The sequence below is a fragment of the Anastrepha obliqua genome, chromosome 2 (assembly GCF_027943255.1).
Source record: "Anastrepha obliqua isolate idAnaObli1 chromosome 2, idAnaObli1_1.0, whole genome shotgun sequence".
In the NCBI taxonomy this organism is placed as follows: Eukaryota; Metazoa; Arthropoda; class Insecta; order Diptera; family Tephritidae; genus Anastrepha; species Anastrepha obliqua.
This window is the reverse complement of record NC_072893.1, coordinates 122,801,027-123,089,384: the sequence shown is the minus strand read 5'-3', so window position 1 is coordinate 123,089,384 and position 288,358 is coordinate 122,801,027. Positions and strand designations below refer to the sequence as shown.

At 35.5% G+C, this 288,358-nt stretch overlaps 6 protein-coding genes across 12 annotated transcripts; 5 read left to right on the top strand and 1 right to left on the bottom strand.

Annotated features, from left to right (window-relative positions):
* The first annotated feature begins 62,720 nt into the window (after nt 1-62,720).
* Nucleotides 62,721-96,485, top strand: LOC129237176 (probable citrate synthase, mitochondrial). Of its 4 annotated transcripts, none has more exons than XM_054871682.1 (6): nt 62,721-62,856; nt 63,239-63,332; nt 88,866-89,015; nt 93,994-94,353; nt 94,451-94,909; nt 94,982-96,485. In XM_054871682.1, the coding sequence occupies exons 2-6, from the start codon at nt 63,288-63,290 to the stop codon at nt 95,351-95,353; spliced, it is 1,386 nt and encodes a 461-aa protein (XP_054727657.1). In that variant the 5' UTR covers nt 62,721-62,856; nt 63,239-63,287; the 3' UTR covers nt 95,354-96,485. The 4 variants fall into 4 exon arrangements, with proteins under 4 accessions (XP_054727657.1, XP_054727659.1, XP_054727658.1 ...); XM_054871684.1 differs by lacking the exon at nt 62,721-62,856 and adding an exon at nt 62,878-63,011; XM_054871683.1 differs by lacking the exon at nt 62,721-62,856 and adding an exon at nt 62,878-63,033.
* A 10,455-nt stretch (nt 96,486-106,940) lies between these two features.
* LOC129239124 (cytochrome c oxidase assembly factor 7 homolog) lies at nt 106,941-110,061 on the top strand. The gene is made up of 3 exons (XM_054874437.1): nt 106,941-107,131; nt 107,352-107,641; nt 109,072-110,061. The coding sequence occupies exons 1-3, from the start codon at nt 107,032-107,034 to the stop codon at nt 109,459-109,461; spliced, it is 780 nt and encodes a 259-aa protein (XP_054730412.1). The 5' UTR covers nt 106,941-107,031; the 3' UTR covers nt 109,462-110,061.
* A 24,796-nt stretch (nt 110,062-134,857) lies between these two features.
* Nucleotides 134,858-168,801, top strand: LOC129237402 (sodium/potassium/calcium exchanger 3-like). 2 transcript variants are annotated; one of them, XM_054872126.1, is made up of 8 exons: nt 134,858-135,810; nt 159,062-159,235; nt 161,387-161,574; nt 161,698-161,884; nt 162,055-162,135; nt 165,367-165,921; nt 165,990-166,091; nt 168,000-168,801. In XM_054872126.1, exons 1-8 carry the CDS (start codon nt 135,777-135,779, stop codon nt 168,335-168,337), a joined length of 1,659 nt encoding a protein of 552 aa, XP_054728101.1. In that variant the 5' UTR covers nt 134,858-135,776; the 3' UTR covers nt 168,338-168,801. The 2 variants fall into 2 exon arrangements, with proteins under 2 accessions (XP_054728101.1, XP_054728102.1); XM_054872127.1 differs by lacking the exon at nt 162,055-162,135.
* An 11,369-nt stretch (nt 168,802-180,170) lies between these two features.
* LOC129238394 (sodium/potassium/calcium exchanger 4-like) lies at nt 180,171-193,998 on the top strand. The gene is given in 6 exon segments (XM_054873418.1): nt 180,171-180,357; nt 184,687-184,986; nt 185,112-185,447; nt 188,721-189,050; nt 189,093-189,302; nt 193,562-193,998. Coding segments are annotated over 6 exon segments (1,800 nt in total).
* A 17,279-nt stretch (nt 193,999-211,277) lies between these two features.
* LOC129239239 (sodium/potassium/calcium exchanger 4) lies at nt 211,278-270,957 on the top strand. Of its 3 annotated transcripts, XM_054874592.1 has the most exons (10): nt 211,278-211,645; nt 213,933-214,074; nt 214,111-214,290; nt 261,792-261,929; nt 264,228-264,535; nt 264,631-264,862; nt 265,601-265,747; nt 265,894-266,133; nt 268,158-268,259; nt 270,183-270,957. In XM_054874592.1, the coding sequence occupies exons 3-10, from the start codon at nt 214,215-214,217 to the stop codon at nt 270,503-270,505; spliced, it is 1,566 nt and encodes a 521-aa protein (XP_054730567.1). In that variant the 5' UTR covers nt 211,278-211,645; nt 213,933-214,074; nt 214,111-214,214; the 3' UTR covers nt 270,506-270,957. The 3 variants fall into 3 exon arrangements, with proteins under 3 accessions (XP_054730567.1, XP_054730566.1, XP_054730568.1); XM_054874591.1 differs by having other exon boundaries at nt 213,933-214,290; XM_054874593.1 differs by lacking the exons at nt 211,278-211,645; nt 213,933-214,074; nt 214,111-214,290 and adding an exon at nt 237,756-238,119.
* A 9,926-nt stretch (nt 270,958-280,883) lies between these two features.
* LOC129239231 (uncharacterized) lies at nt 280,884-283,372 on the bottom strand. Its single transcript, XM_054874583.1, has 3 exons — nt 282,909-283,372; nt 282,682-282,768; nt 280,884-282,381 (listed from the first exon to the last, which is right to left on the bottom strand). Exons 1-3 carry the CDS (start codon nt 282,966-282,968, stop codon nt 282,229-282,231), a joined length of 300 nt encoding a protein of 99 aa, XP_054730558.1. The 5' UTR covers nt 282,969-283,372; the 3' UTR covers nt 280,884-282,228.
* Between the last annotated feature and the right edge of the window lie 4,986 nt (nt 283,373-288,358).

Sequence of the window (288,358 nt, the reverse complement as noted above, 5' to 3'; positions counted from 1 at the left end):
CTGAACCGAGTGGCAGATGTACGGAGAAACTCATTCCAACAATGAGGCAAATGGGTCCAAAGGAGCTTTGGCAAAGTGAACTATTGCATGACTCAGTTCCTCTCGGATCACGGATACTTCTGGAGCTAACCGCATGGGCGAGGTAAACTATCCCAGATGCATACCGAGCGATGACACCCACGTTCTTTAGTTGCAACCCTAATTCACCCACCAAAAACACAAAAACTCATCAACCTTTAATGTAGCGCGTTTGAGGGCAATATTCAAATTATCACTCATGCAAGGCTATAGATTATGAATCTGCATTAATAATAGCGAAATGAAAATATTTAATTCTGATGCAAATGTATTGAGCTAAAAGAAAATCTATTAATAAAAGATCCATTAAAGATGTATCAAAAATCCACAATATTTGTCTTCTTGCCCACAAGATCTACTTTGGACTAGGTAGGCAAATGGGGAGTAAAGTCCTCTCTCGACGAACAAAGCTAAAACTCTACAAGGCTCTCATCATGCCCGTCTTAACGCATAGCGCACAAGCGTGGACGATGACAATAGCCGATAAAGCGGCGCTTGGAGTGCTTGAGCGAAAGATTCTGGGCAAGATTTTTGGACCTTTGCACATTAGCAGGCGGTGGAACGATGAATTTTACGACGACATATACAAAGCGCAGCGATTAAAGATCCAGCGGCTTCGTTGGCTGGGTTAGGTCATCCGAAAGGTAACAAACCCTCTGACTCTGAAAGTATTCGATGCGGTACCAGCTGGTGGTAGCAGAGGAAGGCCTCCTCTGTGTTGAAAGATTTGGTGGAGAAGGACTTGGCTTCACTTGGTGTGTCCAACTGGGGCCGGTTAGCACGAGAAAGAAACGACTGGCGCGCTTTGTTAAACTAAGCCAAAATCGCTCAAGCGGTTATCGAGCCAATTAAGAAGAATAAGAGATATGCGCTTAATTTATGTTTCAATTTCTAAAAGGTCCTTCTTTGCCTAAAAAGTCCTGTCAATTCGCATTAAGTTGATAGACAATATAATTGGCAATTTAATCGACAAATTCTACAAGCTAAAGAAATTATGAGTGTAATCCAGTGTAAAGGAATTACTTTCCAATTAAACGCCCGAAAGAAAGACACTCAAAAAAACATGAAACTCTAAGACACAATCGCCTTTTAAAAACAAAAGGTGTGCGCATATATAGCTGTAGGTATACATATATTTCACAAGGACTATTTGAAGACGATTGCAGCTGTCTACAAAGAGTGCCAAACAACAACAACTGGCACTAATAAAAATTTAAACTGCCGTAAAGGCATCCAAATGCGGACATTAAACCCGAAATTTCGTACTTTTTATTTGCAAAGGCATTCAGCAAGAAGGTAACGCAAATGCAACCGTCAAGTAAAAATAAAGCAGAAAAGGATGTAGTAATAAATTAAAATAAATTAAAAATTTGCAGCAACATTTTTTAATTACTTTTACATAGCAGGCGCGGCGCGGCATACACCTATAAATGCGGCAAATGCAAATGCAATTTTTCGGCATAAATTTTGTTTATTTTTCGGATGCATGAATAATGCAAAACACACGCACACACATACACATGGATACACATTACGAGACCAGCTTATTTGCAAAAGCATAATGAATTTCAGCTAATACTGGTTCTTGTATTCGTGCATATGGATCTATGCGCGTGTGTACACGAAAGGTAGATTAGCCTGGCCAGCCAAAGAAAATTGCTAAGCCAAAGGGATCATGCGCAAAAGATTAAATGTTGTAGGCGAGGGTAATATTTTTCATACCAGGTTGCAAGTTTTTGGTTGAGTGAATATTTTTGTTTAACGTTTTTATTTTCGAAATTTGTTTTTAATTTCAATTTATGCATATTTTTGCCACTATTGTAGGTAATAATACTGAGCAGCTGATTTTGAAACTCAGTTTCTGCAGTGAAAAAAGTTGTATCTAAGCAAAAAATGGTAAAAGCTGGAAGCCTATCTGAAGGCGCCGCACTTAAGAAGTAGTTGTTTAACTCACATTGTTATAATTCGATTAACTCTCAAAAAGTTAAAAAAAGTACAGCATCCCATCGTTTGTAAAGCAACATTTTTTGGAACTTATTCCTGACCGCTTATGCAACTCAAAAAATTAAAAAAAAAAAACATTTTAGATATTACTACAAATTTTCCATTCAGCGCAGGGGCTTGTAATATAATAATCCCTAGAATTTGGTAGTCGATTGCTGATTTTGGTTTATTTAGCCAAATCATCATCATTGTTGGCCGGACAACCCTGATCGGATCTTCGCCTGCTGCAGCCAATGCCTCCAATTGTCTCGGTTTCGTGCATCCTCCATGCCCGAAATCATATTAAAAACTTGCATCTTCATCTACAACATTAGTCCATCTGAGCGGAGGGCCACTCCATCTTCTATGTCTGTGGCAATTTCCAAAAAGTATTATTTTTGGGTGCGTAGTCGATAATGTCAGTCTATTAATCATTATTGTTGTTATTACAGACAGTTTTCCTCCCAGTGCTGTAATTTACATTAAAAAAAATAGCTTTAAAAAAATTTCACATTTCGTTGTAATGAATATTTTTTTTATTAAGAATTTTGGTAGCAATCAGATTTTTTTCTAATTCTAGAAATTTCGAAACAAATTCGGTTACTGGCGAAAAATTTAGAAAAAATTGTGACGAATTGGGGCAAATCCAAAAGCTATTAAATTGATTTATCTTCTTATTTGGAGAAAGGTAATAAAAATTAGTAAAATACAAAAAAATCTAAATTTCAATTCGCCAATACCATCGGTGCGAGTCATTTATATTAAGAGATTACTGGCTATTTACTGAAGATTGTTTTTAATATTTGTCATATGATTCTTCTTCTTATTGATTGGCGCCATAACCGCTTACTTGATTTTGGACGAGTTTTACAAAGCGCGTTAGTCGTTTCTTTCTCGTACTACCCGGCGTATGATTACCTTATTTACTAATTTAAATACTATTTTTAATTTTTCATTTGAGTTTTTTATTTAAATTCATGTTTTTATTGAAAATATTCGTCAATGGACCTGAATTAAATATGTTTTATTAGATATTTTGCGTGTGGCATGGATTTTGTAACTTGAGAAACCAAAACGAAAAATTAATTAAAAATTTGTATTAAAAGACTAAGTGGCAACCATCTTCACAAATATATCTAAAGTGTGTTTAAGTACCTTTTGTTTTAAGTCCATTAGTACCACTTTAATGAATGCTTATTTTAACAGGTAGGTTGGGTCTACCCCTCCAGGCAGTGGTTTTCTAAAATAATAAATAAAAAATTAATTTTTAGTTTACTAATTAAATGGCAACGCCATCCATAAATATTTTGAGTTGCGGTGCATTTGATTATCTTTCGTTCGGTATCAATATTGCCACATTTCATTAGCTTATATAACTATTTCCCATTTTTACATAGGTGGCAGCCCTACTAAAAAAATTGTTTGACTTAAAGCTTTCCCTACGATTGATATCGATTGCGTAATATTTAGCTAAACGCCTAAATTGTACTAAAATTAATATATGTATACTTCTTAGATATGTACATAGGTGGCAACCTTATTAAAAATTTGTCTGCAATAAAGCTTTCTCAGTTGTATTTCGCCTCATAATATATTTCTATATTTTCACTTTAACGAATTAAATAATTTTTCTTTTTAGAAGGGTGGCAACCCTATTCAAAATTATATCAGCAATGAAGTTTCCTTTAAACAAGCGTTATACGCTAATATTGCACAGTTTTACTTAACTCATTTAAATTGAAAATTAAAAATTTAAATATTTATTTTTGTTGTGTGGCAACTCTATTTAAGCAACTTTTGTTTGCTGAACGCATTGAAATATTTTACTAGACTTATTTAATTCATTTTCATTTTTTTTTAATGTGGCAACCCTATTCAAATATGTGTCGGAACTACAGTTTTCTGTAGCGCATCTTGTTTGATACCAATTTTTTAGTATTTTACTAAACTTATTCAATTTGTGTTTTTTTGAGATAGGTGGCAACCTTATTAATTGAAAATATGTTAATAAAAGAAATAGAGACAGCACGCGCCACGCCAACGCATATACCGTCGTTCAAATTACATATATCTTCAATAACAAAACACACATATACAAACTCGAAAATTTTAAACATACATATGTACATACATACATACACATTTAAGATCCTGCAACATTTTACGTACTTTTTTCACCAACGCGCAAAACATCGTTTGTTTGATCCTGCGCCTTTGTTGAATCCTTTTGTATATCTGCTTATCCGCGGCACATATGCCTTGGCACGCAACACTAAGCTGTGCGCAGGCGCACCGAAAAAATTTGTTCAAGCAAAAAAAAAAAAACAAAAAGAAAGATACAGCAATAAACATTACGGTACAAAAGCAAACGCAATAAAAAATTGGGGACAGGTGCAAACTTTCGAGTTGCTAAAATGACGGCGCAGGCGGTCAATTAAAATCAAACAAAGCAAAAAAAAAAAAAACAAAAAATACATAAGAATTAAAAAAAATAATAATAAAAAATTTATGAAATGAATAGTGTACAAATAATAAATGTTTGTAGAATTTAAAACCTTGAAAATTGCAATAAAAAATCGGCATAAAGCGTAAATCCAGTTGAATGCACAATTTAAAAAATGGAAGAAATATATGCCGAGTAGTTTAAGTTCAGGCGCTACCAAAATTGATTGCGTACTTTCGAGTACACCGTGCGAGAGTGAAGCTCATTGAGATCCTGAAAATTAGAGCAGACGGCGTTGCCAACTCAATCCAACATTTCGCATTTAAAGCAATATCTTTCAGAAAAGTACGGACTTTAATTTGCTGACTGCTTGAGGAGCCTTGAGAATTCGTATTATTTTTTTCGAGGGCATGGAAACATTTTGGAGACCTTGAATGAAGTTATAGGAAGACGTGTTAGAAAGCAACACATTTCTTTGCTGAATAAAATATTTCTTAATTAAATTTTTAAAGAATTTTTCTATCTGTTTTGTTCATATCAGACAAAGTTGGGCATTGCCACTAAATAGTTAATGCAATATGCGGATAGTTAAAATGCTGAAAAACTGAAGATTTAGTGATAATGAAACCTCTATTTTAACCATTAAAAAATTATACCTAAGAAATTAGTTATAGTGCATTTTCGTGGTAATGCAAACCTGATATCAGGCAACTTCAAATATCTTTGCTATTTTGCGAGTCGCAACTAAGCTGCTTTAGTTCTGGTTGCCTCTTCTCACTGAAGAATATCATGGATCAAAGCATATGTAATCTACTAAAACTTGCGAAAAAATTCTGATCTCATGCCTACACATGTTTAAAAAGATATAATTCAGTAAACGAAAATAAGGATGAACCCAAGTTTTCCAGCCCTTAAGACATTCAAAGCGTCATCGGGTGGATGCATTAGCGGTAAGAGGCGATCTCCTCTCGCTTGCAGCGAACCATTTGAGTTTCTAATTAGTTGTAGCTCATCTTCACCCTCATTTGGCACTACAGCTCCTTTTGGTCTTGACTTGCTGATCGATTTTTTGCCATTCTCGGAATTCACGTACAGTCTTTTCCTACTTTCTGGCTTCCATTGTTAGAAGGTCTTCTGGTACTTCGTCATGCCACTATAAATAAATAATTGGCGCGTACACTTCTGTTAGGAGTGGGGCCGAGCTCCTCCTTCTATTTGTGGTGTGCACCTTGATGTTGTTCCATAAATGGAGGGACCTACAGTTGTAAGCCTACTCCGAAGGTTAAATGGTTTTTTATGAGGACCTTTTTCATTACCTGCTTAGGAGCGACCGCTAATAGAAATAACCTTTTCTTCGCTTTGGTGTTTTATGCACGGAGATTCGAACTTACGTACTGCGAATGGTAGTCATACACCAACCCATTTTGCGACGGCGGCCACCATAGTTCTGATCTTTTTTGGCTTCGTTTATCACCTTCATTTTGAATGTTTAATCTCTTCTACAATCTATCCGCTGCCATACGCGTCACTGTCCTTCACATCTAATCCTTTGGGGCTTTATAAATCTCACTACGTCCTCTCCTTGTATTAGATCATTAAACTCGTCATTGGTTCCTTCTTTCCAATCGCCTTTTCCTTTGCTGGTCCAAGTATTTTTCTTAAAATTTTTCTCTCTAGGCTTCTTACGACTTGCATTTACATTGATTTGCATGTTCTCGTTTTGCATTTTTTCTTTATTTAACTTCGATTTGTTTTTTTTTTTATTTAAGTCTCACTCTGACACTCTTAGCTGCATCGCCTTGGCATTACAAAGAGCTACTCCCAGATAGATACCGGTCTCACTGTTCTTGGTATCCTTCGGTCTGGATTGTACCATGTTTTGTTGCTTGATTCTTAGGCCAATCTAAGTTGTAGCTGCGTTGATAGTATTAAGGCACTTTGCCAGTCGCCGTAGATTTATGTAGGCCAAGAGGATACTTGCAAAAGCAAAGATCTGTACGATTTTAAATTGGGCAAGTACACAAACTTGTAAAGTCGCGAAATCCTTCTGGCCACGTGCGGAACGGGGGCATTCGAGCAAGCTTTTGAGATTGACAAAATCTCAGCTCTCGAAATTCGTGGGTTTTTCTCACAGGACACTATCCACGGGGTGTGCATGCTGTGAGACTTGGAATTACCTTGAGTCCTTTTTGCTTTTGGATGTATGGAGGATGAGGGAGAATCATCTCAGCATCTTATCGTGAGCTGCCCTGCTCTCGCGGGGCTAAGATTTAGGTATCTTGGCTCCTACTTCTTTGCTATGCCTACTGATTTAGTAGGCCTCGACACTAAAAATCTGATGAACTTTATCAGCAGCATAAAGCGGTTGAGGCAACCGGCGCATAGTTATCGTTCATCTTCCTAACCATTACACCCCTATCTCTCTCTGCCCTCTCCTTTCGTCCTAGTCCCGGTCTTCCTCCACCTTAATTCACAAAGGAGGAATTCGTTTTCTTCGTCCAAATGTGCCCACTCCTTGGAAGACCATTCTAACCTGACCTAACTTAACCGTTTGAAATCAATGTATAGCTCGTTTACTACATGTTTTAGAAATACTTCTGAAGCGACAGTATTTAAATCAAAGGTAATCCAAAAGTGATGCAGATATTTGACAGTAATTATTTTTAATATACTAATTTTGTTCCTGGCAATTCGTATTACCGACTTTCGCAAAGGTCATGGAGCGCTACTCAGTTGAACAACTCATAAATATGGGTCGACTGTCAAGAGATTAACATCGAGGAGATGGCCAACCAGAATGGCTGAAATTGTCGACTTAAACCAAGCTATCTAAAGGGTTTTCCAATAAGAGGTGTTATTTTGATATTTAAAAAATGCTATTTTTTAATATAAATGATTGGATGTTTATTTCATTATAAAGAGAAAGGTATGCCGTTAATAGTGGAAAATAACATCAGGCAAATGACCACCACGCTTACAGGACAATATCCTTTTCATGAAATTTTCCATAACCGAATTTCATAGTGGTTGCCCTATGTTCTCGATAGCCTCACGAATTCCATCTTTGAGGTCTTGCATCGATCCTCGGCTGTTGGCGTAGACCTTCTCTTTCACGTGGCCTCAAAGAAAAAAGTCACAAGGTGTTAAATCACACGCAAGATCTCGGTGGCCAATTGTGATCACCTCTTCAATAGTTAACACGATCCGAAAACTTTTCCCGTAAAAGATCAATGGTTTCGTTGCTTGTGTGGCACGTAGCCCCGTCTTGCTGAAAATAAACGTTGTCCAGATCAATACCATCCAATTCCGGCTATAAAAATCGTTAATCATCTCTCGATAGCGCAGTTCATATCTTTTAATATTAAACAAAGCGGCGAGCTTTAGCTCATGCTCAATTTTCTCATCATACGCTACCGACCGGCCGCCTATCGACCAACATTTCTGATCGCCCTGCCTCTTCTAAGATTCAACTAGCTTGCGGAGATTCAATGTAGATGACAACTCGGTTTTCAGTTGTATTTTTAGAGGTTTTTTCTGTTTCTCCTAAAATCCAATATTCAATATTTAAAGTATCCGCTGAAGCACTATTCCACTTTCGAAAGCAAACAATCTGAGCTAGGATATTAAGTGGGTGTGGGTTGAACTCTGGCATTTTCGTCTCCAGATAAGCTGTCTGCTTTCATGTATCATATGTTACTTATGTATGTGAACATCTACCGCATACATAAGTACAAATATTTTAATTTCCCCTAATTGACAATAAAGTTTAAAATTCTTTTTCCATAATTCGTGTAATTAAAAGCGTTAAAGTAATGAATTAAGCAATTGTTAAGGCATTTGCCGTTATCCAATACAGCTATTCAGGGCAATTATGAAATAGTAGTTAAAATACTTAAATTTATACGCATTTTACGCTTGCCGAGGGAAAGCCAAGTGATGAACTGGAAGTCAAACCGATACAGGCAATTTCTACAATCGACAGCGGCTACTACGAACGAGAGTGCCATAGTGGAATGGCAAGATAGGAGATAGGAGATAAAAGATGAAGGGTAAGAAAGTTAGCTAGTCAGATGCAGTCGGCCGTTGAGTGACGAAAATACATACATAAGTTAATATAGGGGGCAACAATTGCCTGACAAAAGTCAATGATCGCACGCGCATGCGCAAAAGCAACAAGCCATATTTTGTTTTTATTTCTTTTTTTTTTTGGACAGCTTCTTCCAAAGCCCAGTAGGCAATGATATTTAACTTTTTATTGATATTTAACATGTGCTAGAGATGCCAATCTCTGGAACCCGATTAACTCGGGACTGTTGGCAAATAATTACGGGATTTTTCGAGTAATCCTTTTTTAAAGCAGAAAAGCGAGATGGAACTTTCAGAATAGGTAGAAGTCACACAGAGCCATATCAGGCGAATACGGTGAGTGATGGTTAAAATGCGATTTCTAGTCAAAAAATCAGTCACACATCGATGAGATGGTGCATTATCATGCAATGCGCGCCAGCTTCCTCCTTCACGGTATTCAGGGCAAATGCGACGAATGCGATGCAACAAACGCTTCAAAATGCAAAGTTAGGAAATTGCATTGACAGTTTGGCCCGTTGGCATGAAGTCCTTGTGGATAATTCCTTTGGAATCGTAAAAACAAATGAGCATCGACTTAATTTTTGGCCTTTCCAAACGCGTTTTTTTTGGTGGTGACGTCGTCAGCTAGGGATGTAACTTCCAACGCACTAACTCATTAAAAAGAAGATGCCATCAAAAACATTTTTATGACTCCAGTCTTGTTTATTTTGGACTATACCTTGTATTTAAAACACATTAATTTATTATATACTAGCGTACCCTCGCCCACTTCGCTAGGCGATAAATTCAATGATTTGCTGAAAGAGAATAAAATTAATACGAAACAAAGCAAATTCTTTAATACAATTTCATTCGAACTTTATTGTAACACTTTTTGGTAAACAACGTTTTTGGTTTTTCCATCTTTCGCGTAAATGAATAATGACGATGGTTTGCCTACTCGTGAGCAAGCTGCATACAATTGTCCATGAGAAAAAATTGGGTTACCTAAATTAATGCCGCACATTTGTAGAGACTGCCCTTGCGCCTATTAATTGTCATAGCGAAGGCAAGGCGAATAGGGAACTGCAAACGTTTGAAATCGAATGGTAAATCCGTTGGAATCAGTGGAATTCTGGGTATCAAAACGTCTTCTCCTTCTTTGTAATGTTGCGCAGCATAATAATCGGTGCTCCAATTTTTAATCGTAAATTATGAGGTGGTAAGCCTGGCAAATCGAGTGAGTTTAAGAATTCAGTTGGATAATTTACGACCTCATCTTGATCAATAATAGTGTCCATTGACTTATACGCAACTATGTCACCAGGTATTTGATCTAAAATAGCTGAATTTATATCATTGACGTCCTTATTTATCCCAGCTAAAATTGCTCTTTCGCTGAGTCAATAATGGTTTTTGTAATGTTGAACTATGTTTGGAAATACACTCTGTATCAATGCCTCTTTAGACTGTGCAAAAGTGCAGAAATTGTTAGGCAATGTTATCATTCCTGTTGTTTTTGAAAAAAGGTTTATTTTTTTGGTTAAAAAGTTTTTTTTGAAGTTTTGAAAAACACTTCGCTCTAACAAATTTCTTCTCAGTTAATTGCTGAAAATTAAATATTTTGAAAAAACTATTTTTTTTAATTTAACGTTTTTGAGAAAATTTTGTTCTTGAAAAAATTTCATACTTTTGTAAAAGTTTAAATTGATTTGTTAAAAAAGATTTTTTTCCGCTTTGAAAAACACCCCCTCGAAAAGATGTATTCTCTATTAATAGTGGAATATGAAATGCTTTGAAAACACCATTTTTTTTTTAATTTTGTTTGGTTTTCAGAAAATTTTGTTTTGAAAAAATTTCATACCCTTGAAAAAGTTTTATTTTATTTTATTTGTTTAAAATTTTTGATTTTTTTTTTTTTTGTAATTTTATAAAAACACCTCTTCGAAGAAATTTCTTTTATCTTTTTGAGGAAAATTTGGTTTTGAAAAAATGTCATGCTTTCGAAATTTTTTTATTTTACTTTATTTCTTCAAAATTTTTGAAAACAATTTTTTTTATAATTTTCGAAAAACACCCCTTTGAAAAAATGTTTTCTATGTGTCATAGTGGTATTCCATTAACTTTTAGGATTATAGTCAAATACTTACAAATATCTACGCTTTCACAAATAGCAACAATAAACAAATTTCCTCAAAACCCAAAAATTGTATGTTGTGTATGTTCTTATTACTTTTTTTCTAAAAAAATTCTAAACAAACAACGTAATAAATTTAGAATTTTGTGTTCACGAAAAAACAGTATTGTTTTTATTGTATTAACTGAAAACCAAAATGTTGCAAAAAATCAAAACAAAACTAAATTATTTTTTTGTGTTCATTTGGTCCATATGTTCCATAAAAAGTTGATATGGTAAATAATATGCAGGGTCTGATACACGCAAATTTCCATTGCCCATTATAGTGACAAAATTATCTATCACCAATTCCAACAGGATTTCAAAATCAGAGTTGGAATGAGTTGTTGTGTGGTGTACTTCTGAAAAAATGAGAAATAAACAAAATAAATCTAAAAATTCAAATTCTAACTTTATCTTGTGTATGTTCTTATTACCTTTGAATTTTTCCAATGAAGCACCATTCATTTTAAATTTTCCAAGAATTTTTTTTATCATTTCGCGTTTCTTTCCTTTTTCATTCGATTCCAACATTTGTTCATAGCCGAAAACATCGTTTGCAAACGCATTCATTTCCATATAGAATTGGTCAAAGAAAGCATTGCTCAATTGAATTGAAACATTATTTTCATAAATACTTAGGACCTTAACTAATGCACCTTGGTACATATCTAACGCAGATATTCATCGCGACCTTGACATCGATACTATTGATGAAACAATACAAAGCGCTAGCAGAAGACACATAAATAGACTATTAACGCATACAAATCCTATGATGAGAAGACTACCAAATAAAGAAAAATCTACCCAAAGTCGGCTTAACCGTCAAACACCAACAGATCTTGCAAAATCCTTGTAATCAATTGTCAACTAATCGTATATATCATTGTTTGTTAACCACTTGTTTTTAAATAATATGTATATATTTGTTCTAAATGAGCTTGGGGGCATTGGCCCTTCAATATCACTCTCATTCCATCTTTTTGTAAATCAAATTACTTATTGTCTAACGACAGGTGGTAATATTTTATGGAAGAAATAAAAAAAAAAAAAAAATTTCATTCGAATCATTTGAAATTTCTGTATACAATACATTTCTGTATCACAATACAAATACAAAAAATTCAAAAAAAGTTGTACACATAAAATGAATGTCGATTCGAAACTTACTTTAATCTAACAATCGAGCAAGTTTTGTTTTGGACAATATTTTGATTTTTTCTTTTTTTTATATGAAGAAAATATTTAAAAGAAATTTTTTTTTGCTAAAAACCTTCCCCTAGTGGATCCCTATAATATGAAAAAAGAACGAATAAAATTGGCCTCGTATCGGCCCAAAAAAATGCGGACAAACGAACATCATTTCATTTTTATATATATAGAATAAGGAGCAAACAATATTGGTGCTACTTTTTTCGTGGAAAGTTTTGAAGAGGACGTAATATCTAAAATTTGGTGTTGCTCGGGACTAGTCCCGAAATATGGGTATTGTAATAATGGCATCCTGAAAATCCCGGGATCGTAAAAAGCGAAAAAAATTACTTCATTAGCAGGTATATTTGTGTACTTGGTTGGTTGGCGGTAACTTCTCCTGGGTATCTGCTCTAGTAAAAATTAGCGCCATCTTGGTATGCTTCCTCGTGGAACCTCCTTGTTATTATTTGTAATTATCATCGATCCACTTGGCTTTTGTGTTCTGCTTATCGATTAATCCTGTTATGTTGGTCAAAGAGCACTTGAAGTTCTTCATTAGCAGCCAAGATTAGCCAGAGATAAGGAAGAATCTGTAACGGCGGCCGCCGTAGCCGAATGGGTTGGTGCGTGATTACAATTCGGAATTCACAGAGAGGTCGTTGGTTCGAATCTTGGTGAAAGCAAAATTAATAAAAACATTTTTCTAATAGCGGTCGCCCCTCGGCAGGCAATGGCAAACCTCCGAGTGTATTTCTGCCATGAAAAACCTCCTCATAAAAATATCTGCCATTCGGAGTCGGCTTGAAACTGTAGGTCCCTCCATTTGTGGAACAACATCAAGACGCCCACCACAAAAAGGAGGAGGAGCTCGGCCAAACACCTAACAGAAGTGTACGCGCCAATTATTTACTTATTTAGGAAGAATCTTGTCGCTCTTTCCCAACGAGTAATCAGCTTTGACACGGAATATTGTACGAAAGACCGAATTCAGCCATAATTCAACCTAAGATGGGTTAAGTTTGTCATCCATTTCTGAGGAGTGGAAAGATGTCACTATTCCAGTGTCACCAAGACAAAGTGAAAGGCATCGGAGTCCCCGCAGATGTTAGAATGGAGTACCATTCTTCATGCTGAGGTACGTGTATTTGGTATTTACTTTAGTGATGAACCTAAAGCAATGCTTGCTGCTGAAAAGTAATGTGACATTTTCCTCATCCGAGTGTAGGAAGATGATAGTTTGCTTAGATGTGATGGCATTGACTGAAACTTGTTAATAACACTGTGCGACAGTGAAATTATACTTTTATGGAGGCCTAGTTCAACTTTTAGGTATAGTAAAACTAAGAAAAATGGTATAGGAGAAATTTCCAATACACCCCCAAAATCTCATTTTATGGCCGTTTCTCAGTAGGTTTTTCAGTAGGTTGATGTGAACAATCCCTCCTAACTTCGCCAATTTCCATCCGATTTCGAATTTGTTTTTTTAGTTCGAAAGAACAAAAACAAGCCTTTTTGACAGTGTGTTGACATTTTTTCTGAAATGACAACTGACGAGACTGTAGGCGGAAGTATTTGGAATTTTTTTATTTTTTCTCTATTTTTTCAACTTTGACATAATTTTTACGATATTATCCGATATTGAGGATTTTTTTTAGTACCCCACTGTTATAGTAAATTTAATTTTGCGTCAAATGAGCTATATTTGACTGCAATTGAATTAAAATTAATAGAGTTGTGTGAGTTTTAAGATTTTATTTTTTTTTTGCCTTTTTTTACCTTGCATTGGAACACAGAAGGCTCGAAGACCCCAGAACCAAGCGCTTTGTGACGATGGGCAGTTTTCCAAGCATCTTCCAAGCGGAGATAAACTTAGACAGAAATTTCCGGAATGAGCGAATTGCCATTCTGAGTGACAGTCAGGCGGCATTCATTGCTCTATCGTCCGGTGAGATCAAATCCTCACTGCACCTTGAGTGTATCGAGAAACTTAATCCACTAAGAACGCACAAGTGCATACGGCTAATTTGAATCTAGGGACGCAGGGGTATAACTGGGAACGAAATAGCAGACGCATTGGCGAGAGAGGCTGCGGCCTCGCATTTAACAACACACCGTCAAGGAGAAGCTCAGGGGTGAGGTGCTAGAATTAAGGGAGGTTTGCTGGCCCCAAACTATGGGGCTGCGCCAGGCGTAATCCTTACTGGGAGGGTACAGCCAAAAGAGGTTAAAACACTCGCTGAGAATACTAACGGGCAATCTCACAGGCCACTGCAGACTGCGAAGTCATTCGCACATGATCGAGATTTGGTCTACGGACTCTTGTCGTTTCTGCGACCAATCTCAGGAGACTCCAATGCACCTTCACCTGAAATACAGCGCTATAGCGCGGAGAAGGTTGAGACATCTGGGCCAATTGCAGCCAGAGGAAGGGCAAACACACTCAATCCAACCCAGCTCTATACTGAGTTTAATAAGGGAACTAGGTCTGGATGAGGTACTGTGATAAGTAGAGGGTACAAAAGACTATGAGGTCGAAGTACAAACCTCATAAAGATTCTAATCTATCTGATCTAAGCAGAAATCTAACTGAGTACGAAACCAGACAGCGACATGAGCATTTTTGTCAAAAGATCATTAGTACACGAGTTGGAAGGTACTGAAACTTCGTTTCTTTAAACTATAACTATAATGTGAGTACCATAAATTTGGGTATTTTTTGTTTAACTCTTCGTAAACACCATTTGTTAATTGCTCAGCGCATGCTATGTCCTGCTGGGCTTAGCCGAAAACATGCGCAAATATGCGCGTATCTGGACACAGGCATATATCTTCTATGTGTGTGTGCATAATGAACTTTTGACACGCACAAACTTTACCACTCGACTGTCTGCCGAAGGGATAATCAGCAATAAAGCGGCAGGATCAACAGATAGCGTAGGATCAGAGGCTTGTGCCAAGGAATGAAGTTTTGGCGAAAATTATATCTGCAAGCAAAAGAAATGTTTGTATGTATGTATATTTGTGTGTGCATGCAACAAGCATATATTTATGCCACTATTATAAAGCAACATATCGAGTAGCGAGCGCTTTGGGTAGGTGAAAAAGGACATGTGTAGCGGCGACGCGGCAGTCAGCACGAAAAAAATTAACGAATACGAAAGAAAAATTACGAACAAAAAATTTAGAAGAGGAAAGTGTAGAAAGGCGGCTAGAGGACGAAAGTAAAGTTTAAATTAAAGGAAAGCTAAGTAATGATTTTTTTCTTTTATTTTTATCGTCCCAAAAGTTGAACGAAAAGGTAACTGCCACACGAGTCGTAATTTTATTGAGTTTTAATATAAGGAGGATATCATGACTTTCTGCGCATAAATTTCACTTTAACATCCTAAGGAAATCATAGGAGATGAAAACATTTCCATATATAGAGAAAAATCTAAGTTGTTGTTGTTGTTGTTGAGGTGGTTGAACATTTCCACTGAAATACTCCTAATTAGTGACCAGCACCGTTTTACTTCCACTATCTCGTGTGATGATGTATTTTTTTGTTTCCAAGTCAGATCCATTTAGTGAGGTCCAAGTATAACAGCAAATCCTTTATCTCGATGTCTGAGATCTCCTTAATTTGCTGTAGAAAGGCTTACCGAAGGATCGGAGTCTGCCCTGGCTAGTCCCGGACATTCACATAAATAGTGGAAAAGACTTTCCTTCGCCCCTTCCGCTTGACAGCTTCTGGAGAATGCCACCTACTCTGCTATGTCTAGTGTCGAACCTTTTCTTGCTAGCTCATCCGCTATCTCATTACCCCGTATGTTCCTATGACCGGGAACCCATATCAGAGTAATTTCAAGCCAATGGCTGAGCAATTCTAGCTCCTCTCTACACTGTAAGACCAGTTTGGATGAAATGTAGTTGGAGTCTAAGGCCTTAATAGCTGCTTGACTGTCTGAGAAGATAGCTACTCTTGCACCAACTTCCTTGTAGAGCTCTAGGGACTTGCATGCTTCTCTAATCGCTAAAAGTTCTGCCTGGAAAACGGTGGCATAATCAGGAAGACGAATTGCTTGAGATAGGTTGAGTGGCTCCGAATGGAAGCCAGCTCCCACACCACAGTTCATCTTAGAACCATCGGTATAAATTTCGATATCGTGTCTTCCAATCACCTCTCCTTTGCTCCAATCGGCTCAAGGTGGAAAACGTACCGTAAAGCCTTTCTTGAAGTTGAGGTCGGGGACTGTGTAGTCTGATCCGTTTTTGAGCAGGGAGGGTCCCTATAGGAGGATCTTACTGTGACCGTACGACCTTTTTGTCTAGCTTCCTATGCCTCTGAGTCTCACCGCGCTACAAGTAGCTATTGTTTTAATGTGTAAATCTAATGGCAATAGATGTGTTAGTACATTGAGCGCTTCAGTAGGACTGGTGCTAAGCGCTCCTGTAGTTAAGATACACGCTGTTCTTTGTATCTTGTTCAGCTTAGTTTTGTTGTACTTCCTTTCTGTTGCAGGCCACCAAACTAGTGCCGCATATGTTAGTATTGGCCTTACAATGGCTGTGTAGGACCAATTGGATAGTTTTGGTTGGAGACCCCATTTTTTCCCCAACATTCTCTTACACGTGTAAAGTGCTGTATTCGCTTTCTTACCCTTACTCTACGTTGGACTTCCAGCTGAGTTTGGGGTCCAGGATAACACCTAGGTATTTTGCCTGTTTGGTTAGCCTAAGGCTGACGCCGTTTACTTTTAGGAGATTAAAGTTTGGCACCTTGGTTTTCTTGGTGAATAAAATCAGTTCAGTTTTTCTCGGGTTTACACTTAAACCACAGTCCGTGGCCCAATTGCTGAATAATACCAGAGCTCCTTCCATAATCTCACTGAATGTGGTTGGAAACTTTCCTGAAACCATAAGCACTCTGTCGTCCGCGTACGCCACTACTTTAATTCCCTTTCGGTTGAATTTGGTAAGGATGTTGTTGGCGACTAGTAACCACAGCAGAGGGATAAGACTCCTCCCTGAGGGGTTCCCCTGTTGACAGACCGTTTTATCGTGCTGCTGCCTACCTCACCGATGATTATTCTACCATAGTTTTAAGCATGTTCTCCATCCATTCGTTGAGACCTATGTCTGTGCCTAACATGTTAAGAGCCTCAATTATGGATCTTGTGGTAACGTTGTTGAAGGCCCCCTCTATGTCGAGAAAAGCAACTAGTGAGTATTGCTTGTATTCTATGCTCCTCTCAATCGCACTTACAACCTCATGAAGAGCTGTCTCTGTGGATTTTCCTTTGAGATAGGCATGTTGAGATGGTGAAATCGTTGTGTCTGTAATCTTTTCCCTGATATATACATAAACGAGGATAGGCTGATGGGTCTGAAATCTTTCACTGTATCATGACCGCGTCTACCAGCTTTGGGGATAAAGATCACCTTAACCCTCCTCCAGCTTTTTGGTATATGCCCTAGCATAAGGCTTTTTTTGAAAAAGACCTCCACCCAAGGAATCGTCGTTTCTCGAGTATTCCACAGCATGGCTGGGAATATCCCATCTGGACCGGCTGCTTTATATGGTTCAAAGTTTTTTATCGCCCATAATATTCTATCTTGGGATACGATGTGGTTGATTATAATGGGTGATAGTTTGGATGTTTGAGCACTGTCACTATTATTCTCAATATATTCTGTGTTGCCTGGGAAATGTGTATTTACAAGATGTTCTAGTGTGTCGGCCGAGGATTTTGTCCATCCTCCGTTATCTTTCTTCAAGAAGGAAGGGCAGGAGTGTTCTTTGGATAAAAGCTTGCCTAGTCTGGCCGTAGCTTTGGTCGGAAAAATCTAAGAATGGCTGGAGAAATTGATGGCAATCCTACTATACAGCTCCAGCGAAAATCGATATATCGAGTGAAACTTGGCCCAAATGTAGGCACCAAATAAAGTTTGCTTTGCTTTGCTTTGCACGGAAAGCAAAGGTGTGGCCAACATCAAACCGTTAATCGCCTCTCAGCGAATTTGAAGGAATCGGCTAATTCGCTGACGTAAAAAAGATGTGACAGCGGCTTGTTTAGATCAGAGATTGGCAAAAACTGAGATGTGTGATGGTGTGAGTGCTTTGGCTCTTTGCTTGAGCGTATTGGCGGGTTTGCCACATAAAATTTGCATTTTTAAGGAATTATTAAAAATAATTAAAAAAATGTGTAATGTATCTTTGACATGGAGAATTTACAATAAAATAATATTTTTAATATATTTCTTAGCAATAATAATGCTTTTTATTGAGAAATATCTGACGTAATTTTTTAGACTTTTCGATGTGATTTTCTATGCTTTTTATTGAGAAATAACTGAACTTTTACGTCGTTTTTTAGACTTTTTTTCTATGAAACTTAATCATTTTGTATGAAACCATTTCATATAAAAAAGCGTATTGGAATCAGGTGATCTCAGCTGTGGGCATTTCATGACAACCACCGGAGAGTGCTTTTACTTATGGATCTGTACAATAGTCGTGGCAGCCGAAGTTACTCTCACAATTTTGCGTGGTATGGGCAAAAATTGAAATCTTTCATCCCCGACAATGACCGAGTGCCAAAAAATGGTATTTTTCAAAAATGTCAAATATATATTAGGTGCGCAATTAAGTTCTCGCTGTTTTTTGATGAAAATACAACTTTATACTGAAAAAATGGTTACAAGTGAATCATTGAATGTATTGCCCATCACTGGGTACTACTTTTTCCTATCCACGGATCAAGCCATTTTTGATGTCTTCATATGAATGGAACTGCAGGTCAGTTAGACCATGTGCCATCGATCGGAAGGGCGGGAACTTAGTTGCGCATCTAATAATTTTTTAGTAATTCGTAAAGCACTTGTTTTTCAGAAGTGGTGGATTTTCATACCAGTTTTTGGATTCGCTCTTCATATTCCACTTGCTTTGCTTGCTTATTCCCAAGAATGTGCAATTTGCGCATACACATAAATAGAAATTTTTTCAAAAAAAAATTTTTTTTCAAAAGTTTTAATAGTAATTAGCAGTAGTTAGGAAATTTATAGTAAATATTCCAAGGTATAATGGGAAAAAATAATACACCAATCGGTAGAGTAATTTGTGATTTATTGCAGTTCAAAAATTAATTTTATGATTTTTAACACATTTTTTCTTATAGGATCGCCTTTTTGACACATTTATGAAAATTTTGTAGAAGAAAGCCTTCCAGGGTAGAGTAGTCGCAATATACAAAAAATGTTGGGCAAATCGGGCTATTCTGCGTGTTTTGAGGATTAATTTTATAAAATGTACATATCAGTTCCCTCTTGTTGTTGTAGTAGCAGTATAAACATTCCGTATATATGTACGGAAATGTGACAAGCACTTGGCCGGATATAAATCCGTGTCATTCGGATAATGTAGAGCCAACTGTCGTGCATATATTCCGTCCTCCTCGAGTATTGATTTAGACTATTCAGCTACTTTGTGCAACTGTCACCTGCTTTCGCCGTTCAACTCAATTATGAAGAGTTCTTTATAGGTTTCAAACATTTTCTGAATATCAGTCGTCGTTCAAATATTTACAAAAGTTCTCCAAATTCCAAAAGTCAGGAGATCTGGGGGGCCAGTTTTTGACAGACGTGGCGGGAATTTTCGTTGCATTCGCAGTGTGGCATGGCGCAACGTCTCGTTGAAACCAGTAACCGTCTAAACCTTTCTCACGCATTTGCGGGCAGACATAATGAGCCAACATCCATCAATATCGGTTCTCATCGACCGCTTCGCTTTCTCGGTAAAAATATGGCCCAATGATGGTTTCGGCGCAAATACCAGCCCAAACAGTTACTTTCCGATCATGCAATAGCATTTCATGGATCGTGTGGATTCTCAGTTCCCCAAATGCGGTAATTTTGTTTATTCACGCTGCCAGAGAGGTTAAAATGTGTGTGGTCAGTCATTAAAATTTGCTTCCAAAAATTGGGTTCAATGTCAACCAATCGAGCGAGTGTTTGGCCGTATGCCAAGCGACGTGAATGGTCTGTCGGCAATATTTTTTGTGTCAATTGCATTTTATACAGAAACAAATTTAAATCATGCTTTAAAACGCGCCGCATTGTGGTTTCACTTGACCGCAAAATGCTGAGCGCGACGACGATACGACACTGTTGGCTCCTGGGCAACGCTTTCCCTCACTGCTTCACCAAGCTCATTGGAACGTCTTGGTCGTTTATGAACGGCATGTTGACGATCTCCTACTGTCCCGTGCTCAAAAAAAATCGACACCAAACGACGAATGGTATTGCCAGACGGTGCCTGTTTGTCGATACTTTTTGCGATATGCGCGTTGAGTTAGAACAATAGAACGACTATTTTCGATGTATAGCGTCACTACTTCAGCGTGTTGTTTCGATGTAAAGCGATCCATGGTTGAAATTGTACTGAATTAACGTATCGAAAACATGTATGTTGAAGTCGATCGGTTGGTAAATGACAAAGTTATTCAGCGTTTACATACCGACATAAAAGATGGCGCACCCTGTATATCCTTCAATCCAAGTTTGGTGAGACACTTTTCACTTTAACGTCTGCTGCAAACGAATTAATAAAATAAAAATTAAAATATTGAAACTTGCGAAAGGGCGCAGCGCTCGAAATGGCTCCCCACACATCCCACATGCCATAGCACCACCATAAGTAAGAAAGTAATTATGTAAATAAGATTGAGTTTAAGAAAGCAATCGGGCCACCAGTTTAGGGTCATGCAAAATGGCAAATATTGCATGTGAAATGGAAAATGTGCAACAATGTCAAAAGCACCAAATTAAAGTAACAACAAATGTACCGAAAATATTAAAAACTTTAAAAACTAGGCGTGGTCAACAAATGAGGTGGGCGTCAACCGTTGGGTATTGGCATTGCATGTGCAAAGCGCTTTGTCAATGCAAAAGCATATTTTGGCCAGCTCGTCGCACTCACACACACACACACGTGTTGCTGAACTATGTCTGCACATGCAAAAAATAGTTGCTGAATGGAAATTAATTAGCAGATGCATTTGCTGGCGCAACACAAACGCCTGCTCAGCAATCGCCGACGCAATCAGTTGCCACACGGCAAGCGAACAGCGCTTTATTTTTACTTAGCTTTTGTTGTTGTTGTTTTTCGATATGAGATAAACACGAATGTGAATGCATACAGGCATATGGACATGCGAAGGCGAAATGTGCAATTTTTGATTGTTAGATGAGGGTTTTGGCCGAAGGACTAAAACAATCAGAAGGTTGCAAGGATCAACGATTTCGAGAACCCAAAGTACGCAAGGCGCAGAATTCATTAGCCGTGCATGCGATTGCAAAGGCGGCTGAGGTCATAAAAAACAATATCAACAACATCATCGTCAGTAACAACAGCACGAAATTGCGCACATTCGTTGTGTTTTTCTTCAAATACTTACAAAACTTAATGAAACGATAAAAAGGGAAAAGCAACAACAATGGCAGCGATAAAAACTAAATAACATGCATTTGAGAGAAAAAAAACATCGTGCAGCACTCCTGCCATACTATAACATTCTTCCTCAGCTTCGCTACAGCCATACGTTCGTCCGTGCGTCCGTCTGCTTGGCGTCTGCCAACTCAGCTGCACCTGCGCACATTAGCCCTGCTTGCTGCTTGTTGCTTGCTCGATTTGTTTCCACCTTACATTCTTCAATTCCGTAAAGTATATTGGCTTTTTTCCATTTATTCTTTTTTTGTTTTTGCAGCGCCAATTTTGCTACGCATACCGTTATCACTGCCATTGTCGAGACAGATACTCACTCATTTTATCCTGCAGCTAAGACGAAAGCGTAAAATTAAACAAACAAAGCAAATGTTAAACAAGATAGTGGTTGTTGTTGGTATTGGTGCTGGGTAAAGCTCAAACCTGAAGGGTGCCGTTTTCGTTGGACTTGGATGACACACAGTACGTGCTACAAGAGGCACCAAAAACAACATAAGCATAAATGAGTCGGCGTAACGAAAAAATACTTCGTGTTAAGATTGTCAGGAGCGTAAAAATGGAAAATGTGGAAATTCAGGTAGAGCCGATGTACGTCATAGGTGCGTGAGGTCCTCAAATATTATACAAATCTGCGAACCATTCGAAAAAGGCAGAGCATGACACTCTATGAGGCCTTCACAAACGATTATACGGCTATGCTAACTTCTCGCCTCGGAGCGCCGCGTAACGGTTTTTGTAGGAACTGAAAAAATGAAGAAGAGAAAAAGGGTTGATTTTCTGCGCGAATGGTCTGCATTTCGAGGAATGCACTTCAAGATGTCTGGTGAAACATTTCTTCGAGGATCTGGATAGATTGGGTAGCTTAAGGAATGGTTGCGGCAAAACTGGTGTAATTTTTTCTGGGCACGACAATAAGCTTCCATGACCACCGAGTGAACTTTTGTGAAGGCTGTCCAACTTATTGGCTCTTAGGCTCTTTTCGGATGTTGGGCCGAGCTCCTGTCTTCATGTTGTTCCACAAATGGAGGGACCTACAGTTTCAAGCCGACTACGAATGACAAATGTTTTTTTATGGAGAGCTTTTTCATGGCAGAAATACACTCGGAGGTTTGCCATTGCCTGTCGAGGGGCAACTGCTATTAGAAAAAAATTTTGCTTTATTTTGGTCTTTCACCGAGATTCGAACCTACGTTCTCTCTGAATTCCGAATGGTAGTCACGCACCAGCCCATTGGGCTACGGCGGCCGCCTTTGGCTTTCGATGGTCATTTCTTCATGTGTATTTCGAAAACCGTGACGCTGGGCTCAGAAAAGTCTGCGGACTCCAAGCCATTCAATTTCCAAACTCGAAGCTGTGTTTACAGGCGCGGAAAGCCTAGGTTTACCATTTAACCCCCATTGCAGAAGCTGTGGCGACCTGTCAAGCACTTTCTCTGTAAATGTCCGGTTTTGGCAACTAGCCGATTAAGGTTACGCGGTGCTTCTTTCTTCGACAGCCTAGGGCAGTGCACCAACCAAAATCTCATATTCTCCAATACAGCAAAAGATGTGGCTTTCTGTAGATATCTGTTGGTTGGAGGTCTCATAATGGTATCAAAACGGTGCTTTGGGAGTTCCAGAGTGGTGGTACTTCGACTATTTTCCCTACCTACCTAGACTGCAGAGTAATGTTTACAAAATATATCATAGGACGTGCAAGGTAGCGAGCAGGTAACCGAAATCGAATTGTAAACAGTACAGAAACTTTTTATAAAGTTTGATTTAATGTAAAATACTTTGAAACGAAAGTGACTGAAAGGCCAAGTTTTGTCCCTGAAAGACTAGACAAAAGAAGAAACGGGGTACAGTAGCTCGGAAAGTAAAGATGTGGCGATCTCGTTGGTGCCGATTAGGATGATCCCTAGGCAAGCAAGTGAAAAGGAACTAAGCGCTGAAACTGAAATAAGAGCTGAAATTGAAACTCGCCCGACGACAAAACAAGGTTTTCCAAGTTCTCAAAGGCTTTTGCTACCGAAGAAGTATTGAGCTCGAAGAAGCTGCAATTGTTTGTCAAGAAATCGAACGATTAACAGGTAATCAAATTTGGCGAAAGGAGCTGAAATTGAAACAATATCCACACCGGCCGAAGTCTGTATAGTGTCTGCGTCTATTAAGGCAACTGAGATCGTAGTAAAGTGGAAGGAGCCGCAAATGCTTGCAAAGAAATCAAACAAAACGATACAGAGATAGTTTTGAAGACCACCTCTCTAGCTTATGGAAGCCGATCTAAGCTAAAGGAGCTGAAATTGGAACATGCTCAACACTAGAGGGTGACTTTCGTCTATTCTGGGCAGAGATGGTATGAATGTTTAAGGCAAGTGAAATCATACTGAGCTAGAAGGAATGGATGGGTTGTTCGGAGGGCTGACTTGATTGGAAAAGTTTTTGTACAATTGTACAGAGCTGTACAATTGGAACCTCCTAGAGTAATTGGGATATAAGTGTTTATAATGAAGCAGGCTACCAGGATAGAGCAGTTTCTTTAGGTTTGATCTGCGTTTAATCCCCTACATACCAGCAGCTCCTGAACCTGAAAGACTAGACAAAATGCAGTCCCAAGAAACTGGGAACTTCTGATTAAGCGAATGAATAATTAAGCACAATCGCTATGCATTTTATGCTCCAGCAGCGTAGTCGGCCTATTGCATCGCCTGTAGCGCTCGCTCATCTACGCACATGTTGTCTCACACGCGCCGTATTCGAAGTGAAATCGCAAATTTATCCTTGACGCGTGCCGACGCCGATCGCCAAGTAGCACGAGCTCCAACTTACAAACATCTACCTAAACAAGCATTAATAGCGATTTATAAGTGCAAAGCACACAGCCTGGAGTCGATATCCTTATGAGGTTGCGGCTGTGTTGCCGCACTACTGCGTCAGCATTATTGACTGGCTGTACGCCTTTTTGCCTTGTTGTTGCCGACACAAAAACAGGTGCATGCAATTCACCAACAAAACCAACAACAAAAACCAAGCAATAAAAATCAGCAACTCAGCCGTTGGCAGTGGCATGCATTAAGTGGTCGTCGTCGTCGCTCGTGCCACACACCATCAGCAACAAGCACAGCAACAGCAACAGCAACAACAGCAAACAACAGCCAACTACACGCAAATGCATATAATAAAGTAGGCAATTCGAAAAAGGCCTACAGAGTTAAATGCACTGCACAATTTCGGCATTAATTTAGCATACTTTACACTCGTTTTTGAGTCACTTTTTTTGGTGAAAAAAAAAAATGTTTTTAAAATTGTCTGTTTTAACCCACATTTTTTTCAATGCTCATTTTCTTTTTGTCACAAATTAATTACCGAAAATTGATTACGCTTGTCGTTTGCATTCGCAACAGCAGAGGTGCAGTAGCTGAGGTGGCTGGTTTGGCTCCGCCGCATGCGCCGTTGATAATTCCTATAATTTCGCCTTTGGCAGTTATTGACGGTTTGTCATTTCATCTGTATGACTTTACATACGTATTATGCATGTGTATGTTGCTAGGTATCTTTATGACGGTGTTGTTGCTCGCGGTTGTTTGTATTAAATATTAAATAATAAAGAAATTTTTTTGTTTTTCATTATTTTGCCTTTTTCGGTGTGTGGCCTTTGGACTGATGGCGTTTGGTTGCTGGTGTTGTTGCAACAGCTGTGAATTGAACCAGAGCAGCAGCGGCTGTTGATTGTGTCGATTGAGGTTAATGCTTTGCTGCTCGTAAGTGTTGAAGTTTTTATACATATTAGGTTTCTTCGGAGTTGCAGTTATTTGTTTATTACTTTATTTAATTTACTTAAATTTTATTTTTATTTTATTTCACTTTAATGCATTTCATTTTAATTTACTTTATTTATTTTCATTTAGTTTAATGAAATTTTTTTAGCAAAAATGATTTGATTTGCTTATTTTTTACATAATTTATTTGAGCAATAGACGTTGTGTTGTAACAATTGATGGTATTTCATCTACCTCCTTTGCTGCCACCTCAGGTGTTCCGCAAGGAAGTATCTTGGGACCGCTTTTATTTGTGTTATTTATTAATGACATCAAAAGTTGTTTCACATTTGCTAAATTTTTGCTTTATGCTGGTGACCTTAAGATCTTCTCAGCGATCAAGACTCAAGAGGATGCCATTAAACTTCAAGCCGATATGAATAGGCTTTACTTGTGGTGCCAGAATTCACGATTTTCTCTGAACTTATCTAAGTGCTTCCAAATATCTTACTCGAAAACATCTAACATTTTGTGCACTAAGTACAGGATCTCGGCATGTATGCTGCAGTGTGTTAGCGAGTTTAAGGACCTTGGCGTCATCTTTGATAACAAATTCTCTTTTAATAGCCATATAAATTATATTACTTCTAAATCTTTTTCGATGTTGGGCTTCGTCAGACGGAACGCCACTAAGTTCTCTGATCCCTATACCATTAAGTTACTCTATACCTCTATACATCTTTTGTTAGATCTCATTTAGAATATGCTGCTTTTATTTGGAGACCTTGTAGTCAGCAAGCTATCAATAGAATCGAACGTGTGCAAAAAATATTTCTCAAATATGCCCTTCGGTCCCTGAATTTTATTGATCCCATGCCATCATATTCTGCTCGACTCATGCTTATAAGTCTCAAGTCCTTAGAGATTCGTAGGTCTATACTGTGTCTGTCTTTTACTCATAATATTATTACTGGAGTAATTGATTGTCCCTACTTGTTGGAAAGGATTCGATTTAATGTTCCCCAGCGATCTCTTAGGAACTTCTACCTTTGTTATGGGGGAAACTTTAAAACTACGTATGCCAGTAATGCTCCCATTACTCGTGCTTTACGGGAATTAAATGCCGTTCATAATGATGTTCTTCTTGATTTCTCGCTTTCAAGAACAGCATTTTTAAATCTTTTGAATTCTATATTATAGACTATAATTTATAGTTAGTTAGTAGCTAGTATAGTTTTTAAATACATGTAATATATTTGTAGTTTAATCTAAGCAACTTTTGAATCATAGTCTGTAAGGATTGTAATTCATAGACTTAAATAAATAAATGAAAAAAATAAAAAAAATAATTTCAATTAACCTCATGTTTTCCCTTATTTAATTTATTCCACTTTAATTAATTTTTTTTTCTGCTTTAAAAATTGATTTTTTTGATTTTTTTATTTGCTTCTAAATTTTTAAAATTTTATTTTTAAATAATATTTTTAATTTCTTTCGCTTTACATTATTTTGCTTTTCATTTATTTTATGTTGCCTTATTTTATTTATTTTAAATTAGTTTAATGAAATTTATTTACAATAACAAAAACAATTGTTTTTCATTTAATTTAGTTTGGATAATTTTATTTAGTTTTAGTTTAATTTTAGGTTTTGATTATATTATTTTTTAATTTTTTTTTTGATTCTTTAATTTTTTTATATATTTTTTTATTTTTTTACCTAATATTATTTTATTTTTTATTTATTTTAGTTTACCTGATTTGAATACGTATATTTTATTCGTAATTTGGTTTGTTTCACCTTATTTATTTATTTTTATTTTCCCATTTATTTTTCTTTATTTATTTTTTCTTTAATTTCTTTCTTTATTATTTTTTTCTTTTAATTCTATTTATTAATATTTTGCTGCGTAGTTATTTGGTTTTAATGCATTTTATTTATTTTACCTCACTTTATTCATTTTCATTTAGTTTAATGAATTCTATTTTATTTTTAAATTTTATTTTTTATTTTTTGCAATAAGTTTAAGGAATTTTATTTAATATTTTCTTTTATTATTTTAATTTATTAAAATTCATTTGCTTTCATGTAATTGGGTTTGCTTAATTTCATTTAATGTCAATTAATTTTACGTTTTTCCTAATTTCTTTTCTTTTACTTTATTTTATTTTTTTTATTAAATGATTTTTTCTTAATTAATTTTTTTTTTTTTACAATTTTATTTTTTAATTATTGTATTTTATCTTATTTTATTCTTATTTATTTTATATATATATATATATATAGGGTGATCAATTAAGAGGAGTTTTTTTCATTTGCGTTTTTTTTACAGATCGCGCGCGAGTTGTGGCAAACTGTCATCGTGGATTTGTTGAACAGCGTTTGGCATTTCATCATGGAAAGACTCACACCGCAACAACGTCTACAAATTGTTCAACTGCAATAAGCAAAATTGCCGTATTTGGGATGAAGAGCAATCAGAACAGGTTCAAGAGCTACCTTTACACCCAGAGAAAACAACGGTCTGGTGTGGTTTATGGGCTGGTGGAATCATCGGTCCATATTTTTTCAAAAATGATGATGGCCGCAACGTAACTGTGAAGTCCAAGGTCTATGCTGATAAACCAGCTACGATTGAAGCTCTGGAAGCCAACATTACGCGTGTTATTCACGACATACCAGTCGAAATGCTCGAACGAGTGATTGAAAATTGGACCTTCAGAATGGACCACCTTAAGCGTAGTTGCGGCCAACATTTGAATGAAGTCATATTCAAAAAGTAAATGTCAAAGAATGTCCTTTCAAATGATAAATAAAGGTTTTGAACATAATTTACATTTTTGTTTGTTTTTAACTATTGAAAAAAAGCACCTCATGATTGATCACCCTATATATATAATTGGCGCGTACACGCTTTTTGGGTGTTTGGCCGAGCTCCTCCTCCTATTTGTGGTGTGTGTCTTGATGTTGTTCCACAAATGGAGGGACCTATAGCTTTAAGCCGACTCTAAATGGCAGATATTTTTATGAGGCGCTTTTTCATCGCAGAAATACACTCGGACGTTTGCCATTGCCTGCCGAGGGGCGACCGCTACTAGAAAAATGTTTTTCTTACTTTTGGTGTTTCACCGAGATTCGAACCAACGTTCTCTCTGTGAATTCCGAATGGTAATCACGCACCAACCCGTTCGGCTACGGCGGCCGCCATTTATTTTATTTACTTGATTTAAATTTAGTTCAATGAATTTTGTTTAAGAAAAACTATTCTCTTTCATAAAATTTAGCTTGTTTCATCTTATTTATTTTTATTTATATTTACTTACTTTTTTTCTTGGTATATTTGTTTTCTATTTTTATTTTCTTTCTTCATCATTTTTTCCTACTTTTATTCCATTATACATTTTTCACTATTTTTTATTCTATTTTATGTTAATGTATTGCATTTTATTTTTCCTTATTCATTTATTTAAATTTAGTTTCATTTCAACTAATTTCTTGTTTTCCCTAGTGTCATTTATTTCATTTATTTCACTTAACTTGATTTTACTTACATATACAATATTTTTTTTGGTATATGATTTTTTAAGTTTTATTTTTTATGCTAATTTTTATTTTATTTTATTTTGCTTTATTTCATTTTATTTCTTGTTGTTCAAACATCCCATTTTTGGGAGGCACTTACACAACTTGGCGGCAGCTTGGCTGCAAGTCATATTTTACTTTTATTTTTAATTTTTTTATTTAATTTTTTTTATATTTTTTTTTATTTTATTTTATTTTATTTTATTTTATTTTATTTTATTTTATTTTATTTTATTTTATTTTATTTTATTTTATTTTATTTTAATTTAGTTTAATGAATTTCATTTAAGCAAAATTTGTTCCTTCATAAAATTTAGTTACTTTATTTAATTTTTTATTTGGTATTTTTTCATTCTATTTTTATATTCCAGTTTTTATGTTTTTACTCTATTTTATTTTAGCTTATTTTATGTCTTTTGATTTTTTATATTTCTTCTCACATTTTATTTTCGTTTTTATCCATTTCTTTTTTAACACTGATAACCCGGCGAGCTTACTAGTGCAAACTGAGTTACAAAACTAAAGAGAATTTGATGGAAATATTTGTTTATCCATGCATAAAAAACAAGTCCTTAGGTCTCAAAAATGTCATTTTAAGTTATATATTATCAAGGAGTAAAAAATTGTATATTAGGTACATCGGCGTTAAAATTTTTTTTTAATATCATTTTTTTACAATTTTTTTTTATATCTTTTTTTCACAATTTTTTTAATATCGTTGTTTTTAAATTTTTTTTCAATATCATTTTAATATCATATTTTAATATTTTTTTATATCTTTAATTAATTTTGTATGCTATTACATTTTATTTGATTTTTATTATTGTACTATTTTTATTTATTATATTTTTTAAATTTCTGTTCATGTCTTTGACTTTAGTTTTTTTGTATTTTATTTTTTTTAATTTTATTTTTGTGTATTTAATTTAATTTTATTTCTTTGGTTTGATTTGATTAATTTTTTTTTCTTTTTAATTTTTATTATTTTTTGTTATTTTTATTTCTTATTTTATTCAATCCAATTTAGTTTAATTACATTTTTTATTCTGCTTATTTTGTTTCAATTCTGCTTTATTTTTGTATATTTAATTTAATTTTTTTTTGGTTTCATTTGATTAATTTTTTTATAATTTTTTCTTTAAATTTTATTATTTTTTTTTTGGTTTTTCTTTTATATATTTAAGCCAATTTATTTTAATAAATTTTTTTTTATTTTGTTTCTTAGTTTCCATACTCTTTCTGAAATCATCTCAATATTCTTCCCACAATCAAAGTAATTTTTTCTGTGCTTTGTTGCATCGAAGAATTATTTCGATATTTGCGATCAGTTTTCATTCAGGTTTTGTTGTTGCCGTTGTTTTTTATATTAACATATTTCACACCCCTTTTTCTGGTTCGTTTATATCGTGAGATTTTCGATATGATCTTTTTAATTTTCCGGTATTGCTTAACTTATTGACCTTTGCAAGTGAGATCCTGTTTCACAAGTTCTGCCTGCCTTTCGAATTATTTTGAGCCAATTTGTACATTTAATCCTTTGATAAAAGACTGTTTAGCAATGGAATCTTAAATTGATTTTCTTGCAGCGCATTGCGGTTTTGTTGCTATGTACGGCGACCTCAGCTGAGTGCCCAAATTTTCAACAAATTGTATAAAAAAATAGACTTCTTATCAGCTACTTTTGTATGAGTAAATAATAAGAAATCGTTGTTTTGGCAATTGAAACCTGAAATAAGATTTTTTGTTTTGTGCGCTACAATCCTGTGTCGTAGTTAGCCAATGATACAGTTCGAACAAAAACCTTTAGTGGGGAAGATCAATTGTTAACTTCCTAGGGAATGCATGTCAATGCACATATGTATGGATGTACATAGGATATACATACATACAAGGTGGCGCAAAATTAATCATCTAATTTTGTTTTTGAATAACTTTAATACAAAATAAAACAAAAAAAGAAAAAACCAAAATCAAAAGGAAAAAGGATTTGGGTGATGGAAGTCTTTATTTTGACCTTTAACCGATCCATTGCTAGTACTGAAGCTGTCACTTCACAAGTGCCAAAAATTATTGACGTACGACGCCATTTGCAAAAATCATAAATCTGCGGATAGGGTGATGAATTTCGCGCCGCATTGTACATATGAATATAGTTTTAAAACGGTTAGCTGTTCACTTTTTCTGCCAAATATCCTTAGCTTTGTCAACATTTGAGCTGACAGATGAGCACCGAGCTCGCTCTGTTATGTTATGAACTATTAAAATCGAATGAAACCATCACAGCAGATCCGTATCGAACGTATGATGCGTATGAACTGAGTACTGAAACGCAATACTTCTCGTATCAGGAGAGATACGACAAAGTTATCTTCCAGATTACGCTTGGTCTCACGTCGCGAAAGGGGTGAAGACAAACCGAGAAACATTTAAATTGGGGGTATTTTCTCACCCACTATCGCTCCAGATGGTGCTTCTTCTAACTATTATTTGCTGCGATCTATGGCACAGTTCTGGCCATTCAGCATTTTTGCCATTATGCAGAGTTCAAGAAAAGGCAAGATTTGGAAAAATTGTATCACTTTATGTTTTTAAGTAAGCAACTTTTTTTTAAAGAAAGTCACAAAAATCGTTTATATTAACGCTAAAAACTAGAAAATAGAAAATATTTTTTAATAAATTATTTTATTTTCATAGAAACTAATTTTTCGGCATTTTTATTAAATTATGTATAGGTTTTTAAAAACTTTGTACAAAAATCGTTTGCAGTAGTGTGGAACAATAAATCATTACAAGATATTTTTTATGAATTTTTTTTACAATTAAGCTTAAGAAAACAGGTTTATAGTGACGATAAAAAACGTAGTTTTTCAATACATTATTAATATTATTTAAATAAACCAATTTTGTTATAGAAAATCGTACCATCGTTTATAGTGACACATTTTGAATAAAAAATTAGTAAAATACTTTTTTTTATTTGAACGACTTAAAATATATTTTTTTGAAGAAAATCATTTATATAAGAGAACATTTTTCATTTTTTTGGAAGAAAAACTCAAATCTGATTGTAGCCCCGTATAATAAATGATAAAAATAATATTCTTTTGGTTAATTAATTCTTTTAATAAGAAAATATTTTTTGTACCTCCAGAAAACTCAGAACTAGATGATTGTGGCCCCGCACAAAAAATTATCAAAATAATATTTTTTAAGTTAATTAGTTTTTTAATAAGAATATTTTTTTTCAAAAAAACTTAAAAATATGTAATTCATTGCAGCTCCGAAAAAAGATCATAAAAATAATATTTTTATTATAGTTTTTAATAAGAATAATTTTTTTTTTTTTTTTAACTCAAAAATATTACATTGTAGCTCCGAAAATAAATCATAAAAATAATATTTTTTATTTAATTTTTTTCTATAAAAAATTTTGCCTTAAAGAAAATCATTAAACCCATCCAAAGTACTGCTTTGACTTTCCTCGCATGATTTGGCACACTTCATAATGGCGGCGTTTCGGACGTTTTTGTTTTTGCAAAGCCCCACCATGGCTAGTGGGAAGAAGACAGAAAATTTGCGCCGCAAAGCAAAAACAAAGCACACAATATTCGCAATAACAACCTTATACATAAACACATATACACATGCATATATAAGCAAAGCAAATTAGTAATAGAAACTTTGAATGAACAAATAAATGAATGAATGACCGAACTGAGCGCGAGAGCGAGGAAATATGATGAGCGCCTAGAGAAAGCAAACGAACACAAACATATGCAAAAAAGCAGCAACAGAATACACGCACAAAATTATTTGAGCTTGTGTGAGGCAGAAACGCCAACATGGAAGTGTGGGTGAGCATAGCTAAAAAAGATAGGGAACGCATGAGCGACGCCATTGTGTGTGTGTATGTGTGCAGCTAAAAGCTTCCACAAAAGGTAAGTATTAAGAGCGCTGCGTGGGAGAGCGATTGATCGCTGAGAAAATTGTACAAATACAAATATGCTTACAACTACAAATATACTCACAACTACTCAAGCATTTACACAGCACGCACACGAACACACTTCTTCTTCTTTTAATGCATACCCACTAAAGCTTCTTGCTCACCATTTTGTGGGCACTGGCGTTGAGCTTTCTGTTAGTAATTAGGTTTTCATTTATATATGTATGTATTGAGCTTTGACGCTCTCTCTGACAGTTATGTGTACATGTGTGCGTGCCGCTTCATAAATTGAAGCTCCACCAACTAAAGCTGCAAAATGGCGGTATGTGTGGCAAAATTGAGGGCGTTAAATTAGTCAGTAGAGAGAAAGAGCGCTTCTCTACACGTACTTAAATATGCATATGTGTGCATATGCATGTGGGTATGTGCTCCAAAGTAGGAGGGAGCTTTTGTGTGAGTCAGTTAATAGGGGTGAAGGGAGCTCAGTGGAGCATATGCTGAAGCTTTGCTGCCTAACTATGGCACACAATGGATGCGAGTGATCAATAAAAGCTGCCATGGACTACACAATTGAAAAGTATGTGTGTGCTTATGTGTACATTTTTTAGTTGTAGAGGAGAAGATGAGTATATGGCAGTATTAGAAGATTTAGGAAGCGGACGCCGCTGTAAGTTGGCACTTTGTGGCGTTCACCGTGATGGGATCTACTATTTCAGTTAATACCGACTAGATGGGAGAAAAATTGCATGATGAGCAGAAACTTAAAGCAGGCTGTAGGTAAAAGGGGCGATCAAGTAGGGATACTTGCAATGCATGTGAATGTATGAGGATTGAATTGACGAACATCGAGCTAATACAGAGTGCAACTAGTGAGCGGCTAAAGCACATGAGGTTGAGGTTTTGGAGAAAATATTTGAAGCCCATCTGGGGAAATCAGACAAAAATGGGGAGATTGAACTGAAGAGTTCATGGAGACTTGGAGCATTTAAAAGTTTTCTACAAACGCATCAGAGCGTGAGAAATGATTCATTTGCCAGAGAATAAGGTGGGGAAAAGCCTTTGCGAAAGATTCGATTAGAAAAAGAAAACTAGACATGCCATTAGGAATTGGGGAAATTGTGGGGGAAATTTCTGGAATAATTGGTAGCTAACAGCACATGCAGTGGAATCAAGTGGAACATAAGTTTGGAGAATGAGCGATGATATTTTAAAATGAGTCGCCCATAATTGTACAACCAAATGAGTTGGCTACTACGCTTGGAGAAATATCAACTGAGTTTAGAGAGTATTTGTATATGTGTTGGGCATGTAGACAAAGACCTAAAATGTATGAGAGAATGGTTTGGAAAAAAGGTAAAATATTAATTTGCCAATATAGTGGGAGAGTCGCAGAGAGTTCAAGTGAGAGTAGGAGGAGGAGGTGTATATGAGAAAGTGGAATGTGTTGGAGCTTTGCAAGGTGCTGAATGTGGAAGTGCTGGGTGGATAACAAAAAACTGTGGGGGAATATATGGTGGAGCGTGCGCTTTGCGCGCTGGAAGGGGAAATCGCTGAGTCGTTTGGCTAGCGCTGAAAGGAGCGCAAAGATCATCAGCAAAAGTGAAGAGCAGAAAGTTAATAGCAGAAACTGACATTGCAGCGCTCAGTGCTCAGCGACTAGCAGCTGAGTGTGTTAAACTGCTAAGAGATCTAAAATTAAAAACTGTGTATAGCTAAGCTCCCGTAATAAAGAGCCCGCACTGTTTTCGCCAAAAGTAAAAGAGTTACGTGACATGTGAAAACTAATACAAATTTATGTAAAAATATTCATTTTAAAATTTCTATAAAATTCTCAACGAGCATTCAGCCCATCTAAGAGCTCCCATTAGCTCTTACTCTATATTGCTGACTAAGCTTTTTTCGCAAATGCAAAGGAAAAAAAACAACAACAACAAAACGCACACCGAAGAAGAAAAAATTAGAATAAAACACATATAATAAAATACTTATAAAAAATCTTTTGCATGAAAAAAATATGTATGCGATCGCGTAAGCATTTTGCCAACGCGTACAGCACGCTTGGCAACAAAAAATAGGAAAAGCAAATAACAAAATAGCAAAAATTAGCAAAAAACGACGAAAATAAAACTTTAGCGGACATAGAAAAACATTTTGTGTATTAGATTCAAGTATAAAGCGCACATGGCAATTTTTGCAAATATATCTATGCGTGCATACATACTTATATATACCTATATATGTGCATATGTATATGCATACGTATATGTATGAATGCTTGTGTGTCGCATATATGTATGTTATTTTTCGCAGCGCGCTGAGTGTGAAGGTTGGTTTTCGTAGAGCTGCTAAGAAAGCACATGGCGGCGCTTGCACAAGGAGAGATTTTGCGAAAATTTGAAAGTTTCGAAAAATTATAGAAAAAATTTTACTTTACATTACATTGCTTTATGGCAAACGATTTCGGGTAATATTCCACAAAAATTTGAAAAAAATATTGAATTTAATTTTCTTACTCTCAGAAAAAAAGTACAAAACAGCTCTCAAAAAATTAATACTAATTGAAAAATTTCAAAAAAATTTACCAAAATTAAAAGAAAAAATTAAGAATAAAGTAATTACATACAAGGTTTGCACCACAGTAAGTTTTTAATTAAAAAAAGAAACAAATTAATTCTAGATAAAAAATTTACAAAAAGTAAAAAAAAAAATTAGGAAAAAATAATTTGTATGTAATAAAACCTACAAAACTTAATAAAAATTAAATAAAAAATTTACAAAAAGTAAATAAATATTAGAAAAAAGTATTTACGAACAAAATTTGCCAACACTAAATTTTTAATGTTTTTTGAACTTAACAAAAATTAATTTTCAATAAACAATTTTCAAACAAATTTACAAAAAGTACAACAAATTTTAGAAAAAAGAATTACATGCGGAACACTAAATTTTTAATTTGATTTTTAACTTAAAAAAATGAATGCTCAGTAAAACATTTTCGAAAAAATTTAAAAAAAGTATAAACAATTTTACAAAAATGTAATTTTGATGTAACTAAAAGTAATTTGTATGTACAAAAAGTACAAAACTTAACAAAAAATTTTCAAAACAATTTACACAGAGTACAAAAAATTTTAGAAAAAAGTAGTTAAGAACAAAGTTTGCACAGCAGTCGATTTTTTATTTTTTTAACTACAAAAAATTTATAAAATGTAAAAAAAAATTATAAAAAGAATAATTACACGCGCAACTGCAAATTTTTAATTTTTTTAACTTAAACAAAATTAATTCTTAAAAAAAAGTTTTCGAAAAAAGTAATTACAAAATTTTATTTTTTTACCTTAAAAAAATTTTAAGTAAGATATTAATTCTACAAAAATTAAAAAATTGTATGTAAGAAATCAATTCTACAAAAAGTTGAAAAAAATCACAATTCTTTTTTTCTCTATTTTATTCTCAAAAATACTCTTATCAAAAAACAACAATGATTCCAAATTGAAACCTGCTCGCTCATCTAGCAAAATTTTGTCACAAATTCATAAAAATTTGTATTCAAAAAAATTTTGACCAAACTCAATTTTCCTTTTTTCTTGCTTAAAAAGACATTTCCTAAAAAACATTGTTGCACTTGTAAGCCAAATCTGTACGAAAAAGATTCAAGATTGTTCATGAAAAACAGTTAGTTCTCAATTAAAACCTGTTTTCATCTAGAACTTACAAATGTATCAAAAAATTATTTAAGTCAGTACAAATTAGTTCTAAGTCCAAATTCTAATCTCTAGAAAAAATCTTCATATAAACTACATAAAAAATAATTATTCTTTATATACAACTTTTTGCTTTTTCCGTTTTCCGTTTTCCGTTCTCCTTTTTTTGTTTTTCGAATCATCACCACCCGCATTCGTGCACTGCTGCAGCCCCATTGCAACCAGCCGCACAGTTTCCCATTCATTCATAATTTGCATTTGTTATGCGCTCCGAAATTTCTTTAGCGCCTGCAATTGCGGCGGCATGGGCATGGCATACATACGCACATACATACATACATACGTGCATATATCTTTTCTTATTTTTTTTTATCAACTCCACAGCCTTTGTTCAGCTGCCGCAATTTTTCGCTTCTCTTTATGCTTTTTCCAAATTCGTTATTTTTTTTGGTTTTTTTTTTTTGTTTTACAAATTTTTTTCTATTTCGTTTCTGCGTACATTTCTGTGCGATACTTTGCTCGCGCCTCCAGTGCCTACATAGACTGCACATGGATACACATAAGCGTATGTATGTATAGATACATTGATACATATTCATGTGTGTACGTATGTAGGCAATATTTATGTTTATGTGCATGTGTGCGCTGCGCGTGTTGCTTGCTCGCTGCCTCTGCCGTCGCCGTCGATCGTCGATCGCCACCGTTCTTCACTCGCCGCTGCTAACTTCATCCGCCGCCTAAACACCAGTCCGTTGCGCATACTTTGTTGCTATCATTTTTTTTGTGTATTGCAGCTTTGGAATAACAACAAAAGCAAAAAACAAAGCATACATTCGTACGAATGTGTGTATGGGTGTAGCTGGCAAAAATTTGTAGTAGCTCTTCGGTTTTTGCTAAAAGATTTTCTAATTTTTTGGTTTTACTGCTATTCGCTAATTGTTGCTTGCGGTGGAGTGTGTTTGTTTTTGTTTTTGTGTATACACATGCATGTACATATTAATTTTGTGTTTTATGGAAAGGTGGAGGAAACAATGTTGGTACGCGAATAGGGAAAATGTGAGACAAATTTGATAAAAAAAATAAAAAATATGAACATTTTTTTAAAATACTCGTATAAAACAAATAATTTTTTGTGAATTTGTAGAAAATTTCATATTTTTCTTATTTTAATTGAAATATAGAAAAATTTAATCACATCCACATTTAATTTTTTTTTTTGGTTTTAATTAAAATATAAAACAAATAATTTTTGAGAATTTGAAAAAAAATATTTTTTTTTTATTGTTCTTATTTTAATTAAAACATAAATTTTTTTTAAACACATCCACATTTAGTTTCTTTTAATTAATTTTTTTTTTGGTTTTTATTAAAATATAAGTTTTAATTAAAATATAATTAACACAAATAATTTTTTGAGAAAAAAAGAATTCTTATTTTTCTTAATATATTTTAATTAAAATACAAAAAAACAATTGTAAATCTCATCCACATTAAACTTTTTTTTGGTTTTAATTAAAATATGAAACAAAAAATGTTTGAGAATTTGAGAAAAAAATATTTTTTTATTTTTCTTATTTTAATTAAAACATAATTTTTTTTTTAATCACATCCTCATTTAATTTCTTTTAATTAATTAATTTTTTGGTTTAAATTAAAATGTAAAACAAATAATTTTTTTAGAATTTGAAAAAAAAACTTTTTATTTTAATTTAATTATAAACAATTTTTTAATCAGATCCACATTTAATTTTTTTAATTACTTATTTTTTTTAGTTTTAATTAAAATATAAAACAAATAATTTTTTGAGAATTTTAAATTTTTAACCAACTTTTATTTTATATTGTATTTCAAAAAACTTGTTTTATTTTCAATTGAGAATAATTTACCAAAGACTAAAAAAAAATCACAAGTCCCAAAATACTAGAAAAATGTTTATCATCTCCTCCTAAAGCTGCAGCGCCAGTTAGCGCAAAAGAAAAACGACTGCCACGCTTTATTGGTCTCATCCAAGACCACTTCAGCAGTTACTACATCAATAAGAGGAAAAGAAGAATAAGAAAAAGAAGAATAAGATGAAAAGGAAGAAGAAGGAGACAAATATTTATTTATTATATTATTTAAAATTATTATATAAAAAATAAAAAGAAAAACAGAACTGGACTTAGAATAAATTCAACCAGCGACTCACTTCCGGTGTTGATATCACAGCTTCTTCTTCGTTAGAACTTCTACGCTATTGCTGGCGTAAAATCTCCATATGCCCACAAAAGAGGGGCTGGGACGCAGGTACCTGGTTGTGTTGTCAATGGACATGAATGCGGCTAAACGTTGATGAAATGCTTACAGCGGTCCTAGGTAGGAAATCAGTTGAGGAGAAGGAAGGTTATAGTGTTAATGGGCGCATGCCTCAAATACCACTGGTGCGACGGCACCTTTGATAATATTTCTGACATTTTGATTTTAACACCTACCAAAGAAGAAGGCCTTTTAAGGTATGTGAAATCGCAATTTTTAAATTAAAAATATTCGCAAGTTCTTAATACAAAATCCGGTCTTGCAGTGCTTACCACAGCAGTCAAACTTACTGCAGTAGCTGGGGACTCGCCTTAAAAATTCATTGATTGGATGTGAAGATTCTTCTTCGTCACGTAAGTAGGCGGATGGCTATCGAAGCTTTCCAGCTTCATTTTCTTCGATGCTTTTATTTGACATTGAATGAAAAGGATTTTTGCTATATCGAAAGCAAAATACCACCAACAGACGGTAGGTTCGAAGGCATTGCAAATCAAATAAATAAAGCCCGCGCTGGTTTTGCGCAATTAAACAACTATGGTCTTCAAAATCCTTATCAGCCAAGACTAAGCTTTGGATCTTCAGTTCCAATATAAAAGCCGATTGCGAGTCCTGGGTGCTAACATCTGTGCTGATTCGGAAACTGCAAACTTTGGTCAATTCCTGCCTGCGTAAAATCTTAAGGATCTGGTGGCCGCATATCCATTATAATTCTGACCTATTGGAATCGACCAATGGAACCAAACCGCTTCGGTTGCATAGGCAAAGAGGCACTGCGCAGAGATGGCGGCGAAGTTTGCACGGCTGTCCTTTCTTGGAATATGCAAGACGCAAGGAGCTGTGACAAAGCAAAGACCTCCTGACGACGTATGATAGTTGTCGACCTAAGGAACTCCAATACTAACTGGAATAATCTCAAGCAACTTGTTAATAACCGTAACGGTTTCAATCACTTCGTTTTGGCCCTACGCTGTACCCTGAGTTAAGGAATTATGAACAGTGAAACATGTTGGTGGTGGGCTGATGGTGTGAAGGTGACTCAAGAATAGATAACTTTACTTATTTGGATTGGTTGGTTGGTTGGTTAGAGTGGTGATTCATCCAGAATCCAACTAGCGCTTCCGCACCATTTTGTTGCCACATCCTCGTTACCAAATTGTTTAACAGTTATTTGCAGCAGGACTATATCCAGTCTGTGCGGTTTAGGAACCTTATTAGGTTGTTGACGTCTACGCCAGACAGTTGCTCGAGACTGTCGAACAGCGGTTTGCCCAGGGTTAACATTCTGTCCTTCCATAGGGCAGGGCATTCACAGAGGAAATGGAAGATTGTTTCTTTTTCCTCCGGTTGTTTACAACTATGACAGTATGTGTTGTGAGGGATGCCCATTTTGGCGGCTTGTTCTCCGATAGACCAGAAGCCAGTTATGACTGCCGTAAGTCTGCAGGTGTCCCGTCGTTTCATGTTTATTAATGTCAACGATTGCTTGAGGTTGTAGGTGGGCCATAACGTTCTGCTGATTTTGCATTTCGTCTGGTCTCTCCATCTACAATCTGCAATTCGAAGGTATTTTAGAGAAATTGCATTCTTGACCGCACCTAGTGGAGTGAATACTGGTACTGCAAGAGCGCTATTCATGGCAGATCCCCCTCTTGCCAGTTCATCAGCTTTTTCGTTACCTTCTATGTTCCGGTGTCCCGGGACCCAAATTAAGGTTACTCTATGGTTTTCACTCAAGTTGGTGAGGCTATTCCTACTTTGCTCCACCACTTTAGAGGTTGTTATAGTCGCGTCCAGCGCCTGGATTGCGGCTTGGCTATCCGAAAGAATAGCGATATTGCCCTTAAAAGAGAAATCTGCGATTAGTAACCTACAGGCTTCCCCAATTGCTAGTACTTCCGTTTGGAAGACGTTGCTGGTATTGGGGAGACGCACAGATTTTTCAATTCCAAGTCTATGAGAATATATACCAGATCCAACACCACAGTCCATTTTACTGCCGTCTGTATAGACTGTGGTATCGAAGTTGTTTAGAGAGAATCCCTTATTCCATTCTTTTTTAGATGGAAAGAGTGTGGTAAAATTCCTATTGAACGTTACCATCGGGACGATGTAGTCAGTCCTCACCGAGGTTAACTGAGTTTGTCGCAATAATAATAATAGACTAGCGTGACCTAAATGCACTCATGGTTGCCGTCTTCTTTATATGTAGGTCTATTGGAATAACGTGTGTCAGTGCATTGAGAGCCTCTCTAGGACATGATCTGATTGCACCGACCGTTATTGCACAGGCTGATCTTTGTATTCTGCCGAGTAATTTGGTATTGTACTCTCTCCCTAGAGCTTTCCACCAAACTACCGAACCATACGATAAAATGGGTCGTATAACCGCCTTATACAGCCATAATGTATGCTTAGGTTGAAGACCCCAACTTCTTCCAAGCATACGTTTGCAGGCATATAAAGCAATTTCTGCTTTCCTTACCCGTTCTTCGACGTTTAACTTCCAGCTGATTCATGTCCTCTTCTACCTACTTTTGGTATGAAGACGACCTTGACTAGTTTCCAGCTGTCTGGAATGTGGCCTAAGTTTAAACACGCTTTAAAAATTTCCTCTAGCCATGGTAGGATGCAGTCCAAGGTTTCCTGCAACATCTTTGGAATGATCCCATCTGGCCCCGGAGATTTAAAGGGCGAGAAAGATTTGATTGCCCATGCAACTTTTTCTTTGGTAATAATTTCATTTGCAAGATGCTGTGGGTTATATTGGCTCCGCCTAATGTTTCCCCTCACACTTTCGTAAGCGCTGCATCCCGGAAAATGCGTGTTTAGCAGAAGCTCTAGCGATTCTTCTGCTGTAGCAGTCCAAGTTCCATCAGGTTTCTTGACCCAAGAAGCCATAGAGTGGTCTTTGGAAAGAACCCGGCTAAGCCTAGCGGAATCCCTAGTGGATTCGATTGACGAACAAAATTCCCTCCAGCTCTCTTTTTTGGCGGCCCTGATTGCCTTCTTGTACTGTCTCCGACTTTCTCTGTACAATTCCCAATTTCCCGTCGAGTAGCTGAGGTTAAACGTTGATCTAGATTTTTCCCTTAATTTTAAGAGCTCACTACTCCACCAAGGAGGGTGAGTTTTTTTGCTAAATTTTATGGGGCAGGACGTTTTGTAGGCCCTACTAAATGCCTTTTCCAGTGTTATGACCCTACTCTCAAGGCTTTCCGTGAGAGTGATTTGAGGGATAGGAGTCCCTCCCCACCCGGTAGGGGTGGATCTACCTTAAGATCCAAATCGTAGAGGATCCAACTATGATCAGAAAAGGACCTTTTATTGGATACCCTCCAATTATCTACCCTTACTAAACTGTTTTCAGACAGTAGAGTAACATCAATCACTTCCTCCCATCCTCTGAAGTACTCCGTACTAGGAAAGGTGAAAGTGGGAGTGTTACCCCTGTTACATACCGATAAGTTAGTATTAATAATAAAATTATATAAAGACTCACCTCGGTCGTTTGTCTCGGAGCTTCCCCACAACGCATGCCTCGCGTTGGCATCGCATCCGAGCAGCAGGTTCTTTAATATTTGGATATTTTAAAACAAAATTTAATACAAGGCACTACGACTGTGAGCTTATCAAATGAATACTGCTTTCAACAAGACCAAAACCCTAAGCATACTGATCGCCATTTACTTGGGAGTGGACAGGACAATTCTTCTACATATGGTTCAAGCAGCTCACAACTTCCGGGATTAGCCCAAGTATCCGCTGGGTTGCTTAGGGAGTGAGCCAACGTGAGAAGGCGAAACATCCCAGGATAACTAGTTGTGCGCTAGGTTTGGGACCCGCCACTTGAAAATCCCCCCCAATGACAAGATGTAATCGTACAAAGCCTCGGATGAGAACTTCATAAAATTATTGCCTCTCTATAATGTCCCCAAACGATTGTCAATATTTCCAAAGTAGCGTGTTTTAAACCCTGTTCATATTTCTGGAAAGAACGTAACTATTTTTGTCTTAATGGCTACGTCAATAAACAAAATTGCCGTGTTTAGACTGAAAAACAACGCGAAGACATTCAAGAGCAGCCATTACATCCACTGAAAACAACCGTTTGGTGCGGCCTATGGGCTGGGGGAATCATCGGCCAATATTTCTTCAAAGACTTTTTGGTGGCGAAAATTGAAGCACGTGATGCCGATAACATTTGGTTCGCACAAGATGGCGCTAATTGCTATACAGCTCGCGAAACAATGGATTTACTGCATCGTCGTTTCGGTGAGCAATTTTTCTCTCGTCACGAGCCAGTGGATTGGTCAACAAGATCGTGTGATATCACACATTTGGACTTTTACTTGTGTGGCTATGTAAAGTCTAAATGCTTTGTGAATAAGCCAGCTTTGGGTGAGGCATTGGAAGCCAACGCTACTAAAGTTATTCACGAGATAGCGACCCAAATTCTCCAGCGAGTCATTTTAAATTGATGTTTACGGTTGGCCAAATTACGGCGCAGTTGCGTCCAACATTTGAAAGGGATTATCTTTAAAAAATAAATGTGATGATTGGTTCTACACAGAAATAATAAATATTGCCGAATCAATTTGAATTTTCGTTGTTTTATTTTAATTTAAAATCCCATACCTCTATATTGATCACCCTTTACCAGTTTTATGAGGTATACCCCACTCCAGTAGTGGCGAATCTTGCTCGATCACTATGTTGCTGCTTTCACATTCAAATGTTTAGTTAATCAAACCGAGCCCAGACATAGCGAGTAGAGAAGTGGCGAATCGAAGACTGCAATTATTTATACGAGGGGGATTGAATAAATACCCGTGTTAAAAATGAAGGCGCAATTTTTTTAAATATTTTTTATTCTTTATTTTTATTTTATTATATAGGGTGATCAATCATGAGGTGCTTTTTTCAATAGTTTAAAAAAACCAAAAATGTAAATTATGTTCAAAACCTTTATTTATCATTTGAAAGGACATTCTTTGACATTTACTTTTTGAATATGACTTCATTCAAATGTTGGCCGCAACTACGCTTAAGGTGGTCCATTCTGAAGGTCCAATTTTCAATCACTCGTTCGAGCATTTCGACTGGTATGTCGTGAATAACACGCGTAATGTTGGCTTCCAGAGCTTGAATCGTAGCTGGTTTATCAGCATAGACCTTGGACTTCACGAATCCCCAAAGAAAAAAGTCCAAAGGTGTGATATCACAAGATCTTGGTGGCCAACTCACAGGTCCTAAACGTGAAATCAGCTGCTCTCCGAAATGACTTCTCAATAAAGTCATTGTTTCACGAGCTGTATGGCAAGTGGCTTGTCACAGAACGCTGATTTTCATAATACAGTTGAACAATTTGTAGACGTTGTTGCGGTGTGAGTCTTTCCATGATGAAATGCCAAACGCTGTTCAACAAATCCACGATGACAGTTTGCCACAACTCGCGCGCGATCTGTAAAAAAAACGCAAATGAAAAAATTCCTCTTAATTGATCACCCTATATTAGAAAGCTACACTTCTCCCAACGCTCCGGCCATCTGTTTAACCCTTCCAAAAAATAGGATTCGTCGAACTCCCCAAAACACGACTGGGTCTCGGCGACGACTTCCTCGTTTGAACTAGACTTTTTCCCACGAGCCATTTCTTCATACGGTTTGGCGGCGACAACTCCGGAGGAATGTACTGGTGCGTTATCGTGGTGAAACAGCACCTTCTTTTCCGCCAAATACGTCCGCGCCTCCTTCAATTTTTTGTGAAAGCGCACCAATAACTCACTGTAGTACTCTTTTTTTTCTAAAAAATCCATGAAGATGTCTTCTTCTTCTTAATTGGCGCTATAACCGCTTACGAGATTTTGTCCGAGGTTAACAAAGCGCGCCAGTCGTTTCATTCTCGTCTAACCGGCGCCAGTTGGACACCCCAAGTGAGGCCAAGTCCTTCTCCACCTGATCTTTCCAACGCAGAGGAGGCTTTCCTCTGCCTCTGCTACCACCAGCTGGTACCGCATCAAATACTTTCAGGGCCGGAGCGTTTGTATCCATTCGATCGACATGACCCAACTAACGAAGCCGCTGGATCTTTATTCGCTGCGCCATGTTCATGTCGTCGTAAAGCCTCTTGCAGCTCATCGTTCCCTCGCTGGCGATGTTCGCCGTCACCAACGTGTCGTAGTCGTTGTTCGCATCCCAAAAAATCGCCATGACCTTTCTGCTTTCGCTTTCAGATTCACCAGGAGAAATCCATTGTTGCTTAGAAACTACACCCAAAAATTCCTTCGTATCTCGCTTAAATTGCTCCAAACACTGCTTCGAAGTTAACAGCCACATCCGTTTGTTGTTGCTTGTGAGCAATCGTGGCAGCCATCGGGCCGACAATTTTTTCATCGTTCCTCCGGTCGATACACCTATGGCGCGCACTTTCGTTCGTCGATCAGCGAGTATCATGTCGAGGACTTTTTAAATGATTTCCTCGATAACCACGTCTGCCAGGCCTCCTGGTCACTGCCATTCAAATACGAAAAGCGAATTACCGCTCGATACGGCTCTTTTTCTCTCTTAGCGAAAATCACGAAACACGTCTTACTCGAATAGCTGCTAAATACAAACTAACTTATAGTATAAATCAGTGTGAAATTTGTTTCGTCGTTTGATAGATGGCAGCACACGACAACACACTAACACCAACTTCCCTCAGGAACGCCACTTTGGCATCAAACACGGGTACTTATTGGACCGCCCTCGTAAGCACTAGTATATATTTTGCTACCATTACTACACCTCTCACATTTTCTACATTCCATTCAATTTTACTGCAAAATTCACATACGAACCCAACTCCACCCGCCTTTCGCTCTTATCAGTTCTGCTTTTCCGCACTAAACAGTTTTCTATTTGTAATACTTTACTTTCCTTATTATCGTCTTTCATGCTTTCGCCTATCACTTGGTTTTTCTTTTGTTTACTCTTCTGCTAGTCTGCTCTGTAACTTCAATACTCTCCTTTGCATGTTTACCACAGCTGGCGCTCCCCGCTCTTTATTGGTCTGTAGTGCTGCTCTATACTCTTTCATGCCACTATTACAACACTTTCCCTTCTCTTTTCGTTATCTTTCTTTTTATTTGTTTAATTTTTCAATGTTTTGTAACATCTTATCTTTAGACTACTTTAATTTTTGTACACTCATTCCATTCATATTGTCGGACTCCATTGAGTTAAGTTGCCTTCCGTTTCTGCATATTTGTACATAACACATGGATGTGTAGATATGTATGTATCTGTATTATTGTGATTCTCCAAGTATTTACATTCCATTAGGATGACGTAATTATGATGACTTGGCCAGTCATTTCCTAATCGTATTACTAAATTTCTGGAATTTAGACTTTTAGACCTTTATCTTTGAAAAGTCTCCGTAATAATTGTTTTTTTTTTTATAGCTTGATTCCAAATAATCTCACGTGCAAGATCAAATGGTATACAGAATTGTTTAAAGATATTGGCTATTATGCAAAAAATTTGTTAATGAAAAGTAATGAAAAAAATACTTTCATTTCACAGCGCCAAGACTAAAAATTGTAATCGGCTTTTTGATGATCGCCAAATGGCCTGTTGATGGCTGATCTCTTGTATGAAATTCATTACGCGCAGCAATCGGCAAATTTGACTATCAAAAGCAGTGGAAATGGAAGATCACATCGGGAAGCGCTGAAAATCCATTTTGATCGTGACATTGAACTTATTGCTATCTGGAAAAGTTTTAGTTTTCACAATCACTCTCGAACTACTCCTGCAAAATGAAGTTTCAGATGAATGAATTTTATCTGCAAAAAACTCTTCCCTTCAGGTGAATGAAGTTTATCTGCAGAAAATTCTTCCCATCAGATGAATGAATTTTATCTATAAAAAATTCTTCCCTCCAGATAAATGAAGTTTATCAACAAAAAACTCTTCCCTTCAGATGAATGAATTTTAGCTACAAAAAATTATTCCCTTCACATAAATGAATTGTATCTAAAGAAAACGCTTTCTCAGTTCAGCGTTCCTAAATTGGCTAAAACCTTCAAAATGTGAACGATCTTGCAAAGTTATATAAAGGGCCTCTCAAGGTAAAAGTCATGCGTAGATGTCAGTACAATTCTTAGACGATGCCTTTTTTTGTCAACTTTGACATTTGTCAAGTAGACAGACGCACAATTTTAACCATGGATACTTACACTATAAGCCACAATAAAGCAAGACATATAATTGATGACAGGTGCCCGGTAAAATTTGTCGAAAGCTTCTGCTACCTCGTCTGCACTATCACGACAGACGGCGGACGGGCAGATGAAGATGTCAACTACAAGCTAAACAAAGCAAGGACGGCATTCGGACGAATGCATACAGTTTGGGCGAGTTCGCAAATCTCCAGGCGCAATAAACTGCGAAGTCTATGAAGTTTACAAAAGTGAAACATGGCCGGTATTTAATCACACAGAGGCATCAACAAATGCCTACGCAACATCTGTAGAATATTCTGGTCGAACACCATCAGCAACGACGCGCTGTGGAGATCAAGGAATGAGGAGCCCATCCAATGGCAAATCAAACGCAGAAAGTGGCAATGGATAGGTCACACCTTGAGAAAACCACCAGATAGATAGATAGCATCACGCAATTGGCACTGGACTGTAACCCACAAGGGAGCAGAGTTCGCGGTCGGCCAAAGATTACTTGGAGAACGTCGATGCTGCGCGAGCTAGCAGATACCGACACCACATGAGACGGTGCAAAAACAGCAGCCCAGAACCATGTACGATGGAAGAGTCTTGTTGAGGTCCTATGTTTCCGAGCGGAGTGATCAAGGATATAACTCCACACTGAATGGATTTGTCAGCAAACAAAATTGTTGCATCTGGGAAGAAGAAAACTCTCAAGTAATTTCAGACAAATGCACAATAATGTGGGTTTAAGGTGTGATTTTTGGACTGTTGGAATAATTGGCCGGTTTTTCTTCGAAGATGAACACAAAGAGCTGTTACTGTCAATGGACTTCGCTGTGGACAACTGATTGATCGTGGGATCTAACTCCACTAGACTACTTTTTGTAGGGGTTTTTGAAAAGTAAAGTCTATGTGAATAAGTCATCAACGATTCAAGAGCTGGAACACAACATTCGGATCGAGATTGCCGAGCTCAGTAGAGGGTATTTACCCTCATTGAAAGAGGCACGTTTATTCGACCAACATGGCAAAGCGGAGGCCAGTTCTAAATAAGTCTATTCAGTTTCTGAGGAAATCTACGAACATTGAAGGGTAACTGAGAGGCCTCTGTATGTGAATGGCTAGACGTGACAGTTTGCGTTGAGAAAGTGCTTAGCTACTTTGTAGCTTAGACCTAATAGTAGAACTACAGAACTTTCGAACGTTCCGGTATCTAGAGAACCTTTAGTAACTAGTAGAACCTTCGAATGTTGCGTGATCAACTATGAATTAGTATGAAGGCAGTCGCCCGAAGAAATTGGACGAGCAAATTTGCGTAGGTCAAACTTACAAGAAAGCTATGACACAGTTCGCATGGGAAATGACTACCAATGAAGCTTGAATGATGGTACGCAGAAGAAAGCTAGTCAAGGGATACCAATTTTCAAGTTGCGAGGATTAGTGACAACAAAAATAAGCTTCTTAAGTGAAAAAACCAAATCAAGATAAAGAATTCTTTCAGTCAGAACTTGGAACAACGAAAAAAATCGCTTAGTTAGGAGACCTATGAAACGTTCATCCTAATTTAATGAAGCACGCGGAGCGTTGCTAATATGGAAATCTGCCTGAAAACAAATCATTTAATTTTTAAAGATGTACTTATTTCCTAAAAAATTGTAAAAAAATTACTGGCTAAACATTTCTCATATAAGTTTAAAATTGTTTAGTTTTTTTCACAATGAATTTCTTAATAGGTTGCTTTCATTTCTTGTGTGCGGATACTTTTTCTGGCAAGTGTATATTGGTTAACCCATTGGCTCAATTTGTTTTGAAGATGGGTCGCCATCGCTGAAATGGTTGGTGCGTGACTACCATTCGGGAGTGCGTAGGTTCGAATCTCCATACATGAAAGATCAAAATGAAGAAAAAAATTTTTTTGGTCACCCCTCGGCAGCCAATGGCAAACCTCCGAGTGTATTTCTGCCATGAAAAAGCTCCTCATAAAAAACTATTTGGCATACGAAGTGGGCTTAAAACTGTTGGTGCTTCCATTTGTGAAACAACCTCAACCACAAATAGAAGCAGGAGTTCGGCCAAACACCTAACAGAAGTTTACGCGCCAATTTTCTTTTCTTTTTTTGGTGTTTTTTTTTATTGACACTACTGGGATGAAATAGGGAAAAGAGACGGCGTGAGCTCGCAAGCAACAAAGGAAATATCTAAATTATAAAAATCCAGCAAAAAAGTTTCATTTTCCGATCGAGACAAGGAGTCACAAGGAGTCGGGATAATTTGAAATGAGTGATCGACGAAATTTTTTTTAAATTTAAATGGCAACTGTAAATAAATCGCTAACCGGTTTAATAAATCGTTTAGCGAGCGAATGCGAACACTTCATAGCAGCTTTGATGTTGACTAGAACCCACGAATCGCCCAACTAAAGGACGCGCTCACATTTTTCTCTACCAAAAAAGGCCGAAAGAGTTCATACTGGTTTAAACAAAGTAACCTTGGTTCGCAAACTTGTCCAATCTCACGATCTCGGAACAATTGAACAACCTTGTCCGGTCTGCCAAATTAATGTGGGATTCTTTTAGAAAATTAGCAAAGGAAAAAGTTCAAGAAACATGTTTAAAACCGTTAAAATGCTAATGAAATATCAGCAACACAACAGCAAGGAAGCTGATCGCAGCTTCCACTAATCCGAAGCAAACCGACAATTGTGAACGGCCTGTTTGGCCTGCTTGGCTTTCACTAGCTCAGTATGAGTTGTCCGGTCACATGATCTTCATGAAAAGTTTGTCCTATCGCACGACCTTTGAACAATCGAAGGGCATTGTATGGTCTTGCCAAACTCCCTGCCGGACAATAGGATGCCACGCAACTTTTTGTTTATCCTTTCGCAGCACAAAAAAAAGCTGTCACTCAGTGATTTACTCTATGAGTTCGGCCATGCAAGGCGAATAGACTCAATTCAGTTTCAACTATTATCCCTTTTTGCCGCTCCATTTCATTTCGGCCACTATTGGTCGTGCATTACGTGACCCTGTGGACGGCGGGGAAAACTGGTTTCAATCACAATTGGAACATTCGCAGTTAAACAGCTATTTAGCAGAGGTGTAGCATAGAACGTAGAACAAAATTACCAGCATAGTTGCTTTGAACAAAGGATAGTAGACATGATGATGGTCCCTGATGGCTGATAGCGGCTGTCCGAAGTGACAAAGCGGAGTGACCACTCCAAGGAGTTTGGAAAGCAAACTAGTCGGCATTGAGCAGCTGGGAAAGCCATATTTCGGCTGGTAGGGTGGCTAATTCAAAGCCTTTGTGAAATATATTTTAGATTGTGGGATTTTTGAGACTTTCAATTAAAATCAAGTTCAAAGAAAACTTGTCTATTTTTCGGCTGCCTGAGCGCGGCTGCTTTAAGGAGGCTGTGCGGTCCGTTGGCGGTCAATTGTGACAGACTTTGGTGCATATTTTTTGAGCAGCTGCTGCTTGCATCAACTTCCTTTTTTAATCATAGAAAATTTTCTTTATTCTACTGCTTAAGGAAGCGCAAGATGTGCAATTATTTTCGGAGATTTTAATTTTCATGCAAATTAACTGAAACAGCTGCTGAAATTAAGAATATTTTTGCACTTTTGAGCAAAAACGTGTTTCTGTTTTCAAATTGAAAAAATAAAATAACCGCGCATTTATGTATGTAGGAAGCTAGAAAAGAGGAATAGCATAAAGAACCGCATTAATCTTGCAATAGGAATGCGTGTCATATTGAATTTTCTTTTCAATTCTTTTTCAAATGCTATTGGCAATGGTCACAAAAATGAAACTATTTTCGACTTATTCTACTCAGTTTAAATGTATTTCTTGTAAAAGTGAAAAATCAGTAATTTATTTTCACTTGTAATTTCAAAAAAAAAAAAAAATACTGAAATGCATTTTCACATTTTATATTAAGAAGCAGAAAATTGGAAAAAAATTTTTTCTTTAAAATTCATATTATTATTATTAATTTTTATACAAAGCCCTGTGTTGGAAGCATTGATGCAACAGTTTTTATTTCTAAACAAATAATTTTATATCTAAGCAAATGTTTTCATTTCTAAACAAATGTTTCTATACATGTTTTTTTAATTTTGCACGCTCCTGTTGCACCCTGTGTTTATTTCCGCAAACATTTATGAAGGCCTTGGCAACCCTGGGACGATTTATTGCCTAAAAGTATGCAACGTTGAACTCGAAGTGTTGCGTTTGGCAAAACCACTGACCCAGCAGTAATTTGGTTAAGTTCAACATTTTAATAAAACTAATACTGTCTTTTTCCGAAAATAAGACACTGACTTACTTTCTTTTTTGATCCAAAATTCGCACTAGGGCATATTTTCGGGGTAGGGCAAAAATAAAAGTATATTTATATATTTATTTTACACAGAATACAGAAATTTAAATTTATTCAATTATAGACATGTCATCTTCTTCTGGAATATCGTCTGAATTATATTCTGATTTTGGAAACATCACTATCAGTTATTTTGTCCTATGACTTTTTTACCCAATTCACAACTTCTGGTAAGACTGGTTTTAAAAAATTACCTGGATGATTTCTCACCATTCTGTTGATTTCCATCCGCAAATGATCCTTGAATGGCCTATTTATTGCAATGTCATGTGTCTGGAGGTGGCCAGTCATTCCTGCCGGAATCATTATTTGATCAATCTTCCTCTCAGCAAGAAAGTGTTTCATGTCTTTAGCGCGGTGAGAACTGTATGTAAACCTCTATTCTGACGCCTCAACAGAGGTGGCAGCATAAAATCAACCCACTTTCTTATAACTGCTTGGGTGTAACAGGCTTTTACACTTTCAATGACAAAAAATCCTGAAGCACGTTAAATCTGGTATTTTTACCTTTCGTGATTAGAAATGGCGATACCTTCTTGCCATCTAGACGAATCGCCCAAATACAGGTACACGTGCATTATAACCGGTAGAAGGAACGTAAAATGACGAAGAAGCCTTGTGGTGAAATGTCGTTTGAAACAAAAAGCTTAAACGCAAGTTTACGTTCATATCGTTTAAGGAAGTTGTCCAACAAGTGGGACGATGCATTAAATTCTGTGGGTATATCATATTCAATTGATGTTTCAAGGGCAAATTTTTTAATATCAGCCCTGCGCACAACCAAAGCCATTGCTCTCCTGTATGCAATACATTCCCACATACAATCTTCCAACTCAGAAAAAAACGTCCGCCGACCTGATCCAAATCTGCTTTTTTCTCATTTCCTTGGTCCACAAGTTACACAGGTAATCAGAGTCTGCTGCCATTTACGAACCATACGGAGATCCAGCACCTTCTCTTTACAGAGTGCTATACGATTTATACCCCAGGAGTATTCCACGATTCCCCTTTTGTGCTCGACAATAGCTCTTTCATTTTGTACTAATTTTAACTGGGTTTAAAAATTAATCACTTTATTTAAAAAAAAAAATTCGAATAAGGAAATAATCACAATAAAGTTCATTATACTGCACTCGGATTCCCTTTTTAATTTTCTTTAAATCTACTCGACCTCCGAAGAATCTAAGTAGATTTAAATACATCAATGCCAAAGACCTCAAGCCTGATTTGAGCGAAGGCTGGGCAGACGTTCCACCGTCTCATCCTCCTCTTCACAAGCTGGGCAGAGTGCACTGTCTGAGATGCCGGCCTTTTCCATGTGCTTTGCCCATAGCAAATGGCCCGTCATCAGTCCAAACAGCCTCCTACAGTCCCCTCTGCTTAGTGACAGGAGGCATTTAGGCTATTTAATTTCAAAATTTAGCCTGAATAAAATATTTTTTTTTTATGTGTAGGAATAATTTTGTAAGAATAAGGTGAAATATAAATGTTGATCTGAAACAATCTCTACGCAACGAAGCTCATAAAATACATCGTTTAATTTCAAGTTCCATTATTTTACTTATACTACGCATTAATCCGACATGCACGAGCAATGGGACAAAATTTCTCGTTCTTTACGTACCGCCGCCGAAAAAGAAATCGGATTTCGGCGAACCCGAAAAACCAATTGGCCGCGCAAAGAAAGGATGCTGCCTATAGGGCTACGCTGCGATCGGACGCCACGCGAGCCATGTGGGATCGCTACCAGTAGCTGAAAAAGGAAAAGAGACGTATTAACAGAAGGAAGAAACGAGAGACCGAAATACGTGAGTGCGAGGAGCTTGAGATGCTGGTCAACAGAAAAAACGCACGCAAATTCTACCAGAAATTTCGGCCGTTTACAGAAGGGTTCAAGACAATTATGTAGGGAACAATTCCCGAACTCGGTAACTAGTGACAGCTGTGCGTATATGGTCGGCTGAAAGCATGCCTGCCGATTGGAATTTAAGTGAGCTCTGCCCAATCCATAAGAAGGGTGATACTGTAATCTATGCTAATTCCCGTGGGATTAGTCTCCTAAATATCGCCTATAAGGTTCTAGCGAGCGTATTTTGTGAAAAGCTGAAGCTGTTGTGTGACTCCTTTAGCCTGATGCTCGAAAAGATCGAGCGAGCTACAGAACTTAATCGCCTCCTGTCATCAAACAAACAGTTGGCTCACTCGCGTATCGACAACCACGTCACTGTGGACAGCTAAATTTTGTAGGTTGTAAGAGACAAAGGCGTCCGTTGGAGCGTTTGAGAGAAAGATTCTGCAGAAGATTTTTGATCCTTTGCTCTTTTGGTGACGGCGAGTATCGCAGGCGATGAAACAATGAACTGTATGAGCTTTATGACGACATAGACAAAGCGCAGCGAATAAAGATCCAGCGGCTACGTTGGCTGGGTCATGTCGTCCGAATGGAAAGAAAGTATTCGATTCGGCTCGATTCGGCTCGATTCGATGTCAGCTGGTGGTAGCTGAGAAAGAGGAAGGCTTTCATACTTGTGCAAAAACTTATTGCTTATCGTCTTTTTAATAAATAATATAAAAAAAACATTTTAATTAACTTTCCCAGAAATTAATATTACAGGGTGAACGATATGAAGTGTTACCAACTTCACACTGCTTGTATCTGTAAAACAGCTCATGACATCGACGTCAAAATTGTTTTAATGACAATAATCAATATATGGTTTATAAGCCATCAAAAGCATTTGCGTCTCAGTTTTGTTGAATTTTTTTTTTCTGTGATGGAATTCAAACGTAATAGTGTGATTGCGTTATATTTGGCTGAAAAATCACAACCAGCCATTGTTCGTGAGCTCAGTCACCTCAAAGTGAATAAAATGTTTGTGTATCGCACTATAAAACGTTACAATGATACTGGTAGCATTGCAAAACGCTTGAACTTGAACGAAGTCCACGTCGAAGTGGAAGAAATAGGCTAAAGAACTGAAAATATTGCTAAACAGCATTCGACGCATATTGAAAAACGAGCGAAAGGTCAAGGCTAATAAGTTCCAAAAAGCACACGATCTTTCACACCAGCAAAAAAAGTTCGGTGCGAAAGAGCAAAGGAGTTGTTGCGCTTGCACGAACGTGGCGAATTTCCTAACATTGTGTTTTCTGATGAAAAAAATGTCCCAATTGACCAGTTCATAAACACTCAAAACGATCGTGTTTACTTGACCGAACACTCATACGAGAATTTGAGCCTGCGTATGGCCACTGGAAGCAATTTCCCATCGCAAGTAATGGTTTGGGCCGCAGTGACCGCTGACGGACGCTCTCCAATCGTTTTTATCGAGCCTGGTGGCAAAGTGAATGCGACTTATTATCGGGAAAATGTTTTAGAAGCTGCTTTAGAGCCGTGGACCCGCAAACATTTTGGTCGTAGACCATGGACGTTCCAACAAGACTCGGTACCGTCTCATAAAGCTCGTGTGAACCAAGAATGGTTAAAAAATCATGTTCCACACTTCATTTCATCCACACAATGGCTTTCGAATTCGCTAGACGCAAATCCGATGGGCTATTGCATCTGGTCCATTTTGGAGAGCAAGGGGAGGACTAAAAAATATGCCAGTATGGATGCGCTGAAAAAAGCGATTACACGAGAATGGGCCAAAATACTCAAGATCACATTCTGCAACATGCAACTAATTTTTTGACCGTTTGAAGGCTATAGTCAAGGCAAAAGGTTGTCATATCGAGCTAAAGTGAATATATGTTAAAATTGTAATCATTTTTGAACATGAAAACTAATTTCAGACAAAAAAGTTATGGTGTTTTGAATAGGTAACATTCATATCGTTCGCCCTTGTATTGGGTTAGGGAATAAGTTCATAGCATTTTTATATTTTCTGTGTTTTTGTTTGCAATTTGGCAAGGGGGAAATATTCAGCCGATTGAACTTTTTCTGCTCTACAAAACTATGTTAATTATATTTTTGAGTTATTTAATTTTTTCATTAGTTCTGAGGCTTCGACACCTGCTTTCTTCTTTGCTTTTCATCGAGGTCAAAAAGCTGCCGAAGAAACCAGAGACATTTGTGACGTGTCCTTCTCCATGTGTCATAGGCGAGTCTACAGAACGGAAATGCTTTGGAAAGTTCAAATATGGCGAATGGCGACTTTGACACGTTCCGCAGCGGAAGCCCTTCTGAATTTTCGAAGAAGAACGGTCGCCAAACAAGTCGTGAATTGGCAAAATTATAGAAAAGTCGTGGTGGAAAAAACTGAGCTTACGAGCTCAACAAAAAAATCAAAGAAAATCGCCTTCAAACTGTTTCTCAGCATCTCGCCCGCCATCGAGCAACACCGGTCATAAACAGCGCTTCTTGTACCGAGTGGGTGGCCCCAGAAGATACGCCAAAGCCGACAGTCAAGCCGGATCTTCTTACAAAGGAGATCAGTATATGTGTTTGGTGCGAGGTCTTTCAGTAACCGTCGTATTCTCCAGACCTTGCAACGACCGATTACCATTTTTTCCGCTTGCTGTTAAACCATATAAACACCGTTACCTTCGATAACAAAGAAGTCCTTAAAAACGGACTCAACAACTTCTTTGACATCAGACTATGGGTTTTTTGGCGGAACGGCATCAACATATTGGTCGAGAGGTGGGAAGAGGTTGTAAACAGAAACGGCGAACATATAATTGATTAACTTATTGATATAATTATTGTTTTTTGTTTAAATAAAAGTCTTCGGTAAAAACGCTAATTCCACATCCTTATAGTTTTCACGCACTTTCCAAAAAAAATTATAAATGATTTCTTGTTAATTTGTTTAAGGGATTACAGCAGCGTCAAAAATGCGTTAAAAGAAAAATTGTTTTTAGAAAGGATAACAATAAAAATAAATATGAAAAGATTGTATACATTATTTATTAGTACTTAAACTTTATAAAAAAAGCTTCTCTTAATTTTTCTTTACAAATATTAGTATATAAAAAATCACGTAGCCCAAAGTACAAAGAAAAAAAGTTGCTCCACGGTCTGCATCATTTCTCCTTGAAATGCTGATGGATCTGTCCGGGTCGGATTTTTGAATTATGAAAAATTTTGCAATTTACAGCATTTTAAAAAAAAGTATGCATTTTACTCCATAACTGTCCCACAAATATAGAAAATTTTTTAATAAAAATATGAAAAATCAAATCTAGAGAGAAAACACTTTCGAATATTAAAAAACAGACGCAACAAAAAATATTAAAAAGTTAGTTATCATGCACAAACTGTATGAGTACACATGCTTCAAGCACAAACGAATTCATCTTCAAACTTGGAAAATGCCGGGCCGCAATATGGCTAATCAGATCGATCATATACTTGCTGACAAAAGACATGCTACATCGGTCATAGATGTGAGATTATATAGAGGCGCTTGCTGCGACACAGATCACTATCTCGTGGTAGCTAAGTTACGACAACGAATTTCAATAGTAAATGACAACAAAGGCTATAAAAAATTAAAGTGGATTACAGATGAACTTATAAATAATGAAGATATGAAAGGAAAGTACAAAGATACGATTGAAAACATTTTATTTAATGAAAATAGCACAAATAATGACTGAACTGAATTAGATATTGAAGATCAATGGAATAAACTGAAAGCTGCAATCATAAAAACCGTAAAGAATACTATTGGAGAGAAGAGATCAGTGATGAACGAATGGTATAATGAGGAATGCAGAGCAGCTAATTATGCGAAAAAGGAAGCTAGAATAAAATATATGGAAAGAAACACACATACAAATAGATTATATTATGAAAATAAAAGAAAAGAAGCTAAGAAAATAATGTGAAAAAAGAAAAAAACATACATGAAGCGGCAAATTGAACAAATTGAAAGCGATTTTAGAAACAAAAATGTCAGAGCTATGTATCAGAACATCAAAAAACAGACTAAAACATTTCAACCTCAAACAAATATATGCAAAGCAAAGGATGGTTCCATAATCAGCGAAAAACAACAAGTAATATATAGATGGAAAGAATATTTCAACGAACTACTTAACAAAGAAAACTACGATAATACAAGTAAGGGTGCGGCCAGAGTGAACGCTGATGCCGATCCGAGCTTATTAACGCTTATTTTCATGCGAGAAGAAAATTTGTATATATTATAACACAGTGAATGCGAGAATCAGCACTGAAATTTTGTTTATTCCATGTGTTTTGCTCTTATGTCATTTAATTTTGTTGTTCATTTGTGTTTATAAAGTTGCTGTACACGGTAATGGATTCATCTGATGAAGGGTATTTTGCTTCTCCTAGTGTGATTAATGCAATTATTAACACAAAAGAGTTTGGAAAACATCCAATTACACGAAAAAGGAATGAATTTGGTGAATTTCATCATTTATATAATGATTTATCTTATATTTATTTCGTGGAGGGAGCCTGAGAAACGGCTACCCCACTCCATTGGCCAGTTTTTTTTCGATTTTCGTGGTGTGGTGCACTACGGATTCCTTCCACCTGGCCAAACTGTTAATAAGGAATATTGTTTAAGCGTTATACGTCGTTTACGTGAAGCAATTCATCTAAAAAGACCAGAATTATGGGCCAACAACTCTTGGTTTTTGCATCACGATAATGCACCGTCTCACACTGCACTCGTTCTTCGACGCATATCGTTCCGCAACCACCGTATTCGCCTGATTTGGCTCCGTGTGACTTCTGGCTATTCCCAAAACTCAAGAGGCCACTCCGGGGAACGCGTTTCGAGTCGATTGAGGAGATAGATGCTGAATCGAAGAAGGTGCTGATGGCTATACCGGAAATAGACTATTTGGCATGTTTCGGGGATTGGAAAAATCGTTGGCATAGGTGTATTTTATCGAGAGGGGATTATTTTGAAGGGGATGAAATTGATTTACAAGAATAAATAAAGATTTTTCATTTTACAACCAAATTCACCTTACTTTTTGCCCACAGGTAAAAAAAGAAAATATTAATCCTGGCAATCCTAATAAGGATAATGGAAAACTTTTATCAAATTATTGCATTGTCATCGGTCCTTGATAGGTGTGCAAAATTTCAAGTCGATCAGATTTTTAGAAGCCAGTGAAAATTAAGCTCAAAGATTCCGTTACATACATACAACCCGACCTAATAAAAGTGTGTTAAAAACACAACTGCACTCTAAAAAGTAAACATCAACAATCCAAAAAAGCGAGCAAAACGCTTTGAAACTGTTTTCTCGCACTCATCGGCTTTGCTCTCTGCTCTTGTCGGCGCTCACTGTGTTATACACAAGCTTATTTGTATTGACTTGTATGTAACCAGTTTTATCGCACTGACAATCTCGGCTCGGCTTTCAGCGTTCACTCTGGCCGCACCCTAAGGAGGAACAAGTAGTACATACGGCCGAAATCTATGTTGAAGAACCTAGCTTTGACGAAGTACTATTGGCTATAAGAAAACTAAAAAACCATAAAAGCTGTGGTGAAGATGGAATACCCGCAGAACTTCTGAAATATGGTGGACATGAACTACATAAACAAATATTCACCTTAGTAAACCAAATATGGCATTCAAATAAAATACCCACTGGATGGGCATCAAGCATAATAGTACCTATACACAAAAAAGGACATAAAACTGAATGCCAAAATTACAGAGGCATATCTTTACTTAATACAGGTTATAAAGTATTTACTAACATTCTATTTGAAAGACTGAATATTTATGCTGAAGACCTCCTAGACGATTACCAATGTCGTTTTACAAACAACCGCTCAACGATTGATCAAGGTTTTACTGTCCACCAGATATTCGAAAAGTTTTACGAATATAAAATTGATATATTTTGCCTCTTTGTTGACTTCAAACAGGCATTTGACAGTATAAATGGAAAACAAATAAAATACTGCTTTCAGAAAATTGGAATACCTTTGAAGTTAATTCATTTGATTCTCTGTACCAAAGTAAGGTACTGGTGCAAGGAAGCCTATCAGACCCATTCGAAATCATATCCGGAGTAAAACAAGGAGACGCATTGTCATGTTTAGTATTCAATTTAATGCTACACACGACTGTTCAAGAAATAAACACGAATGGAACATTATTTAAAAATGATTTTCAGAAATGTGCCCACGCTGATGATATTCTTATTATGGCTAAAGACAGAAACACTCTTACACGCGTCTTTAAATTTATTGATAAAAATGCAAAAGCTCTCGGACTACATGTAAATACCGAGAAAACCAAATACATGATGCGGTCAGTCAACAACACGACACGCGATGACCTGAGTGTAAACAACTTTGTTTTCGAAAATATCACTAAATTTAAATACTTGGGTTTTAAACTATCAGCAGATAAAGATTCGGCGGTAGCTATTAACGACAGAATCCAAGCTGCAAATAACGCTTATTATGTTAACGTAAAACTATTTAAATCAAAAGATTTGTCCAGAGCACAGAAAATAAGAATGTACAAAGCACTGATACGACTCGTCCTTACATATGGCGGAGAAAGGATATTCATCAAAACAAATGATATTCATCAGCAGATGTGCTTCGAAAGACGTATCATAAGGAAAACATATGGTCCGGTTGCAACAATAGATGGCAGCTACCGAGTTCGGTACAACAATGAAATCGAAGAAATCGTTCAAAGACAAAATGTAATACGTTTTATCAAAGCCCAACGAATTAGATGGATTGGGCACGTACTGCCCATTGGAGGAAGAAAAAGAGGACGCCCACGAAAGCGATGGTTAGATGAAGTCGAATCAGATCTTAAGCAAATGAACGTACACAACTGGAGAGATGTAGCCATGGATAGAATAAAGTGGAGAAAAATTGTTGATGAAGCTATGGTCCACCACGGATTGTGAAGCTAAGAAGAAGAAGAAGAGTTATCATGCAGACCATGCCGGAAAAAGTAGTTTCATGAAAAACCGAGTTTAAAGTTTGAAGTACAGGAGCGCGCGGACCGGTCTCTACCTAGTTAATGGGCTGTAAAATTTATAATATTAGGAATTTCAGCATGAAAATTTCACAGTGTATTCTTAAGATACTATACTTTCGAAATATCGGGAAGAAATGGATTGTTTTTTAATTCTGGACGAATGTAACCCCTTAATTTATTTATTTACATATTTTTTCTTAACAAATTTATCTATTAATACTTATAACATATAATAAAGTACTTTATTTATATTCTTTATTACATTATTTGTTAATTATTTTTATTTTATTTATTAACTATTCAATTTCTTTATTTTATTAATCAATTAAGTTACTTATTTAATTGTTAACTAATTTATTAATACATTTATTTGTTGATTTATTTCTTTATGAAACAATTTATTTGTTTTATTTCGTTATTAGTTTTTTACTTTATTTTTTAAGTATTTATTTATTTATTGATTATTTCTTAATTTTTTATTGAATAATTCAATACCCAATTTGTTGGTTTATTAAGTTACAAGCAAGTCAAACGTGATAGAGCGGTCAATTACCGAACATTGAAAAGTTTAAATTGAGTAATTTTTAAACTCCAACAACAATAGAGTTTATTTGACCGACCGTTCATACGAGAATTTGACTCATCGATTGGCCACCAGGATGCAGTACCCGGTACAGGTAATGGCTTGGGCCACTGTAATCGCAGATGGGCGCTCTCCAATCGTTTTCATCGAGCCTGGCGTCAAGGTAAATGCGAAATATTATCGAGAAAGTATTCTGGAGGTTGCTTTGAAGCCATGGGCTGACAAACATTTCGGTGGCAGACCATGGACGTTTCAACAGGACTCGGCATCGTCTCACAAAGCTCGAGTGAACCAAGAATGGCTAAAAAGTGCCTGTAGCGTAGTACAAATAACAGAAGTAAAACTTTCAAGGCAGACAAAGAAAGAGGGAGACACCCGAGGGAGAATGAGAGAGAGAGAGAGAGAGAGAGGGAGAAAGAATATATAACTAAATAAATTCACAACATTTGCAGAGAATACAAATAGACAAAATTTACAAAAAACGCACACTACTCCGAGCGTTTATCACCCGCACAAACGCAGTGATTCCAGGACCGCAGCAACGGCACAAATTACCGCAAGGCAATACCAATAAATCCGACGCCGGAATGGATAGCACTTTATAGTAAGCACAAGTACTAGCCAGGAAACGGAAATAAGCGCCAAAAAGTAGGCACCAAAAAACGCTAAAAAAATTGGGACGAAAAAACGCCTCAAACAGTAGGCACCAAGGAAATATAACGCTAAATAGTAGGCACCAAAAATAGATTTCCTACAAGTTTGCACCACTAAGCAAGCGCCAAAAAGTAGGCAGAGTTGTTTCTTAGTAGAAATTAGCAACCTCGAGGAAAAACTCAGGAAACATAGCCTAAAGTATATCTAAGATATATATAAGCTATAGCTCTCTCTCCATTTCCTCTATTTATATCTTTTTTCTCTCTCGCGGAACGAAAATCCCCAAAACGTTGAATGGCCTTGAAATTTTACTCTCCATTCTCGCTCGTCCATCGACGCCTAAGAAGTTTCACTTCAAAAACAACGTTTCGAACTTCATAACGTCTACACAATGGCTCTGAAATTCAACAGATGCGAATCCGTTGGATTATTCCATTTGGGCCATTTTTGAGAGCAAAGTCCGAATTAAAGATTTATCAGTCTAAAAAAAGCCATTGTCCACGAGTGGGCCAAAATACCCGCAAATCACATTCGGGCAGCTTGAAAATCGTTTCTGGACCGTCTCAAGGCAAAAGGTGGTCATATCGACCAAAAGTAAATTGATTCTTAATTTTGTATTATTTTCACACATTTTTTACGTTGAATTGAATAAAAGTAATTTTCCAAACTAAATTTATGGCCTTTTTAATTGGTTACCCTTCGAGTGCCGGACCCTGTAGATACCTTTAAATAATTTAATTTAAATTATTTATTGATTTATTTTATTTTATTTAGTTATCTAGATTACTTACTTGTTTGTTTATTCATATACTTATTTATTATTAAATTCATTCATTTATTTTCATCTGCTGTTTCTTATACCTTACTTTGAAAGTTTCCCATTGTTAGTATTATAAATTTTTTTTATCAAAACCACAAAACACAGATTTATTTGAAATTAAACTTAATTTCAGCATTTTATTAATTTAATGTAAACAATTTGAGAAATCCCAATTCACAACAAAACACCCTCTACTTGTATGCCTTGTCTTAAGAAAATACTGAAGTTTTTCGCATTTAGTACTCCCGCTTCAAAGTAGCAACACTGCCCACACTGCTTTACCGACCACAATCTAAATCCGAAATTTCTCCAAATGCAAAATGTTACCAGACTGCCTTCGTTTACAACATTGCCGAGCTGGTAACAACACCGCATGTTACCATTAAAACAGCCCCCTCACTACCGCACACCCACATACTAATCTTTGGCATAACATTAGCCAGCGTAGCGAGCGGTATCAGTGAATTTAGCAAAGCCCACAGCCCGCAGTTTGTTCTTTCACCTAGTCAGTTGTCGTTTGGTCGAACCGTGTGGTCGCTCCGGTCCAACAGTTCCAACACTAGGCAGTAAGTTTAGTCAGTCAGTCAGTCAGCCACTTAGTCAGTCTGTTTGGTAAACTCAAGTGCGATTCTTGTGATTGTGCTGTGTGCGGTTGAGTGGCAGTGTAAAATCCGCTTTCCTACATACATACAAATATTCTGTTCCGAGAGCACACACAGTTGTAAGAATTGTGTTAAAGAAAAGTAAATAACAAAAAAAGATTGGAAATTTTGTGAATATAAGCGGGTGTGCAACATAGTAATTTTTTATAGTAAATCTAAAATTAATATTTGTTTAATTTTGGCCGATTAGTAAAAGTTGAAGCAAAATTAGTATTTTTCTAGTATTTGTTTGTTCGTTTTAACTGGGTTTTTTCTGATTTTTTTCTTTTTTTTCTTTAAACGAAAGAGTTAAGATTTACACGCCGCTGCTGACACATTTCAATTGAACGTGGAAAATGTCGATCTATCGTATTTCAACGCGTAAGCTGCCCGAAGCGCAGGTGAGTAATTAAAGCATGCATAAGAAATTATTAGGAACGGAAAATGAATGAGCGGGAGGGAATTGTGAAAAAATTGCAAAATTATTTAAGAAAATAAGTACGCAAAAACAGAAGTAGCAAAAGCATCAGGCCACGACGTCGGCCACGCCGCAGCAGCGTTCAAGTACAATCAAAAGTAAAATAAAAGCACATGGACAAGCATGTGCCTGTATGAATTATGTATTTCTTGTTTTTGTAGTCGGCGCCTAACTAAAGAAAAATTATATTTTAGAAGTAATAATTAGAGAAGTTGTAAATGTAGTGAAAATTAGTGCATGCGGTCAGCAGCAAAATTTGCATAACACGCTGCAAAAATGCAGCGAAATTTTAAAGACTGAGGAAGAAGCAGCACTAGGCAACCAGCAAATCGTCTTTTCATAAAAGTTAGAAGAGTACTATTTTACAGAGGAAATATTGAATGATGAGTGGTAGCGCCGAAGAGCGCTACTGCATGACGTAAGGGTAGTGGACGGCAGAGTGCGGTGCAAAAATTATTTAGCTAGCGCTATGATTTTGGTTTTCATTTTATTTGCTTTATTTTTTTCATTATTTTACCTTTTTCTTTGTATTTTACTTCTTTTAATTTTATTTTAAAATAGCGCAATTTATCTTGCATTTATTTTAATTTAATGCTATTTAATTTTGTTTCATTCATCTTACTTCGGCGCCGGCGCCGGCGTCAGCGTCGGCAGCACGAGTGTAGAAAACACCAACTCTTGCTGATCGAATTTTTGCTCTATTCAATGCTGTGAATACTATGCTGATACAATGTTGCAAAAATACATGATAAAGTAAGTGTCATGTTGTGCTAGTTTTGTGTCATTCAGCTCTCAATTCTTTTATACTTGCCTCCTTTTTTTGCAACAAAAGTAACAACATAGTTTTTTTCTGGTTTTCTGCCTTAAACGATATTTTCCCACGTACGAGTAGCCATCGCTGCCGAAGTCGACGTAACTGTTACTGTAAAGGCAGCAGAACTCTAATCGAATCATCACAGTCCACTGATTTTATATTGCTTACAATTACAATAGTAGGCTTTCTAAGCCTCATATTTGCATTAAAATTTGTACAACTGTGCAAATTGTTATATTATTTGATTATATTTCACCTGTGTTAAACAAGTAAATGAGAGCGGTAAAAGAAGTTTTGCTTCGTACATACATATGCACTCCGGGTGGCGCTCATTTGCGCGCTCTCTCACTAGCAGCGCTGCTTACTACATTTAATTATGGCCGGCAGCGAGCTAGCGGCACTTCCGCTTTTATCTACTTCATATTACTCGTTTTTACAAGTGCATTAATGGCAAATACAAACGTGTAAAGGGCGTGGGAAAATTATATATTATTATTTATTGCTGAAAATCTAGTCAGCGGAAGAGCAAATGCGCGCTTTGTAGGCATTAGTGAAAAGCCGATACTTTTGCTTTTTGGCAAACTCGTGATTAAACAGTCCAAAAAACAAACAAAAGCAAAGAATCGAACGAACGTCTAGCGCGCTCTCGTCGTCGTCGTTGGCGCTGTCGTTTGTCGTGCTGTGTTAGTCGTGAGCAGCGACGCAAAATAAGCAAGAATTTTTCTTAACATTACATAACTCTGTGTGAAAGCAAAAATATTATGCAAAGCCTAATGATGATGGAAAGATTTGTTGTTTATAATAAATCTTTTGTTTCTAGACTATGAGTATAATCGATGGAATAAAATTGGTGTAGCTATTTTTAAATACGTATTGAATTAATAATGCATTTGCCTTTTTTGTCCCACCAAAAATTCCATTATTATACAAAAATAAAAATAGTCTTTTTTCTTGTTTTTGCTACATTTAAATGTTGCCATGCCGCCCATTTTTATTTCAACTTTTTTAATTATTGTTTACATATTGTCACTTGACCAAGTTACCTCTACGGCCGCGCCTACGCTGTGCAACTCCCGCACCGCTAGCTACGTTTCCTGTCTATTAACGTTGATTATCAATAAAGCAAAGTGATAAGATCAAGCAGTACGAAGGTGTACTTTTATTTGTTTTTTCCTTTATCTTTTTCTACCTTGTGCGCTTTTGTGTTGCGTAACCGTCGTCAAACTACATACGTGTGATTTTTCTTCTAGAGCACTTATTGCTAGCTTTTTGGCTCGTGCGCAATACTGTGTTATTTTGAAAAAAAAAAAAAAATTTAATAAAATAAAATAATTCATCAAAAAAATTTCAGTTGAGTGAGGCCGTACATTTATCTTATTTGTCTTAACGATTGAACTGATTGTTGAATCCGTTGAGCCAGAATTTTAGAATAGCGAAATAAAGTGTTGTAAAGCTCTGCAAAAGTGATAGAAAGTCGATTCTACCATAACATATTTTCAGTAAAACGATGCTAATTGTTAGTTCCTCTGCATCACAGCGCATTTTTGCTCACAGTTCAGTAGCATTCTAATTGAATTATTGAAAGGCCGAAATAAAAAATGCGCCTTCCCCATAATCGCAGTTTACTGTAAGTAGTCAAGGTACAAACTCTGTTAAATCACTCTCTGGCTTAAACGAAAGTACAACCCTATCTATCTAACTTGCTTTGACTGTACGCCAGGACATCGACATAGAAAGCGCGGATTCGTTTTAACCCCATCTCAAGCCAGCAACAACTGCAAAGAGAACTTGCTGGTGGGGCATGTTATGCTAACATAGCTAACAGTAATAACTCTTAACAGTGAGATTTGAGCAAGAATTATATGCATATATATGTATGTAGTATGCATATATGCATGTGCCATGATTTCATTGACTTTTTCTCATTACTCCCCTAATCACGTGTCTCATGCATATACCCTTTTTGTTTTTGTGTATTTATTGTCATTAAAAGTTCACTGCCATTTATTGATCAACTCGGAGTAAAATGGGGAAAACCTACAGTGCACATGACGATAAGCTAAAGTCACGCGCTCTACTCCCACTGCGAGCGTCAAGTCAATAAATGCGTAACAATTTGGAGGCTCGTCCTTTGGAACGCATTAAAGGCCAAACCGTGGTGGGCGCAATAGTTATTTTCTTGTATATTTTTTTTGTTTTTGTTATAGTTGTACCTTTTTTGTTTTGCTATAGTTGTACCTTCTTTTGTTATAGCTGTACATTTTTTTTGGATTTTTCTTTACTATTGTCTTTTATTATTTTTTGCCAAGTTTTTATTCGTACGACGCCTCCTTTCACACTATTTTTTAAGCATTGGCTGCGTGAACTTTTTACTGCCATAGTTTTTTATACCATTTTTTCTACCTACTTTGTACTTTGTACCTCTTACTACAGCCATCAAATCGGTCACTTGTCATGCGCCATAAATGTACTGAAAGTGAATTAGTATAGGTTTGCTTTTTCTAGCTCGTGCCATCAGATTTGATACCACCGATGCTTGTAGTAGGAGCGTATCTATTTTTGGCCAATTATCAACAAAAGATAACTCGTTGCTTTTGACAAGCTGTCAAAGTTAGCCCATTTCTTGGCTTAAAATTGCATATTGCATGTAAAATGTCATATTTTACAATAATTATCTCAATCCCTCTCCTAGTCGTACTCTCGCTTTCTCTAAATTTTCTTTAGCTTCGCTCTCTCTCTTTCTCTCTCTTTAATGTTATATAGGAGAGAAAAAAAGTCCAAATAGCTTTTTTTCTACTTGCATCCATTCTGAGCAACTTTTCTTTTACATAATAGAAAAAATTTTCGTACAAAACTTATATTTAAAGTATGAAACACTCAAATATTTTAAATTAGTTTAATAAAGAAAAAATATTGGAAATAGGAATTTCGGTTTTGGCAGTTTTTGGACGCTGTTAGACATTGAAAATGTTATTTATAATTTTTTTACGAGTTTTTAATTGTTCTCGTTATTATCTTCCGTTTGTGTTTTTTGTTTTTTTGTTTCCTTATTGCGATTATTATTGATCTCGCATTTTACACTGTTGGCAGTCGCTGATTAGTTTAAAATTTACACTGTCATTTTACAAACGCAAAAGTAAATTATTGTCGAAACTCGAATGTGAAAAACCAACAAAAACACTGCTGCAGTTTTATTGTGTAAATACTTGCGAATATAATTCTCGTCAAAACCGAGTTTACATTAAGATAAAAAATTGCTTTCAAAATTTCAAAGGCTATCGTTGTCTAGCTATCGCTTACAAAACAACTCATTAACCTTCGAAAAGTTATTGCTGGCAGACAGAGGGAAATAAATAATGAGCAATGATGAAACATTTTAGTGTTATTGTTGTGTTGTTTTTTGTTATTTTATCTTATGTTTATTTTTTTCCGTACAACTTTGGCTTACAGTGATTTACAGGATTGCAAAGTAACTGGAAGTTTGTTAAAAATTGCTCGTAAAAACAAATAAAAGTTAAGGAATACATATGTATTGTAGAATTGAGAGAAATACATTTGAAACAAAACAAAAACACACACAAATTTGGCCAACAGCCAAGAGCACAGAGCAAGCGAAAAACAAAAATGTTGTGCTTATATCGATTTATTTTCCATTTTATTTAATATACATAATTGTATTGCATGTAATGTGTATCATGTAAAATTTTTAACTTTAAGAAAAAATATACTTTAACTTTTTTTTACTTTTAGCTTTGTATTATTTTTTTAATATAATATATATAATTTTTTTTTTTAACTTTAAGAAAAAATAAACTTTTTAACTTTTTTTTTTACTTTTAACTTTGTTTTATTTTTATTTTATTTGTATTTTTTTATCTATTATTTAATTAATTTAACTTCAATTTTTTAACCTTATTTAATTGTATTTAATTTTATTTTATTTTATTCGTGCTAGGGGCAACTGGGTCAAGGTACATTTTTAGCATCTTCTCATTGCGCTCACTCAGGTTGATCGACAGTGAAGCTTCAAACAGGCATCTGTTATGGTGATCTCTGCTATTGTGCATAACATTACATTGTTGCCCTTGAATGCTCTCTATAAACCGCATTTAAACTGCATGTTTCGGAATCAGTATGAGATACGTAGGTCTCTCTCTCTCTGTAAAACTCCACTTTAACATTTTTCGTCCATGTAATGCATAAAGTTATAAATGGGTTTAGTGGGTTAAAGTGCAAAAGCGAAAATGTTTGCTTTTCACTTGCCTACATCTTGTACAAATGTTGCGAACTTGCGCTATAACCACCCTTTTATGCCTGCGCTCTGCTTCCTTCCTGCTTACAATGCAACATCGTAGAAATTTATGGATCAATGCAAACATTGTTCTTAGCAGCAATATAGCGAGCGGGTTCGTGCTTGACTACCCGCACAGCCGCTTCTAAGTAGGCTATGGCAAACCTGCATACGAATTGCTCTCATGAATACCTTCCCCAAGCGCACTCTATATATTGCAAACCCAATTCATTTCCAATATTGCTTTTTACAAAATACCAACCTGTGAAATGGCCGTAGTCTACGAGTTACTTCATGCACTGTGTTGTTGTTAAGTGGAATATGCTGACACACAACACTTAACAGTGGTTTTAGCTGTGTAATGTATTTGTCACATACATACTTGCATACACATGCACATATGCACATACAAAGCATTTTTGAATTAAATGATTTACGAGTTAAGACGAGCAATGCCAATTATTCTATTAAAGTGACAGTATAAAAAGTACAGATTAAATAGAACAAGCGCGTGTGATGGCAAAAAAAAAAAAAATGTGTCTGCATAATTTCGTTATTATTATTAAATTTTTAAATGCATGAAATCATATGAATAAACAAGTCTGGTTCAACTAACTCCGGTAGCAACTGACAAGTGACGAAGTTGAAGCAGGAGTGTGCGTTGTACACAATTTTGGAATCAATGACTTGAACTCTCAAACTTTCTACTTCGTATAAATGATGACATTTATTATTATTTTAAAATTAGCTTATTTGAAATTATGATGACATTTATTATAAAATATTTGCATTCATATGCAATTTATTGAAGTACAAGTGCGAGTGTGCTGTTAACTGGTTTAATATACAGCAGCGTTGCCAACTATTTTGCATATGAAGTTCATTCACCTGATTTGTTTTTTAGAAGAACGAGTGTATATTTTGATGCTTTTAAGAAAAACAAAACAAAAAACAATCCGGTGTCGTGAAAAATATTGAAAAATTTAATTAAAAATTACAAAAGTTCAATAATTATGCCTTATAAAATTTCATAAAGCATTAATGAGGTAAATTCCAAGTATGAATTGCCTGTGTTGGGGGGGAAATATAATATAAAAAATTACTCAAGAAAAAATTTCACATTTTTGCATTATAAAATTAAATTTTATACTTCTTAAAGAGATCAACCGCAAACATAAGGTCGGGAATCTTTCATTTATTTATAGCAAATATGTTTTCAGCTATATAAATACCAGCAAATTAAACATTCAATTTGAGCGTGTAAAGCGCCGAAAACAAAATACAGAAAACGCAAATAATGAAATTAAATATATTATATTAATAGATATGTATTTGAAAATTTAATTGAAGTAAACTTGTATGCCTGTATGTATGTGTTTATTTATCTTTGCTCAGTTGCACATTGTAGGTAAAATTCAATTCGAATAAGAAATCTACATATCCAAATGAATATGTATGTGTACATACAGTATAATGCATACATATATAAAATATATGTATGTACATAGGTAAAATAATAAAATGAAAATTAAATAATAAACCTTTTCTGGTAAAATGCAATTTGCAATGCAAGTTTCGATACTGCCTTTGTTGCCAAAGGACAAGAGAATGCTCTCTTCTTTCTCTCTCTCTCTCCCCCTCCCTCTCTCCCCCTGTCTCTCTGCCCCACACACAGCCGAGCGCACATCTCTAAAATCATCCCTGCGCAAATTTTCTTCGTCAATCTTTTTTCGCTTGTGTTTCTTAAATTCTGTCTGTGATTTATTGATTTTTCGCAAAATACAACTTTACAAAAATAGCAACAACAAATGTTTCATAAATACCTAGCACAAAAGCAGCAACTGTTACGTAAATATGACGTATGAAATGTAGCAGAAAATACGTTTGTTTTGTGATTTTTCCTTACTGAAGAAGATAATTGAAAAATCAAAAATCAAAAATGCGAACTTCATGCCATTTAATTTTTTAAATAATAATTTTGCTGACGCATGGCAGCAAAAGTACTTGCATATGCCTGTACGCGTATGTATGCGCGTGAAAGCACACATGCTTATGCTTTTATCATGTGAAGCAGCGGTGGCATGTGGCTTTTACTTGCGTTATTTTGAGATAAAAATTAGAAGGAGTGTTTTTTTGTATTTTTTTTGTAGTCTTGCCTTGGACTTAATTTTGCTTTATTTTATGCTATTTTATTTTCTTGATGCTATTCCTTTTTTTATTATCTACTTGATTTTATTTTTCAATTTAATTTTTTTATAATATGTTAATTTATGTTAGGTTATAGTTTTTATTTAATTGAATTTTATTTAAGTTTATATAGTTTATTGTTGTTTTACTTTATTTTTAATTACATATCTAATGTTATGTTATGCTATGTTATATTTTTTTATTTAACTTACTCTTATTTTAGTTTATTTATTTTAGTGTTATTTTATTTTATATTTAGTTTTTTATGTAATGTGTGTTATTTTACTTTATTTTTTATGTTATGTTATGCTATGCTATGCTGTGCTATGTTATGTTATATTTATTATTTAATTTTAGTTTACTTAACTTTATTTTAGTTCATTTAGCGTTGCTTTATTTTATTTTTGATTTTTTATGTTATGTTAAGGTATGTTATGTAAAATTTGTTTATTTAATTTTATTATATTTTAGTTTATTAACTTAGCGTTGTTCTACTTGATTTTTGATTTTTTTTTTTTGTTATGCTATATTATGTTATGCTATGTTTTTTTTTGTTACATTTCTTATGTCATTTTAATCAATTCTTAATTCTATTTTATTTTCATGTATGTTTCATTTTAATTCATTGATTTTATTTACATTTTTTTTGTTGCGTTCGTTATGTCATGTTGTATTTATTATTTAATTTTAGTTCACTTAACTTTATTTTAGTTAATTTAGCGTTGTCTAATTTTATTATTGATTTTTAATTTTTTATGTTACGTTATGTTATGTTATGCTATGTTATTTTACATTTTTCATTCAATTTTATTTTATTTTAGTTTATTTAACTTAGCGTTGTTCTACTTTATTTTTGATTTTTTATGTTGTGTTATGTTATGTTATACTATGTTATTTCTTAGTTACATTTTTTATGCTATTTTAATTTATTCTTAATTTTATTTTATTTTCATTTATGTTTTATTTTAATTCACTTGATTTTATTTACATTTTTGGTTATGTTTGCTATGCTATGTTATGTTATATATATTTTTTTTCTTATTTAATGTTATATAGTTTTATTTTTAATTTTTAATGTTGCATATGTTATGTTTTTATGCTATTTTGTGGTGGATTATGTACTATTATTTTTTAATTTTATTTCATTTAGAGTTATTTTATTTTATTTGAAATATTTTATGTTATACCATGTAAAATGTTTTAGCATACGTTTGTCATGTTATGTAATATTTTCAATTTTATTTTAATTTAATGTTATTTTTATTTTTCATGTTGTGTTATGCTATGTCATGTTATTTTTCTTATATTTCTCATGTTAGTTTAATTTAATAATTTTTTTTATTTTCCAATTTAGTCAATTTTTATTTCTTTTTTTTTTGTAATTTATGTTTAAGTTCTTATATTGTGTTACGATGTATTATGATGCGGTATCTTTTATTTAATTTTATTTTATTCTATTTTATTTTCAGCTAATTTTTTGTTATTTTATGTTATACCATTTTTTCTTATGTTTCTTATGTTAGATTAATTTAATAAATTTTTTATTTTTATTTTCTGATTGAGTCAATGTTTTTTTTTTTTATATTTATGTTTAAGTTCTTATGTTATGTTACTATATTTTTTGTTACAGTTTATTTTAATTTATTTTATCTGATTTGATTTTATTTCCAGCTAATTTTTTTTATGTTATATTATGTTACTTTATGTTATGTTGTGCTCTGCTATGTTACATTATGTAATATTATGTTCTTCCTTTCACCCATTTTATTTTCTACTCTCTAATACCTTGACATTCGTGTGATGAACGCATGCAGCGTTGCCAAAATATAATAAATAGCATGCGATTATTTACTCAGGCACGAAATGTCAATTAGTTTATTCTTTATCGTCGTGCAGTTAAAGCAAGCGGATTAAATAGTTGCTTAGAAAATCCATATTTGCACGTCAGCGTGCAACTCTAAATTACTGAGTTACAAAAACATTTATTTTAACATGAATTTCCAAGCTCATTCAAATTAGTAAAATTAAGCAACCTCTTCTGAAGTATTCAAACAAAAGTAAAAAATAAAATTAGCGTCTGGCACTTAAAAACATCTGGCGCTGCTTCCCTTCACACATAGCAGCTGTCAAGCGACAAAGTACTCGAACTATACTATGTAAAATAATAATAAGAGGCTCATGCATTCTGAGTGGCCATAAAATTACATTTTACAAATTACAAAAAAAGCAGAACTCTGCTCATTCCAAGTAATGCGTGCTTCTATTTACGTTCAAGTTTATTACGCTGCGATTAGATAAAATGTATTAGAAATGTTTTATTTTTCCCCCATTTCAATGACGTCAATATGCAGAAAACTTAATTATCTTGCTACGGTGCAAACTTCAAGTGACTTAGTTAAGATAGATTTACATTTGTATGGGCATGCATGGGTACATACATATACATACACACGTGCTTGTCAGTTGATCAGCCGCATTCAATCAAAAGGACTTGCTGCGTATTGGAATGGCGCATATTTGCGTATATTTGAGTACTTTTTCGCTGCAAAATTTAGTGATTTATTTTATTTATTTTTTTTTTTACTAATGAGGCAGGTATGTTGCTGTTTATTTGTTATTTATACTTTTGACTTCTTTTTAAATGGCTTTAGATATTGAAGAGTTGTTCAAATAACGGTTATTTGTAATAGTTTAAATGAATTGAAATAAATGTCGATATGTACAGCTTGAGTAAAAAGTTTGCATGGAGGCTAAAAGTCAACTTTTGATAAGAAGAGCAATGTTTCGTTCCTTCGGCAGTCGGTTCTACGTGCCCGGAACTACCTGTCACCTCAGCAGCATTCCTCAGCATTCCTACATGCATAGGGAATGTTTATGCTGCTACAACAACAGGAAGAATAGAGTTTCTTGCAACCACTTCCCACCTTTCCCTGCAGCAAGCTGCTTTGTTGGTTAATTCAGTGAAGCCTTGAAATCCGGCTATATCTTGACTACGTACGAGTATATCCTAAAAAAACTAGTAATCCCAAAATATCGTAAACTGTTTCTGTGTTTTTCTCTTCTTAATCTCAACAGTCACACTGCCAAATAATACGCTCTGCGCATGATAACCTTGTGGCCACAAATTGATGGTCCCCTAGGTATTCTCAGAGTCAGGGTCTTGAGGCTAGTCCACGTTCTAGTGCAAGTAGTGAAATACGCGTTTTTCTATACAAAATATATGCGAAATTTCAGCGCCATTAAATGTTGAACGGTTTTAAAAATACCTGCCTGTGATTTTTTATTCAACTTTTTCAAGTAATAAATAATCAATATTCCTAAGCAACGACAGATCGGTATTCCCACTATTTAGGACTGGTAGCGGCAGGCTATTCATCTACCCTGCCAGAAAGCAAGATATATTAACGAATCCAACGCAAGACTGAGTCTTGTCGAGGCCCTATGCTTCCGAGTGAAGTGAACAGGAAAAAAAAAATTCAATACTTCGACCACCCTAATGTTATAGTCACTTGTAGTAAGTGGCAAAAATGCAGGGCATATGCATTAATACAGCATTTGTATGCACATAAAATTATTACCGCCGAATCGATAGCAAAAATATCAGGTGATATGTTGGCCTAAAGTTGATGCGCAAAATTGCACTGATAAAAGCATTTAGTTGAAACCACCTGCATACAGTCACTTGCACCTCCCAATCATACACATGCATATACACACAAACATATAACTATGCACTCGTGCCGTTGGCATTCACAAGGCAAAAAATGTACATCTTGTCACCGTCACATGACGATGATAATGAAAATGATCTACAAGCTTAGGACTGATTTATTGTATTTTAGCGAAAATTCCATACTGAATTTACAACTCATATTTGAACAGATGTTAAACACATACATACATACATATATGTATTTATGAATTTGTATTTGTGTACATTATTTTTCTAAAATATTAGGCGTACACTATCTGACACTAAATTAAGTGATAAGACGACTCTGAATTTAATTTTGAATCATGATTTTTGCCATGCAGCCATTTTTCCATATTAACCATGGCATTCGTATCTTCACGCTTATCAGTTGTCGTTAAAAATTCAATTTGCGCATTTTCAATGCCTTTTCTGTGAAATTGATTAGCTTGAATTAACGTATGCCAATCTAATCAAATGAGTATTTGAAACCCCCATTAGCTGGTGGACGCCGTAGTCGAGCATACCTACTTCGCAGAGGGCTGAAACATTAATGTCACCCCTCGGTGGGCAAAAGCAGAATTATGAGCTTTTTTTTTTAATTTTTAGAAGATAAGTAAGTTGCACACTACAAACTAAAGAAATTACATAAGGACTAGTTCGGTAGGTTCGGTTAAGCTAAGCGTGTGAACGACTGTCAGTATCTCTTGTCGCCGTCTACTCATGGTTCCTCAGAAAAGTTGAAAAAAAAACAAGGAAAGTATCCGAATCTTAGGCTAATCCAAAAAAGAGCTAGCGACGAGAAAATATCGAGATGATTTCACCTTATTGCCTTTCAGATAAACTTGAAATGGAGTTGAGTCAATTTTCACAGCAAGCACTTCTATCGGGCAATGCCAAATAAGAGGTTACTCCCTTACTGGAAGTTGCGTTTTATTCAGCCTGCTAAGCTTTCTTGATTGTCACCCAGCAACCCCTGACCGGTAGCTGACTTAAAATGCAATCAAATCAAGAGCTGGCTGCAATCTGCGCAAGGCTTCTCCAAACTCTCTTTACTCGTAAAAATCACTACGCATTGGCCCATTCATCAATCGTACATTCAAGTATATGCCAATATTGTGAAATTGGAGGCGCGCTTTTTAAGTAGTATCAAGAACGAAGTTGCGCCAATGTCACGTGGAACTAATAAGCAACTCGAGCGTATCGCCTGCCCTGAGTTTTGGCTTTTGATTAGCGATAGCGGCACAGTCGGCAGATAATGATTATCGCCTGACGCTTATCACTTAAAGGGCTTTGTCTAACGCACGTTGGTACCGTTAGTACGAAAAAAGGATGTGTGTGCATTTGTGGTTTATTATCAATAAGCGCAGAAGGGACATCCTCTGCAATTTCCAGTAGACGGTTCGACTTCATGCTGATAGCAGTTAGCTGATTACTGACATAGTGGCGCTGCATAGCAACTGTTTAGGGAGCTTTTAGCGAGCTTAAAGTGTGAATGTATGTGAGTTGGGGTATTAGAGTTCGAGCACCGAACAGAATAGCCCTTACAACTTCAGTAATTTTATATCCTTCGACGAAAAGATGTGAGAGGTGTAGAAATTTATTTTATGTATATATTTTTTGGTCGAACGATCACTTTGGTTACTGTTCAGTTAGTAACTTGAAACCTCACTTTCGACTTCTCTGCCCAGCACTTCAACTGCACTTTAAATATACATAGAGATGTTTGAAGATTTAATGCGTTTTTCTACTTCAGTGTACTGAGCAATGTCTGTATGGGAATTGTGTTGCATATAATTACTTGTAATTTGCATTTGACACTTTGGTCACAGTGCTTACTTCTGGTTTTGCTCATTACGCGCTTCAGTAGTGCCACAAAAAAAATAAGTGGAAACCGCAATGAATATCGTTGCACATTAGCTCGTTAGAATATGCATTTTAAAAGTGCAAAAGATTTATATTGAGTGTATGGAAAACTTTTTACATACCCCACAGTAAAAAAATGGGGCATACCTTTAAACTACTAGTTTTGTACTACATATTTTATAGGTTAGGTTAGGTTAGGTTTGGGTCACATATTTATCCCCAAGGGGACACAGTGGGTGAATAGAATTGGTCCTTTATGGATGCCGTTCTGGGCCCTACCGAAGTAATATAGAAAGCAGTTCCGAGAAAGATGTCTCCTCAAAAGGAGAGGAGGGATCGTTTTAGTGGCCAAACCACACGAGGCAGTAGACGACGGTCGCTGTAAGTGCGAAGGCATTTTGAACCCTACCTCACCCACCACAAAAAAGGGGAGACAGTTTAGTGAGGAAACCGTTTATTGTCATGCCATAAGAAACACAATAAGTGAGATAGCACAAAAAAGAAAGAAACATAAAAGTATTGAAATGAAGATTATGTGCACAGCACAAGGCGAATCTATTAAAGTTGGTATCGGTAAATCAGCTGATTTGTTTCTTTTTTCTTTCGCCGTGCCCATGTGCCTGTCAGCCCAGAATGAAACAAGGCGAATTCATTATTTCTTTTCCACTTTGCCAATACTTTTCTTTGACAATCAAACGTACAAAACATTGTTGTTGTTCTAGTGCCAACACCTTTAATGAATGCGCCTTGGCACAGTGGATAGAAAAAACCGCCGATTGTTGATAATAAAGTTTCACGCGCGAATGAGAGTGCGAATTTGTCTGTAGCTAAGGAATAAATGCCGAAATGCCTCCACTTTGTTCGTCATACTCCATACAGCTACTGCAGAAGAGATGCGAAAGCCTCATGAAGTCTCATCGCATGAGCTCCCAACGCTTCTTGGTCGATTAAGATGCCTATCACTAACGCCTGCCGCGCGACGCTAATAGTACTCTAGTAGTACCAAAAGTTGAATCGACCACTCCTGAACCACCTCTGGCTAGAAGAACTCCACAACACAGCAAGTTCACGCCTTCTGCTCGCTGCGCTGACTTCAAAACCTTCAGCTCAAAAGCATATCACAGGTAGCGGAGAGAGCACCTCAAGGCCACGGCGAAAAGCATACAGAGGCGGCGAACCAGTACCCCCTGTTCTCAGTGCATTTAACAGAATCTTCTGTTTTGCTGACGCAATAATATATTTGAATACAATTTATTTTTGTATTGTTTTTCATTTTTATTGCTAATTACGAACGTATTTTCTCTGCAAGGCTCTTTTGTTGTTTTGTTTACCAATTGTCACGTTACAGAAAAAAGTACTCAAACGTTTTATTTATTTATTTACGAGTATTTATTTGAATTTTTAGTCAAAAAACTGAAATGTTCTTACTGACTATTGCCCTAGTGCTAATATAAATAATTTATTAAAAGAGTAACAAATAAGACAATCTTAAACTAAAATAAACTTAACTAAAACGAATACAATTATGAGTATATTGGCGAATTAAATAATATAACAAAGAAGAGAAGTGATTTTTAGTTATTGTAAAATTTAACCATATGGAGTTCGAGATCTCGTTAAATTCGCGCAGAGTCCGCACAGGTGCATTGGATTCAAAATTCGTTTTGAATATCTTGAGATAAAAAGGGTAAAAGCTTCGTAAAGTTCTCGCCGGCGTAAGAAAGTCGATGTCACCTTGAATTAAATTAAAGAAAAGCGACAAAAATTATAATCAAAATCACAGTGGACACTCTGAGCACGTCCAATTTCGGACTTAGTGCGAATGCCCCCCATAATCTGAAAATAAATTTTCAAATCTTTAAACAAGCTTCCTCCATGACATTTTGTTGTTGAGGGAATCGTCCTTCCGAAAATTTTAAAAAGGGTGAATCTTTTACACATTAGCTGGCCAAAGCGTGGGATTTAAAACTTGATCTAAAGCAGATGGCGCAACCCGAGCTTAAAATTAATTCTCCTTAAAGAGCTAACTGCTGTAACTTTCTTAGTTAGGCTAAAGCAGGGAATAAGCGACTTAAAAATTTTAGTGTTTTTAACAACATAGTCAATAATATCTTCAGCAGAAACCGTAGGCTTAAAAAAGGTTATACATTTGTTTATTGCTACAACATACAGTTCAGTGCTACAGTTAACACCTCATACCACATCCGATGACTTATTTTGCTTTTAAGCCATTTTACCAGTCACAGTAGTCCACTGTGCAGGGGGCTGCGAAGCAGTGTTTGCACCAATAGTGCGTGTCTTGTTTGCAGCAGCAGCAGCAGCGCACGATCGCGAGTTGACATCGGCAAAAATATGAGAGGAGTTAGCGTTAACTCCTACCGCAGCGGATGCAGCAGAATAGTCAGCAGAAACTTTATCACTTACAGGAGTAACAGCAGCAGAGGCAGAATGAGAGAGAGGCATCATCAGGTAATCGATGAGAGGAATTGGCATTGACTCCCACAGCAGAAGATGGAGCGAGAAGTACAGGATAATCAGCAATAACATGTGGAGATGACGTTTGGCTATCAGCAAAGAGCGAGGTTTTTTTTGTTTTGCCGAATTTCTTTTTTGCTAAAATTCGCATTATGCACACAAGTGCATGTATTTTCGCGAAGTGAGCGCTAATTACAACAGTGAGCGCACATAAGGCTGAGGTCATTTCGTCGCAGGGAAAGTTAGACTCAGCAACAATCTAAACCCAGCTTGCATTGCCTTCGTATTGGTTGAGAGTTGAATATTATCATCTCGCAACTCATTAACAATAACAGTAATAAGCGGAAGTTTTGGGATACAATACTCGTATGCTGATGATTTCAAAATTTACGAGTATATTCGTCTAATACGCATTTTGGGTGCTTGCGTTAAATGTAAAAATAATTTTTATTAGAAAACAAATATTTTTTATTAAAAATCAAATTTTTTTAATAAAAAAAAAATACTTTTTATTAAAAACAAATATTTTTTTAAACAAAATGTTGTTTTTAAACAAATATTTTTTCTAAACACACAATTTTTTTTTTTAAACAAATATTTTTTGTAAAGAAAACAAATTTTTTTTTTTTAACAAAAATTTTTTTTGCACACACCTCTAATTGGTCAATGCGCAAACTGGTACAAAACTAGTTACTTTCGAACTAGTATGACTTTTGTCACTAGTATGACTTCACGCTGCAGGGTTACTTTACATATTTACATAAATATGTAAATATATCAAATAGTATGTACATATATTTGTTCATGTGAAAATTACCGAAGCACGCATAGCTGTATCGACTTTTATTTACACAAATACACACGCATACATACACATATTATTAACTAAACAAAAATCTGTAGTTAAACTTTGTTACCTGAGTACCGACAAAAGCACTCGTCTTACATTAACTAACCGACTGAGACCGCTACAAAACAAAAACAAAAAATGCACATAAGCATACAGGATTGCCATGTAAATAAACTTTCATGTCTCCAGTTCATCAAATACGAAAACTTTGCGCATTGACGCATCGAACGCGAGCTTGTAAGTATATGCAATCGTATCGTCACGCCACAATCACTAATAATACGAGTACTGGGAAAATAAACTCCGACTGATCTTTGGCGACCGTCAAGTGTCGCGATGCCCAAAAATAGACATATACATAAACATCTATGTAGGCTGCTATCAGTATCATCTGGAATTTTTCGATTCACCAATCAGCTGATTGCGCTCGATTTAACGCAAACCCACAATGAGGTATGAGCTATTAGTGCTGTCCAGTATCCATATGTGATGCAAATGTACATGTGTATGTATGTATGTATGTATGTATGAGTATAAGTATACTCGCCATTTACCACTTGCCTTCATCCCAGCTTTTTATGGTAATTTATGCGAATGCAAATGTTTGCGGAAATACAAGAAATTTGCGGATTTTTTCGCGGCAACAATTTGTGTTGATTGAAGGTGTCTGATGCGGCAAAAATGCAATTTATTGTACTCTGGTATATTTGCTGCATTGTGGATATCAGTCATAGTATTGTAGGAATGTTTGACTGATGTTAGTTCTCATGTTTCTGAGCTTTGTCTTGCCCTTATCGGCGGCAGCTCAATAGAAATTTAAGTAGTTGTAGATTTCTTCATATTTTATGAATTTTTGAATTTTTAGTGGTTTTCAATAGGGCTGTAACAACACTTTAGCAAAGCTCAATCAGAGAAGCTCCCACTCTTGAAATCACGACGAAAAAGCTATACTTTTAGAGTAAATTTTGTATGCGAAAATGAGCTTGTCCTTCCATTATTTGCCTAGTCATCTTCATAATAATTGTTTCCTTGAAACCCCAGCGGGGCAAGACAACACATACACACCATCTCCTCCGTTTACTGGATAACCCCTTCACTTGTTTCCAGCTTAGCCCGAGTTGAGACTTCTCACGATCCAGTTCTTATTCAGGTTTCCCTTGGGCTGTCAGTTGCTCTTCCTCTCGCTGTGAGTGGGCTTCATTCTACTGCCTTCTTCGCTATATTACCGTCTTCTTTACGTAAAGTGTGACCAATCCACTTCCATTTCAGGCTTCTAATCCAAAATGTCTATCGGCTCCATGTTTGCTTTTTCGTTCGTGGCAACTTTGCTGCAGACGTAAAAAAAAATTCTTCTCTAGATAGGCTTACCTATCTCCATAAGATGAGTGGGTGATCTTATTTGCCAGACCTTCGTCTTGTGACAATTGATTTTAAGACCGGCAGACGTAGATTCCCTATGAAGCGCGTAACACATTTCCTTAAGAGTTGTAGCGCGCTAGTCGTCGTCCATTAAAGACCGCAGTTGTGAAGGGGGCCTAAGGCTGTTTCGAGGATCTCTCCTATTACTAAGAGGAATAACACGGGCGATAGAATATATCACTGGCGAACGCCGCTTCGAACTTCGTAGTAGTAGATGGAGTGGAACAGACGGTAACGGTTTAACTTAAGAGTTACCAAAAAGGTACTGTCTATATGGGAAGCCTGGATCTCCCACTGGATCGCCAAAATAATGATATGAACTTGCAACACGAAAACAACCAACTTTATTTGATCAATCCCATGGAAGGGATGTAAAATATTGGTTACAGTACTGATGGAACATTGTCGCACTCCATACCACGCAGCTAAAATGGGTTTGGTCCAGAATGAGGGGTGCAATTCATGCGAAGAAGAAAGGAGCACGTGAAAACTTCTGGCAGGTGTGATTGTTCTTATACTTTCCGGGCCATGTGTTGCCGCTGGAACCGGACAAACACTTCCAAAAAATTGAAAAAAAATGTACTTGGAATGTCAGTCCTTATAATAAATCTATAAATACGGGTCGCTCGGTTAACAGGTTCACTTGCGTGGCACCGTCTTGCAAACTTCTTTGCCTTAAATGGAAATAAAACACGCGAAAATGTCTTTTAAGCCCTTAAAATATAGTTTATTTGACATTCCACTTCGATCGATCTTCTACTATAGCTTGCCAGTTTGTGATTCGCAATTTCCGCAGGTCAGGCTGTGACCTCATCAGTCCAGCATTTATGCGTCTCTCGTCTTCTGCCTCCAGTCTGTGGACGCCACACTGGCATCTCGCCCATAACCATTTTTTTTTTACTTTTAATGAAACTTATCGCATTTTCATAACGTATCAATGTAGCAATCTCGTCATCATATCTCAAGGATGATAGATTACCAGGTTTGCTCTTTAACTATGGTGAAAAAGGAAATTGTGAAGAGAACTTTGGCTGCCATCTCACTTGGGGATTCGGCAGCCGAACTCTGCACGACCATTTCACACATATTCATCTGAACTCGTCCAATCAGCCGTTGTTCAGACGACAACGAAGTGTTATTGGCTGATTTTTTTCGTATATCACCAACACAGCCTCAGTTTTTTTTGTAAATACACCCCAAGTGAGATAGCTGATCAGCTGATTTGATCAAATTCACTCAGACCGAATAGCGATCTGTTAGAGAGCTCACCTTTAAAATCTTTTCACTATGATTATATGGACGCAAGGAGACCAAATATTTTTCGTAGTGCCTTTCTTTCAAAACTCAGTATTTGGACGGTGTCTGTTGCTTTAAGTCTCCATAACTCGCTGCTGTATGCCAGTTTGGGTCTCACTAGCGTTTTATATATTTTCATGTTTTGAGCTCTTGATAGTAATCGACATTTGGATAGCTTTAAGTGAGCGAAGAAATCTTTATTTGCCACGTTCACTCGCTCGTTTATTGTTACAGATAGGTTAGTATTTTTTTTTTTTAATATCCGGGTGCTGGTGCCGCTCATGCATCAGTGCTGGTAGTCGCGCTATGATGTTCTTTGTCGCTACTCTACTTACTAAATAAGAGAGGAGGCCACAAAAAAACTCTGGGCCATAAAGCGTGACTGAATTCGAAGTGATGTTTCAGTAACGGCTTGTCAATTATTATTGTAAATTTAATCAAATGGGACCACAGAAAACAATGTTGCCAATTTGAAGCTTTCCTCCTCTGGAAAAACCCTCTTCATAATACAACTTTTAAGTATATTAAATAAGTGAAACTCCGCGTTATCTGGTTCAAAAATTGCTCGCTATAAACTCAAAGTAAAGCACATCTCGTCTGTACTCAAACAAAGTAAGGTAGGTAGGTAGGTTAGATGGCAAGAGTACCCCAGGTACACCACAAGTAGCACTTACGTGCCGTTTTGATACCATAATGTGGACCACTACCTGTAAAAAAAAAATTTAGGGAAGAGAAAACCGTCTACAGTCATCCAGTGCTGTTGATGTAGTGGAAGAGAAAAAAGGGATCTAAGCTGGAGAATTTCTTCAAGTCATCCCCAAAGGGCACGCTAGGGCAAGCGCCTAGCCGCCAGAGCCGGACATTTGTTCAACAGTCTCTTTCTCTGCAGGATCCCCACAGCTTCTGCAATAGGAATTGTACGGAATTCCAAGCTTTTCCGCATGAGTACCGATCACCCAGTGACCAGTGATTACCGCAATGAGTTTGGAAATTAAATGTCGAGGTATTCCCATCACCTTAAGCGTTCTGTTTATATCGTATTGAGGCCATAGTGTTTTCGAAATAGCACACGTCTTGCGTATTTTTCGAGAGAAATTGTGTAGTTTCTCTTTAACATCGGTCAAGGGGACACCGATGCCAGAGAAGGGGACAACTGAAACCGGTTCTATCGACCCCTTCCTGGCAAGCTCATCGGCAATTACATTTCCCTCTATATTCATGTGCCCAGGAACCAAGATAGGAGAAATGTTTCCTGCACGTTCGAGACATTTGAGTTCCTCCTTACAGTAGTTTACCAGAAGAGAGCTGCAATACGGCGACCACAGGGCCTTGATCGTATTCTGACTATCTCGCTCTCAACAGCGATCCCGAAGCATTTTGCATGCTTGCAGGATCGCGAAGATCTCTGCTTGAAAAACGCTGCTCGTTTCCGGCTTTCAATTTCCAAAGCAGTAACTGAGGATGAGTTATTATTAGATGAACAAGATGACATTCATACCAATTTAATCACAGTTTAAAAATATGCACGAGTATTAATCTCGCCACTCGCCACTCGCTGCCTTTCATTTCTCTGTGTGCCTTTCATGTGTGCTCGTATATGTAACTACTTGTAAATTAAAATTAAAATCGCATGTTCAATTTGTCAATCATTCAATCATATTCAATGTTAATACACAAAAGTAAAATATCAAAATTAATCGCCTCAGACTTTCAAAATACGAATTGAAATGACGCCACATGCAATGCCTGTTTATACTCACGACTTCTACACGCGCATTTCAAGGCATACAAACATACACACACACTTGATCAAAGTGATCAGCACTAACGGTTGTAAAAATCGTCTATATTCAATTGCATGCGAGTTGTTTATTTCTTACACGCTTTCAAATGCTGTAGACTGCTTCTAGTATGGACAGCGCTAATTTCCGATTATTTCAACTGCACTCGAGCGTCGTATCCCAAAAGTTCAAGTTCATGTGTGCAAGCTGTGCTTAGTCGTAATCGGGTACGAAGTTTACAAACTTTGCATTTGCTTATTTTCTTAATGCATTCAGGTGCTTGTTGACTTAAAAAAAATTAAATAAATAAAAACAAAAACAAGGTTAAACCGGTTTTTTATGGGAAAATAGTGTTAATTGTACTATTTACGGTACTTTTCGTGAGCTAACGATTCAGTTAATAAAAAAAAAATTGATTAATACAGTGTGAAATGGTATGGCGGGATGATAAGCAAGGAGAGTGACATTTCAATGGACATGTACAGTAGAGCTTCGCTTAAGTAAATTGCACAAACATTTAAGCTTTTTGAGGCGCTTAGGGGATTTGGGTATAAATTATTTACTATGCTTAATTACCTAAATGGCACGTGAAGAGGTTCGTGGTGATGGAGGTGTTGTCTAGGTGACACAGCCCAGACCCAATTAGCACAAAAGATGCCATTTTGATATCCTACTAGGAAATATTTTCTCTAAAGTAAAAATATTCTTTAAAAATTAATTATTTCATATGCAGCCTTTGACTAAGCATTTGACAATAATCGATATTGCCGCTTAATGATATTTCCAACTTCCTTTCACATTAGAAAAAGTGCAAATTAAATTTGTAAAAATTAACCACACAAAAAAAAACAAAAATAAATAAAAGAATGTAAATCAAATTATATTGAAGCAAAAAAAAAACTTAAAGCAGTTAAGCGGTTAATGCACTTAACCGGGTATCAATTAAGAGCGTAATAAGAAACATTATAAAGAAATTTTAGAAAGGGGACAAATGCAGATAAAATGAAGTTGAAACACTAAAAAAATTAGAGCAGTTAAGTAAGTATTGCACTTAACAGGGTATCGCTCAAGAGCGCAATTAAAACGAAAAATTAAAAAGAAATTTCGGAAAGGGGACAACTGCAGGTAAAATAAAGATGAGAAAAAAACAAAAAAACAAACGGAGTAGTTAAGTAGCTCACGCACTTAAGCAAGCAGCAGAAGTAAAATGCAAGATAAATTGAATTGAAGCACAAAAAATGAGAGCGGTTAAACGAACAACACTTTTAAGATACAATTTACAGCAGAAAATGAAAAAGAAACTTGAAAAAAGGGGAAAAAAATTAAATTGAAGCACAAAAAGTTAGGCATGTTAAGCGAGTAATGCACTTAAGAGCATAATTTAAAACAAAAAATAAAACTTTAATAAAGAAGAAATTGAATTGAAGCAGAAAGAAATGAGAGCAGTTAGTGCACTTAAGAGCATAATTTAAAGCACAGCAATTCGAAAGAAATTCAGGAAAACAAGACAAATTCAAGTAGAATTAAAAGGCAATTTTGGAAAGGAGGGCAAATCCAAGTAGAATTAATTTCAAATAGAAAAAAATTAGAGCAGTTAAGCCAATTAAGTGAGCAACACTTATAGGCATAATTTAGAACAGAAAATTAAAAAGAAATTTCAGAAAAGAGGATAAATGCAAGTGGAATTAATTTCAAATAGAAAAAAGTTGGATCATAAAGAAATCAAGTCAAATCAAAAATTAGGGCAGTTAAGTGAGCAACACTTAGGAGCATAATTTAAAACAGAAAATTAAAAAGAAACTTCAAAAAGGAAGCAAAATGAAAGTTAAATTAAATAGAAGCACAAAAATACTACATCAGTTAAGCGAGTAATGCACTTAAGTGGTTAATGCACTTAAGTGAGCATCTAAAAAATAAAAATATTAAAACATAAAAATCAAATTTTTTAAGAGATTTCCTGAGAACGATGGAGCTGTGTGCCTACTTTAACGGGTAGATGGCAGCTAACCGAATTTTACTGTAGCAAATTTAGAATATTTTTTTTTATCCTTATGCTGCTAGTCGCGCGCATATTTGCGGCATGCGCCAACAGAACCAGTTTCGGAACGCATATCGCTTAAATAAAAAAATAAATAAATGAAAAAAGCTAAAATACATTGAATATGTATGGGTATGTGTAAGCATGCACGAAATATTCCATATGTGAGTATACCTGTATATGTATGCATATGTAAGTAAGTTTCCAGCGCATTGCATTCACGGCCGGGGTCGATCGCGCCGACGTACTCGTATGTAGTATTGGTATGTGCAAGTTCAACAGTTAATCGAATTTGTTGACCCACTATCGCTTGGCGACAGACAACAAATGACAGCAAATACAGCGAACACACAAGCATACGCACATACGTACTTCTGTACGTGCATCTTCACGCGTGACAAATTTAAATTAAAACGCTATCAGCATTTACAAATTGTCTGTCGGCTAAAAGTTAACGATCCAGTCAACGTTTTGTGTGATGCCGTCATCGCCCACTGGCAGCCTCTCGCCATCAATTGCTTTACTCTCCTAAGCTTTGTGTATTCACCCTAACGAGCCATGTGCTGGTAGGCGATCTTTGCCGCCAAAGCTAGCGCACGGAAATTTATTTCCCCCGCTTAGCGATTTTTTCCCGTTTACGCTTCACCTCACGCCTGGAGTAGTGTAGTACGTATGTATGTACTCGTATACTCATACGTATTTTGAATATTCAATGAACTTGCGCTGATTACATTATCTGCACAACGCCAACATGCTGTAGATGTTTAAATTCGGCTCGTGTATAGTTTTGTAAAGGTTTTTTTGTAAAAAAAGACAAGAAACGATGTAGTTAGAGCAGCGAAGATGTGCGCTTAGTAACGTGGCACGAGCACTTAAGTGCACTCAGCCTCAATTGTCGCCTGACTCAATCGAAAGTTTGGTAAACATTCAATTAATTCTCGAAAATGATCAACTGCCTGTATTAACATATTTGTAAGTGTTTGCAATAAAAAAACTTTGTAAACGAGTGTTAACGAACACAGCAATCGATGTTTTATTTGTTGGGATTCCCTATTACTTCCCTTGGTGTTGTGCGACTAATGAGTTATCAACGGATTATCAACCTTAAATATACCAGTTTGTGGGTTTTTCCGCAGTCTGCTTGCGGTATAAATACGTATGTATGTGTGCATGTACGCATTTATATATACAAGTAGATGCGCGCTACAAAAAAATGAACCCATCACCTGACCAACAGTGCTGATGCATTTTGTGCGTAATTTTCAGCAACAGTTTTTAAGAGAAATATAAAAAAAATGTAAGGAAGTGTTGGCTCCTTAGAAAAAATGCAAAAAAAAAAAAATAAACATAGTTTCGGAACAAAACTCCGTAAAATATGTTTAAAGTCTCACTAATTCAAAGTTGATCTTAATAAATTCTTGCAGTTGATGTTCTACATCTCCGTAAGTTTTCATCTGAATGGGTTAAAATTTTGGCGTAATACGAAGGAAGTAATAGCCCTTAGAAAAATGTAAAAAAACCTAAACTTGGTTTCTGAACAAAACTCCGTAAAATAGGCTTAAAGTCTCACTAATTCAAAGTTGATCTTACTAAATTGCTCTTACAGATTAAGACGACTTTTTCGAGGTAGGCATAAAAAATGCATTCTCCGTCTCACCATCTGCTATAAACGGCATAACGACTTTATTGAAACACAACTTCCATATGTATGTATGTATGTATGTACAAATGTGGTCCTATATTTTTTTCTTTAATAATTATCTTTATTTTGAACCCTACACAAATTGCGCACACTTACATTCTTTCTATGTGTGTGTGTACTATAATTATGCCTTCTCTATCATTGTTCTGGTCTAAGTTATTAAAAACGTAATAAAATTAATTCCCATTTTCAAATTTGTGGACTTTTTTGCTCGCCTATAATTCGCAATTAATCATGCGAGCTCAATTTGCAATTCAAAATGTTTTTTTTTGTTTCTTTTTGGTTTTTGTTTTCGCAATCAGTAATGTGCAATTATTGACATTGAATTTGTCGCACGGAATGTTCTTGAACACACACAACGTCATTAAATTCTGAAAAAAAAAACAATTACTTACACATCCATATACATACATATAAAGTATATATGAAATCATGCAGGTAATCATCCCATCTAGTCCGTCCAACTCATTTTGCGCTTAAATATTTTCCATTATCACCGAGCTGCTAGCGGCTTATCAGATGTACAATTTTATGGTCGCTAGACGTGTTTTTTGACGCTTACTATGGCGCTAAAACCGTCAAGACGGCTGGGCAGGGCAGGCGCGGTAGGGGATGTAGTTGGAGGCAACTACGTTGGCTACAATTCAATGACAATCACGTAATGCAATAGCGCCTGAGTGTTGATTTTGTCATTCCCCTAAGATGCTGCACTGCAAGAGCGATAACGTTAATCGCACTGCGTAAGCCAACAATTTGCTCGATGGCTTGACCCTTGAAATTATGTACATATAGTATGTATGTACATATACATATATATATTAAGCAAATCGAAGCGATTAGCTACTTCTCACTGATAGCTTGTAAAATATGTTGAAGCAAGCAAAGTAAAAAACGATTTATGTAATTTGATTATTTTCCCAGTTGCTTTTTTTGTTGGTCTTGTTGCATAGTGAAAAACGGGGTATTAATAGTAACTTGTGGATATTTACGTGCTAATTTTTGTGAGTGCAATAGTTTGTAATTATTATTTATTTTTGTTTTTACAGAAATTGAATGGCCTTCTGGTTCGCTTCATCTCGGCCGATTCGAGCTTGCGGGATGTGCTCGCTGCTAAAATTCCAGCTGAACAGGAGCGTGTAAAGAATTTCAGGAAGCAATATGGTGCCACCAAAATGGGTGAAACCACCATCGATATGGTAAGTGAGAAAGAAGAGAGAAATTTACGTGGGCGAGAGGATATAAAAAATACATAAATCGGATGGCGCTATAGGGAAATTGGACAAATATGAATTATGTAAAAATTAAATTAAATAAAAAATTTCATGAAATTAAAAAATAAATTAAATGAAAAATTAAATTAAATAAAAGGTTTTATGAAATAAAACATTAAATTAAATAAAAAATTGAATTAAATAAAAAATGTATTGAAATGATTAAATAAAAAATTGAATTAAGTAAAAAATTAAATTGAATAAAAAATTTTATGAAACAAAAAATTTAATGAAAAAAAAATAAATTAAATAAAAAATGCAATGAAATGAAAAATTAAGTTAAATAAAAATTTAAATTAAAAAAAAATTTGATTAAATACAAAATGTACTCAAATAAAAAATTTTATTAAATACAAAAACAAAATTAAATAAAAAATGTAATGAAATAAAAAATAAGATTAAATAAAAAATGCAATGAAATAAAAAGTTAAATAAAATAGAAATTTAATGAAATCAAAAGTTAAATAATATAGAAATTTAATGAAATGAAAAATGAAATGAAATGAAATAAAAAATTAAATTAAATAAAAAAATTAATGAAAAAAGAGTTTTACGAATTGAAAAAATCAAATTTAATAAAACATTTAATGGAATAAAAACGTAAATTGAATATAATGAAATAAAAAATATAATAAAATACAAAATTTAATGAAATAAAAAATTTAATTAATAAAAAATGTAATGAAATGCAAAATTAAATTAAATAAAAACTTAAATTAAATAAAAAATATAATAAAAAGAAAAATTAAATTAAATAAAAAATTTAATGAAACAAAAAATTTATTGAAATAAAAAATTTCATGAAATAAAAAATTTAATGAAATAAAAAATTTAATGAAATAAAAAATGAAATTAAATAAGAAATTAAATTAAATAAAACAATTTAATGATATAAAAAATTAAATTAAATAAACAAATTTAGGGAAAAAAGTATTTTAAGAAATAAAAAAATTAAATTAAATAAAACATTTAATGAAATAAAAAATTAAATTTAATAAAAAATTTATGAAATAAGAAATTAAATTAAATAAAAAATTTAATGAAATAAAAAATTAAATTTATCAAAAAATTTATGAAATAAGAAACTAAATTAAATAAAAAACGTATTGAAATAAAAAAATTGAATTAAATAGAATTTTAATGAAATGAAAAATTAAATTAGATCAAAAGTTGAATGGAATAAAAAACTAAGTTAAATAAGAAAATGTAATGAAATAAAAAATGTTATGTGATAACAAATAAATAATTATATTAAATAAAAAAGTTTAATAAATACAAAATTAAATTAAAAAAAATGAAATTAAATAAGAAATTAAATTAAATTTAAATTTAAATTAAATAAAAAAAATTAATGAAATAATAATTATAAAAAAAAAAATTAAATTAAATTAAAATTTATTGAAATGAAAAATTAAATTAAATAGAAATTTATTGAAATAAAAACTTAAATTAAATAAAAAATGTATTGAAATAAAAAATTAAATTAAATACAAAAACTAAATTGAATAACATTTTCTACTTCGTGGTTTTAATGTTTTTAAATGTGAATATGTATACCAATGTGATTTCATCAAAATTATATTGGCTGCATTAAATTTTCTGCTGATAATGACAGTTCATTTTTCGATAATTGCGCACATAAAATGGTAAACGTTTATTTATAATCATAAAACTGCTACTGCCTCATAAATAATTATATATTTATGATGCAACAAAAAAATATCATAAACTTCGCCATATTCCTTTTGCTGATAGTAAAAATAATCTTTTGTTTAAGGCAAAGTAGATTTTAGCTGGTAAACTTTTGCACTATGCATGCACAACGGGTTCCCTTTTTAATTTTTTTTAAATCCACCAGACCTCCGAAGAAATCTGAGTAGATCTTGCAGTGCCAAGGAGCGAAGGTGGTCGCTTCTTAACACATCAGTGCCAAAGAACTCAAGCCTGATTCGAGCGTAGGCCGGGCAAACGCACAGAAAGTGGTCCGCCGTCACAGAGAGTGGCTCCTCCTCTCTACGTGCTGGGCAAAGTGCACTGTCTGAGATGCCTACTTTTTCCATGTGAAGTGGCCCGTCGTGAGTCCAACTAGTCGCATAGTAACTGCATAGCTGCATAACTAAGTATTGCCCACAAAAATGTGAGATATGAAAAAATCTCTATACCACGAAGAAATCTGTTATGCAATCAAAAATAAATATATACCTGGTTGCATGTCTTACGAATTAGTAGCCACAAAATGCTATGCAAATACAAAAATTACATATTATTTATATGCTGGCATTTGGCCATTTAAATGCCGATATATGCACATACGCACACACACATACATACCGTATTATGTAATATATGGCATGTATGTGTAGAAGAGAGTCACCTCTTGTATAAAAACAGTTTAGAAAAACTATAAATAAAATGCTTTCAAGTTGAATAAAAAACAGCAAAAGAATGCATCAAACCATTTGAGTAAAGATCATGCCAATTCGTCACGCAAATGTTGCTGCTTTAAGGAAAAGCAACGTGGGTGTGGTCTAGTCGAGTGCCTTTGAATATATAACATTATATGCATACATACATATGTAGTAAATAAATTGCACATATCGACTTGAACGTATCAGAAGTACCGCATTGAAATGAAATGAGCTTTTAGCGTAACGCGCTAAGGTCAAAGGGTCAAGAGCTAAATGAAAAAAGTCACGAAATATTTCATATGCATAAGAAAACTGGTCCACCATCTGTATACGTACATACCTATGTACGAGTATGGAATCCTAAACACAAAGGAACTATATTTAGACGTACTTCAACGAGCTTCTTCAAGGTTTCAAGCTGTGCTGATTGCGGCGATATCATCCGCGTATCCGCTTAGAAAGGTGCATCGCGTCGTAGCTGATGTTCTACAAGTCGGCACCAAGAATTCATACTTGTGCCGCTCCGCATGTGACGTTTATACAGAACTCTCAGGGGTTTGGTAGACGAGCTTGCTGTCTCGCAAGTACTTTCTCATTATGCGCTGTAGGTATATATATCGCAGTTTTGAACCTTAGCTCTAAGGCGGCAAATATGTACGCCCATCTTACGCTATTGCAAGCGTTTCTTACATATAAGGTGGCAAGGAGGACTATACTTCTGGATTGTGTACTGCTCTGTTGTGCTGCTCCTACGCTGTTTATGACAGTTTGGATTGCCCTTATGGTAGACTAACCGCGTCGCGAATATTGCTCTCCGTAGCACGCCTGTCTTGCTAATAGTCCTCGGACGTTATCTATGGCTGCAGCCAGTCCCGGCTTGAACAGTCTTTCAAGGAACTTTCCTGCTTTATCGTGCATGCATAAACCCGCTATGCTGATGGCAGGTTCGGGTTGCATGCGTATTAGCAGAAGCTGTTACTTTTTCCAGATTTCTGGAAAAATGCCGCTCTTTAGACAGGCGTACCAGACAAGTCTAGCAAGACTTGTGGTCGTATTTTTGCGATCTGCGGGTACTCCATCCAGGCTTGGTGCCTTGTTGTTTTGCAGTTTGCTCACAACTGACTGGAGTTTCTCACTGATGAATAGTGGAGGCGTTTATTTGACACTCAGAACCGCTTTAAGGGTTGTGTCTACGTGAGAATGTGCATCAACGGTCGCTATTAGCACTTCGCGGTTGAGTTTTGATACATTCCACTTACGGATACCAATTTTCTTAATGTTCGCACCAGATATTCCCTTATGTTCTACTCTGAAAAAAATATATTGTTGGTCGCTGCCTGTGAAGCCTTCAAGGACCTTCCATGTCCACTTTACTAGTCCAGCATTGCGATCAGATACGAGCGTGATATTCGGTGCTGTTTCTTCGCAACCGGGTCTTCTAAATGTGGTTACTGCTACTGTGCTCATTATCGTAAGTCTGAGCCTAGCCGCCATGTCTAGAACCCTTCTGCCCCTTGAATTCGTAGTTGGCATACAAGTGGCACACAGTTCGCATGATGTTTGGATCCTTTCTTTCGAGAGATTTCGAAAAAATATTAAGATTTATGTGAGCTGGACAGATTTAAAATACCTCAAGAAATCGTGTGTTTTATAACTAAAATAAATTTTGGAATATATTTCTTAAACTCATTTCAGTAGAGTTTAAGCGTGAAAAGCTGTTTTGGAATTTTTAAAAAATTATATCAACGCAATCGGTCCAACTTAAATCTTAATTTCATTCCAAAATATTTTGGCAGAAGTTTTAAAATATTATTGTATATAATAAATTTTCTATTTCCGTAGAATTACTTTTTATGCAGGGAGTTATCCACCCTTATGAACGTAAATGTTTTGATCTCGGATCTGATAAGGTTCTTATTTAAATAAACTGCTTTACACTTTTTTCTTTTTATTTCTTCAATTTTATCAGATGAAAACGCATTCTTCACAAAGACGCTTGGAAAATGTGAATATCTGAAAAAATTGGCTATTGAAATATCAACAAACAATAAAATTTGAAGCTGTAATTTAGAAAAAGAAATCCATTATTTTCCCGGTAGATGGCTGTAGTGATCGCTATCTCGTAAACTATCGATCAAACATTTGAAAGTTTATGCTCGTTGTCAAGGTGACATTTCACATTAAAACAATTCTTTCGCCCAGGAGCCAAAAATCGACCATAAAACATTATTAAACCAGCTGCAGAAAAATTTTACGTAAAAATAATGGATTTCTTTTTCCCCAGACTAATATTTCAACTTCTTAAAGCATTACCATATTATAATTACCATAATTACTATATCCTCTCGTATTTCGTAAATTTTATATATCGCCATTTACTATATGTACTTCATATTGCAATCGAACCATCCATTAGTTTTTGTAATACTAGCAAAAATTCGTAGACTCTCAATCAATTTTCAATGTTTACCTTTTCTATTCCCTCATTCCCTCAGATGTATGGTGGTATGCGTGGCATCAAGGGTCTCGTTTGCGAAACCTCTGTATTGGACGCCGATGAAGGTATCCGTTTCCGTGGTCTCTCCATTCCCGAATGCCAAAAGGTACTGCCCAAGGCCGACGGCGGTGATGAACCATTACCTGAAGGTCTCTTCTGGTTGTTGCTTACTGGCGAAGTGCCAACCAAAGGACAAGTGAAACAACTGTCCAAGGAATGGGCCGAACGCGCTGCACTGCCACAACACGTTGTCACCATGTTGAACAACATGCCCACCACTTTGCATCCAATGTCGCAATTAGCGTGCGCCGTCACCGCACTGAATCATGACAGCAAATACGCCAAGGCTTACTCAGAGGTAAGAAGAGTTTACATGAGTTGCATAAGTATTTTTGTTTTTGTAGACATATGTACATGTGTATGAGCTCACATCTTTCCGATGTGTTTCGCTGTAGGGAGTTCACAAGAGCAAGTACTGGGAATATGTGTACGAGGACAGCATGGACTTGATTGCCAAACTGCCCGTCGTCGCCGCGACCATCTACTGCAATACTTACCGTGGAGGCAAAGGCTCCAAGTCGGTTGACTCCAGCCAAGATTGGTCGGCCAACTTCGTCAAGATGTTGGGCTATGACAACCCCAAATTCACCGAGTTGATGCGTCTCTACCTGACCATTCACAGTGATCACGAGGGTGGCAATGTTTCTGCACACACTGTGCACTTGGTTGGCTCCGCATTGAGCGATCCCTACCTGTCGTTCGCCGCCGGCATGAATGGTTTGGCTGGTCCATTGCACGGTTTGGCCAATCAGGAAGTGTTGGTGTGGCTGCGCAAATTGCAAAAGGAATTGGGCGCCAACCCATCAGAGGATCAATTGAAGGACTACGTCTGGAAGACCTTGAAATCAGGACAGGTAAGGAAATTAACAGGAAACTTGGAAATTATGCTCATATTTACTATTTTCGTAATTTACTTTTATTTTTAGGTTGTGCCCGGCTACGGTCATGCTGTGCTCCGCAAAACTGATCCACGCTACACCTGCCAACGTGAGTTCGCCCTCAAGCACCTGCCCGACGATGATCTCTTCCAACTGGTGTCGAAGATCTACAAGATCGTGCCACCAATCCTAACCGAAACCGGCAAAGTCAAGAACCCCTGGCCCAATGTGGATGCTCACTCTGGTGTGCTGCTCCAATACTACGGCATGAAGGAGATGAACTACTACACCGTGTTGTTCGGCGTTTCACGCGCACTCGGCGTGTTGGCTTCATTGATCTGGGATCGTGCGTTGGGTCTGCCCATCGAGAGACCGAAATCCTTGTCGACCGATATGTTGATGAAAATGGTACAGAAGTAAAAATGGGCAGTGTTGTGCAGAAGCAGTAGGGATGATCTGAAGTTGAGTAGGCAAGTGGAGAGGAGAAGTTGAAGTAAAAATGTGGAAACAACCAAAAACTAAACCTAAATCGCGAAATAGTTTTATTGAAGAACAAACACACAACCCAAAAGAAAATAGCAAAACAGCAAATTTAGTAAATGATGAACAAATGGAAAGAAAATAAAAATAGTTATGCAATCCAATATTTATTGCTATTCACGATCAACAACAACAAACAAAAAATTACCCATTTCAAGCAACCCCAAACAGCAGAGAAATAACTTTCAACAACAAAAAGAAAACTAGATAACTTGAAACGCTTTTAATTTTAACTTAATTATTATTACTTTTAAGCGTAAAGCGTGCGTGGGAGCAACAACAACTGTATAAAATTTATAATTAAACACAAAACGATTAGAAGCAACTAGCAAAACAACAGCTGAGAAAATGCCCGATTTACGAAATGTAAACAACGTGAATTTGTTTTAATGAAATTTTTTTCGAGCTACAGCTCAATTAAAAAGTATGATATTAATTTACTTTAAAATAAAAAAAAGAAACTTTTAAATTAAAATCTTCTAAATAAGTGCATTACCAATACCGAAAATTTCACCTGCATAAGAAGAGACGCATTAGTTATATATACAGATATATGTATATACCTACATAGCATATATATACTACATATATTGTGACGTGTATAACATACAGACATACAAAATCTTGTGAAACGGCATTATTACTTTTTGAGTTGTTGAAATTCAATGAAATAAAATAAATAATTGTATTCGAGGATAAGTGAAAAAGCTACATACAATAAAGAAAAACCAAAAAAATATATAACAAAAAAAAAAAAGAATTTGGATTTATTGATGGTATTTCGTAGTTGGTATTTAAATGAAATGCGGTGGAGTAAGCAAAAGAAAAATGTATTATACAAATAATAGAAAGCCTGATGGTGGAAATGACGAAGAACACAAAGATTATTAAGCTTGGGAAATTAAAAACAAAGAATAAACTATGATACAACAAAATTAATGACAAATTATTCACTTAAGGGGGAACACCACTGTGAACGCGTGAAAATTAAATGATTTTCATGATTTTTTTTTTAAAGTAGGGATGCTTATTTGAGGATCGGATAAATTATAATTTATTTAACATATATTCAACTATACTGACACAAATATGTGTGGCCACGATGCAGCGGTGAAAAATCTTCTGAAAGCAAAAAATGAAGAGTTCTTACTCTATAAATCAATGGCTATCGTACGTGGTGGTTTTTTTTTATTTTTTATTTTTTTTTTTTGTTTTGAGAAAATGATGCAGGTTTGAAAAAAGAGTTTGTGCTTTTACCCTTTTTTTTTTGTTTTCGAAAGACTTGAAAAAATATAATTTTTTGGAATTATTAAAAACGGCTATGTACGACTGTTGCCAATACATGTACAAAAATTAAAAAAAAAAAATCAATCGGTTCTTCGAGAGATCGAGGCCACCGTGTTCAGTAAAGTCGTTTTGAGAAAAACGCGGTTAAAGTTCTCATTGGCCGTTGTAACTCACTACCTGCACTTGTTGTATTGGGTATAACTTCGAGATTTTAAGTTAACATTTTTTTTACATATTTTTGAATATATCTACTTTAACACGTTCGCGGACACTAAAAATTTCAGGGAGCTGCAAAAATAGACAGGCAATTATTTTTGAAACTAGTTGTAATATCCAAAATCTGATTATACGAGTACATATATTATAAGAGTAGTCAGAACATCGCATTTTAACTGTTATATGAAAGTACTTAATGAATCAAGTGGTCATTACTTTGAAATGTATATTAATTACAAAAACGTAGAGTTACATGAAATTAAATTAACAAAACTTGGCTTTAAAAATTGAATGCTGTAGCATTCACGTCCGCAAACGTGTTAAGAAAAAGCAAAAAAAAAATCGATTTTTTTGAAAAATCACAGTGGTGTTCCCCCTTAAAATTTATATTGGTTACATTTTTCATTTCATTTTTCATTTATCAAATTCCACAATTTTTTTTTCAGCCCTTAATATTTCTTAACTAACTTGCTTTGATTTTTTCCTCCATATCCTCACTCCTCTCTGCACTAATTTTTAAATTTTCGCTTGATTTATAAATCTTTTCCCACGTATTCTCCTAATACCCTACCCACCTTTCCTACAACTGAAGCTTTACTTTCTACTTTTTGAGCTTCTTTACCTAAAAAAATGAAAGGACACTCGAATGTGTTGTTAAGCGTACAATAACTATGTATAAGTACATTTTAATATGTATTAAAAACATACTCAGCGTTTTACTAAGCTAAACTATGAAAAAAGTATTTAGTTGCATAACTGCATGTAGTAGTAGAACAGTACTAATAATCATGAAGGCATTTATATGTTGAAAACATTGCTGATTAATAAAGTGGATCGTTTGAAAATTAACAAAAAAGAGAAATTTAATATGTTTATAATGTTTAAATAAAACAAAACATCTCCTACAAAATATGACCCGTCTAAAGCAACACACAAGTGCCAACGTTTAACCCAGCCCTCCATGCACCCCTGGTAGGCCGACGAAGGGATGGCCTTCAGCTCCTTCGTCGCATTCTCTTTGATCTCCTCTATCGACTGAAATCTCCTTCCACAAAGTGGTAACTTCAACTTGGGAAACAAAAAGAAGTCCCACGGGGCCATATTAGGTGAATGCGGTGCTTGCACGAAGGTATTTACTTGGTGTTTGGTCAAATAATCCAGCACAATTTGGGCTCGATGCGATGGCGCGTTATATTCATGCAAAACCCAAGAATTGTTTGCCCACTTTTCCGGCCGTTTGCGACGTACAGCATCTCTCAAACGCTTTAAAACGGATAAAAAATAGTCTTTGTTGACTGTCTGGCCCGATAGAAGGTACTAATGGTGCACTACGCCTTAGCAATCGAAGAACACAGTCAACATTACCTTCCCCGTACTTTTTGATCATGGGGTATGTATATACAGTGGCTCAATAAAGAACTCGGACAAACCTTAGTTAAAACTTTGTATAAAAAACACTGCTAAAATAAAGGCAATTTGAAACAATATTTTTCGATTTCTAAATTCTTTATTTATATAATTTAAGAAATAACAAAAACATAAGATAAGTCGTGTGCACTCCTTTTTAACACACTTTTATTAGGACGGGTTGTATGTATGTATGTATGTATGTATGTATGTATGTAACGGAATCTTTAAGCTTAATTTTCACTGGCTTCTAAACATCTGATCAACTTGAAATATTGCACACCTATCAAGGACCGATGACAATGCAATAATTTGATAAAAATTTTCCATTATCCTTATTGGGATTGCCAGGATTAATATTTTCTTTTTTTACCTGTGGGCAAAAAGTAAGGTGAATTTAGTTGTAAAATGAAAAATCGTCATTTATTCTTGTAAATCAATTTCATCCCCTTCAAAATAATGCCCTCTCGATGAAATACACTTATGCCAACGAGTTTTCCAATCCCCGAAACATGCCAAATAGTCCATTTCCGGTAGTGGTCTCTTGAGTTTTGGGAATAGCCAGAAGTCATACGGAGCCAAATCAGGCGAATACGGTGGTTGCGGAACGATATGCGTGGAATTTTTGGCGAAATAGTCATGAAGAACGAGTGCAGTGTGAGACATGTGAGATAAATTTTCCATTATCCTTATTAGGATTGCCAGGATTGATATTTTATTTTTTTTTAACACACTTTTATTAGCTCGGATTGTATGTATGAATGACTGTAACGGAATCTTTGAGCTTAATTTTCTCTGGCTTCTAAAAATCTGATCGACTCGGAACACACAACATAGATGACTAGATGGGAAACTCTTTTTCTCGTGAGAGCGCTGAAAAATGTGCATTTTTTATAACATTTGCCAATATTGCCATACCGGTAGAAACATGAATTGGGTATTTTTTTTAAACAAAAATTGGGAATTTTTAGTTTCCACACCACCATTGAGGTTAGTATTTAGTGTGCGGTTGTGTAATAGTATATTACTCGTAAACACCTACATATACTAAAAATAAAAAATAGTTAAAAAAAAAACTAAAAAACACGCTTTTATTGCTAATCGAACTAAAAAGTAGAAAATAAAATATAGCTTAAAAAAACTAAAAAACACGCTTTTATTGCTAATCGAACTAAAAAGTAGAAAATAAATTTTAATGACAAAGGGACCTATAATGAAGTAATAGCAAATCGAAGGATCAGTCATAGTCAACTACCTCAGAACAGAATTATAACAAAAATTAAGATACAAATAGAGTAATTCAAATTAGAGTTAAAAGGGTGGGATGCATTTTGCTTCACTTTCATAACCCTCTGTACATAGGTAGTTGCTAATAGAATGATTGTAATATTTACTATATCAAGGATCCCACGCTTTTAACTCTAATTTGAATTACTCTATTTGTATCTTAATTTTTGTTATAATTCTGTTCTGAGGTAGTTGACTATGACTGATCCTTCGATTTGCTATTACTTCATTATAGGTCCCTTTGTCATTAAAATTTATTTTCTACTTTTTAGTTCGATTAGCAATAAAAGCGTGTTTTTTAGTTTTTTTAAGCTATATTTTTTCAATAACAAAAAACTTTCAAAATGAGGAGAATTCACGTCAAAAAAGAACTCGGACATCTGGCATCACTTCGTAATTTCTGACAGTTTAAATGGGGGAATCCCATTTTTTAAATTATATATAGTTAATTGAGGAACGATCGACAGTTTTGGAAGTAAATTGTGTCAAGTACGCATTTTTTTTGAGCAACATAAAAATGGAAAAACGATGCGTGAAATCGGCAAACTTGTAAATCGACCGCGATCAACTGTATGCGACACCATAAAATGCTTTAAAGAAACAAAATCTGTAGAAAACAAAGTGAAAACAGGACGGCCAAAGCTTTTTACGGACTCTAACGAGCGGTGGATAGTAAACCAAGTCAGAGCAAATCCTCATTTAAATGCTCCAAAGCTTACAACACAAGTTAAAGAACATCTTGAAATTGACTGCAATCCAGAAACTTTGCGATTAGTTCTAAGAAAAAACAACCTCAATGGCAGAGTCGCAAGAAAAAACCCTACATTAGTAAGGAAAATAAAAACAAACGAATTAATTTTACAAAAACCTATAAAAATAAGGACATTGAATTCTGGAAAGATGTGATATTTTGCGACGAAAGCAAATACAACATATTCAGATCAGATGGGCAGTCTGTATGGAGGAAGCCAAATGAGGAGCTGAAAGAGAAAAACCTGCGTGCCACTGTTAAACACGGTGGCGGTTCAGTGATGGTTTGGGGATGTATGTCCGCCTCCGCACCCGGAAATCTTGGTTTTGTTGATGGCATAATGGATCACAAGCAATATCTTTCAATTTTAAAAAGAAATTTAATTCAAAGTGCTTAAAAATTGGGTATAAACGAACAATTTTATTTTTACCAAGGCAAGGGCCCCCAGCATAAGGCGCTTGATGTTCGCTTGTGGTTGATGTATAACTGCCCGAAAGTGCTCGAAACTCCACCACAGTCCCCTGATATAAACGTCATTGAGCATTTATGGGCGCATTTGGAGAATAAACTCAAAAATCACAAAATTTCAAACAAAAAGGACCTCGAAGCTGCTTTAGGGACGAATGGGTTAAAATTGATCCTTCCGTTTGCAGAAATTTGGTGGAGTCAATGCCGAAACGACTAAATGCTGTTATTAAATCCAAAGGGTTTCCCACAAAATATTAATTTTTATTTTTATTGGTTTTTAAAGTAAAATTAATTTCCATGTCCGAGTTCTTTTTTGGCGTGAATTCTCCTAATTTTGAAAGTTTTTTGTTATTGTAAAAGAAGTGCACACGACTTATCTTATGTTTTTGTTATTTCTTAAATTATATAAATAAAGAATTTAGAAATCGAAAAATATTGTTTCAAATTGCCTTTATTTTAGCAGTGTTTTCTATACAAAGTTTTAACTAAGGTTTGTCCGAGTTCTTTATTAAGCCACTGTATAAGTACATACTATACATAAAGATTTTGCAGCCATATTCTTTGGCTAAATTTGATTTATTTTGGAAAACTGGAGGACAATACAGGATATTCAAGGCGAATTGAGGGGTTACATACGTCCAGCAGCGCCAAAAATGCGCGAAAAGAAAAACTGTTTTTAGAAGGGATAACAATATAAATGAATATAAAAAAATTGGGATCCCTACAAAATGCTGTATATCAAAATTCTTTTCGTACGAAATACTGTAAATTAACGTAACAAATTTCTGCAGTGACAAAATTCTGTATTTACAGAATTCTTTATTTACAAAATTCTGTAAAAACAAAATTCTGTACTGTCTTAAAAAAATTCTGTATTGACAAAATTGTGTTTTGACGAAATTCTGTACTTACGAAATTCTGTATAAACAAAATTCTGTATTGAAAAAATTTTGTGTTGACAAAAGTCAACGAAAAAAGGAGTTCTACGCAAAAATACGGTGGATTGCGTAGCCGGAGTTGGACTGATGAGGGTTATTTTTTTGAAGCGCGGCCGAAGGCCGCCCACACGAAAAGGAGTTCTACGCAAAAATACGGTGGATTCTATCGAAACTGAAAAAAAAAGTGCGCACTTTTTTTATAAAATTTGGTGAATTTCTTATCATTTACTTACAGCATTTCGTCAATACAGAATTTTGTCAATACAAAATTTCGTCAATACAGAATTTCGCCAATACAGAATATTTTTTACAGAATTTTGAAATACAGAATTTTGTATACAGCATTTTGTAAACAGAATATTGTATCATACAGTATTACGTACCCAACCCAAAAAAATTGTATGCATTGTTTATTAATATTTAAACTTTATAAAAAATATTATTTTAATTTTTCTTTATAAAAATTAGTATGTAAAAAAGCACGAGACCCAAAGTACACTGAAAATAAAGTTGCTCCACGGTCTGCATCATTTCTCCTTGAAATCTTGATGGATCTGTAAAAAGTAAAAAAGAAATTTGGTAAAATAAAGTTATAAAGGGTTTTCCAATAGCAGGTGTTATCTATCGCTATCGAGAGATGATTAACAATTTTTTATGGCCGGAATCGAATGGTATTGATCTGGACAACGTTTATTTTCAACAAGACGTCGCTACGTGCCACAAAAGCAACGAAACCATTGATCTTTTAAGGGAAAAGTTTCCGGACCGTGTTAACTCTCGAAGAGGTGATCACAATTGGCCACCGAGATCTTGCGTGTGATTTAACACCTGGGGAATTTTTTCTTTGAGGCCACGTGAAAGAGAAGGTCTACGCCAACAGCCGAGGATCGATGCAAGACCTCAAAGATGGAATTCGTGAGGCTATCGTTGACATACGGCAGCCACTTTGCAATTCGGTTAAGGAAAATTTCATGAAAAGGATATTGTCCTGTAAGCGTGGTCGTGGTGGTCATTTGCCTGATGTTATTTTCCACTCTTAACGGCATACCTTTCTCTTTATAATGAAATAAACATCCAATCATTTATATTAAAAAATAGCATTTTTCTTTGAATATCAAAATAACACCACTTATTGGAAAACCCTTTAATTATAGTCTGTCGAGCCGGATTTTTGAACTTCGTTGTACTGGTTGAACTAGTTTGTAAGATTTAAACTAAACAAACTAATGAGAAAGAAGTGCCGTGTGTTAAATTGTGAAAGCAAAAATGAATATGAAACCGCCAAATGCAGTTTGTTTGCGTTTTTATGTGAAAGACACCGCGGCAAGAAAGTGTGTATGTGTGTGTTGGTTGGTTGGTTAGAGTGGTGAATCCAACTAGCGCTTGGGCACATCCGCGCTTTGTTGACACATCCTCGTTGCCAACTTTTTGAACAGTTATTTGGAGCAATACTATATATCCAGTCTGTGCGGTTTAGGAACCTAATTAGGCTGTTGACGTCCAAGTCACACAGTTGTTCGAGACTCTCGAACAGCGGTTTGCCCATTTGGTTAACATTCTGTCCTTCCATAGGACAGGACATTCACCGAGGAAATGGAAGTTTGTTTCCTTTTTCTCCGGTTGTTTATAACTATGACAGTATGTGTTGTGAGGAATGCCCATTTTGGCAGCTTGTTCCAGTTATGACTGCCGTTAGTCTAGAAGCGTCCCGTCGATTCATGTTTATCAATGTCGACGATTGCTTGAGGTTGTAGGTGGGCCATAACGTGCTGCTAATTTTGCATTTCGTCTGGTCTCTCCATCTACAATCCGCGAAATTGCATTCTTGGCTGCATCTAATGGTGTGAATACCAGTTCTGCAAGAGCGTTATTCATGGCAGATCCTCCTCTCACCAGTTCATCTGCTTTTTCGTTACCTTCAATGTTCCGGTGTCCCGGAACCCAGATTAAGGTAACTTTGTGGTTTTCACTCAAGGTGGTAAGGCTATTCCTACTTTGTTCCAGCACTTTAGAGGTTTTTGCAGCCGAATCCAGTGCCTGGAGTGCAGCTGGGCTATCCGAAAGAACAGCGATATTGCCCTCAAAAAAAAAATCTCTGATTAGTAGCCTACAGGTCTCCCCAATTCTCAGTACTTTCGCCTGGAAGACACTGCTGGTATTAGGGAGACGCATAGATTTATAGTTTATTGTGTGTATATAATTTCTTGTATTTTATTGTTTCCATTGCTTTCACCTAATCTTCCTCTTCACAAACAAGTAATTCCCTTTCCTTTTGTTTGTTTATTCATGGGCTCTTACGACACAGGAAGGCGTAACCTTGAACTCTAACATCCTTGACTGATTGGACGAGTGTGTGCATCAATGTGAAATGACCGTGCAGAATTCGGCTGCCGAATCCCCCGACATGTGGCAGCTGAAGTTCCCCTCACAATTTTCTTCTTCATCATAGTTATTGGCCAAACCTTGTTTCGTATGTTCACTTGTAAGCCACACATTTGCATGTATGCATGTAAACTCGATTTTCCATGAACGCAAAATAGCGCATTTTCTAGACCTTCCTCCATTTTTTTTTTTTTTTTTTTTTTGTTTCTACCTGACTTCTTACAGGTCCTACAACGAGTTTAGCCGCACCACTAAAATAGCAACGCAATGTAAAACAAATAATGTGCTGAATATTGTAACTATCGGAATGTCTCGGGGTATATAAAGGACTAAAGAAAAAAAAACAGTTTTCGAAAAAATTCTTGCGATAAATGGTCGGGCTGCGTAAGCGACGAGATCAGTACCAGTTCAATTGTTGCTGTAACATAACGAATTTCACTGTCGCGGTCCAGATTTGTCGAAGGCTTCCTCTGTACAACTGCAATGGAACAAGTTACAGTTCAAACAGTTTACAAACGTGTTCGATGGCTGTTGCTAGAGCGGCAGTTCTTGACCGAAGATAAGTTCAGCGTAGTTCTAATTGTGCAAGGTTTACATATAAATAGCTTATCTACTTTTTCGACGTTAACTCCCAATCCGTTATTTAAGAGCGAGGTTACACATACGAAATCTCTCCCGAAATATGAGATTATAAAATAATCCTATAATCTATTTTTTTAAATACAACCCTGTGTTATCGATAATTTTTATTTCGAATGTAAGGAGAAACGTCAAAGTAAAAACTAAAAAAAATGGACGCCAAATTTTTGTTAGATATTACTAATTATGCATTCATATTACACATAAACCCGTCTGTTCATAGTCGCTTTAGCCTGTTTTCGCTTATTTTAAAATGTAATGTCGAATTTCACATGCGTATAGCTGCCATAATTTTTGCAATCTCAGTAGTCCTCGTTTACGGATTTCCTCCAACTGTCTATCACTAGCATCCCATTGCGCAATTGAATTAACTATTGCTTCTCTTTGCCTTTACTTCATTTCGTTAATAATAATTAAACAAACCAAAAACGCTAAAATATTCCATGAAATCAATTTATATGAAGAAAAACCGTTCAAAACAAACTTAGCAGCTGATATCAATTTTGCCGTTAATCTGCCATATATAGGGTTGTTCAATAGGTGCGCTTCAACTTTTTTCCGATAGGGAGGGCGAACGACGCAATATTTTTTATTTTCCACCTGTCATTTGTAAACTTCATTAGTATACATTTCATCATGAAACGCTACACACTTGAGCAACGATTGCAAATCGTGCAAATTTTTTATGAAAATAATCGTTCTGTTGCTGCTACTTTAAGAGCATTACGGCCATTTTACGGTCCATTTAACAAGCCGTCCCGTTTTGGGGTTATGTGAAGTCATTGGTCTACAGTAACAAGCCGGCGACGATTTGTGAGCTCAGAGCCAATATTGAACGCGAAATTGCTGGAATTTCGGCCGATTTATGCAAAAGAGTGGTCGAAAATTGGGTTCAACGATTGGACTTCGTAAAACGTGCACGCGGTGGTCATGCAAAAGAAATCGAATTTCATACTTAAATGTATATGTTCAAACTCGATAATAAAAAAAATTAGTTAAAAAAGTCAAACCGTTTGTGTTTTATTCAAAAAAGTTCAAAAGTTGAAGCGCTCTTACTCAAAAACCCTTAGTTTTTGTGAATTTATTGCTAATCACCGCATATGTGAGCGTACTTTTATATGTTCCTACACGCATATTACTCTGCTTTACCAATATAGAGCTGTATTGGCCTCACTACAGTTCTACTCCATACATTAATTTCTTATTTATTAAAATATCATCTATTTCCAGCATTTTTATTTAACAATTCTTCCTTTCCAATCACATTTAAGTGTTAATATTGAAGAAACTGGTCACTTACACTTTTTGCATGAGACGACAAATCTTACTTCCGTTAACTATCATTTTCATGCACTTATAGCGACGTCTACATGTGAGACTGTGAACAGCATAGCTGGGTTGCTTTGCGTAGGACACAAATCGCTGTATTGAAAATCAAATAAGATAATCAAATTAAATTGCTTTCATTTCCAAATAAATGGATTGTGTTCAAGGCGCATTTATTAAAGGTGGTAACACTGGACCAACAACAATGTTTTGCACGTTTGATTGTCACGGAAAAGTATTGAAAAATTCGAAAACAAAAAATTAATTCGCCTTGTTTTATTCTGTGCTGACAGCTACATGGACACAGTGAAAGAAAAAAACAAATCAGTTGATTTACCAACACCACCTTTAATAGATTCGCCTTGGTTGTGTTTGTAATTATTTTACCACAATTGTGTGCATAGTACACAATTTTGCTTATTGACATACCCATTCAACCAAAAGTGAGCTTCATCGCTGAACAAAATTTTCTTCGATGCGTCGCGCGAACCGAACCATTATTTTCGTAATAAATTTGCACGATTTGCAAACGTTGTTCAGGTGTAAGTCTATTCATTATGAAATGGCAAACCAAACTGAGCATAAATCAAGTGACAGCTGTCAAAAAGACCATCTACGAAAAAAGTAGTGCCAACTTGAAAACCTAACCTCTAAAAAAACACCCTTTATTTTTCACTATATTTTCCAGCTCTCTGTTTTATGAGCAGTGGGGAAGCGAAATGCTGGCAACACTGTTTACCAAGTCAATTTGACAATTCACCAATTGACGGCTAATCTCATTTCACTACGGTAAATTCTAACTTCTAAAGCCGATTGTAAAATTAAAAGTGTTAAAAAGCGAAGAAGTAAAATAAATAATGGCTTACGATTTAAAGAAGGAATCGGATGTTAAGGAGTACATAGACAAATTGGGCATCGAATATCGTTTCGGTTGCTATTCGGAAAAGAAACCAGAGGGTAAATCATTACATAGCAAACTGAATGTGAAGAAAAAGACAACAACCGCATATGCAATCACTTTTCTACACATATGACTGCAGGGGTGATAGGGGATTCATAACCTCCCCATTGTGCTGGTTTCGCAAGCGTTTGCAGAACATTTTGTTGATTATATCAAGCGCTCAGATTGCACGTACACATTTAGTTTAACACAAACATATTCTCTTTTACTTTTCAGTTTGTCATCTTTTGGGTGACTACTTGGAGGGTATTAAGAAAGACTTTGAGAAGGCGGCAAAAGTATACAAATCCACATGCGATGATTATGGCTATGCGAAGTCCTGCTTTAAATATGGGAACTATAGCTTTTTGGGTAAAGGCAAGAGTGGCAGCAAGGGTGATCCGCGCAGTGCTTACACATACTACGAGAAAGGCTGTCAACTGAATGATGCGGATGCATGCTTACATACAGGATTGCTGCTGGTTTCACGTTCCATGTACAAGGAGGTCGACCGAAATGTGCCGAAGGTATGTAATAAGACTACGTTGTGATTAATGACGCAGTTGACGGAAGTTGCTGAAGCATTGATTTGAAACACACTCGCGTGAAGTACAATAGCTTTGTAAATAACACGACTGTGACATAACACTGTTATCGCTACTAAGCCTATATATTGCGATCGTTGTTGCAGCAGTTTTTAAATTTTCTTTAAAATGAAAAAGCCATTAATCGACGTTGCCGCCGTTGAAATCTTCTAACGAAGGGCCGAAGAAACGAACTTGATGCCTTATTGTTGTTGTAGCAGCACAAATATTCTCCATACATGCACGGAGAATGCTGCTGGAGTGACAGTCCTTGGCCGGATATAAAACCGGGTCATTCCAGTAACGAACAACCGAATGTCGAGGAAACGAAACGAAATGAACGAACGAACTTTATCGACGGATTGGGTTCAGAAGAGCAGACTAAAGATTTCATGCGGAAAGCAGCTGTTGTATGTTAACCTTGCATTTATAGTAACGGCATAAAACATTCCCTACAGAAAGTGGCTGTTGTAGGTGAGGCTTGCTTTTGTAGTAAAACATTTTGGAAAATGCTGCTGAAATGAAAGTTGTTGTTGTTGTAGGAGCATAAACATTCCCCATACTTACATACGGGAAATGCTGCTGGAGTGACAGTCCTTGGCCGGATATAAATCCGGGTCGTTTCGGTAGAGAACCGACTGTCGTGGAAACGCTGAAATGAAAGTCTTTAGCCGTGTTTAAATTTGTGTTCTTCCATTAACATAGAAATATTTGTCGGAGGAACGAATGCTTGTAGCGGACATTAAATATGGATTCAGAGGTTGGGGTAACAAACTACCGTTTGGCCAAGACTTATGAACGAAAAAAATAAAAACTTTTATTTAAAGAAAAAACGGGGTACGATACACTAGTCAGGGCTAGTTTACTGGGGCGGCAGCCCTTGGTCGGGAAAAACCCGAGTCATTCCGGTTAGCACCGGCTGCCATGGAAATGTTAAAAAGAATGGGAATGGGAATGTTAAAGAAAAATTCTTTCTTTTTAGTAATTTTTGCTTGTGCAAATTAAATTCCTACGGCGGTGATATCTCAGCTGGAGAAATTTCTAAGATGTAAATCTGACCCATAACTCACTGCAGCAACTTTGCTCTTTGTTGCTGTTGTATCAGCTAAAACATTCCCCATACATGCGCGGGCAGTGCTACTGGAGTGGCAGTCCTTAGCCGGACATATAGTAAACTCGGGTGGTTCCAGTAACCTAGACCCGACTGTCGAGAGAAACGCAACTTTGCTCGTGGAGAGTTTATTATGCTGCTGTTGCAGCTGCTCCTGGTTATTTTTTAGCTAATATTTTGCATACTAATAATCCCAAACTCGTTCAGATGTTTCATAAATTTAAATGTTGCACCATTTTCTTATATCCAAACAATTTTCCAGGGCATCGATTACCTATCAAAGAGTTGCGACATGAACAATGCCACCGCCTGCTTCTACCTCTCAGGAATGCATATATCCGGCGTGCAAAAAAAACCGGAAGTATCAGGCCACCTCAACACAAACGATACCAAGAAAGTGCAGCCAAAGGATGGTGATTTCATACTACAGAAAGACATGAAGAAGGCATTCGAATTCGCGTATAAAGCATGCGAGTTGCGTAATATGTACGCATGCGCAAATCTAAGTCAAATGTATGCGCGTGGTGACGGTACTGAAAAGAATGAAAAAGAAGCCGATAAGTATAAGAAGATGGCATTAGAAATGCAGGATGAAGTGAAGAAGCAACAACAGACGCTCGAGTTCCAACAGGGCATGAAAATGCCCAACTGAACATGAATGAAAGCGTAAAGTGGAGTGTGTGTAGAGCGATGACATGAATTGGAACAAATTTAAGCACAAGTTGTGTCAAATACATTGACGAATGCGGCTATAACAGTAAAAGCGGCAGAATTTGTTTTTATTTATAAAATTCCTAATTTTAGTACACATAAAAGCAGACTTTGAAATTTGCTATAAAAAAATGTTAATATTTTTTGGGTTAATTTGAGCAGAGACATAACTTCTAATACAGCCAACGGCTGGAGCCGAGGGCGTGTCAGAAAATAATTAATTCAAGTTTTTAATTATTTCCTGCTTAAGCAAAGCTTATTATTTAAGTCAAAGTTACTTGAATGTTTTTGTGTTTCTGTTACGAAAACAAAAAAGAAATAAACAAGCAATAAAAAAAACTAACGGGCGTAATGTTAACAAAAGATGCATGAAAACAAATTTCGAGTTTTACGTACATATGTGGTAGCAAATGAAGACAGTTAACTTTGTAATTGTAATATATATTTAAATTTTAAACAAATGTACTAGTACTACGTATTTATGTAGTCAAATGAAAAAAAAACAATAAATAAATAAAAGAACAGAAAACTATGTACAGTACAAGGTAGTAAAAAATATATAAATATGTATGTATGTATGTATAAGCAGTGCAGTGGCGTGCGTAAGCATAACAGGGTCATGAGAACTATCCCAACTGCTGGCATAGAAGCGGTTTTAAATTTACCACCGCAACATTTGGCAATATAAGAGGAACCTACTATGCAAGCACTCTCTTTTCATAAGAAAGAAAAACTTAAACCAGGGGATCCCACTGGACACCTCAATATTTGAGCAGGATTCAACATACGGTGTGCATAACCCAGGCGAATGACCACAAGGTTATCTTCCCGTCTAGGAAAGAGTGGAACACTAACCCAACATGGACAAACGATGACTGACAAAAATGGTACACAGATGGTTCCAAACGCTCCAAGGAGTAGGAGCAGGAATATTGAGGCCTAGGGCACACAAATCCCACTAAGTACAGATACCACAATTTCGGAGCTCTTCGCCATAATGGATACAGTGGAAATCATATTCAAAAGAGGGTGCGAGAAAGTAAAAATGAAAATACTTTCGAATTGGCTGAATCGGTTCTCGAAGCCTTACATAGCTTCACATTCAAGTCAAAAGTCTTAATAGAGTGTAACATTGCACTCAACAAACTGGCCACTCATAATCAGGTCTAACTGATTTGGGTACCAGAACATGAGGGACACGAAGGAAACGAGAAGGCAGACTTGTATGCCAAAAAAGGGGCAGAAGGGCTAGTTATTCAACAAAAATAATATAAAACAGGAAACCAAAAAATGGATCCAAACTAAAATCAGAGAACACTGGAACTGCACAAGCAGCCTTAATCACTCCAAAAAGTTTTTGAACTTCAATTCCAACAGAGCAAAATCTGCTCTAACCCTAGATAAAAAAGGGCCTCAGATTACTCTGTGGATCACTTTGTGACCTGTAATAAACACTTTAACACAATAGGGCTATCTAGTATTGGGAGGTTGAATTAGTTTTAAAGGTTTTTTTCGCAGATTTGGGGCTTTATTGTGAAAAAACGGTACAAAATATTTTATTCGAAGTATTGGCCATCGCTAGCTACAACTTTCGCCCATCTTTCGGGCAATTTCCGGATGCCGTTTCTCCAAAATTCTGGCCGCTGCTTGGCTATCCATGACTCAACCCATATTTTGGTAGCCTCGTACGAGGAGAACCGCTGGTCCGCCAAATCGAGACTCATATGCCGGAACAAATGATAATCGGAGGGAGCTATGTCTGGACTATACGGCGGGTGGGGTAACACTTCCCAGCCAAGCGTTCCAAGGTATTTTTCGACAGGTTGAGCAACATGCGGCCGAGCGTTGTCATGTTGCAAAATAACCTTGTCGTGCCTTTTTACCGTTTCCGGCCGTTTTTCTTTCAATGCCCGGCTTAAACGCATCAATTAGAGTCGGTAACGATCCCCCGTGATTGTATACTAAATAATTATAATTAAGTAATTAGGGGCGCTTTTTTCAGATTCAGCAGAAACTGCGAGAACTTGAAGACTGCCTGACTAAATCTGCATGTGCAAACCAGAGCTGGTGTGCACGATAAATCCGATACCAAGTGCGTTGCTACGACGTTTGGCAACCAAGCCTTAAATCGCTCCAGATGCAGCTGGCCTTCTCTCGCACTAACTAACCGAACTGTAATATGTACCGCTACAACAACAAACAACTAGACATCCATGTACTTACAGCGCGAGCCGTTCCAACTGCAATTGGACCTCGCTAACTTACGCAGCCACAACAACAATTATGCCTCCCTTAACCCTCCGTTGGGCACTCGGGTCTGGTCAGACTGGCTTTTTCGATTTTTAGACGCGAATTTAACGTATTTCTATTATAGCTAACGACTTGAGCATCCAGGTAGCTTCCTAAAAATTAATTTTCTATCGATTTATGGACACAACCTTTTAAAAAGGATGCTTGAGCAGGACGAAAAAGAGGCCAGACCCAGGGGCCCAACCGAAGATTTTAAAAAAGCTGTCCAAAAGAGGGTTAAAGTCAATGCACGTGAAATCCGATTATCTGTAATTGGCCGGCAGACAACAAATGTTTGAAAACTTTTTTACATGGAAAAAAAGTGACTAACTCCGCCTGGGAAAACAATTACCAAAAATCTGTGGCGCAAAATTAATCATTCAACTTTGTTTTTGAATAAACTTTTTGTTTTTTTTTTAGCTTTACCCAATCCATTCCTTGTCTGTTTGTATTCTGCGACTGGGTAGTGCATTTGCAAAAATTATAAATCTTCTGACAGAGTGATTAATTTTGCGCCACCTTTTGGAGTTGAATGTAGAATTTGGGCATGTCCAAAAACTTTTTTTAATCCGAATGAAAGTCGTTAAGTCCTCTCTCGACGAACAAAACTGACATATGGCGCAGAAGCTTGGACGATGACAATATCCGATGAGGTGTCGTTTGGAGTGTTTTAGAGAAAGATTCTGGCGAAGATTTTTGGACGGCGAACATCGCAGGCGAGGGAACGATGAGCTGTAAGAGGCTTTACGACGACATGAACATAGCGCAGCGAATAAAAATCCAGCGGCTTCGTTAGGTGGGTCATGTCATCCGAATGGATACGAACGCTGGTGCTCTGAAAGTATTCGACGCGGTACCAGCTGGTGGCGTCAAAGGAAGAGGAAAGCCTCCTCTGCGTTGGAAAGATAAGGTTGAGAAGGACTTGACTTCACTTGGTACGTCCAACTAACGCTGGTTATCACGAGAAAGAAACGACTGGCGCGCCTGGTTAAACTCGGCCAAAATCGCGTAAGCGGTTATCGCCCCAAGTAAGTAGAAGAAGAGGCAGGGTTCAAAATGCCTTCGCCACTAAAACAATCCCTCCTCCTCTTCTGGGCAGGCTCCCTTCCCGGACTTATTTTCTGCATTACTTCGGCATGGCCCAGAACGGTGTCCATAAAGTGCACCAGTTCTATTCACTCACCTCTGGGCCCATCATATTTGTAGCCAGTTTCTTGCTATAGGTTTCTTAAGTCTCTACATTTGTGTATATTGACCACAATTGATTCCTGCGTGCAGGCTCCTCTCCTTCTGACATATCGAGGAGGTTTTATGTAATCGGTAGTCTCCATTGCTAAGCTTTTTGGAGCAAAAGAAGCATCAAAAGAAAGCCATATCAAATTTGTTAGTGTCGACTTTTTCCCTGTTTATAACATTGTTATTGTTGTTGTTGTAGCAGCATACTAAACCCTGTCAGTACGTAATTGTGCCAAGGTTCCGCGGGTCTTTCGGGGTAGCTGGAGCTCTTCATCTGCTATGGGTGGTGGTTGGACTCCGAATATGGCATTCGAGGGTCGGGAGCTTAAGAAGGGGGTAAGAGTATTCTGATGAATGTTATTAACAACCTGTCTAAACACTGTCCTGTGCAGTAGTTGTCGATTCGTTTTGTCCTGGATCTCGTCGGAGTAGTTAAAGAGGTACCTGCTGACATGTCTGGGAGTTGCAGTTAGTCCTACTTTGTCGAGATGGTAAAGAGGGTCGCCGTGGGCTTCGTGGGGGAAAATTGTAGATTCCTCGCAGTGAAAAAGCGAAAAAGATACGAGAGGTAATCGTCTGGTGCCAGATGTTTCTTGTAGAGTGGGAGTAGGAGGGCTTCAAGACTTTGCACTACTGGGGAAGGGAGAGTTATAGACCGATAAGATTCTCTCTCTCCCACTCTCCCTGATTTCCACTTGTCAGGAATGATGAGAGTGACCATAGACAGTTTGAAAACCCTTGTGAGGTACCCTACTCCGAATGGATCCAGGTTTTTCAACATCAGCTTGTTAAGGGGTTATATACTGTTCGAATTTTCAAAAAATCGATTTTTTTTAATTTTATTTTCTTAATGTAAATATATTTATGAATTCACATAAAATTATTAATGTCGTTCCGGTGAACATTTTCGAAGTTACGCCCAAATTTTTAAAGACGTTTTTATCCTATATAAAGTGCTTTTCAAAGTTTAAACGCGTTTTTCTCTAAATTGTCTCAAATTTTAACACGAGCTTCTTAAATATATTTTTTAATAATTAATCGAAGATTTTTTCTCACCGATAACGATTTTTTTTACAAACAATTTAAGGCCAGCCTTTTTTGAGAGGAGCTTCCTATCAGCTGTAGCTCCTTTCCAAATAAATATTTTTACTAATACTAAGTCTTAAAATACAGTTAAAAGATAACAAAATATGTGTACAAATTTTTAAACCAATAATCTAAAAAGTTTTCTCAGATAAAATTCTGGAAAATTCGCTTTTTTCGGCCTTCTAACGTTTTTTTTATATCGTCGTCAGCGTTACCTCAGGCGTTCGTGAGTGTAGTTCATCAGCTATGCATATGTATGTGTGTATGTACATAAGCGCGCGCGGGTAAATATAATATGTTTTGCTATACCTACAAGTTGCAACATCAAATACTTCCGTGCGCGAACAGTTGCACTTAAAGCCATTGACGCATTCCTCAATTGCGGGTCACGCACAAACAATGTGTTGTTGCTGTACTCCGCACACCATATACTCTATATTATTTTACTGTTGTTGCAGCACATCCGTGCCGACAATATAATTTATTTTATCAAAAGGTAACTAATACATTCGTAGACACGAACACAGACACTTTATACACACATACACATGAAACATATTCGCATAATACTGTAATTGTAACTTGATTAAATTATAAGAAAAATGTGTGGCTGAGCAGAGGGGCATGTGGAAGTGTAAATAGAAGACGCTGAGTCAGCTACATAAGATTTGCAGCAGTCAGCGGTCAACTGACAGTTTACGCATTAACAAAGAAAATATATCATCTATCATCTATAACCGTCTTGGCGTCGTCTCTTTTTATTACCCTTGCTGCAGCTGGCAGTAATTAGAAGCATGAAGTACATTCCTGTGATTACCTTCTTTAAGGTCTTCCAATACACCACAGGTGGTTTTTGTTGTTGGAGCAGCTTACTATGCCCTGTCAGTCACCGGTTGCCATTGTCTAGCTCATCTAACGTTAGGCCCAGGAATCATGCTGTTTCGCCCGGTTGGGTCCAGCAGGAGAGGGGTGTTAGGTGAGCGGATTAGAGAGGGCATCTGAGTAATTAGTATCGTGCAGGATACCTTCACATACCGGAGATATATTGAGTATGTCGGGGTCGATTCAGGATAAGTAGGAGTTTAACCTGATACAATATCCCGAAGATAACGCGGATCTCACGAGGCAGCTGAAGCTCTTCATCTACGATAGGTGGTGGTTGTGCTCCGATAATAGCATTCGAGGGTCGGTAGTTTAGGAAGGTATTAAAAGACTCCCGGTGAATGTCGTTTTATGTCTGTCTATACCCTTTTGTTGTTGCTGTTCTTGTTGTTGTAGCAACTTACTAAACTCTATCAGAGCAATGTAATCGTGTCTAACTCATCTAACGGTAGACCCAGAAAAGTGCTGTTTCGACAGGTCGGGTGCAGAGGAAGAGAGGTGTTAGGTGAGTGGGTTTGCTAGGGCATGTGAAATATGGTTAGTATCGTACGGGCATAGAAAGGGTATGTCGAGGTAACTTCTGGATAAGTAGGAGCTGAACCTACTACAATATCCAGAATTTAATTGGAACTAACAGTGTCTAGAATACCCTGTCTCTGCAGGGGTGGTACCTGCTGTGGGAGCCTAGCAAGATTTGGTTGCTGAGAATCTTGCCATGCTTCGACTTATAGAAATATTGAACCACGAAGCATTCCGTGGCTGCCTTGTCTGCAGTATTCTGCCAAGTTCGGAACTTACTCCGCTGCAGGTTTAGCCCTTCCACTACCCACCAACGAGTAGATCCAACGTCGAACTCTATTACTACCTGATATATACGTTAGATTCAAATTCACTGAGCTCTGTGAGTGCCTTCGTATTGGTCGTTAGAAACCGTAGAACTCAGGCTGCATAAGGACTCGATCTCACAAGGCTCAGCTCATTGGCTCTTGTTACCGCCCAGACCTAGTCGATTCTGACTCCTTCTAGTTTTTTATATTTTTTGGGAAGAATCTTCTCCATGATTGTAGGGTAGTCTGTGCAACAGTCCAGGTAGACTTTTTAAACTTCAACTTCTCTACCATCACGAATGATTTTTTATAAAAAATATTAAAAAAAAAAAAATTTTATTCAAAAAAACTCTATATTGGAGGTACTTTCAAGCTCACGTAAATCTGCATATTTTCCCAAATTACTTTAACGGAAGTCTTCAAATATAGATTTTTAAATTCCGGTGGAAAAATAGTAACAATTTTTTTGTCTATTTTATATAAAATTTTTAGATACTTGTGTTTGAAACACCCTGTATACAATTTAATACAAGTATGGTTTAGGCGGCTGACATAGCCGATTGGGATGGTGGGCGTGACTACCATTCGGAAGTGCCCAGGCTCGATTCTCAGGTCATGAAATACCAAATGATATAAAAAGTTTTTTCTGAAAGCGGTCGCCCCTCGGCGGGCTATGACAAACCCTGAGTGTAATTACACATTTTTGATATGGATGTGGAGGGTGTTGGAACCCTATTAGCATTAATTTTGCAACCACAATTGTTGCAGCGGGATGTTGCTCGTTGTTGTGCTAGAAAAGGGAAATCACTCGACTTCCTCGATTCAAGCGAATGAAATAGAAACTTGGTGTGTGTTCTTCAAAGAGATGCTACTAACTAAACATAACATCGGTACGTGTCAGTAGCGCCATCTCTCTGACTTTGGACGGACCTTTAAATGACCCCATAAATGTCGTTAAACGTCTTTGCGAAAAGTCAGAAGTGCTGCTGCAGGAGCGTGAACAATTTTTTAACTTAAAAAGTGCTGATGGAGTGAGACATATTATATATAACCGAGTAACGTAAAATCTTGGGTTGACGTAATGAGGTACATATCTCAGAGGAAGCAACTGACCGACACCTTCAACAATGCCGCGAACCGTAAGACAAATAAAAAGACAGATGAAGGTTCTGAAGAAAATTTTCCAAATGGCGCTCTCATCAGCTTTGTCTTTGGCTGTCGCATGCAATTCAACGACGCGGCCACTCTTAATCTGCTGCCAGAGACGAGGTTTAACCTAACTAAACTCCGATCTGAACAACAACTCATACCGAGCACAGCTTGTTTCGGACGTTGCATACCTAGAGGAATATTATTTCAACTAACGCGGTTACTAATAAATAAGCCAGAGTATTTTTTTGGAATTGATTTTAACAATTTTTTCCTTCCTACTCATAATAGAATATCCACCATAATCCAAGATCGAAAGTAACTTTTACGGTAAATACCACTGACTCGCGCCAAATCTTCCATTTCTTGCTATTAAAAAATTTTAAATTACTCGACTACAAAGCTGTAAATTGTGACGTGTGCTTTCTTTCAAACATTTAATGGATCCCACCGCAGTGCAACTAAAATTAGAAATCTCAAACAAACGCAAAGATCAAATCTAAGATACAGATTTTGCATAAGTAAATACTCGTGCATAAGGGGAGCTGAGCTCGCGACCAGCGACTAACACAAGCAAAAAACCGCTGAGAAGGTAAGCTCGAGAGTTAAAAATATATATTTACTTGTGTATGGGTGTGCTTGTGTGTGCCTTAGTATGCGAGTATATTAATTTAGATGGCAAAATCGCACCCATTCAGAGTAATTTATTAAAATACTTATCTGTACTATACTCGTATGGGAGTATACAAAGCACCAAAGTGAGCGCTATAGCACCGCTGGCTTCAAGAAAAATTTCTTAAAAATTCATAGTTCAAACAAAACCAGTAAGCAAGCGCTCATCACGCACCCCACACATAGATACGAGTACGTGAGTATGTCAGTGAGGCACTTAATCAATGCCGAGTGTTCCAAGTAATTCGCCTTTGCTAAATATATTTATATATACACACAAAAAACTAAACCTTCACAAAATAGTTACACTTTTACGTGCATAATAACCCTGAAGGAAATGTCGGTTGTTAAGATCTACCGATTCGCTATTGGCTTTGTCACCAGTACTACATACTGACCCCAGGCAATGCTTTCTGCTGTAGACATTTGGCACGTGCTCTATGTTGAGATTCGGCTAGTGCCCTTAGAAGTATTAATTGGAAGATTCTTTAAGGAAAAACTGAATACTTGGAACCCGCGGTTCAGTAGTACATTTTAGTAATTGTATAAAGATTACATTCACAAATTTGAGCTTAATATATTATAAAAAGTAATCCGAAGCATTTTTGGCGATATATTAAATCGATTAAAAAGGCCTCTACTATTCCTAGTTCTGTTTGTTCTGTTTTTTAAAGGGACATAACTGCCTGCTCTGTCAGTGACGCAGCGAATTTATTTGCCGATTTCTTTTCATCTAACTTCGTGTCTGATGAAGATATTCAGGAAGAACATTTGGCAGCCATTCGCCATAATTTCTTGAGGATATAGTCTTCTTCAGTTGACTTCGCTTCACTTGTTCAATCAGATGATGACGTCATTGAGGGATTTTTAAAGATTTAAAACTCTTCTCATTCAGATATAGACGGGCTTTCTGTAACTTTGTTTAAAATTGTTGCTTTTTGGTGCAACCTCTTAAACTAATTTTTAACAAATCCTTGAAGAATATTCCTTGGTTGAAGGAATATTTATCAATGATTGGCAGCTGTCTTCAGTCCTTCAGCCACTCCAATCTAAACTTTTTGAATGTGTTATATTTTAGCGTTAAACGTCTAATTAGTCCTAGACAGCATGGTTTTGTAGTTGCAAGATCTACGTTATCTAACTTATCCGTTTTTTCTAAAGATTGCCACGCAGGCTTCCCAAATGTTTTCCAAACTGATGCGATATACACGGGTTTCTCTAAAGCCTTTGATAAAATCTCCCATACGATTTTAGTAATTAAGTTGGCATGTCTCGGTTATCATTCAACTTTCCTTGATTGGATTCGATCCTATTTAATAAAGAGTTGCAGTAGTTGTAGTTATGGATGGAGTTTCCTCGAAACAGTTCATCGCCACCTCTGGTATACCTCAGGGTAGTATTTTAGGACCTTTGTTATTTGTTTTGTTTATTAATGATATTTGTTCGTGTTTTTCCTTTTTGCTAATTGTCTTCTCTATGCAGATGATCTAAAATGTTGAAATAAGAAATTCTAGTGATTCAGCCGTCCTACAGTCCGAGTTGAATAATTTATTTTCCTGGTGCCTTATGAATCGTCTATTTCTTAATATTGAAAACTGTCATAAAATCACATTTTCTAAGCTTAAAACCCCCCTTAATACAGGGTGGGCCATGTAAAATTTGCTTTTTGAATCGGCTATAAAAAAAACTAATCAATACTTTTTCAAACCTTTTTTTTTATTTTGAAGATTGAACATTGTCATTTATGAATGAAAAATAATATCGTTCAAATGACTGCCACAACTGGCTTTACAGTAGGCCATTCGATCAACCCAATTTTTAAGCACATTTTCGATTGTTTGGGCTCCAATTTCATGAATGGCAACTTCAATTTCGTGTTTTAAAACATCAATCGTCACTGGATGGTTCGCATAGCATTTGTCCTTAACGGCTCCCCACAAAAAATAGTCCAACGGGCTTAAATCACAGATCCGAGGCGGTCAATTGATATTGGAATTTCTGCTGATTATTCGGTTTTCAAAAACGGTAGCCAAAAGTTCGAGTGTAACTTTGGCAGTGTGAGAAGTTGCACCGTTCTGTTGAAACCAAATGTCGTCCATGTCATCCTCTTCAATTTTTGGAAACAAAAACTCGTTGAGCATGTCATGGTAACGCTCGCCATTTACTGTAACCGCGGCTCCTCGCTCAATTTCGAAAATAAATGCCCCGATGATGCCACCAGGCCAAAAACCGCACCAAACAGTGACTCGTTGTGGATGCATTTGCTTCTCTACAGTAACGTGTGGATTTTCTGAGCCCCAAATCCGACAATTTTGCTTATTGACGTAGCCACCGATGCGAAAATCAGAAAAGAAGAAGGCTCACCACTTTGGAAATAGGTTTTCAATATTTCCCAATTTTGTTCAAGCGTATAGCGTGTAGCGCCCCATTTCGCAAATGTCAAATCTTTAAGTAAATTATGAACACATTTGACATGTCATTTGCGTTACCATTCTCAAAAAAATAGGTGGTTCAAAAAGCAAACGCTATATGGCCCACCCTGTACATCTTAACATATTAATTAGACATATCTTGCTTCGTCCGATATGATGAAAAGTTTAGGGGTTTTCTTTGATTCAAAGCTCAATTTTATCACGCACTTAAATTATGCCGTTTCCAAATCACTTGCTATGCTCGCTTTGTTTAGATGTCACTCGTCGCACTTCACTGACCCATATACTCTTAAAATATTATACGATATTATACTCTGCGTCATGCAGTCCATATAAATCGAGTGGAGATGGTTCAAAAAATGTTTGTGCGTTTCGCACTACATTCACTCAATTTCTCAGACCCGAAACCATCATACGAATCTCGCTGTCGTTTGATTAGTCTCCTTCCATACAGAGGTACTTTTCAGGCAGTATCATTTATCTTTGATCTTATTAATGGCAAAATTGACTGCCCGATCCTTCTAGAAAGAACACAGTTTAATGTTCCTTGCAGAAATTTTCGCCGTTGCAAGATTTTTCGCGTTGGCTTTAGTAGGTAGTATAGTAATAGTATAGTGCCAATGCGCCACTCATTATATCGTGGTCTGACCTTAATTATCATCCAACCTTTTTGGATTTGGATATTTCTAGGGTCAAACAAGTTTTTCAAATGCAATTAAAAAATTACTTTCTGTGTAAGAACTCAAAAGAATAGCTTGTAAATATTTGTTATTTTAGTTTTATAATTACTAATTTCGTTAAAATTCAATTGTAACTTGTATATATTTTTAGCAATTTAATGGTTTCTTATATTTAATATTAACAATATTGTAAATTTGTAATTTAGTTCTGAATTTATATCTAAAATCTCCGTTCTGAATTTTGTTAGACATTAATGAATAAATAAATAATTGTAGTCAGCGATTCCGGAACTTTTTACTATATGAGACCTGGTCTATGAAAAGGTATCAAAAAATCATTTTTCACTTTTTTGTTGAATCGAATAGTGTGTGAAAGGCTCTTTAAAATGGTGAAAACCAGAAAGTCAAAATTTGTTTAAAAGTTTGTTAAAAGTAAAAAAAGAAGAGTACAAATACGAAAAAGACTGATTTTTTTAGAAGTTTAAACTTTTCTCGAAAACTTGTTTTCGCACGTAAGGTACCTTTTCGTAGACCAGGTCACATATTTTATTAATTTCATTTATTTTTATATATTATGGGTGGTTAAGTTTCAAGGACTGGTGTTAATTTTGAATAAAAAACAATTTTTTTAGGAAATTATTGGCATTTCTCTTTATTATGATAATATTGGTATAGCTCAATTACGTATAAAACAAAGCATCGGCCAAATGACCGCCGCGGCCTCAGCGGTACACCTCCATTTGATGGTCCAAATTTTCGATGACGCTGAGGCATAATTGAAGTTCTATGCCGTTAATGTGCTGAATTATCTCATCCTTTAGCTCTTGAATTGTTGCTGGCTTATCCACCTACACCTTTTCTTTCAAATAACCCTAAAGAAAGAAGTCCAACGGTGTGAAATCACATGATCTTGGCGGCCAATTGATAACGCCGCGACGTGAGATTATTTGGCCATCAAATTTTTCGCGCAAAAGAGCCATTGTTTCGTTGGCTGTGTAAAAGGTGGCACCGTCCTGTTGAAACCACATAACGTCCACATCCACATCTTCCAGTTCGGGCCATAAAAAGTGCATTATCATTTCACGATAGCGAACACTATTCACAGTACCTACCTGACCGGCCTCATTTTGGAAAAAGTACGGCCCAATGATGCCGCCGGCCCATAAACCGCACCAAACAGTCACTCTTTGTGGGTGTTCTGCTTATTGACGAATCCACTGAGGTGAACATGTGCCTCATCACTGAAGATGATTTTCTTCACGAAGTACGCGATATGCATTTTGATTTGGACGCCCGTTTTCATAATAAGCCTGAATAACTTTAACACGTTGCTCGATTGTATATCTTTCTATGGTTAAAATTGAGTTAGTCTGAAATTGAAAAATGTCAAATAAAATGCAGAAAAAACTCGACGTTTGGGTGTGGTTCACATTCAACATCGGCCCTTGAAACTTAACCACGCTTTATAATTGGACCTGTATTCAGCGTTTGACCGAGCTCCTCCTCCTATTTGCGTTGTGCGTCTTGATGTTGATCCACAAATGGAGGGTCCTTACATTTTTGAAGCAGTGCAGAATTTTAAGTAATTGGGAGTTATGTTCGCATGTAACTTCTGCAGTCAGAGATCACATCAACGCCGCCAAAAAACGTGTTATGTCCACCGTAACTTGTTCAAGTCCCTGCTCTTGTCTAAATCTTTAAAGCTAACTATGTACAATACTCTAATCCAGCCAATCTTAACGTGTGGATGTGAGGTATGGACTCTTAAAGTTGCTGATTGCCGGTATGGAGAAAAAAAATATCAGAAAGATGTTTGGCCCAATAAGAATAGATGATGGCACCTATAGAATTCGTTACAACTCCGAACTAAATGATCTCACTCAGAACGAGACAGCTGTGCGTTTTGTTAAAGTGCAGCGCATCAGATGGCTCGGTCAGGCTATCCGTATGCCTGTTGGCTGTGCCGTGAAGAAAGCCAAGACAAATAGCTTATGGACGTAAACGCCAAATACAGATTGAGGAGCCGATAGATAGTCGCGGTGGAATACGATCTCAAGGATTTGCGAATAGGTAACCACGAAGCAAAAGCTCAACAGGAGGAGCATTGTGAAGCAAAGTTTGTGGAAAAAGAAAATTTGCTTTTCTTGAAAATTATAATTACTACTATATTACTAACGAATTTTAAATGCAATCACAACATTTCAGAACAGGTAAATAAGCCTTGCATTGTTTTGCAGGATCTGCTTTTCAATCAGTTATTAGAAGGGATAACAATAGAAATAAATATAAAAACTTTATAAAAAAAATAATTAAAATTTTTCCTTACAAAAATTAGTATATAAAAAATCACGTGACCCAAAGTACAACGAAAAAAAGTTGCTCCACGGTCTGCATTATTTCTCCTTGAAATGTTGATGGATCTGTAAAAAGTAAAAAAAATTCTTGGAAAATAAAGTTGTAGTTTGTCGTGCTGGGTCTTTGAATTTCAAAATATTTTGCAATTTTTGGCATTTTAAAAAAAAGTATGCGTTTTACGTCATAAATGTCACACTTTAATTATGTTTATAAAATTTTTTAATAAAAATATCAAACATCAAATCTATAGAGAAAACACTTTCGAAAATTAAAAAAAGTCGCATTAAAAAATATGCAAAACTGTATGAGTTATCATGCAAACCGTGCCGGAAAAAGTAGTTTCGAGAAAAACGAGTTTAAACTTTCAAGGGCAAACGAAGGACAGCTGGCTGTACGCATCAAACTCTCGTCGGGCAGTTACATTTTCTAACATAACTTTGCATCTATGGGGAGCTTTTACAATCGACTTCCACAGAAATACGCCGAAAACTATAAAGAATAATAATCTTAAAACAAAAAATCGAATTTTTGAAAATGTTTGGCGTATGATATGTAAACCCTTAAGATGCTTTCTATGGAAGCTATCACACAAAGTCAAATTAACTTCGTTCTTCCTCTCATTCTCTCTCTTTCCCTCTCCCTTTCTCCCTCTCTCTCTTTCTCTCCCTCCCTCTTTCTCTATCTATCTGTATGTATTTTATTCTTCCTATCTTTTTTGCTCTTACTCCCGTTTGCTTACCAAGAGGGAACTAATACCTTTTAGTTTTTTTTTTGTTTTCTATAAATATAAAAATTCGCGTATGGTAAATAGCAAATACGACAGCTGATTTATCTGCTTATTCCCCGATTTTTCGTATATTTTTTATTCTGTCTTTCATCCTACTCTTTTATAAGCATTTGAAATCGTTCAAAAACAGCAGCTAACTTATTGCGGTCTTTTAAATAAAATAAATTTTATAATACAATAGCATATCAATGGTGTGTGTTTTTATATGTGTGTGTACAGCATTCACCAAACGTCAACCATTTTTATTGTTACCACTATTCTTAATCGTTATTGTCACTTAATAACGCCAGAGGCAGCGCAGAAAGCAAGGCAATTTTTAAATTACTGGATACATACTCGAGCATTAGTTTGCGCCGCTGAACGCGACACATGTTAACCTAACCGCTGGGTGGCTGGCTGAGTTGCGCTCGCTCGTCTAGTTAAGTGGAATGGACGGCAGTTGGGTGACTATTTTCTAGGTTTTTTTCTTTTTGTGTTTTTGCCGGCCTCAACTCAGAAGACTTTCCACTGAGTTTGCGACAAATCTTACAATGTTTGCGCAAATATACTGCCACCTAAAGCATTGTGAAATTATACACATAAATACAAACATACAAACCTGTGCCAAGTAAAAGCAGCTGGGCATATGGCAAAGTTTCGGCAATTTATTTAGTTTCTATTTAGTTTTTTTTTTTTTTTTCTTTTTTTAATTTTTGTAAAGGTTCTTATAGTTCATATCATTTTTATATTCACACCACAAAAAAACCATATAACTTGAAGTTTCTAATTATGAAAAAATTTACAATTCAATAATTGTTTTGTATGGAAGAAGTAAAATTAATACAATTTTCCCAAAATTTTAATTTTTTTTTTTTTGGTGACCGTAGTCTGTACCTTCTTCCATACAACAAAATTGTCAAACTTACTTTGTATCGAAGAAAATGTATTTTGTAGACCCTCACAGCTTACACTTTATTATACTAAAATTTACTGGGCTTGAAACTGCATACTAAAAATTCTATTTAAAAAATTTGTCATTTTGGTGAAAATTTGCAGATTTTTTATAATTTTTGCACAAAGTTTGAAAACACATTTTTTTTTGATTTTTGTTGTATAGGTTGGTTGGTTGATTTAAGTGGTGATTCTTCCAGAATCCAACTAGCGATTCCGCACCATTTTGTTGCCACATCCTCGTTACCAACTTGTTTAACAGTTATTTACAGCATAACTATATCCAGTCTGTGCGGTTCAGGAACCTTATCAGGTTGTTGACATCTAAGCTAGACAGCTGTTCCAGGCTCTCGAACAGCGGTTTACCCAGGGTTATCGCAGGTTACCCAGGGCATCCGCAGAGAAAATTATGGACCAATAAGACTGCAGGACGGTACTTATCGAGTAAGATATAATCACCAGCTGGAACTTTTAGCAAAAAACGAAACTGTGGTAAGATTTATGAAATCTCAGAGCATAAGATGGCTTGGGCAAGTGTTAAGAATGTCAAAAGAGAGAAAAACTCGAAACGCAGTTGAATTGCGTCCTGTTGGAGGTCGAAGCAAAGGACGGTCAGAAACATTCCCATGGCAGCCGTTTCTACGTTACCGGAATGACTCTGGTTTTTTCCCGACCAAGGGCTGCCACCCCAATGAACTAGCCCTGCCTAGTGCACCGTACCCCACGTCCCAGAAAGAGATGGTTCGAAGACGTTGAAGATGACCTTGCAAAGTTAAACGTGCGGCGGTGGAAGGAAGTAGCCTTTGAAAAGTGGCAAAAGGTTGTGAATTAAGCAATGGTTCACCAAGGACTGTGATCTACGAAGAAGAAGAAGAAGAAGAAATAAACAAACGTAAAATCATCAAAACTTGTCAAAATGTCGCCCACCTATATCGATTATCCATATTTACAATACATCCGGCGCTCTGTCTCTTTCACCTTTTGTGCGCCTATGGCCTACCTTAAACAAAGCATCGCGCATCTCCTGTACTTCATCGCGCGCACTTTTGCTGAATTTGATCGCTTTGCACAGCCACCATTTCCTTCATACTCATAACTCTGCAATGCTGCTTTTGCGTTTTTTTGCTCTTCAGTTTTGACTGTCATTCAGCTTTAGTGTTTTTTCTACGTACATATAAATTTAATTTAGCCATTCGTTGTTATCAATTGAAGCAACTGTAAGTTTGACTTATATTATATTTGTTGTTCGTATGATGCCACAGCAGAAAGAGGAAGAAAGTCTTCTTATCATTCAGGCATACTCGTATGTATGTATGCACATTCTGTACTTGTACCCGAATGTACAGTACAACAGTAGCGTGACCGGCCAAATCACTGAGGAGCGTCTATTATGTGCCTTGTGCCTTGCTGCGTGTCACTTTCCGATCGTGAATATAAAGACGAGACCAAGTTTTCGTTTCGCAACTCGCTGGCGCTGTGACACTTAATGTGCAAAGTAGGTGTTAGTTATATTTTAATATTTTTGGAAGGTAATATACAGTGTTTGATTGAAAAGTAATGAGCCTTCCCGCGCGGAGCGTGCCAAGCGATCAACCGAATTGGCTGGTGGGGGAAAATGATCGTTGGACCTTCCCCTTTCACTAGAAACCGGTCCCAGTTCGCTGGCAACAGCGGTGCAGTCAACATCGCTCCGCGCGTGAAAGCTGTTTTAAAAATGTGTTAGGATTTTACAGTGCCGAAAATGCAGCGATCGTTGGAGCAACGTTACTCGATAAAATTTTGCGTAAAGCTAAACAGTTTGTACCTCCAGGAAGCACTGTAAAGGCGGCATTTTACAAAGAAGTGCTCCTTCGGTTGAAAAACCGCCTGACCCGGGTTCGGCCCGACCTCGTCAACAATTGGACCCTTAATCACGACAATGCGCCGGCGCACACCGCCTTCCTCTACACCTCTCCATTGGCCAAGATGGGGTTCCGGTGCTTCCCCACCCTCCCTACAGCCCAGACCTGTCCCCTTCGGACTTCTTCTAGTTCCCGCGCCTGAAAAGAAAGCTGAAGAGGAGGCGTTTCGACTCCAACGAGGCGATCCAAAAAACTGTGACAGCCGAATTGAACGCGATTCCGGCGGATGAATTTAAAAAAAGTTTCCTGGAGTGGAAGGACCGCTACCAGCGCACAGTGCGGCCGATTCTCAAAAATCTGGCCGAAAGTCGAAAAAAAAGTTTCTAGATAGAGTTTTTTTGTCTTTGGGTTGGCTACAGTAATGCCTTGAGTAGTGAAAACCGTTCATAGCAACGTCCTGTACCTTAAGTATCCTCTGTATTTTCAGTCGCAACGTGGCCTTCGTTTGAGCATGGTATTACTGTCGATGAATAGTGAAAGTTGTACACATTTGAAAGATTTTGTAATGGAGTAAATTGAACAAAACCAAATAGAATCATCTTCGGAAGGTTAGTAAAATACGAGAAATCTTTAGTACATATCAATACCTCGACACAAAATTTTTAGCTGCAGCAATACGTAGATACATTTTTTGCCATTTTTTTATAAAATTTGAGTTTTCAAACTGTATAGTAATACAACGCCATCATATGCTGCTTTGAAACCTATTAAAGGTTACTCAAAAAAGTAATGGTTACTGAATAAAACAAGATTCAGCTGCTACCACTTGCTACCTTGCGACCCCGAAAACATAAATTTACATGCATCTTGATTATGTTCTTGAATATACGCTATTTCACGTGAGGGGGTGGCCAATAGGGGTGGAAGGGGGTGGATTTTCAAAATTTTAAGATCAAATTCGTAATCAGCGACCCCGACAACCCCCGAGTAAGAAATTTTGAATCAATTACTTAATTTTTTGAGTTTTGGCCAGCTTTTCGGGAATCGGCTTTTCGGTGCAGCGGTGTATTGACGCTCAAGGGTCCTATTTTGTAAAATATTGGTTGTATAAGCCAAAAAGTTTTATAAAACTGCTTAAAAAAATAAGCCTCATTACATTTCAATCAAACCCTGTAGTAGGTGAAATGGGAAAATATTGAAAGTAATAGGGACCAGGTACTTAGTTTTTTTTTTAACGTAGCTTAAAGCATAAACTGAATAACGTATTTGATATTACAACTTGTACAAAAATAAAATAATATTAAGATATTAAAAGCTTAGATGCTTCAATATTAACAGTGAAGGACTTAAATCTAAATACCGGAGAATATCTTCACGGATTTAAGATAATAAAAGCTGAGATAACTCACTATTTTCAATGATGAACTTAAGTCTACATACAGCAGAATATTTTCTCGGATTTTGGTCGATTTCTCTTAAAACGGAGCTTACATCTCTTTTGGCCGACTTCTTTGGGCGGCCGGTTCGCTTTCTATTTTCATACGAATTAGTCACCTCGTAGTTTTTAACATTCGTTGGTACCATTGCTCGACTTAAATTTGCCATTTTTGCAACTTCGCCGTAGGTTAGGTTGCAATGGTTGCCCAGAAAGTGGGCCCACTTGGACGAAGAAGTTTAGTTCATCCTTTGTGATACTGTTGCAGGGGGAAAAGATGTGAAGTAACTTTTAATATCGAGGCCTGCTATGTCAGTAGGCGTAGGGAAGAAGTGAGAACCAAGATGCTTAAATCTTAGTCCCGCAAGCTGAGATGATTCCACTTCATCCGCCTTACAGCAGCCACAAAAAGGGCTCGCAGTAATTCCGAGTCTCCCCGCGCATGTATACCCCGCGGATAGTGCGCCGTGGGGACGCCTACGAAATTTAAGAGCTGAGATTTTGTCATCCTCAGAATATTCCTCGACCGCCTCCGATCCACCCGTGGCCAGAAGGATTTGGCGACTTTACATGTTTGTGTACTTGCCCAGCGCTCGCTGAGTTGGCGCGTAGCCCATCTTTCCAGGAGGATGGTGCGCAGGTTGTCAAGGGGATCCCGATTCTCTCCTTTCGCGGCGACAATACCTCACTGGTCCCTTCTCTGGCTAGCTCGATCGCTTCGCAGTTTCCCGCAATGTCACTGTGACCAGGTACATCTGGAGAAAGTTCCGCATGGACTAAACGAGGGTACACACTGGTCCGTTGTCGGGGGCATGAACCCAAAATTTCTGAGGATACTTGAGTGTCCGCAAGTGAGGTCGAGCATGAGGCCCAAACCTCTCCGCCTGATTGCAGTACGAGCAGCGGCAGTTTTGCTCGCAATGTCTACAGGTACCACATTGAACATTACATTAAGCGCTAGAATAGGAGTGGTTCGAAGCGCCGCACTGATCCCAATGAGTGGAGACCTTTGGACTCTCTCTAGTTTCTCAAACTATGTCATCCTCTTAAGTGAGTTCACCAGACAATGACTTCATATAGCAAAATTGGCTTTATTATGGAGCCAAATAACAACTTTAGGCGATAGGCCCCATATTTTGCCAATGGCGCCCATGCATCCATACATTGTTGCTTATTAAAATCCCGAAATTCTCCCAACATTTTCGGCAATTAATTTTCTTCAATTAAAAAATAAACAGTAAATAAAACCCCTAGAAGTATTAGCTACTTGCTGGTACCGGAGTGTAATGATACAAAGCATCTCAGATGGAAATGACATTCGTTTTCAGTACACAAACTTGGTAGTTAGGCAGTATTTTTTTTTCATTCTCTCTGGATTTTGACTCATTTTTCAAAAAAATTCTTCATAATTCAAAATAAAGAAACTTCAAATGTGCGTACATCCAACTGACTGGTGCACTTTGTATTAAAGGGTTTTGCAATAAGAGGTGTTATTTTGATAAAAGATCAATAGTTTCGTTGCTTGTGTGGTACGTAGCGCCGTCTCGTTGAAAATAAACGTTGTCCAGATCAACCCCCTCCAACTCTGGCCATAAAAAATCATTAATCATCTCTCGATAGAGCAATCCATTCACCGTAACTATTATTCCAGCTTCATTCTCGAAAAAGTAAGGTCCAATGACTCCGCCGGACCATAAACCGCACCAAACAGTCACACGTTGAGGATAGAGAGGCTTTTCAACAGTACCTCTAGGATCTTCTGAGCCCCAGATCCGACAATTTAGCATAGCAAAGACACGACGTTGTTGATGATCGGCCGGCTTGAGTTCTTTTGTTAAATGAACTTTAGGACTCAAGTCTGTATGCAAAATACGGGGTAATGACGTTTGTGGAATGCTCAATTCCAAATAACGACGAGGAATGGGCAAACCTGGGTTTTCTTCAAGACTTTCGGCTACAACAGCAATATTTTCGGCTGTTCTTGAGCGACGTGCTGGGGTTTCTGTATTGCAGTCCGACAAGGTGCTTCACGATGACCCAAAAATGTTCGAGTTTTACGAACCGTCTCTGCCAAACTTTCACCATTTTTATAGTGAATTTTAATAATTCAATGCGTTGCTTAAGCGTGTATCGTTCCATTTTTATTAATGGCGTAGTTTCTACTTGTCAAATATCAAAAAATGACAGCTTCAAAAGTGACATCTACCGAAATATCGGGCTATTCAAAATAACACCTGTTGTTGGAAAACCCTTTTTTTTGTTTGCACGTAAGTATATACTCGTATGCATATGTGAACAGAGCACGTAGCCCAGGTTACTCATACGCACTGCTTAACAATTAATCAAACTAAACTACTAATTATGCGAGCAATTCGCTTCCAACAATTATGTTCTATTACAATAAGAATACAAAAACAATAGGCTGACATTCAAAATGGCTGAATGCCATGGCGCGTGTGCGTAACGCGAAGCGAACCCAAAAGTAGCTAGCCAAGCCCCTTAGTACATACAACAAACCTGCATACATTTGCGCTTATAATATACGTATGACAATGTATGTACATATATAACGGTACATTAATACAAGTGAGTATTTAGTGACATACATACGTGCGCACAAATTTAATGGCATATTACAGATACGGCCTGATTATTCGACTGCAAAAAAGAGAAAAATTTATAGCTTAATTACTTAATAGAATTTACGCGTAAAGCAATGCTAAATTCTGCAACCGAAATAGTTAAAGACAAATAATAAATACAATAGTATGGCGTATTGGAAAAATATTCGAGCAAATGAAGTGAAAAACAGCACCGAACCGAATTTTATATGCCCAACCTATGACTGCGGTAGCCAAATGGGTTGGTGTGTGTCGACCATTCGGAATTGAGAGGGAACGTAAGTTTGAATCTCGGTGAAAGACCAAAATGAAGAAAAAGTTTTTTTCTAATAGCGGTCGCCCCTCGGCAGGCAATGGCAAACCTCCGAGAATGGAACGAAATAAAAAAATGATAAAAAAATTTAATAAAATGAAATAAAAAAATTAATAAAAACATAAAAATAAAAATAACATGAAATAGAATAAAAAAAGAAACAATTAAAAAATTAAAAACTAAAAATATTAAAAACTAAAAATTAAAAATAAAAAAAAAAAATAGTTCCCAGTTTCATCAATCATTTTTTTAATTTATCAGACCGGTGGGAACAACATCGAGACGCACGCCACTAATAAGATGAGGAGCTTGACCAAACACCTAATAGAAGTGTATGCGCCAATTAATTTTTTTTTTTTTTTTTTTTTTTTTTTATTATTTTACATTGCGACTAGTTACAAAGAAAAAATTTTATTAACTAACGAGCAATTTGTTTAGAATTTAGAAAATAAGGTATATACAACAGTTAACGCTAAGGTGTGGTTAGTACATTAAGTCTTTGGGCTTTCTGCGTTTCAGTCTTCTTCTCCAATTAGCTGGATTAGCGAGAATAGTGGCCTCCGTATTGACGTGGTTTTTTAACCTTTCATCATGGGCTTTTGCTATCTTTTTTATCGTGTCTACCACCGAGTCAATATTTAGGTCGCGTTCAAGATCGGAGCTTCGGATATACCACGGACCACCGACTGCACATTTAATAATTTTGTTTTGGAGCCTTTGTATAGATTGAATGTTACTTTGGCTGGATCAGCCCCATAACTGTGCGCCGTAGGACCATATAGGCTTCAGAATTTTATTATTGGTGGATAGTGCTGATTCCTTTCCCATAAGCCAATACATATTTCTGTATTTTAATTCCATTTCTTCTTTTTTTTTTCTTTACATGGGCTTTCCATCTTAGCTTGGCGTCTAGAGTCATGCCCAGATACTTTGCAGTATTTGAGTATGGAACCTGTCTACCATTTAAATATATTGGAACATATTTGATTTTGTTTTGGGTGAAATTTATATGCACAGACTTGCTTTCATTTAATTTAATATGCCATTTATTGGTCCAGTCATATATTTCATTTATGGCTAATTGTAATTGTGATGTCGATGTGTTTTCCGTGTTTCCTATCGAAAGAATAGCTGTATTGTCGGCAAAAGTAGCTGTTACGCAGTTTGAATTGCATGGCAGATCGCATGTAAAGAGCAAATACAATAAAGGGCCAAGTACGCTTCCCTGGGGAACCCCTGCTTTGATTGGTTTGAGACATGAATATGAATCTTCTTGTTTTACTCTGAAGTAACGGTCGGATAAATACGAATGTAGGATGGTGGAGTACTGCTTGGGTAGCAACGCATTTATTTTCTTCTGTAGCCCATAATGGCATACTTTGTCGAACGCCTTGGATATATCAAGGAATACCGCAGAGCAGGTTTTTCTTTCTTCAAAAGCATTTTCTATTATTCGCACTATCCTATGTACTTGATCGATAGTCGAATGCTTCGTGCGGAATCCAAATTGGTGCGTCGGTATAATTTTTTTGTTTTCTATTATTATGTTGATCTTTTTGATTAACAATTTTTCCACCATTTTCGATAGTATTGGAAGAAGGGAGATAGGCCTGTATGATGTTACATCGTGAGTATCTTTACCTGGCTTATTGAACATAACGACTTCCGCTGTTTTCCAATATATTGAAAAATATTTCAGCTTAAATGTGGTGTTGACAATATTCATCAATACAGCAATAATATTGTTCGGGAGCTGTTTCAATATTTCAGCAGTAATGAGGTCGTAGCCTGGCGATTTTTTTGTCTTAAGATATGAAATTTCTTCTAATATTTCGTCTTGTGAAATAAAAATTGAAATAAATTAAAATAATCCATTCGTAGCTGACTTTGAAAATTGTATAGTCAATCGTGTTAGCTTTAAGAGGTTAGGGATAGTCAGACGCCCGAAAAAATGATGATTTTCAATAATTTTTTTGTTTTTGCTAGTCAATATTGCTTTATTTTACAAAAACCAAAACAGAGCATTAACATGTTTCGACTTGACTTAAGCAAAATTTCAAAAAAAAAAATCAATAATAATAAAGTTATCGCTGTTTGTGTGGAGCCCGTTTCTTCAGAAGTCCTTTGAAGTTGCGGTGATCATCACAAGTCCTTGGAGATTCATCTAAAATCAATCGGACAACAGAAATTAGTTTTATAATAGATAATTTTCTACTTCCTCGAAGCTTTTTATTTTTTTCAAAATTAACAATACTTTCCAGATTTTCGAGAAAAAAACAATCGAATTTTTTGTAAAAAAAATTCTTCGATCAGGCACGAATATTTTTCAAAAGCAGTGTAAATTTTATTGAAATCTACCAAGCGGTTTTTAAGTTACAGCGATCACCAATCCAAAAAATATAGTTTTGAGAAAAACGCATTTAAAGTTTTGCTAATTGCTCTAGAACGCTCCGGAGCGCCTGAACGCCAGTCGTTAATTGTTGAGTAACTCGAAAAGTATTTGTCGCATTCACTTCAAATTTTAACACAATATTTTTACGAGATTATACTTTAAGAATATGCAAAAAAATCCAATTTTTTGAAAACTCTGGCTACCTCTAAGCCCTTAACAGCTGGTATTTTTATTTATTTTTATTTTATTATATCTAATTTTATTTTATTTTGTTTATTTTTTATTTTAATGAATCTCATTTTTTTGATTGAATTTTGGTTTATTTAAATTTAGTTTTATTTATTTATTTATTTTTATTTTATTATATTTTATTTTTATTTTTATTTATTTATTTTTATTTTATTAATGAACCTAATTTTTCTATTCAATTTTAGTTGTATTTTTTCACTTATTTTTATTTTATTATATCTAATTTTATTTTATTTTGTTTTATTTTTTTATTAATGAATCTAATTTTTTTATTGAATTTTAGTTTATTTAAATTTAGTTTTATGTATTTATTTTTATTTTATTAATGAATATCAATTTTTTATTTAAGTTTTGTTTATTTATTTATTTAGTGCTTACATTTTATTATATTTATTTCGTTTCATTTTATTATATTTATTTTTATATTTTATTTTATCTTATTTTATTTTACAGTACATAGTATTTCATTTTTTTGTATATTTTTATATTTTTTATACTCATCTTAGTTCATTAGTTCGCTTTTGATTCTAACGAATGTAGCCTACCTGAATTTCAGTTGTATGGCGCGCCGCCTTGGCTGAATTAGATACAAATGCATGTATGTACGTAGGTATGTTTGTAGATAAAAATAAAAAATTTCGCGTCTGACGTATCCACATTAACTTATAGTATATGCAAACACATACTTTCGCACATGTACATATACATACATACCTACATACATACATATAAGTATGCCTAAATACAATATAAATTAACTCAAAAATCTAGCTTCTGGATGCGAGTATGTTGCGCTGCTGGGTGGGTGGGTGCGCATTCAAGCCCTGCTTTGCCGCGACCGCGCCGTCGCAACTGCAAACACAAACGACGATCTGAACAAGCGCGCACAATACATTAAACAGCCTGCATAGGCGAACATACATACGCACACACACAAATACCCCAACGACATTCAACCGTACCTACACCCGCAACGCGTCAACAAATAGCGCTTTCCGTTTGCCACGCTTTTCATGCGACTTGCCGCAGCGCGGTAACTACTATAGCAGCGGCAATTGCTGCCATCACTGTCAATTGTCATGGATTACGCCGTGTCGCGTTAGGTTGTTGAGTGGTCGGACTTAGTAGTCACTAACTCGGAACGGTGCATCACGATCATCCAACGTTCAGTATGTTGTGTGACGGCTGTGGCAATGGCGGCGGCGGTTTAGTGCGCGGTCAATTTTCACGTAGCTATGTAATTCCTTTGAGTAACCACCGATAGTTAAATTATTAAAAGAACAACAATAACAGTGAATAATTTATACGGCAGTAAGGCGTTGGAAATCGAAATCGACTACGCGCACCACTAATTCGGTGAAGGCGGCACTGACGACGACGACCACTACTACGTACGACGACAATATCCAAACAAGCCGACAACGTGAGCGGTACAAACGAAGACGGAAAGGCGCAACCGATTATCATTGACGGCATTTATTACATATTTACACACACAAACATGCATACATACATACGTTGGGCGGTTGCTTAAGTAACTTCACAGCCATCTCAGAAGATTTGCCGAAAGCCTCTGTACGAGCTTGAACGGTATCCGGTCGCGTTTAGTAGCGAGTGGCGTACACTCAATCCGGACGACGACGACGGCGACAAAGACGCGTACGGCGGTGGTGCAGTGAACGAATTAGTGAACGATTGTGGGCAGTGCGAGCATTTCGTTTGCGGCGGCTGGATTATTCGTCGAACAGTACGCGAGTGGACATCGAAAATAAACGTTTTAGCAGGCAGCGTTAAAAAAAAGTTATGAAAGCGCACAGTACTGAAAAAAGTTAAATTTTTTGAAATCACTATTATTTTCATTTCAAACAAACGATATTTATGTGAAACCGCGTAAAAAGTTAAATCTGCATAAAAAAGTGTTTTTGGTTTTGCTTTAACCGAAAGGTGGTTTGCGTTAAAGGTGACAAAAAAAGAAAATTGCTGAGTACGCGTGCACTTAACTGGCAACGCTCAGCGCTGTACAAATAAAAGTGAAGATATAGCCCGTTACGGCAGCAAAGGAGCATTCAAAAGCAGCAACATGGAGGACTATTGGGGCCTCAGCAGCACAAATGGTACTTGGGACATTTTGCAAATTATAACTTGAAGAATCAGTGTGTGGTACATACACACAGATAGAATAGGAATTTGAGCACGATTGCTCTCTATTACGTGAAGTCCTTCGGTGATTTAACTAGTTATTTGATGTAAATAATTTTTTTTTTCTGAAGATAAGTTAGTATTTTTTTTAAATCGCAGTCGGAGATAAACTATTGTAAAATTGAAGGTCCACGATTGATACTGTTGCACTGGAGAAAAGACTTATGCAAAATTATTCGGATATGCTGCTGACTTAATAGTCCTTAGTCGCTTTGTAATTCATGTTTTCTAGTGGCAGTTTTTTAAGCACAATAATAGCTAAGAGATAAAAGAAAATATTTCACTTCAAAAAATCGCGCAAAACATGTTTGGAGGAATAAATAATAAGCAGGCCTCTTCTGCGCTACGATTCGATTTTAAAAGCAAAAAGATGCAGTGCGTCAACCTTCTTGTGTTAACTTTTACAATTCGTACTAAGATCGAAGCAGTTATTTTCACCTTGAAAACACCAAAAAAATAAAATATCGAAAGCATTTCGGAATCAGTAGTTTTACCAAATACTGACTAAAGACCGATTCAATAATTTCAATGTGCAAAAACATCATCGAAAGTTAAGATGCGATATTTTAATATTTTGGAAGTAAAATGCAGAACAGACTGCAATAAAAGAGCGATTCGATGAAAATCACAAAATTCTTGTACATTTATTGGTGCTTCGAAAATTTCATTCCAATGCTATTATTATTATCTTTATTAAGCTCCTGCGCACTGCAACTAAAATACATCTATTGTGCAAAGCCTGCAGAGGTACCCTTTATTTTAAGGTTTTTTTTTTAATTTTAACACAATCTGGGGCTTATTGTTCCAAAATTTATATGATGCAAGCACCACAAAAGTGGAGTAGACGTTTTCTGCCTAGTGCAGGGCTTTTACAAAGGATGTCTTCTGAATGTTCAGTGTGCATATCGCAGCATCAGCAGATAATGATTTCAGAGAGACCAATTTTATTTAAGTGCTATCTCAGGCTGCAGTGGCCTGTAAAGTAATCAGTTGGTTCGTCTCAAGGCTGATCTGCTTAGGGAAAGTATAATAGCTTACCAGAAATTCCTCTGTGTTTGTTTCACTTGTCGCAGCTCGATAGAATTTCACCAGTGTTCAACGAACTTCTTCTCCTCCCACACCTCCTATATTTCTGTTTGGAAGATTGTTGGGTAGATACCGATTGGAATCATTACACCCATAATTCACATTCAGTACATACAATTAACTCAAATATACTAGGACTCCCTTTAGTCGATCAAAAATAGTTGAAGATTTTGCAGGGCGATAGCATCATTACCTTCTGCTCAAATATGAACGAGATGGTATCAATAAAACGGTCGCGGATGACATATGGCAAAATCAATTTTTTGTTTTTTGGTGGGACTGTTATAAGCTTACATGGCAAATTTCACCGTGATATGTCACATAATTTGTTTTCTGTGCTACTGTAAACAAGTCAAGCTCGAGTGTGTTCTTCGAATTCTCTTTTATGACTTCAATTGTCTCAAAATGTTTTCCATTGAGCGGCAACTTGAGCTTGGGAAACAGGAAAAAGTCACATGGAGCCATATCAGGCGAATACGGTGCTTGCGGAACGATATTAACATTATTTTTGTTCAAATAATCGCGAACAAGACGTGATGTGTGAGCAGGTGCATTATCGTGATGCAAGAACCATGACTTGTTGTCCCACAATTCCTTCCTTTTAAGACGAATGTTCTCGCGCAAACGCTTTAAAACGTCTAAATAATATTCAGCGTTAACCGATTTTGCAATTTGTGCGATTTTCAAGCACAATTTCCTTTACTTTTCCGATGTTTTCGTCGTTTACGACGTTCATGAGGCAAGTTTTCAACCGATGTACGGCCATCTTTGAACGATTTGTACCACTGGAAAACACGTGCACGCGATAGAGCAGAGTCCCCATAGGTTGTCTGCAATATTTTTAAGGCGTCTGAAGCCGAAATTTTGTTGGAATAACAAAATTTCAAAGAAATTCTTTGTTCAACTTGAATTTCCATCGTTAAATTCGAAGAACACACTCGAGCTTGACTTGTTTACAGTAGCACAGAAAAGAAACTATGTGACATATCACGCTGAAATTTGCCATGCAAGCTTATAACAGTCCTACCAAAAAACAAAAAATTTATTTTTGCCATATGTCATCCGCGGACCGTTTTATTGATACCGTCTCGTTCATATTTGAGCAGAAGGTATTTCAATAGCGCACAACTTCTAAGCAGTCAAGTTTTCTTAGTGAAATATTTGTCAAGGTTGCTTGCTGGCCGTTATAGGATTAAATTTTTCGCTATTAGTAGCACTTACCAACATAAATGATAGGCTAAGTTATCATTATCTCGATCATCTCGCAATTAAAATGGTTATTCCAATGTTATCTCTAGTTGCAAGCAGTAATCAGTGCAATCTTACTAACACACTCAAGTTTTTTTTTGACATGATCTTTCTTTGCAGTCAATTCCGACATTGCTGCTTTATATTTTGGAAGGTATATCTTGCTTTGTCCACGACCTTTTGCATACGACGTTGCGCACATTCCTCTTTTGAGACGAAGAAAGATCAAGCAAATTTTTGGTCCTTTCTGAAACAACATTTTGTATTAAACGGAATAAGAGAAAATCAGAAGCAGTCAGGTCCAGCAAATACGGTGGGGGTAATAGGATATAATAGTTCCTATCCACAGTTTTCGAAATGGCTTCTGACTGATACAGCAACATAAGACCGTAAATTGTTATGATAGACCAAACCCATGTCTGGCTGAATATTGTAGTCATCAAATGAATCAACTGGTCAAGGTATAATTGCTCCGTGCTCTATACACCAACAGCAAAATAAAAAAAGTATTTCGCATACAAACTTTTTCAGCTTGATACCTACAATTTCCTGCATACGGTTATCATAACAAATGTAGGTTCTATCCAAGAATAACATTCGATGCAGAAAAAAATTTCTTTGCGGCATTGAAGAAGCATTTCTTATATACAAAATCGTCTTTCAACGTTGCGATGATTCCACTTATGTGCCAATCAGCTCCTTTGCTATTTCCATGTTTTTCTTGTTTGATTATACACCAAGCTTCGTGGCACGAGTTTTCGTAATGAATAAAACTTGAAAAATCGTCACCAAAATCCTATATAAATAAACAAACCTTCCAAACTAATTTAATACTAAAAATCAATAAAATGGCAGGCAAATGCTCAAAAAATAATAGAAAATAAACTATTTACGAATGCAATGAAATATACATTAAATTAAATGATAAAATAAACAAATATATGTGCATACTACGAATGAAAAAAAATACTGAAATGAATGCCAAAAACAGTAGAAAAAAAACAATTCAAAAACAAAGACCAAAAATCATTTAAAATAAATCGATGAACAATTGTGTATCGTTTACTCCAGACGATGACGTGAAATGAAATAAAATCAAATAAAAATATGCATACAAATGTACAACGTGGCGTATGCGTAACCGAAAAAACAATACGAGCTCTGTGTAAACAGTAAAGCGCATATAAATTACAAAAGAAACAAGTGGCGATGCATTGAAGCGGAACTGCATAGGAAAAACATAGTGAACAGCAACAGAAACAGAAGTACAGCAATACGGCAATGGAAAGATAAAAAATAATGACTGAAACAAAACGAAATAAATGACAACCAAAGCAACTACGAACGAACTAAAATTAAATAAGTAAGGAAGTCCTAAATTCGGTTCGTATCGAACTTCTATAAACGGGAAGATTTTATTAAAATTTAATCAAGGCAGCCAGTCTTTTTTGCCACCAAGCAAAGTCATAGTCGATGACAGTTATAGCGTAGTAAAAAGCATGCAATTATTTTTCTAATAGATGCCTGGTCTAAGCAATCTACGTCTCACAAAGAATCAGTGTGATCGGGCTACGCTAAATGGCATTGGAAAGATAATAAATTTTGTTAAAATAACTTCTGAGACAGTTTAGTGATTTCCCTACTCAATAGTGTTTGAGTGTGCGTCAGAGAGGAACGTACATCAGTAGAGGAAAATACGCTACATTTTATACTTTTTCCTCGATACAAGCGAAAACACAAGCGAGGCGGTGGGAAACCTGTGAGAAATAATGTTTGTAGGCGTGATACTGCAACAGCCTTAATTTTCGTTTCGTCGATGCCCTTCCGGTAATTTTGATGTCAAAGATACACCACACGCTGTAAGGCCAATTGTCGAAAATGTGGATAAAGTAAGCGAAGTTGAGTACGACCATTGTGCAAGCTCTTTTTCGATTGTCTAGAAGCTAAATATTGCCTGACTAATAAACCATTTGAACCCACTTGGTTGAGACTGAATACAAAAAGGGGCTGTTCAAATTTGCAACCGCGATTCAATGCTGCATCGCAACGAAATCGATCCATTTCTGTAGCAATGGCAACTGACAATGGAAAATAAGTCATATAGGAGGACAACAGCCAAATCTCGCTAAGCCAGCGCATATCGTCGACCTTTGGCCGTCTTGCTTGATTGCACAGGAGTTGAACATTCATTGCAAGAGTAAAACCTTTCACAACCACTCGAATAATGCTGAATACTAAAAACGAAGGTCGGTATAGCTCATGGTGAAAAGATTTTAAAAGATGTGGCCAAGATCAGACCGGTAATCGCCTCTTAGCGAATTTGAAAGAATTAGACGATGGGCTGAAGTAATCGGCGTCTTACCAACGATTTGTTTACGAAAAAAGTTCGTCTCTGTTGGTAATAGATGAAGAAAATCAACATAGTCTCCGTTCATATTGTTTCATTGGAGTTTTAACAACGATTGAATACGTGCGCGGAAATTTCGGCTACGGAGACTCGCTCAATTTTGTTTTTCCCCATAACCCATGGCCGAACCTGGTAATCTACCATTTCGTGGGTACAGTTCTACACATTTCTCAAGCGGATGGTGACTGACGATGGAAAACGAGTCGTGTAGAAGCACAATAACCGAAAAAGATCTTGTTGAAATCGCGTGAAATGATGCAAACGGTGGTCAAGCCAGGATAGACTCCCAGGAAGTTTTAGATTAGATGTGATTAGATTTGTGGGGTGCTGGACAAGTTCAAGCACTCAATCAGGAAGACCATTGTACTACACTCGGATGGATTACAGTTGAAGGAATCGAGAGACAGCATAGATGGAGTATGGATGGTACGACGGTCACTCTTGCGCAAATCTCATGGACGAATCTTAAGAGATCCGGAAGAGGAAGAGTATGCACATTACCCATACTCACTACATCGCACCCCTAAGTCTGATTTTAGGAAACAAGTTGAACAACAAGATGTTAGAAGACACATTACTTGATCACATCACTCGTTGATGTAACTACGAAACCTGGAAGTTTGCATTGAAAACGATTGGGTTCGGAATGAGCGCCGATTTCCCGTCAATTTTCGAGCGGCTGAAGTAGCCACAGAGTGCTGAATAAAACCTTCATTAGTGCACTGGCACCCTGCGGTGCAGGACATTCTGAGATGCTGTTTCTTTGATAAATAGATTTATTTTTACACAAACCAATTTCTCTTCCTTCATTTCTTGCTATTCTTCTTCTGGTATAAATTAAATACTTTAACAACATTTTAGTTTGAAAATTTTTGTAACTCATCTTTGGCTTTCTATTTTGTATAAATTCTCAACGTCTAAATCAACGTAAATTGTCATACAAAAGGCGAACAATTTAGAAATGAAATTAAAGCGGTGCCATATGATGCCAGACCACTACAGTTACCAACACACAAGCGCGCTAGCTAAAGAAAATACATACATACATGCATGTATTCATATGTATGCACGGTCGTATACTCAGAAATCGCCATGTAAATATATAAGAATGTTTTAACTAAAATATATCAAGAAATGTTGAATGCAAGGACGGGTGCAAGACGCGCTATGCGAGCGGTAGGGCAATTTTGTATAGCAAGAGAGAGCGAAAAAGAGAGCACAGAAAGATGTGTGTTATGCATGGCAGAACTAGAGTCACGATCAATGTCGTGCATGGGTGCATGGGTTGAGAATGGAATGGAGAGCGCTTGAATGCCTGATTCACTAGATTAGCAACAAAAAGGATAACTGCAAAGAGCAGCACAATTGTCGCGCTACAAAAAAGCTGTAAAGCAACAAAATATGAGACAAGAAAAGAAGCTGTTGAGAAAAGGAGAGCAAGAGAGAGAGAGAGAGAGCTATTGCGCTAGTGCGCTAGTGAGCGAACTAAACAGAAGAAAGTAGCATACATACTACATACATACTAGGTATGTGTGTATAGCGCATAGTATTAGTGCGTTTGCGGATTACTGAAGTATCGCTTGCCTTCACACTTTCCACAGCCGTTTAACATATACACATACAAGTAAGACAGGGTAGTTCATGTGCTCAAGTAAATAACTGAATAGCCGCATGACTTCACGACGTTGCGGGGATATTGGCGTCTTTTGACAAATACTTGCACACACACATTTGTTCGTATGTATTTATATACATTCATAAACGACTGATTAAATTAAAGTGAACTTAATTTAGCGTGATTGATATCGTTTTCTTTTCATGCCTTTATTTTCATGTATATTAACTACTTTTCTGCTACTTGTATGCGTATGTGTATGTGAGCGTATGTAGCTGAGTAGACTTGTAGAGTAGTTAAGCGGCATTAAAGCAGAGAATTGTGTATTTTGCAGACATTGCCTGCTTTATGGATAATTTATACTGTTACTATATACATTTATATACATACAAGTATGTGTATGTGTGCGTGTAAATCAGGATTGAATGATTATTCAGTTAAATAAGGGAATTGTATATTTAAACATAGTGAATACATATGTATGTATATATGCATGTATCAACATTGCTATATGAATTGTTGTGCATATTTAAAATTTTCCAAAATTTTTGTTGTTCTGCACTAAAAATGCACCCTCTACTCAGTGGTTATGTGAAGAAGATATAGAAAGTAGCATCAAAAAGGGTAGGTGAAAAGCATTAGTTCGTCAAAGATTTGATTTTATGCACATTAAATTGTGTGTTATAAATTTTTCTGTTTCTAGAAAAACATTATTTTGGACTTAATTCGCAAGAAGCATATTATAACCCAAATGAACTGTATTTCTTTATTTTTGGGAAAGTATAATATAATATATACATTTAATTCGATCGTAAATTCCAGCCATTTTAATCGCTAATTACAGAACTATCGCATTGAAAAACACCATTACATCAAAGTAGAACCCAGTTGTTGACTTCACTCATTTTAAGAAACACATGAGAACTAAGTTTCTTTACGATATCTCACCAGGGTAACTTGGTGCTAGTGTGGTTTTAGGCTCATTTGACCGAGTTTTGTTTTTAAACTGATTTTTGTATATTTTTTGCATATTTGCAAAGCCTAACGCTTTTGTAATTTTGCGTAAAAATTTCCAGGAAATCGGAGCAAAACTGAGGGAGTTATAGAACTTTGACTGAAAGAAGTTAGCCAGCACGATTTTAAATTTGAAATGGAATGGCGTTGACCGTTGACGACTAATAAAATTGTCAGTGCAAAATTTGTGTAGAACGATTTGACTCTCTAACCGCAACTCTAATTAACTTTCGCAGAATTCCTTTGCAAAGGGCTCAAAAAGACTCTTCCTTCATCTGTAGAAGTACTTCCATTTTCCAGTTTATAATGAACGTTTGTAGAACGTTTTAACACTCTGTTTACCCTCTTAATAAGTTTTTAGTCAAACGTCTTTTGGAAAAAGATCAAAAAGAATCATTCTAATGAATTTTTATAAAATGACTTTAGAAAAAGGGTCAAACAGATAAATTCACGTAGAAGCTAAGAAGTTGAATTGCGCTTCTTCCTTGATCTGTTCGGTGACCTCTAATAAAATTTTCTGCTTAAAAATTTTGTAGCATACTTTAACCCTCTATTTACCTTTTTAAGATAGTAGTCTGGCCAAATACTAATTTTTATAGATATTTTTTAGGATTTTTTTTTTTTTGTTTTAAATAAATCGTTTTGATTTTATAGTATGTTATTATTGACATCAAATAGCACACAAAAACAATTTTTTTTTTTGACAACAGGATTTTGGCTCTTCAGGACATCTGAAACAAAACAGTTAAACTGTTGATTATTCTAATTACATATAAGCTTGTCATTCTGGCAGATGCTACAATGGGGAAACTTTTTTGAAAAATAACAAAATGGCGGACTATTGAAAAAAATATATGTTTTTCGGGTGAAAACAGGTCTGAAAAGAAACCTTTATGAGCTTACAATAGAACTTCTTCCGGAAAAAGTTCAAAGAGAATCATTCTAATGAATTTTCATAAAAATTCTTTTGCAAAAGGGTAGAAAAGATCATCTCAAGTAGAAGCTACGTAAATAAAGTACTCTGCGACACATGTAATTGCGCTTTCTCTTTCATCCGTAGGAGGTTTATTTAATATTTTTTCAGTTTAGTAAAATTTTCTGTTTAGTTGTCTTTTCAAAGAAGGGTCAAAGGATTCCACCAAGCACATGGTGACCAGAGGTTTAAAATAATAGTCTACAAAAAAATTGCTCGCTAAATATTGCTATAGAAATATATTTGAAACTATTAGGTGTGCAACTTATTAATTTCTTTGTTTTTTGTGGTTTCTGTAATCCATTAATTTAAGATGAGTAGGGGATTGGCCTTCTGCATCCGAGCCTGGATCCGGGGCTGCCGGTCTGCCTTCAGGCGGGCATGGCGTAGGAATTTCCTCCTCGCTGGTGGAAAGGTTATCCCGCCTTCACTCGATCGTCAGAGCCTCGTTTGTTCTAAACGGGGGGTACCAGGTGAAGGTGAGGTTGACGTTTGGCTGGGATAGGCTATGTGTTCGCGTCAGCAATCCCATTTTCCCCCATTTAATTATAATTTGTTTATTGAGGCCCTATGCTCCATCTGAGAGCCTCGGGAAAATATATATAGGTGTGCAACTAAGTTCTCGCTGTTTTTTTTTATAAAAATACAACTTTATTCTGAAAAAATGGTTACAAGTGAATCATTGAATGTATTGCCCATCACCGGCTACTACTTTTCCCTATCTCCCTGGTAGATCTCGTATACCGTCGCGGTTAAACTGTTCATCTTTTGAGGCTATCCACAGATCAAGCCATTTTTTGATGTCTTCATATGAATAGGACTGCTGGTCAGCTAGACGATGTGCCATCGATCGGAACAGGTGATAATCGGACGGCGCAATATCTGAAGAATATGGAGTGTGGGTTAGGATTTCCCATTTCAGTGTTTCCAGGTAGGTTTTAACGGGTTTGGCAACGTGAAGAATCACTTTTTCATGCCTCTCCGCGTATTGCGGCCGCTTCTCGCGCAGTGCTCGGCTCAATCGCATCAATTGAAGTCGATACCGATCCCCAGTGACGGTTTTGCTTGGTTTTAATAGGTCATAATAAATAACACCAACTTGGTCCCACCAAATACATAGCATAACCTTCACAGCGTGAATATTCGGCCGAGGCGACGACGTAGAAGCATAACCGGACAGTCCCCTTGACTTTCTTTTCTTTGGATTGCTGTAATAAATCCATTTTTCATCACACGTCATGATGCGATAAAGAAAACCATTCCTTTTTTGCCGCTAGAGCAGTTGTTCACAGGCGAAAAAACGACGTTCAACATCCCTTGGTCTTAACTCATAAGGAACTCAAGTCCCCTGTTTCTGAATTATTCCCAAAGCATGCAATCGCTTGGAAATGGATTGCCGGGTAACTCCTAATACTGAAGTGCTCTCTTCTTGCGTTTGACCTGGATCCTCATTGAGCAATGCCTCCAATTCAGCGTCTTCAAAGGTTTTTGGCCTTCCTTCACGCGGACGTTTGTCAACATTAAAATCACCGTCTTTGAAGCGACGGAACCAATCTCGGCACGTTGTTTCACTTAAAGCAGCATCTCCATAAACTTTTTTTAGCTCTCGATGCGCTTCATCCGCCATTTTTTTCGAATGAAAGAGGAAAATCAACACTTCCCGCAAATGACGATTATTCGGCACAAAATCAGACATTTTCACAAAACCAAAAGTATACTCTTATGATACCAAAGCAAAATCACTAATGCGTCGAAACAGTTTGTTTACCATAGGTATGTCAAAGCTTGGTTTATGACGTTTCAGTTATGTTAGAATCGACTAGCACACACTGCTGGCGGCATCTATTGACAAACAGCGGGAACTTAGTTGCGCATCTAATATTTATTTTCAAATAAATTAAATGCAGTTTTGAAAAAGAAATTGAAACTGTCACTCACTGCAAAATAAGTTTTATTAAGTTTTAGAAAAACACTTTAATGATGACACTACCATTCGGGAAGTCTAACACTTCTTGTCAACAAACTACATATTTTTCCACAGTGTATTTGTAATTGAAAGGGGTGGCTGCCGCAGCGAATATTTTGATGTGTAACTACGATTCGTAGTACCCAAGTGACAGAAAAAATTATTTTTAATAGCAGTCGTCCTTCGGTAAACCTCTTAATGTGTTTGTGCATTGAAACGGTCCAGAAACGAATCGCAAGCTCTCCGAATGTGACTTGCAGGTATTTTGGCCCACTCGCAGACAATAGCTTTTTTCAGCACCTCGAGACTGGCGAATCTTTTAGTTCGGGTCTTGCTCTTCAAAATAGCCCAATGAAAATAATCCATCGGATTCGCTTCTGATGAATTTGAGAGCCATTGTGTGGACGTGATGAAGTTTGGAACGTGTTTTTTAGCCATTCTTGGTTCACTCGAGCTTTGAGGGATGAGGCCGAGTCCCGTTGAAACGTCCAAGGTATGCCACCGAAATCTTTGTCTGCCCATAGCTTTAAAGCAATCTCCAGAATACTTTCCCGATAATATTTCAGGTTTACCTTAACTCCAGACGCGATGAAAATGATTGGAGATCGCCCATCTGCATTTACAGAGGCCCAAATCATTACCTGTGGCGGGTGCTGCTTCCTGGTGGCCAATCGATGACTCAAATTCTCGTACGAACGATCGGTCAAATAAACCCTATCGTTTTAAGAGTTTACAAATTACCATTTTGGAAAATTTTCTCGTCAGAAATCACAATATTCGAAAATTTACCGCTGTCGGCCAAGCGAAGCAACTCCTTCGCTCTCTCTCGCTTTGGTGTGAGATCGTGCGCCTTTTGGATGTTGTGAGGCTTGAGATCACTTTTCAGTGTGCGGTGGATGCTAAGATCAGATATTTTCAGTTCTTTTGCCATTTGATTGGCACTTCGCCGGGTATTTCGCTTCTTACTTTTTCAACCATTTCACGTGACTTGCAGTCTTTTAGTGACCACCTCCATGACGTTTCGCGATGCTACCAGTATTATTGTAACGAGTAATGTTGCGATAAAAAAAAACTTTTTTTACTTTAAGGTGCTCGAGCTCACGAACAATCGCTGGTTATGATTTTCCAGCCAAATATAATGCAATCACACTATTACGAGTACGTTTGAAATCCATTACTGATGTTCTTTGTTCGCGTTTACTCCCGGGCGCTTATATACAATACTCGGGGCAGTCATTTAGCTAACTAACAGACAGCTGATGCCACTGCGAGAGCGGTCTCAAGTTGGTTACACTTCGAGTGCCGGATCCTGTAATTGGAGAAAGAGGCAACATATTTTTTGCTCGCTTCTAAATATATCAAGAATTTTTTTGTGCGTTTCTGTCTGAGGAATCATCAATTTCTATTTCAGTGATTTTAACAGATAGTTTCTTATTTTCTATTTTCACTCTTTTCTGGAGATAATCGATAGACGACCAGTTCTTTCATTGTCACCAATCATTCAATGTCATTTTTTTGTTGTTGTTTCCTTCACTCCTCTCGGGAGCATAGGACCTCGACAAGACTTATCTTGCGTTGGTTTCGTTAATCTATCTGATTTCTGACACGGTAGGTGATTAGCCTGCCGCATTCAATGTCATACAAATACGAAAATTACCCATGTGTGTGTCATGGTGTGAAAAATGTCATATTGATGTGTATGAGCCCTTTTTCAAAAAGGCATCCCTGCAGCTTCTAAAGCTGCCACTTCGGTATGCCACAGTTTCTTTCGGATCCACTTGATGCCTTGCAAATGGAACACTGATTTAAACCTGGCGATTCGTTACTAGTTCTATATGATATTCTGATATTCTTTTATAACTATTTTCAATTACTTTTACTTTTATATAAAATGGGAAGCTATGTGGGTCCTTACCCCTGCCTATGAATGGCCATTGATTGCTACAAATTTTCCATCACAAAATGGCGTTAAATTTTTTTGTATTTTAAAGTATTTCAAAAATACACTTATGCCAAAATGTTTGCATTTATGTTTATATTTCATACATATGTACACTTACATACACATACGCAAATATCCCACTCTATTTATACCCATCTGGCGTGTAAATAAATTGAAATTGCCGTTAAATATTGCGCGCGTGAAAAAATTCCACAATTAAATAATTGCTTGACCGCTTTGTTTTTGATTGAAGCCGACGTCAACTTTTCATTTGACTTTACAACTAATTTCGTTAAATTAATTGATCTCAATTTGACGGATAAAAGCTGAAATAATAAGCAGATGTAGAAGTAAAAATTAAAATTAAAGCGAGAAGAGGAAGCCTCGGCATTGCATTGAATGATAAAATTTATTTCAACTAAGTGATATTAAATGATAGGTTTTATGAAATATATGTTTCTTCTCGAGGAACCCATTCTTAGGCAAATCAAATCAGTGAGAAAACCACCAAAGAGCATCACAAGAATGACACTGGACTGGAACCCGCCAGGAAGCAGAGGTCGCGGTCAACCATAAATCACTTGAAGAAGGTCGATGCTGCACGAATTAGCAGATGCCGACATTTCATGGGACAGTGCAAAAACAACAGCACAGAACCGTGCAGGATGGAAGACTAATGAACAAGGAAAAAAAATTAAACTTTCATAAGTCAAGTGGACGAAAAAATTCCTCGAAAACTTACTTAGCATTTGCCTGTAGTCTTTTATAGCAAACTTCAACCAAAGTCCTTCTTTCGCGTATCAAACCACTTTAGGCCTCTTCTTGTAAAAACTTATAAAACAAATTACGACCTTAATGCATCTTTTCGACCCTTATGCCAAGATTTTTACTGTCATTCCGGCATTTTTGATGTATTGGACTGGCTTTCCGCCGAAAATCTAGGTAGTTAGGTAGGTAAGTAGAAGTAGCATTCGGTCTTTAAGCCAACTACCTTAGCACAGTTTACCTGCTACTACTCGTTAAATCATTTAGTTTTAAGTGCAAACCCACCGTTGATCTGGCTGACACTTACGAGTATATCCTTAAGGTCATCAGTGTCATTCAAGAATTCCGAGCCAAAGTACCTAAGTCCAGAGGCATACCACGCAGGACAGAGTCAGAGAAGATGTTTGACCAACCCTTCCTTCTCCTCATTCTTGCAGCTTTTGCAATAGTCGAAATGAGGTACCTACGTGCGATCTTTGAGCATGCCGACCTAGGCGACAGTGGCCTTTCATCAAAGCAACTAACATAGAGAGATTTTTTCTGAACCGAGGAAGTAGCGCCTTTGCGCTCCTAATGTTCCATTTTGCCTGATGTCTCAAATTTCGAATTCCGCTGTAGCTGACCAATTTATATCTTCAAGCTTAATAAACTCCTATCTATGAGCCAAGGGCTAAAAAAACTGCTCCGCGTGTCATGTAAACTGCGTGCCTCGTATCGTTTAGATGAGAGGATTGAAAAACGCTGTACTATAGTCAGCTTCAACACGTTTATAAGATGGACTCCAAGATTCAGTTTCTGAGCCACCGTCTCGTAAAGCTTTGGGACCCACACTACTCAACTCCGAGTTTCGCTTTTGAAGATGGATTCCATCGAAAAATGATTGCAAATATGGTTTTGTACAATTATCTGTACTCATGGCTCTAAACTGTAATTTGCAGATAAAAAACTTGTAAGTGGGATATACCCGCTTTCAATAAACCTTAATTTTCGTCAGTTGGTGACTGCAGTGGCCCAGTGTTCTTCGAGTAATGCATGGAACAAAACTCTAGCTAGTCAATGATTCCCCTCAAAGTGAGGGTAGCGACTATTTACAGGACCATCAGAGTCAATTTCTTCGCTGCTGAGAAAATTCGATTGAAGTAGGCGATCGACTGTAGACCGGCTCTAATTGGGCTGTTCGTCAAACACAGCAGAAGCGTTTTGTAATGAGTACCTAGCCAATGACAACTGGCAATTGAGCAGCATATGAGTGATAAGAGAAGAAACTACTCTTCCCCATGTCATTACTCAATACCTTCCCTGGTGCGTTCGGACAACTAATATCTTGTTGTAATATCTCGAAACCTCCTCGAACAGGTTTACACAAGCTTGGCTGTAAGGGGAAATCTGACTTCCCAATCGACTTGTAGAGCATTCAGTCGTAAGTATGCTATTGTGTCGCAGATAGTATATGATGAATCACTTTCGCTTTCTCTTACATTGGGGTGGTTTAGTGATTTCATGTACGCTGTCCCCAAATTTTAGTAGTCTCTGCTGCTCCCATGATTATTAATACAAGAAGAATAAACCTTGTTCTTCTTGAGAACTTCTGTGGAAATAAGGCATCTGAAGCTTATATGTAAGCCTCATACTATGGTTGGTATCTGCGGACAACAGACTCAATTTCGTTACCTATTACGGCCAAATGGGCACTCTCATGTTTTAAAGTATAGACTTTGCTAGGTATTTGGCTGAGCTTCTGAGCTGGAGGATCTTGTAATGTTTAACTGGATGTTGTTCCATGAATATAGCGACCTACTGTTTAACGCCACACCTATTGACCGCTGGTTTTTACGAGAAACGTTCTCATGTAAGAAATAAACTCAGGAGATCCCTTTGCTTGTAGCAAAAGGTGCTGAGGCAGCAGTTCTTAAATATATTTTCATCAAAATCTATCTTCGTGATGGACTTGCATTAACAAGCTCTACAAGCTCATTGAACGGACAAATCTTGGAATGAGGAATCAACCATAAGACACTTGTGGGAATATATGCATCAGAAGAAGGCCTATATCTCGTTTCTTGAAGACGAGTGTTGAGCCTCTTTTCTTATGGACTGCATAAAACGAGCTCAGCTTCCGACATGCGGACAAATGGATATATATTATATAATTTTGTTTTAAAGACTTAGCGCTTACGACTTATACAATTGAGGATGTTTGAGATTGGCTTGATCCAAAAATGGAGCGCAGCTTTGGTTGGTTGGTTGGTTGAGGTGCTGTCTGGGTGACACGCTCAATTAGCACAAAAGGTGCCATTTTGTTGCACCTCTAGTAAAACTACTGCTGTTATTTAGCCAAACCATCTTGATTTGACTATAAATTTGCCTATGTTATCTATTTTCTTTCCCGCAATTTCTACCTAGTCGTCCATCGAGAATTTCCCCGGCATTCTATGCCGTAGGACATCCAGACTTGGGCACTCACACAGATAGTAGAATCCTCTTGATTGCAGCTTCTACATCTTTCGTTATACGGCCACCACCATCTTCCTAGCATGGTCTCCGGTTAATGTTGTAATTCTAAAGATGTCTGTTCTTGGCTTTCGCAAAAGCTTGCCAGTACTTTGGCCACGTTTCCTTTGCTATTTTGCAGGTATCAGTGTTCCTCTATCATTCAACAGCTTGCTTCGGGGGCAGCTCCCTGCTACCACTTCGGATGCTATAGAGAAAGCCCCCTGTGTTACCAGCTCATCAACTTTCTCATTTCCTTCTACGGTTTTATGGCCAGGTATCCAGATGAAAGTGATGTCTGTCTTGCGTGCTAAGGCATTTAATACTTCTTTGCATTGTCTGACAATTTTTGAATTGGTTGTTTGTGACTTTATAGCTCAGTTTTCTGCTTGACCATCCGTAAAAATAAGTGATTCTATGTTGTTATGGGTGACTCCTGATTATCCCGCAAGCTTCTTTTATCCCGAAAACCTGTGCTTGAAAGATGCTATTCCAATCCGCCAGCCGAAAGGACTTGGAAGTTTCGAGGTCTTTCGAATATACACCCGCGCCGACAGCGCAGCCCATCTTGGATCCATCGTTTAACTTCTAAACTTGTTCGGGAATGCTAGTCACGTTTTACTTACATTGTTTAACATAACAGGCTTTTTGTGCCTTGCCTACCTTAAGAAATATAAAACGTCAAATCATTTTCTATGTGCACACTCTGCTCTTCCACGGTAGAGCTTGGTTTGGCGTTTTTAAGATACAAGCCGCAGAGGTAAGAAATATGAAAGCAGTACAATGAGTAGTTTGTGTATGTAATGCTGAAAATTAACATTTTTTGCAAAGCTCTGCAGGTGCATTTTTGCTTTCAAAGCTTTGAAAAGCTTTGTGGATCCTTAGTATGCCCGCATAGTCTTTTATTTATAACAACTCGATAATTCCGTTTGGTGGACGAGTTTTTGAAGGCCTTTAAGCGTACAATTTCTCTATCAAAGCTTTGAAAAGCTCTGTGGATCCTTAGTAAGCTCACATACTCTTCTACTTACTAAAGTTCGATTTGGGAGGAAAGTTTATGAAGGCATCTGCGGGATAATTTTTTTTTGTCAAAGCTTTGAAAAGCTCTGAGTCCTTAATGAGTTCGCATACTCTTTTTTATAAACTCAATAGTTTTATTTGAGTGAGGTATCTTACTGCTATCAGGGAGAGAAAAAAATAGATTTTCAAAGCTCTAAAAAGCTTTATATTTACATTTTTTCCTTTCAAAGCTTTGAAAAGCTCTGTGGATTCTTAGTGAACTCGCTTACTGTCTTATTATTGTACTTAAATAGTTCCCTTTGGCTGAAGTCACTTGTTGCATGTCTTGAAATTATTTCATAGGCCTGTTGGCCATTGCAGCGCTTATTCTAGGCAAAGGAAATAATGAAACAAAATGCGTGAATTGGTTAAGCTACTATCGCAGAATCATTGATGCAATAGCAGAATGCCAAATTATGACAGCTTTGAGGGACTTGCAAGATTTCGCACTCGTTTCCGTTAGTCAATAAGTCATTTGTTACCGTATTCTAGATTAAACATTTTTCTCAATGGATTACAAATGCGAATTTCTACTTCCGTTCACTGTCTGATTAATGCACTGTTCAAAAATCAAGCAGCGAAATGCCTTCAGCGACTCGAGTGGCGTCTATGATAAATTTCAACTCAAGTGCTTTACAAACAATTTCACTATTTTAAATGTCACAAATAATTACACACAAACCAAGTGATACACGGAGAAAACAAAACGCTAACAAATTGCATAGTTTCACACTGAGTTTATGAATGTGGAAGGAAATCAATCAAATACAACTCAAATTTACTGAAAGTCATAAACGATTTTCCTCATTTTTAAATATGGGAAAAAGTGGATTAGCGTCAATATATGCAATTTGTTGAAAGTCTACCAAATTACATTTTTTTATGAAATTAGTAGAAACGGAATATGAAAAGCTGCAAAGAAAGCGCCAATTTGGACTTCAATGTGAAAGGCAAATTAATTGCGCTTCGGAAACATAAACCAAATCAACAACAATGCAGCAGATCTGGAAACAATGATTACCCATACATGCCTAATACATACAGCATTGAAAAGTACAAATACTAAGATTTTATATGAATGCAAGTCTCTAAGTTTGTACAGCGCAGCCACGTCACTCGCAAAATTTCACTGTTAATTTAGTAATTTAGCGAAACGATTAGTATCAAATACTTGAGCCGCTGCGACTACTGTTTGTTTGCGCATGTACAGGGCGCACAAAATGCCAAATATATGCACGTACATACATACATATGCAAATTAGTGAATTGTTTTCATTGCTTCAATCGCTTGAGCCGCAGTTGCCAACATTGCGCGCGCCCTGCTGTACGATTAGCTATGCCGCCGCGGCTAATGAGCGCAATTACCGCTCTATTAGTGATCGTGCTGAATTTGACAATAAAATGCACACACACACACGAAAGCTCTCGCCAAGAAAAGGCGCTGCATGTGGTCCCTCATGAAGACAACTGCACTTTTGGCGCTATCAATAAATGGCGTACAACAATTTGTGGCGCTCTGCTCATTAGCGTCAATGTGGCATGCCGCTTATTGGAATATGCGCGAAAATGGAAAAACAAACATTTAAAAAGGCCAAAATGCGCGGCATGCAAAATTATTAAATAATTAAAAAGTCAAATGACAGCGCAATTATGTCTTGCTTATTTGTGTATTTACGTATAGGGGCATGTGTGTGTGTGTATGCAGTAACGATGCTTATCTTTGCCGACGCTTTGTAATCTCAATGAAATGTCATTTGCATAAAAATAGTGCAAGCGCTGAGGAAGGCGCCCCTCAGCGCGTATTAAACCGCATCCGCCCTGATGAGTTACAGCGCATCATTTTGATCGACGTGGCGCGTTGTTGTAAATAAATTGTTTTTAATTATTTATGAAGCGCATTAGTATTTTTGGCTATGCAGTTCCTTTAGTAATTACTGCAAAATAATCAATAAAAAAATAATTTAATAATAAATTTCACTTTATCTTGTTCTTCTTGAGCGGCGCGATAACCGCTTAAGCGATTTTTTGGTCAAGTTTAACAAAGCGCGACAGTCGTTTCTTACCCCTGCTAACCGGCGCCAATTGCGCAAACCAAGTGAAGCCAAGTTTTCCTCTTTCTCTGCTACCACCAGCTGGTACTGCATCAAATACTTTCAGAGCCGGAGCGTTTGTATCCATTCAGATGACATGATCAAGCCAAGGTAGCCGCTGGATCTTTATTCGCTGCGCTATGTCTATGTCGTCGTAAAGCCTATACAGCTCACTGTTCCATCGCCTGCCTTCGGCGTTGCCAACGTGCAAAGGTCCAAAAATCTTCCGCAAAATCTTTCTCTCGAACACTCCAAGCGTTTCTTCATCGGATGTTCTCATCGTCCACGCTTCTGCGCCATACGTTAGGACGGGCATGATGAGAGCCTTGTAGAGTGTTAATTTTGTTCGAGGAGATAGGACTTTACTACTCCATTGCCTATAACTGCTCATAACTGTCAACAGTGACGTGGGCGCCGATGCGCGAGTGCGCCGACTGTTTGTTTGATGACAGGCGGTAGTTCGTTTTGTCCTCGTTCACCATCAAACTCATTCCCCTCGCTGCTCTATCTAGTTTGGAAAAGGCAGAACTAACAGCGCAGTTGTTAAGGCCGATGATGTCAATATTATCTTATGAAAAACTGTGCCTGAGCGATTAACTTCTACAGCTCGCACGAACTTTACCAGTATCAGATTAAAGAAGTCACACGACAGCGAGTCACACTCTCTGAAACCTCGCAGCAATAAAATAAGCAACTCCATTTCGTGCTGTCGAATGCAGCTTTGAAATCGGCACAAAGATCGTGCAGAGCACACTTAAATTCCAATTGGTAGGTATGCTTTCATCCGGCCATAGCTCAGCCGGCAGTTCGTCGGCGCCCTAGACAAACCTAGGGTATCAATTTTGCGAATTTTACGAAAAATTTCTCATCGATTGTTGACATTCTAATATAGAAAAACTGAATTTTTAAGAATCATTTTTTTTTTAAACAAATTTAAAAAAAATAACTAAATATGTTAAAAATTAATAAATTAATCTGTCAAATTGAAAAATTGTATAAAATCATGTTGTGAAAAAAAAATTTACTCTAAAAAATTTTTGAATTTTTATATGAAAAATTGAGTGAAGAAGGATATTTTTTTACTCTCAAAATTTATTTATTATTGTGAAGAAAATAATTTGTATACTCTAAACTTTTTTTTTTTGTTTGTTTTTTGAATTTTTGAATTTTTATTTAAAAAACTGGTTTTGAAAATTTCAACAACTGCACAGTCCGTTTGTCGGATGTGGGTTGGTGTATGGAATATATTTTGCGTAACTGCTTGCCAGACTTAGGCTCATTAGTCTTATGAAGCACATTTTGGCCATTTCGCAGTATTAAATGCAATGAAAGAAATCTGAAAAAAGGTAATTTAGAGTTTCATAACTGCTAGATTTCTGAAAATCAAGCGGGAGAAGCTGAAAATCTTAAGTGCCTTCTTCTTTCGAGGTGTACGCCATCAACTGTTTTCTTTTTGAAAAAGTTTTAGAAATAAATAATTCAACATTTTTCAATAATTTTGGGTTCATTAGAAAGAATAAGTCTTCCGATAAATTGCAGAGTACAACATCATTCAATTGGTCGTTGGGGTTGGCCCGACAATAGCTCATTTTACCAAACAAATTTTGCAACATGTTTCGTATCCTTTAAGTAGCACGTTTTAAAAAATTTCCTGAAGTTATAAAAAAAAATGTTTAATAGAGTCCACGAAATTGTTTGCTTATATGTAGAAAATACGCAACACCGCCGTGGAAAAAAAATTATCAAAAATAAAAGAGAATTTTGAGCCACCTCAAACTTGCTTTTGTTGTAAAAGTACTAAAATTTAAAGGGCTATAAAAATTCACACCCAAATTTTCTTTTTAAATACTAATTAAAAACGCTGAAATTTTTGTAAAAATTTGTGGAATTTTTACAAATTTTGTGTAAATTTTGAAGTTTTAATTATTATGGTCTTTATTATAGAATGAACTATAGTTTTATAAAATATAATTTAAATTAAAAGACGAATAAAGAAATAGTCAAATCTTGTCAAAACGTTGAAGTGCGATATTTTTTTGCGGGCAGTCGCCTATAATATTAAATGCCAAGAAAACTAAATTTTGTAAATTTTTTAAATTGGTAAAATAATTTCAAAAGGTGATTTTAAGCCCAAGACATACTTCCCAATGCCCCTTGACTGCAGCCAAATATACAGACGGCATTTCATTTCTACAAAATGCGAAAAACTTTTAAAATTGAACCTCCTAAAAATATAATTTTTACATATTTTTTCCTACTCATTTTTGCATTATTCTATGAAATGATCAAATTGGCCCACTCTAATGTAGCTGCTTTATATATACTATATAAGTTTGTATGGTATGCATGTTGAATGATTTGCAAATATAAGTGTATAAGTATGTATGTATGTGTAATAAACATTTAGTTGCCTCAGAAGTCTTAACTGGGCATCAAATAGCATTTCCTCTTCTAATTGTTTTGTGTCGTCATTCGCCTCTTTTCGTTGCTATTCGGTTTATTATTGTTTTTATTTTTTATGCTTATTTGCGCTTTAAGTTAATTTTCAATTTCATTCGCATTTTTTTTAATTTTTCCACTTGTTGCCTCATCGTTTTAATTGTGTTGATGGCTTGCCGCTTGCGTGGCTTAGCTCAACGCGCGCTTTTGACGCGCATAAGCAGATGACAATTTATTTATTTACACATTAGCGCATTCATGCATATAAATACATACATACACATGCACAAACAAGTGCTTGCGTGTGCGTGTATACAATCAGAATTGAACTTATTTTATTAAATTTTGTGGGCTGCACTGTTTTTTGGAAATTAGTAAAGCGGTTTCTGAAAATATACATTTTTTTTTATTCAAGTGAAAATATTTTGCTTAACGAAAAATTAAAAAAAAAAATCGGCGTTATTTAAAAAAAAACGATTACTTTTTTTTTGTTAATGCGTTTTTTTTTAAGTAAAAATGATATATGTACATATAGATATTTATTTCTTTAAACATCTTAAAAGTATACAAACAGTAAGAATTCAAAGCTACTTGCATAAATTTGGAAGCTGCATCGGTCTTAATATTGGAGCATAGGGCGGAAAAAAATAAAAACAAAAAATATCAACAACACGCGGTGTTTTTAAGCGGTCCCCCATCCAAATACTAACCGCGCTCGACGTTGCTTAATTTCGCTGATCGGGTGAGAGCCGATGTTTCCAGCGCGGTTGGTCGTTGGTTGTACATACAAATCTATGTATACATATATTCAGAAAACACGCCCTTGATTTTTTGTTATTATTATTGTTTATTAAAATATTATTAAAATTATAGATTACTCTAATATAAAAGCTCTAGCTACCAGGGCTATCGGCTTAGTAAAATGATAGTAAATGTAAGTAAATATAAATTATAAGACTACATAAGTTGAAAGATATTTATAGCTTTAAGAAAATTTGACATTTTTATTATATTTGCTTCAGAAGGGATGGAGAGATTTATGTTATTTTTAAGAAATATCGTTTTCAATAAATTTTCATGTGCGCATATTTTAACTGAATAGGCACTAACTATTATTTTTTTTAAGGAAGGAAGATTTTTTTACATAATTAAATATTTTCTTAGGAACGGTTTTTAAAAATTAACAAAATCACGCATGTGTTCTTAAAACAACGGCCTTTAACAAATTTTATCGACTTAGGTCTAATTGAGAAAAAACTGGCCAATGGAAAATATTTTTTTTATGACATTGAAAAAAAAACGTATTTTTAAGAAATAATTTTAACTCAATTTTTTTTTTAAATATATAAAATTAAGTATAAGCTCTTCACTAATTATACTAAAGATATATGATAAAAAGATAATAATACCTAAAAAGGTGATAATCATATTTTCATTAAAAAGTAGAAAATTTCGTGTTGTGAAGAAAATTATTGTATGACTTTCAAAGAAATATTTGTTTAACATTATCACAGAAATATTTTTAACATTATCACAAATATATTTCCAAAAGAAGTTGCATGTAGTGAGTCTAATAAAATAATCCTTTCCGTTGGTTCCTTGAAATCTACGTTCCAAGCTTCGGAAGAAATCTTAATGTGGCTATTGATTTCAGCTCAACAGTCATGCACCACACCTTTATTGAAGACTTATCTTTAGTATTATTCTGCAAGGCTCTTTTTATCCACTAGTAAGAAACAAGGCTGCAAAAAGATGCACTTACACAGACTCTGGCATATCCAAAGGATAGGAGTAGTCTCTTAGAAGCCGTTGCTCAACTTGTTCATGACTTTTCTGGTTATTCTGATGCATGGAATAAGCGTTTTAAATAACTCAAAAATGCAATTAACACAGTTTTTTTAGAGCAGAAAGAGTTCCATCGAATGAATACTTACCCTTTGCCAAACAGTTTAGGTAGTCGCAACCAGGCGTGGTCCATACTGCATCCCCTTGTCTTTAAACCTTTGTTTTGCTTATTCTTAATATTATTTTCAAATCTTATGCGTAAAAATTTGTAATTTTCTACCATTTAGATATAAATTGCACACAACCCGCCATCGATGACTTCCCCAAGGATCTATTCACCGAGGCGCAGAGACAGTCAGGTGCTGTTGTACTTCATGTGATAGCCAGTTTATATTTATTTGTAGCATTAGCGGTAGTATGTGATGAGTACTTTGTGCCTGCAGTCGAAAAGATATGTGCAGGTGAGTGATCTATGAAGAAAAAATTAAAAAATGATAAGTTACTAAGGGGTTACATACGTTCAGCAGGGCCACAAATGCGCTAAAAGAATAACTGTTTTTAGAAATCAATATAAAAAAATGTTTATTAGTACTTAAACTTTATAACAAAAATTTATTTTAATTTTTCTTTACAAAAATTAATATAAAAAAAATCACGTGACCCAAAGTATAATGAAAAAAAATTGCTTCACGGTCTGCATCATTTCTCCTTGAAATGTTGATAGATCTGTAAAAAGTAAGAAAATTCTAAATTCTTGTAAAATAAAGTTGTAGTTATAGTCTGTCGAGCCCAATTTTTGAATTTCGAAAATTTTTGCAATTTACGGCATTTAAAAAAAGTTTTACGTCATAAATGAAACACTTTTATTATGTTTATACAATTTTTTAATTAAAATATCAAAAATCAAATCTATAGAGAAAACACTTTGGAACATTAAAAAAAAACACCGCATCAAGAAATATTAAAAACTGTATGAGTTATCATGCAGACCGAGCCGAAAAAAGTAGTTTCTAGAAAAACGAGTTTACAGTTTGAGGTGCAGGAGCGCGCGGACCGATTTCTACCTATTAAATGGGCTGTAGAAGCTATAAGCGGCGTGTTTTTACAGCAAGTACCGTTTTGACATAAAAAAACAGCGAGTAAATTTTTTCCAAAAATAATTTATTCACTTGAAAGGGGATTCTCTACTCTACTTTTCTACATAATTCCCATTACTATTATGACATTTAACGTATCTTGGGACGAGCTTTTGTCAAAAGAAGATTGCCGCCTGATTAGACAACCACTGCTCACAGTCGTTTTCTCTTTTTCATCATCGGAATTGTGCTTCCCCGCCTGATACTTCTTTGGTGCATAAACAAATGGTAGTCGCTCGGCGCTAGATCGGGACGTATGGAGGGTGGTCCAATTGTTCCCAGCCAAAAGAAGTGATAAGGTCTTGTATTCGATTTACTGTGGGTGGACGGGTATTGTCGTGGAACAAAACGACACCTGCGCTCAGCATGTCACGCCTTTTGTTTTGAATTGCACGGCGCAGTTTTTGTAAAGTCGCATAGTACGCTGCTGCATTGATCGTGTTGCCACGAGTCAAAAAATCGACCAGCAACACAAGCTCCTGCCCCAAAACACAGAGCACATGATTTTCTGAGCAGAAATTGTTCGTTTGAATTTTACTTTCCTAGGGGATGATGAATGCCGCCATTCCATTGATTGCTGCTTCGATTCCAGTGTAACGTAGGCTACCCATGTTTCATCGCCTGTGACAATAAAGCTTAGAAAATCATCCTCCTTGTTACTGTATCGCTCGAGAAAACTCAATGCACTGCCCACTCTTTTGGTTTTGTGCTCATCAGTCAACATTTTTGGCACCCAGCATGAACACAATTTCCGATAATTTAAACGTTCGGACAAAATTTCGTAAAGGACACTTCTTGAGACAGCAGTAAACTTTTCAGCTAAGGACGAAATCGTGAATCGTCTGTTCTCTTTCACTTTACAGTACACTTTTTGAATCAGTTCATCGGTAATGACTGAAAGTCTCCCACTTCGTTCCTCATCATGAATGTTTGTACGGCCATCTTTAAAGGCCCTAACCCATTTCCACACCATTCCATCGCTCATAATGTTTTCACGATACACTTCACTGATTTGGTGATGAATGTCAACTGATTTGAAGCCTTGAGCACAAAGAAACCGTATTACAGCACGCACTTCACAGTCGACGGGATTCTCAATAGGTGGAGGCATTTTAAAATCACGCAAACAAATGTAGACTCGATCGGATAGTTCCGTAATGGCGTATGTGGCTTCCCAACAGATGTAGCTACACGACGCGCACTAAACGGCGGCTGCAGCGCTGCGGTGGCGTAATTTAAAAACGGTACTCACTTTAAAAACACGCCTCGTATTATTGGGAGTTTCCGCATGAAAAGATACCATACTTTCGAAATGTCGAGAAAAATCGATTTTTTAAAAATTTTGGGCGTATGTAAGCAAATACTTAATTATATTTAATTTTAATTATATTCTAATTATTAGTATTTTTATGTACTACTTTCTTTTAAATTTTTTATTAATTTTTTTTCTACTTTATTTTCCCCCACGCTGCGCAGCGTTAAACATGTCAAATGATGTGGCTGGCGCCACTTTCATGGCTGCGGCCACATCAGCGCCCGAACTCTTCGTCAATGTGATAGGCACATTCATCACAGAGGGTGACATTGGTGTGGGCACCATCGTCGGTTCGGCGGTGTTCAATATTTTAGCGGTGGCTGCGTGTTGTGGGATCGGCGCTGGCATGGTGAGTAGCTAAAATTGAAAGATAAGGACTAAGATTTGAATTTAACTTTTGCACACCTGCTCGTACATTTAATTTATTTCACTTTTAATTCTCTTTGCTTCTTCTACTTCTCTTCATTGGTAGACTATTCCGCTCGATTGGTGGCCATTGACGCGCGATAGCATAGCGTACGGCGTCACAGTAGCCATATTAATATGTGTCATGCACGATGAACGTGTCGAATGGTATGAGGCGCTGATATTGGTCTCACTCTATGCCGTTTACTTGGCAGTGATGTATTTTGATAAATCATTTCAAAAATGCGCAAAAGGTATGATGAGTGTTTGCTCTATGCAGATTTTAACGACAAATGCTTACTGCATACTTACATATATAGCATAGAATACTCTAAAATATTACACTTGGTACATGGTTAAATTGATGAACACTTACATACATATTTATGTGTATATTTCCACGCTTTTACACAAACTCATTTAGGTGGCGTGAAACAGGCCCGCACGCGCAGTCGCTCCTCCAATTGCAGCATACAGACAAAAAACAGCAATGAAAAGGAACCAGGTTGATGGACATATACTACATACATATTAAACATACTAACACATCTACACTAATACACATACATATATATATTTACATACTTAAGAATCTATTTATAAAGTCACGGTGCCAAAAAAGCTTGCAATGTACATAATTTTCAAGGTATCCCTTTTTACTGAGAAAATCCAAATCCAATTATTTGTTTAAAATTTATTATTTTTCATCTTTCATCAGCAATAAATCTGTTAAAAATGACAAATTTGTAAAAAAAAATTTCATTATTGAGCTGCTCCTAAAAGTTCTCCTCAATTTGTTTACCAACTGAAAATACCCGAAGTATTCCCTTTAGCTGAGATTCCACGCTCTGGGTGAAATATTTTTTTTGTTTTTTTTTTTGTCGGGACAACTAGCAAATACACCACTCAGACATAATTAAGTCCATTGTACTGCACTCGGATTCCCTTTTAATTTTCTTTAAATCTACCCGATCTCTGAAAAAATCTGAGTTGATCTTGTGGTGCCAAGTAGTCGCGTCTTAACACATCAGTGCCAAAGACCTCAAGCCTGATTCGAGCGAAGATCGGCCAGATGCACAGAATGTGATCCACCGTCACAGAAAGTGGCTCCTCCTCTCCACATGCTGAGCAGAGTGCACTGTCTGAAATGCCTACCTTTTCCATGTGCTTCACCCATAGAAAGTGACCCGTTATCAGTCCAACCAGCTGTTGTTAGCAACAGGCTATTATATCTACCGACATAGTTCAGCCTGGATTTACAGGACTCGACTACTCTAGATGTGGTTAGGCCATCGGCGTAGCTTGGCTGTCACTGCAGACACAAACAGATCTGTCTCTCCATGTGTTTCCACAACAAAGTTCACTGCTTCTTGAACAGCATACGTCTCCGCTTGAAACACAGATCATGCATTTCAAGAGCAAAGTGCAGTTATGTTCCGCTGGATTCTACGCAGACCCCAGAGCAGAGACCTCCGCTTCAACCACAGATGCATGCATTCCAAGAGCAAAGTACAGTTATGTCCCGCTGGATTCCACATTGACCCCAGGGACTGAGCCGTGCTCGGTCCTGGAGCCATCCGTGAAAATGCGAAAACAGTGTTTGCTGGGCTCATTTTCAGAGTTTGACCACAATTGAGCCACTGGCAGCGCCACACTGAATCTCTTTTCAAGTACGACTCTTGATTGCATGCAGTCAAGGGGCATGGAGAGAATTGTTGGATCGAAGTCCAAGCCTTCTCTGTTTTCCAAAGCCAGGCAAGGGCCGTACCAGTTCGCATTATTTTTCAGTCTGCAGATGGGCTTGAAGGCCTCTCCTTGAATGAAAGTAACAAGTGATGGTAGACCAACCAGAGCATCTAATGTCGGGCATGAAGTAGTCGAAAAAGCTCCGGTGCAACAGATGACCACTGTGCGTTGTAGTCTTAATAAGGTCCTCCTGACTTCCACGAGAGAGAGTCTGCTCATCCAGACCACTGATGCTTAGGTGATAATAGGCCTTATCATAGCCGTGTAGATCCATAGGATCTTGCTAGGGGAAAGACCCCACGTTTTCTCCAAGACACCCTTACACCGCCAGAAAGCTGTCAGTACTTTGGATGTCTTTGTTTCAACGTGTGACTTCCAAGGAAGTTTACTATCGAGGATTACTCCAAGATATTTGATTTCTTTTGGGTGAAATACAAGATCGCCTGTAAATTTTTTAACAACTGAAAATACCCGAAATACTCGCACAAAATATGTGATTTAGCGACTTCAAGCTCACTCTTCCCATGAGTAAGAACTCTAAAATTTAATTTCGAGCTAAAGCTCATTTTTTATATGAGGTCTTATACACTCATATATATAGACCTTTTTCTTACTCTATAAATTCTGCTTATTTTACATGAATGCGTTATGAATTGCTGGCGCACCCACCGTATTCACCCGATCTGGCTCCCTGCGACTTTTTCTTATTCCCTAACATGAAGAAATGCCTCGCGGGAAAAAAAAATACGTGCGTTGAGTATAATGCTCGCACGAGTAAGCTTTGCCGACATCTGGACTAGACTCATTGGGTTTTCGTTTTATACCTACAGCTTCGCCTCAGCACTCTTTTTTCTTCAAATTTTCTTCTACCATACCTTCAGATAAAAATTTCTAAAATAGGCTAATTCGGAACACTATTTATAGATAATGATTTTTGTATCAGCAATATTTTTTCTTTAATTTAAAAAGTAAGGTTATGATCGACTAATTGGGCTCACTTCTTATGCACGAACCGATTTGTCTCAAACATTTTCTTACTTCGGATATCACAACAAAATTTGGATTATTTTTTGCACTAAGCTCCGGAAAAGTAAGGTTATGCTATGCCAATTGGCTAAAATAGGCTGATTTGGCTCACTCTTAATAAACGAGCACTTTTGCCTGAGCATTATTTTGCTCAATTTGTTTTCTATCCCCAGATATTACAGCAAAATTCTGAAAAAGTAAGGTTATATTGAACCAATTGGACTCGTTTCCTATGCATGAAGTGCTTTGTATTTTGCCTTATGGACTACAACGAATTTTGGATTATTTTGAACTAAGCACCGAACAACTATTTTATTATTTTTCTACAAATATCACAGAAAAATTCCAAAAAAGTAAGGTTATGTTTGACTGGAATACGCTGATAAAGCTCACTTTTTATCTCAGCAACGCTTTCGTTCAACATTTTCACTTATTAAGTTTTTATTATCCGGTTTGTCTTAATATTTTAAGTTCCTCAAATATTTTCTTACTGCAGATATCAGCACAAAATGTAGACTATTTTACACTAAACTCGGAAAAAGTAAGGTTATGTTGGGCCACTTCACTAAACCAGGTTAAGTGGGCTCTATTTTTACGCACGAGGCGGTTTGTTTTCACATACTCAATTCCTCAAAGAATTTCCTGCTCCAGATATCAAATTACCAAATCCAGATATCCATCAAAATACCGATTATTTCACGCTAAGCTCCGCAGCATTGAGGTTATGTCTGATCAATTAGTATTAAAATCTTAGGTGGCCCACTTTAAAGAGATTTTGTGTTATTTCTGTACCTTCCATTACTTGTTGCAAGCCGCATGAGCTCTCCTCTTTGTGCTTACCAACACTAACAATTGAATATAAACTTCTAAACACCAACACATCCATTTCCATTAACACTTTTACTACCAACAAACCACGCTCGCGTATTTTTTAAATCACTAACTTCTACCTTTTGCCTTTCAGACCTCGTCGAGAATCGCATTTGCCACAAGCTCTCTACCATACAACTAAATGGTGGCGTCAATAATGAGCCACCAAAGCTGCAGCCAACCGCATCACCACCTCCCTCACAAATTGCAGCCACGAATTCCAATACAAATTCCAATTCGAATACAACAACCACAACTACAACAGCAGCCATTCTACAACCACCGCCCGATGCCAAATTCTTGTCCACCACTATTTCCATAGAGAAAGCAGCTCTGGAGTTACAGCCGACAGCGGCAGGCGGCGCCATCTCGGCAGCAGTACCCGCCTCAGTTGTGGCTGCCGCATCTGCAGCGAGCGACGAAGAGGAAGAGGAGGAACATTACTCTTTGCTACACTATCCAAAGGATAAAAGTTGTTTTGCACAATTCACTTGGCTCATTATTTGGCCGATACATTTACTCTTTCGTATAGCAATACCGGATTGCAAAAAGACAAAGAATAATAAAATATTCCCGTTGACGTTCATTATGTGCATTGTGTGGATTGGTTCGTTGTCATATGTGGTCGCTTGGATGATCACTATCATAGGTGAGTGAGGCGCATGAGGAAGGTCCCTTTTCAAAAGGTTTTAACTAATATTCTTCCTTCTAATTCAGGTGACACACTGAAAATCCCAGATTCAGTGATGGGTATTACCTTCCTTGCTGCAGGTACAAGTGTGCCGGAGGCGGTTTCCAGTGTTATTGTGGCTAAGAGAGGTAATTAATGAAGGAAGAAGCTGATAATGATTGCACATTAGGGTGGGTTAATTTTTACGACATCGTTGCTAGCAGATGTGGATTCTACATGAAATTCTGAGGCAAAAAACTTTACTAAAGCACAGCCGCAAAGTCAATTTCGAGCTCCCGAAAATAGTATCTTGTATAGGTATAGAAAAGTTTGTTAGTTTCAAAAATTCGTATTAGATAAAACAAAGTTGTAGCTGGAGTCATGTACGAACTCAGTTTGTGTTAATGGAGTTAATTTTTGATAATCATATCACCACATACTAACCATCCAAAGTAAATAATAGAGGAGTCCGACAGTACACATTAATGAGATCATAGGAACAAGCCATCGAATCTCAAGGAACATCCAGATTTCCCTAGAATTGCTGGATCCGAAACAGTATTCGATTCAGAAGTAATATGTTGTTAGCCTGGAATTCCTATCCACGTAGCTGGCGGGAAGCAGCGTTTCGATTTTAAGCCGCTCGATGCGAGTCAGACGCTTTCTGCAAAATCCCATTATCTGTCAGATGTTGCGGTACTCCAGTTTTCAGTCCGCGATTGGTATTTTATTTCCCACCTACTCTGCATATCTGCCGAGCATTCCGCTATACCCCACCTGGTGACGCGTCCGATGGGAGATTGAGAAATCCACATGCAGTTCTAGTTCTATAGCAACTAATTATTATTGTTATGGGATACGAATACTACACCGGCTGAGGGTAGAAAAGTGAGAAAGTTAAAGTCACAAATTTTACAGTATCCTCTTCTTGATTGGCGCGCTAACCGTCTAGGAGATTTTTAATAAGTTTAACGAAGCGCGTCGTTCGTTTCTTCGTCGTGCTAATCTTTTTGATTGGAACTTCAGAAGATTTACCCTATGATCAGAAGGTACCGGGAATGTTTAATTTAAACGAACAGCGCACGTGCGAACCGGTCCATATTTTTTTCTTATGTTGGTAGGACTGTAAGACACACATCTCTCCCTTTTTAGCGCCATCGCATCATTAGTGTCTACCAGGCCGGCCGGAAATGTGGGCAAACAATTTTTAGATTTTACATGAAGATAACGCGCCATCGCACCGAGCCCAAATTTTCCTGGATTATTATTAAACACCAAGTAAATACCATCGTGCAAGCACCGCATTCACCTGATATGGCCCGTGCGACTACTTTTGTTTCCCAAGAGGAAGTTACCACTTCGTGGAAGGAGATTTCAGTCGATAGAGGAGATAAATGAAAATGCAACGAAAGAGCTGAAGGCCATCCCTTCGTCGGTCTACCAGGGGTGCATGGAGGACTGGGTTAAACGTTGGCCCATGTGCGTTGCTTCAGACGGGTCATATTTTGAAGGAGATTAAATAAATTTGTCTGAAGTTTAACTCTGTTTTGTTTTATTTAAACATTCCCGGAACTTTCAGATCATAGGGTACAACAGCATATGGAAGATATTGTTGAGTTCTATGATAACATCTTTAAGTACAAAAGTGGTCATTATCGGAAAAACGACAAGGAGAACGCCTACTCTCTATAAAGCAAATAAGTCTGGTAGTTCTCGTTACGAAAAAATTGTAGATGCTTCGTAGAGTTGCAGCTCTAAACAAACTATCACTGCTGACTGGAATATCTTCAAAAGAATATTTGTGAAAGTCTAGATTCAGTTTTCGTTAATGAACCGTAGCCATTAGTTAGATTACTTACAGCTTGTAGCGCTCCCTGAGAGCGGCGCAGACAATTAACCTATAATTGGGCCATTTCTTCTAAACCGAGTTTGCAAGCACTTGGTGCTCATCATTTTCTGCATTTATTTATTTTTCTTCCACATTAAACTATTCTAACTTATCTATACCATCTATCTTCCGTTTTGTTTGTTTTTTTTTTTTGTTCTTTTCCTTTCAGGTCACGGTTCCATGGGCATCTGCAATTCGATTGGTTCAAACACATTCGATATACTTCTCTGTTTAGGTGTACCTTGGCTCATCAAAGCTGTCTTCTTTCCCATACAACAAGGACAAAACTATGTCGGCATCAATTCAGCTGGTCTGGAGTATTCGGCTATAACGTTACTCTCCACACTATTTTTGCTCTATATCACATTCTCATTCAATAAATTCAAACTGGATCGAAAAGTGGGCATGGCCTGTTTGGTTATGTATCTGGTCTTTATGATATTCGCATCGCTGATAGAGTTGAATGTATTCTTTCGGGTTAACTTGCCAACCTGCGGACGTTCGTGAAGCGCCGACAGGCGCAGAGCGTGAGAGCGAGCGAACGAGAGAGACAGAGAGAGAACGAGAGAAGAAACGGCGTGTGCGCGTTTTTACGTACAAATTTATTAGGCGAAAAAACCAATAACAACATGCAACAGTAATAGTGAAAATTCAAATGAAAATGAGAGCAAAAGTATTGCGACTTTTCCAAAAAGGATTAAAAAAAAAACAAAAAAAAACAACAAAAGCAAATTTATAATTTTCGAGGAATGAGTTGATTGTGTAACTCTGTAACTTGCAAATATATTTTTCTTCTTTTTGTTGTACAAGGGTATTATATGTTTAAGTTGTATTTACGTTTTTGGTTAAAATTTTTAATTTTTCTTTTTCATTTTTGTGCTTCTAAAGCACAGCTAAAGCACGTTGGCTCGAGAGAAAAGTGTATTCAATAATTTTATGTAAATAAATTCAAAACAAACTTTTCGTTATAATCGCTTGCTTTATTTAAAAGAACATAACAAAAGTATCGAATCCACAAAGAAAATACAAAAAAAAAAAATGCTTACAACAAAAAAATGTACATGCATATATGCAAATTACAACCCTAATGCTTAATGATGTAAAAATAAGCTGTGTAATAAATAAGTCTTATTCATAATATCTTAAAAGGACTAGAAAAGCAAGAGCATTCATGGAATTATTTTGTGAAAAGAAAAATTTAAAAAGTTTTAAAATTTATTTTAAATTTCAAAATTGATTTTTTTTTTTTAATTTTTAATTTGAAAAAGAGAAAAGAGAGAAAGATTGTACAAATAAAATTTTAATTAAAAAAAAAATTATTTAAAGTGCAAATTTAAAAATTAAATTCAAAAATATTTTTTTTTTTAATTAAATTTTTTTTTTTTATATTTTCTCTTTATAAAATTTAAAATTTAGAAACAAAAACAAATTTTTAAATTGAAAATAAATTTTAAAACTTTTTAAATTTTTCTTTTCACAAAATAATTGTATTAATTGATTTTAAATTTAAAATTTTAAGAAGGGCAAAAATTTTTAAATTTATTTTGAGTTTGAAAATTCCTTTTTGTTATTAAATTTTACAATTTAGAAAGAGAAAAATTTTTAAAAATTAACTTTTATTAAAAAAAAATTAATTTAAGTGCAAATTTGAAAATTAAATTTAAAAATTAGTTTTTTTTAATTAAAATATTATTTTTAAAATATTTTCTTATTTTCAAATTTAAAATTTAAAAATAAAAATTAACTTTAAATTTAAAAAAATTTAAAACTTTAATTTTTTATTTTCACAAAATAATTTTATTAATTCTTTCTAAATTTAAAATTTTGAAAAGGAAAAAAATTTTAAAATAAAATTTTAATTAAAAAACATTTAATTTAATGTGCAAGTTTAAAAATTAAATTTAAAAACTAATTTTTTTAATTAAAATTTCAATTTAAAATTTTTTTCTCTTTTTCCTTAGAGCAGAAAGTTGGAATCGAACGTAATAAAATTAAAAAATAAGTTTCAATAAAATACATAAAATATATTTTGCATTTTTAGTTTTCCGAATAAATTTACTTGCAAACAAAAATGTAACTTTACAATTTTTTCTCAAAATATATGTATGTATGTTCAATATTTATGTTTATCCTGCAGTGTTGAAATATATTTTTATATAATGCCGAATTGCGCGTTATATGAAAGTTTTATATATATATAAATAGAACAAAAATCAAATAATAAAGTTAATGAGCGCAGTTTTTAGATCCTTAGTTGCTAAGATTTGTAATTTTAAATATTAAATAAAAAACTAAATTAAATTATATAGTTGACTCTACTTTTGGCTAGGAAAAAAATTTTAATTTTCAATTTAGCTATTTATATAGGGAAGCGTTCACTTTTACCGGTACATAACACTAATCCTTAAGCTTTTTATTTTTTCTCTTGAGCGGACAACTCTACCATAACGGATTATTAACTCTTTGTATACTTTTCTCATAAGCAAACACCTCCAATTTTTTCAGTCCCTTAGGCAAACGCCTAAGAGAGAGAGTGCACTGCAGATACAAGTACATTAGGGTGCATCATTTTCTATACAAAAATAAAAAACGGTGCTCTTTTCCACTGTGAATTTATTTTCAGACTTCCGCTAAAATATTTCGGAAATTTATTAAGATTAACGTGAGCTGAAAAGGCCTCCAAAAATCTCATTATTTTGATTTAGCCAATAAATTTTTTAAATATAATATTTCCATGGCAACCTTTTCAATATAAGCCGGGTCATAGAGACACAGAAGGCAACTGCAAAGCAGATGAACCCGCGAGATTGGGTACAACATTACCGATCCAACCAGGCAAAGCGAACATACCTATACCTTTAGCAACTTGTAAGATGCTTATAGACAAACACACTATCAGAGCTCCCAATAGGCTATGGACTCAGTCCCTGACCTGTGCAACAAGTCGAATGAGTTAATTTTTGGTTATGTTTCTTTTTTTGTTGAATGATAGTGCACTTTCTAGCGTGTTTGCCAAGCAATTGTTTCATTTTTTTACGAACTATCATCTAAAATACTTGCTGACCTATTTTCTAATTCCTTACATTCCTACATCTAATAACCAACGATTGTATAAGCGTATTTTTTTGATTTTTGTTCTTATTTTTTTTTGTATTGTAATTTTTTTAAATTATTTTCTTTTTATTTTTTTTAATTTCCTTTTTATATTTTTTTTAATTGCTTTTTCTTAAATTCTTTTAAATTATTTTAAAATAAGCGGCTCGAACGGCCGCTTGACTGTCAGTGAAAAAGCGGATATCCTCGAGTGATATTCTCTTTTCCAGCAAACCAGATAGCGCATACTTCCGCTTGGAATACACTACAGTAGTCGGGTAATCTAAATGATAGATTGATGTGAGGGGAATTGGAAAAGATTCCAAATCCCACTTTGCCGTCTTGTTTTGAACCATCTGTATATATAATCAGAGGGCCATCGATTTCGGTAAGATTTGCCTTCCATTCTTCCCTAGCAAGGGTGGTGATGGAAGACTTACATGATAGTCTATGTCGGAAGAGATAACAGTGTTCCTGTTCAGTATGGCCGAATGGCCAAGATACTTATTCCATTTCGATATAGCATTCATGCGTGTCACTGCTTTCGCTGTAATCGCTTTGCCAGCCAGATCGATAGAGAACAAGTGAAGCAACGTATTTAGAGCCTTAGCAGGTGTTGTACTTAAGCAACCTGTTATCAGGAGGCAGGCTGTTCTTTGGACTCGATCAATTGTGGCTACTCTACACCGTTTTTCGAATGCTGTCAACCACACCGTAGAAGAGTATCGTTTTGATGATCGAGGTATATAACCAATAAATGATCCGAGGTGAAAAACCCCAGGTTTTGCCTATAGCTTTTTTACAAGTATAGAGAGCTATGAAAGCTTTTTTACATCTGTTTTCAATGTTCAATTTTCAACTCAACTTCCTATCTAGAATTACTCCTCGATATTTAGCTGAATCTGATAGAAGTAATGATTCCCTTTTAAAGTTATTGTTTGCAGTGAAGGAGATTGTTGTTTCCTATTGAAGAGAACAAGATCTGTCTTTGCTGGATTCGCATTTAGTCCTCATTCGGTACACCATTTTGACAGAATACTGATTGAGCGTTGCATGAGCTCAGTGAGGGTATTCAGGTGTTTGCCTGACACGCAGAAGGCAATATCATCTGCATAGGCTACAACCTTGCAACCTGCTTTTTCGAGATTTCGAAGCAAACTATTTACAGCGAGATTCCAAAGAAGGGGTGAAAGTACTCCGCCTTGAGGAGTGCCTTTGACGGCGTACATTCTCATGCGGTTTAGCCCAAGCTCTGAAGTGATTATTCTATTTTGGAGCATTTTTTCGATCATCTTTCGGATGGAGTAATTAATACCCAATTTGGCAATTTCAGACAAAATAGCTTTGGGTTCAATATTATTAAAAACACCTTCTATGTCCATAAATGTGACAAGAGAGTACTCCTTATTGTGAAGGGAAGTTTCCACTGTTTGCACCAGTGAATGAAGTGCCGTTTCAGTCGATTTCCGTTTAGTGTAGGCGTGTTGTACCTCAGAGATCAACTTAGTATCAAGTTGGGTTTTGATTTGCTCATCTAAGACTTTTTCAAAAGCCTTTAAGCAAAAACAGGTTGGGCTAATGGGCCTGAAATCGTTTGGTTTGCAGTGTGAAGGTTTCCCCGTTTTCGGAATGAATACTACCTTCTATTTCTTCCAAATTGTCGGAAGGTAAGAGAGATTTAAACACTTGTTAAATATCATTGTTAACCACGGCAGCAGAATTTCTAGTCCTTTTTGAAGTTCTGCTGGAATGATGTTGTCAGGACCTGGTGATTTAAATTTTTTAAAACTTAGTATTGCTGTAGAGATGCTATTAGAACTGATTAGATCTAATATATTTTTTAATTACTTTTTCTTAATTTTCTTCTCACTTTTAATTTTTTTTTTATTTTTTTAACTTTTTTCTTTAGTTTTTTTTTAATTATTATGGTTTTTTTTATATACATATTTTGAACTACTTTTTCTTAATTTTTTTAATTATTATTTTTAAATATTTTGTTTCTTAATTTTTGATTAATTTTCTTCTTAATTATTTTTTTAAGCTTTTTATATTTTTCTTAATTAATTTTTCTTAAATTTTTTTTTTTATTTTTTTAAATTATTTTTGCTTTAATTCTTTTTGTTTTTAATTTTCTTTTTAATTACTTTTTTCATAATTTTTTAATTACATTTCTCAATTTTTTTAAATTTTGTTTTCTTTTGTAATATGTTTTTGTTTTTTAATTTGCTTTTTAATTATTATTTTTTTAGTTTTTTTTAATTACTTTTTCTTAAATTTATGTTTTTGTTTTTTTTATTATTATTTTGTTTCATTATTTTTTCTTTAATTTGTTTTTTAAAAGTTTGTTTCTTTAATAATTTTTTTTATATATTTTTTAATTACTTTTTCTTAATTTTTTTAATTTAATTTTATTTTTTTATTTAGCACATGCTTTTTTTTCATTTCAATTTATTATTATAATAAGTATGTGAGCTCAAAATAATACCTTTATGATTTTTTCATGAACATTCAATTACAAAATTTTCGAAAATACCGGTGTTTTGCGACACATTCCTTTAACGTACTCCACTTGTAGTTGGCAGAAAACACTTTTTATGACCTACTAGATTCCCAATCAGCAAGCAAAAATATGAGTTGACATAGAATTTACGAAACATTTTTTAACTACTCTTAGTCAAATTCGAGCTTACAAGCGGTTTGAGGTGGCTTACTCTACTGTGTCGACGCCCATTTGCAGGAACTTTACGCACAGCGTACCCTAGAATTTTTCTAAAAGGTGAAAATCTAAGCTGCACACTAACTGTCTAAGTAAATTTACTCTTTTGAAACTTATCTTGGTCTACCTAGCAGGATCAATAAAGGCTTCTTACTAACTAAAGGCCTATTTAAAAACTAACAATTTTTTCTCGTAACTATAATTATAGTCAGGTTTTTATTTCCTTATAAGATAACCGACATTCCAGTTTCAAATTATATTAAATATTATATATTAAAACGATTCAAATATTGATCATAAAAAGGGGGTTTGCAAAAATTCTCATTGGTAGTTGTTTTTATATGACATATCCCAAGCTCAGCGCACAGTCAAAGCGCCCTCATTTCACCCTAAGCATAAGGAATCAATTTAGAGCTGATGCTAAAGTCAGATAAAATCGTTTAGAGTAAAACAAAGTACCCACTGGCAATGCACAAAGCGTCATCTCAAAATGCTGCAAGCAGCGCTGTTGAATTTGGGACAATTTTATCTAGTTAGAAACCATCAAGTTAGAAATCAGCATCTCACAAAATGGATTTGGCTTAGAAACCACAAAAAAAACTGGGAAAAAACAAGACATCATCACACAAGAACAGTGGTAGTAAAACGGTGATGGTCGCTAATTAGAATTATTTCAGTAGAAATACTCAACCACTTCAATAACAACAACAGAAACCATCATAAACACCATCAGCAAAAGACTGGAAAAAAGTCCATAAAAGAAAATCTCTGCCGGTTGCTGTTTTCTTGCGCTGTAGGAAATTGAAGGCAGTGTAAGCGACCTCGCAAATGAAAAAGATTTTTTTTTGGTATTGGCGATAAACCAACAAATAATTTTAGAGTCTCATCAACACATAAGATCCAATCCAAGGGAGGAAGACAGGGAAAGCATCAGCAGAACAGCGTTGAAATGCAACCCTCAAGGACACGAAAGTCCATGAAATACTTGGAGACGTTCTAACCTTCGAAAGAACATTTCAGGAAGCAGTAGAAAACATTGAGGATAGTATCAAAGTAATAAAATAATTAACATCAGGTACGCCGACGATACAACTCCACCAGTCAAGCTGTCACATGGCCTTCAAAAACTGGTCGACAAAGTTGCAATGCACAGTCAATTATACGGCCTCAGAAGTAGTTAGTAGAAGAAATACATACAACAACACTTATTTCACAATCAACAATGCTCCTGTAGAAAGAGTAAATAAATTTTGATAACTTGGTTGTCTTCTGAATGAAAACTGGGAGGCCCAAACAAAAATAAGATGTCGCATCGAAATGGCATGATTCGCATCTCTTAAATATGGTAAAGTCGTAAAACATCGCGACTTCAGTCTTTAACTAAAAATGCGCTTCATAAAATGCTATGTATGGTCAGTTTTGCTATATGGCATGAAAATATGGACCATAAAACTCTTCGACATGAATAGACTGGAAGCATTTGAAATGTGGCTTCTCCGGAGATTGCTCAATATACCATGAACCGACTACGTTTCTAATGAGGAAGTGCTTCGAAGAGGTCACTGCGTCCATTAAGAGTTCAAGTCCATCAAAAAACGGAAAACTTTATATTTGGGGCATATTCTGCGAAACCCGAAATATGAACTGTTGCAACTCATACTGCAGGGCAAGATTGAAGGAAGAAAAGGTATCTTGGTTGAGGAACATAAGGCAGTGGACCGGTATACCACCCTCTTGGAAGCAGCTAGAGATCGCGAATTATTCTCAAATAGAGTTCAAAATTTAAATAAAAAAAAACATAGACAAAAAAAAATTTTATTTAAATTGTATAATCGCTTACATTCGATTACAAATAGCAAATAAAGAAGAAGAAGTTCTAACCTTCGAGATTTAAAAGCAGTTAACCGAACGGGGGATGTCGAAAAGCGAACAGCTGTGAATCGAATAAGATATGAATTTTTTATTGAAGCTGTATATTCCAAGTAGAATAATAAAGGAATAAAAAAATCACATAAGAAAAAGAATATCTCTCAACAGTCGCAATACACTAAGGTTTATAAGTACCAACAACTCAGAAGTCTATTGCCTCCCCACACCTCCAATCTACGCCACTACTAGAAAACATTTTGAAATTACCTGACCAGTTATCTACTGGAATTACGCAGAAAATACTGTATTAATTATGACGTACGTAACGTTATTTCTAAAAATTTATTTCCAAGAAGTTCAGACGTCACTTTTTGATCGACAAGTAACGCATTAATTTACAAAATGATTTATCGACAAATTAAGTCCTTTGCGTATGTATATAACAATAACGTAAATGCTGATAATAATTAAAAAATAAAAAAACAAGTTGATTATTTTGTCTTATAAAATTACACTAAGCAACAAATTAATATATTTTTTTACTGAGTTTACATTCAAGTATATAATAACGATCCCTCAATGTTGTTCAGCTTAGATTTACTCGCCCTATCCACACTGCTCTCACTTAGCCGGGTACAGGCATCTAATATTACCAAGGACTAACTAATATATGTTGACTTTCGTATTTGTTTACTTTATTTCCTGTCAATTAAGGCTAATAACTATTTATGATGGTGGTAAATTCTTTTGCGTTGCATAGTGTAATCAATGCCATTGCCTGCTTTGGTAAGTGGCTGCCAAGTCAAATCAGGGAGATCACCTTTGACATGCGTAAACTATATTTATCATTTATTTATTGCACACACACACACATGTGCAAGTATGTATGACAAAGTGATTTAAAATTGGCACTTAAAAGAGCTTATCAATCGTAATGATAGCGCAGCCAACATAAAAAGAAATTTTAAAATTAAAACCCTATGTTTACTTATCCTGCGCTCGCTGCGTATTTTTAACCTGACTATCTTGTTTTTTTTATTTCCCCAACTGATTTATAAATTAAGCGCGTGCCGTTTTTTTATCGGATTACTTTGTTGTTGCTGTTGTGAGCTGTTATTTTTTAATATTTAGTTTAGCCTTCAGGTATGAAGTAGTGGCAGCGCCAATATGTTACGTGTGGTTAGCTTCACCACTGTGCGACCAAAGAATTTGTCTTAAATTTTGTGTTTTGAACAGGATGTCGTGTGCCGAATCGTTGAAAATGTTGCAGAATTTTTTCCTTTTCCCAAAACTCCGCGTATGCCGCTTTGAGCCGGTAGAGGCCATTAAGGAGATTTCGCTGAAGGAGCTGAAGATGATCTCTTCAAACGTGTTTAAAAGGTGCTTTGATGACTGGACTAATCGTTGGCATATGTCTATTGCTCCGAATGGAACCTATTTTCATGGCGACAAAATAAATTTTGATTTTTTTAATCAAGTATTTTGCGTTTTGTTGAACAGTTGCCGGTACTTTTTTGACAGAAAAAATATGAAAGAGTGAAAACAAATCTACCTGAATTCAAAAAACAAATAATTATTTTGTACGCGAGCCCTTAGCATTGGAAATTAATGCAGATATTTGACAATTTATGGATGTTTCTTTACAAGAAAAATTATTAAAAACAAAAATTTTCAGATCGGAGATTAGTCGGAAATAACGGACCGGAACCAGTTAATGCGTTAACGCAAGGTGGCCATCCGAATAGTGGAGCACTCAGTTTGTCGGATGGCGTGCGAATTCGTGAAGCCGAAATAGCCGAAATATATCGCGCTGCAAGATTACGAAAAATAATAAAATAATAAGATATGAGTAAAAATATGAGATATATATGTATGTAGTTATCTATGAAATGTTAAAAAAATACAGCGAATTATTCGACTTTCATTTTTATATGATGGATATTTAAGCCAAGTTTGATTAAACAACTGTGTCTGAAAATTACATTAAACGTGATTTGTCATATGTGGTGAATATTTACCATACTGTTGACTACAAAGAAGCATTCGAGTGAGCAGTACAGCTATATGCCTAATATGTCGACAAAATCCACAAGGTTGTGATGTGTCTTATGTGATGAATGCTGAATTTACTTTTGACCACAAATACATTTGTCAACAAAATCGATCAATTATAATAGACTAATTGAACTATTAGTTACTCTGAGCTCTGCCGAATATTTCCATCAAAAGCGACTGTAATATGATCGGTCCAATGACTGCCAGAGGATTTATATCCCTATGATTTAAAAGGATCGCATAGATCTAAATTTCTATAACACATAAGAAACACTAACATGAAATATTTTTCTAAAAACTAAAAATATTAGGCACAAGAAAATTTAATTTCGCTTTTCTAAAAAATAAAATAATGAACAAATTCTTCTTTCATTCGCTCCGAGCTTCGCTTAGCACTTCATATATAATTTTTCTAAACAAACAAATATTTTATAAAACAATGTTTTAATAGTATGAAAAAAATTAAATAGTTTAGGAAATATTTTTCCTAAAATATATCAATAAAGAAGGAATATTGAATATTGAATATTGAAAAAAATTGTTTCATTATACAAAGTCTGCTGCCGCTGCTCTACACTCAACTTTGAACCATTACAGGTTGAGAGAAGTTGACTATCCCTTGAATAATGAATAAAAATTTATATTTTATAGAATAATCTTATATATATGTATGTAAATATATATATATAATGGCGCTTACACTCGTTATTAGGTGTTTAACAGTGCTCCTCCTAACAGAGTTTTGATGTTTTTCCATAAATGGAGCGACTTACAGTTTTATGCCGCCACCGGACAGCAGATAGTTTCTTATCGGGAGCTTTTTCATGGCAGAAATACACTCGACAGCTCGTCGTTGCCCGCCCAGGGGCGACCGCTATGATGGATGCAAAATTTGAAAATTTCAAATTTTTTCATATCTTTACAAACATATTAATTTAATAAAAATAAAAAATATTTTTCCTTTAATAAATTAAAAAGTGAAAAGCAAGTTCTGCTTTCATTTCGCTAATTCTCCTTTCCATAAATAATTTTTATAAAAAAAATACAAAAGGTTTTAAATTTTTAGTCTCCTAAAAAAGACCAAAAAACCAACAAAAAAATCAAGCGTAAAACCAGTTTTCTAAAAACAAACAAAAAAAAATACGAAAAGTTTTAAATTTTTAGTCTTCTAAAAAAGAGCAAAAAAACAAAAAAATGCAAGCGTAAATTTTTTTGATAAAAATAATGAAATATTTTCTTTTTAAAAAATAAAAAATCGCAAAAAATGTCTTTTCATTTCCGGAACATTTATTATTGCTAATTAATAATTTTTGTAAAAAAAATTCTTAAGTCAAGGTTTTTATGATTTCTAACAAATTAAAACAGAAATATAGTTTTCCTAAACAAAAGCACTAAATTAAAAAAAGTTTACATCTTTTGTGTTCTAAAATATAAAAACAAACAAAAAACTTCCAGCGAAAAAAATTCAAATGAAATACAAAATTTTTTTTTCATAAAAAAAGAATATCCTTTCATTTCTCAAACAATTATTAGTGCTCCATAAATAACTTTCTGGAAAAAAAAGCTTTCTGAAATATATGTTGCTATATTTTTTAAGAAGTTGAAACAAAAACTATTTTTTTCTAAAACATAAAATTAAAAACGACTTAAAATATTTGTCTTCTAAAAAATAAAAACAAACGAAAAAATTGAAGTGACAAAATAATTTTTTTTTTTTTTTTTTTTTCAAATAAAAATAAAAAAATATTATATTTTCCTTTTAAAAACGAAAATTCAGATTTCATTTCTCAAAAAATAATTTTTATCACAAAAAATTTTCTGAAATAAATATTTTTCTATTTTCTAAATGTTGAAACAAGAAAAAAATTTTTGATAAAAGCCGAGAAGAATATAATTTACAAAAAACAAAAAGAAAAATATGTATTTTTTTTATTTAAAGAAAAATATGTATTTTTTTTATTTAAAGAAAACTATGCACATTTCTTAGAAAACCCTGTTTTTTTAAGAAACAGAAGAATTTTGCACTACCTAAATTTCCCGCTTTTGGTTCAAATCGAGTATACAGATAAATAACTGATACGAGTATTCTCGAAAATTCAAAAGAGGAATGCAGCAAAATGGCCTACCTGCAGCCGCTTTTGGTCGAAGTAGCCAAGGTAGCCAAGGCGATAATTATGATCATACTATGAGTCTGCCGCTGTGTCAACCTAAAATTTTCCACGCACGTGCTACACCCACACTTAGTTAATATACATGCATACATGTACACCATATACATACATACTCAATGAAATTTTGTTTACATATTTCTAACGACCATTGAAACAACAATAGCGCTTATCATGGAAATTCATTGTTTCGGCGATAAACAATACGCAAAACTCAGCTTGGGCTGCTATGCGTTGCTGCTATAAATGCTGCGCTAATCCCTGAAACGCATTTTAGAACGCGGATAAGCAGCAAGGCTACTACCAAACCGCATCAAAGTGAAGTGAAGTGTTTCTTAAATAAAAATAGAAATATTTGGTCATAGTTAGAGAAAAAAATAGACAATAGTTGCGTTTTAAAACTCAAACGAGATTGCCATTACATCTTCCGCTGCGAATAATGGGCGAAAATTTGTTGGGAAAAAGTGAAAGTCGAGCTTTCGCGAAAAGCGTTTTTGCCACATCAAGGCGAAAACAATGGAAATTGTGGCAAAAATTACGTTATTGTATTTATGTTGGTGTAATTTTGCTATTTTACACCAAAATTCTGTTGTTTGACGGTGTCTGGCGAGGACGAGCTGAAAAAGGTGAGAAATATATGTACTCGTAGTATGGGGAAGAGCTTTTGAAATGAGGCTTAAAAATGAGTAGTAAAGTTTATATTAAAAGTACATTCACATATGTATGTATGCAGTGAGTAGCAATAATTCCCCAAAAATTAATCTACCCATTCACATATGTATGTACATACATATATTTATTATTAAAGATGTGAAGAAATAGACAGCTGGAGGAAATCCCTAAACAACGTCTACTGAGGTTGCAAAAAATTATAGCTGCAAACACATGCGAAATTCGAAATTATATTTTATAATAAGCAATGATAGGCCAAGGCGTGTATGGGCACAAGCACGAGATCGTTATAAATTTATTTAGACGATACAGTCACCGACTTTGGGAAACAAATTTCTATGGCAAAAGGTTAACTCTTTCAGCCACAGTTTTAATATGATGACTTTATAAATAAAACAATTTGATATTTGGTTTAATAAGGCTTTAATTATTAAGAAAAAATTTTTTTTACAAAAATATCTTTTAAGGCTTTTGAGGTACGAGGTGGTTAGTTTACTAACCACTGTGGCGTTCAGCATAAAACTAATCTAAGCAGTAATGAAAAATAAAATGTTATGTATATGCAAAATACATGAATAACTTATTTCTTATGAAAATCTACAAAACATGTTTTGTCTTTGCGGATACAAAGGGGGACTTTACAGGTGCTACATTGCCAAACAGTAGGTGCTGGACTTCTTTTAGTGCTGCATTTCGCGCATCTTCGTGAAGTAGATCGCTCTGGCTGATGCTTATTACTTTCCGTGCGTAACTCTGTCGGAACTGAAGGCTTATGACGTTTTATCAGAACTGGTAATGGTGATGACGGTCCAGAGCCACTGAGAGAACGTCTGGAATGCTTGCCGTTCTTCGCCTGAGCTGGTGCTAGTATGCCTTGGTAAACACTTCTGCGAAAGTCTTTTGCATCCAATTGGTCCAATTGTGGGTGGTGTTCTTTCTGGATCTCTTTATATATGTACTAAAAAAGCATTCACAACTGCGCAGTCCAAGAAGTGAAAAAAAATTCGGTGCCACCATTTGTGCGACTTTCTGTCGATGGCGTACGTACTTTTCAACTGGTCGAATTTATCAACATAGTTCATGCAACTGTTGTACTGCATCACAGCTTTAGGACATGCTACTTCAGTCCTGTCTCCATTGCGTTCTCTACGAGTAACAATTCCTGCTTTCGTTGGATCTATATAATTGGGGAGAATGAAAACTGATCTTTTGTCTTTCTACTTTAGAACCGCAACGTTCGTGTTACTGACCCTGTAATCATACTGTCCCCGTGACAAATCTTTGTCTTCTTTTAGTTTTGGCAGATTTTTGCAATTAGAATTGACAGTGCCACATGCTATTATTATATAATACATTGTCTTTTCGCAGATCGACTTGTAGAGAATAGCTATTAAAATAATTATCAAAAAATACTTTATGATTTTTATATTTTAAGTTTTCGCAAAACTGATGAACCACCTTTCCACCGAGATCAACCTGTACCTTGTCACCTTCTTTTCCAGTATATATGTCGAAATCTAAACAGTATCCGGACTCTGCACATTTCATCCAGACTTTATATCCGCGTTTTATTGGTTTCTTTGGCATATACTGTTTCAAATAATTGCGGCCCTTGAATTTTATCATACTGGTATCGCCCTCATAAAATACAAATATCAAAATTTTTAAATGACAGTGAAACCGAGTAGTTGAACAGTAATGCAAAAACGGAGTAGTTTAAGTAGCACTAGTTTAAAAAGGACTAGTGTAAAACTGGCCCTCATAAAATAAAAATAGCAAACTTTTTAAATGACAGTGAAACGGACTAGTTGAAAACTAGTTCAAAATGGAGTAGGTCAAAACGGACTAGTTTAAAAAGGACTAGTGTAAAACTGGTATTGCCCTCATAAAATAAAAATACCAAAATTTTTAAATGACAGTGAAACCGACTACTTGAAAAGTAATGCAAAAACGGGTAGTGCAAAGCGGACTAGTCTAAAACGGACTAGTGTAAAAAAGAATAGTTCCAAAAGAACTAGATTAAAAACAACTCCCCAGAATTTAAAGAGCTTTTAAGATTGGCCATTGGTGGAACAGTATCAAGGCGCACTCCACAAATTTGAACAGGAACTCAGCGGAACCTTTAAAAAAGTATGTACATGGCGATTATATACATATGTACACATATGCAAATATATATTAAATAATGATATATATACAAAATTCATTGTGAGTATAGAAAAATTAGAATATCTAAAATTTCAAATTTGACACGAAATATCATTTGAGCGAGTAATTTTGTTGCAAATTGAAAAGGAAATTTTTTGAAAAGCTACTGATTTCTTTCAGAAATATACAATATACATACGACTGTAATATGAATGCATAATTAAAAATATGTATTAAAAATGTTATTATAATTACGTCTACAAACCTCTTTTCTTCGCCGGCATCCATTTTATTTAGTTTTTACTTTGATGTTTCTCCTTACATTCCTTTGTAAGTACCTGTACCGAAAAAAGCACCTCTATAATCTGAAATTATTTTATAATATCAGCTTTCGGGGGAGAAGTATTTTTTATGTATAATTAGGCTTTTTAATTACGGATTGATAGCTAAGCTTGAAAAAGTAGATAATCCAGTTATATGTGAATCTACAGGTATTATGTATAAGTGAGAAATATTGAAAAATTATTATAAAAGAAGCAAAAAATATTCGTGTATCCAACTCTTCAAGCATATTGAAGGATACAAAATTCTAAGGACACTTTTCGCATGCTTTAAAGAGGGCATGATAAAAAACCAAAAATTAATAATTTGCCATATGGAAGTCATAAAAGTCTTTAAAAAAGCGCAAATTTATTGCAATTCAATCGATTTTTTGAAGTGTAATGAAAAGCTTATTTTGTCTTCCATGAAATGAAATTCAAAGCCTTAACACAAATATGAGGCAATGCAGTTACGCCTTGTATCGTTTGAAGCTAGTCGATCATATATCATTCAGCTCTTATGCAATGACTTCAATTGCAAAAAACAAAGTGCGTGTAGCGTAGTACACATAACAGAAGTGAAACTTTCAACGCAGACAAAGAAAGAGGGAGAGACCCGAGAGAGAATGAAAGAGAGAAAGAATATATATCTAAATAAATTTACAACATTTGCAGAGAATACAAATAGACAAAATTTACAAAAAACGGAGAAGGGTCGACCGGTGTAGGTAAACGCCGGACACAAACCGTGGCCACAACGCGCACTATTCCGAGCGTTTATCACCCGCACAAACGCAGCGATTCCAGGATCGCAGCAACGGCACAAATTACCGCATGGCAATAGCAATAAATCCGACACCGGAATGGAAAAAAAATAAAAAAAAAAAATAAATAATTGGCGCGTACACTTCTGTTAGGTGTTTGGCCGAGCTCCTCCTCCTATTTGTGGTGTGCACTTTATCCGGAATGGATAGCACTTTATAATATGCACAAGCACTAGCCAGGAAACGGAAATAAGCGCAAAAAAAACGCCAAAAAAATTGGGACCAAAAAACGCCCCAAACAGTAGGCACCAAGGAAATATAACGCCAAAAAGTAGGCACCCAAAATATATTTCAAGTTTGCACTAACAAACAAGCGCCAAAAAGTAGGCAGAGTTATTTCTCACTAGAAATTAGCAACCACAAGGAAAAACTCAGAAAAAATAGCCTAAAGTGTATTTAAGATACATATAAGGTATAGCGCTCTCTCCTTTTCCTCTAATTATATCTATTTTCTCTTTCGCGGAACGAAAATGCCCAAAACGTTGAATGGCCTTGAAATTTTACTCTCTATTCTCGCTCGCCCATCGACGCCTAAGAAGTTTCACTTCAAAAATTCATTGTATAATAAATTAACGAATTATCCACCCTCTACAGCGTATTTGAATTTTTGCTGACCAAAATATTAATATTTTACCTATTTGTGTTATGCACTTATACTTCCTTCTAATTTTTTAAGAATACTAAATATATAAGAATAACAACTAATTGCAATTAATTTCAAACCCATCCTCAATCTCATTTTCAATTCATTGCTCTCAAGCATTCAAGTGTACACCGACTACAATTAGTCATACGCTTAATATCAAATTCGAAATAGCAGTTTTAAATTCAACCCAGCAGCGAGCTTTTAAGTTTAAAGCTAAAAGTTTCACATTAAAATGAACTTCACTTAAACCACCTTTCACAAACAATACGCACATAAAAATGTATATGCGCATCTACATACATTCATTAACCACATACAATCACCTCTGCATCTCTCTCACAACAGCGTCTCCCAAACTGCAACAGTCAACTACCAGTAGGCAACTACTCAGTCTTGCGAGCATAAGCGCCATTGATTTAGAGAAGGCGGCAGAAAACGTGAGTGAAGCAGTCCAAACGGTCGGCTCTCTGCAGTCGAATTGCACCGCGCCAGCAATCTTGGAATTCCCCACAGACGGTTTGACGCGTACGCAGCGCCAACACGGCTGGATCGCACTGCATATACTGTTGGCATTCTATTGCTTCTGGTTGTTGGCGATAATTTGTGATGATTATTTTTTGCCCGCCATCGAGTTGATATGTCAAGGTGTGTTTTAAAGCATTACAGCAGCATATATATTAAATACCAAAATATTTTACTAACGCGTTAACTGGCATGCAATACATTAATATTTGTCTAAAATTTCTGTACTTTCTTTTTTTCTCCATTAGCCCTGCACATGCAAGCCGATGTGGTCGGCGCTACTTTTATGGCTATCGCCACTTCAAGTCCAGAACTCTTTATGAACTGCATTGGTACATTCGTGACGAAGGGTGACATTGGCATTGGCGCAATTGTGGGCTCGTCTGTTTTTAATTTATTGGCTGTGCCGGCATGTTGTGGCCTCTGTGTGGCTCAATACGTGCGCTTGGATTGGTGGCCAGTGAGCCGCGATTGCGTAATGTATTGCTTGGCCGTGGTAGCATTAATCGGTACGCTCTGGGATGGCAAGGTGATGTGGTATGAGTCAATGTTGCTTTTCGTTGCATACTTTTTCTATATGGCAGGTAAGTGTCGGGTAAAGAATATTTAGTTCAGTGAGCGTCGAAAGTAATTTCGAATTTGAATAAGTAAATGTCTCGAAATTTGAAGTTTTTCTGGAGCTATGGAATTAGCTCTTAGTTCGACCAATATTTTTATAAATTAAAAGCTTTAAAAAAAAAAGGATAAAGTGTTATGTATAATGCGCGCCTCCTGTTACATGTAAATAATTCTAGAGTTTACAGAAGATTGCGCATGTCCCGATATCTTTACTTGGCTATCAGCGAGTTTTACAGAATCAGTTGTTGAGCTTATGTTATTTCGGAATCCCCAAAGCGCATTCATTAAAGGTGGTGGCGCTAGACGAACAACAACGCTTCGTACATAGATATATCACGACAAAAGGAAGTAGATAAGAAAAAGAAAAGGTCGAACTATGTTGCGCAGCTCACATGAAGTTGGAGATAGAGACATACGACGATAGTGCGAATGGAAGGGTTTTTTGTTATTTCTGACCTTTTCGCTCGGCCAGCAGAAAGCGCAACTCTCTAAGTATGCGTTAATATTATATAATATTAGCAGCGATCAATTCCCTATTCCCCTTTCAAGAAGTTTTTTTTTCTCCTTGTTCACTCCTCTCGGGAGCATAGGACCTCGACAAGACTCTAGCGTTGGTTTCGTTAATCTGATTTCTGACAGGGTAGGTGATTATCCTGCTGCTCAGACAGGGTATGTGATTAGAATTTCAAGAAGTAACCGGACAAAAAATATAAGTCACGGAATTTCGCAGGCAATTGGTAAATGGACTCACACAGCGAATAGATTAACAAATTCCATTTCGGGAAGGGAAAATTGTTCATGAATTACTGAAAAAGAAAAGAGACGATGAAAAATTTATGAAAATTCAAGATTATTTGGATCCAATGCGCATTTATCAAAGGTGGTGCCGCTAGACCAACAACAATATTTTATGCGTTCGACTGTTAAAGCAAAGTATTGGCAAAGTAGAAAACAAAAAATTAATTCACCTTGATTCATTTTAGACTAACAGCCACATGAACAGGGCGAAAGAAAAAAAACAGCTGATTTGCCGATACCACCTTTAATAGATTCGCCTCGTTTGGGTCTAAGAAAGCCAAAAAGGTAACAAAAAAGTTATTACATTTAAATTGCTTCAATAGGTTAGGTTAGGTTAGCCTGGTTGGCAATAAGCCACGCATAGACCTTTTGGTCCCTAGCGATACCAGATGGAGACCGACCTCTATGAATCCCTAAAGTAGACATCATGTAGGATGTCAGCGCTTTTGGCGAATCTAAGTAGGTCTGGGAGCTCCGCTCTTGAGACGTCTTCCAGACCCTCAAACAGTGGGGCTCCCAGACATCTTAGTCGCGTTTTTGATAATGCCGGACAAACGCACAGAAGGTGTTCTAAAGTCTCCTCAACATCCTCTCTGCATTTTCTGCATTTGTCCGTGTTAGCAATCCCTATCTTGTACGCATGTGCAGCCAATAGATTGTGACCTGTTAACATACCTATGATAGTTCTGCATTCCTTCCGCGAGAGCGTAAGTACGAATTGAGTCAGTTTTTTGTCGTTAGTTCTACACATGAGTTTTGCTGTTTTGCATGTGGTCAGGTTAGTCCACCTAGCTTTCACTTGCCTTTTCATGTGGTCGTCCATTTCATTGTATATTGTGTTTAGCGGTCTCGGTATGTCGTTCTCTTGTTCAAATGGTAGTCTCACAGCACTTTTTGCTATCTCATCTACTATTTCGTTCCCTATAATGCCTTTGTGACCAGGTACCCAGTAGATATGCAGCCTACTGTTTTCGGCTAGCCTTTCTATGGCCTCCCTGCTCCGTCGAACATTTTTGGACTTAATACAATATGAGCTTATTGCTCTTATTGCTGCTTGACTATCCACGTATATATTAATTGTTGAGTTCTTTCTTGTTCTAGTGTAGGCTAGCTCCACGGCCTTCCCCACAGCAAAAACTTCCGCTTGGAAAATACTGCTGTGGTCTGGCAGCTTGATAGACTGCCTTATTCCTAGTTTTGAGCAGTAGATACCCGCTCCCACTCCGTCTGGAGTTTTCGAGCCGTCTGTATAGATGTGAAAGGTTCTATGGCCAGGCTTCATGCCTTTGTGCCATCCCTCCTCTTCAATTGTAGTGCGGAACCTTCTCTCCCAATTAAAGTACGGAGTCATGTAGTCTGTGCCACCTGAGCTCCACTTTCCTATTGAGCTGTGACCGAAGGTTCTGCAGATGAATACCCCCGCAGCCATTAGCCTCCTCGCGGATTTCGCTGCCAGGTTTTCCGCCATGAGGTCAATAGGTGGCATGCTGAGTATCATTTCCAGCGCCGCCGTTGGAGTGGTCTTCATCGCTCCTGTTATGCACAGAGCAGCGAGTCGTTGAATCCTTTCCAGCGGCATTAAGTATGTCAGTTTTTTTGTCGCAGTCCACCATACTAAGGTTCCGTACAGCAATATCGGTCTGACTACTGCTGTGTAGCACCAATGCATCAGGGAGGGTGATAGACCCCAAGTAACGCCCAGCATTCTTTTACATGCGTACAACGCATTACTGGCCTTTTTCACCCTCTCCTCAACGTTGTGCTTCCACAGCAATTTGCTGTCCAATATTATTCCGAGGCACCTTGCATAATCTTTGAGAAGTAATTCGTTGTTGCCTAGCTTCGGGAGGTTCCACGCCGGAACTTTGTACTTCCTGGTAAAAAGTACCATGTCCGTTTTTCCCGCGTTTATCCCTAGCCCTGCGTGAGATGCCCATTGGTGTATCGTTTTGAGAGGGTTGTTCATCACATTACTGATGGTGTCCAGGTACTTTCCTGTAACTACTGCTTCAATAAAGCCCATTAAAAATATATTTGGCCACGAAAAGTGCAACGACGTTCCACAGGGAACGGAGCCGGGCATGGTTTTGTTTCAATACAACCAACTCTTCTTTCTCTCGCTGTGAGTGGGTTTCATTCCATTGCCTTCTTCGCTATGTTATCGTCTTCTTAGCGCAAAGTGTGACCAATCTACTCCCATTTCTGTCTTCTAATCCCAATGTCTAGCAGCTCTATGTTGGCTTTTTTCGAGCAATTCATTGTTTGGCATTATTTTTGGCCAGAAAATTCGGAATATGATCCTTGACAAAAGCTTGTAAGCGGCTGGTTATAGCGCTGGCGATTTTCCAGGGTTTTCAATTATTTTCATTTCCGCTCATCAATTCTAAATTTTTATTATTTCTATTTCTTTCCCTCTCTCTCTCTCTCTCTCTCTCTTCTAGTCATGTGTTGCAACGATAAGCTGGCTCATTCAGCGCGTCGTCTCATATCCAGCTATCGCCGTAAACTGCATTTGGTGCGGCCCTATCGGCAAGTTAACGAGCTAACGCCGCTAATGGGTCAAGGTCAACGAAATGGTCCCACTATTGCCAACCATAAATTCGTATCAGCGAATAGCATTAACAGTCTTGTACGTTTTAACGTCTCCAACTCCTCCACCCGACAATATTCCAGCTTGGAGGACGTTGAGAGTTGTCGTACTACTTCGACACAAAATGACAACTGCAATTTGACAGTCACAAATAGTGGTAAGTAGTACAATTAGATAATTTGTGCAAATATAATCCATTTCTTTTATATTCTTTTCCCTAAAGATGACTGTACAGATTCTGCAGCCATACCTTGGCAACGCAAAGACGCTTCGTGGCTGCATTTTCTATTGCGTTGGCCCATAACGTTTTTCCTGTTCATAACTGTACCGGATAGCCGTAAACATCCGCGGGCGAAATATCTAACTTTGTTGGCATCGATTTTGTGGATTGCGCTGGTCTCATATGTGGTGGCTTATGCGATAACGGTGATAGGTGAGTAGTCAAAGTGCTAGATGCTTATGCACCACAATTAGTAGCTTCTGAGCATTCCAGGGTACTGAGTTTCAAAAACATTTTATTGCTTCATTACTCCTTATCTGTTTTCAATCTAAATACATTCGCAAAAATTCCACCTACTATTTTTTATTTCACTGCCAAGGTCAATTCTTGCAGCCAGCACTTTTATAATCAGGTTGGCTATAAAAGTTCGTACCTGTTTTGTGCATTATCTGCTCTTGGTAACTCAAATAACTGAGTACTGTAGGTTAACTTCAAATTAAGTTTTGTTTATCATAAATTTTGCCATAAGTTTTATGAACATCTGTATTAAAATCATTAAAGCAGATTATTCTAGCGAGCAATGGATCCGTTAGTTGATTGTGTTTGAAATGTTTTCTTTCTTTATGAATAGTACAACGAATAGAATAAGAATTATAGTAGTTCATTTACAAAATAAAAGCTCAACTGTTCGAGTAGGGAGAACTTTTTTGATTCGATAAAGAGCTTCATGACAAGAATGATTGAAAAGTATTGTGCTAATGTGGCTACCATCTGAGGTATGTCATCGTGGAGTACTATTTCTCGAGTACTTTTTTGAGTATTTGAAACCGCAAGTCGCGCTCTATGTTGATTGATTTCCAAGGCTGTTTACCTGTTCGCATCTATCACAAGAGCAATGTTTTCAAATAATCTCAAGAAACATAGTACTAATATGTCCAGTTACACAAGCTTTGGGCGCTCAGATTCATTTCTAGAACTAATCTTACTACAAAACACTTCTTCTTCTTCTTAATTGGTGCGACAATCGCTTACGCGATTTTGGCCGAGTTTAACAAAGCGCGCCAGTCGTTTCTTTCTCGTGCTAACCGGCGCCAATTGGACACACCAAGTGAATTCAAGTCCTCTGATCCTTCCAACGCAGAGGAGGCCTTCCTCTTCCTCTACTACTACCAGCTGGTACCGCATCAAATACTCAAATACGGACGACATGACCCAGCCAGCTTAGTCGCTGGATCTTTATTCGCTGCGCTATGTATATGTCGTCGCAAAGCTCATAGAGCTCATCGTTCCATCGTCTGCGATATTCGCCGCTGCCAACGTGCAAAGTTCCAAAAATCTTACGCAGAATCTTTCTCTCGAACACTCCAAGCGTCGCTTCATCGGATGTTGTCATCGTCCACGCTTCTGCGCCATGCGTTAGGACGGACATGATGAGAGCCTTGTAGAGTGTTAGTTTTGTTCGTCGAGAGAGGACTTTACTACTCAATTGCCTACTTAGTCCAAAGTAACACTTGTTGGCAAGAGATATTCTACGTTGAATTTCACGGCTGACATTGTTATCGGTGTTACTAAGTCTACAAAGTCTTTTACAACCTCGAAATCATGCATTCGACTACAAAACACTACTTCAATAAATATCTCGTTTCTCGGGCAATATGATGTAAAGTATCGTTATGTTGAAGTCAAAGGTGTTTCAAGTCATTTTCGTAGACTTTTTTCATGGATAACAAAAATATACTGGGCATGTTTAGAGTTATGCCAATTTTTAAGTAGTTAAATATTTCCTTTTTGAAAAAAGATTGCCCGCTAATGTGCCATACCAAACACTAACTTTTCGAAACGTAACACTAGTTAGTGTGTCATCTGTTAATTAATATAATTTGAAATCTTACAATTTTCTCATTTTACAAATCTCTTGAGCCAATAATGAGCATCATATCAGAGCAGCAAAGCGTCCTGTGAGCATGAAAACTGAAAATCTCTAAAAATTGTGGAACCTTTTTTTTATGAAACCCGTGTCAGTGTTGCTAGGTTGAGTAAACAGCAATCGTCTCTCTTATATCTCTGGATAGGAGGTACTTGCAGGAGTACAAAAATCCGTCTCAACACTCACATTTGAATATTGTGTGATCTGCATCGTCTATGGATGCATCTTCGTAAATGCATTCAGTGGTTTCAGATTTCGCTATTTTGTTTAGATATTTGCGAAAATACCCATGCCCTGATAACATCTAAGCCTTTCTTAGCGCTTCCGTTCGGGTTTAGGAAGAAAGTTTTCTCCTCCTTTATCTTCATCTTTTTTTCATTTTTTTGTTGCCTTCCTTTTCTCGTTCCATTTAAACTTCCAGCGCTTTTTCTTTTAACTAAAGTTTCCAGCTCAATTTCACATCAGCTTCCCTTCTCCTTTCTTGTAATTTCAGAGCTTTGGATCTAAATATCGACACTCCGAATGACTAAGCTCATACTTCCTTCCACATTTTCGATTGAACTCCACTTGTTAGTCTTTGTATTAAAATTGTACCCGCTCGCCGTTGGAAGAGTGCAGATGGATGCGCATATTGCGTTATCGACTCTCAGTGAATCTCTGAGACTGAATTCTTGAGCTTGTCGAAATTCTAACGAATTTTTTTTTTTGAAGTGAAAACTTCTTTAGAATCGTTGGGAGTGATTTGAGACTCGATGAAACGAAAAAGCGACACTACGAAGCGTTATATGTTGATATACGTATATGTGTGTGGCTGCGTACTGCTGAGCCACGCTAGTATAGTGAGTATTGTAGTATGTATACTACACTGCCTATTACTTGCTTTGGTGTTTAGTTCAAGCGTATGTATGTTTGTATGTATGCTAATACGTATGTGTGCGCGGCTGCGTATTACGGAGCCACGGTGAGCGAGAAGGCATTATGTATACCTATACTACACTACCTAATACTTGCTTAGACCAAGCGTCCTACGAATGTTTGTGTGTATGTTAGTACGTCTGTGTAATATACGCGTTACGACGCTCATAATAGCAACCGCGTGTGCTGTATTGCGTCCGTATTTTTATATTCGTAAATATTTTCATTTTTAAATATTTACCGCAATTGCAGGCGGTGTTGCAATATACCACAATCAAAATGACGGTGCTCGTATTGTAACTCCACAGATAGATCTGAATGCACAGCAACTAGAATCACTGTCTGTTCAGCTCTCTAAAGTGGAAATATGTGCATGCGAAACCAGATTGAGCAATGGAAAAACAGTTTTAATTGTGGCAATTTATATTTCACCGAATCAATCAATAAATAGCATCACGGAATTCATTCACGAAAATTTAATAAAGTATACACCAGAAGTATCGCGGATACTTAGAAAAGATTACGATAAAGTTCCAATGATTTTAGGTGGCGATTTTAACGTAAATTTTGCATTGAACACAGCGGTTCCTTTAATTGACTTTCTCAATACAACATTCAATTTAAAAATGAGTAACAATCGCACTGAATCGACAACACGATCAAAAACAACAATTGACGCGGTATTTCAAAGATAGGTTGACAACATCGAAACCAAAACATTTGTATCATATTTTATCTATCATAAGCCACTCGTATAATTTGTTGAAATTGAAAACATTGAGGATGAATAATAATAAAATGAAGAAAATAAAATATGAACTTTATAGCAATATTATAATGAACCTATAATTTTCCCGCTCCTAATGCTGCTTTCGTCTCATTCTCTCTCAGTTTGTTTTACGGAAGGTTTCACTTCTATCGCGTCTAACCGTTAGACTGGTATTTTTTTTCTTATTTGCAAACTTTTCTTCTTTTGTTGTAGCAGCCAGAACGACAGTCAGTTCTACGTAACCGAAACGACCGGATTTATATTTGGCCAAGGGCTGTCACTTCTACAGCAGAATGTTTATGCTGCTAGAACAACATTGTTCTCTTCTTCTTGTTCTCCTTTTCATTATCTTCTATACATGCGTTAACCTAAAATAGCTTTTCATTCCACCTTATTTTCTATCAAAGCTCTTCTAAAAATTACGTCAAGGCGAAATTACCTAGAAAATTCGGCTTCATTTGTTTAGATTTTAGGTTTGTGGGGGGTTGAACAGATACAAGCACTCGGTCAGAAAGACCATTGTACTACACCCAGATAGATTACAGTGGAAGGAATGGAGAAACAAGATATATTTTATATGGAAGGTATGACTGAAAAATTGATTTGAGGTCACTCTTCCGCGAATCTTTTGGATTCATTGATGAATCTTAAGAGGCCCGGAAGAGGAAGAGTATGAACTTTATTCATACTCAGAACATCGCACCCCAATAGACTAAGTCTGATTATAGAAAACGCTTCTGTTTACTTACATAACTTTTTTCTTTGTTTATTGTTTTCCGAAGCTCAGTCTACTCAAAAAGTTTCCGAAGACATAATTTATTTAAAACTAATACTTCATATTTCATATCTCCTCTTTTCCAGGTGACACGCTCGACATACCCGATTCGGTCATGGGTCTCACTATACTCTCTGCCGGCCTGAGCGTACCAGAGGCTGTTTCCAGTATCATAGTCACGCAGCAGGGGTACGCCGTTATGGGCATCAGCAATGCCATCGGCTCGAATACTTTCGACATATTGCTTTGTCTCAGCTTACCGTGGTTCATCAAAGCCTATTTTCTATCCAATCATCTTGATGAAAAGTGGGTGGCGCCCAACTCGGGTGGGCTCACCTACTCCATGATTTTTCTACTCGGTTCCGTAATTTGCCTCTTTTTCACATTACTATTGAATAGCTTTAAGTTGGATCGCAAAGTCGGCTGGATCTGTGCGATTTTATATTTATGTTTCATCGTCTGTGCTGTTCTGATGGAACTGAATGTATTCTTTCCGGTCAATTTACCTGTGTGTGTGCATTAGAGTTGCAGGAAATGCAGAATTTTGAAAGTTATTTAAGATTGTTGATTGCAGTCTTGCGACTGGTTATCAATTCAAAAATAAAATAAAAATGAGCTCCATAATAAAATTCGATTCGTGAACTTTAACTTTTGCTGAATACTGACATTGGAAGGGAATATTCATTAAACGATAAACTCAAAATAATAAAGAGCAATAAATGTTTATATTTTTACGCCCGTTTGTGGTACTTTAAGTGGGTGGTAACTGATATCCATTTTCGTTTGGTTTCCACAAATACTCGTACATTTGCATCGTTTAACAAAGCGAATATTTTCGGTCTAATTTGGTTATCTTTTAATGCAATCAATACTTTAAATAACTTAATCGACCGTTATAATGGGCCAGTGCAACAAAATTTCATTATTATTTTCGTTTTCTTTGTTCGTTTCTCTGCCATTTCAACTGATTCAATTGGTTTTAAGTTGATTAACCTCAAAACCGATAATGACAGTTTCAAACCAGCAATCGCGCAAAATGATTATTTAGTAATTTTTTTTTTTGTACTCACTCCGAGTTTCTAGTGAGAAGTTGATTGAAAAGTCCCTCATCGATTAAGTAGTAGTTGGATTCATAGACCAGAGCAGAACCTTCAGCGCTTTTTAGAGCTGCTACTTCAGCCTTTTGTTCATTTTGAATTTCATAATTCCGTGATTGTGAAAATACTCATCCTGTGGGTAAAAATTTGATCTGCTCACTTTAACGAGCCACTTTTGAGTCCAGTTTTGCAACAGCAATAAAATTTTGCAAATACTGAAAAAGTCGTTAATAGCTTCATATCAGGTTTTTACTATACGGCGAATGTGATATAATTTTCCATCTAAACTGTCGAAGCTTCTGGCACGTCGTTGAAGGTATGGCCGCATCTTCTTCTTCGTCTTAATTGGCGCTATAACCGATTTATAAGCGATTTTGGCCGAGTTTAACAAAGCGCGCCAGTCGTTTCTTTCTCGTGCTAACCGGCGCCAGTTGGATACACCAAGTGAAGTCAAGTCCTTCTCCACCTGATCTTTCCAACGCAGAGGAGGCCGCCCTCTTCCTCTGCTACTACCAGCTGGTACCGCATCGAATACTTTCAAAGCCGGAGCGTTTGTATCCATTCGGACGACATGACCCAGCCAACGTAGCCGCTGGATCTTTATTCACTGCGCTATGTATATGTCGTCGCAAAGCTCATACAGCTCACCGTTCCATCGTCCGCGATATTCGCTGTTGCCAACGTGCAAAGGTCCAAAAATCTTACGCAGAATCTTTCTCTCGAACACTCCAAGCGTCGCTTCATCGGATGTTGTCGTCGTCCACGCTTCTGCGCCATACGTTAGGACGGGCATGATGAGAGTCTTGTAGAGTGTTAGTTTTGTTCGTCGAGAGAGGACTTTACTGCTCAGTTGCCTACTTAGTCCAAAATAGCACTTGTTGGCAAGAGAGATTCTGCGTTGGATTTCAAGGCTGACATTGTTAAGGGTGTTAATGCTGGTTCCTAAATAGACGAAGTCTTTTACAACCTCGAAATTATAACTGTCTACAGTGACGTGGGTGCCGACTGTTTGTTTGAAGACAGGAGGTACTTCGTTTTGTCCTCGTTCACCACCAAACCCATTCGCTTTGCCTCTTTATCCAGTTTGGAGAAGGCAGAACTAACAGCGCGGTTGTTAAGGCCGATGATGTCAATATTATCGGCATACGCCAGCAATTGTACGCTCTTATAAAAAATTGTGCCTGAGCGATTAAGTGCTGCGGCTCGTACGATGCTCTCCAACATCAGGTTAAAGAAGTCACACGACAGCGAGTCACCCTGTCTGAAACCTCGTTTGGTTTCAAACGGCTCGGAGAGGTCCTTCCCAATTCTGACGGCACTGCTGGTGTTGAGCAACGTCATCGTACATAGCCATATTGTTTTGCGGGGATACCAAATTCAGACATCGCGGCATACAGGTAACTCCTTTCCGTACTGTCGAATGCAGCTTTGAAGTCGACGAAAAGATGGTGTGTGTCGATTCTCCTTTCATGGGTCCTTTCCAAGATTTGGCGTATTGAGAATATTTGGTCGGTGGTGGACTTTCCAGGTCTGAAGCCACACTGATAAGGTCCAATCAGTTGGTTGACGGTGGGCTTCAGCCTTTCACACAATACGCTCGCTAGAACCTTATAGGTGGTATTTAGAAGACTAATCCCGCGGTAATTGGCACAAATTGCAGGATCGCCCTTCTTATGGATTGGGCAGAGCACACTTAAATTCCAATCGGCAGGCATGCTTTCATCCGACCATATTTTGCATAGAAGCTGATGCATGCACCTTACCAGCTCCTCGCCGCCATGTTTGAATAGCTCACCCGGCAGTCCGTCGGCGCCCGCGGCTTTGTTGTTCTTTAGCCGCGTTATCGCTATTCTCACCTCGTCATGATCGGGTAGCGGAACGTCAATTCCGTCGACAACGATTGGGGTATCGGGATCTTCACTTTCTCGGTGACATGCGCAGCTGTCACTGTTTAATAGGTTCGAGAAGTGTTCCCTCCATAATGTAAGATTGCTCTGTACGTCAGTCACCAGTTCGCCGTCTTTGTTCTTACAGGAAAACGCCCCGGTCTTAAAACCTTCTGTAAGCCGCCGAACTTTCTGGTAAAATTTTCGGGCGTTGTTCCTATTGGCCAGCATCTCAAGCTCCTCGCACTCACGTATTTCGGCCTCTCGTTTCTTCTGTCGAATAATACGTCTCTCTCTGTAGCGATCCCACATGGCTCGCGTTGTGCCCGATCGCAGCGTGGCTCTATAGGCGGCATCCTTTCTTTCTGCGGCAGCATGACATTCCTCGTCGTACCAATTGTTTTTTCGGGCTCGCCGGAATCCGATTTCTTCTTCGGCGGCGGTACGCAGAGAACGAGAAATGTTGCTCCATTGTTCGTGGATACCGGTTTGTTGGGCAGTACTCTCTGAGAGCAGGAGTGAGAGTCGAGGGGCGAATCTTCTGGCTGTCTGTTGTGATTGCAGCTTTTCGATGTCGAACATTCTTTACGTAAGTAGATGCACGTTTTTTGCTGCACAGAGGCGTGTGCGCAGTTTGGCTGCAACAAGGTAGTGATCCGAGTCGATGTTGGGTCCTCGGATCGTACGTACATCTAATACACTAGAAGCGTGTCTTCCATCTATCACAACATGATCGATCTGGTTTCGTGTTTTTCGATCAGGAGACAGCCAGGTGGCTTGGTGAATCTTCTTATGCTGGAATCTGGTGCTGCAGACTACCATGTTTCGGGCCCCGGCGAAGTCGATCAGCCTCTGTCCGTTACCGGATGTTTCGTTGTGCAGGCTGAATTTTCCGACTATGTCGCCAAGCACGATTTTTATGTCGTGGCGGGGGCAGCGCTCATAGGAATGTTCCAGGCGCTCATAGAAGGAATCTTTGATCGCGGGTTTGGTGAATGTGTGGGTCCGCTCACTATGATATTTTTCAGCTGCTAAAGATCGTAGGATATGCTGATGATATTGCGCTGGTAGCTGTAGACAAGCGGCTAGATCAGCTGGAAGCAAAATGTAACGATGCAGCAGCGAGAGTGCAGCGATGGCTCGGTGATGCGGGCTTGGAACTGACAGCCCAGAAAAAAGAAGCCGTGCTTATAAGCGCACGGAATCAAAAAAGGATTATGAGGATCACGGTTGGCGGACACGAAATACTCTAACGGGAAGCGATTAAGTATCTCCGAGTCATGTTCGACACGAGGCTAAGCTTCAAGCATCATTCGGCAGCAGTTAATTGTAAAGCAGCGGCTGTCAATGACGCACTCATAAGAATCCTGCCTAACACAGGTGGCCCGCAAGGAGAGAGGAGACGACTCATATAGACTGTGATGGACTCTATCGTATTATATGCAGCGCCGATATGGACTGAGGCTAATCATAGCCATATGTGTGAGGTAGTTCGCACTCACAGACGCAGCGTACTACGAACTGCATGCGCTTATAGAACGCTATCAGACAGCACAATATGCATTATTGCTAGAAAGATACCAGTGAATATTCATGCGATGGAGTTGTGTCGCCTGTATGGAGTAAAAGGAGTGAAACCGACGGTAGCAGAAAAGACGGTAGAGAGAACACGATCGATGGTCGAATGACAAAGAAGATGGGATGAGTCAACCAAAGGCCGGTGGATTTACAAACTCATTCCAAATCTTGGAGGGTGGATGAATAGGAAGCATGTCGATATTGATTACTATCTAACTCAGATACTCGCCGGACGTGGCTGCCTCCTTGAATACCTACACCGTTTCCAGCTGGCCGACAGCCCGTTTTGCCCGAGTTACTCGAATACAGTCGAGAACGCAGAACATGTGGTCTTTCACTGCCAGCGTTTCAGTGAAGAACGAGCAATGCTGGCGAAGGCATTCGAACACCCGCCATCCCACACAAGATTTGTCCAAGATATGTGCTAGACCATCAGTAAATGGGACGCCATAAAAACATTTGCGGCTACAATCAGGACGATCCTAAACTGCACTGACTGGGAGAGAAAAGCCCAGAAACGACAGCAGCAGTTGCAACTGCAGCAGAAACAGTGACTTACTCTAACTAAGTTATAATTCGGGAGTTTTGTGGAAAAAAGGAAGGAAAAAAACAAAAAACAACCTTATAAAAATACAGTTACACAGTATATAATCTATTCGCTTATCAGTAAGTTTTGTACCTTTACTAACAGGTGGACAGTGGAGATCAACTGTTTTAGACAAACCGACGACAGGTCCAGACGCTTGAGCCAAACACTCACAACAGTACCAAATAGAAGACAAGACAATGGCTTGTGAGTATCGTGCTATTGCACATTTTCCGATGTTGCACTTCCTCCACAGTGACCTAAAAAGGCTGAGAGGAGTGAATAATATCGATGGCGTAAAGTCTCCATACGCCCACAGAAACGGTCCGAGGGTGGAACTCAGCCGAGGAGGAGGAATGTTATAACGACTTACGACTATCACTCCAGCAGCATTTCTCAAACATTTCCAATTAATATGATTGCTTATTAATTACATCAATTACGAACAAAAGCAATTTCGAAACAATTTTTAATGGCTCGATCTTTGTTTTTTAAATACCATTTCACACGCATAAGTACAAATATATCTCTTACCTCACATACCATTGGTGTGACGGCACCTTTGATGATGTTTCTGACATTTTGATTTACACTTCCTGACTATGTATAAAAAAAGGTGCTATTCTCGTATATGACTGATTTCATAGCCAGATTAGCATTGACTTACGTTGAGCTGATTCGAAAAAAAACTTTAAAGTTTTTACCCCCACCCACGTAAGTGTGCATCGGCAAATTAAGTCTATTAACTGAGCCTAGTCTAACCAAAAGCTGTTGGTTGACAACAACATAAGCTTTTCGAAGACATTAATATTGCCCTTATCCATTCGAAGGGCAAACTCGCTTCTCAAAGAGTTTTCATAGAAAATTACTAAGTAGGTAAATAATCGAATAGGTTGAACACGTTTTATACAGACGCGTTGAAGTCAAGGACCGCAAAATGTAATGTACAATTTTTATCACTTAGAAACAGACTATTTAGTATAATAAAAAATACATATATTTGTGTGCTTATTAGTATTTACGCGTTAATATCAATCCTCAATTACATCAAAGGTGATGTCAGTGTCTCAATTGTAATACTTCAGACAGTTAATGCAAGTGGAGCAACTATCTACACAGTCTATCATAAGTGTATTAAGGGGCAGGGCATACGTAAGGCGCAGATATAGTCAGAAAATCACGTCTAGAACTATTTCGTGCAGTAAGTCAGTAGTGACTACGCCTTAACCAGTTCATAAATGTGGCCACAAGAAAAACCTATTAGATAGAGATATGACGATATTGTTACTTGTAATTACTACTCGTATTAGTGTTTGAGCTGATTCTAATAGATTAAAGCTGCATTGCCAATACAAGTTTCCTTACGAGCATCATCGTCAATATCGACTTCTAGCTTAAGATTTAAGCTCTTCGACTCGGATCCCTTGTAAATGCTTTTACTTTGAGGAGTCAACATGGCAATACCGATGTTGCGGCATTTTTTCGGGACTGTTAGGAATATTATTTTCTTATATTTCTAGGATTCCTGGGTTTTAAAAATGCAATCCCGAAATTTCTGGATTTTTTCGGGACAGTCGGGAATTTTATTTTCTTATATTTCTCTGTGTATTTCTGGTTTCTAGGATTTCTGGGTTTCAAAATGACAATCAAAAGTTTCGGTACTTTTTCGGGACAGTTCTTCTTCTTCTTAATTGGCGCGATAACCGCTTACGCGATTTTGGCCGAGTTTAACAAAGAGCGCCAGTCGTTTCTTTCTCGTGCTAACCGGCGCCAATTGGACACACCAAGTGAAGTCAAGTCCTTCTCCACCTGATCTTTCCAACGCAGAGGAGGCCTTCCTCTTCCTCTGCTACCACCAGCTGGTACCGCACCAAATACTCAAATACGGACGACATGACCCAACCAGCCTAGTCGCTGGATGTTTATTCGCCGCGCTATGTATATGTCGTCGTAAAGCTCATACAGCTCATCGTTTCACCACCTGCGATATTCGCCGTTGCCAACGTGCATAGTTCCAAAAATCTTACGCAGAATCTTTCTCTCAAACACTCCAAACGTCGCTTCACCGGATGTTGTCATCGTTCACGCTTCTGCGCCATGCGGGACAGATAGGAATATTATTTTAATATATTTCTCTGTCTATTTCTTAGTCCTAAGATTTCTGAGTTCTAAAAAAGTAGTCCCGAAATGTCGGGTTATTTTTCGGGAGGGGAGGAATATTATTTTCTTATATTTCCCTGTGTATTTCTTAGTCCTATGATTTCTGGGTTTTAAAATGCCAATACCGAAATTTCGGGATTTTTTCGAGACAGTCAGGAGTATAATTTTCTTATATTTCTCTGTGTATTTCTTGGTTCTAGGATTTTTGGGTTGTAAAAATGTAATCCCGAAGATTCTGGATTTTTTCGGGACAGTCAGGAGTGTATTTCTGGGTTCTAGGATTTCATGAATTTAGATTACATTAGAATTTCTGCGATTAAAATGGCAATACCGAAGTTTCAGGATTTTTTCGGGACTGTTTTCTTTTTATTTTCTTTAATTTATTTATAAACTTAGATTACATTAGAATTTCTGGATTTAAAATGGCAATACCGAAGTTTCAGGATTTTTTCGGGACTGTTAGGCATAGCACTTGCAATAATTTCTAAAAAACCTTAGGAACTAATTCTCAACCATCAAGAAAGTTAAAAAGCAGAGATTAACTAACATTTTCCATGGGATTTCAATATAAAACTCTTCCGTTTATTAACTGAATGAACAGCGAAGGACGCGCACTACTTTTAGTTCCAAGTAACTAGTTTTGGGTCAAAAAGCCCACTAGGGAACTCTTCTGCAAGCTGTATACTTGTAATACACGCTTGCAGGCATACCCACCCACCTACATACATACATATACAAGTACAAGTACATATATGAGTGTATGAGGTAAGCAAGTAAATCAGTCTAATAAGCATTCGGGAAACCACTTAATATTGGAATGAGAAGCAGAGCAACAAAAATATGGGTATAGAGTATAGTACTTGGATAACTTCCACTTTAGTTCACTTTTACAGAATTTGCAAATTCCGTTTTACAAATTGTTTTCTTTCTTTTTCTCAGACTTCAGCATTATCACGCCCTCCTGCCTATCAAGTGGTAGCCAAGTGCAATAAAAAGAATATTTCAACTGTTCGATAACAAAGTGTCACTTTCTTTTGCAAATGTTTTTATACCAGCTATGATTTGTATCTTGAAATTTGCGAGTTTTCTTTTAATAATAATATTTCTTTACTTTACTCTTTACCATGACAGTTTAACTGTTACTTTTCCTCTTCGTACCCCTTATCAGGCTATAAACAAGAAAATACTGATTTCTAATTAATTTGTGGCTGTAATTATGGACGCACTCGAAATCGCCATTCCAAATGAGTTATACGTATCGGCCGCCGTAGCCGAATTAATTGGTACATGACCACCATTCGGAAGTGCACGGGTTCGAAACCACGGGCACGAAACACTAAATGATAGAAAAATGTTGTTTCTAACAGTGTATTTCTTCTGCCACGAAAAAGTGCCTTATAAGAAATCCTGCTGCCGTTTGAAAACTGTGTAAAACTAAAGGACGCTCCATTTGTGGAAAACAGCAAGACTCACACCCAATAAAAACTGTAAGCATATACGTAACTACTACTCGATTGCTCCCAAATTTGATACCCACCGCTAGTGTGAGGCATATTTCACTTACGGACAATGGTAAATGGCATAGCGCATTTCTGCCATAAAACCAAAAGCTGCAGGGATTTCCATTTGTGGAAAACTTTAAGAGGCACTCCACAAATTAGAGCTGAAGTCCGGCCAAAACTTGAGAAAGAATAGAAAGAAAAAAGTGCTTACCAATTTCATTATATAAGAGGATTGGCTGATAAACTCGCAGCCGAAGGCACTTAATGAATGAAAAGTATTGTTTTACCACTTGAGGGGGATATAAACCTCTCCTAGTTTGAATATTATGTATTCATGCCACTGAAAAGGTATTCTTGACATTTCTCTTCCATATGGTTTTTTACGGCCGTTTTGATCTCACAGTCATCCGAAAATCTTTGTCCCCGAAACAATTTTTTTTTAATTTGAGGTACAAACTGTAGTGTGGGTGGTGTAAGTTTCTGTGAATCCTATAATCTTTAATGCATCCCGCTCAACCAGATTTTTGTAACTCACCAACGATATACAGAATGCAGAGCTGTAGCTAACATCAGAACGTTAACCGGCTTTTAGCGAATTTGAAGAAATTAGCTGATTTCCTTACGTAACCGGTGCTATGACAGCGGTTTTCTGACGAAAAAAGCTCAGGTTGTGTTGGGGATATACGAAAAAAACATCAACGCAGCCAACACACTTTTTGCTTTTTTGTCGTCTAAACAGCGACCGTTTGTGACCGAAGTGTGTGAGTACGTGTGACATGAGTGGGCCGAGTCCCCGAAGTGGCAGCCGACGTTCCTACCACAATTTTGCTTCGGATGGTCAAACCTTGCAATCACCAACGGTTACCGCTTATCACATATTTTTTCTAATTTCTTATGTACAAATGTTCAAGTAAATAACGCCAATTTATTCCTAACTAATATGTGGTTCCTCTACTATCAACCACAATTTAATTCTTGGATCAGTCAGTAGGTACTATTTTTTCTACTTTTTGGACATTTGCCTCGCTCACTACAGTCAATGGCGCGTGTGTTGCGTTCAAAGGTTATTTTTTCTTGTTGGAACAACTGAGCCTATTTTTTGACTTTTGTATATGAAGATATAGAGTGGTCAAGAATTATGTAATGGCATTTCTTCGAAAATTGGTTTTGGCTTATTTTCCTTTTTAAGAAGCAACTTATTCACAGTTCTCCAAATTTAGTGTTGTTACTTATTCCGGAGAAAGTTATGAGAAACCAAGAAAAAGTACTGATAATTTGGTAACATTTCGGTTTCATATCTATTTCATTTATGCGAATGTCAAGCTAAGTAGCTGATTACAAAATTAAAATTTGAAAACAAATATTCCACACTGTTTTGTGTTTTCTGAAACACTAAAAATAACTGAAAATAATTTTTTTTTAATAGGAATTTTTTTCTCAAATTCATGAATATTATGAGTAAATATAAGTAAATTCTAAAAGGAGGCGCCAAAATAATCATCCATTTTTGTTTTTATTAAATTTTTTTTTATTTATTTTATATTAAAAACAATGATTTTGAGTCTTCATTGTGACCTTTACGCACTCCGTTATTTATCTGCTTGTTTACTGCAGCTGTCCAATTCAAAATACGACGCCATTCGCAAAAAATTATAAATCTTCCTATAGGATGACTAATTTTGTGCCTTTGTATTACTGATTTAAGCTGCCTTAATGGCCTTAAATTTAATTGGCCATTCACAGCCAAGATTTTCTGAAGATTACTGCTAATTGAGGTTGAAATATCGACAAATAATTAGAAAAAATCAACAATTGTTCAGCTAAACTTTTTAAACATGTTTTTGGTATTTTTTTTTTTTCCTAGCAGTCGTTTGCCTTCTCTCCATATAACGAATGCTGTCCGCAAAAAAAATTGTCAAAAATCAACGCAATTTTTCAGCCACTTTAAACTTGCACTTATTACTCCAAAATTCTATAAGCTATAATATAAAACGGCATACTCGCAATTATTACTAAAATTAAATTATACAAAAAATTACCACGTGCTATAGTTACTTAACGCGCTCTCTGTGTGCGCGCCTACAATTATTAGACAAATACTGATATCCTCATCCTCAATCTTACGTAAATTTCCAAGTATGTACGTCACTTAGCAGTTTTTTGTAATTAACAATCAAGTAAGCAAAACAAAAATTAAGATGGGTCTACAACCCTTAGTCAGAAAACAAGTTGTATTAACATAGATACGTCAAACTGATTGATATGTGAAAATGTACATTTTTTGCTAACAGAGAATCGCAACCAGCTTGAGTCAACTTATTAATTAAATAAAGTATTAAATAAACTTAAAAATATCAAAAATCATGTTTGCATCAATTTGAATTTCCACCGATTAGGGAAAGTAAAGTTCAGACGTCATAAGCAGCGAACTAAAGAAAAAAATTCGCTTATGAAAACCTGAAACAATTAAAAAAAAAACAATATATCATATCATAGAAATATTATAAATAGCTTGCAATAAATTGTTTGTGTATGCATTTTCTGAAAGTTAACAAAAAATTTATGGTGAATACCAAAGAAAATTATTTTATCGAAGCGCAATTAAATACTTACGTGGACTACCTCAGTTGAGCGGGTTTTTCCTAGTTTGCCCTGCTGTTATTCCCCAAATTGCAGGTGCAACCCTAAATTCTTAGATATGGATGAACAAAAGTTATAAAAAATTGCATATCGTTGCTGGACTGTAAGTAACTTATGTCTGCATTTCTATCATAAAAATTATATCCACAAAAACTAGCTACCATTTTTTTGTAATTTTTCAGAAAAGTTTAGGGTATGCAGTTTTATAGACCATTAAATTTTTTTGTAATAAAAGTTAAATTTCAACTAAACAAAAAATCGTGCTGATTTCTGAGATTTTTTTCCGGCGCAGTCTTAAGGGCACAAATATCTGTAAAATTTCGAAAAAAAAAATATTTTTTTCATTAAATGTTAACATACTCCTTTAAGAATATATCAAAAAATTTTTAGAACGTAAATTTAAGTTTTTCTTATATTATAGATCGTCAACCGTGAAAGGTATAGTTATGTTGTTTTCAACTTTAGACGCGTTTTTCTCAAAACTAAAGGGTGATTTTTTAAGAGCTATAGGAAAGTTTTTCAAAAAAACACACGTAAAATTCAGAAAAATGCATGAAAGTTTTATTTAAATCGATAGTACAGTCCATATAATTTAATGTTTGAAGATTATTTCGCGCAAATGTTGACCGCGACTGGACTCAAATGGTCCATCCGCTTAGTTCAATTTTAACATACTTTTTCCAATGTTTCGGCCGGTATCTCACATATAAATGCTTTAATGTTGTCTTCCAATGCGTTAATTGAAGCAGGCTTATGTGAATAGCACGATCTGGGTGGCCAATTGACAGGTCCTGAACGTGAAATAAAATGTTCATCGAATTTGCCTCTCAACAAGTCCATTGTTACGCGTGCTGTGTGGCATGTGGCACCGTCTTGCTGAAACCACATGTCATGCAAGTCAAGCTGTTGCATTTTGCAAGTTGGATATCATTTCACGGTAGCGCTCACCTTTCACAGTTACGTTACGATTCACAGCATCTTTGAAGAAGTACGGTCCAATGATACCTCCAGCCCATAAACCGCACCAAACTGTGACCTTTTCTGGATACATTGGTAGCTCTTGCAATTCTTCTGGCTGATCTTCACTCCAAAATCGACAATTCTGATTATTTACGTACCCATTGATCCAAAAATGAGCTTCGTCGCTGAACACAATTTTTCGATAAAAAAGTGGATCTTAAACTTTCTTAACAGAACACGCATTTTTATAATAAAATTCAATGATTTGCAAGCGTTGTTCGTTTATAAGACGATTCATGGTTAAATTATAGACCAAACTTAAGATGTTAATAGCTTAAACGATAATAGCTAAAAAATCACCCTTTATATTATTCGAAGTGGCGTACACGATAACTCGAAAAGTTATTGACCGACCTACCTGAAACTTTGCCCACATCTTTTTTATGATACTACTTTATGTGAATTTAAAGTTTTCGAAAATTTTTCAAAAAAATTATTTTTCAGAAGCAAAAATAGTTAGAAAATTCGCCCCAAAATTCATTTTTTTAAGCATTTTATTCCGCGATTTTTTTTCATTTTTGTTTAATTCATATAGAATTTATGACATTAATAAACAAAAAAAAAGGTGTTTTTTTGTATTCAGGTCACTGACGTCGATGCTACAATGCTACAATGCCCGCCGATTGAGCAGCCCCGCTGCGACCTTCCTGGAAGAATTGAGTGAACATCCGCCATTTTAAATGATTAAAATAAAGAACAAAATTTTATATTATTTTAATGTATAAAACAACAACACCGTCAGCAGAAAAAAATGTCAAACATTAATGCAATTTTTCAATCACTTGAAACATGGATTTTATTATACCAAAATTCAATGATCTACAAAACTTACCCGAAATTTGTCTGAAAATTCTCCGTAATTAGTTTGAAATTTTGATGAATCACTCGAAAGACAGAATTTTGCTACCTAGAAAGTAAAATAACACCAGCAGGTGGAACGATTGCATTCATCTCGCACCGTATCAATAAAGCTTATGCAGCGTTTTTCCAGTTGTACAACAAACGGATTTGAAATTCCATATCAGCTAAAAGTAAGCTCCGAATTTTTAATTCCAACGTAAAAACGATGTTGATGTATGGCTGTGAATCCTGGTCGCTTACATCTGCACTTATCCGCAGGGTGCAAGTTGTTGTTGTTGTTGTAGCAGCAAAAACATTCCCCAATTACAGTCCTTGGCCGGGTCGTTTCGATAACGTAACCGACTGTCGTGAAAACGGCTGCAAATATTCGTCAACGCCTGCTTGCGCAAACTTTTCAAAATCTGGTGGCCTTGTGCTATTTCAAATCAGGAGTTGCTTAATTCAACTAACGAACTCCCAATAGAGTTCATCATCAAACGCAGATGATAGATAAAGTGTTTATCTATATGCATTAAGAAGTAGGATCTTAAATATCGGCTCCTGCTTCTGGCTTGAGACGGGCATGTGCAAAAAAGGTGTTGAATTGCTTCCAACGTCTCCTCATTCCTACAGCTACGACAGAAATCGTGCATGTGAACGTCTAATCTCCTTGCGTGATTTCCTATAAGATCATGTCCTGTGAGGGCATACTAACGTCCTAATTTGAAGTCTACTCAATTTTATAACATTTTTGGATAGACGCAGATTTAGCCTTGGCCATGTTTGCCTAGCAATTTCACAGATATTGGCACTAATCCATCTTTGATTTACAGAATTGATTAGTGCGTCCATAACAAGAAGCTTACAAGTGACGAGAGGTACCCCCATACATACAGAAACATACCTTCAATTGCAAGTTGGTCAGCACTACAGTTCCCTGGTATATCTCCGTCGCCTGGAACCCACCATAAGATAAAATGCGATACTATTTAGCCGTCGCATTAAGAGATTGGCGACAATGTAAGACACTCCTCGATACAATTTGGAATGCATCCAGAGCCAGGGCAGCTTGGCTGGCTGATAGAATGCAGATATCTGTTGATGATATCTGGAGTTAAAGTAAGTTATATACATATATATACATATATATATATATATATATATATATATATATATGCATCTTGAGGTATTGTTATCGATATCCCTACTGTATTGCAACTCGTCACGCCATTCAAAGTGTAACGACTTTCACATAAACCCAGTGGCAAAACGATAGCACATCAGCATTTTGACCAATTTTTTTTCTTTTATAGGTGTTTTTGATAAATTAAATTGAGTTTTCCGCAGACGAATAAAAAACACGATGTGTGATACTCAAACGTTTAATTTCGAATAATAAAAATAGTGATTAATATACATATTTACCAGAGATGTCATTAACTGACATACGCATTGTTACATTTGTAGGGTTGATATTCAAAGTATCATATTTCAACAGCCCTTCTCAATGCGAATGTCATTATTCTAAACTTAACAATTTCATTAAATCTGTATGCTTCTTTTTTGACAAATTTTTTGTTAAAATATCGGCTATCATACTATCTGTTGATACATACTCTAACTTTATGTCACCCTTTTGAACAATCTCTCTGACAAAATGATATCTTATATCTATGTGCTTCGTCCTTGCATGATGCACAGGGTTCTTTGCCAAATTTTGTGCACTTATATTGTCTCCGTACAATATCGTTGGAGTTCGGCCATCACCACACCCAATTTCAATTTTAACACGTCAACCGCTGGAAGATTGTCCCTAGTCTCCATCGCTATCACGAAATTCTCGTATTCTTTTGGAAGACTAGACAATAATATGATGGCAACTAACTCTTGATTTAGCTCTAAGCCCACCTCAGCTAATTTGTCCATTATTGTCGTAAACACATTTAAGTACGTCGCAACGTTTTCGCCCTCTGTCATTCTTAGGCTCAACAACTTTTTGTAAAGCGAAACTTTTCTTACCGGACCACTTGGTTGATAAATTTCCTTCAGTTTTTTCCACGCTTCCGTCGATGTTTTGCAATGCCGCAAGTAATTCAGTTGCGTTGGCCTTACACTTAAGTTAATCACGGCCAAAGCCTTCTCATCGCGAGCAATCCACTGCGCCACTTCGCCTTCATCTGCTATATCCTCTCTCTTGCATTCCCCAGACGTATATTTCCATAATTCCGAATGCACCAACACGCTACGCATCTGAACGCTCCAAGAATCATAATTCTTTTCGTCCAGCTTCTCGATTTGGTACATGGAACTCATGCCGAAATAAATCTTCAACTTCACTTTAAATTGAACACGCGTAATCTGGGCCCATAACCTGATAAATTAAATTGAGTTTTCCGCAGACGAATAAAAAACACGATGTGTGATACTCAAACGTTTAATTTCGAATAATAAAAATAGTGATTACATATTTACCAGAGATGTCATTAACTGACATACGCATTGTTACATTTGTAGGGTTGATATTCAAAGTATCATATTTCAACAGTTTTTTTATAAAATTGTAGGTCATTGCCTAACCAAAACCATACAAATAAATTTTCAAATTTCATACCAATAATACAAAAATTCCACATGTCCCATTTCAATTTCACTGTTTAATTTCTAGAAATATTCGTGGTATGCAATTTCAAAACCGACCCTTTTTGGATGTTGGGTCGAGCTCCCCCTCCTATTTTTGATGTGCATCTTGATGTTGTTCCCCAAATGAAGAGACCTACAGTTTCAGTATTTTTTATGAGCTTTCTCATAGCTTTCTCTCTCCGAAGGTTTGCCATTGCCTGTCGAGGGGCGACCGCTATTAGAAAAAAACTTTTTCTTCACTTTAGTGTTTCGCGTGTGCGTTTATGAATTTCTGGAAAAGGTGTCACTGGCCGAACTTCCTTGGGCACTTTTCTGTGCTTTATTTATCACACACATTCAATTGTCGGCATCTTTTATGCTTTAGTATCAAAAGCGTGAAATATCGATTCTTTGCCTTCGATACCTATACGATTATTATTATCGATACTTGCCATCTAATACATCTTTCGAACTGATATCGACACTTTTTTGTTAGCACATTAGGCGTGCTCCCCTATGTCGGTTGGACGGCCTCAGCTTAACCGGTCATTTTCCCGAATCGAATTTCCCGAATGCCGCTGGCCCGAATGTCTAAAATTCCGAATAACCAAAATCCCGAATGCCATTTTCCCGAATGCCAGTTTCCCGAATCCATTTTCCCGAAAACCAATTTCCCGAATAACTAATTTACCGAATATTTTTAAATAATTGACGCATAAATGGTTCCAACAGAAGAATAATGTTACCATAGATCGGTAAGAGCTGCACCAAAGGAGAAATGGTATCAGCTTCAAAGCAGAATCCAAGCGATCACAACTTCCTACGATAATTATAGAAGAGAAAACAGAGTATTGGACTATTTAAAAGCAATTTCTTATAATATTGTGCTCTAATTGGTTTACAAATATGTATATGTTCACTTTTACAAAAATTTATTACAGTAAATCCTTTATTACTAATAAAAAAAAAAATTTATTTTTCGGGGACATAGCCATTCGTGAAACTGGCATTCGGGAAAATGGCATTCGGGATTTTGGTTATTCGGAATTTTAGACATTCGGGCCAGCGGCATTCGGGAAATTCGATTCGGGAAAATGACCGGGAATCGGGTTTATTACCCTTATTATTATAAATATTCAATCATACGGCAAATTACTGGGCAAACGGTCAATCAGCCAAACTACTTTTTTTATCATAATCTGAGTCATACATATGTAGATAAGTCCAAATAATCTCTGTTTGAGTGGAATAACTACATACGCGCATACGCGTAGCTGTGGCGAGAGAGCCTGCATACCAAGATGGGAGAGAGTATCACTCACAAATTTCATTACTTTACTGTAATTTTGTTTATCAACTGAAATGATTTATGAAATGGACTCAATGCAATTCGCTCAAAAGCGTTGAGTTTGACTATGTTTGTATGTATGCAAGTAAACTAACTTAGTAATCAACTCACTGCCTTACTGATATGTATTACGATTCACTAAAACAACAACACCAACAATAGCAACGAAATCAACTCGATCATAGCAGCCGCAACCCTTGGCAGACGCAACAACAAAAACAACACCAACAATCACTCAGCTGCAATATCAGCGTTAAGAACCTCACTTCAATCGGACAATGCTAGAGATAATAATTTTTTGCAGCACAGTAACACACAAACACCTTAGTAAGACCTTTAGTATAAAATTCAATAAAAAAATGAAAAGATAAATAGCAAAACAACAAGAACAACCACAATAGCAACACTAATGAAATGTAATGAAAACAATCAGTACTTCAAATCGTTGAATATTTGTTTGACAAAATGCCTTTTAAGACGGCAATGCCGCGCATACATTTAATTAGTTGAACGCCATAATTCTAGCCGTGCGGATGCGTTGAGCCCCATTTAAGTGCCGACAAAATTACCGACCTATCGAAATTATATTCAACGGGTTACGCAAATGAATATTAATGCAGCACTTGGAGAGTAGATTAATAACAACAACAAAAAACAAGGAGTCGACGTTGGAAAAGTGCTTTTGATTTGGCGAAATTCAAGCACTGGCACGTTGGTTGTTAGCGCGGTTGTTATTTTTCTAAATTGTGCTAAATATTAAAATTGCCAGCAACTAAAAGAATTTACGCATGAAAGTGTTGTTTTAAAGGGCAAACTCGTGTGCGCGGCCTAAGAAATTCAAGGCGAAAAAAATAGTTAATTATCGCGTAGCAAGAAGTTGTGAAAAATTTAGAGGTAACCAATGGAAAAAATTAAAATATTTTTATAATATAATATTTTAATTAAAATAGTTTAATGTTTTATTAATGGAAATTGAAAAGAATTTCTTAAAAAAATATAAAACAAATAAATGAACAAAAGAGCAAAAGAACAAAAATTTCATTCTGTATAAAACAAGAATAGTGGAAGTAGCCGAATGGATTAGTGCGTGACTACCATGCGAAAATGCAGAGGTTCCAAACGCAGGACCGCAATAAAAGTTGATGGGAAAAGTTATTTTCTACGGCGATAGTTGCTCGGCAGACAATGGTAAACCTTCGAGTGCTTGCCTGCCATGAAAAAGCTACTCAAAAAAAAACAGCTGCCGTGCCGAAGCGGTACAACTGTAGGCCCCTTCCTTTGTGGAAAAACATCAAGATGCCCACCACAAATACGAGGGGGAGCTATTAGAAAAAATTGTGTCTTTCATTTGAATGAGAAGATAAGGGCTTGGGCGTTTCCAAATGGTAGCGCCGATCGAATTACATACATAGACCTTAAAAAGGGAACAATTTGTAAAGTAAAAAATTGTGGAAAATTAAAAAAAAAATAAACATTTTAGGATAATTCAGAAATTTATAAAAAAATTTAAAAATCCATGCCGAGAGAATGGAAACTGGGCACTTCCAAGTGGTAGCCTTAGACCGAGTTAAAAAAAGCAACAATTTGCACAGTAAAAATTTGTTGAAAAGTATTTCAAAAATTAAAAAAAGACAAGTATTTTTAAGGCAATACAGAAATCTTTAAAAAATGTTAAAAATTCTTTTAGATGTTTGCTTAAAAATTAATATTTCAAATTTATAAAAATATATATATTTTATAAAAATATAACAGTTCACAAAAAAAATTTTTTTAATTTTAGAAGATGCTTTAAATATTTATTGCAAAGTATTTTAAAAATTAAAAATTTAAAAGGCAAGCATTTTTAAGGTAATACAGAAATCGATAAAAATTTTGAAAATTCGTTTAAATGTTTGATTAAAAATTAATATTTTAATTTAAAATTTTATAAAAACATAACAGTTAAAATGCTGTTTTTTTAATTCTAGATAAATTATTTTAATTTAATTTAAATTACTTTTTCATATTTTAATTAAAACATTTGCTCAACAATTCTAATAAAAATTCAGCAGCTTCAAATTCTCTATCAGAATTTTAGAAGACTGCCTTGATTCCTCTTTTATATTTCCTTTTAAATTTTTGCGCGGCAACTTTAATAAAAATTTAATAATTTCAAATTTCTGCCGTAGCTTTAGAAGGCAGCTTTAATTTCGCTTCTTTAATTTCTTTTACATTTTTGCACATTTAATACTTTTTCTGTAAATATTTAAAGTTTTCAAATACTTACATAACAATATAATAAACTTTAAAAAATTTGAAAAGTAAAATATTGAAGAAATTTGAAAAAAAAATGTGAACTATAATTTTAGTTTAAAAAATTGTAATTGTTCAATTAGTGCAGATTTTCTTCTTCTCTTAATTGGCGCTATAACCACTTACACGATTTTGGCCGAGTTTAAAGCGCGCCAGACGTTTCTTTCTCGTGCTAACCGGCGCCAGTTGGACACACCAAGTGAAGCCAAGTCCTTCTCCACCTGATCTTCAATACTAAAGTAAAGAATGGCTCCTAAAGTGAATTTAAAGTTGGTCTGTAAAAGCGAGCCATATTAATTCTCGAAGCGTTTAATTCACGGGTCAAAGTTGCTATACAGTAATTAGAAAAATCATAAAGTGAGTGATTAACTCTCGAACAACGAAAAATACTAAAAAAAAATCTACTATTTACGTTCATATGCTTCAATTATTAAGGACGTAATCTGGTCAAATACTCATTAGATATTTTCCTTAATTGATTACTGCATTAAGCAAAGCCTCAAATAGTTTATGGGAAAATCATAAGCCTTATTGATATTTTTATTTTTAAAAAATGTATTAGCTTTATTTTAAATGCCAAATTGCTTTATTTTAAATGCGGAGCTTAAAATTTGCTTCTTATATCTTTGAAGCATTTTTTTTATAAAGGAAAAAATTACTTCATTTGGTTTTCCCAAGGGCATTACTGCCTGCATTTATGCACTCATATTTGATATTTCTTAACGAGGCCCGTTACACCAGAATTTTTGCTGTACCCAAACAAAATTGGAAAATCTCAAATAGTATTAAACATTTTTATTTATTATTTATTAAAAATTTAGTTTATTAAAAAATATTTTTCAGCGGTATATAAAATATTTAGTAACAAATATTAACTGCAACATTTCAGATTCAGATTCGAGCAATCACTACACCAGCTTGTGCTTGGAAATAGAACTGATGCAACTATCACACAAATAGTTATTCTAAAACAACTGCCATGTAGATTCACACAACAACACACAACGAAACATTATAAGCATTAACATTTTGTTACTCCTTCGCAACGAAATCACAGACGCGCGAAGGAACGATTTAAACAAATTCACAAAATAAAAATTCTTATTTTATCAAATAAAAGCGAATTTTGTTTATAAAAAGTGAAAGTGTCAAGCGAAAACCACAAAAAGTGATGGGGAAACGCTTACATTTGCTATTAAGCGCATTGCTGGTACTCGCCACTGGTGTGGAGCAGATACAGTGCAACGGTACGTATGAGTAACTTTTGTTTACATTAAATTCTTAAGCAATGTAAACATGCATGCATTTGAGTAGCAATTATGTTATGTTAAACAATTACATTATTCTCTTATGTTACTAACTTAGTTATGTTATTTAGTTATGCTATTCACTTACATTGTTATGTTAATATATATGCCTGCTATACTAACAGCACTCATTTTTTCTGCTTCGCTATAGTAATGCGTCTTAGCGTACGAGCTAGATATCGCTAATGAAACCTGTAATTTTGCTAATAAAAATTCTTGTGAGCAGCTTTAGAGGCGTATAAATTTACTATTTCTTAGTTCAATATTTGACGAATGGCAAATAAATATTTCGCCGACGTGAAGTTGTTGTAACTGTTATTTACGTGTGAAGTGAACACTTATGAGCAATTGGTATATTATAAATAAGCGATTTATCACTTTAAGCAGCAATTCAACGTGACATTTTATCTAAATAGTAAATGCATGCAGAAAAATAGTTTTTATGAAAAAATTAACAAAAAAAATATTCAATACTTTAACGACGCTCAGTTAATGATTGCGCGCAAAACCGACTGTTTACGCCAAGCTTCAAGTGAGTTTAGGTAAGACAAAGTTTCGGTATATAAAAATTGGTTACCATTGGTGCAATTGTCAAGCAAATAAAAGAAAAATTATGGTGATATAAAATTGATTCAATGCACAGATGAGGTCGATTAACAGTTGGGATTGCAAATGAATTCTAAATGAACCAAATTATTAGATTTCACTGTTTTTCACAGGAATTGGAAATTTCTTCGCATTGTGACAAATTTTGTGAAAAGATGTTGACCTATACGCTTAATAGATAAATTTGGGATAAATAGGTTAAGATGAATTATTTATTTATTTTTAGGACAAATAATCAAAATGTGAGCAATTTACCTTAAGAAATGAAGCCATTTGTACCTTTAAAGGCGCTGACACTACTCCAATTAGGCTCTGCAATAGTTGTGTTTTGTTCTTTTTAAAGCAGCGTATTTCTAATTTGAAAAATATTGTCTACTCCAATTTGTTACAAAATTTCCAACGCATGAAAATTAGCGTTACATGGAAAGTGAACGTATTTTTTTAATTTTTTAATTTTTTTATTTTTATTTCATTTATTTATTTAACTCCACAAATGCTTGACCTTAAGAATAGCCTACCAGATGAAAGAAATAACAATAAAATTAGAAATAAAATTATATTTGGTGTTAAAGAAGTTCAATTTGTAGAAGTTGAGCGACTTCAAAAGCGCTATGCGTAGCAGGTTTAATATCGATGTGTTTTGATCCGGAAAACTCAAAATTTTGGTATGTACTTATGTATTTGTAGGTGTGAATGTACGGATTTTAAATAATTATCAATGTTTTCCTTATTAAAATGGAAAGCAAGGCATATTTTTTAGCTTAGTACAGAGAGATAAAGAAGCTTCATATTGGAGCAAAACTAGCTATTTTTTGGTATTATTTTGATGATAATTTTTTCAGCGACATTCCAGTATAGTCTTCACTTTTCACTACTCCGAACAGCATTTTTTGGTTTATTGTTTTTTTTTTTTTGTTTTGGTGAGTGGGGTAGGGTTCAAAATGCCTGCATACTTACAGTCCTCTCCTTCTTGAGAGACACCCTTCCCGGGACTACTTCTGCATTACTTCGGTAGGGTCGAGAACGGCATCCATAGAAGAGTACTTCTATTCACCCACGTCTGCGTCCACCGTATTTGTAGCCAGCTTTCATGCTATAGGCTCGTCTTCTTGTGTTCCTGTCTGTGAGGCTTTGCTCTCTTGTACTGTGTCTATCTTTTTTTTTTCAATGGTACGTCCTCGATATATCTCTTTATCAAGTTCCTGCTGTCTTCGCGTTCCACACCGTTTCACGTCTGGATCCACCATATTTGTAGCCAGCTTTCATGCTATAGGCTCGTCTTCTTGTGTCCCTGTCTGTGAGGCTTCGCTTTGTTGCACTGTATCGCCAATCTGCTTCCTCAGAGCAACTCTTTCCGCGAGCCAAGTTTTACAACTAAAAAACGTGTCTTCAGCCTCTTTGCTCGGAGCTTCGCAGTATATGCACTTGGGGTAGATATCTCCGGAGGTATCCTTGACCCGAGAGGATCTGAGTTAATTCTGAGTAATTCACTTCCCTGAAGCTCCTTTGCGCCCATTTTCCTATTGATGGAATAAGTTCCGCTATTTCCCACTCGCTTCAGCGTCCCATCGGCTTTGCTGTCGCTGCATGGCTTGGCATCTGCATTCCGCGCCGCTAGTGATGACGAGTTTCTGCTTGGATTCCCACGCATCTATTCGTTCCCGGACCATGAGGTCGGCGGGCATCTCGCCGCAGCACCACACAAAAACTGCAGCGCCAGAGACAGTGCGGTGGGCTGAGGCAACTCTGAGTGCCGCTGTTCGTTGTTGAGCCTCCAGTGCTTTGCGCTTGGCTTTGTAGTTTAGCATATCTTCACATACTTCGCTGCCGTACAGGAGAATTGAGTTTGTGGCTGCCATGATTAGCCTACTTTTGCGCTGTGCTGGCGCTCCTATGTTTGCCATTAGTCGGCTTAGTATTTCCGTGACCGCTGCTGCTTTGGTAGTTGCATGCCTTATCTGAGCACGGAAAGTTACCCTCTAGTCAAGTTGAAGACGTAGGTATTTCAATACTTTTTAGGTCACTAGCGGCGAGTCGCCTACTTGCATTTTATGGGTTGACTTCTTTCCAGTGGGCTGGATTCGGAATTTAGATATTGAGATTATGCTCGTTTTTTTAGACTAGAAGATCAGATGTTCGTTTTTGATTTTTTTTGTATTTTTGAAAATTAAACTTACACCGTGTTTAGAGCACGCATATGCAGGTTTTTAATAGTATGCGACTTTGGGTCAAGCGCCCAACACATATGTATACCGATACATATACCAAGATTCGTTCAGTTATCTCATTTTTTCCTCGAGAGTTGTTCGGTGGAACGATTGCGCTACTCATTCTGAACATTTTGCAATCACAGTTGTGCGCTTCTACAACTCCCTTTACCTTCTTTTCGTTAGGCTTCTACAGCGACAACTTTGTATAGAAATTGGATTGCATCTAACTGTCTAGTTATTGATAAAATTCAGTGCGCAAGAAATTTCAATACTTAAGTTAATATTGATTTACTGGTATATAGACGAGCTTAATTTCCAAGTCTTCAAAATGCATATCATAAAATTTGTTTCACCTTCGCAAATGTTTGTTGTCAAGTTATTTTCACAGCTGCATGCATACTTTTATGAAGCGCAATATGAGCATTTGATTACGCTTCAATGAACAATTTGCGATAACAGTTATCAAGAAATTGATTGCATTCAATATAAAATGTATTTTTATGAAGATTTTTCAATGCAATTGGTTTTTCTTTCTCTTCTTTTCTTGTAATCTGTTGACTTCAACCTCACTTTGTAAAGCACCCGCCAACACAGAAAATCCCACATTTTCTTCACCCTTCCTACAATAACAACAAATGTGTCATGGATTAATTGGAAATAATTTCAATACATTTCACAGTTAGTAGTAATAATGTTTAGTATGTGTGTGTATATGTGTGTGTATATATGAGTATTACTCGGCTGATGTTTTAAATATGCAATTATTTTGCTATTATGCAATTATGTGAGTAAGTAAATATGTAAATATGTAGAAGTGTAGCTATATAAATATGTAAGTAAGTGTATAAATATGCTAGAGTAGCATCAGCACAACAACAAATGCTTTGGAAATCCGCACTGCAGTAAAATGCATTATTCGCTGACTAGATTACAGCACCTCAGCGTTCTATGCGGTTATTATGTTTTTGAGTGAATTTTTTCATGAATTATTTTCATTTAATTTATAAAGAACAAAAATACAATTATATATAAAAATTTTCCTGCTTTCATAATATTAAACTATTTTAATGACGTTTCAGCAATGCAGCAATTCTTACTAATATTATTAACCCACTAATGCAATTAAATCTATACTACCGCAATTTAAATGTGAACATTCCCTGCTTCTGTCGTCAGCATTATTTACGAAGGTGTTCAGTTTTTTAGCTTTTCTTAACCGTTTGCGTTCAATTTTTATTTGATATAATTTTTCAAAAAGAAATCCATTATTATTGCGTTTCATTTCTGTGCAAATAATTTAATACTATTTTATGGTCAATCTTTAGCTCCGCAACTACTAACCTGTCGGTCAACCTCGATTATTTCTGTGATTGTATCGCCATTCTCGACATTTATTTTATTTATATATATATATTTTTTTTTATTTCTTTTTTTATTTTGTTTTCTGTTTGACAAATTATTGTATTTTTAAGTTTTTTTATTTTTTTTTTATATTTTTTTTTTTTTATTTAAAAATTTTTTTTTAATTTTTTTAATTTTCTTATTTTTTTAGTTAATTTTTTTAAATTTATTTTTTACTTTTTTTTCATTAATTTTTTCCCCATTTCCTTAACATCAAAAATAGCTAAACGTAATCGAGGAAACCAAAAGTGCACGTAATTAGATGTTGCAGTAGTGGCCTGGCTTGCATTTGCGCCTTTATCAAAGAATAACTGTAAAATTTCGTTGACTTCCATTGTTAACAACCGGTAACATACAACTTAATGTGAAATGTCACCGTGGCAACGAGCACAAACTTTAAATTGTTTGATTAATACTTTACAACATATCGATCACTACAGCCATCTACCAAGAAAATAATGGACTTCTCTTTCCCCAAACTAATCGAATAAAATATCGGATTGGGAACTAACTAATTGCGATTTTTTTTTAGAAAATAAAAGACAAATTTTTCATTGGACTCAATGATTTGTAAACTTGTTGTAAACAACCCATTTTTCATCACCAGCTATCAATCGTTTCAAAAATGGATCATTTTCATTACGTTCCTTTAGCGAATCGCAGCTGTTAATGCGTTGCCTTAAATGCGTTTCTTTCAGCTCGTGAGGAGCCCATGTATTGAGTTTTTGAACATAGCCACAAGTGGTTTTAAGAGATTTTCAATGCATTTATGTGATACATGAAGCTTCTCTGCAATCTCACGTGCTGTACTCTGACGATCCGAATCGATTATTGCTTTGGTTAAGGCGTCATCGACTTCAACTGGATGACCAGAGCGTTTTTCATCTTTGAGTGAAAAATCACCAGAACGAAATTTGGCAAACCAATTTTGACACTACCGTTCTTTTAAGGAATCGTCACCACAAACAGCATATAACTTTTTATGAGCTTGCGCTGCGGTTATCCCTTTGCGGAAATAAAAAACAAAATATGACGAAAATGTTCCTTTTGATTTTCCATTTTTCAACGACGCATCCGATCAAAAAACTTTTCTTACTGATTGACAACTGAATTCCCAACTATCAAATAACAAAATGTATTTTACATTTGTACCACGTCTGCAAACCTAAATATTCAACTGAAACCACCTATGAGTGAAATCCGCAATTACTTAGGTGCCAACCCAATATTAATCTTTAATTTATCTACACTTTTAAAAATCAAGGTATACGTTTTTTCCTGTAACTCTGCCTGTGATCCTCCGACAGCCAAGCTTGGCATGTTAAGGGTTAATCGCCAATAATTTTTAAAATTTTTTCCCTACCTAAATTTAGCGTGAAAATCACGAATCTGTAGACGAATTTGTGATATCTGTTAATGCCCAAGAATGATAGAAAGAAGATTGCGCCCATCAGAGCGTACGTGACGTCACGTTTGCAGAGTTGTGCAGTATTGCCAACCATTTGCTCTTCGCAATAAATTTAGTGCTTTTTTATACCGAAAATGCGACAATTTTTAAGTTTGGTGTTTGTTTCTTTTTGTTTTTAATTTAAGGCTACCGAGACTTTAGGTTGAAAAAAACTGTATTATTATACAAAAGAAGTTTAAAAAAGGCCACTCTGAAAAGATTTTAGTGCTAATGAAAATTTTTTTACTCTTATAAAATTTGATAATTTGAAAGTGCAAATTTAATTTTTGGCTCCATTTAAGGCTATGCAAAAATATTAAATGCCCCTCTCTCAACTCTTCTTAAGATTGAAAACCTTTTTACACATTTTAAAAAGCCTTTGAATTTATTGAATGCGAATTGAAACCATAGAGGTGTAATCGTTTCTTCCGGTCATCAATCCTTAGTGAGACATAGAGCATCAAGAGGTGTATTCATAGTAAAAATAAGCAACAAAATACCAGAAAATACTAAAGAAACCATACTGACATTTTTACAAAAAGAGTACCTTATCTAGTTACATAACTTCAAATATAGCAAAAAAGTCGTTCCCTTAATAAAAGAGTCTCGCTTAACAAACAAAAAACTCATAAATTAAATTGTACATAAGCATAACACATTTATTTAAAAAAAATGCACATTCTACAGACAATTTGTCACGCATACAAAGTTCTTTAAGTGATTCAATAAAAATTTCGTGTTTTATTTTCTTTAAATGGGCATTTAGTGCGTTTTTATATCCAAAGCTAGGCAACTCTGCAGTAGCGAGAGAGAGATTTGACTGCCGAAAGCAGAAGAACACCAACAACACCGGCAATCGCGGGCAATGCCACCAGATGTTAAAAAAAAGTAAAGCTAAATAAAACTGAGTGAATTATTTAAATAATTATTAAAAAATGTATATTTTACAAAATTATAAACATGACATTTTAATTAGAACAGCTAGAAAAATGTCATGAAGAAAGAACTAAAACTCCGAGACAAAAAATAATAAAAATAACATAAAAAAATGCTAAATCAAGTTACGAAAATGGTAATCAGGCCATACTGGAGCTAAAATCACGTAACTAGTTGTCAAATTCGCTGAGCGCAAAGTAACGGGACCACGATGGGCGCCATCTCATTATTCTTTGCATCATGGTTAATGCCTATATGCCAGGTGGCATAATATAAAACATGGTTGAGTAGCTTAACTGGTTACTTTATTTATTATTCTGCTAACTTATATTCGATTATCAAAATTTATATTGTACTTTTATCAAAGCCATAAAATAATTATGTACTCAATATGACTAATAAATATTAGTCTTGCGCTTACACAAAAAACTAATCATTTTTCTTGAGTTTTCGGCGACTTCTGTTGCTCTATTGATTCGCCATACAAATGTTCCAACATACTTTTAGTTAGTTCAAGTGGTAGTTAGTAAATATTTTGTAATTGTTGGCTGGCAACATCAAGCGGTGCGGAAAAAAATTAGTGCAATCAAATTCATTGATTTTAAAAATGAATGCGCTGAGACGTTCGTGTGCATTAGAGGGTTAAATGCATAATGCGATCCATTTATAGTATATTTATTTATTGCTTTTATCTATCAATCTATCTACATATTTGATAGAGTATCAAGAAACGCCTTGATATACGAGTATAAGCTGCACCATATTGGTCTTGCAACGATGCTAGTGAAGTTCATAGACAATATATACAGTGATACAAAGACAGTTGTATGGAATGGCTCAGAAATTTCAGATACATTCAAAACAAACTCAGGCGTCAAACAGGGATGCTTATTGTCGCCAATACTATTTGCTCTTTATATAAACGACTTACATGAAAGCTTAGAAGGAGGATTAAACTTAGAAGGAAAACATATTAGACCTCATGCGGATGATATCATTTTGTTAGCGGACCACCCAGGCAAACTACAAGTGATGATTAATAACCTTGAAAGCCACAGCAACCTGTGGAATCTTGAAATAAACCGCTCAAAGTCTCAAATAATGGTGTACAGAAAAGGTGGGAAACTCAGTAAAGAGGAGAAATGGTATTATAGTAAGAAAGAAATACAGACTGTGTCTCGATATACTTACTTAGGAGTGGAAATAACACCTCAGATGAATTTTAAAAAACATGTTGAAAACAGAACAGCTGCAGCAAAAAATGGTATTAATGGTTCGTGGACTTGTCTTTTAAAAAAGAAAGAAATTTCAATTGAAGCTAAATGGAAACTTTATCTTGCAGTTGTCGTTCAATAGAATCATACGCAGCACAGGTGTGGGGTTTCGGGTGGTTTGAAGAAGTTGATATATTGCGAAATTATTTTGTAAAGCGAATTCAGAAGCTTCTAACGCATATGCCTACGCACATACTTTTTTTGGAAACCGGCATGCAAGAAAATCATTTGTGCACTTTAGAACTGTTCCTTAAGTAAAGGGTGATTTTTTAGCTATTATCTTTTTAAACAGTTGGTTTAAATAGCCGACGCACGTTTCGTGTTTTGTTTCACTGTCAAACATCTTCAATTTGGTCTATAATTTAACCATGAATCGTCTTACAAACGAACAACGCTTGCAAATCATTGAATTTTATTATAAAAATGCGTGTTCTGTTAAGAAAGTTTAAGATCCACTTTTTTATCGAAAAATTGTGTTCAGCGACGAAGCTCATTTTTGGATCAATGGGTACGTAAATAATCAGAATTGTCGATTTTGGAGTGAATATCAGCCAGAAGAATTGCAAGAGCTACCAATGTATCCAGAAAAGGTCACAGGATGCTGCGGTTTATGGGCTGGAGGTATCATTGGACCGTGCTACTTCAAAGATGCTGCGAATCGTAACGTAACTGTGAATGGTGAGCGCTACCGTGAAATGATATCCAACTTTTTTTTGCCCAAAATGCAAGAGCATGCTTGCATGACATGTGGTTTCAGCAAGACGGTGCCACATGCCACACAGCACGCGTAACAATGGACTTGTTGAGAGGCGAGTTCGGTGAACATTTTATTTCACGTTCGGGACTTGTCAATTGGCCACCCAGATCGTGCAATATAACGCCTTTAGATTATTTTTTGTGGGGCTATGTTAAATCTCATGTCTATTCAGACAAGCCTGCTTCAATTAGCGCATTGGAAGACAACATTAAAGCATTTATATGTAAGATACCGCCGAAACCAAAAAGCTCTTAAAAAATCACCCTTTATATGCTCAGAGTTTTGTTTATATACTCAGAAAATCGGCTGCCACATTATCTGTCCAAAATTGTTATAAAGAAAGAAGTCTTCTGGATTAGAGATATAAAGAACTTGTTTAGTAAAAACGATGTCATTTGGCGAATATATAACATAGAATCAGAAAGCTGGATAGAAGATGCAAAATTACTTTTAACAAACCACAACCAGGTTACGATGAATATGTACATACAAAAAGCCTTAAGTACTAGTAGGACATATAAGGAATTAGATTGGTCAAAAGGTCTGGTTTATTTAAAAAAATACGATATAGAATCAAGTATGTGGATAATGAGGGCTAGAAGTGACATGGTAATTTTAAATAACAACAGATTTGACACAGGAAATAAAACTTGTTCAATGTGTAATTTAGGCGAGCTAGAAAACATAGCACATTTCCCAGCGCGGGGCCCAATATTAAGAGAATACTGAAAAGCCTTTTTCTGAAAATTTACCTTAAATGATTCAAAACTGATTGAGATTCTCAATGGGGGAAATTATCATTCGGATAAACTTTTGCGTTTCATTAAAAATGCCTCTAGATACTGAGATTACTTAATAAAAGAGTTTAACTGGTTTTAAAAACCGTAAACCGAATAATTGTTATGTACGAAAAATAAATCGACAGACGGCTCCTGCCATTGTCGTTTAATTATTGTAAATATTTATTTTTTTCTTAATATAACAATAAGTAAATTTCAAAATTTGTATATTTCACTTTCATTTGCAATAAATACTACTATTACTACTACTATTGCTTTTATCTATTTATTGTTGTTTTTGCTTTTTTAAATTATTGTGATTTATTTCCATAAACTAGCAGTTAGTAGTGTTATGCAGTTTTTTAATAAGCGTCTATTGGCATCCCTGAGGGCCGTTCAAAATTAAGATGCAATTATAGGTACTACTTAGCACATGTTTTTTAGCGAATCTCCATTATTTGTGCGCATTATGAATTTTAAATACAATTTATCTATTATTTTTACTTATTTAACTGACTACAAATGGTGGCTGAGGCAGAAATTAGATTTTAATTAATTCATTTCAATGAAAATCAGTGCGAGACGTTATGGGAATCCCACCATGAAGCTTTCAGGAATTGTCGAGCAAAATTTTCAAGTTATGGGAGTCCCACCATGAAGCTTTCAGGGATTACTGAGCAGAAACTCAACTATTAATAAAAAAATTAGAAAAAAAAATTATGATGGTTTTCAAAAATTTTGAGCAAAAAATAATAAAAAAAATGTATTTCCAAAAACAAACTTTCTTGAAAAGTACATTTCATACTAAAAACTAAAAAAAAATTCATATGAAGAACCTTTTATCTTTAAATAATTATGTCCCAAAATTTTCAAGTTATAGGAGTCGTACTATGAAACTTTCAAGGATTACTGAGCAGAAACTGAACTACTAATAAAAAATATATTAAGAAAAAAAATTAATGATGTTTTCCCAAAATGGAATAATAATCAATTTTTTCTCATAAATTATTGTTTTGCAAAAACAAAAATAAAATGTTTTTTTCCAATAAAAACAAATTTTTCTAAAAGAACTTTGTGGAAAAGTATATTTCAAGCTACAAACTAGCATGTTCCAAAATTTTTAAGGTATGGGAATCCCACTATAAAGCTTAAAATAATTAATTTTGTGTCAAAAATTTTTAGCAAAAATTTTCCAAAACACAAATTTTAAAAATTTAAAAAACTATTTTTTTTCAAAATTTCTCAAATTATTTATTTCCGTATTTAAGGTATGGGAATCCCACTATAAAGCTTAAAATAATTAATTTTGTCTGAAAAATGTTTAGCAAAAAAAATTTCCGAAATACAATTTTTAAAAATATTTCTTTTCCAAAATTTCTCTAATTTTTATTTACGAAAAACATGAATTCGTTTTTTCCAAAATTTCTCTAATAATTATTTTATTTAACATTTTTTTCCAAAATTTTTTTCTCCAAAAATTTTGAACAAATAAATTCCAAAAAAACGAATTTCTCAGAAGTAGGTATATTTCATGTTAAAAGCTTAAAAAAAAATCATATGAAGAATCTTTTATCCTTAAAAACTTATGTTCCAAAATGTTGAAGTTATGGAAATCCCACTATGAAGCCTTCAGGAACTACTGAGCAGAAAGCCAACTATTAATAAAAAATAAGAAAAAAAACATTAGTGACAGATTCCAAAAATGGAAAAATAATTAATTTTTTCTCAAAAATAGTGAACAAGAATAAATTAAAAAAAAAAATTTCCACAATTTTTTTAATCTTTTAATTTCAAAATTTTTTTCCAAAATTTCCAAAAAAAATTGTTTCTAAATTTTCTCTTATTTTCTATATTGAAAATGTTTTTCTTCTGAAAAATTTTCAAAAACAAAAATTTCTAAAAAAATATGTTTTAAAGTAGGTATATTTCATGCTAAAAAATTAAATATTTAAAGTGAAGAACCTGTTATCTTGAAAAAATTCTGTTCCAAAATATTCAACATTGAATACAGGTCAAAATGATTTTTTTAATACATTTTCTCAGCTGATTCTTAACACAATCAAGTCTACAAATAAATCAGTTTTCAGAAACATTTACAGCAATGTCCAAAATATTTGAAACACTTGTCAAGTAATCACTCAAATAGAAAAACCCAGTATTTTTTTTTTTTTGTTTTTTTTGTGCAAAATCCATCAATTTATTCAACTTCTGCTGTTATTCACCTTCTGCTAGGATACAGAATTTTGGCGTTTTTCCAACTTTTCAAAAGGACTTTTTACTTATGCCTTTTTTAAGAATTCTGCTTAGGGGGTGACAATGATTTAAACCTTCAAGGCTTCAATTCATTTTCTACATCTTCCTTTTATCGACTAATACAGTTTTGTGAAGAGATGATAATCGCAGAGAGCCTCATCAGGTGAAGACGACAAATGGTAACTTGAAATAATTGTTTTTTTTGAACTGGTGCATTATCATGCAAAAGCTGCTAATTTCTAGATATTCAAGATACCCAGCTAAAAGTCTGCAGTGACTGTTTGGTCTGGTGAAATAAATTTTGTCTGCACAATTTTCCTTAGAATCGCAAAACCAATTGGCATAATTTTCATTATGTCTATACCTTCCTTTGGTAACCTCGATGCCACACTTTGATGCTTAGTTCCGTCTTCATACCACTCCTCCTTACCAGTAGCCATTTCAGAGCGCAGTTTGAGTTCGTGCTGGATAGACATTTATTGATGTGCTTACAAGGCTCTGCTTCATAGATTTTTAGGATGCCTAAAACTCATTAGCCGTTCGCAGTATAAAGTATTCTACCAAAGATGCTATGTAAGTAAGTGAAGATTTTTACATTCATATTTGTTAGCTTGGCAATGCAAGACTAGAATATCGAATTAAAAAATTTCCCGAACATGGCGCCAGCGAAAAACTTAACACCTTAATATTTCGACAAATTTTAACTTTTTATTTACTTTGGTTTTTTTAATTGAAATATTTTTTTTATAAAATTATAACACATTGCATAATAGAGATATAATCCAAGTTTCAAACTTTGTACAAGATTTTTAAAAATTAGACATATTTCCTACAAAATGTCAAAACTTTTAACCGGAAGTACAAAAACCGAAACCTGGGTACGCAGTTTTATAGCCCATTAAATTTTTTATAATAGCATACAAGTTTCAGAAGCACAAAATTCGCGTTGATTTTTCATATTTTTTTCGCTGAGGTGTTGCGCGTTTTCTCCATATAACAAATGCACGAATTTAATTTTATGTAGAAGAAAATGTGCAACACCATCAAAGAAAAAATTATAAAAAATTACGAAATTATACAGCAACTTAAAAGTGGCACGTTATTGCACTAAAATTTAATGCGGTATAAAACTGTTCATGAAACAACAATTGATAGAAAAAGTTATTTTCTAAAAGCGAAAAGGCAAATCTTCGAGTGTATTTCTGCCGTGGAAAAGCTCCTCATAAAAAAGCATCGGGCGTACGGAATCGACTTGACCAAGAATGATAGATAGCGCCTTGCGAATTGGCTGTGTTGTAAGAGGCCACCAATAAACAAACAAAAGGAAGGAGAATTAGATGATTGTGAAGAAGAAGAGTCGAAGAAGAAGAGGCGAAAGTAATGAAAACAACCAAACACAAGAAATTATCCGCTTAAACACATATTTTCTAGCCACGGCGTCCTCCACATAAAAACGCAAACAAACTGCATTTGGAGGCTTAATATTAATTTGTGCTTTCACAATTTAACTCACGGCACTTCGTTTTCATTAGTTTGTATTTGTATTTTCTACTTCTTTTGTTTGTTTTGTTCGTTCATTTTGTTTCGCAAAGGTAGATGACGTCAGATTTGTCAAAATCGCGAAAAATAAAGTACCTGTTTTTTAAAGGCGCCACCTAAGGTACTAAATTCGCCTTGGACTTGAAGTTGTAGGTCACGCCATTTGTGGAAAAACATCAAGACGTATACCACAAATTGGAGGAGGAGCACAGCCGAATACCAAGTAAAGGGTGTAAGCGTCATTTTTATAAAACTGCGTACTGAATTTTTTAATTCTGCCTAAAAAGATAAAATTTCAATGAAATGTCTCCATTTTTTTTTAATTTTTCTAATTGTTACGTTAAATGTGAAATTTGGATCTAGCAAAGAACCATTGAAGTGGCCTCGGTATTCTAGCGTAAGTGCACTAGCCTTCCATCTCAAAGGTTGTGGGTTCGAATCCCACGTAAAGAGCGGTCCTCGCACTTTTCCAAATTTACTTACCTACTTTCCCCGTTTCTAAAAAAACAAAATCCCGTTCCTCAACCCCAAACACGTATCCTTTCCATCCTTACTCCCGCACAATAGGCAGCGCATTATTTGCATTGTAACTGCTAAAACAAGCAAAAACAAAGAAAAACATACAGTTACACATTGCATCAGTGGCAAAAGCAAGAGAATGCGGGCAACCGCGGTAACACAGCGCAGACACACCAAATTTAGCGAAGTCCTCAACCATCTAGGCGATCCTTCTGGTCGAAAAATCTGAAACACAGATGGCGCTCCAAGCAGTAAGAAGGCGTTGTCCCTAAGCAATGACAGGTGGGCATGCCCACTACTTAGGACTGGTAGCGGCAGGCTAATCACCTACACCGTCAGAGATCAAAAATAGGTAGATTAACGAAACCAATGCAAGACTGAGTATTGTCAGTGAGTGAACAAGAAAAAAAACATAGACTTCCAGCTATACTTTTATAAAAGCAATAATAAACATTAAATAAAAAAATGAAAAATCCTCAGAACAGTTAAAAATGTTAAGGTGCAATATTTTTTTTTGCGCTCTAGACGTTTTGCAGACTATGAAATTATTTTCCTTCCTGAGAAAATTTGTGAATTCTCTCTTATTATTGTTATTATTATTATTATTATTATTATTATTATTGATTGGCAATTTGTGCACTGCGACACCTGAATAGATCTATTGTGCAGCCATGTAGCCTACTCAAACAGTTTTAGGCTATTAATAAATCCTAAAACCGCTGTATGCTTAATTTCTGCCAGGAGGTTTGGATTTACAGCCCCATTTCCTAGGCAATTAAAAACGTGTTCTGCTCTTTCTTGTGCCTCTTTGCAGAGTCTACAAGAATCGTTTTCTATCACACCAATCTTTTTCATGTGATAATTAAGTTTACAGTGTCCTGTTAGTAGGTCAGTGTAAAGTTTTATGTCCTTTCTGCTCAGGTTAAAGATTGCTTCTGCCTTTATCCGCTCCGGATCTATGAGTCTTTTCGATTGCCGCATGCCCGATTGGGCTCTCCAGTAATCGATTAGGCCTCGTTGTTCCTGCTCACGTAGAAATGCACTTTTGAAGCTGTTGTTTACCCCGCAGAAAGGTTCAGGACCTATGAAGGGAATGATTACCCCCTTTTTCGCTAAAGTGTCCGCAATTTCATTCCCATTCGTGCCCCTCATGTCCCGGAACCTACATCAAGGTAACAAAGTTTCTTGATGCTAGGGTGTTGAGGATTTTAAAACAGGCCAACCTTGATAGGAATGAGAACCTATTCAGCGATTTTAGAGCAGCTTGACTGTCAGAAGAGAGAATGTTAAAATTGGCATCGCGCGTGCCTCTCCGTAGAGATTCTCTGGCACACAGCTCTAAGGCGTGGACCTCCGCCTGGAAAATGGAAGTGGTTTTTCCCATTGCAACTGCTTTTTTGAAATGTGCTCCGACAATTCCAGTCCCGGCACTACCGTGTTCCATTTTCGACCCATCACAAACCACACCTGTGCGCCCTGTTTTAGGAGTATTTCATTGTTTCTCCGCGCTAAACGGTCACTAATGACCACATATTTTGAAGAATTCTAGTTTCTTTTCCATCTTGTCGTGAACTGTCAGGCACAGAGAGCTCCGGAATGAACCCAGAATTCTCTCTTAGCCGGATCTTATCAAAAAAATTCACCATTTGAAATTAATTAAGTATTAATCCCAACCTTACACAAGAAAATTAGCTTTCTGCGAATAGATGTACTTTCCTGCGATTTTCTTGGCGGTTTCATGGGGCTCATCGCTTGCCATTTGCGGTTAGCGCGCATTTCAATCAAACTGCATAATTATCTTGAGGGCATAATTTTCTTATGACAATTCTAGGAATTACAGATTTCAAAATATATACCTTAATAAGTCTAGGCCAACAATAATTTAAATATCTAATTTAAGCTGTAACTCACATTTCACTTTGTAGCTGCTTTAATACACATATGAAAATACATACATACACACACATATACATATATACATACATACATGTCTAAATATATAAGTATATATTTGTACCTCTACGTAAATCTACAATCCCGTACACACTTTCGCTATCGGTGAAGAGCAGAGTAAACAGTCAGAGAAGAAAAAACAAAAATTCCAACACGCCCTGGCTTTGGAAAAGGGGGGATTATCGCGCTACTCTGCTGTGTTTCAAAAACGTGAGCGGCAAATTGCTAGGCTGCCTATTATATGTATTCATATGCATACACACACCTACCACATACAAGCAAGCAGTAGTTATATGAAGGCTTGAGGAGTAGTAAATAAATTAAATTATAAAAAAACAGAAAAATACATAAATAAATTGCAATACAATTAATTGCCTATCACAGTCTGTACGATTGATTTAGAAACAGGTGTCTAATGTGATTCCTGTGAAATTAAAAAATGGTATGCATTTTTTTTTAATATTTTATATAAAAAGTGAAAACCCCACTAACCAGCCGACGGGGAACTTATAGCGATTTCCATCTTTTTCATTAAACTGATTTTGCGTCTCAGTAAATTACAAATTAATCTAAATGTTTTTTTTTAACTGCTCTTACAACAAATTTACAGCTTAGTAGAAAACAAAAAGCATTAAAATGTCAAGATGCGATAAACGGCTATAATAAATATAGTGCGATAAATTAGCATTTAATGAGTTAAATGTGTGGAAATTAAGACTCGTCAAGACAAAGTAATAAAATTTCGACACGCTGACGAAATACTCGCCCATATTTAAAACATAGTAGTAGTAAGTGGAAGAATTTGGAATTATTGTAAGTGGAATCGACATAAACTCTTGGAATAACTGAAGCCAAGTGTAAACACAAGCTAAAACAAATTAACCAAACAAATTAATGTATTAACCCCGATAAAGGGTTCTGAGAAAAGCGTGAGTGGCTATAAAAAACGACACTAAAAAAATTGCGCGGTAAAATAGTTCATTTTGATGTCATACTTATTCAATTTTTATCACCTTCCATTCACACCGCCTGCCTACTATTACTGTGAATGCACTATGCGATAAAAACTTCTTTTTCGCTCAACTACTTCGCGATAGTCAAGAAGGAAGGGCGAAAAGTATCAGAGAAAGAATAGAGACAGAGACAGAGGTAGTTAGTCCTGTGAGCACTTTCCAGATTCTTTGGCAAATCTGTAAATATTCTCCAGTTTTAGGGAACGACTATTACTTATTCTCACGACATCGGAACCTAAAGTTCGTAGCCTTGCTCTAGCAAAGTCAGGGCATTCACAGAGAAAATTCTCAGTGCTATCCACCTCCTCCAAGCAAGACAGGCACATTGGGTCCTCAATGACTCCAATAGTGGTCATATGCTGACCCCATGGGTTGTGTCCTGTAATGATATCGACGTCTTTCCTTCCAAGTTTTCGTAGAAAGTTTGACAGTTTTCTGTTCGGACTTGTCACAAAACACTTTGCAGTTCTGCAGCGTTCTAGACCGGACCATCGCTTTTTATGAATGTTGCATACATAACCGCTGATCCAGTTCTTGATTTCCGCACAACTGATTCCGATTATTGGCTCTGGTACCTGTGGGGGAACCGCTGATCCATGATTGGCCAATTCATCGGCAATCTCGTTTTCTTGAACACCGGAGTGTCCTGGAACCCATATAAGTACAATCCTGTTCTGTCTTGCGGCGGAGCTAAGCTTCTTCTTACCTTCTTGAACAATCTTTGAGGTTTGCTTCGCGTTCTCCAGGGCATTCAGTGCAGCTGACTGCCACTGAAAACTCCAATCTGTTTCCCGCTCCATCTCCTCTCGATTATCCATTCGGCTACTTTGAAGATGGCAAGAATTTAAGTTTGGAAAACAGTTGCCATTTCCCCCATAGCATAGTGATACTTATAACTATCGTTTAAGTACCATCCGACTTCATAGGGTCATTCTTGGAACCATCGGTAAAGAAAATATCCGTCAAGTCTCCCTGAATGCATTCTGGATTGCTCCATTGCTCACGCAATGGAAATCTGACATCAAATGTCCTTCCAAATGAACCTATGGGTACCGAGCTCACCCTAGCGAGTTCATTAGCAATGTTATTACCTTTTATTCCAGAGTGGTCCGGAACCCAGCAAAATACAATTTTATTTGTTGCATTAAGTGAATTAGGTTATCAAGCCATTCGTACACTTCTTTCAATTCCATAGAATGTGAAGCTAGTGCTTTTAATGCAGATTGACTGTCCAAGTATATAAGATTTATTTTCGGACATATTGAAATTGCTTGACGCTAGGCCATTGGTTGGTTCGAAGATTTTCTGGAGCAAAATTAGTATTCAAGTTTTATGTTTGAATAATTTTTTTACCAAATACAAACAAAATCATTTTGAGTAGTGGAAATCTTTTTTTTTTTACTTTTACGCATTCTATTGCTTGTCTGCTCGTATAATGCAGCTGTCCAGTCAACAAATGTCAAATATGATTGACGTGGAAAATTGCAAAATTTGTAAATCTTTCGGTAGTGTGATTAATTTTGCGCCATCTTGTAAATAAAAGTGCTGAGCAGATTTTATAGCTCAGATGTCGAGATATTTCGCCTATTAACCTTAAAAGCAAATTAGCATTGACTCCCCTCAGAGAATTCTGACAGGCGTAATCTTTAACATGGCAAATGGTAATCTTTGTAAGGCAGATAACATTCCTTGACCCCCTTAACCAGAAACTATTGTTAGACACCTGCTCTTATTTTTGATTTTTTGGCGTCTCACAGGAATTTCGAGAAACCCCAAAAAAAATAATTGAAAATCTAAAAAATCTGAATTTGCATAAATTACCATCAAGAACGGAATTTTTTCGGATTTTTTTAGTTTCGGAAATTTTTTTGACTTCAATGAATAATAAACGTAAGAAATTTTAAATAAAAAATAATAATTAAAAATAATAATAAATATGTAGTGCATACATTCATTACATTTGTGGCTTGCTTTTGGATTATTGCCTACAAATAAAGGGCTTTGCAGTTGCATGCCGGCACTGAATTACAAAAAAAAGAGAACTCTTAAAACACTGCATGGCAGAAATTCGCGCTTTTTCTCCCTTTTTCGTCATTTGATGTGTCATATTCGCAGTGGATATCAATTTCACAAGCCAATATTAGCAACACAAAAGCCCAATCGATCGTCATGCCTCATGCTTTCAATAAATTTAACGCTACCTACATACCAAAAATGTCATTCCAATATACAAATCTTAGTCAAAGTCCACGCTATAAATTTAGCTACCCAAATACACACATACATACATATGCAATTATTAGTTGATGGTGCTTCGCAAGAAAATAAAACACTCTCCTAAGCAAAAAACAAAAAACAAAAACTAAGTATAATTTTCTTGCGCACTTGAACCAGATTTATACTGGAATAGCAGTTAACCTTTATACCCAAATTTCTATAAAACGAATTGTAGAAAATTACGTTGAAATTGTCGCATATTGACAGACACAAATTTGATATAAACAAACCAAGTAATAAAATTCCGCCGAAAAGCAAATTTACTATAAAAAATAGAGAAAAAAATTGTTTACCTTTATTCCACTTGAGCACAATTTAGCGTTAGAAAAAAAGTGGGAAATACGTTGCGAGTGAAGTAAGAGAAATAATTAAAATGACAAGCAAAAAGTTTGTTCAAAGTCTATGCTGGCTTATGAGCATGGCAAAAGTAAATGCACAGCATCTGTACATATAAATGTACACACGCACAAATTTTATTCGAAAACATACATACGTATGTATATTTATGTGATTGTAGTTATTCTTATTATTATTTTGTTGTTGCTATTATTGCTGCGCACGCTGGCATTTGGCCAGAATTTCCCAGGCAACTTGAATTGGCATAGCGCCAAGCAAGTTCAACAAACTTGCATGCAGTTGCTAGTTTAGAATAACACATACAAAACAAAACCGCTGGTGCTAGAAACAAACGTAACTGCTAGCAGTAGCGGCAGCTAAATGAAAACGAGTAGATAGACGCCCATTGTATTGCAATAAAAAAGGCGTAATGCAATTGTCGACTTGCTACTGCGCACGCGCAACACGTCGACGCCCGGTGAATTTATTGTGTTGAATTAGTTGTTAGGAAAATAGAAATAAAATGAAATAAAATAAAATAAAATAGAATAAAATTAAATTAAATTAAATTAAATTAAATTAAATTATTAAAAATGAAATAGCATAACATAACATAGCATAGCACAATATAACACAACATTAAATAACATACCATACCGTAACACAACATAGCATAATTTACGTAGCATGACACAACATAACGCAACACACAGAAATAAAACAAAAGTTAAACCAAATTGAATAAGTTAACCTTAGATAGCTAACGATCCACATTTACCATATCATTCTAAACATTCAATATTCGAATTATTTTTTACTTTAAATAAAATTCATGCCTCCATCACATTAGTAGATTTTATTGCAAATGTATGGAGCACCTATATCCGATAAAAGACTGCGACGTAGCATAAAAAACTATGAGCAGGGGCAAAGCTGTGATTTTGAGGGTGATAAACTTAGACAGGGAAGCGCTCGTCAGTAACCCAAAAAATATGTTTAAACCCAACTACCATAGACGCATCAATTACAAATATTTTATTTTTTTGTAAGACTAATAATTATAAATAACCAAAGCACTAAAATTTAACAAGAGCACTGGGTCCTAGGCCTTCTGCTCTCAATTACCAATAAAATAAGAAATATAATTTTACGCCTCGCGTATTATATGCGCGTGCATCCTTCAAGGGCTTATAAGCCACGTTTCGGTTCCACTTGAAAAGCCTATTTTGCCCTTCGTATAATAAAAAAACTTTTCAAAATTTCTACCTACATTTGGGCGCAGCGAGAATTGTACGCAGCACCTGCAGTCAAAGTACAACCCACAAATACTCTCGGCTACTGAGGCCATCCTTAATTTTGCGTTGCTTTTTATTTTGGTTTGTCTCACCTTATAACTCACATATTAGCTGAGTATTTATAGTTAACTATGACTATGTCGAATGCGCGTATTTCCCCAATGCGCCGTAGCAATTGATCTGTCTACAGAGGAACAACTACGTATATAGCGAGTCGCAATAACAACAATGAACACAGCAAGAAAGTGAGATACTCGTAAAGCACAGATATGCTGTGATGGGTGTTTGTATATTAGCGGCAGCTTTCATGCATGATTTTTAAGTTTTTTTATTCTTACTGTTGTTGTTTTTGTTGTAATTAAAAAGGGTAAAGTACATTTTCGCTTGCTTTAGATCATTTCAGCAGTCAGACGTAAGACAGGTAAAATAGCTAACAGCCAGACTCATTTATTACAATGCCTCTTATTAAAGTACAAAAACTGAGAACAACTTGGGGCAGAATATGAAGGTGTGAAAGAGGAAGAGAGAGATAGAGAGAGAGAGGTTAGAGCTGTAGTGGTTAATAAATGCGAGTGTAGCGTATGCCTTAGTGTTATCGGCAGAAAAATTAATAAGAAACGCTACAGAGTTTATAAAGCTTTTGCGAAATTATTTCACATCGTTTTCTGGAAAAACAAAAGAAAAATGTATGCTTCTATATCAAGTATAATACATACATTTAGCTCGATTCTTGACGCTCCTGCTTGTAAATAATTTTTTATCTGATCGCCTAGCACGTGGCATACCAAAACTTTAAGAATTTTCAGATTTCAGTAACAAATTAAAATTTAAAAAGTTTTTGTTGCTTAAATGTACGTTGAAAATCTACCAAAAGTTAGATCTCTAAAATAAAAAAAAATCTCATTCAAGTATTTTCCTAAATACGCGCCTTCCCATGAATCTGACTTTCTCGCTTCTCTGCCATTATCTATTCTCATTTTTTTTAATAAATTTACACTCACAATAACCCATCAAACAATCCATAAATGTTTTGCCTTCGGTGGTGGGTCAAAAAGAAAACGAACTTTAATTTTAAAATGCCTTTATTGGAGCAGACTATCGGATAAATAATGGCATTTCTAGCAAAAATTTCCATAACTCTTCCGTAAATAAACAACTCCGTACATTGTTTTCCTACCATGACAAAGTTCATTGCGGTTCAAATTTCCCGAAGTTTAATTCCTCCTTTCCACATTGGAGGAGAAAGCGAATTTCATGTGTCATAACAAAGAACCTGCTCGCGCTCTCCGTTGTTGATGTAACTGATCTGCACCGATTGTTGAAGAAAAATTTGAGGACAGCTAATGAATCTATAATCTGAAGGACGTTTTCAGTAGCTAAGATCAATGATTATTCCATAAATAAACCCAGGCGTCATGTGACATTGCAAGGATTTCGTTTTTTCTTTATGTGTACGGGAGAGCTACTCGCTGTAGTTATTTCAATCTAACCTAACCCAGTTTTTTTTTTGTAGAAGCAGATTTTTTAGAATGAGCTCATTATTCACAACACAGTAATTGTGCCAGTGTACCTGGAAGGATATAAGCTTACTAAATGTTTCAGTATATATAAATTCTTAACTAATTGAATTAAAATAAATTCTGAACTATTGAGTTTTCAATGTAAAAATTTGCAAAAATTTTATATGAAATTATCAAACCTTAGCTGCCAAATATTCAACTTGGCTAAAATATGGCTGTGAAAAACAACCAATACCGAACGTAGCGCACTTATAAGCCGCTTAATTTTAGCGGTTATTACGGCGACTACAAATATTGCCCAACACTCCAGCTGAGTTCTTCGTAGACCTATTCATCTCTAAGGCTTTCAAAAATACCACAAATAATAAAACAACGCGAATTAACTTAGCATTTTCATATAAAAAATATTTAAAATATTATGGCCGTCTTAGTAAGAGTTGAGTTAAAACTTCAACATTTCGACCAAAATTCTCAACTTACTGGTCTAAAAGCAAAAACTACCAAAACTAGAGTAGTTATTTTCACAAAGACCCACAGTCATAAATTTATACGCTAATAAAATCAACTCGTATTCCACACAAGTTTTCTTCCAATTTAATTTTCGCTTCAAAAACAAAAATTAAAAAGTAATTTCACTTCAACAACAACTAATAAAATTAAATTATTTCGAAAATTAGGCGTAATTAACTGCGCGCTAATGATCATAGCATCGATAAAAACCAATCTGCATAAAATATTTCAGTTAGAAAAACGTGCAACGCGGCTTAATTGCACAGCTGGCATAGGAGTACGTAGCTGGTGTGGACGGCGCAGAGGTGGGTGTGTACAACAGCTGGCTTTTAACAAGAAAATAAAGCGGCACTTGGAAAACACAAAAAACCACCTAATTAAACTGAGCTACTAGTCCGACTTCTCAGTATTTGAGCTAAGCGCACGTGGTGTGCTGAGAGTGGTGAGCGCCACACACATACTCGTGCAAACGTGTATGTTTGCATTTACAATCTCAATCGAGACGCCGCATTTCCTTAAGTTGTATTACAGAGTTCTCGATTTTCTTGGTTGTTTTATTTTTGCATGGTTACTACACAGCTGTTGTCATGGTGCCCTTTCTCTGTTATGCTATATGTATAGTATGTTTGTTGTGGCACTTTTATTTGTTGTGCTGCCTCTTTGTACTTAACTTTTGTTTTTGTCTCACGCTACGCGCTCTTACTGATTTTCGAATGCCGCTTATAAACGGCAATAAAACTAGACAACACTCTTATTTGTCTGTCAAACGTTTAACAGACAACAACTACTACCGGTGTAAATTGACATAGGGTGACAATAGTGTTGCGCCGCGCGTTATTGACACCATCAACATCTGTGAATTGAAGAAGTATACGCCACGGTTAACCGCAAGCGTGTAAACAAAAGAAAAAAAAAGCAAACAAAAAACGTACAGAAGCGTAATAAATATATTTAAAAATATATTTTGTAATCAGTAAATGTACCACAAAAGCCGCAAAATACGCTAATAAGTGAAGAATTGTGATATATAAAGGAAAAAAATTGTGAAAAAAGTGAGCTAATTAAGACTCCTCAAATTACATTACGACCATTTCTATTATGATATAGTAGTTGAAAGCGATTATTTAATTACAAATGGGCGAAGGTAATAATAATTGTGTAGCGAGTATTTGTATTATATGTATGTATATGTATGGGATATGTAACAAGGGAAGGGACAGTTTAAAAAAGTGAAATTCCATCAATGGTTTCATTCAATTTATGACCACCATCAATTGTGTGAATGAAATGTGAATGAAAAAATGGAAAACTACAAATAAATAATTCCACTAGTTTGGCAAAGGCAATAATAAATATATGCAAAAATTGAGGATAAACATAAAAATGTCATATCTTCATCAGTAAAAAAATTAAAACATAAATTTTATAGGCGAATAAACAGCATATAAAAAATTTTGAAAAATAACGTAATAACATAAAAAGTCAAAGATTCATAAAATACAAATTTAAAACATAATACGCGCACATGGTGGCGCAAAATTAATCACTCTATGGTACGACTTACAATTTTTGCAAATAGCGTCGTACGTCAATTATATTTAAAACTTGTGAACTAGACCGCTGCAATGCATAAACAGCCAAGCAAAGGAGCGAGCAAAGACAAAGATTTTCAACGATCAAAATAGTTTTTTTTTTAATTTAGTTAGAAAAGTTATTCAAAAACAAGGATGATGACTTTTGCGCCGCTTTTATATAATATATTTTTTTCTTTTTGGTTTGCCCTTAAGTGCACTAAAAACACACTCTAGCTCCGTTTCCCTCTGAAGGGCGGATGGTTTGTTTTTGAGTAGCCTTTTTAAGGCAGAAATACACTTCAAGATTTGCGTTTGCCCTCGAAGGGGGACCGCTCACAGAAACAAACCCTATATTATAATATCATTTTGGTGTTTCATGCTTACAATGGGTTTTAATTCATTCGGCTACGGCGGCCGCCATATGTGCATATTTTATTTAATTTTCGCTAATTTTGAAAAAAAGGAGATTAAATTTAAATACATTCGAAAAAACATGTATTAGCCTGATATTAATGAGAACACTTTTTCATATTTTTGTTTGAGGAAAGTAATAAAACAAAATTAAAACAAAAAACTTAAATAATTAATAATATGAAATATAAACATTTCAAATAAATTAAATAAAAATATGTAATTAAAAATAATAAGTAAAATATAAAAAACATAAATTAATAAATACAATAAAAAATTCAAAACAAAAATTTTGAAAAATTGTTTAATTAGAATAACTTTTGCATAGATTAAAAACAACGAGTTTTTCTAATGATTATAATGATTATAGATAAAAATACATAATAAAAAACATATATATAAGATAAAAAGTATATAAGTTATAAAAATATATATAAAGTATAAAAAAAATAATTAATAAATACCAAATTCAAAATAAAATTTTTTAAAAATTATTTAATTAAAATAATTTTTGCAAAAGGATTAAAAACAACAAATTTTTTATAATAATTTGAATAAATAACTACCACCCAATCATATCAAAAAATTGAGATAAACAAAAATATCGAACGCGAATATATAAATAAAATATAAATTAGTAAATGAAAATGCAAAATGCAAAACATAAATTGTTTGACCATAATTGTTAAAAAAAAAAACATAATTCAAAAAAGAAAATTCTTAATTAGAACTCAAATTAAAAACGTTTAAATAACTTAAAGATAAAATTGAAAATAAATTAAGTTGATAAAATTAATCATAACAGGTATTTAAATAGAAAATGCATTTGGTAGTGTGGGTTGTAATTTTAAAAATTAAAAAGTAAAACCGTTAAAAATATATTCGCTGGAAAAACTTTTGAAGATAATCAAATTTGATATCTGGCTCACCCCAATCCGAATTATAACCCGGGTCAAAATGTTGTAATATGAAATGAATATTTGAATAAGTCCCAAAATATCAAAACTAAATTTTTTTTTATTATTTTTTCATCTACTTCTTACCATACTCAAGCTTAGAAAGAAACAAATTTTAAGAATAATGGATAACTACGTCCAAAGTAAAGTTGTAGTCAGGGGAAGTCTAGTATTTTAGAATGACTGTGAACGATGATAGCTAAAATGAGCCGGTTTATGTCATGCAACTATAAGAAATATAATCAATTTCAAATTAGGAAATATAATAATTTTTTTTTTTTGCTAAATTATTATTTTTTTTTGTTAAAACTTTGCTTAATTTTTATTTTAATTAATTAATTTTGAAAATTTCCCGTGCAAGATTAGGGAATATAATACATTTTTTCTTCCTTTTTTTTACTAAATTATTTTATTTTTTTGCTAAAACTTTGCTTAATTTTTATTTTAATTAATTAATTTTGAAATTCTTCCTGTAAAATTAGGAAATATGTATAATAAATTTCTTTTTTTTTTGCTAAATTATTTTTTTTTTTACTAAAACTTTGCTTAATTTTTATTTTAATTAATTAATTTTGAAAATTTTGCAAAAAAATGCAACCAATGCTAAAAATTTAAATAATATTATTTAATAAAAACAATACAAAGGAACGAGAATATTTCTTTTTATACTTCACATGAAATCGGCCTTTTAAATAAACCACCAAAAAACACAAAAAAAGTTCACTTGACATTTGTACCATATTAAGTGTTCGAAAACAACAGTTAAGCAGCGTGCAGTAACAGACAGCAACAGTAATAAAAGCACTAAAATTAACAATGAAGTGGATGGAGTCAGCGCGCGCGCAGCCGTAGAAAATGGTGCATAAATTATGGCTCTCTTTCAGCTTCAGCGACTTTCGAAGCGCCAAACGCATCCGTTGCAAAGTGCATTCAAAAGCCAACGAAATTATTTCAGAGAAATCAAGTATTTATTGATAAGTTAAAAAAAGATTGGCAATGCAGGCACGTGCTATGGAATGTCTGAAGTTCGCAGGTAAAAGTGAAGACACAACAGCAACAAAGAATAATTAAAAATAAGGTGAAGCTATAAAAACAGCGAAGATGTGCATTTAAAATTGCGCTTTTGTTTTGAACACGCAACTTAGCAGACAAAAAAAAATTTATTATAATTGGTTTTGTTTTGAGTTTTTTTTCTTAATTCTGAAACGAAGCTGCTTTCAAGATATACACACAAGCATTCATATGCACAACAAAAACTTTATAGCAATTTTTTTCTGTAATACAACTCACTTTTCCATGCTGTGAAAACTTCAAATAATCTTCAACAAAAAATAAAAATAGCTTTTCATCCATTGACAATGCTTTGTGAGGCAATATTTACATTAAATATTTAAATGTTATTTAGTTATTTATTTGCGCATGCGAATTATGGCACTTGCCTTCATATTCTTCGCGTATAAATGGGAATTATTTTTGTAAGCTTGGCCTCAATTACGGCCAACGGCCATTTGACTACACTTCTGTGCAGTTAAAATATAATTAAATCAATGATAAGCATGAACAAACACACGCACAATAAAATAATAGCTGAGCATTAAAAATTCAAAAAACAAAAACGGAAAAAATCAATTGTTTGTTTGAACAAAATGTAGTTAGCCGCATTGGCACTACGACAAGAATGTGAGCAATTTCAAAGTCAACTCGCCCACGCCATAAGGGATCACCCCAAAGTGGCGCGCTTTGTATACTCGCCGTTAGTGAGTGTAAACAAATTAGTTGCGTTGTTGTTGGCAATGCAGAGAAGTAAATTTTTTTTAATTTGTGTTAATTTTTGTAGGGAGATAATTTGGTGAGCCAACCAAGAAAGCCAATTGCGTTTTCGATGAGTTTCACTGCAATAAAATGCATATCAATATGTGTATGTTTGTATATGGATGTGCATACATATAAGCGCTTAAAAGCGTGTTACACTAATGTGTAAAAAATAGGCACTGCACTCAGCTACAAATTAAGTGAGGTTAATTTCAGACTGCAGCTGCTCTACGCGCCCTGTGTTAATACTGGGGCGGGGAATATGTGCATAGCGTTTTAAATTTTTTTTATTTTACAACGATTTGTTTGCTGTTTGGCAAGTATTCATTCGATAAAATTTTTCTGCTCTACAAAACTATGTTAATTATATTTTTGAGTTATTTAATTTTTTATTAAATTTGAGGCTAAGAAATGGAATACTCAGGAGGCCAAAATCAACATTTTCGACACCTGCTCTTCTGCTATTACTCTCTCTTCTCACTACCGTTTTTCTACACACCACTGCTCGTCACTCCTTCTCGCCCACTCATTCTCCCACTCAACGCAACGTATGAGCTTCTCTAAATTAAGTCCGTCAGCGAAAGGGCTTGACACATCAACATAAATATGCATTAACTTGGACCGGTTTGGCTTGCTAGTACCAAACATTTACTAATGAGTGTTTCAAATACTCATAAACAAATGGGAATTAATTAAACAATAAATTCAGTGGATGGGAAATACTTAAATATATAAATTTCCAAACACATTCCAGTTGCATAATATTGAATGGTTTTTTTGTTTGTGTAATTATTTTACATTTTTTTACGATTTTACAAAACTTTTCTTGTCACTGGTCTTAAAAGCGAAGCATATGCACATATACAAGGCGCAAAATTAATCATCCAATTTTATTTTTGAATAACTTATTAAATGGGCAAATATAATTATTTGGAGTGATGGAAATCTTTATTTTAACCTTCGCGGGCTCCTTTGGTATACAACACCTGTCCAGTTTAAAAAATTCCGAAAGGTGATTAATTTTGCGCCACCTTGTACGTACATATATGCATGTATAACTTACTTTAGACGGTTTAAATAAAAGCATAAAAGCTTCTAAGTTTACGCTTTAGAAGCTTTAAATGGCTTAAAGCTATGCAAGTTTCAAAAATCGATTTATGAAATCTTCTGAACCGATTGTATGAACGTTGCGCAGTCCTAAAAACTCAACTTATTCAAAAATCGGGTATAGGAAAGCTTCTTACTTTAACAAGTTTAAATAAAAACATGATATTTGCTAGGATTGATCACTTAAATACTCTGAAAGGCTCGAAACTACGAAAGTTTCAAAATTTTTAAAGTATGATGATTGCACAGTTCTTACAAGCTTCTGAAATTGAGTTTATGAAAGCTTCTTATTTTAAAACTTTTTTTTTATAAAGTCATAAAACCTTCAAAGATGCGAAATTCTAAAAGTGAAAGTTTCGAAAGTATGAAAAGCGTTGAACTATGAAAGTTTAAGAGTCGCATGTACGAAAGCTTAGGAATCGATTGTATGAAGATTGCACAGTTCTAATAACTTTGTTTACTCAAGAATCAAAACTGCGAAAGCTATTTGTTTTAAAGGTTGTTTTGAAACTTTATAAACTTTAAGCTATAAAAATTGGAAAAATGCTTTATACGAAACCTTGGAAGTCGATTGTATGAAAGTTGCACAGGTCTAAACACTATGTCTGCTCAAAAATCGACTGAACGAAAGCTTCTTATTTTAAAAGTTCTACATACGAGCATAAAAGCTTCACAAAAAGTACATAGAAGGTTCCAAGGTATAAAAGTTTCGAAAATTTATAAAGCTTTAGGCTATGAATGTTGAAAGAATGCTTTGTACAAAAGTTTTGAAATCGTTTGTATGACGATTTCACAACTCCAAAAGCTCAGTGCACTGAAAGCTTCTTATTTACATTTTCTTTTTTAAATGGGACCATAAAAGCTTCAAAGACCGATAATTTAAAATTGAAGCCCACTCAAAAATTTATTATATAAAAGCTTCTTATTTCAAAAGCTTCATATATAAACATAAAATCTTCAAATACCTATCATTTAAAATTAAACCCCACTCTAAAATTTAGTACATAAAAGCTTCTTATTTCAAAAGCTTCATATATAAACATAAAAGCTTCAAAGACCGATCATTTAAAATTAAACCCCACTAAAAAATTTAGTACATAAAAGCTTCTTAATTCAAAAGCTTCATATATAAACATAAAACATTCAAAGACCGATCATTTAAAATTGAAGCCCACTCAAAAATTTAATATATAAAAGCTCCATATTTTAAAAGTTTTAGATATAAACATAAAAGCTTCAAAGGTCGATCATCTAAATTTTCTAAAGAGATTGAAACCATCAAAGTTTTGAAAATTTAAAAAGCTTTAAGCGATGAAAGCTTCAAAAACGCACACCTCAAGGCGCACACCAAAAATAGAAGCAGGTGCTCGGCTAAACTCCCAATTGTGTTTAGGGGTGTACCCGCCAATTGCATATACATATAGTTTAATTTAAAAAAAAGTTTGACTTGGGAATTGGGGTGTTAAGGTATCAAAGTTTAAAAAAATTATTAAATCAAAGCTTCAAAATCGATTGTGTGAAGTTTCACAGTCTTAAAAAGCTCAGTAAGTTTTAAAAATCTAGACTATAAAAGTTTTATGAATCTGCAGAGCTTTAAGCTGCAAAAGTTAAAAAAATTAATTTGACGGAAAATTTCAAAATACTTAATATATAATAATATTTAAACAGATTTTGGTTATTTTTTAGTAGTTTTTTTAATGTTTTTTTTCAATAGTTTTGAAGCTTTCCGATACCTGAAAGCTTTAAAGTGATGAGGAAGCTTATAGAACTTTCTTCTCGCTTTCGTTTTTTGTTTCTCTAAACTTCATTTTTGAATCTTTGAAATCAATTTTACGGAAAATTTCAAAATACTTATAATAATATTTAAACAGATTTTGGTTATTTTTTTAGTAATTTTTTAATGTTTTTTCAATAGCTTTCAAGCTTTCCGATACCTGAAGGCTTTAAAGTGATGAGGAAACTTATACAACTTTCTTCTCGTTTTCGTTTTTTGTTTCTCTAAACTTCATTTTTGAATCTTTGAAAAATTCTGCTTGTGATTCTTAGAAAGCAATTCTGCATAAAAAGCAATTAAAGTCATATTTTCCATATTTGTGGGACCAATAACAAAAGCAAACAGATATAGACTGTCTCACGAAGTTACAACAAATTTGTCGCTTAAAAATCACAATAAAAACATGCCAAATAAATGATAAGAAAATTTAAAACACAAACTCAATTGCAAGCAAATAAACACACACACATACACGCGCATACACTCACACTTTCATACATGCATAAATAATTAATGCAGTCGAAGTCACGACGAAATTCGTGCTATTGTTTGTTTATGTTGTTTGTCTGTGTGTATGAGTGTATTTTTTTACTCTATGTATGCTTTGTTATTGTATAATTGCAGCCAAAGCAACATTTTATTTAGCTATTTATCTCTTCTTGTTTTCTTCTATTTGCACTGGCACTTTTATTTGCTTGACGGAAATGTGTTGGCAACATGAGTTAATAGCTGAATTAATCCAATGACTAACCCACTATTTGACTGATGGGCTGATAGTTTTGTTACCTGCTTAAATTACAGCTCTTAGCTGGACGCTTCGCTTGATAATTCCATGTTTGCACCTTTCTGACTAATTAATTGTCGCATTGGCACCAGCGTCAGCGCTTTACTCAGTGCGAAAAGCGCAAAGCGTCCGCGCTTATCGAAAAGGACCAGACCAAATCAGACCAAGAGGGGTTCGCTTGAGCTCATAAACTAATTAAATCAACGTCTACGGTCATAAAAGTCACAAAAAATAACATTATAATAATATTTGCCATAATGTTGTTGTAAGATTGCCACAACAACATATACCTACATACATGCGTATGAAAATAAATGGAAAGTCAAGAGCAAGCGGACCCAGTCACAGTGCAGACAAAGCAGGGCAAGCTGAAGTAGCAGATGGAAGGTGTTGAGGTATCCCAGCTATTTTCGACTTGATGATACTTAACAAACCCAAATAAGTGAAGGTTTATGATTAAACGGTTAATTTATTTCACTAGAAAAGCATTTATGGGTTAGCAATTAAGAAATCAGGCAAATAAAAAATATACAGTGAGTAAATAGAGCGAGCAATCATTCCGTTTCTAATCTTCATGGCGCGGTAGAAATGAAGAAGTAGAGTAGTAATTGGCTCACTTCTCGTTTTTGATTATCACGTGGTAGTGCGCGGCAAGCAGCAAATGTAGAAAAGTTTGGCAAAAATTACAGCTTTTAGCAGGGAACGAAATTTTTTTTTTATTTACTTTTTTTTATTTTTATTTCATTTATTTTTTATTTTTATTTTTTTTTTTTTTGGGTGTGGGATTTCGTGGTATCCATCTATACTCACATCAATGAGGAAGGTTTCAAAATTTATCGAAGAACTCTATAAATTTATACAGTTGTTCAGTAGCAGCAGCAGAAACTGTGCGCGCCTAAATGTCAACATCATATTTTAACTTTTTCTTTTGCAGCTACATACCACACACCAGCTTATAGTTTATTGGTTTTCAGTTTGTTTTGCTATTTAAAAACTTGTGCGTTAATTCACAGTTGTATTGCTTGCGTGCGATAAAAATAAAAAAAATAAAAATATTTTCAGCTAAACTGACACTTTCTTTTATGCCACTTTTTTTCTTAAGCACAGGACCACGAAAATTTGTTTTTTTTAAATTATAAAAAAAATTAAAACCAAATTATAAAAAAAAAAAAAAAAAACGAGCTCCTCTTCCTATTTGTGGCGTGCGTGTTGATGTTGCTCCACAAATGGAGGGGCCTACAGTTTAAAGCCGACTCCGAATCGCTAATGGTTTTTTATGAAGAGCTTTTTCATGGCAGAAATACTCCAATCATATTAGAATGAACTTTCTTCATCAATTTGCTGTTTCGTGCACGGAGATTCGCACCTACGCATTCCCTAATTGTAGCCACGTACCACCCGATTCAGCTACGGCGGCCGCCAAATAAAAAAAATTAATTAAATAAAATATACTAAATTTCCCTAAAATTTATTTAAATGGAGGCAGCGCAATATTTATATATATTTTTTAAGCCGCCTTACAGTTTTATGCCGCCTCTGAACGGCAGATGGTTTTTTTATGAGGAGCTTTTTTCATAGTAGAAGAAATACACTCGAAAGCTTGCCATTGTCTGCCAAGAGCCCTGTGCTATGGAAAAAATATTTTCATTTGGTATTTTATGGGGTTTAAGACCTTTGCACTACCGAATTGTAGTCATGCACAAACCCATTCGGCTACGGTGGTGGCTAAATGAAGAGTTGGAACTCCAAATACTCAGATATAGTCGACCATTGCATGAGTCATCGCGACCCAGAGTTCTAAGAAGTATTGCAATTGCTAGAGACCTGTTTGCTCTCTACCTTTATAAAGCCTTCCAATTAGAATTTCGGAATAAAAAGTGAGAGCGAAGAGCGAAGAAAATGGGATTGAAGATGCCTAATGCATTATCAAAGCTGCCGTCGCAGCAATGCTAATGCTGAAAACATTCGCCGACGTATCGTAGTCCATTACCGCAGCCCCTAGAGAGCACAAAATTGAGCAAAACTCATCCCGTAGAGAACAACTGCGTTCTTTTAGTTACATATTTACACAATACATCGGTTTGTGTGCGTATGTGTTGTGTTGTATCTACACAATTACACACTTTTTCACACATCCGCCTTATCAGTTACAATTTTTCATTGTTTAATAAACCAAAACCAAATACCAACAAATGCAAATAGTTCATTTATCTATAATTAATATTATTCAACATTGTTTTTAAGTTATTTTAACAAGAATTAAAATATTTCCAAGTTTATTTTGTAAATGATTTCAAAATGCACTGTTTGGCAACACTATGTAGTGAGAGAGCAATCCTTAGAGGAATTTTCAAAAATCCTGCGACAAAATCTATGGTGCGATACTACGATACGGAAGGGAAGTAATTTTTCATTTACATGGGGTTCTCATTAGTTTGATCGTAACAGCTGACAGGGGACTGCGTTTACGTCGGTGACTGTTTGCAGCATAAGTCCGGAGTTTAAAAAATTCTTATTTGGAACCGTTTGTGCCACTCTGTGCTGTGAATTAACATGGAACGAGGGGAAATAATAATGACAAAACGGTGCTGAACACTCTCTCTCTCACTTTGCTCTCTACGGCGGTAGTGCCCTCTACCTAAGCTAAATATATATATACAAAGTACCATTGCGTTTCCAAGACTTCATATTTCTAACAATTATTAACAAGGAAATACTTTTAAATAATTTTAAATTACTTCATAGTTGAGAAATTATTTTCTTTGCATAAATTATAAGGTTCCCATACACAAGAATAACACAAATTTTAAGCGAGTTTCACCTTAATAGTTTTCTGCTGAGTCATTGGCTAACTGACTCACATTAAATTCACACTAAGCACCCTCTAATGGGCAGTTAATGACAATTTCGCATGCCATATAATATAGGCCCGAAATTCACCCAATACAGCGTATGTATGTATGTACCCACCTTTTATTGTACTTCTAAGCAGCGTAAACCTCACTAAAAGTCGCATGTTCTGCTGGTATGCATTACCAATACTCTTAACTTGCCTTATCCTTGTTATTTGTACTAGTTTCCTAAGCTATTTTCCAAACAAATACAAAACAACCAAAACATTATACTTACATATATAATATAATAGTTGCGTTCAATGGAATGCAAAGGGGAAGACACAATTTAGTATTGAAATTTTTTACGCAGCTGACACATTGCAATTCCCACAGTCAATTATCGAATGAATCAATAGGTTGTTATTTTTATTTGTTATTGCCAGCAGTTGGCTTTTGAAGACAAAGTTCGCATTAATTGTTGAAAATTTTTTATTGACAAGCTAATTGGCAATGCCTTGAGTTAATAGAGTGTAGTAAGTAAATACTATTAATTATAATTATTTATCGGGTAGGAAATTTTATTTGAAAATATTGTGATTGATGTTGTGTTGGAAAATAAATAGGCAATTTGGGTAATTTGAAATATTTAAGCATTTGAACTTGGTTAATTGCAATCAAGTCGTTTGATAAGTTGCTGTCAAAGTAGGCAATTTTTAAATGGTGTAAATAGCTCCAATATGCCAATGAAAGCACAATTTTCTAATTAAGAACTATGCGTACATAACTCAAAAATGGGAGGAAAATATTACATTTGTTTCAAAATGTTGATTATTACTAGATACATAACTTTTCCATATGTCCGGTAATTTTTGTAAGTTACATAAAAATTTTTATTTGCCTTTAGAACCAAAACAATCACCAAGCAATTTTTTCACATTTTTTTAAGAAACGGAGCAATTTTCTGAGCAGCTGGAATGCCCAGTCGCTTAATAAAAAAGTTGTTTAGGTTAATGCGCTCGTAAAGACATGCAAAAGTAAATATAATATATTATATATTATGTATGTACGAGGTGGCGCAAAATTTGTCCATTTTTGATCTTGAATAACTTTTTTACTAAATAAAAGTGGCAGAGAATATAGATCTTCGGATAGGATTACTCATTGTATATGTACAGTTGTTGAAAAAACTTAAGGACGATTCGGTACTCCTCCAAAATTTTGTAAATAATATAAATAATAAGAAATTAATAAATAGCTAAAAAATCGGCATTGACATTTTATTTATGCATATTTTTTTGACGAAATAAATAATAATAAATAAGTGAATTTGATAAAAAATCGGGATCCCGATATTTCGGGATTGGCATCTTATTTATGCATATTTTTTGACTAAATAAATTAATAATAATAAATAAATACATTTGTTAAAAACTGGGGAGCCCGATATTTCGTTATTGGCATTTAATTTATGCATATTTTTTGACTAAATAAATAAATAATAATAAATAAGTTAATTTGTTAAAAAATCGGGATCCCGATATTTCGGGATTGGCATCTTATTTATGCATATTTTTTGACTAAATAAATTAATAATAATAAATAAAAACATTTGTTAAAAACTGGGGAGCCCGATATTTCGTTATTGGCATTTAATTTATGCATATTTTTTGACTAAATAAATAAATAATAATAAATAAGTTAATTTGTTAAAAAATCGGGATCCCGATATTTCGGGATTGGCATCTTATTTATGCATATTTTTGACTAAATAAATTAATAATAATAAATAAATAAATTTGTTCAAAAACCGGGACCCCGAAATTTCGCAATTGACATCTTATTTATGCATACAAATAAGCGCATACAAATTTTCTTGTACCCGATTCTTTAATTATTAACCACTTTGAAATTTATTACGATTGCGTACGGTAAACTCTCCTTTGAGCGTACACTCTTGATTACATTACTTCTGTTGGCGCATAATGTCAATCGATACAGTCACTTGTACCAAAAACAGGAGGAACTCGCTCGTTAAACCTGTTCGCTTATAAGAGCAGCCCACAAGGAGAGCTTTTACTGCACTTATAATTCCAAGGCTAGTCGATTATTATATTGCTGAAATATAAATAAATGTTCCCCTTTAATGAATTAAATAATTTTAAAACCATAATTGCTTACAATATAAGTTTTAGCTACATGAGTTTTTATCATGAGAAATATATATGTATATATAGTATAAGTATTATATAATTGGCGCTTACACCTTTTCCGGGTGTTTGGCCGAGCTCTTTGTCCTGTCTTTGACGTGCGTCTTGATGTTGTTCCACAAGTGGTAGTGAATATCTTTCTTTAATTTTTGCGGAATTTTGGATTTTTCTTAATTATATTGAATTTTACAGAATTCGGAAAAAAATTATCTCCAGCACCACTCCCGTAATTGCGGTATCGGTATCAGCATTTTGGGATTACAATAACAGTATATATTTCCAATTAAATTTTACATAAAAATTGTTATAAACACGTAGTTACAGGTCCAACACAGGTGCATCGGCGATACTTTGCTCAGGCCGCGTAGCCCAAGAAGAACTTGCAAAAAAAAGGTTTGGTTTGACAGCTAGACGACTATGCTCACTGGGCGCTCTTTTCTTCGACAGCCTGGTGCAGTGCGCCAACCTAAATCCAATCAATCTTCTCCATTATATCAACAGCTCTGGCTGGCTGTAGATATCTGCCTGGTGGAGGCCTCATAATTGTATAAAAACGGCGCTTTTGTGCTACTTGGGGAGTGCCAGACTGGCACTTCGACCATTTCACCTACCTACCTACCTGGCAATGTGAAAAAACTTATCGAATTTTAAATTACTGCATTTGTATATAAATGCCATTAAACCATTAAATTGTCACACTTACATAGACGTCTTTTATATTATATATATAAAAGGCGCAGTGGACTCATAAACTCAGCTTCACTTACAATTGAAACTCTACTCGAAAAGTACCGAATAAAAAAGCTCATTCATAGTATACTTCATTTCATATGTTCATACTTAAGTATATATATATATATATATATATATACATCTGCATATGTATGTGAGTATGCATATTCTATCCATTAGCTTCTGAAAAATGTATATTTCCGCATTGAAAATAAATTTATGTAACACCGAAGGCCCTAGTAGCCAGTGTGATAATTTAATTAGGGTTATATTGTATATATCCCCCATTAATAATAATAAATAATAATAAATAATAAATATTATAGGATTATTTATATTATTTAGTGCGCAGGATCTCCACTTTTTCCTATTTTTCGAACGCCATTCATGCATGTAATTTATATACATATAGGTATAGGTATTAACTTTTTAAAAAATAACTCGTATGCCAGTTGAATATTAGAAATCAATTTTCTCTTACTTTAACTTTTTCAGCTGGAATGGCTTCAAATTTGCGCCAACTATTTTGTGTGCTGCATTTCTTAAGCGCCCAAGCGACTCAAGCTTTCCTCTATATCATACTTCACAAAGGCTTAAATTTGATATCTGCCATAGTAACGGCTTATAATTTCATTTTCCTTACAATCGTTTCTTATTTCGGTTATGTGTTGAGTTGTCTTCATATTTTCGCTTTTTTCCTCGAATTAACCAATGAAGCGTTCAGTTCACTAAAAACTCTATTTCCAACTGATATAAAACTCCATATACAGGTATTTATCGAAATGTGGTAATGCTTGGCGGTAGATTTTTACTACTAACTACTTGTTGTTGAAAATTTTATTACACGATTGCTGCTGCTCAGGGATATTTAGGCTGCCGCATACGAGTGAATTGTTAAGTCATAAATAGAATTGCGCATTAGTTGTTTGGGAAAATTACGCATACGCCCTGTCGGCCGTGAACTTGTAAAGAAAATACATAGTTTTACATTATACGCATAAACTGTTTGCAAAGCAATTAAATGAATTTCAAATTACTATTTACATAGCTGATAGTCAATTATAAATTGTGGGCTCTAACCATCCCTCTTAGAGTTCCTTATTGCGCTGATACCATAAAACAATAAACCGTGGCTGTTTCAATCACTTAATGCAGTACATGCCAATTTCCGCTTAAGTAATATCTAAATAATACTGCATAAGCACAAACACCACAATTGCTGTTTTCATCAATCATATATTTAATTAGGCGTGAATACATGTATATATAAGTGTATATATTTATATATATTGTATATATACAGAAGTATGTATCTTGCCCGCTATGCGCATACTATAAATTGATCACTTGGCATTAATTTTAAGTCATCACTATCAGAAGGAATTACTATTAGTGATATCATCTAATTTCTATACAAATAAATTATTAATTTCACTGTTTTGATTTCAAGAGATTTCTAAACGAATTTACTAAAAATTTACGATTGCAGCGCGCGTGTATTATAAAAATCAATCAGAAATTTGCCAAAATCACTAACAGGCAATAAAAATGCTTAGAGTATTAACTTTTATAAAGAAGCTAAAATAATTTTCGCACATTCAATGATGGATGCCAGTGCTGATATGATTAATGAATAAAAATGCATTATTTATATTTGGCAGCAAAGAATTTTGTTGTACTGACGCACACGCCTCTATCGCACGTCCCCTGACATGTGTGTGATATGTATCTAAGTATATAAAGCAAAATTGCTTTGTCCATTTGCGCGCCACTTTATCAACTGCGGCCTATAGCACACATACATACATAGTAGATGTGCGCCAATCTGGTTGTGATTGATTGGCGCGAATACGCGATTTGATATCATGATGTAAATATTTATGTACGTACGCACACAAGTACTAACAATTTATTTTACTGTCTCCAATTGAAATAAATTCGTTTTTTTGTTCAATTTTGCGCCATTGATTAGAATGCGTAAATTTTAGCGTTAATTCTCAATGAGCGCAGATGGTTGAGTGATAAATTGCTTTGGTACGAAACTAGTCCAAAATCGACGGAAAAGGTTGAGTCGTGGGTACTTGAGCGTACGTACTTGGCGTTTTCAAAACATTTTGAAAAATAAAATAGGTATATTAAATATATACATATATACAAAAAATTAAAAAAAAAAAATTAATTAAAAACTAAAATTATTTGCCTGGGTTTTGGTATAGATGTGATGTATGAAATTAATCTTTTTATTAAATTTAACTCGACATAATTTCCCTCTTACATACTGTTAATAGTTTTAAATTTTTTTTACACAGCATAAACTTATGCACTAACACACGTATGTCGAATCCTTCATCATTTTCAACTCAAAGGAATGTTTCTGCAACATTTTTCTTTTTTTTATATATATTTCTTTTTTTATGTTTTATTTTGTTCTTATATTTTATTTATATAAAATCTTATAAGTATAAATTAATATGGCAACTCTGCCCAGAATTTTCATCATTTTGAGGTCTAAGAAATATATCTACAAAGAGTTTTCCTTATATTTTTTAATTAAACTCTTCTTAGTATAAATTAATGTGGCAACCCTGTCCCGAATTATTAACAATTTAATCACTTCGAAGTTAAAATAATATATCTACAAAATTTTTCTTAATTTTTTTTATTACTTAAACTCAAATTTTTTCTTTATTTATTTTTATTATTTAAACTCTTATAAGCATAAAAAATTTGGCAACCCTGAATATAATTATTAACAATTCAATCACACTCAAGTCAAAAGAGTATATTTGTAAAGTTGTTTCCCTATATTTTTTATGTAAGCCCTTGAGAATATAAATTAATGTGGCAACCCTATCCCGAATAATAAAAATTTAATCACGCTCAAGTCGTAAAATATATCTGCAGAACTTTTCTTTGTTTTTTAATTTACTCAAACCCTTATGAGTACGAATTAACGTGGAAACCCTGCTCATTATTATCGAAAATTTAATCAATTCTAAGTCAAAGGAATGTATTTTCAAAATTTGTCTTTTTTTATTACTTATAGCCATATATATATTATATAATTTAGTTTGGCAGCCCTGAACAGAATTATTAACATTTTAATAATTTTGAGGTCAAAGAAATATTTCTGAAGTCAAAATGTAATTCTTTATTTGAGCACTTTTGCGTATAAAATAATGTGGCAACCCTGCCCAGAGCTATTACCAATTTATGACTTTGCAACTAAAGTAAATTATTTTCCACTATTTTTTAGTTGCATGTATTTGTAACAAGATTTTTTAAAATTTTTTTTTTCGAAACATACGCGACTAGTATATTTATTAAGTTTGTACTCTAAATAAATATAATATATATGCTACCCTTTGGCAACCTTATTCATAAAAACGAGATTTTCACACACCAAAGTCAAAAATTTTATTAATAAAAAGTATTAAACTAAAAATGTTTCATTAAGAAACAGCGTGGCAACCCTATAATTGCAAAGCTACATATATTAAATATTTTCCATTTAATGACGAAATAAGTCATGTTCCAAAAATTTACTCTAGTTTTTATTTTTCCCTTTTTTCTCTCTCTCTTTCTATCGTATATATGGCAACCATAATAATGTAGTATCAAGAAGAATTATAGTTATTTACCTCTCCCCGCTTTTCACCAGCGAATCGTTAAAGTCTGTAAAGGGTTTTATAATACACATGTGAAAAAATATTTTCCCATTTATAAACGCTAGTGACCCAGCATATGATCGTGTCATTAGACAGGAAAATACCATCAATACGTAAACTAACGCTCGATAAAATTGATTACTACGACAGACTAGACAAAACGTGGCCGTAACAAATTTAATGAGCTTTAATATTTTAACGGTTTGAAACGAGGCGAGGGAGTTTTGAAAGGTAAATAAGTTTTTTCGAATGCGTTCAGAAGTGAAAGTGGTTGTAATGTTCACTTTCCTTCAAATTTTAAAGAAGGTTTCATCTGAGTTAAACTAAAAAAGTAGACTTGATCTAACAACTGATCTTGCCATTGAACCTGAAACAGACATAAATCCGAGCTACACTAACAAAAACGTTAAATAGAGCTTTTATTTATGGCTTCTAGCTAGAAAAGCCCAAATTAAGCGCTTTTGAGAATGAAATTTGTACTCGTAGATCATGAAAATTGATCGCGAATGTAAGCAAATAAGGCATTGATTTTGGTATTTGTGAGTTTTTTCTTTCCTTTGGAAATTTTCTGATAGCTTGATTTTTCGATAGTTTTTTTCTGTAATTTTTTGATAGTTTTTTTCTTCTTCAATGATGTTCTACTTAGGCATACCAAATATATTTAAATTAAAAAAATTTTAATCTAATTCATTTTAAAAATTAAAAATATTTAAATAAAAATATATTTTTTTTACTAATTCCGATCATTTCTAAAATAGGCGCTGATATGGTTTTTTTTTGTCATTTTCAGATAGTTTGCCTTTTCTTATTTGTTTTTAGTCTAACACTCGAAAAACCATTGTTATTGTTTTAATTGATTTTTACTGATTCGCATAATTGGATGAAAAAAATCGCTTTTGTGGAGTATATTTAAAAAAAAAATTTGTTTAAAAAACGTTTTGTAAAAATAATTTTAGTTAAAAAAATGTCTATCTAATTTTTAATTTTTTTTAGTCCATCCTTTTTTAATTTTTATCCTTTTTTATTACAAAAATTTTTTTTTTATAAAATTGAATAATAAACATAAAATTATTTTTTGTTAAAATCAATAGAATCAATCAATTTTTAAATTTGTTGTTTTTTATTAATTTTTGATTAAAAAGAATTTATAAAAAAATTTCATGAAAAAAATGTTCTGCCCAATTTTTAAATTTTCTTATTTTACTACAAAATATTTTTTATAAAATTGAATATTTTTGTTGTATTAAACTAAATTAAAATACAAAATATAAATTTTTGTTTTATTAAAATTAATTGAATGAGCCAAAAGATAATATAGATTGGGTTAGACTGATTTGAGGTTTGCACGTCGATCTTAAGGTCTTTTGCGCCCTCCACTCGTCAGAGTAACTCATTCAGGCCCAGATCCCATATTAAACTTAAGATAGAGCTTGGTTGGACCGAACATATGTTACCAACTTCTCCAAAAGAAATGTAAAAAATGTTTGTGTTCGCAAAGTAAATATTTATGCCACTTCTCATTGCTTACAATATTCGTAATAGTTTTCATGCTAAATTTTTTCGTAAATTTTTTATAATAAAAACATCATACATACATCAGAGCTCCACAATTTGTACGAAATTAACAAAAATTTAACAAAGTTCAAAAAATCCCATCAATAATTTCATTTCTTTAATTCATTAGAATATTTAGAAAACTTCTGGGTAAGCAGTTTTGTAGCCCATTAAATTTTAGTATAATAAAGTGCAAGAGTGTAGTCGCTCAAAAATCGCGTGGATTTTTGACAATTTTTTTTGCATACGATGTTGAGAATTTACTTCCATATAAAAGACTTTCGAACATGTATGTTTGTATGTGTGTATATTGTGCCTATTACTTAAATTTTAAATACCATGAATAACTGTTAATAAACTGTCATTTTAAACGGTTATTTATTGCTAGCACATGTTATAATTAGATACAAAAATAAATAGCAAAACAAACAACAAAACAAAAAGAAAGACTCAAATACAACATACTACATCTGTATAAACAAAAAGCATTCATTGAAGGGGCACTAATACCATTAACAACTATTTTACTAGTACATACCTACATAGGTGTCATACATCAATATAAGAAAGTGCAAGAGTGAGTCGCTCAAAAATCGCGTGGATTTTTGACAATTTTTTTTGCATACGATGTTGAGAATTTCCTTCCATATACATAAAAGACTTCCGCACATGTAGATTTGTATGTGTGTATGTTGTGCCTATTACTTAAATTTTAAATACCATGAATAACTGTTAATAAACTGCCGTTTTAAACGCTTATTTATTGCTAGCACATATTATAATTAGACACAAAAATAAACAGCAAAACAAACAACAAAACAAAAAGAAAGACACAAATACAACATACAACATGCGTATAAACACATGAATGCCTTTCATTGAAGGGGCGCTAATATCATTAACAACTACAATATTTTACTAGTACGTACCTACATACGTGTCAATAGTAACAACAACAAAAATTGTCAATAAATTATTATTATTATTATTGCATGTATTTACTATTTACATATCAGTGTAACTATTTTGCATTACATACAAATGTAGTAACAACAAGTCTGTACAGCGCAAGTGCTTATCATAGGTTCGCGGCCAGAGTTGTTGTTGTTGGTGTATTTGTGAACCAGTGCAGAGTGAATGAGTTCACTGTGATGAGTGTGTAGAGTGATGAGTGGATAGAGTGACAAGAGTGCAGTACCGTTGAGTGAGGTGTGATCGAGAGTAGTGATCGTAGAGTTGGTGACCGGCTGCTCACACGCTTCAATTGGTAAATGCGTGTGAATGTGTGTGCATTTCGCGCATGGGAGTACTAACTGTAATCAGCCACACACTAACCGCCGTAAAAAGTAAACACCTAATATATACGTGTGTGCGTAAGTGTGTTATGCTGCTTATTATATAATTTATGACAATTTGTTTTCAAGTCTCTTCCTCTCAATGTCAATATTTTGGGGGATATGTGCTGATATTTGTTTATAATACTTATATAGTATATACATTTTTTTCAATTTCGTTCTTCATTTTTCTTTTTGCTAGTGAGACTTGTCAACACCTTAAGTGTTTTTGTAACAAAATCATATAAGTATTGGTATATTTATAAAAACTAATTTAAATTTCATTTAGTAACTCAGTCACGCCACTTCGATAGGGCCGTTAAAGTCAATGATAACGGTTTCTAAGCTAATTCAATAACTGCACGCTGCAGTTAAAAGTGATTGATGGTATGCAAATTTGGACTTTTAATTATTTTTTAAATAATTATGATTTTGGAATATTTAAATGTAATCAGTGTCAGCAAAAAAAGTATTGTAAATGCTTTTATTAAACTCATGCTCATTTAATTGATTAAAAAAAGAAGATACATAAATTTTTTAACTTAATTTAGTTTAATTAAAAAAGCATTATTTATTTTTATAAACAAAATATTTTAGTAATAAAGGGTTTTCCAATTGGCGCGGGTCGATTTTGGGGCCCTGTGGCAGCTATTTTGTTTTGGTGACATCTGTCAAATCTTTTGTTTATTATTCAGTTGTTTATGCCAAATCATCATGGTAAGTTACACGATTGAATAGCACGTTCAAATGATAAAACTTTATTATCAAAATGAGTGTTCATTAACGCAAACGTTGCGCGCATTGCGCCCATTTTTCGGTAGACGTGGTGGCCCTTCAAAGTCGACTCTTCAACGTTTGGTGGCCAAATTTGAGACGAACGGGTCAGTAAACAATTAGCCAACATCCGTACGTTCAAGGAACGCAAGATCAGCCGAGAACATTGCCGCGGCCCGTGAAAGTGTACAGCAGAACCCGAGGCAAATTTTGGGTCGGGACTTGGGCCTACACCCGTACAAGATCCAACTGACCCAGGAGCTCAAAGTTGATGACCATAGACAACGCTGACTGGTCTTCGAATCGTTTGGAAGAGAACCCCAGTTTTGAGCGAAAAATCATCTTTAGTGACAAAGCGCATTTTTGGATGAATAGCTGTGTTAACAAACAAAATTGCCGTATATGGGACGACACCAATCCACACAAGGTTCACCAGGTGATAATGCTCCTCAAAAAGTTACCGTTTGGTGTGGATTTTGGGCCGGCGGCGTCATTGGTCCGTACTTTTTTGAAAAGGACGTTGGTGAGGCGGTCACCGTCAACAGCGAGCGCTACACAACGATGATAACCAATTTCTTATGGCCCATATTGAACCATATGGACCTAGACGACATGTGGTTCCAGCAGGACGTGCTACACAGCAAACGCCATGATTGACATTCTGCACATCTACCCGCCCTTATTGAAAAACCATTTAGAAAAAAGCAAATTTAAATATTAGATAATTTTTTTTTAATTCATACAATTGATTAGAAAAAAAGTGCTTTTATTCATTTATGGAATAACATCACGACGCATACCACAAATTTGGAAGAGGAGCTCTGCCAAATACCCACAAAATTTCATAAAATATTATTTTATAAAAAAAAAATTGGAATAAAAAAGCAAATTTAAAAATTGGTTAGAAAATTTTTTTAATTCAATTTTTGTACAACATTTTTTAATCAATTTTATTTTTAATCATTAAAATCATCAAAATTAGCTAAATTCCTTTTTTCCAATGTCGAAGTAGTTCACATATTTTTACTTAATTTTTAAATGTTTCACTCAATTGAGCATCGATATTTATGAAAATTCTAAAAGTCACTCAATTTTGTATTCCATTTGTTTATGAGTTTCTTAATCCCTGTTTACCACCATCACTTTCAATAAATATAATACGCGCTTAAAACATCATAAATTCTATACACTTTGAAAATATTCAATTCATTCAAATTGTGAATCGAAATTCCCTGAATTGAGTAGTGGCGTAAAAACTTTGCGAACTTAATTTTTTTTATATTTTTTTTTATCCTTACACTATTGAGCCTTTGAGAAATACAGTTTGAAATCTATTTCGGGGTAGTTCACATATTTTTATTTCATTCTTAAATTCTTCACTCAGTCGTAAGTTGATGTATGTAAAAATCTTAGAAGTCACTTAATTCTATACTCACTCATTCAGTTCATTTAAGAGTTTTTTCACTCATAAATATCACTCTAACTATTTTAGTTCGTTGTGTCATCACTTAAGAAATAAATAAATTTTTAGTCCACATTTTTTCACAAACTTCTTTCAACATTCCCTGAACACTTTTTAGCCAACATGGCTGAATTTGAGATATTTTATAATAGTTACGATATTTTTATTTAATTTTCAAAATTTTCACTCAATTGAAATTCGATATTTATGAAAATTCTAAAAGTCCTTCAATTCTACGCTCATTCATTAAGTTTGCTTATGAGACTTTTAATTCATACATGCCATTTAATTTTTTACATCAGTGATATTTGAGAAAAGGTATATATTTATTATTCAAGTGGCTTCGAGTGCACTCACTCATTTATTTACTTTCTGAGTATATACATTTTTTTATATCATTTATCGCTATCATTAAGTAAATTACGAACAACAGAAATAAGAAAATTTTACTCAAACAATTTTACTCAAAATTTTACTAATTCAATTTATTATACTCAAAATTTCACTCACTCAATTTATCATTCAAATATATATTTTTTTCTCAAATATCACTGATTTACATCAGTTGGCTTCGAGCCAACTCACTCACAACTTTACTCACTCAATTATTAGCGCACTTTACAAAGCCACTCACTTTACTTTAAATTGTTTTTAGTATAAAAAATTAAAATTTTTTATCTATAGAGATTTCTTACTAAGCTGAAAGAAGCCAATTCTACATAACATTTAGACTCAATAACGCAACACAAAGCGTTGGCAAGTGCGCTGAGTAAAATTCCATATTGGGCACAACAGTTCACATAACTCAAAATGCATTCAGTTTCAATTCGCTGTCTCTAGACTCATGTGGTTGCCTGAAGTCTTCGCCTACTCTTCAATCGAGAGTTAAAACTTTCATTATTGTGTATTACCATTTTGAGAGAACAAATGCCCTGATTAATGTTCCAATAAGCAATTGAATTCCACAAGAAGAGTTTCCTGTCACGTAGTCAAAATCAACCAAACACCTATTTAACTACCCTGAAGCATTCATATTTATTTGTTTAATTAAAAAAAAGGCCTGCCAATATACTCGTATCAGCAAGCGCCTAGTTTGAAAAATACTGCCACGCCTGACGTCAGTAAACATTCCACTAGGCCCACTTCAGCCATTTCCTTGAAAAAATCACTTTGAATTAAAATTCTTTTCCCCGTACAATAAACAAACGGATACTAAAGTAATATAAATATATGTATGTACCCGATCTCTAAATCATAAACTGAAAGCCTTGCAAACTAGAAATAAAGCGCACAAAAATTTCTCCCCACAAACCAAAATCGCCTGAGAATGCATTCTTCCGCACTAACTCTAAATGCCATAGATATAATTTTTCTTTTGTTTTAGTGCATATTACACTTTACAATGTTTAGACAACGCCAATTGCGCTCTTAAAAACCCGACAAACGGATATTTAATGAAGGCTAATTGGCTTGATGTGATACTCGTATAGTAATATTTACCTAGTTCTGTTTGTGAACTGATTTTCTCGTTCCGCTTTTATGGGAATAACATTTCACTATTCTTGCCCGAGCTCTATATTGAACAGGTGTTAGTTTTGTGTTCAAGGAAATTGTAAATTTTATTTTATTTGATGAGTGTCTACTAAAACTTTGTTGGGATATGTAAAATAAAAATGCAGTGGGGGCTCGCTGTTGTGCGTCGAATAGCGTTGTGATTGCCTTCTTGTATTGAACGATTTTTTGATTCTTTTATTTTTAATATTTTTCTCAACTTCACTCATTTTATTTGAAATAATTGTTTGCTAATTTTCTCTCCTCTCCATTTCTTTACAGATCATAATGAAACGTTTCTGGAACAAACTTTCCATTATATTGAATATGTTCTAAATGAGCCATTGACGCGTGCGTCCACGGAGTGCGAGACTGATGACACCAGTTCACCATTAGATGAGTTCCCTGAATATTTTACATGTAAGTGGAAAAAAAGAGGAGACAAACGAAAAACCAATAATAATAGTACTAAAAGGTAAACTAAAATTTAGTGGCATTAGCATAAGAAAAAAGTACAAGTAAAGTTCAGTAGATGGCGCATGTCAAAGTCCTTCACTTTTTAGAAAATAAAAGCTACTCAAATCCAAAAACGCGCTTATAGGCACTTAAAATTTGTCCTACTTATTTTTTCCTTTTCTTATATTTCTTACCCATTTCGATCTTCAAATTTCACTGTTATAAAATTTTATATAATTTAGATAAATTTTGAAAGCTCAAAAGCCTTCGAATAATTTTTACTCATTGTCCACCTTCAAATTCCACTTTTATAAAATTTCGTATAATTTAAATAAATTTTGAAAGCTCAAAAGCTTGCGAATAATTTTTACTCATTTTCCACCTTCAAATTCCACTTTTATACAATTTCATATAATTTAAATAAATTTTTAAAGCTCAAAAACTTACGAATAATTTTTACTTATTTTTCTTTTATCCATTTTTACCTTCAATTTTCACTTTTATAAAATTTTGTATAATATAATTTCGATAAATTTTGAAAGCTCAAAAGCCTGCAAATAATTTTTACTAATTTTTTCTCTTACACATTTATACCTTCCAATTTCATTTAAGCAAATTTAAATTTGGATGAATTTGGAAGCTCAAAAGCTTTCGTAGAATTTTACTATACTTTGTTTTATAGCAACATTTTTATACTCTCATTTAAACTCACTTATACGTTCAAAGGAAGCTTTGTAAAAGTATTGTAAATATATTTTTAGTCTAAAAACAGCATAAAAGCTTGGTAGAAATTTTATTTCCACCCCTATGAAAATGGCGAAAGTTCTTTGTAAAAGCTTTTTGTTATGTGCGAATTTTAAAAGCTTGAAAGCTGAAAAGCTGAAAAGCTCTTTCACAAATTTTTTTGCTACTGTTTTCTACTCTCTCGTTTCTATATTTGCAATTGCGCTCATCTGAGACTTCAACAGAAAACTCTCTTAAAGCTTTTAAAATCCATTTTTTGTCAAATTTTTTTTTTGAATTTCTGCTGACACTTTTTTGTACATATTTTTGCAGCGTATTTTAAGAGACAAAAAGCTCTATAATATACCTTATTTCTAGCAATGCTTAAAAAGCTCGAAAGCTTGAGAAGAACTTTATAGTTTTAAAATTTATTCTGCCACTTCTGCAGCATATTTTATTATTTTATAAGCAAAAACTTTGCAAAAGACCTTAGTCCAGCAATGCTTAAAAAGCACGAAAGCTCTTGGAAAATTCAATCATTTTAAAAATTTGTTCTACCACTTCTGCAGTATATCTTAGCTTTGTCTTAGAAAACAGCTCTGCAAAAGACTTTATTTCTAGCAATGCTTAATAAGCACAAAAGCTCTTTAAGAACAAATTTTTCATAAAACTAGTCTCTTTGAATTTTTTCATAATATAGGTACATACATATTTTTGGTGTAATAGTAACATTTCAAACATCTCATAGCTGCATTAATTTATATGCAAACCTCATTTCATAACACAGCTCACAGTATTTCAATATTTTACTACCAGGTAATAATATTTGCTGTTCATTTCGTTGAAATGTTTGCTATCCATTAATCAATCTGTCAACAATAAACAATCTATTGTAAATATTTTTTTGTATTTTTTTTTTTCAAGATTTAAAATAATAATAAAAAATTATTAAAATACAGGATGTGATCCCTCGGTCCCCTTCGATAGAACATCTCTTGAATGATAGTGAAAATAACTCATTGTGTTGTGATTATATTGACCGGTTCTGATAATTTTTTTTTTTTTTTTTTTGCTTTACCTCATAGGCAGAAAATATTATTATCTAGTTTTCAATTATTTTTGTTCTTACACTTATCAAAATTAACAACTTCTCACTAATTACAAGTAGTCTTCGGAGTACGTCAAGATTTCATAATCACTGATCGTGGTAATTTTTTTTATCGACTTAAGTGGATAGGCCTTGACGTTACCCATTTACGTATGTAAGTGTTATACCATACATATAAAACAATTTCTCGCAGCGCGAATGAAAGTAAACCGCAATTTTCGATGGTATCTTTCCTTCATTAAACTCCTGGGTGCAAAAAATTGAATTTTAGTAAATATATTTTAAACGATTTTCCGCACTTAGATCACTACAAATATGCACAAATATAATTTGTGATGTCAGTAAATTTATTTTTTATTCATTATTCCCTCATTAATAAGTTCAAATTCTCATACTAATCCACGCACTTTTTCCCCTCTTTACAATAACAGTGGATCAGCTGCGTCAAGGCTGGGTCGTGCTGCACGTCTTTGCCGCCGTCTACTTATTCATCCTGCTCGCCATCATTTGCAATGATTATTTCCTGCCCACCGTCGAGTGCATATGTGAAGACTTGAATTTATCCAAAGATGTCGCCGCTGCCACTTTCATGGCCACCGCCACCTCAATGCCTGAATTCTTCACGAATACGATTAGTACGCTAATAACCGACTCAGATTTGGGTTTGGGCACGATTATTGGCTCGCTGATGTTCAATACATTGGGAGTGGCTGCCTTAGCGGCGTTATGCATAAAAAAGGTAAAATATACAATAATATATAATAATATTTGCTTTAGCGTTACACATGGCGTATACGTAACTAACTCTCTTTCCCATATATTTCTCTCGCTCAGCCCGTACAACTCGATTGGTGGCCCATAGCACGTGATTGTGTCATCTACATGTTTAATACGGTTGTTCTCATTGTACTCGCCTGGGGTGGGTATGTCAGCTTCACCGAATCCTGCATCATGATGGGTTTCCTCATTTTCTATTATACGCTCACCTTTAATAACAACAAATTTATGCCTGCCATACGCGTTTTCGTAGAGGATAAGCTGAACTGTTGTTTATCTAAGCGATATGGTAAGTGCAATATTAAATATATTTAAATAATTTAAAAAAATAATTTCATTTACATACATACATCTTTTTTGAAATTTTAATATTTAATATTTTAAATTTTGAAAATTTATTTTTTTAAATGCTAAAAATTAAAACTTAAAAGAGTTATATTAAAATTTTTAATAGTTTTTGAAAAAAATTATTTTTTAAATTCTGAATTTGTTATGTAAAACGTGTAATATGATTTAAATTAAGTTTTCAGGCGACTTTACAAGTCAAACTCCCGAAAAAGTTCGCAATATAATTTTTTTTCTCAAAAAAAATTTTAAAAATCAAAGTTTTGAAATAAAAAACAAATAATTCCCAAAATTTTTTATTCTCAAATTTTAAACAATTTTTGTATTTTCAAAATCTGAATTTAGCGTTAGTCGACTTTAAATGTTGAATTCTCTCAAAATTTCCTTTTTAAATTCTACAACATTTTTTTTTTTTGGACGTTAAAAATTAAAATTTTCAAATTTTAATGAAACAAAAATTATTGCATAACTTTTATTTTCGCAAATTCTCAATTATTTCTTATTTTCAAAATTTTAATCAAAAAAAAATTTGCAGTCAATTTCAAAAAAATGCGAAATAGTGCGAAATCTTAAATTGTATACTTCTCATCAAAATTTTGATAGTTCAAATCTATTCATCTATTTTTTCAAAGTTTGAATTAACCAGCCATTTGAAATTTAATACTTAAATTTTTCTTCACAGATTTGACTGAGCCACCAGAGAACAGTGCAAAGGCGCGACTGCCACTCAAAAAGGATCACCTGGGCGGTGATGGTCTATTTGTGATAAATTTACCTGATAATACCTCGACTATGTCATCCACAGCGAATTTGACGCATTCAAAAAGTTGTAAGTAGAAAGAGAACCAAAAGATAGATAATAGATAATAGATTATAGATTGAAGATTTTACCTAGATCAAATACACATTTCAATTTCCTTAAAACTATCATTGCTTACATTCATTTCATTCCTTCTCTTTCTTCTCTTCTTCCAGGGAATAGCGATGAAAGCGATGACGTCCCCTCACCACCACGCAAACTCTTCTCCTTGCCACATGGCGAGACGAAATTGCGGAAATTCTGGTGGGCTTTCATATTTCCCATCAAATTTACACTCACGTTTGTCATACCCAGCCCCTCGCTCCATCGTCGTCTCTACCCGATCTCCTTCACTATGTGCATTATTGCAATTGGCCTGAATGCTTACATGATTGTCTGGATGTTGACGGCATTTGGTGAGTAAAAAATGTCATTTCCTACTAAGTGACGATAATTACGAATTATTATTTGCGTAAACATTTGAGGAGGTTCTAATGAGCTTGGGCGGCCATAAAAAATGTTTAACAATTAAATGCATTGTTAATAAGCAACTAAACTAATTTTGTTGCTGTTAATATTTAATTTGATGTTAATTAAATTTCTAAATAGTAAAGGGAATTCCAAAAGTAATATACTGACGTTAGTAACGGCAAGGGAAGTTAACTGATAGCAGATTAAATCTAAAGATAGGTTAGATAGATACAATGCCGTCAGCCATGGTCACGCGGAAGTTAACGCGTCTGTAGTGCTTCGATAGCAAAATCACTTGACTGTATAGGTGTGATGTTGTATGATTACTTATACATTGAACGCTTATAACTGATTGAGTTGAATTAATAGTAAGAAAGCTGATAGAAAGCACTAGACAAAAGAAGCAGCTAAAAAGTAGTTGAAAAGGTAGGAAAACTGTTTCTCATTTCATTTGCCGAACAGATCGCTGCAACTCTCGAAGAGCTTCTGCGTTCATGCTAGAGGTAGACACTAACGCATGCAGCAGCAAGAAGCTCTACTCCACTAGAACGACTCTAAACAGGGATGCACCAAACCCAAGCCTCAATTAATACTTTCCAAAAAAAGCTCATCCCGAAGCCCAATTAATGCACCAACGTGCCGAATAATGATGCTCTTTCTAGTAAGAGCGAATCATTTCAAGAGTCTCCCGAGCCACAAGAAACAGTAAATTTATCATCACACCGGTGTGCGCTAAGAAACCTTACGAGGTAGCGAGCTCAAACACAGAAATAAAGTACTCACTCAAAAGCTCTGGGAGCACTCACTCCATCCTTGGCTTACTCAACTCTCCCTAACTCGAAAATGCAGGGAACACAGCTCTCTCTCTCTCTCTCTCTCTGCTAGAGCCCTGTCTCCCTAGAGAGGAAATTAGTCCGAGGTACCATCATCCAGATCGCTGCAGCGCATACAAAGTCGAGTCACCAACACAGATATGCATACCGATGAAAGCACCTTTTGTTGAAGTTCTAAAAAACATTTAGCAAAGAATCAATGAACCAAAGGCGCTGACTATTAGCCATCAAAGCCATTATGACGAAGATCGGATAGGAAGCTTTGAGTATACAGAACAGTTTTTTGTACCGGGAAAAGGACAGATAAATAGTCAGCAGGGCCGGTTTCAAAAGAGAACTGAACTGAGTAAGAATATGAGTTTTTTCCCAAGCTAACCTAACTTTCATGTTTTAAAAAGGTGTTTAATCTGACTTCTTCACTTTCTTCTTTTTTTTCTCTTGACTTCTTCACTTTACCTGTTGAAAATCCAAATTTGCTGTACTTGGAAAAGGATAGAGAGGCAGTACAAATTTGCGCAAGATTCAGGAGTGAACTGATATGAGTAAATTATTATTAAAATCTTAAAATTATCTAAAAAATTGCTTTTATACCCGTCGACCCGCCGAAATGCTCAGAATGATGAGGGGAATCGATTTAGGTCGAGCAAAAATTAATATATTTCAATGAAACTTGATGCACATCCAAATACTTTGGTATTGAAAATGAGGGAAATCGTTCAATAGTCAAGCCCTCCTACCATATAACGGTATTTTTCAAAAAATACAAAAATTTCATATCTCTCTTGTCAATGAAGCAAAATTACTTCAATTCGGTAAAACTGATGAACCCAAAAAATAAATATGATGAGAGAAAAAAAGAAAAAGATCCGAAGTATTATTATTGAGATCGGCTAAAAACCACGCCCAATTTTTATATATGGAAACTAAATTTCCATCTCTCGCTCTGGTGGGGCAAGATAATATAACCTTCATTGTCCTTGAGTTTGTTTGATCCGAAAACTTAACAGGTCAGCCCAAATTATATTTGACTTAAATGTGCGCCGGAGCAAATTTAGCCTTCCTTACTTGTTTTTATTACTTTTGTATACGAGTTATATACCAGATTTCTCATTATGGTTTCTTGTTCTCCGTTTTAGGTGTTGCGATAAATGTGCCCGAAATTGTTATGGGGCTCACGTTTCTGGCGGCTGGCTCAACTATGCCCGAAGCAGTCTCTAGTTTGATTTCACTGAAAAATGGTAAGTTTCTAATTTTTAATTATTCATATCGCTGAATGTCTTTCACTCACTAAGCATTCATACTCTTTAGACTCTTTAACTCTCCATTTCAAGCATGATCGCCATAATTCGCTCCATTAACACATTTACTGAATCTAAACTGATTTTAATAAGTTCCAATCGGCTTTTGGATAGTGAATTTCTTAGCCCAGTTTCGTTAGCCGAACGATTTTTGGAGCTGTAACCTCTTCGCTTTATATTGTATATTAATTTGGGGAAAAAGAAATCCATTATTTTTGCGTAAAATTTTTGCGCAAATGGTTTAAAAGGGGTTTGTGGTCGATATTCAGCTGATGGGCCGTGCTATGACTACTAATATGTTGGTCAACTTTGGTTATTTCTGTAATTTTATCGACATTTTCGACATATTTCATAATTTTCCGTGCATCTTTAACATCAAAAATGCCTGAATGGAAGCGTCGAAACAAAAATTGCCCGTAATTAGCTGTTACAGCATCGGCACCATAAACACCATTCACTATTTCAGCGACCTGGCTTGCATTTTTGCTCTTCTCAAAGAAAACCTGCAAAATGTACCTCTCTTTCTCTCTTTGTTGACTTCCATTGTTAACACCCTGTAACTCACAACTTAAACAAACAAAAAACAGCTAAAGAATTTTTTTAGTGTGAAATGTCACCTTGACAACGAGCACAAAATTTAATTTTTTTTATTCTCGACTTTACGTGATATCGATCACTGCAGTCATCTACCGAGAAAATAATGGATTTCTTTTACTCTTTCTTTACGCTTTTACTCATTCACTCTCATTATAAAATATTATTTATTTTACATTCATTATGAATTTTCCAATTATTCACTCATACTTTGCTTTTCTCGAAAATTGAAATTTTCACACTCTTTCAGCTCAAAACCTCTTGTGCTCTTACTCATTCAACTCCCGAGCTTTATTTCGTTGATACTAATTTCTTACAAAGGGCTTTCCAATAAGAGGTGCTATTTTGATATTCAAAGAAAAATGCTATTTTTTAATTTAAATGATCGGATGTTTATTTCCTTATAAAGAAGAAGGTTTGCCGTTAATAGTGGAAAATAACATCAAGCAACGACCACGCTTACAGGATAATATCCTTCTCATGAAATTTTCCATAACCGAATTGCAAAGTGGCTGCCCTATGTCCTCGATAGCCTCACGAATTCCATCTTTGAGGTCTTGAATCGACCCTGGGCTGTTGGCGTAGACCTTCTCTTTGACGTGGCCCCAAAGAAAAAGTCACAAGGTGTTAAATCACAAGATCTCGGTGGCCAATTGTGATCACCTCTTCGAGAGATAACACGGTCCGGAAACTTTACCCGTAAAAGATTAATGGTTTCGTTGCTTGTGCGACACGTGGCTTTGTCTTGTTGAAAATAAACGTTGTCCAGATCAATACCATCCAATTCCGGCCATAAAAAATCGTTAATCATCTCTCAATAGCGAAATCCATTCACCTGTTATTGGAAAACCCTTTAATATTCATCGCTTTCTCATTCACTCACACTTTCCCACTCTCTCCGCAATAATCCTCTTGTTCTTCTACTCATTCAACTCACAAGCAAAGCGAATTAATTCAAGATTATGAAATTAGGGCAGCTGATTTTGGAATTTTGTGCTTCTTTTTTTGTTGCCTCGTTTGTTTATATTCTCCTGAAAATGTAAATGTAAATGTTATTATTGCTCTAGTGCTATCACCTTTAATAGACTCGCCTTGCTCACGAGCTTTATTTTCCTGACACTCATTTCAAGCCTTTTAATCCGTCACACATCCGCTGCCTGTCGCTCACACACACTTTCTCATCCCCTCAATCAAATCACTTCGCATTTTTATATCTCATTCTTCCACCCATTATATGATATTATTTCTATTTTTCTCTTTCTCACCTAGGTGAAAACGGCATTGGCGTCTCCAACTCGCTGGGTGCCAACTCACTCGCCATACTCCTCTCACTGGGCGTGCCATGGTTCATAAAGAATTGCATGAATTATGGCAAAACAGACGGCTCAGCTATGATTAAGATTGCCGCTCAGGGTATTGAGTACAATTTAATCATTTTGCTGCTCTGCACCGTTGCTCTCTTTATTATTTTGAGCTTTAGTGGCTATCGGCTAACGAAACGTGCAGGCGTAGCGTTATTCTTAATCTATGCGGTCTTCATTGTGCTGCAGATTTTGATCGAGATGAATGTGTTCTTCCCGCAGCAGTGCTAATCAAGAAACAAAAAGCCCGACAGGAAGAGGATAAACAGAGAAAAAAATTATATGGAATAAAGTAAAAAAAAATTAATATATGTACATATATTTTTATTCGGCAAAAACTAAGTGAGCTAATTAAGACTGTTTAGTGCTGTAAGTTCGAGAAAATACCAAAATACCAAACTTAGCTGTTGAATTTGTAGTGTAAGTTAGTTTTAAAAATAAAAAAATTGTAATTAAAAAAAAAATTATTAAAAAAATCTTATTTAAACAAAAAATATTTCTTAATCCAAACATTTGTATATAGAGATCGCCTTTTTATGTAGATATATTGTAATTTTTGAATTACAAATAAGCCAAAAATTTAGTGCTATAAATAGTAAATTAATTAGTGCCACAAATTAGAAAACCAGAAGTTATAAAAACTATGTAAATAAAATATATTAAATGTTGTCAAACGCAATTAAAAAGGCTATAGAAAATTTAACTAATTTATACTCAATGAAGTAAGAAATCATACTTTTTTATTAATTACTGTTCCTTTTTTTGTTTTTGTTAATATAATTATACTTTATTTCTACTTAACTAAATTGAGGTAACTACGAAAATTCGAAGGCAGTTAAATCTCTTATGCGCGAGTTATGTATAAGCCTATGTTAATAACAGAGCTAATGTTAACTTCACAGAGCTAATGTTATTAACAGGACAATAAGACACTCACTGTTTCATTTTAAATATATAATTGTCGCAGTCGGTAGGGTTTTAACAAAGTGTTGAAACGAAAGCAATAAAAATACAATTTATTTAATGCTGCAGACACAACATAAAGTGTTTAAACAAAGAACCTTTTTAATAAAGAAATAAAAAAATATATATTTATTTTGAACAGCATAAGTGAGTAGTTTGCAGAAAACATGACTTTAATCTTCAACGTCAGCTTAAGAACAATCTGTATATTCTAAAATAAATTGCTTACAAAGCTGCATATTATGAACAGTTAAACGCCACCTAAAAGCTCAGTTGAAATGGTATTTTTCCATCCAACATTCCTTTTTACTATTTGTTTATTTGTTGTTACTAGAACTGTATAATTTTGGTTCCCCAACATTGTTTTTCCATTAACAGTTCTTAACATTTAACATTTAACACCATTGTTATTGTCGTGTTAATATAATAACATTAGCTCTGTTATTAACATATGCTTATACATAACTCGCGCAAACTTTAAATTGAATTGTATTTATAATTTTATTTTTTAATTTCATAAATTTCAATTTTTATTTTAATTTTTATTAACCTGTATGCCCAAAAAAATATTTGTATTATATAAAATTCTACAACAAGTAAAGATTTTTTCTTAATTTTATTTTTATTAAAATTATTTTTTAATTAATATAGTTATTTCTTAATATATTAAAAAAAATTGTATTGCTGTTTTAACATTTTTCAACTTTTTTTTAATGTTATGTTTTATAAAATATTCTTCTTTTTTTGCCACAAACTACAGTATTTATAATTTACGTGAATTTTTTTAAACCAACTGCTTTCGGCAAATACAAAAAAAACAAACCAATTTTAATTAAAAATATTTTAAAACAATTTTGTACAACGAAGTAGTTACAATGTAAGCCAACGATGTAATAGAAAAAATAGAAATAAAATAATTAAAAACAAAATAAGAAAAATGTTTTTTTTTAAGTTAGTCAGTTAGGCATAAATATAATATTACAACACTCACTTATATGAAAACTGTTGCAAATAGATCCGATTCCAATGCGACTCTGTAGTAAGGAGAGAATAATTTTTTTTTGCATGTTCTGCGTGTCCGTATAAACATTCAAATTGTCTCAAGTTTGACATTTGGGTTGGTAACTAAGTAATTGCGGTTTTTTTTAGAATATCAAAGACAATTTTTTCATGGAACTAAATAACTTTATTCTGTAATGTACGAGGGGTGCCTTTTATATGTCGGGATTAGAGAACAAAAACAAATTTTAATCATCGAAAATCACTTTATTGTTTTTCAAAATACTCTCCATGAAGATCTATACACTTTTGCATGCGTTTGAACCAATTGTCGAAGCACTCTTGCCACTCTGAATGAGGTACCTCCAAGACATGCATTCTGAATGCCGCAATCGCTTCTTCATAAAACATTGACCTCTCAGTTTGTTTTTTACGTACGGGAATAAAAAGAAGTCATTCGGTGCCAAGTCAGGACTATACGGCGGATAACCCATTAATTCGATGTTTTGGGTGCTCAAAAATGCAGTTGTTTGAGCCGATGTGTGAGAGCTCGCATTGTCCTGGTGAAGAGTGATCCGTCTTTGGCGATTGGTTTCCCTAATTTCTTGGAAGACAACTGGGAAACAAATGGTTGTGTACCACTCAGAATTTACTGTTCTGCGTTGTTCTAGTGGTACGGTTGCGACATATCCAGTTTTTCCGAAAAAACAGGCGACCATTTGCTTGGAAGTGCTTCGTGCGCAAACAATTTTTGTTGGATTTGGCTCATCTTGAAACACCCATACAGTCGACTGCTGTTTACTTTCTCATACGGGCTCATACGCGTAAATCCATGATTCATCACCTGTCACAATGTCATAGACGTGCTTCGAAGCCCCGCGATCGTATTTTTTGAACATTTCCTTCGACCAATCGACACGAGCCTTTTTTTGAGCGATTGACAAATTGTGTGGGATCCAACGCGAACAAATTTTTTTGACAGTCAAATGTTTATGCAATATTGAATGTATGCTGGTCCCACTAATGCCTAAGATTGTCTCAATCTCACGATAAGTCACATGACGATCTTGCAATATCAGTTCGCGCACAGCATCAATAGTTTTCGGAACAACAACTGATTTGGGACGACCTTCACGAAATTCGTTTGGAATGAACTACGACCACGATTGAATTCACCATACCATCGATAAACACTGGTCCTTGATGGAGCTTCATCGCCAAAAAATGAATTAAGTTCATCCATGCAATGTTGCTGAGTTAATCCACGTCGAAAGTTGTAAAAAATAATCGCACGAAAATGTTCACGATTTAATTCCATTTTTGGACCGAGATAAATCTTTTAAGTTACTGTAAACAACACAAATAGCGCTGGTATTTCAAAACGTTCTGAGTACGTAAAAGCCAAAAAATTTCAAACTTTGCGATACAGCTGTCAGTTGCCCGATTGCAATACCAGGGTTGCCAAATCCCGACATATAAAAGGCACCCCTCGTATTGCCCATTTTTCATCAATGACCTTTTGCCATCTTTCAGCCAGCACCATAATCCCACGTTCATAATACTTCTGGTTTTTCTTAGCAAACAACTGAATCAGGTACGATTTGACATCATCATCATTATTGAAACTTTTAGCATTCAAAGAGTTTTATAAAGACCGAAACAAAAAGTAATCAGATGGTGCAAGGTCAGAACTATATGGCAGATGTGGCAAAACATCCCAACTGAGTTCCAATCATTTTTGCCGAGTCGCCAAAGATGTGTGTGGCTGCATTGTCAGGTTGGAATTCAATACTTTTTCGAATTGTCAATTCGGGCCGCTTTTCTTCAACTGCATTGTTTAATTTCGTTAGTTGTTCAAAGTACACATCAGAATTGATCGTTCGGTTCGGTGGTAAGAGTTCAAAGTAGACAATTCCTTTGTAATCCCACCAAACTGATAACAAAACCTTCTTTTGATGAATATCAGCATTTGATGTTGTTTGAGTTGGGTCACCTGACCTGCTTCACGACCTTTTTCGCTTGATATTGTTGTGAACAGTTGTAAACAACCTATTTTCCATCGCCAGTTATAAATCGTTTTAAAAATGCATCATTTTCATTACGTTTTTTGACGTGATAACGTTTTATAATTCGATTTAGCCGGCTGCACGCACGAAAAAATGTGTCGTTACCTTGCTCATTGCCGTTACCTTGCTCATTAGTGTTACCTTGCTCATTGCCGTTACCTTGAATGAACTGCAAGCGAAAGCGCGGAACGAACGACAAAGCAAACAAAGCAAACGAACGGCAACGTTCGACATCTTGCTCTCTCCTACTTAAGTGAGCGTATATATGTATGTATATGTGCATATGTACATATATAAATTCACGTATTTGTATTTGCATATGCCTTCCCAGCAAAACCTGCGTGACCGAAACTCTAACACAATTACACTTTTTTGTATGTTACTAACACATATGCACTCGTATTTGTTTGAAAATCGACTTTTTTTATTCTCCGTCACCTTTGGAAAATGTGTAAGCAGTAAGCAAACTTTATTCATATAGTTTTCCTGATTTTTGCATCAGTCAAAGTAAACAAGCGCTGTAGCCGAATGGGTTGGTGCGTGATTACTATTCAGAATTCACAGAGAAAACGTCAGTTCGAATCTTGGTGAAAGCAAAATGAATAAAAACATTTTCGCCCATCAGCAGGCAATGGCAAAATACCGAGTGTATTTCTGCCATGAAAAAAATCTCCTCATAAACATATCATAAAACAAAATAAAATAAATGTATAAAAAAAAATTTTTTTTTGTGATTCGAACCAAGGATTTCGGATCGGAAGCCCACATTGCTAGCCGCTGGGCTATCGCGCTGTTCTGCCGCCGCTGGCTTAAAAGTTATTTTGTTCGTCGCTACGTTTATATGAAACTGGCACTGGCAAACGAATCCATATGTATGAAAAGAATAGAAAATCACACGTACACAAAGTTTTTGGCACGATTTTCCCAACGCTTTTAACAACGTGATTGTAAAGGGGCGTGATTAGTGACAGATTAACGGCCACGCGTGGCGGTTACGTGAAGGGTAACGTGACCGCCACTCTTCTTGCTGGGTTCTTATTGATTATTATTAATTTGATTTACTTGAAGAATTTAAAATAAAACCAAGTTTGTTAATAATACCTGTTGTTTTAATGTTATTAATATATTATTTTTTGACGTGATAACGTCTTATAATTCTATGTAGCCGGCTGCACGCACCAAAAAATGCGTCGTTATCTTGCTCATGCGTCGTTACCTTGCTTGAACAGCATGTTATGTTATATTATGTTATGTTATGTTATGTTATGTTATGTTATGTTATGTTATGTTATGTTATGTTATGTTATGTTATGTTATGTTATGTTATGTTATGTTATGTTATGTTATGTTATGTTATGTTATGTTATGTTATGTTATGTTATGTTATGTTATGTTATGTTATGTTATGTTATGTTATGTTATGTTATGTTATGTTATGTTATGTTATGTTATGTTATGTTATGTTATGTTATGTTATGTTATGTTATGTTATGTTATGTTATGTTATGTTATGTTATGTTATGTTATGTTATGTTATGTTATGTTATGTTATGTTATGTTATGTTATGTTATGTTATGTTATGTTATGTTATGTTATGTTATGTTATGTTATGTTATGTTATGTTATGTTATGTTATGTTATGTTATGTTATGTTATGTTATGTTATGTTATGTTATGTTATGTTATGTTATGTTATGTTATGTTATGTTATGTTATGTTATGTTATGTTATGTTATGTTATGTTATGTTATGTTATGTTATGTTATGTTATGTTATGTTATGTTATGTTATGTTATGTTATGTTATGTTATGTTATGTTATGTTATGTTATGTTATGTTATGTTATGTTATGTTATGTTATGTTATGTTATGTTATGTTATGTTATGTTATGTTATGTTATGTTATGTTATGTTATGTTATGTTATGTTATGTTATTTTATGTTATGTTAAAGTATATAATGTTATGTTAATGTTACCTCATTCTCTATATCCATACAAAATATCTATCAAACAAATAAAATTAAAATTCTCTTTTGAAAAATGCAACCATTCAGTCAGTATTTTCTTATGACGTTATCACGTTAAACTATCGTCAGTAAACCGACTTTACAGACAACCTCTTTTTTAGCAAATCGCAGCTGTTAATGCGTTGCGATAAATGCGTTTCTTTCAGTTCGTGAGGAACCCATGTATCGAGTTTTTGAACATAGCCACAAGTGGTTTTAAAAGATTTTCAATGCATTTATGTGACACATGAAGCTTCTCTGCAATCTCACGTGTTATACTCTGACGATCCGAATCGATTATTGCTTTGATTAGGGCGCCATCAACTTCAACTGGACGACCAGAGCGTTTTTCATCTTTGAGTGAAAAACCACCAGAACGAAATTTGGCAAACCAATTTTGACACTGCCGTTCTTTTAAGGCTTCGTCACCATAAACGGCATATAACTTTTTATGAGCTTGCGCTGCGGTTATCCCTTTGCGGAAATAAAAAACAAAATATGACGAAAATGTTCCTTTTGATTTTCCATTTTTCAACGACGCATCCGATCAAAAAACTTTTTTTACTGATTGACAGCTGAATTGCCAACTATCAAATAACAAAATGTATTTTACATTTGTACTACGTTTCAAACCTGAAAACTCAACTAAAGCCATCTATAAGTGAAATCGGCAATTACTTAGTTGCCAACCCAATCATTTCTCTTCTTTCAAATTTATAAAACTGTTACTTGAATGAAGCGATTTGAACAAGAACGAATACGAGCAGGATTACATCTACAGGGTCCGGCACTCAAAGTGTAGCCAATTAAAAAAGTCCATAAATTTAGTTTGAAAAACTACTTTTATTAAATTCAAAATAAAAAAATATGTGAAAATAATAAAAAATTAAGAATCAATTTACTTTTGCTCGATATGACCACCTTCTGACGGTCCAGAAACGAGTCGCAAGCTGCCCGAATGTGACTTGCAGGTATTTTGGCCCACTCGCGGACAATGGCTTTTTTCAGCGCCTCGAAACTGGTGAAACTTTTAGTTCGGACCTTGTTCTCCAAAATGGCCCAAAAAGAATAATCCATCGGATTCGCATCTGATGAATTTAGAGCCATTGTGTGGGCATTATGAAATTCGGAAAATGGTTTTTTAGCAATTCCTGGTTCACTCGAGCTTTGTGAGATGGTAGCCGAGTCCTGTTGAAACGTCCATGGTCTGCCACCGAAATGTTTGACTGCCCACGACTTCAAAGCAACTTCCAGAATACTTTTTCCGATAATGTTTCGCATTTAAACAATTGGAGAGCGCCCATCTGCGGTTACAACGGCCCAAATCATTACCTGTGGCGGGTGCTGCCTTCTGGTGGCCAGTTGATGGCTCAAGTCCTCGTATGAACAGTCGGTCAAATAAACCCAATCGTTTTAAGAGTTTACGAATTGCTCAATTTGAAAAATTTTCTCGTCAGAAAACTCAATGTTTGGAAATTGACCGCTTTCGGTCAAGCGAAGCAGCTCCTTTATATATAAATTTACCAGGAAAGGCTTCGGGACAGGAAAAGTGATGTCATCTAAAAACATGGAAGTGCTAAGATGATATCACTAAAGTAATCAAATTCGAAAAGAAGTTGAGAATTGAACTGAACAATAAGTTAAAATGGAGTAGACCTGCGTTTGAAAAGAAACTCCAGGAGTGGTTACACTCCAGGTGTGTAACCTGCACTCCAGCAGTGTAACCAGGCATTGGCGCTGGAATTCACGGCCCCAGAACCAAGCGCTCTGAGCCGATGGGCAGTTTTCCAAGCATCTACCAAGCGGAGATGTGTGCCATTTGTCTATGTGCCGAGATGAACTTAGACAGAAATTTCCGGAATGAGCGAATTGCCATTCTGAGTGACACTCAGGCGGTACTCATGGCCCTATCGTAGTGTGAGATCAAATTCTCACCGGTTCTTAAGTGTATCGAGCAACTTAATCTACAAGGAATGCATAATTGCATTCAGCTAATTTGGGTCCATGGACACAGGGGTATAACTGAGAACGAAATAGCGGATGCATTGGCGAGAGAGGCTGCGGCCTTTAATAGGACTCGAGCCCTTCCTTGCTATGGGAACAGCACACCATCAAGGAAAAGCCTAAGCGAAGAGCGAGGAGCTAAGGCTAAGGGAGGTTTGCTGGCAACAAACTAGGGGGCTACGCCAAGTGAAACTCTTACTGGGAGGGTACTCGTACAACCAAAAAGAAGTTTAAACAACCCAATTCATAACCCTCTCTAAGGATAAACTAAAGGTGCTCACGGGCATTCTCACAGGCCACTGCAGTCTGCGTAGTCATCTGCACATGATTGGGATTTGGTCTACGGACACTTGTCGTTTCTGCGACAATCTCAGGAGACTCCAATGCACTTTCGCCTGCAATGCAGCGCTATAGCGCGGCGAAGGTTCAGACATCTAGGCCAACTGCAGCCAGAAGAAAGCCACATACGCTCAATCCAACCCAGCTACATTCTGAGTTGAATAAAGGAACTGCGTATGGATGAGGAGCTATGATGAGTAGAGGGTACTAAAGACCATGAGGTCGAAGTGTAAACCTCATAAAGAATTTAATCTAATCTACTTACAATTCTGGGCACCGCAGCTAATTCAAACATCGAAGTACACCAAAAATTCCAATCGAAAACTTTCAGAATGATCGCAAATGCACAAATTCCCCTTATCTCAAAGTTCTCGCACTAGCTGAAGAAATCAAAAACATGTCCCTTTTTTTGAAGTGAAACTTCTTAGGCGTCGATGGACAAGCGAGAATGGAGAGTAAAATTTCAAGGTCATGCAACGTTTTGGGCATTTTCGTTCCGCGAAAGAGGAAAAAGACATAAAAGGAAAGAGAGCTATACCTTATATATATCTTAAATACACTTTAGGCAATTTTTCCTAAGTTTTGCCTTGCGGTTGCTAATTTTTAGTGAGAAATAACACTGCCTACTTTCTGGCGCTTGTTTGTGGGTGCAAACTTGTAGGAAATATATTTTTGGTGTCTACTTTTTCGCGTTATATTTCCTTGGTGCCTACTGTTTGGGGCGTTTCTGGTCCCAATTTTTTTGGCTTTTTTTTTTTGGTGCCTACTTTTTGGCGCTTATTTCCGTTTCCTGGCTAGTGCTTGTGCGTGCTATAAAGTGTTATCCATTCCTGCGTCGGATTTATTGGTATTGCCTTGCGGGAATTTGTGCCATTGCTGCGGTCTTGGAATCGCTGTGTTTTTCGACCCTTCTCCGTTTTTTGTAAATTTTGTATATTTGTATTCTCTGCAAATGCTGTGAATTTAGTTGAATATATATTCTTTCTCTCTCTCTCTCTCTCATTCCCTCTTGGGTCTCTCCCTCTTTCTTTGTCTGCCTTGAAAATTTCACTTCTGTTATGTGTACTACGCTACACGCACTTTTTTTTATCGGGACAGACTAGCAATTACAGCACTCAGACACAATTAAGACCATTGTACTGCACTCGGGAAAAAAGTTTTTCTTAATTTGGTGTTTCACCGAGATTCGAACGTAAGTTCTCTCTGTGAATTCCGAATGGTAGTCACGCACCAACCCATTCGGCTACGGCGACCGCCTATATGTATTTAAGAAACTCGTGTTAAAATTTGAGACTAATCGGTTTAACCGTTTTCGAGTAAACGCGTTTAAAGTTTGAAAAGCTTCTTTAAGCACTCTGAAACGGCTTTTCAAATTTGCGTGTAACTTCGAAAATATTCACCGGAATGATATTAAATTTTCTGTGTGTATTCTTAAATATATGGACATTAAGAAAAAAAATAAAAATAAACCGATTTTTTGAAAATTCTAACAGTATAAAAAAAAAATTTATTTCACCAAAAAAATTTAATTTTGCTCGCTCACATCATATTAGTAATTTAAGAATATTTCACTCTTAAGAAAACAAGAAAACTCTTCTTTTTGTTTGTTTTTTATTCTCGTACTTTTATTTTCACATGGCTTGTTTTCTTGTTTAGCAGGTATAATTATTGTTAAGATTTTTCAAATTTTACTGAGTAAATATTTTTTAGCGTAAAGACGAAATATATACAGTTTTGTATTTGCATATATGGAATATTATTTTTTAATGCCGTTTTATATACGATTTTAAGGAGAATTGTATGTATGTGTTTTGCTTTTTTTTTTTTTAAATGACTAAATACGCAAACCTTTTAAATTTTGATAATTAAATTATTGACTTAAATTTTTCAGTTCGATTGTATAATAACTATTAAATAAAAAGTTTCTTACATTTAGGGTATATAAAAAAATATACGAGTGGAAGTACGCTTTTAGAGCTTTCAGAAGAATTCAAGAGGCTCTCGCAAGGCGAATCTATTAAAGGTGGTGTTGTTAAATCAGCTGAGTTATTTTTTTTTTTCTTTGCCCGTGTCCATGTGGCTGTCAGCTCAGAATGAAACCCGGCGAATTCATTATTTGTTTTCTAGTTTCTCAATACTTCGCTTTGGCAATCAAATATACAGAACAGTGTTGTTGTTCTAGTGCCACCACCTTTAATGAATGCGCCGTAGGCTCTCGTGATTTTTTTCCCCCAATTTATTTTATTTTATTTTTTTGGAATAACACTTTGAAAGTGTCAATTCATAAAATATATTTTTTCCGATTTCAATATTTGTTAGCAAAAACTTTCAGCATTTTCATATTTTACTTTAAATTTAAAAAACTTGGTTTCCTAATTTTTTATCTAATAAATTTCTTAAAGCTACAAATGGCTGAAATAACGAAAAGGCAATACCTTAAACAGGCAAGTCAATGCAAAATAAATAAGAGAAAACTTGCTTTCAAGCTACGTTCAGACTAAGAGAATTTGCAGCTATTTACAAAGTGTTCGAAATTATGTATGTATGTATATGTACATGTATAATAAAAAAATTTCAAAAACAACTAATGCTTCAGTCTTCCCCAAAATACACAAGCAATGGGGCTATCACTTATATGGTGCTAGCAATACATTTTTTTCGCTAAATATGACATTAGGAACAAAATAAATGGATCGAAATAAAAGGATATGGAACCTTTCAATTTAAAAACAATTATGATATACTTTTTTTTTCAACTAAAAACAAATCAAAATTAACATTTCATTTAATACATTTTTAGTTTATTAATTTTAATTAACAATTTTCAAATATAACCAAAAAAACTAAAACAAAAAAATAAACAAAAAACAAATAGCACCTTCAGCGCTCGTCATTTCCTACAAATACTCATATTTCATTTTCAATCGTCTTTCATTTGGTTTTGTGCACATACATACTTATATGTGTATATGTGTGTATGGATGCACTTACATGTATACATGGTTGTATGTGTGTTTTATTTAGTCTTTAATGCATACTTTAATTACTATTCGAAAATTTTATTTACACACATTTTCAATTGCATTAAAATTATTAAAAAAGTTATAATCAAATATTCTTCATTTTATTTAACGTTCATTTTAAATAATGAACGGCGCTTTAGCAGCAAAGCGCAGCCTTGTGTTCGCCTAGATTACAGCTCAATACATTTTATGTTGGTTTTCGTACTACTACTAATACTAAATAAATAAATAAATAAATTTAATTGTATAGGCAAATATATCTTTGAAAGCTTTCACTTTTAAATTAAAAGTATCACTAGTGATAATAAATATGCTTATATAATAGTCCTTTCGTTCTTTTTTTTTTTTTTAGCTGATCCAATCTTTGTTATTCATTGCCTTTTTTGTGCAGTTGAGCCGCTCTATGCTTGCGATTTATATTGCGATTTGCTTTAGCGTTTCATTTTATAGCAAAACTTTTACTTTTCGACGTATACGACTGCTTAAATTGAAATTTATTACTTTCTTTCATTTCCCAATTACTTATATTGTATGCATTTATATGCTGGTTTATTAAGTACAACAATGATAGGCGTGTCCGCCATTCTTCATCGTGTATTCATTATGCGTCAAGGGGCCACTTTTGCTATAGCTGCTGTGCACCTGTGCGGATTCGAGTGAATTTTGTATGGATTTGCAGGAGAATTGCCGATGATTGGTTGCATCCTATAGAAGAAAAAAAAAGGAGTACATGAATTTATTATAAATTAACGCTACTATCTCATAAGTCAAGAAAAAAACTAGGTGGCAAATCACTCACGCAAATATGTATACATTTAACAAACTTGCTTATTGTTGAAGTTCATCTGCTATTTACAAAAAAAAAAAAATGGAACTAAGCAATCAATAACATTTACTGCAAATGGGTTTCTGTGCAGGCGATTTCAACCAACACTTTTTTAAATTCTAACAAGACATACAAACTTTCGTATTACTACAGTCCGTTACTTTCTCGCACTCACTCACCTTCGGTTGTATGGGAAAGCAACACCAAAGTATAAACGCTATAAACGCCACCAGCGTGCCCACCAGTAGAATGAAATCCTCAATCGTCTGCCAATGGACACAAAGAAACATGCCAAGATCATGAATGCATCAGCAAAACGTAAACATTTTGAAAATTCAATAATAGCACGCAATGAGTTGAGTCATAAATTAAATTATAATTAAAAACAGAAAAAAACTGCACTTACCGGCTCGTCTCCCAGCAGTACATGATTAATCAGATAAGCAAAATCGTCGAAAGGCGTCATTTTTGCTGCCAAAAACTCCTTTCGTCTATGATATTACCCTTCCGACAGCGGTGTTTGCTTTTGTTTTGGCGTTTGGCAGCAGTAAATAAAAATTGGATATAACCTTCACGCCCCCAGTTAACCAAGAACTTCGTTACTTTTGATGCACTTGCAACTTGCTTGCCGGTAAATTGACTTTCTAATAAATATATTTCGAATGAAATTCCTTATGGGTCTGACGCGTTCAATTGTAATGAAGAGGGCGATGGTTTATACTATTTTATTCCTATGCATAATCGTTTGCATTGATTCTTTTCTGCATTCGCTTTTATAACAGCCCTTTTGGGTGAGCGGAAGAATGTGATGCAGCCCACTTCGTTTGTATTTTTGGAGGATAATGGATGTGTTTGACAAAGTTGATTGCATTTAATTGACGGCTAATTGCGTTACCAACTTCATGCAAACGCGCGGCTAGTATTGCCAAGTGTCTGAATTTAATTTCTGAACTTTTTTGTTTTCTTTAATTCTAATGACAACGTAAAAATTATCTATGAAATGAGTGGGACTTCGTTAGTACTTTAACTTTATACAAACAAGCAAGGCGAATCTATTAAAGGTGGTGTTGGTAAATCAGCTGAGTTGTTTTTTGAAGTGAAAACTTCTTTAGAATCGTTGGGAGTGATTTGAGAAAAAGTGAAACGAAAAAGCGACACTCTTGGCTACGAATATTACATATAAACGTAGCGACGAACTAAATAACTTTTAGGCCAGCGCCGACAGCATGGCGCGATAGCCGAGCGGCTAGCAATGTGAGCTTCCGATACAAAATCCTTGGTTCGAATCACAAGAAAAAAATTTTTTTTATACAGTTATTTTATTTTATTTTATGATATGTTTATGAGGAGCTTTTTTCATGGCAGAAATACACTCGGTGTTTTGCCATTGCCTGCTGAGGGGTGAGCGCTATTAGAAAAATAGTTTTCCTTAATTTTGGTGTTTTCACCGAGATTCGAACTGACGTTCTCTCTGTGAATTCTGAATAGTAGTCACGCACCAACCCATTCGGCTACGGCGTTTGTTTAATTTTACTGATGCAAAAATGAGGGAAAATATTTGAATAAAGTTTGCTTACTGTTTACACATTTTCCAAAGGTGACGGAGAACCAAAAAAAAAGTCGATTTTCAAACAAATACGAGTGCATATGTGTAATTGTGTTAGAGTTTCGGTCACGCCCCAGCAAAACCTGCGTGCATATGTGTTTGTAACATTCAAAAAAATGTAATTGTGTTAGAGTTTCGGTCACGCAGGTTTTGCTGGGGACGCTCATAATAGCAACCGCGTGTGTATTTTTATATTCGTAAATATTTTCATTTTTAAATATTTACCGCAATTATGCCGAAAAATAATGCAGAAAAGTGTCGTGAATATCGACAGAAAAAAAATCAATAAATAGCATCACGGAATTCATTCACGAAAATTTAATAAAGTATACACCAGAAGTATCGCGGATACTTAGAAAAGATTACAATAAAGTTCCAATGATTTTAAGTGGCGATTTTAACGTAAATTTTGTATGGACACAGCGGTTCCTTTAATTGACGTTCTCAATACAACATTCAATTTAAAAATGTGTAACAATCTCACTGAATCGACAACACGATCAAAAACAACCATTGACGCGGTATTTCAAAGATATGTTGACAACATCGAAACCAAAGCATTCGTATCATATTTTAGCTATCATAAGCCACTCGTATCATTTGTTGAAATTGAAAACATTGAGGATGAATAATAATAAAATGAGGAAAATAAAATATGAACTTTATAGCAATATTATAATGAACCTATAATTATCCCGCTCCTAATGCTGCTTTCGTCTTATTCTCTCTCAGTTTGTTTTACGGAAGGTTTCACTTCTATCGCGTCTAACCGTTAGACTGGTATGTTTTTTCTTTCGCCGTGTCCATGTGAGTGTCAGCTCAGAATGAAGCAAGAAGAATTCATTATTTGTTTTCTAGTTTCTCAATACTTTGACAATCTAACGTACAGAACAATACGAAAATACAAGTGAAAACACTCTTCCTCTTCCTATTTTTTGACAGGCACGCTTGGTGTGAGTTTGACAGGCAGTTAAGTGTGTGATGGTACGAGTGCTTGGTATTTTTGCTTGAACATATTGGCGTAGTTGCTATGGCATTTTGCTATGTTACAATTTTTATGGCATGGATAGAATATTGGAACAAAAAACAATTCAAACTAATATCTTTGCTTTAGAAAATTTACAATTACAAATATTTTTAATATATTTCTTAGCTATAATAATGTTTTTTATTGAGAAATATCTGAATATTTACGTCATTTTTTAGACTTTTTGATGCGATTGATACGACTTTCTATTAAATATAAGATTTTCTAAAATATTAAATTTTGGAATCAGGTGATCTTAGCTGTGGGCAGTTTTTGACAACCAGCTGAGAATGTTTTTACTAACCGTTCTCTACAATGATCACGGTCTAAGTAAAAGTGTATATTGGCAAACATAGATCGACATGAGTGGAATTTGATATTATTATAATAATTTTTTTTTATTAAGTAGAAGATGCAAATATAAAACTTAATGTAAAGGAGAGTGCGAGCATATAATGCCATCGACTCATTATCTGAAATACGAAAAATTAAAAGTATAAGAATAAAAGAAACCTTAAAATATACATACATATGTTTATTACAAATAATTAATTCAATGTAAATATTTTTGGTTATTTATTTATTTATTTATTCATTAATGTCTAACAAAATTCAAAACAGACATTTAAGATACAAATTCAGAAATGTGTAGTTAAATTAGATTATCAAAATAAGCAACCATTAAATTGCTTAAAGTATATACAACTTACAATTGAGTTTTAACGAAATTGAAAGTGCAATTTTATTACTCTATATATATTTAATACACAGATCAAGAATTGTGGAAACCATGATAGATGTGTTATACAAGAATGATAGAAACAAGATTGCGCGCATCAGAGAGTGCGTGACGTCACGTTTGCCGAGTTGCGCAGTGCTGCCAACCATTTGCTCTTCGCAATACATTTAGTGCTTTTTTATACCCAAAATGCGAAAATTTTTAATTAGGTGTTTGTTTCTTTTTTTTTTTATTTAAAGCTACGGAAACTGCAAGTTAAAAAACCTGTATTATTAAATAAAAGAAGCTTAAAACAGGTCACTCTGAGAAGATTTTAGAGCTAATGAAAATTTGTTGAGTCATATAAAATTTGATATTTTGAAAGTGCAAATTTAATTTTCTGTTCCTTATGCAAGAATATTAAATCTTCTTCTCTCAACTTTTCTTAAGATTGAAAACCTTTTTACACATTAAAATTAATTAAAACCATAGAGGTGTAATCGTTTCTTCCGGTCATCAATCCTTAGTGTGACATAGGCCACTAGGAGGTGTATTCATAGTAAAAATAAGCAACAAGATACTAGAAAATACTAAAGAAACCATAATAACATTTTTACAAACAGAGTGCCTTATCTAGTTACCTAACCTCAAATACAGCATCTTAACAAAATACTCATTTTGTAGACAATTTGTCCCGCATGCAAAGTTTGTTAAGTAATTCAATAAAAATTTGGTGTTATATTTTCTTTAAATGGGCATTTTAGTGCGTTTTTATATTCAAAGCTAGGCAACACTGCAGTAGCGAGAGAGAGATTCGAGTGCTGAAAGCAGAACACCAACAACAACTGCAATCGCGGGCAATGTGAGCAGATGCTAAAAAAAGTAAAGCAAAATAAAACTGAGTGAATTATTGAACTAATTTTAAAAAAATGTATATTTTACAAAATTATAAACATTACTTTTAATTACAACAGGCTAGAAAAATGTCATGAAGAAGGAACTAAGACTCCGAGACTAAATACCAAAAAAAATCTGGTAATCTGGCCATACTGGTGCTAAAACGACGTAACTCATTGTCAAATTCGCTGAGAACAAAGCAACGGTACCACGATAGGCGTCATCTCATTATTCTTTCCCTCATTGATGACTCCGACGGAGGATGGTTCCATGTGTAGAAGTCCACGCAAGTGGGGAAAGTTACTGATCGCCATTCACTTGGGAGTGGCCAGGACGATTCTTCTACATATGGTTCAAGCAGCTCACAACGTCCGGGATTAGCCCACGTATCCTCTGGTTAGCTTCCGAACACCCGTTCGGGAGTGAGCTAAAGTGAGAAGGCGAAGCATCCCAGCATAGCTGGTTGTGCGCTGGGTTTGGGACCCGCCACTCAAAAAGCCCCCCCAATGAAAACAGCAACAAAGCCTCGGATGAGAACTTCCAACACTGATGACGACCCCTGCAAACGAAATAAGGAATACGATTTGAGGGCATGCACCTGGAATGTCCGGTCCCTTAATGGGGAAGGTGCCTCTGCCCGGCTGGTTGATGTCCTCGTGAGAGTAAAGGCTGACATCACTGCCATCCAAGAGATGCGATGGACGGGGCAAGGTAAGAAAAACATAGGACCTTGCGACGTCTACTACAGCTGCCATGTAAAGGAGCGCAAATTCGGTGTCGGATTTGTTGTGGGAGAGAGACTTCGTCGCCAAGTACTGTCGTTCACTCCGGTTGACGAGCACCTCGCAATAATCCGCATCAAAGCGCGATTTTTTAACATCTCGCTAATTTGCGCCCCGACGGAAGAGAAGGACGATGCGACCAAAGATTCCTTCTATGAGCGCTTGGAACGTTCCTATGAGCGCTGCCCCCTCCACGACATAAAAATCGTGCTTGGCGACTTCAACGCCAGGATGGGCAAGGAGGGAATTTTTGGTCCCACAGTCGGAAAATTCAGCCTGCACAACGAAACATCCGGTAACGGACAGAGGCTGATCGACTTCGCCGGGGCCCGAAACATGGTAGTCTGTAGCACCAGATTCCAGCATAAGAAGATTCACCAAGCTACCTGGCTGTCTCCAGATCGAAAAACGCGAAACCAGATCGATCATGTTGTGATAGATGGAAGACACGCTTCTAGTGTATTAGATGTACGCACGATCCGAGGACCCAACATCGACTCGGATCATTACCTTGTTGCAGCCAAACTGCGCACACGCCTCTGTGCAGCAAAAAACGTACATCTACCTACGCAAAGAATGTTCGACATCGAAAAGCTGCAATCGCAACAGACAGCCAGAAGATTCGCCACTCGACTCTCACTCCTGCTCTCGGAGAGCACTGCCCAACACACCGGCATGCGCAAGCAATGGAGCAACATTTCTCGTTCCCTACGTACCGCCGCCGAAGAAGAAATCGGATTCCGGCGAGCCCGAAAAAACAATTGGTACGACGAGGAATGTCATGCTGCCGCCGAAAGAAAAGATGCCGCCTATAGAGCCACGCTGC

Bases quoted from the DNA above. Each gene is read 5' to 3' on its own strand.
- LOC129237176 (XM_054871682.1), top strand. From the start codon at position 63,288: ATGTCGATCTATCGTATTTCAACGCGTAAGCTGCCCGAAGCGCAG. The intron at 63,333-88,865 runs GTGAGTAATTAA...TTGTTTTTACAG, and splicing joins GTAAGCTGCCCGAAGCGCAG to AAATTGAATGGCCTTCTGGT. The intron at 89,016-93,993 runs GTAAGTGAGAAA...TCATTCCCTCAG, and splicing joins GTGAAACCACCATCGATATG to ATGTATGGTGGTATGCGTGG.
- LOC129239124 (XM_054874437.1), top strand. From the start codon at position 107,032: ATGGCTTACGATTTAAAGAAGGAATCGGATGTTAAGGAGTACATAGAC. The intron at 107,132-107,351 runs GTAAATCATTAC...TTTACTTTTCAG, and splicing joins TTCGGAAAAGAAACCAGAGG to TTTGTCATCTTTTGGGTGAC. The intron at 107,642-109,071 runs GTATGTAATAAG...ACAATTTTCCAG, and splicing joins TCGACCGAAATGTGCCGAAG to GGCATCGATTACCTATCAAA.
- LOC129237402 (XM_054872126.1), top strand. From the start codon at position 135,777: ATGGAGGACTATTGGGGCCTCAGCAGCACAAATG. The intron at 161,885-162,054 runs GTATGATGAGTG...AAACTCATTTAG, and splicing joins ATTTCAAAAATGCGCAAAAG to GTGGCGTGAAACAGGCCCGC. The intron at 165,922-165,989 runs GTGAGTGAGGCG...CTTCTAATTCAG, and splicing joins TTGGATGATCACTATCATAG to GTGACACACTGAAAATCCCA.
- LOC129239239 (XM_054874592.1), top strand. From the start codon at position 214,215: ATGGGGAAACGCTTACATTTGCTATTAAGCGCATTGCTGGTACTCGCC. The intron at 265,748-265,893 runs GTAAGTAGAAAG...CTCTTCTTCCAG, and splicing joins TTTGACGCATTCAAAAAGTT to GGAATAGCGATGAAAGCGAT. The intron at 268,260-270,182 runs GTAAGTTTCTAA...TTTCTCACCTAG, and splicing joins TTTGATTTCACTGAAAAATG to GTGAAAACGGCATTGGCGTC.
- LOC129239231 (XM_054874583.1), bottom strand. From the start codon at position 282,968: ATGACGCCTTTCGACGATTTTGCTTATCTGATTAATCATGTACTGCTG. The intron at 282,769-282,908 runs GTAAGTGCAGTT...GTCCATTGGCAG, and splicing joins TACTGCTGGGAGACGAGCCG to ACGATTGAGGATTTCATTCT. The intron at 282,382-282,681 runs GTGAGTGAGTGC...TTTCTTCTATAG, and splicing joins GCTTTCCCATACAACCGAAG to GATGCAACCAATCATCGGCA.